This window comes from Gorilla gorilla, chromosome 1, assembly GCF_029281585.2.
Source record: "Gorilla gorilla gorilla isolate KB3781 chromosome 1, NHGRI_mGorGor1-v2.1_pri, whole genome shotgun sequence".
NCBI lineage: Eukaryota > Metazoa > Chordata > Mammalia > Primates > Hominidae > Gorilla > Gorilla gorilla.
In genome coordinates, this window is record NC_073224.2 from 24,650,971 (window position 1) to 24,885,537 (window position 234,567).

General features: G+C 45.3%; 1 protein-coding gene, 1 long non-coding RNA gene, 1 other non-coding gene and 1 pseudogene across 3 annotated transcripts; 2 read left to right on the plus strand and 2 right to left on the minus strand.

Moving 5' to 3' along the window:
• Positions 1-1,449: 1,449 nt before the first annotated feature.
• Positions 1,450-64,374, minus strand: LOC129529029 (uncharacterized). Its single transcript, XR_008674420.2, has 3 exons — positions 63,325-64,374; positions 49,448-49,570; positions 1,450-3,967 (listed from the first exon to the last, which is right to left on the minus strand). It is a non-coding gene; the product is annotated as an uncharacterized lncRNA (long non-coding RNA).
• On the plus strand, positions 6,898-7,004 carry LOC115932134 (U6 spliceosomal RNA). The gene has a single exon (XR_004068462.3). It is a non-coding gene; the product is annotated as a U6 spliceosomal RNA (small nuclear RNA).
• Positions 64,375-67,396: 3,022 nt separating the features above from the next.
• Positions 67,397-156,445, minus strand: NID1 (nidogen 1). Its single transcript, XM_019032021.4, has 20 exons — positions 155,913-156,445; positions 139,574-139,873; positions 136,357-136,583; positions 132,815-133,197; positions 129,146-129,295; positions 124,064-124,315; positions 121,265-121,465; positions 117,619-117,864; positions 115,787-115,930; positions 108,855-108,980; positions 105,114-105,263; positions 103,632-103,754; positions 85,205-85,432; positions 82,446-82,618; positions 76,948-77,074; positions 73,174-73,345; positions 72,061-72,218; positions 71,385-71,508; positions 70,558-70,670; positions 67,397-69,552 (listed from the first exon to the last, which is right to left on the minus strand). The coding sequence occupies exons 1-20, from the start codon at positions 156,135-156,137 to the stop codon at positions 69,431-69,433; spliced, it is 3,744 nt and encodes a 1,247-aa protein (XP_018887566.4). The 5' UTR covers positions 156,138-156,445; the 3' UTR covers positions 67,397-69,430.
• Positions 156,446-202,736: 46,291 nt separating this feature from the next.
• Positions 202,737-205,046, plus strand: LOC115935627 (aconitate hydratase, mitochondrial-like; annotated as a pseudogene).
• Positions 205,047-234,567: the final 29,521 nt, after the last annotated feature.

Below are 234,567 nucleotides of genomic sequence, written 5' to 3' on the forward strand. Positions count from 1 at the left end.
ATTTGAATAATTGATCTTTAGAACTTGAAAACTCTGCTAGCACATCAATACATTCCTCTTCTCTCCAAATAAGCAAAACCAAGCACCTCACACAATCCATCCAGTGATCTCTACTTCTGTTAGTGGTGTCACCTACCTTCCTGTTTTCTAGACCTAAGAGTTTGAAATCAACATTGAGCCTCTTTCTTTTGCCCCCACATGTAGTCAATTGCCAAGTCCTGCCTCTCAGTTCAAATCCGGTCCCTCCTCTCCATACTTTCCCCAGTAGCCTAATTTACATTGCTCACGGTCACAGTTCCCTAACCAGACTCCCTTCCTCTCGCAATCTATTCTGCACCTCACAGAAACATTCATATTGGCTGTAACTGCACACTCCCTGGTCCTAAACAAACTTCCACTGACTCACCCTTCTTGTTGAATAAAATCCAACCCCTCAATGTGGCATTCAAGTTCTAGCGCACTATGATGGAGGCTTGGCTCAGAGTGTGTGTTGAAGGGCTGGGCGGGTGAGGACTGCCCTCTGGATGGCATGAGTAGGCATCAGCTTGGAGTGGGAGAAACTATGAGTCACTTGGTTGTTTTCAGTAAGTGGCAGGGAGTTTAAAAAGAGAATGGATAGCTACATTCCAAATCGCAAAAAATGTAAAAAATCATATGGGCATGAATAACATTCAGCCACAAATATTTATGAAGCTTCTGCTGTGTGCCAGACAAAATGGCTGGGTATTAGGACTATGACAGTGAAGATAACACAGCCCTTGCTCTCAAGGATTTACAGTTGATGAGAAAGGCAGACAAATCCAGGGGCCATTGTAATCCGCCATGACAGCTGCTGAGCTCTTCTGTGGGAATTTGCAGGAGTTGCACCCACATATGTGGGCATTTGGAGAAAGTGGGGAAAGTTTCCAGGAGGAAATGATGTCTTAACTGGGACAGAAGCAAGAAGAGTCAGCCAGGTAAGGGTGGACAGGTCAGGGTCGGGAGGGGGTGTTTCAAGGCCAAGCAGATGGCCTGGGACCACCAAGAGACAGAGAGAGCTTGGTGGGATGGTGCCATTTGGCTGAGACTTACCTGGGGACAGAGGTGAGTGATGTTGAAAGATATATTTCAAAACATCATGCTGGCTTGTAATCCCAGCACTCTGGGAGGCTGAGGCGGGCAGATCACGAGGTCAGGAGATCGAGACCATCCTGGCTAACACGGTGAAACCCCGTCTCTACTAAAAATACAAAAAAATAGCGGGCATGGTGGCGGGCGCCTGTAGTCCCAGCTACTCGGGAGGCTGAGGCAGGAGAATGGCGTGAACCCGGGAGGCGGAGCTTGCAGTGAGCCGAGATCGCGCCACTGCACTCCAGCCTGGGCGACAGAGCGAGACTCTGTCTCAAAACAAACAAACAAACAAAAAAATCATGCTGTACATGATAAATACATCCAATATTATCTGTCAATTTAAAAAAATAATAAAAGGTAAGGTTAAAGAGGTAGGCAGGGAATGGATAATGAAGGACTGTTCCATGAGAAAAGGATTGGCTTTCACCCTGGAGATGAAGGGACTCACGGGTTTTAAGCAGGGGAGTGAATCAGATTTTCTTTATTCTCAGAAGCTGGGGAAAAGGTTGGCGTTTTAGTTGGGAAGAGGCTAAATACCCCAATAATTAGAACTCAAAAGAATTTAAGTTAATGACAAGATAATTGTTCTTGGCTCTGTATCTCTGACCTTTGTGAGGTATAAGTAACAAGAGAAGTCATCAACTAATTTATGTGTTGTTGTCTAAATAAACGTTTCTCAGGATCGTAATTATAGGATGTCAAAGTCAGAAACGGCCTCAGTTAGTGTCTGCTTTAAAATAAAAGCATTGGTATATTGAATGGTGGGTCCTTGCTTTTTTTTTTTTTCTGGTTTGCTGCGTTAATTTAGCACCATCCACCTTCTGTGGCCCCTGAGTAATTGTAAAACCCAGGGTGGAGGCTCTGCCTGGGAGGGCACTGAGAGGGCCCTGGCCCAGCCCAACACTCCCATGCTCAGGGCGATGAGGTCATGCTGGCTCCCACAATACAGGCACAGCAGGTTCAGTAAGAAAGAGACAGGAATGGGCCGGAGAGGTCAGGCATCCTAGGAGGAGGGAAACTAGAGCCTCGGTATATTAATAGATACCACCCCCTTTAGCCCAATTTTCAAAGACAGTGATACAATGACTCCTCCAGATCCAGACTCGAAAAGGCTGGCTTAATAGAATTTAGTCCTGTGCAGCAAATGTCATCAGGAAAAAATCCATCTTGATGGCTTAGTCATTACAGTGGCTTCTGCGGCAGAATGGAACAGCCCTGGCAATGGGTATTAGTCACACACAAGAGATGACTAAGATTTGATTATCTCCCACAATGGAGGTTGAAAAAATGGCTCCCCCAACTCCCAAGTGTGTTTTAAGGTCCCTGGAAATTTCAGCATCATCACCACTACCCTAAAACTGGTATCACCAATCTGGGGAACAACTCCAGACTTTGAGTTAACACTATAGAATGGGCTTGCTTTTCAGAAAATACCTGCCTTTTTATTTCATCTGCCTGTGAGAATTCATTGGCAAGCAATATTGTACACTGCAGTCTCTTGGGAGAGATCGTCCTGAATTTATACTCTGCAACCATTACTCAGCTATGTGTCTTTGAGCAAGTTACTTAACCTCTCTGTGCATCTGGGTCAGCATTTCTAAAATGGGAATAATAATATCTACCTTACAGATGAATATTAAAAGAGGTAATTAGTACGAGGTGCTTAACAGTAAATGCATTTCAGAAAACAATTTTTTTTTCATTTATGAATTTCTGTTGTTATAGCGGGATAAAGTCACACCAGGGGAAAGAGGTTGACAGGGACAGACAACACTATAAATGTTAGCTATTATTATAATTCCAACCACGATTTCAAATAATCTTGTTCACTTGTCACAAAACTGATGATGACAGTTACAACACTGTCTGGGTGATTGGCGTCAATCTAGCATTTTACAGCTTCTGGGGGAATTTGTCCCTCCTGTGATTTACCTGCTCTTATCATTTGTCCAATTTTCAATTAGGGGCAAGATACCTTTTCTAATCAATCTCAATTGAAACCTATCTTCACACATTCATAAGACAGCAACATCAAGGGTCTTAGACCTTGAGGTAGCCCTGGCTTGCAGATAGACACCATGTAGAATTTATAGCCCCTTTGCAGTTAGCTCATTAGGGTCCTGCAGACTTTCTCTCTACAGTGTCTGTGTTTTCATAAGAACATGTAACACTTCTTTATCTTTTTCTTAATGCTTTAGCCATTTCCTATTTTTCCTACTTAGGCTCCCCAACTAAGGAGACATTGACCTTGAGATTTTGTATATAAACCACCATGGATCCCAGAGAGAAAACGGATAATCCAAGAAAAAAAAAAAACTACACCCTGATTACTTCCACATCTTCCATTATATAGTTGTAAATTGCATTTGTTCAGTCAGCCATTTACTATCTATTCAGCACTTACAATGTGTCAGGAAAGGCACTGGCACTTGTCCAAAGATGGAAAGACGTGGCCCTAGGCTTGAGAAGTGCACAGCAATAGAGGATCTGAAGGAAGACAGACACTGCACTTGGCCAAGTGGCTGCAGGGACCAGGGGCACGCCAAGAAAAAGGAGCTGTGGGCGCTATATGCTGCATGCATTTTCTGTCTTAATGTTTGTTTGCCTTTTTTTTTCTATTAAACTTCTGGAAGCCAGAGCCATCCATGGTGCCTTCCTGGTTTCGCAGAGCTCCAGGGCCTTGTCCACCCTGTGGCCTGCAAGCAGTTCTTCCCTTGCATTCCGTATACCATGAGCTGTGTAGGGCCTGGGGAAATCAGGACACAGTTGTTTAGGCACAGCTCAAGTCTCTGTCGACTTCTTTTCCCTCGTGTGGTGAGTTCAAATTCAGACATCATCCTAATAGAGCAACAGAAACCTATAAATGAAAAAAAAGTTTTTCCAAAACACATTTTCAGAAAGGGTGCTAAGCACGTTATAAAAACTATCCCCCCCCCCTTTTTTTTTTCAAGACACCCAGGCTGGAGTGCAATGGTGTGATCTCCGCTCACTGCAACCTCCGCCTCCTGGGTTCAAGCGATTCTCCTGTCTCAGCCTCCCGAGTAGCTGAGATTACAGGTGTGTGCCACCATGCCCGGCTAATTTTTTGTATTTTTAGTAGAGACGGGGTTTCACCATGTTGGCCAGGCTAGTCTCAAACTCCTGAACTCAGGTGATCCACCCACCTTGGCCTCCCAAAGTGCTGGGATTACAGGCATGAGCCACTGGACCCCAGCCCAAGTTATCTCTTTTAATGATCATAACAAATCTCTGAGGTAGATATTATTATCCTTCTTCTAGAGATGAAAAACAGAGGCACAGAGAGGCTAAGTAACTTGCTCTAAGTCACACAGGTGATAAGTGAAGTTTCCAGATTATGAATCCAGGCAGGCCTCTTACCAGAGCCTGGCACTATACAATATTGTTTATCCATGAAATCTCACTGTTATATAGATGAAATGTTAAAAACAGAGATGGTGAATTCACTTATTAGATTGGCAAAGATTGGGGAGCCAAATTACGCGCAGGGTGACAAGGGCCTGGGGACGGTTTTCTCTGCCATCCGTGTAGATAAATAGATAAGGTGACGAACATCCATTCCTCCACTCCTAACAAAAGTCAGAATTTGTTCGGGTAGCCACCTATCTCCAGTTCCAGAGAGCAACTTGAGTATTTTAAAGCAGTATTTTTCAAATTGTAGGTCATGATCCCCTGGTGAATCATGAAGTCTGTTTAATGGGTTACAGCTAGTGCTTTTCTTAAAAAATGAAATTGAGGAGAAAATGGAGTTTATGGTAGCACCTTTCATTTGGAGTTCTGGCTTCTATGAGAAAACAAATGTCTTTATTACGGAAGCCAATCTGTGTTGAGATTGTTGTTCCTTTGCAGCTGAAAGCATCCTGACTGATTCACTGGAAGTGTGAACTGTGTGATATTTCTGGAGGGCAATCTGACTATATGTGTCAAAAATTTAACTGAGCATACTCAATAATACCATTTTTAGGGATATATTTCAAGGCAGGAAATGACTGGGTGGACAGTGTACAAGGATGTTCATAGAATCAATATTTTTAATGGCAAAAAATTAGAAAACATGTAAATAATCATCAACAGAGATTCAACTATATCGTATTCTACATTTTATACAACAGAATGCTATGCAGCCAGTAAAATAAATTGATAAGACTTAGAAAGTAGCAAATTGGGCCAGGTGTGGTGGCTCACGCCTGTAATCCCAACACTTTGGGAGGCGGAGGGAGGCAGATCACTTGAGGTCAGGAGTTCGAGAACAGCCTGGCCAACATGTTGAAACCCCGTTTCCACCAAAAATACAAAAATTAGCCAGGCGTGATGGCACGTGCCTGTAATCCCAGCTATTCGGGAGGCTGAGGCATGAGAATTGCTTGAACCCAGGAGGCGAGAAGCAGAGGTAGTGCCGCTACACTCCAGGCTGGATGACAGAGGGAAACTGTCTCCAAAAAACAAAAAAGCAGCAAATTGCTCATATCATGTATTAGCAAGAAAAACTAGAAATCAGTCAAGCCAATGAGTTAAAATGAAAAGTTAAGACACCTGTGATTTTTGCAATCACTAATGTATGATTGATACAGGCAACAAGCATCATTAGACACAGATGCTAAAACCACTGAGTAAGTAGGAGCAGGATGCTTATACGGTTTCAAAAGACCACCCCGATAGAGGGGAAAAAGAATCTTTACATGTGGCAGAGGCCACTTTGACCAAGTAGTAAAACTTTGCATTCCCAACAATGGGGCAAACTCACACAGTGAGCCCCTGATGCCAAGTCTCAACATCACTTTGATTATATCCTTGTCAGAAAGATTTAACCAGAATCTAGTCAAAAGGAAACAGACAAAGCCATATTGTAGAGCCTTCCACAGGATAATTGGCTTGGACTAAAAAAATGTCCATGTCACAAACAACAACAAAATGTGACAGGGAATATTCTGAGCAGTGATGTACAATAGAAATGTAATGCAGGCAAAAGTGGAATTTTAATATTTTTAAAGCCACAAGAAAAAGTGACAAGACAGGTGAAACTAATTTTTAATAATGTATTTTGACCCAACGTAATCAATGTATTCTCATTTCAACGTGCAATCAAACTAAAATTTGAGTATAGAATATATGAAATTGAATATTGAATTTAAAATTTGAATATTTAAAATTTGAATACTGAGTATAAAATTTGAATATCTGTGTATTAGATAATATTACTGTATCGATGTTAAAGTTGTTGGTAATTATTATGAACTGAATGTTTGCATTCTCCCACAACGCATATGTTGAAGTCCTAACACCCAGTGCAGTGGTATTTGGAGATGAGACCTTTGGGAGGGAAATATATTTAGATGAGGTCATAAGGGGCAGGACCCTTGTGATGGGATTAGTGTCCCCATAAACAGAGGAAGAGATGTCAGAGCTTTCTCTCTGTCTCCACCACGTGAAGACACAGTGAGAAGACAGCTGACTGGGTGTGGTGGCTCTTGCCTGTAATCCCAGCACTTTGGGAGGCTGAGGCAGGTGGATCACTTGAGGTCATGAGTTTGAGACCAGCCTAGCTAACATGGTGAAACCCCATCTGTACTAAATATACAAAAATTAGCCGGGTGTGGTGGCGCACATCTGTAATCCCAGCTACTCAGGAGGCTGAGGCAGGAGGATCGCTTGAACCCAGGAGGTGGAAGCTGCAGTGAGCCAAAATTGCGCCACGGCACTTGAGCCTGGGTTACGGAGCAAGACTCCATCTCAAAAACAAACAAACAAACAAACAAACAAACAAAAAATGTGCTTGCTTTGGCAGCACATATACTAAAATTGGAAGGATACAGAGAAGATTAGCACAGTCCTTGCGCAAGGATGACACGCAAATTCCTGAAGCGTTCCATATTTTTAAATTGTTCTACTATAAAGACACATGCACACATATGTTTATTGCAGCACTGTTCACAATAGCAAAGACTTGAAACCAACCCAAATGCCCATCAATGATAGACTAAATAAAGACAATGTGACACATATACACCATTGAATACTATGCAGCCATAAAAAAGAATGAGTTCATGGCCTTTGCAGGGACATGGATGAAGCTGGAAACCATCCATTCTCAGCAAACTAACACAAGAACAGAAAACCAAACACCACATGTTCTCACTCATAAGTGAGAGTTGAACAATGAGAACACATGGACATAGGGAGGGGAACATCACACACCGGGGCCTGTCGGGGGTGCTAGTGGAGGGATAGCATCAGGAGAAATACCTAATGTAGATCACAGGTTGATGGGTGCAGCAAACCACCATGGCATGTGTATACCTATGTAACAAACCCGCACATTCTGCACATGTACTCCAGAATTTAAAGTATAATAATAGAAGAAGAAGAGGAAGAAGAAGAAGAAGAAGAAGAAGAAGAAGAGGAAGAGGAAGAAGAAGAAGAGGAAGAAGAAGAAGAAGAAGAAGAAGAAGAAGAGGAATAAGAAGAAGAAGAAGAAGAAGAGGAAGAGGAAGAAGAAGAAGAAGAAGAAGAAGAAGAAGAGGAAGAAGAAGAAGAAGAAGAAGAGGAAGAAGAAGAAGAAGAAGAAGAAGAAGAAGAAGAAGAAGAAGAAGAAGAAGAAGAAGAAGACGACGACAACAGCCATTTGCAATCTGTAAGCCAGGAAGGGGGCCCTCACCAGGAACTGAATCAGCTGACACCTTGATCTTACACCTTCAACCTCTGGAATTTTGAGAAATAAGTGTGTGCTGTTGAGGTCACCCAGTCTATGGCATTTTGGTATAGCAGCCCAAGCCTACTAATATGGTAATAATAGTACTTTGTTCTATAGGAGAATGCTGTTATTCTCAAGAGACACATGCTGAAGTACTTAGGGTCGACTCATGATATCTGCAACTTACTTTCAAATGCTTAAACAAATTATACATAGATAATAGGTACTTAAATAGAGATAGAGATACAGCAAGCAAAGAAGCAACTATTAATAATTGGTGAATCTAGGAAAAGGATATTTGGGTGTTTACTAGTCCAACTTTTTTCAGCTATGAAATTTTTATTTTATGTTTTATTTATTTATTTTTTGAGACAGAGTCTCACTCTGTTGCCCAGGCTGGAGTGCATGATCTCGGCTCACTGCAACCTCCGCCTCCTGGGTTCAGGTGATTCTCCTGCCTCAGCCTCCCGAGTAGCTGGGACTACAGGCACATGCCACCACGCCCAGCTAATTTTTGTATTTTTATAGAGACGGGGTTTCACCATGTTGGCCAGGAAGGTCTCGATCTCTTGACCTCGTGATCTGCCTGCCACGGCCTCCCAAAATGGTGGGATTACAGGCATGAGCCACCACGCCTGGCCAAAATTTTCTAAATAAGAAGTTGGAGAGAGTAAATACAGTAAAATGATCTGAGAGAAAAAGAATCCAAATAATAACATTTATACTATTTTATAGTTTACAGTGTATTTTCATGTATATTAATGTGATCCTTTCAAATATCCACGGAGGTAGACATATCGTGTGTTTTATCCTTATTTTGTAGTCTTCAAAAACATTTCCTCAGTGCCTAACCATGTGCCAGGCATGGTACATACATCATCTCTTTTACTTTCTACAAGAACTCCAGAAGGCAGATATCGGCTCTCCCATCCACGGAGGCTCTGGTGGGATTCCGAAGCTAGCAATCTGCAGAGCTGGCATCTGAATGCAGCTTTGTCTGACTCTGAGGCCTGAGCTCATCCCTCTGTTGGCATCCTGTTTGTGATTCCTGTTTTACAGATGCAGGAATGGAAACTCAGAGAAGTTAATTAACCTGTGCAGTGTCACACAGCTACTCGGGGCAAAGCCAAAATTCAAGCCAGAACTTCAGTCTCCTATTCCAAAGCTCGGACCTCCTTCCAAAGCGCCTGTAATGAGCACTCTGGAAATAGGTTCAGGATCTAAGCTAGTGGCTCATGTGAGAAGAAGTCTCAGCGCACGAGGGCCCTCAGCACAGGAAATTACTCAAGTTATTGGAGTGGAGCCAGGGAAAGGCCCCGAAGCTCAGAGCAGGCCTCACTCGGCAGACAGTTTGTGAAAATAAAAGCAAGACCACATTGACTCATTCATTTGATGCTCTGATTAAGAAGCATGAATTGCCACACCATGTGATGGGGAGCTATAAACTCCAGCCCTGGAGACATAATCTGGCACAGATTCCCTTGGATGGGCAAACGGTATTCAGGCAGGACTACCATTTCTGGGAGGGGGAGACCGGGGGAAGCAGGTCAGGACTTGAGGCTCATAACCATGCTGCACTGATTTGTTTAAAAGTAAATATTATTCGGTTTTCATTTAATTTTAAACAAAATTTAAATTTTTAAATGAAAATTAAAATGTTCACTTAATTTGAGTTATTAGATTAAAAGATAGTCTGCTTTACTGAAAGTCTTAGGCTGGAAAACAACAAAGTCCTTTGTGAAAATATTTAAATAAGAAGAGAACAGCAATCATAACAGGAATCTAAGGGGACTGTGAGTCTTGCATTGGCACAGCTCAGTGCGGTGGAGACTTCTAAAAACGGCTCTATGGATAGAGTCCTTCAGGGACCACCACCTGCCCCCATGCCCAACATTGAGGAGGACACTCCAGCAGGGATCCACCAGGTGGCTGTAAAGCTAAGAAGGTGACCTCCTGGGTGTCCATCTTGAAACACAGAGCACAGTTCGAACTGCCAGAGCGAGCGGACCAGCTGGCGCACAGATCACAGAGCCCTGCAGTGATCAGCTGCCATCTGGATCTGCCCGGGTGCAAGCAAACCGTACAGCTCTGGAAGCTTCCTCAGGGCTCCAAGAGAGCATCTGCATGTCGGGAAGCCTCGGATGTGCTGCAAGACCTTTGTTCTGACCGTGGCAAAGCCTATGTATGCTAGGAGTCACATTGAACTCTTTTAATAATAACTTATCTGAGATTCTGCGCAACTGTCGCTCTAGAATCTGCATTTAGGAATGATCGGTATCAGTGCTGAGTGCCTCGGAGTGGGACACAGATTTAGGCAGAGATGTGGGAAGCAGCCATCAGTGAAGGATGATGCTGTGATTGGTGGCTGGAACCCACAAGTAGACACCAAACTGCTAACAGGGTGGTCCTGGAGGTAGATGTCTAGGCAAGCAGCCAAGATCAGTCATTTAGAGTCCATGCAGGTCTGACTTGAGACAGTGAATTTTGTAGAACTCCATACTCATTGTGAAGTGATTTTGTTATAGGCAGTCAGCTCTACCAGAGGCCTTTGTCCAGACTATCTTTGCACCCAGCGCAAGGGCTGCAAACCTCAACAGCAGAGGACTTGTGCTGAAACCCTTCCGAATGCATTCTCTAGACTGGCCAACTAATGTGTCTTCTTTGCTGTCCAGCTCCAATCTCCATCAGATTGTCTTTTTAAAAAAATCCAAGTCTTTGCCCTGCCAAGCACCAGGAAAAGCATGATTTGCACATTTGAGAGCTAACGAAAACAGTCCATCCAAGTGTCCTAGTGAATCTGCAGCCCAGATGGGCTCACGTTTCCCTGTGTACCCCACATGCCCACTGAGCCCCGAAGTGGTTGCCCAGACCCCTTACCCAGACCCCAGGCTGAAAGAACCTTGTGTGGTTTAATCTCAGAGCAGAGTCCTCTGAGCTGGAGATGTTTGACTGAGAGACTGCCGGAGGGGCCTCCCCGAGTCGACCCAAAGATATGATGCTGGTGTCACATCTTGTGACTTGCGGTATCGAAGACTGCTGCTGGCGAAAAGGAAGCCACAGAGCTTCCACCCCTCATAGGAGGTCAGTGGTCACTGTAATCAGAGGAGTGCTCTGTTCCATTTCAGTGACTCAATGGTCACATTATCCTTTAAAAATAAAAAAATTCACATGCCAGGCCTAATAATATTGCCTCTCTTCTCTTTCTCATTTTTCCTCTCTTCCCTCCACCAGACTCTCCCTTACCCTTTTTTCTCTCTCTTTTTATTGATGCGCAATTGACATAACATACCATGAACTATTATAAAGTGCACAATTCAGTGGTATTTAGTGCATTCGCAATGTCGTGCAATCACCACCTCTCTAGTTTCAAAACCTTTTCATCTCCCAGAATGACATCTGGTACCCATTAAGCAGTCACTCCCATTTCCCCCTCCCCCAGTCCCTGACAATCACAAATCTGCTTTCTACCTCTGTAGATTTGCCTATTCTGGATATTTCATATAAAAGGAATCACGGAACATGTGTTCTTTTTGCATCTGGCTTCTTTCACCTAGCACATTTTCCAGGTTCATCCAAGTCATCGCATGTATAATACTTCATCCCTTTTTGTGGCTACATGATATTCCATGGTGTGCGTAAACCACAACTTGCTTATCCATTCCTCTGTCAACGGTTGCTTCTTCCTTTTGGCCACTGTGAATAATGCTGCTATAAACATGAGTGCACAAGTTTCTGTGTAGATATGTGCTTTCATTTCTCTTGAGTAATAGAACTAGGAGTGGAAATGCTGGGCCACACCTCTGTATGTTTAACATTTTGAGGAATTGCCAGACTGTTTTCCCTATTAGCTGCACCACTTTACATTTCCACCAGCAATGTATTAGGGTCTCTCTCTCTGTCTCTTTATTTCTCTCTCTCCTTTCTCTAACAAAACTAAATCAACAAAACAATTTGTTCATCCTAGACTGCTGAGTGTGCCAAGGGCATTTAAATGACCAGTCATTGTTTCACAGCAGTGATTCACACAGTGGCCATGTTAAAAGGTAAGCCTAAGCCAAACAGGCCCCCAGCTGGTCTGCAGACTTACCCTGGAGGCCAGGAACAAGACCGTCCCTCCCTGCTGTAGACAGAAAAGACTGCACTGAGGGTGTTCTGCTCTGAGCTGGTTCCCCTGGTCTGCTGCTCTTCTCCACACATGCTGTCAACTGCAGTGGGCAGGTCAGCTTGGCTGGACACCCACTGAGTAAAGAGGCCCCCAACCCTCCAGACGATGGGAAAATATATGGCAAAAGATGTCAGAGGTAGTTCAAGGAGCTTATTATAATGCAGAGAATTCCAAATCCACAAGCAAAGAGGTGGCATTTTATGGCTCGAAAGGACCTGGAAAGCTCAAGACTCAAAATCAGGCACAGGGTTAAAGGTGAGGAAATGGAGGCTCCTCCCAGGTCCAGTGACTGGAACCGGCTGATGAGCAGCAGAGGAGGCGGGGTGAGAAATCCGGTCCTACTGTGGTCAGGGCAGCCCTGTTCCAGGCTTGTCCAATAAGACTCACGCCAGGAGCTTGCTCAAATGCAGATCCCTCGGGCCCTACCCAGACCAAAGGAGCCTGAATCCCTGGGGAGGGGGATCTGTGCTTTTCATGTGTCTGTGATAAGTTTAGGAAACAGGCTGAACTAAAGATAAGGCCTATTTAACAGCAACAACGGTGCCTAATTCTTGATTTGAGTGCTGATATACCCTTCATGTGAGTGAAAATTTGAGTCAGCATTTGGGAATAATCATGTCTGTTTGGTATGTGGTTTCTGTTAGAATCTGCCTGAGGCTCTGATGATCCGGACAATCACAGCGTATGGCACACACACACACACACACTCACGGGGCGGGAGTGGGTGTTAGTGGATGGAGAGTTGCCCCACCTCTTTTAACCTCGATTGTAGTAACTAACCTCACTGTTCTCTACCTTGCTTTAAAAAAATATTTTTGTGCCTTATCTAATCTTCTGAGAGTTATTAAGAAAGAAGCCTGCACAGTGGGTATTTTTAAATCCCTGTTTCACGGATGAATAAACCAATTCTATGAGGTTCAGTGACTTGCTCCAATTCATAAAACAAGATACTTGCTCTTATGAGTTTAAATGTATCCCCCAAAAGATATATTGAGGTCCCCCAGTACCTCAGAAAGTGTCCTTATTGAGAGACAGGGTCTTTACAGAGGCAATCAAGTTAAAACGTGGTCATTAGGGTGGCCCCTCTCCAATATGTTTGGTGTCCTTATAAAAAGAGGAAATTTGGATACAGACACGTACACAGGGAGAATTCCACATGAAGATGAAGGCAGAAATCAGAGTGATGCTCTCCAGGCCATCAAGGAATGCCAAGGATGACCAGCGAAACACCAGAGGCCAGGAGAGGGGCGTAGAACAAATCCCTCACTCCCTCAGAAGGAGCCCACCCTGCCCACATCTTGATCTCGTACTTCTGGCCTCCAGAACTGTGAGACATACGTTCTGTAATTTAAGCCACCCAGTTGGTGGTTCTCTGTTAAGGCAGCTCTAGCAAACTCATAGACTGGCCAAACTAAGAGTCACACCCAGATCTCTTCCACATCCATTGGAGACCAGTACACATTCCACAGCACCCCAACCATCTCAGGGAGCCCCAAGTGTAGCAGGTGATTCACACATGAACAAATGCCCACCCAGTAGTTCCATGACGGGTCTGTGCAGAATAAACAGAGTAGACAGGGTAAAGGGGCCGGGGGATTTTAGAGGCAGGTTCCAGCAGATGCTGTCTGGATGTGCCCTTGTGCCCAAGCCGCTTCCAGGGTTATGGTTTAGGATGTGGCACACAAGGAGGACCCTAGATCTGACTCCACACACTGCAGGAGCAGTCCCATGGACGGTGGGGAGAGTGGCCTCAGGGAGGCAAACTTGCAGAGTCCTGGCTGCGTTCTCTCTCGGACAGGTCGCGTGGTTTCCTGGGGCCTCGGTTATTTCAATTATGAAATTGAGATAATAATACTTACCTACCTAATGCAGGGTTATGCACCCGATGCCCATGTAAGGTGCATTTATTAGCTTTATGTCTGGGTGGAGGTGGCTTGCTCTTAGACTTTCCAAATTAGGTTCAGTCTGCAGAGCTTTGGAAATATGAGGATTTCAGGGCCCGTCTCACAGAGACTCAGATTCCGCAGGTCTGAGTTGCTACCATAGGAAATACATTGAAAAACACTCCCCACCTGAGTCTACTGGGCTGCTGGGTTTGGCAACCACTAGGTTAAGGCACACTGCTGTGGAAAACAAGAATGGCCAAAGGCTTGGGTTCAAATATGAGACAAGGCAGTTTGGAGATGCTGTCATTGAACTCATATAGTACTGGGCTGAAAGTGACATCAGAGCACAGATGTCAGGTATGTGTTGATGTACAAGGCTAGCTCCTATAATGAAATTAACACTCTCAGTAAGAGTGAAATGATCCTTGTTCACACACATGCATGTATCTGCGCACACACACAAATTCACATACACACATTCACCCATGCACATAAACACACATACATGAACACACATATACACGCGCATGCACACACACACACACACTCAAAGGTGTCCCTTTAAAGGGTTGTGCTACCAATGAGTCTAAGAATTGGTATGAGCAGGTCTAGGAAGATCACAGGAGATAACCCATGAAACAAGAGCGGTGCTGGAGGTGGCTGCAGTTCTGTCTCGGGGGACTGTAACTGAGATGGCCCAGGCACAGCAATAGTCAGAATAAACATCACTGTGCAGGAGCCCAGAAAAATTCAGAGCATGGGGCACAGGGGATGCTGATGGCGGGAGAGGCACGAAAGCAGAACCCCACAACAGAAGATGCTTAGGAAGACTTGTCACCATGAAATGACATGGCAGGCCTGGTGGCTATCTGGGAGGGGTCCTGGGGACAGAGAAGAGGATGGGATGAAGAGCCACGAGCAGACCTGTCTGAATGGAAGTCAGGGGTGGACTGAGAGTGGGTGGACAGGGCCCCTGGGTGTTGGGATATCTGATGGAGGTAGTTGATCTGGGAGTGTGAGGCTGAGCTAGTTGTGTAGAGATGTGTGAAGGATGACTGGAAGAATCATTTGGATATTTTAACTGGAGAGGGAGGTGGTTTAATATCTATAACAAACATGCTTAATTTCAGTATGTTTATTTTTTGCGTCTGTTTACTTGCTGACTCAGTAACTAGCACTCTACCACATTTACCAGGTAATGTGTAGGAACTATAGGGAAGCAGATGTTCGGCTCAGTGTACTTTTAACAAAAGCCCAAAATAACTCTCTGTATATAGAATCAGCTGACTAATCTCCTGGGGCTGAGGCCCGTCTCTGTTAAGAGTCTGGAGATCAGAGCTGAGTTGGGCTTTGAATTCATTCTAAGTGGTGACAAGTGGGAAAAACCAAGACTAGAGCCTGCAGCCACTGAGGTGTTTGACGTTTAAGGGTCAAATTAGAGAAGCCAGGTTCAGACTTCAAATCTCAAGGGTCAAGGCAGGTTAAGTCAAATGAGGCTGGAAGCAGGTGGAAAAGCCCAGGGTTGGAAGTCAGCACCTGGAGCAGAGCAGGAAGCGAGGGCAGGGTGGGGTCTGGAGGTAGGTAATGACTGAATGTTTGTACAAACATCCTGTGTGTGGTTGATGGGTAAAGGTAGCTTTAAATGTGCTGGCAGCAGCAGCTACATAATTTGTGGGGCGCAGTGCAAAATGAAAATGCAGGGCCCCTTTGCTCAAGAATTATTAATAATTTCAAGACAGCAACAGCGGACCATTAAACCAAGTGTGGGAGCCTTCTGGGTGCAAGTCCTGTGCACATGTACAGGTCGCTTGACCAGGAGGCCAGCCCTGTGCGCTGTCCAGTGGGGAAGAAAGGCAGTGAGCTCCTGCTGTATGTATTGAAGCAGAAGCTGCTGGCCACTGGGTAAAACAGCCCCGGGAATGCCCACTACGGACAGTCCAGTGCTAAAATTCTTTCATTTTACCAGCTAAAAACACCCTGGGATTTTGTAGATGGCATCACATGGTCCAGACCAAACCAACCGAAAAGACAGAGCAAAGGACCCTCCAGGCTCATGTCTAACAACCCAATTACAGAGACCACCCTGGACCCCCGCATCAAATTCTGCAGCCAGGCCTAGTCAAAGACTGTCGTTCTGCTGCAGTTTGAACAGGACAGCAAATACAGTAGCAACAAATGGCACAAACGGTCCAGGGCAGGTGGGGAACAGGAGTATGGCTCACCGCACTCATTACTTTTCTAAGGTTTCCAACACATTCTTGGCACCAAAGCTCACAGGCCACTTGTCTTTCTGGAAGGGTCTATTTCCCTTCTGTGACATACAACAATGTGGACAGGTGAAAACACGAAGAGTGACAACCCAGGAATTGGATTCAGGCTTTGATATTGCAACACTTCTGCCTGGGAACAGATGGAGGGGGAGATACATTATTCAATTACACTCAAGAATCTAAAGAAACAATTTGCTATCCCTTTTCCTTCTGGAGAGATAAAAAAAGACGATCCAAAATGTTGAGGTTAGCAGCCCACAGGTATAGCTTAGAGGTCATACATCAGTCTTTCAGCTACCTGCATATATATATATATATATATATATATATATATATATATACACATACACACACACACACACACACGTGTATGCCTCTGTATGTGTGTATCAATATGTACATATATACACATATATGTATGTGTATAAAACACTGGCGAGAGTTGCCATGGCTATGAAGACAACTTCAGTCAGTAAATATTTGTTTTGGAGAAATGTATTGTATTAAAGACATGCTGCAATGATTTCTGAGAAGAATATAACTTAAATGAGGAAATTGATCCCCACGTGTCTGCCCCATGACCAAGGGTCTAAGTCACCTAAATCAGCTCACTCCTCTCCCCCAGATTTGCCAAGTCACCAAATGCATAAAGCATATTTCTCCCTCATTCACACAGGGAGAGGGGTTGGGACGCTAGGTGGAAGACCACCAATCAAACATGCTAAGAGTGTGACCTTCTAGCACCTCCCTGACGAGTTTAAATTGGTAGTTGAAAGCCTCCATTAGTGAAAACTCACCTAAAAGGAGGTTTTTCCATCAAGCCGTCTTGAAGCCCTGCATTGACGGAGCTACAACCCACAATTTTATATACAATCTAGTGGGATTTTGACTTCAAAGTAAGGATCAGGGTGTCTTTAAAGTTTTCTGGGCTGGGCGAGGTAGCTCATGCCTGTAATCCCAGCAGCACTTTGGGAGGTTGAGGTTGGCGGATCACCTGAGGTCAAGAGTTTGAGACCAGCCTGGCCAACATGGCGAAACCCTGTCTCTACTAAAAATACAAAAAAAATTAGCCGGTCCTGGTGGCACACGCCTGTAATCCCAGCTACTCGAGAGGCTGAGGCACAAGAACCACTTGAACCTGGGAGGCAGAAGCTGCAGTGAGCCGAGATCATGCCACTGTACTCCAGCCAGGGCGACAGAGTGAGACCTTGTCTCCAAAAAAAAAAACACTCTGTTTTCTGCATGAGTCTGTCTGACAGTGCCCAGGTTAGATAAATCAGATATTGAGACAAGAGACAAACAACTGTAGAGTGTGAAAGGGCTTTGTCAGGTCCTTGCTTTGTATTAAGCAAATGGTTATTTTATATATTGAAATATTAATGATTTTTATAGATGCAGCATTAGTAATATTTCAGGACATTTAATATTTTATTTTTAAAAAATATTTTTATTTCAATAGTTTTGGGGTACAAGTTGTTTTGGATTACCTGGCTGAATTGTATAGTGGTGAAGTCTGAGATCTTAGTACACCTGTCTCCCGAGTAGTGTGCATTGTACCCAATATGCAGTTTTTAATCTTGCATTTCCCTCCCATCCTCCCCTTTCTGAGTCTCCAAAGTCCATTATACCGCTCTGTCTGCCTTTGCATACCCATAGCTTAGCTCTCACATATAAGTGAGAACATATGGTGTTTGGTTTTCTATTCCTGAGTTACTTCACTTAGAATAATGGCCTCCAGTTACATCCAAGTTCTTGAAAAAGACATTATTTTATTACTTTTTATGGCTGAGTAGTATTCCATGATGTATATATACCATATTTTCTTTATCCACACATTGGTCGATGGGCACTTAGGTTGGTTCCATATATTTGCAATTGTGAATTGTGCTGCAATAAACATATGTGTGCAGGTGTCTTTTTCATATAATGACTTATTTTCCTTTAGGTACATACCCAGTAGTGGGATTGCTGGATAGAATGGTAGGTCTACTTTTAGTTCCTTAAGAAATCTCAGGCTGGGCGTGGTGGCTCATGCCTTTAATCCCAGCACTTTGGGAGGCCAAGGTGGGAGGATCACCTCAGGTTGGGAGTTCGAGACCAGCCTGACCAACATGGAGAAACCCCGTGTCTACTAAAAATACAAAATCAGCTGAGTGTAGTGGTGGGCGCCTGTAATCCCAGCTACTCAGGAGGCTGAGGCAGGAGAATCGCTTGAGCCTGGGAGGCGGAGATTGTTGTGAGCCAAGATCATGCCATTGCACTCCAGCCTGGGCAACAAGAGCGAAACTCTGTCTCAAAAAAAAAAAAAAAAAAAAAAAAAAAAAAAAGAAAAAGAAAAAAGAAAAAAGGAAGAAAAAAAAAAGAAATCTCCATACTGCTTTCCATATAGGTAGTACTAATTTACATTCCTACCCACAGTGTATAAACGTTCCCTTTTCACCACACCCATGCCAACATCTATTGTTTTTTGACTTTTTAATAATAGCCATTCTTGCAGGAGTAAGGTGGTATGTCATTGTGGTTTCAATTTGCATTTCCCTGATGATTAGCAGAGTATTTTTTCATATGTTTGTCGTACATTTGCATATCTTCTTTTGAGAAATGTCTATTCATATAATTTGCCCACTTTTTGATGGGATTATTTGTTTTTTTCTTGCTGATTTGCTTGAGTTCCTTGTAGATTCTGGATATTAGTTTTTTGTTGGATGCATAGTTTGCAAATATTTTCTTCCGTTCTGTGGGCTGTCTGTTTACTCTGATGATTATTTATTTTGCTGTACAGAAGCTTTTTAGTTTAATTAGGTGCCATTTATTTATTTTTGTTTTTGTTGCATTTGCTTTTGGAGTCTTAGTCATAAATTCTTTGCCTAAGCCAATTCTCAGAAGAATTTTTCCTAGGTTATCTTCTAGAATTTTTATGGTTTCAGGTCTTAGAATTAAGTCTTTGATCCATCTTGAGTTGATTTTTATATAAGGTGAGAGGAATCCAGTTTCATTCTTCTATAGATGGCTATCCAGTTTTCCCAGCACCATTTATTAAATAGGATGTCCTTTCCCCAATTTGTGTTGTTTGCTTTGTCAAAGATCAGTTGGCTGTAAGTATTTGGCTTTATTTCTGGGTTCTCTATGCTCTGTGTGTTGACTTTTATACCAGTACTATGCTGTTTTTGTAACTATGGCCTTGTAGTGTAATTTAAAGTCCAGTAATCTTATGTCTCCAGACTTGTTCTTTTTGCTTAGGGTTGCTTTGGGTATTCAGGCTCTTTTTTGGTTCCATATGAATTTTAGGATTGTTTTTTCTAATTCTATGAGAAATAATGTTGGTATTTTGATAGGAATTACACCGAATCTATAGATTGCTTTGGGCAATATGGTCATTGTTATGACATTGATTCTTCTGATCCATGAGCATGGGATGTGTTTCCATTTGTTCATGTCATCTATGATTTCTTTCAGCAGTGTTGTGTAGTTCTCCTTGTAGAGATCTTTCACCTCCTTGATTAAGTATATTCCTAGGGTTTTTTTTTCTTTTTTACTGCTGTTGCAAACAGAATTAAGTTCTTGATTTGATTCTTAGCTTGGTGATTGTTGTGTATAGCAGTGCTACTGATTTGTGTACATTGATTTTTGTAACCTGAGACTTTACTGAATTGGTTTATCAAATCTAGGAGTCTTTTGGAGGAGTCTTTAAGGTTCTCTAGATATATGATCATATAATAAGTGAACAGTGATAGTTTGACTTCCTCTTTTCCAATTTGGATGTCCTTTATTTCCTTCTCTTGCCTGGTTGCTCTGGCTAAGGCTTCCAGTTCCACGTTGAATAGAAGTGGTGAAAGTGGGCATCCTTATCTTGTTCCAGTTCTCAAGGGAAATGCTTTTAACTTTTCCCCATTTAGTATGCTGTTGGCTGTGGGTTTGTCATATGTGGCTTTTATTATTTTGAGGTAAGTCCCTTCTGTGCCTAGTTTGATGAGGATTTTTATCATAAAGGGAAGCTTAATTTCATCAAATGCATCTATTGAGATAATCATATGGTTTTTGTTTTCAATTCTGTTTATGTGGTGTATCACGTTTTTTGACCTGCCTATGTTAAACCATCCCTGCATCCATGGGATGAAATCCACTAGATCACGGTGGATTATCTTTTTGATGTGCTGTTGGATTTGGTTAGCTAGTATACCATTGAAGATTTTTGCATCTATATTTATCAGTGATATTGGTCTGTAGTTTTCTTTTTTTTCTTATGTCCTTTCCTGGTTTTGGTATCAGGGTGATATTGGCTTCATAAAATGAGTTAGGAAGGATTCCTTAAAAAGAGAATAAAAAGCTCAAAGTTGCTAAAGTCCATTATCACATGAGTCAGTACCATAGTTCACAGACATACACATGTCACAGCCAAAATCGTGTCTACTCAAGGAGAAGTTGTCACTGGGAATGTAACATGATTAGCCTATACAACTAGTGTTACATTTGACATCGAATGAGAATGAAAAATAAACAATGAATGCATTTTTAAGAGAAATCCTCTACACTGAAAGAGAGGATCTGAAGGGGTTAGCAAACTGTGGCCCATTGGCCAAATTTAGTTCCACACCTGTTTTAGTGTGGCCTATAAGCTGAGAATGGTTTTTATGTTTTCAATTGTTTGAAAAAAATCAAGGGAAGCATACTATATCATGACACACAAAACTGAAATGAAATTGAAATTTCAGTGCCACTACATACACTTTTGCTGGAACACAGCCATGCCTGTTCATTTAGGGATCATCTACAGCTGCTTTAGAGCTACAATGCCAGAGATGAGTAATAGCGGCAGAGACCGTACGGCCTGCAAAGCCAAATATATTTAATATGTGGCCCTGTAAGGAGAATTTTGCTGACCTCTGCTCTGGAGGATGGATAGTACTTCCAGATGAAGCTGGACTATCCTAGGGACTCGGGGTCCAGGCTAGGACTTCTTGATAAAGCCACCCTACAGAGAGAGGTTCATCAAAGAGAGAATATAGTCCTGCACCCCAGATGAGCCTGCTCCACTGAACAGCAAGGCCAGGAGGCAAACTGCCAGGAGAAGCCAGAGAGAATGAGGGGCTGAGAGCACCTGGGACCATAGCTTCTATGAGTGACAACACCTTTCATTTGCTCTAACCCTCACCCACATTATCCACTTCTGTAGATACTCCTGATAAGTCAATGTTCCAGGTATATCCAAGTCACAAGAGTGGAAGGATGGAAGCATTACTGAGTTAGACCTAGTATGTGCTGGATGTTTAAATGTTAATCTTCGTCATGACTTTCCTATCAGGTAGGCATTATCATCTCCATCTTTCAAGTGATATTAGCTTGCTTTTTTTTTTTTTTTGAGACGGAGTCTTGCTCTGTCACCCAGGCTGGAGCACAATGGCGTAATCTCGGCTCACTGCAACCTCCACCTCCCAGGTTCAAGCCATTCTCCTGTCTCAGCCTCCCGAGTAGCTTGGACTACAGGAGCACGCACGCCACCATGCCCAGCTAATTTTTTTATTTTTATTAGAGATGGGATTTCACCATGTTGGCCAGGATGGTCTCGATCTCTTGACCTCGTGATCCGCTTGCCTTGGCCTCCCAAAGAGCTGGGATTACAGGCGTGAGCCACTATGCCCCACCAGCTTGCATTTTTTTTTTTCTGAGTGATTACCATAGTCCCTGGCATTATTCTGTGAGCTGTACATAAATGGAGTCATTTAATCCTCGCAACGATTCTACAGAGGTCATCAGGGCGACATGGGCTAAGTAATTTGCCCAAGGTTGCTAAAAAAAGAACATACAGACACACACACACACACACACACACACACACACACACACACACACACACATATATAGTTGTTGTTTTTTTGTTGTTTTGTTTTGTTTTGTTTTTTGTGGGGGTGTAAACCAATTTCCTTCAAGGCCTGCTATCTGTCATGTGATGTTATACCAGAGTGAGGTTGGAATTTGGTATCTTATTGTTACAAAGAGTCTGTTTTATCAGTCTTAAGAGCGTTAATGGCATGTTAATGCTGGTCAGCTGTGCTTAAACTCCAAAGGGAGGAGGGTAAATGGGGCACGTCCAACCCTCCCTTCCCACCATGGCCTGAGCTAGTTGTTCAGGTTTGCTTGGATCCCCTTGACCAAGAGGAGGGTCCATTCAGTCATTTGTTGGGGCGGGTGGGGAGGTGTTTGAATTTTTTTTTTTTTTTTTTTTAGTTTATAAGAGGAATAGTCACTCAGTTACTATTTTTTGCAAGACAATGACTAAAAAGACAAACTTCCTCTGATAAATGCAGTTTATCAAGACACAGAAATAAACACACACAGAGAATGAACTTCTTTGGCTCCAAACTGGATAAAACATTGGGAGGAATTTTTAAGATTAATATTCTATGTGTAAATACATGTTCATAACAATGTTTGATTCAGGTGGCAAACACAAGTGCTCATTCTAAAGAAAGGCGTCAATGTCAAACTCAGTTTGAAAAGTTTGCCAGGGACGCAAGACTCAGCACCTCGGGCTCATGCAACTTGTATCTGCCTAAAATGAATTGCAGCTTGTCAGGAGCTACTTGGAAGAACAAAATGATCTAGAAGACCAGATGCGAAAGAGAGCAGAAGAAATCACTCTTGTTTTGTTAAGCTTCAGGGAGTTTGACTTAGCGGGTGAAGAAAGACTGAACCCCAGGTGGCAAGAGAGAGATGGGTCCTTTCGCTCTTCTCCCTGGACAACTGAACTTTCTCACACTCTCTCTAACTCCCACCTGCAGCCTGCAGTGGAGACTAGAGATGCCCCAACGACCTTGCTTTGAAGACTGAGATGAAGAATGAATCGTTAGAGGCACTTTGCAGGTATGTGAGTGCTACACCGATGTGAACAGGAACACAGTACTAAGCTGGCAAAACGTGTGTGTAAATAGCATCTGGGAGGAAACTGCAGTTTACAATCCTAAAGGGAAGAAAAAAAAAAAAAGAAAGAGATCAGAAGCCAATAAGGGGCTGGTGCAGTGGCTCATGCCTGTAATCCCAGCACTTGATGGATCACCTGAGATTAGGAGTTCCAGACCAGCTTGGCCAACATGGTGAAACCCTGTCTCTACTAAAAATACAAAAATTAGCCGGGCATGGTGGCAGGTGCCTGTAGTCCCAGCTACTCAGGAGGCAGAGGCAGGAGAATGGCTTGAACCTGGGAGGTGGAGGTTGCAGTGAGCTGAGATCGCACCACTGCACTCCAGCCTGGGCGGCAGAGTGAGACTCTTGTCTAAACACACACACACACACACACACACACACACACACACACACACACACACACAAAACAAGAAACCAATAAGGTGGCATTTAAGAGTGCTTAAGATCTGGTGTTCATTTTAGCTGGCTGCATTGCAAAAAGATGTGAAAGCTTTTATTTTATGAATACTTATTGAACAGCTACTCTGGGCAGGCCCTACTACTAGTTTCTGGGAGAACAAGATGAATTAGGCATGGTCCCTAATTGCAAGGGGTTCACAATTTAGCACCCTATGCAGATCTCCGTGGGGACAGCCCCAGGGGTTACCCTTGTTTGCTTGTGCTTTTGAGGTGGACATTCGAGGGTAGACAGTTGCAGCTGTGCGCCCTGCTCTTCCTGGGGGCTCGTCCTCCCCTCGTTCCCCACCACACCGCGGGTGGGGCAGTTTTGGCTGCTCTGCAATCTCAACCGCAAAGAGTTGCTCCACGCTTTGTCTGGGCAAAACTCTGAATTGTCCTGTAATTATTGCCACACTGCAATCCGGTGCCATCTGATAAGTACAGGTTTCAAAACTGTGCTCAAAATTCCTGCCAAAGCCATCCTGCCAACATCAGGCACAGACATTGGCAAACCTACTCGGTGTGGGCTGAGTTGAGCTAAAGGTGCCATGAAAATCTGGAGATGGAAACGCAGCAGCCACCTAGAATAAGATCACCTGCAACACACACATGTACACACAATCACATACACACGAGTGAGCACACACCCTTTCTCCCTGGGGTTTTGACTCCGTTCCTTATGTGATTCTATGTCAAATGTGTAGAAAAAAGAAGCTGTCCTGAGCACAGCACATTGAAAAATAAACACCAGCATTTCAATAGCTTTGCAGAGAAGAGATCCACAGAATAGCGTTGGGTTTCCTCTTGTTCTTGCATGGAAACATGATCAGGTGAAGTTTGTACTAGAGCATTCTGTAACCCCTGATCCCGGGGGCTGATCAGGAAGAGTCAGGTGTGGTGTGTTTAAAAAGTGAAAGCCGGCCAGGCGCGGTGGCTCATGCCTGTAATCCCAGCACTTTGGGAGGCCAAGGCGGGCGGCTCACTTGAGGTCAGGAGTTCGAGACCAGCCTGGTCAACATGGTGAAACCCCATCTCTACTAAAAATTCAAAAATTAGCCAGTGTGATGGTGGCGGCCTGTAATCCCAGCTACTTGGGGGGCTGAGGGAGGAGAATCGCTTGAACTTGGGAGACGGAGGTTGCAGTGAGGTGAGATCGCACCACTGCATTCCAGCCTGGGTGACAGAGCCAGACTCCATCTCGAAAAAAGAAAAAAAAAAAAGTGAAAGCCACAGGTATCCTTTGGCAGAGATTGCCAGTAGCCTGCCCGTAGTTTGCTTAGGCATGTTCTGAACATGCAGAATGATGTGCTGGGACTAAGTTGAGTTTGGCAGTCATTTCAGGAAAGCAAAAAAGAGAAGAATCTTAATAACTAAGAATTTCCAAGAATGGGCTCTAGTTCCAGCCTTGCAATGGAGGCTTTACATGCGCTGGCCCACAGAATCCTTACAACCACTCTGCGAAGGGCTTACTGTTATGATATTATTAGTCGCATTTCACAGATAGGGAAACAGCTTCAGAGAATAAAGCAACTTGCCCAAAGGTCACATATACAGCAGATAATGGAGCTGAACTGGGAACCAGAGCTGTGTGATCCAGTGAAGGTGGCCACAGGCTGGTAGAGGCTGCCTCATGCCTGCCCACTGCCTCTTGCCGCCATGCTTGCCCCTGCTGCCCCCTGGCAGTGGCAGATTTGCAGGCTGTGCTGCCCTGAGACAGCCTCATGGGGCAGAGGGAGAAGCTTGGAGGCTCACTGGCAGACCTAGTCCCAAATGCAGGGGGGAAGGAAAAGTAGATTCATTTCCTCATTCTTGGCAGCAAAATCTCCTTCCTTCCCCATTGTTTCTTGGATCTTTCTTTTTACTTTCACTTAAATAATCCTACACTTCAATTCCTGGCCCCCTAACATCCATGCAGACAAAGCTCTTCTTTTGTTTTATTCATGATTTTTTCCCCTGTTCCCCTTTCAAACTTCCATTCTCACTTCCGTTAGGTTTACATGCTAACTTGTTTATATACATGTCCTTAGACATGTGTTTACCTGAACTATGTATAGCAGCATTTTGCATATGTGTTTTTAAGTTTCATAAGTAATATGATGCCATTAATTTTATTCTATGCCCTTCTTTCAATTGACTATGTATTTTTTTTGCCTTTGCCAAAATAAGACTTTATTTTGAAAGTCATTTGAAGGACACTGAGAAAGACAGGAGACCTTAGATTCAATGGATGTAGATTCCAACTTTGGATTCTTGCCTGCCTCACTAATGGTCTCTGTTAGGCTGGAAAGGTGCTTTCTTTGGTCATTCCAATTTTTAGCTTGCTGGAGAAAACATCTTTTCCCAGAAGCCATCTTCTTCTTTTGTGTGTGTGTGTGTGTAGTAGAGCTTTATTTTCAGGAAACAGGATGTTAGTTGGAAATGGGTATATATATATATATATATATATTTTTTTTTTTTTTAAATCAAGGTAGTTCTAATACATTCAACAAAGTGGGGTGGCTCAGCCAGAGGTGACGTGAAAAGGTCCTCTATTATTTGCTTAATATCCTGCTACAACCAGAAATCCCCACCCAGGAATATAGTTCTGTATAAAGTTGTTCTGTCTTTGCATCATAAATGCTAATCATTGGTCAATTGACTATGTTTTTAAAGTCTATTCATATACTGTTTGTAAATCTAGTTTATGACTTTTTTTTTTTTTTTTTTTTTTGAGACAGGGTTTCTGTCACCCAGGCTGGAGTGCAGTGGTGCCACCATGGCTCACTGCAGCCTAGACTTCCTGGGCTCAACAACCCTCCCTCATTAGCCTCCACCAAGTAGCTGGGACTGCAGGTGTGCACCACCATGCCCAGCTAGTTTTTTTATTTTTTGTAAAGATGGAGTCTCGATATGTTGCCCAGGGCTGGTCTTAAATTCCTGGCCTCAAGTAGTCCTCCCCTTCAGCCTCCCAAACTGCTGGGATTACAGGCATGAGCCACCGAACCCAGCCTAGTTTATTACGTCTGACTGTGCAAAGTATTCCCCGCCTGCTTGTCTTCTTATACCCCTTCACTTACTGCTCCCTGATGGGTGTCTGTCTGTGTGTGTGGGCGGGGGGGGTGTGGGGATGATATTTGTTCTTTGTCTGTTAGTACTCACTAAAATATATGTTCCATGTGAACAAGGAGTTTGTTTAATTCACCGAGATCACCACAGCTCTTAGAGTAGGAGCAGTACCAGCCCACGATAGGTTCTTGGTCAGTATAGAATAAGTGCCTGAGTATCTGTCCACCACATTCTACGTTATCGCTTTCTCTAACGAGCTGGTCTTTTACCGCCTGCTACATAGACACCATATGGAGGAGGGTGGCGGGCTTGTGAGGTATATGCATATTTAATTCTCTTTTCTCCCTCCCTCCTCCACACCATTTCAGGGTTTTTTTTTTTTTTTTTTCAGTCTGAATTGCCCTTAGGCAGATAGAAAGAATATTTATGTCCTTTGAGGCCCGAATCTTGTGAACTATAATCGAAATCCTTGTCCAAAAAACTTTTGCTGAAGCACTTACCCTTGAAAAGATATGCAGACCTTAGGTCACGCATTTTTTATTAATTTCAATCTGACATTCAAATGTCAACTTACGGAGTCCCTGTGATTGGTGGGGAAGGGGCACGAGAAGGAGGCCCCGTCCTGAAAGTCAGGGAAGAGTGCAGCAAAATGGGAGGAATCACAGGAAGGGCGGAAGGGCTCGGGGCTGAGGGCCCGGGCGGCCAAACTCCAGGTGCCCGGCACCGGTGCCATGGAGTGCACAGCTTACCGATCTGTCTAGAAGTTGCTGGGTGCAGGTGTGTGAGGTACAGGATGTTTATAGTGTCAAAGTATTTCTCCACAGATGAAAACGAACATCATGCGCCTCTCAGCAGGATGCGCTGAGGAAGACAGGACTTGTGTAGCCTTCTGTAGAAGTGCATGATCTGAACAGGATCACAAGGAGCAAAATCAGACATGCCCAGCTGAGGGGCATCTACACACTCTGCATTCTTCAAAAACAGCTCAGCGCGAAGGAGAAAGCAAGGCTGAGGAGCTATTCCAGATTAAAGGAGACTCATGTGACCTGGCAACTGCAAGCAACATGTGATTCTGGGTTGGATCCCAGAACAGGCAAGAACAATTCTTTAAAAGGCATTATAATGGAGTCAGTTGGGGAAATTTGAGTTGGATTGTGTATTTAATCATAGTATTGTATTAGTGGTACATTTCATGAATATGATCATTTTACTGTGGTTACATGAGTGAACCTCCTTGTTCTTAGAGGTAAAGGGTCAAAATACCCACAACTTAACCCTTAAATAGGTTAGCAAAAATAATAACTATAATGATGGTATATATAGAGTAAGAGAAAGAAAAAAGAGAGGGAGATAAAGCAAACGTGGCAAAATATTAACAATCCAAAGAGTATATGGAGTTCATTGTATTATTCTTGCAACTTTTCTGTAAGGTTAAAATTCTTTCAAAATAAGTTTTTAAAAAATGTTTGTGTTAAAGTCAGGGGTAAAACCATGGAGACAGGTGTAGCGTAATAAAAGCAATGGCTAACACACACAGTGCTTTGCAATGTGCCAGGCAGTTTATACGTATTACATTGTGTAATCATCAAAGCCACCCTATCGGGTAGGTATTATTATTGTCATCCCCATTTTACAGATGGGGAAACTTCAGCTCCAAGAAGCTGAATATCTTAAATCAGCAAGATCTTATAGCCAGTAAGTGGAAGAGCTGGGATTTTTTTTTTTTTTTTTTTTTTTTTTGAGAGAGGGTCTGGCTCTCTCACTTAGGCTGGAGTCCAGTGGTGCCATCTTGGATCACTGCAACCTCCACCTCCTGGGCTCAAGCTATCCTCCTGCCCCAGCTTCCCAAATAGCTGGGACTACAGGTGCATGCCACCACGCCTAATTTTTGTATTTTTTGTAGAGATGAGTTTTCACTATGTTGCTCAGGCTGGTCTTGAACTCCACAGTGGCACAGCCACCGTGCCTGTGCTGTGAGCCTGTAGTCCTAGCCAGTTGGGAGGCTGGGGTGGGAGGATTGCTTGAGCCCAGGAATTCGAGGCTACAGTAAGCTGTGATGGCACCACTGCACTCCAGCCTGGGTGACAGAGTGAGATTCCAACTCAAAATAACCCAAAATAGCCCATTCCTGGCTACCGTGACAAAAGTCTCTTGGCACTCTCTCTGTCTCATCTCCGTCTGTCTCTACACACACCCACACACCCACTCATGGTTCTTTCGTTGTGAATCCCCCAGAGGCATCACTATATACAACAGCATAGCCTCTGCCTGGCCCCGATAACCACCCACCACTCTGAGAAGTTGCTCTGTTGGGGAAGATCTGGTTGCCATGAGTTCCTGTGACAACCACCCCAGAGGAGAGAACAGGAACCCTACTGTTTAAGGCAGATAGGTCCAATGGGCTATCTTGGACCCCAGTTGTTCCTTTAGGAACAGCTGAAGTTGGAAATTGTAAATGCAGTGCTGACCAGCAAGCAGTGGATGGGAAATTTAGGTCAAGGTGTTTACAAAAAGGAGAGAGCAAGGTCTGGGAAATCTGAAAACAGTTCTTGCAGCCCATCTACCCCAAACCAGTGCAAACTTGACTTAGGAACAGGTCAGAGGAAAGTGACCCAGGAATGGGGGGCCTTTTTGGAGCAACTGGCTTAGTTAACTGGAAACGTTTCCAGTTTCTCTTCAGAGACTGGCTGGGATGAAGACACTGAGCTTCCTGCCCAGCCTGCTGGGCGCAGGCTGACGTTGGCTGGAGGAAGGAGAGGAGCCTAAGATATCAGTTACAGGAGACACAATTTTGAAAAGGAGGATTCAGGCAATGAAAGTCTTAGATCCCTTTAGTGTGATTTTAAATTATTTTTAGGTGGCTACCAGTGAAATGTGAAACAACCTCTCTCACTTGAGGTAATACTATTAATTTCTATTTTATTTTATTTTATTTTATTTTATTTTATTTTATTTTATTTTATTTTATTTTATTTTATTTTATTTTATTTTGAGACGGAGTCTCACTCTTTTGACCAGGGTAGAGTGCAGTGGCGCGATCTCGGCTCACTGCAAGCTCCGCCTCCCAGGTTCACGCCATTCTTCTGCCTCAGCCTCCCGAGTAGCTGGGCCTGCAGGCACCCGCCACCACGCCCAGCTAATTTTTTGTGTTTTTAGTAGAGACGGGGTTTCACTGTGTTAGCCAGGATGGTCTCAATCTCCTGACCTTGTGATCCACCCACCTCGGCCTCCCAAAGTGCTGGGATTACAGGCGTGATCCACCGCGCCCAGCCTTTATTTTTAATTTTTCTTAGAGACAGGGTCTCATTCTGTCACCCAGGCTGGAGTGCCGTGGCATAATCATAGTTCACTGCACCTTCAACCTCCTGGGCTCAAGCCATCCTCCCACCTCAGTTACTTGAGTAGCTGGGACTACAGAAGCACCCCAGTATGTCTGGCTAGTTTTTAAATATTTTTGGTAGAGACAAGATCTCCCTGTGTTGCCCAGGCTGCTCTCAAACTTGTGGCCTCAAGAAGTCCTCCCGCTTGGACTTCCCAAAGTGCTGGATTACAGGTGTGAGCCGCCTATTTACTTCAAATCTCACAGTATACGCTTAGCTGTCCCTTGCCACCATACTGGCCGTGAGTCGTGACCTCAACCTGTTCTAAATTTTTAAGATGATTAAAGTGGACAGTGCCTCACGTAAACACCACCACCAGAGTGAATAACCAGGGGCCCAGCTTCCTCCTGAAGGTGCATTTATATGTTTATGTCAAATGCACAATCACAACCCTTGTGTATTATTGGACTGCCTGTATTAAAAGAGAATGTTTTGCTGAGAAGGTCGAGTGCCCTGGAAGGAAGTTGCTCAATCTAAGTGGAAACCAAACCCTAGCTTTGGTTTCCTTGGGAAATTTTGCAGTAACTACTTCTCTATAATTAGTGAGCATGGGTTTGACCAAGCCCTTAGCCTAGATCCTGCCATAGTCCTATGTAGACATAGCAGTGCCCAGACCTAGAGCCATGAGACTGGTCATCTTTGCTATCCTGTAACCATGCAGGTGTTGAGTCTTAGAAGGAACCACCCAGTGTGGGAGTTTTCAGGTTTTTTTCTAAGTCTACAGTGGATTGAAGGAAAGGAGGAGGAGGAGGAGGAGGAGAAGGAGGGGGGAGGAGAAGGCTGGGTTCCTAGCAGCTTTATTGTCATGTACTGCACACAAGCAGGTCCACATTTGAAAGGAGGTCCTATGATCAAAAAAAAGTGAAAAGGAATTAACCACCATTGATTCCTCTAACTTTGCCGTCTTACTGATAAGGAAATGAAGATCCAGAGAGGTTAAGTGACTGGCCTGAGGTCATGAGTTTATGATAAATGGCAGAGGCTTCAGACCAGGGCCCGTTCTCAGTACTGCACACCAGTCACACTGAAGACAGCAGAGTGACAGGTACTGTTGATAAGCCTCTCGAAGGACAGATTGACAGTCAATCAATATCTACTGACTCCTACTATATAGGCAGCTTTATACTGGCTTCTGTGAGATACTCATGGCTTCTCTCCCACAAAGAGCTTACGTTATTCTGTGAGCCATGACACATGTTCAAAACATGTAAATAACAGTGCAAAACAAGTGTGGTAGAGTGTCAGGAAAAAATGCCATAGGAATCAGCAGAGGGAGAGCTTTCTATGAGGAACCCTGGTGGGGGAGGTTTCACAGGGGAGGTGAGCCTTGGAGGATGTATTTCATTCACACAGGTAGAGGAGGGCAGCCCTTGGAGACACTGTGAGGACAGAGTGTCAGCGCAGAAATGGCAGATTCTGTGAGGACATAACAGGGTGTCTTGGGTGGAGGTATTTCACACTAGGAAGTACTGAGTGTGAAGGCTGAATAGGGGACTTGGAATGTAGCCATTAAAAGAGGATTTTGGCCAGGTGTGGTTGCTCACCCCTGTAATCCCAGCATTTTGAGGGGCTGAGGCTGGAGGATCATGTGAGTCTGGGAGTTCGAGACCAACCTGGGCAACATAGCAAGACCCTATCTCTACAAAAAATTTAAAAAATTAGCCGGGCATGGTGGTGGACACCTGTGGTCCCAGCTATTTGGGAGGCTGAAGTGGAGGATCTCTTGAATCCAGGAGGTTGAGGCTGCAGTGAGCTGTGATCGTGCCACTGCTCTCAAGACTGGATGACAGGGTGAGCCTCTATCTCTAAAACAAAAGATAGCTTTAAAAATGTATACATAATTTAATTTTTTAAAAATGAAGGGGGAATTTAACCTTTATGCAATTATGCTCTACAAGGTGGTTGGGGAGAACAGGGATGAGATGACACTGCCTGGGGAAGGTTAGTGTGGCTGCAAGGTGCTGGGTATATTAGACAGCAAAGAGCTGTGGGTCAGGGAGTGGATGAGCACCCAGAACTTGGTGCCAGCAGAGGGAAGAGATCGACCTGTTGGCTTCCCCACCCTCATTCTCCTCCCAGCTGACCTGCAAGTCACGGCACTGCAGTATCATGTCGACACTCACTGCTGGGTACGTAGCTTAGGCTTTCACCACCCCACCACCCAACCTGGTTTCATCATCACTCTTCTGGACCTTGGTCCCACTTCCCTGCCCTATTTATGGCTACCAGAATTCTCTGGCTATAAAACCAATGGTACCATGTCTTCATGCTACTTTAATACTCAGGCAACCCAATGTCTGTAGGATAAGCCCACACACCTTTGTAGGGTAGACGAGGCCCTTCAAAGCCTGGCTATGCCTACTCATGTTCCCCTCTCATCTTGCACCCTTGGCTCCAGACTGATGACCTCACAGCTCCTCCTAAAAACAATGTGTATGACCCACTATGCATTTCTGGAGCTGTACCTTTGCAAACAGATTTCCTTCTTTGCAGAAAGTCTTTTCCTATTTGTGTTCCTACCTTTTCTTTGGGACTCACTTCAAACATATCATCTACCATCTATCATCAAACATATCAGCTACCTTCAGGAAGCCTCCCTTCCTTGATGCTCAGATTCCTGGCGCTGAGAACCTGTTGGCTCTTCCATTGTTCCTGTTCTGTCTTCACTTGTTTTTTTATTATTTATTTATTTTTGAGACGGAGTCTCACTCTGTTGCCAAGGCTGGAGTGCAGTGGCATGATCTCAGCTCACTGCACCCACCACCTCCTGGGTTCAAACAATTCTCCTGCCTCAGCCTCCTGAGTAGCTGGGATTATAGATGCCCGCCACCATACCCAGATCTTTTTTGTATTTTTAGTAGAGATGGGGGGTCTCACCATGTTGGCCAGGCTGGTCTTGAACTCCTGACCTCAGGTGATCCGCCCACCTCGGCCTCCCAACGTGCTGGGATTACAGGCATGAGCCACCGTGCCTGGCTCCATTTGTTTAAATATCTGCTTCCTCTGCAAGTGGTGAGCCCAGGACCTAATTCTCATTCTACGTATTCCCAGGGCTTGATGGGACTCATTGTTCATAGGAAGGAGCTTAACAGTTGTTTGATGAATGAATGAGCAAGGGAAAAATGATAAAGAGGAGCGAAAAAATGAAGCCAGGTTTTGGAGGTATTGGAGCAAATTAAGTGGGGGATACCATGTGGAGATGTGGCCCCATCAAGACCAACCCTGTCCCAAGAATGGCTCAGGTTTGCCTTGCTGGGGTCTTTGCCCCACTATTACCAAACCCCCATCCTCTGAATTGAGCTTTGGGTTCCAGGAAAGGCACCCCTGTCCTGAGTTGACTGCAGCGATCACAACTGCAGACAATCATGATTCTTTGAATCCCTATTTTGATGTTAAAGCCAAGAAAGAGCATTATAGAAACTCAGGAAGAGAAAATAAATTTAGCCATCATCCCACGACCCCAGTACAATTACTATTATTTTTCCATTTTTCTTCCAGTCTTTTTCCTTACGTCTATAGTTTTAATTATGTTTTTCTGTATGAAATATAAGCAGGAAATGGAAATTTTCTAAAGGACTTCTTTTATTTGCCTCCCACTGTTTTGCATACAATGGACACTTAACACATAATTTTAGGCAGACTGAGGCGTCTCCTGATGAAAAGATTTTCTCAAAAGCCATGTGGTTGCTGCAATGAGCCTTCTAGAGGAAGGTGGTTATAACCTCTCTCCATCACGTCCAGCCCTCTCTTTCCTGCCTGGCACACACACTTGCCTTCCTTTAAATAATATTTTTCATTCCTCCAATCAGTCATTTGATCAACAAACATTTAGTGGGCGGGAACTGTCCCTAGGCCCTGGGCTGGGCCCTGTATTTACCGCCCTGTGGTTCATCAGCCCTCAGCCTGGTGCATCCACGCTGGTATCAACCTGATGGCCCCAGAAGCTTCTGAAAACTCATGAGCTTTCCTGATGGTTTATCCCTCAGGCCTTCTCCAACTCGAACTAAGGTCTGCGTGTACCTTGGCCCCTTCTTTTGGGCTTGTTGTACCCAGAAGCAAAATAATTGTCTAGCTGTCCCAAGAACGGCCAACCGTTGAGATTGTGTCAGCGAGTCTTTGTTCAGTTCCTATAAAGGATGGCCTATTAGGTAATACATCCATTCCAGATGGAAAACAGGCCTTTCGAAAGCCCGAAATAACCTATTGCCACATCCCCCTTTGAGCCCACAAACAGTTCTTTCACTATGAAAGAACAAACTAACTAGAGCCTCAAAAATGTCTTTCCTAGCTTTAATAAATGGGGATTCTGGCCTCGGGGTCATACAAGGATGATCACACATGAGGAAAGCTCAAATGAACAGAGTTATGCTAGAGATGGCTGGCCTGGGCAAAGCTGGCATTGCTCTCGGAGGGAAGCCAAGTTTTTCCAATTGTTATTCTTGTGCCATAGGGCAGATCAGCTGGGGTGGGCCGGTGAACGCTGCACTGTCACATCACGATGCTTGGAGCAAGGGGTTGCTTGAATGGAGGCAAAATGCTGTGTTGACTTAGGAGGAAATCATCTTAAACCCTGAGATCTGAAGAGCTATGTTTAGCTGGGAAGTGATGGAGCTCTTCAGCTTCTTCATAAACTCACAAACCCAGGATGAGGCTAGAAGAAAGTCAGATTTCTTATCTGCCAGAACTCTTGCTGGGAAAGATGTCACCAAGGTATTCCCCAACATTACCAGGCCTTCTGTAAAGCACCTTCTTCATGCTCCCGGGCCCATCACACACATGCACATACACGTACACACGTACACACACATGCACATGTGCACATGTATAGATGTGCTGTTATGGGCTGAATCTCATCCCCTTCCCAAATTTATATGCTGAGTCCCTAATCCCTAGTCCTTCAGAATGCAACCTTATTTGGAAATAGATTCTTAAAGAGGTAATTATATCAAAATGAGATCTTGAGGGTGAGTCCTAATCCAGTCTAACTAGTGTCCTTACGCAAAGAGGAGATCAGGACATGAACACACACAAAGAGAAGGCCTTGTGAGGACACGGAAAAGACGGCCATCTGCAAGCCCAGGAGAGAGGCCTCAGGAAAAACCAACCCTGCCAACACCATGATCTTTTAAAAAAATTATTCGTCTTTTTAGTTGAGATAAAATATACATATATAACTTACCATCCTTACCATTTCAATACCATGATCTTGGCCTTCCAGCCTCCAGACTGTAAACTAATAAATTCCTGTTGTTTAAGCCACGCTGTGTGTGACACATCATGATGATACCCAAGCAGACTGACGTACACACTCACACAAGCTCACATATTCACACACGTACTAATACACACCCTCACCCAAAAACACTGACACACAGATGCACTCACACACACAGACGCACTTACACTCGGTTCTCACCCTCCCGTGTCACCCACACAATCCTTATCCCCCCACCCCTGACACACACATGCTCCCTGAGGCCAGACACGTGGACGGTTGTGGCTCAGGACCTCACTGAGGCCAGTTCTCTTCCTAAGCACAGCAGTGGTTTGCTGTCTGCTAAGCTCATTCCTCTCGCTGGAACCTTGGGTCCGTCCCCGGGGCTCATTGCCTGGAGTCTGGCTTTTTGCATCCTCACATTTCCTGAATGCTGTACTTTGTTTTCCTGTCTCCCAGCTTGGATCTCCTGACCTTGGCCTGGACCTGGATCTGGGAGGCTGACTCTATTGACCATGGAGAAGGAGCTAACAGGATTGAACCTCAGGACCGTCCTCTGCAAAATGAGGAATTTAGGCTAGCACAGTGGTTCTCAAAGTGTGGTCCCCAGACCAGCAACCTCAGCATCACCCTGGAACTAGTTAGAAATGCACATTCTCTGGTCCCAACCCAGACCTACTGAACCAGTGCCTCTGGGAGTGGATCCCAGAAATCTGTGTTTTAACACACGTGCTATCTAGGAGGTTCTGATGCAGGCCAAAGTTCGAAAACCGCTGAACTGGAAGATCTCTAAAATTCCTCCTAGGAGATAAACCATTAAGACTTGTTATAAGAATTAAGTGCCATGATTATGATGCATATTATTTATGAAACTTGTTCAATGTGCCCTGCCCTTCCTATTCATTATCTCTACAACCTCCTTCTAAAATAAGTATCAATTAAAAGTATTTTCCAAATGAGCAAAAGGAGGCCCGGAGAGGTTAAATAATTCATCAGGAGACATGCAGCTGGAGATGGACAGGAGGAGGATTTGAATGGGAAGCCATCTCAGTGTGCTCTCTCTACTACCTCCCATGAGCAAACACAGTGACAAGTGAACTCAATGAATATCATTTTCCGGTGGTTCTGTGACCTTTGAGTACCTGCTCCTCCTACCTTAACCAACTTTGCCAGCCTCCTTCACTGCCCTACCTGATCGACAGTAATTTCCAGCTCTCTTCCTTCCCCCATGCTCAGCCCGACACCCAGCCCTGGCTTTCTCACCTTCCTGGGACCCCCTGCGTTCCACGGTAGTGAACAGAGACACACGACAGCCATTCCGTGGATCTACAGTGACTGTTCTCCTGGACACAGAGCCAAAGTGGCTACTGAAGGAAAGAGGCCATTCCTAAGTTCAGGACCTGTGACAGCCTGGAAAACGTACTCTGTCCCCCCACAACCTCCCGCTACAACCTCCCCCTAAAAGAAAAACTTCCTACAGGTGATGTTGAGATTGCCACAGGCTTTGGTCCTCACAGGCTGCAAATACCTATGGGAGAAAGAATGCTTCCATAGAGGAGCGCGAAGGGGAAGGAGAGCACCTCACTGGGATAGGATGGGAGTGGGGCGACAGCACCGCCCAGAGGCATACATGCTGGCCTCTCTCTGGTTTTGTGGAGGCGGCCCTTGCTGGTATCCTAGAGTTGTCTCCCTGGCCGGCTTAGCAACGCACAGCTCCTAGGGGCCATCACCCACTAGGAGGGCAGGACCTTTTGTCTTTTTTTTTTTTTTTTTTTGAGACGGAGTCTCTGTCTGTCACCCCGGCTGGAGTGCAGTGGCATGATCTCGACTCACTGCAACCTCCGCCTCCTGGGTTCAAGCGATTCTCCTGCCTGCCTCAGCCTCCTGAGTAGCTGGGATTACAGGAGTACGCCACCAAACCCGGCTAATTTTTTATTTTTAGTAGAGATGGGGTTTCACCATGTTGGCCAGGCTGGTCTCAAACTCCTGACCTCATGATCCACCCACCTTGGCCTCCCAGAGTGCTGGGATTACAGGTGTGAGCCACTGCACCCGGCCAGATTTTTGTCTTTTTACTGTTGTATCTCCCCACATAGTAAGTGCCTAATCAATTGAGTTGAATAAATGAATTCTTGCCCCATCTACCAGATTCTACCTCAGGGGCAGCTTCACACACACATACGTACACACACACACACATACACACACACACACACATACATACACACACACACATGTGTGCATGTGCACTCAGGCACACATGCATGTGCTCACTCACACATGTACTCATGTTCTGGGGCCGGCACAGAGGCTGGGGGAGAGTAAGGAAGTGGGGAGGGGCATCTTTGGCAGGGGAAGGGTGCTGGTAGGACAAGAGCAAAGCGCAGAGGGACTGAGGGGTGGTGAGAACGGATCTTCTCACAGTTGAGGCCTGTAAAAAAAAAGAAACCACACGGAGGCTGAAGGAAAAGTGCCCTAAATTGGAAGTCTGGCCTAAGATCTGATGATAAATGGTTTTCAAACTTTGGAGGAGGTCTGCTTACAAAAACTCTTGTTTGCACTGAGTATACAGAAAGGGCACTGAGTATACAGAAAGGGCACTGAGGTGGGCAAAGACGGCCCCACATGCTTGAACTTGCCTGTGAGTCTGGACTCAGACCCAGTTGTAGGGTGGACCTGTGGGCGGGGCTAATTTTGTAGTGTCCAGAAGAGCACCAAGGGAGTTTTTGTGAATTGGACTCCCACCTTAAGCGATACTAGGTTTAGTTCCATTTTCTGTCTGGAGAGAAGTCCTTTGCAGCATTTCGTTTGGGGGAAGAGTTTTGCATAATATTTCACACAGTGTTCCTTGCACAAGCTTTCATTACCCCATGACCAGGCTAGGGACTCCCCGCCTTCTATGACCAGGTGAAGATTGAGTCTCCTACTCCAAGCTCCCCCTGTTCGCCTGGTTTTGATGCCCTGTTTCAGTGCATCATCTGGTAATTTCATGACCTGCAATCGACAGAGTGGGCTCGACTCATCTTCTATTTCTATGCTGCCCACTGTGCCCTTCTGAAAGGGCTGAGCCCTGGGTCTGGTAATTTTGGACTGTCTGCAATTTGGAATGGGTGTGTCAATACTGCCCTCTAGAACCAGGTCTTGGTTATTGATTGCAGCTCCCAGACAGGAACCCTGCAAACACAACCCTTGGTTAAGGCAGGCAGTCTGTCTTCTCCTTTTCAATAATAACTTCATGTTTGAGGTTAATAAGTGGAGGTTCTTTAAAGGGCACACAATTGAGGCCCCACACTCCGCTAGCTGCTTTCCCGTGAGAACTTCCAACAGGGCTGTGGTTTGCTGTTTATAGAGAAGGGGTGAAGAGCCAGGGCTGGAATGTGCATTATAAATGACAATGTAGGCCAAGCATGGTGGTTCACATCTGCAATCCCAGCACTTAGGGAGGCCGAGGTGGGAGGATTGCTTGAGCCCAGGAGTTTGAGACCAGCCTGGGCAACATGGTGAAACACTGTCTCTACTAAATATACAAAAAATTAGCTGGGGATGGTGATGCATGCCTGTAGTCCCAGCTACCTGGGAGGCTGAGGTGAGAGGGATCACCTGAGCCTGGGAGATTGAGAGCTGCAGTGAGCTATGATCGCACCACTGCACTCCAGCCTTGGTGACAGAGTGAGACTCTTTCTCAAACAAACAAACAAACAAACAAACAAAAGATGGCAATGTACAGTTGCTGGACAAACTGCCTCACTGGAATTCAACCTTGGAGAAGTGATGGATTTTTCTCAGTGTTGGCAGAGCCGTATGGTTAGCATGCTCCTCTGCCTCGTGTTTTTGTTTACGTCCTCGTGCTTTCCTCCTTGTCCTAAAGTAGACAGGGACCAAGTTGCACAGTCTCTGCATCCTCCATGATACCTGACACAGTGTCTGGAACAGAGAAGTTGCTCAATAGGGAATTTTCTTTCTTCTTTCTTTCTTTTCTTTTTTTTTTTTTTTTTTGAGACAGAGTCTCACTCTGTTGCCCAGGCTGGAGTGCAATGGCTCGACCTCAGCTCACTGCAACCTCTGCCTCCCAAGTTCAAGCGATTCTCCTGCCTCAGCCTCCCGAGTAGCTGGGATTACAGGCATGCGCCACCACGCCTGGCTAATTTTTGTATTTTTAGTAGAGACGGGATTTCACCATGTTGGTCAGGCTGGTCTCGAACTCCTGACCTCATGATCAGGCCCCTCCTCGGCCTCCCAAAGTGCTGGGATTACAGGCATGAGCCACTGTGCCCAGCCAAGAATTTTCTTTTTTTAGAGACAGTGTCTTGCTCTATTAACCAGGCTGGAGTGCAGTGGTGGACCCATAGCTCACTGCAGCCTCGAAGTCCTGGGCTCCAGTGATCCTCCTGCTTTAGCCTCCCAAGTAGCTGGGACTACAAGCTTGTGCCACCACACTTGGCTAATTAAAAAACAATTTTTTTTGATAGAGATGGGATCTATGTTGCCCAGGCTTGTCTCAATTCCTGGCCTTAAGCGATCCCCCCGCCTTGGTCTCCCAAAGTGCTGGGATTACAAGTGTGAGCCACCAGCGCCTGGTCCATAGAGAACTTTACAGCGAGAGATGATTGATCTTCCTCCCTGACCTTGTGAACCTTCCCACTGATGCTGTGTTTGCCAAGTAGGGAATGCGGCTCTCCACTAAGTGGCGCCTGTAAACCCTATGGAGTCAGATTCTGCTGGCTCTGCACAGCGAGGACATGCGGATGCATTCTTGTATTCTTGTAAAGTTAACAATACAACTTATGGGGAATTTCATAGCTGGAAAGTTGTATCAGTCCTCTATAAGCCCTGGGTGAATCTTTGAGTAGCAAATGAATAAAACAGTATGGCAAAGGGAGTCTAATCACTAGTTAAGCCCTTGCTAAAATTGCCAACTCACTAAGAAGGTAGTCTTTTTACATTTTTAAAGGACTTGTTAACAAGTGAGCTGATGATACATTGGCTCTGGGGGAGGACATCAGTTTCTTCTTTGCTTGTGTGAAAGAGTTCTATAAAAATGAAACGCATGACCGACAACTTCTTACTATTTCAAACAGAGGTATTATTCTGCAGTGGGATCACTGGGGCATAGCAATGGCAGGAAGAGCTTAGGACTCGGAGTCCTAAACCACTAAGCTCGTAGCTAGGATGATCACAAAAAACAGGTAAAAAACATTGTTAACAATGGTCTTCAACCTCGATGTCCAGCTTCTGGTCTGTACAGGGGGAGTTCCATGATCTAATCTTCCCCTGGAGTCACACAGTCCACTGGGGAGAGATGCCCAAGGCAGACCTTCCCTCCCCAACTCTTCAGGCTCTCCAAGTCCTCTCTCCAAGTTTGTTTTGCTTAAGCCTGTTTCCTTTCATTTACCGCTTTCCCTTTCAGGCCAGGGTCAAAGGAACCTAATGTGAAAATGTTTCAGTCTTTTGATGAAGTATTCCAGAACACAGAACTCCTTATCATACAGAACATCAAGTTCCTTTAAGATATGGGTTGCTATCTCCAATTCATTTTGGGAAGAGGTGAGGTATTAAATATTTATATTAATTAAATAGAATTATCCTAAAATAACATAAGTTGGCTTACCCCTGGGCAGGAAGTCTCATTTACAAGTGAGCCCACCCACCTGTTGATACCCAGGGCCATCATGTCTGCCAAGCAAAATAAACTCCTTCGTGAACAGACAGGAGCCACGCTGTTCCCTCTGTGCCCAGTCACCAGAACCAGGCTCTTAAATCCCAAAGATCGATCAGGCTTTTTTTTTTTTTTTGACAGTTTTGCTTTTGTCACCCAGGCTGGAATGCAAATGGTGCGATCACAGCTCACTGTAACCTCTGCCTCCTGGGTTCAATCGATTCTCCTGCCTCAGTCTCCCGAGTAGCAGATTACAAGTGCGTGCCACCACGCCCAGCTAATTTTTGTATTTTCAGTAGAGACAGGGTTTCTCCATGTTGTCCAGACTGGTTTCGAACTCCTGACCTCAGGTGATCCACCTGCCTCAGCCTCCCAAAGTGCTGGGATTACAGGCGTGAGCCACCGTGCCCGGCCTTGAGCCACCGTGCCCGGCCTTGAGCCACCATGCCTAGCCTTGAGCCACTGTGCCCGGCCTCAGCCAGGCTTTCTTTCAGGCCCTCGGTATCATTTCGTTTATTTAGCTCTGTTCAGTGATAATGTAGATGTGATTCAGGAACCTGCCAGCAGCGCTGTGGACTCCCACCCTGCTGGGTGGATACACCTAGACCTGTGGCCCATCTGCTTTCCCTTTTTTTATTTTGAGACAGTATCCCACTCTGTCACCCAGGCTGGAGTGCAGTGGCACAATCATAGCTCACTGCAGCCTTGACCTCCTGGGCTCAGGCAATCCTCCTGCCTCATCCCCCTGAATAGCTGGGACTACAGGTGTGCGCCACTACGCCTGGCTAATTTTTGTATTTTTTATTTTTTTGGTAGAGATGGGGTTTTGCCATGTTGCCCAGGCTAGTCTTAAACTCCTAGCCTCAAGCGATCTGCCTGCCTCAGCCTCCCAATGTGCTGAGATTACAAGTGTGTGTCACCACTCCCAGCCTGTTTTCCTTTTAAAGAAGCCCTGGAAACAGTGGCCAACACTGCCACCACCCCTGGGTCCCCAGACTGGCTCTTGGCAGGAGTGTGAAGGCCTGATGCAGGATGGGGTGTCTTCTCAGAGACCCACAGCCACACTTACAAGGAAAAGTGGCTGCTTCTAAGATGGCTTTTGCATGGCAGGTGTTAGCCAATTAAATCCACAATTCCCACTGATGTACAATGTAGTCAATCACTTCAAAGCAACTGATTTACAATAGCCATTACCAGCCTCCCCAGAGCTGCCCCTGCCGTCTGTCGGGGACGCTGGCCACACTGGCCGATTGTCCAGCTGCCGCGTGTTGCCTGCTGTGGCCCCTTGTCCGGAGCAGCCACGCTTTGTTCCGTAACTCTCCTCCTGCTTCCCTCCCAACCCCAGCCATTGTGCATCGGGCCAGGGGGAAGGATGGCTGATCCAAGGAGGTAAGACTTGGGGCAGAAACCAGTGGGGAGCCGGGCTGTGCAGAAGGAGAGGGAAGGAGAGCTGAGTGGCAGGAGGCAGAGTGAACCCTGCTCATTGCAGAAAGCCAGGAGCCTTCTGAGCCCGTGGCCCTGAGCTCTGCTATCCTAATTTTCCTGGAGCTCCCATAATCCTTTTCTTGGGGTAACCAGAGAGGCTCTGTGCTCTTTGCATCTCCCAGGACACTGGCGACTTGGCATTTCCTTCCCTGTAAGAGCTTCTCCCTGCAGTCGTTGGATGCTTGGGCGTTAGGGGTTGAATTATGTTGCTTCCCCACCCCAAATTCCCGTATTGAAGTCCCAACCCCCAGGACATCAGAATGTGACCTTCTTTGGAGATATGGTCTTTGTAGAGATAATCAAGTTGAAATGAGGTCTTAAGGGTGGAACTTAATCCAATATGGCTGGTACCCTATTTTAAAAGTGGGGGAAATTTGGAGGCAAACAGCATACAGGGAGAATACCATATGAAGATAAAGACAGTCAGCGACACGCCAAGGAGAGAGGCCTGGAACAGATTCCCCATCATACCCTCAGGAGGAGCCAACCCTGCAGACACCTTGATTTTAGACTTCCAGCCTCAGGGTTGTGGGAGAATACATTTCTGTTGTTTCAGCTGCCCAGTCGGTGGCACTTTGTTATGGCAGCCTGAGTGAACTAATATGGCTGGTGCAGTCCTCTGCATGGTCTGGGGACCCTGGGGACCAGCTCCATCCTGCATCTTCAATAATTCCAGCTCTTTTGTCTCCAGCCCCAAAACAAAACCTTTGATTTTGTGTTTCATTTCACTGTGTTTTAAACATCTAAGGACAGTTGGCCGAGTGCAGTGGCTCATGCCTATAATCCCAGCACTTTGGGAGGCCAAGACAGGTGGATTAGCTGAGGTCAGGAGTTCGAGACCAGCCTGACCAACACGGAGAAACCCCGTTTCTACTAAAAAATACAAACTTAGTCGGGCGTGGTGGCACAATCCCATAATCCCAGCTACTTGAGAGGCTGAGGCAGGAGAATCACTTGAACATGGGAGGTGGAGGTTACAGTGAGCTGAGATAGCGCCATTGCACTCCAGCCTGGGTGACAAGAGTGAAACTCCATCTCAAAAAAAAAAAAAGGACAGTTATAAGTTATATGTGCATAGTTTAAAAAGTCAATTCAAGGCCTCTGGGTGGAGCAGAGCATAGACTTGTTCTCTCTTCCCAGAGCTTCCTCACCAAGAGGAGGGCTGGAAAGCCCCAGAGAAGGTGAAGGAGACGTATTCAGGGGGAAGCAGGAGCTGCTGTAAACAGCCACCTGATTTGCTAAGAGATTCAAGTGCTTTAGAATGGGACTGGGAAGTCCATGGTGTTCCTATAGCCTCCTTGTCAGGGGCAACGACAGGGCCAGGAGCAGACCCTGAGCTGACCAGACTGAAGAGAGTGGGTTGGAAATGAAGGTCCCGCCAGACTGACCTGCTGCACCTCTCTGCTCTCGCCCCTGGGTGTCCCAGGGCACACAGAAGACCCTTGATGTGCAAATATTTGATGCTAATGATCACAGCAGCGTGTTATTGTGAATATCCTGATGTGTTTATAGGCCAAATAAGAAGTTGGCAGGAGCTGCCCACTCTCTCTCTGTAACAGACTTTATTTATGTATTTATGTATCTATGTATGTATGTATGTATGTATGTATGTATTTATTTATTGAGACAGAGTCTTGCTCTGTCACCCAGGCTGGAGTGCAGTGGTGCGATCTCGGCTCATTGCAAGCTCCGCCTCCTGGGTTCACGCCATTCTTCTGCCTCAGCCTCCCGAGTAGCTGGGACTACAGGTGCCCGCCACCAAGCCCGGGTAATTTTTTGTATGTTTAGTAGAGATGGGTTTTCACCGTGTTAGCCAGGATGGTCTGGATCTCCTGACCTCGTGATCTGCCCACCTCGGCCTCCCAAAGTGCTGGGATTACCGGCGTGAGCCACCGCACCCAACCTATTTATTTTGAGACGGAGTCTTGCTCAGCCGCCCAGACTGGAGTGCAGTGGCATGATCTCGGCGTACTGCAACCGCCGTCTCCTGGGTTCAAGTGATTCTCCTACCTCAGCCTTCCAAGTAGCTGGGATTACAGGCACCTGCCATCATGCCTGGCTAATTTTTGTATTTTAGTAGAGGTGGGGTTTCACCATGTTGGCCAGGCTGGTCTTGAACTCCTGACCTCAGGTGATCTGCCCGCCTTGGCCTCCCAAAGTGCTAGGATTACAGGCATGAGCCACTGCACCCAGCCTAGACTTTATTTTTTGAACTATTTTGTGCTGACAGAAAAAATCAAGCAGGAAGTACAGAGAGTTCTCCATACACTCCTTAGCCTCTATTATTATCTTGCATTTGTGTGGTATATATTTTCAAATCAATGAGCCCATATTGATACATTATTACTAACTAATGTCCAAAGTTTACATTAGGGCTCCCCCTTGGTGTTACACAGTCTATGGGTTTAGACAAATGTATCATGGCATGTAGCCATCATTGTAGTATCACACAGGGTAGTTTCACTGCCCGAGAAATCCCCTCTGCTCCACTAGTCATCCCTTCCCCACCCCATCTTACCCCAAAACCACAGATTTTTTTTTAACTGTCTCTATTGTTTTGCCTTTTCCAGTGTCATAGAGTGGAATTACATAATATGTAGCCTTTTCAGATTGGCTTCTTTCACTTAGTAATATGCATGTAAGTTTCTTCCATGTCTTCTCAGAGCTCAATAGCTCACTTCATCTTAGCCCTGAATAACATGCCGTTGTCTGGGTGTTCCATAGTTTGTTTATCCATTCTCCTGCTTAAAGACATCTTGATTGTCTCCAGGTTTTGGTAATTATGAATAAAGCTGCTATAAACATCTGTGTGCAGTTTTTTGTGTAGTTGTAAGTTTTTAACTCATTTGAGTAAATACCAAGGAGCATGATTGCTGGATCTTATGGCAAGACTGTATTTAGCTTTGCAAGAAATGATCACACTGTGCTCCGAAGTGGCTGCACCATGTTGCATTCCCATCAGCAATGAATGAGAGTTTCTGTGGCTCCCATCCTCACCAGCATGTTCTCAGGGTTCTTGGTTTCTCAGTATGTTTGACATTCTCAGTGTTTTGAATTTGAGCTGTTCTAATAAGTGTGCAGTTGTATCTCACTGTTGACTTAATTCATAATTTCTGAATGACATTTGATGTTAAGCCTCTTTACCTATGCTTATTTTCCATCTGTATATCTTTTTTGGTGAAGTATCTGTTCAGATCTTTTGCTCATTTTCTAATTAGGCCATCTCTTTTCTTATTGTTGAGTATAAGAGTTCTTTGCATATTTTGGACATCAGTCATCAGACATGTGTTTTGCAAATATTTTCTCCTGGCCTGTGGCTTGTCTTGTTCTCACAGGCTGCTATGCATTTGGATGTTTAGGAGGATCAGTGAGGACAACACCGGTGTCTCCCACGGTGTGCTTGTGTGTGTGCAGAGGAATATACTCACTGGAAAGCAGACTGAGATGTGAGGCCACATCTAGGCAATGGGAGAGAGTTTGGACTGGAGGAACATTTGTTTTGGGTGGAAATATGTCAGCCTTCATTGCTTTAGCTCCATCCTTCTATTCATCCAACCAATATTTACGAGGTGCCTGCTATGTCCCCAGTATGATTCTAGGTATCAGGAAAGCAAAGATCAGTGAGAAGAGTCCCTACCTCCAAAACACTCACAGGCCAGTTTGGGAGGTGGTCATTTCAATGCAGTGTGAAAATGCCCCAATCTCCAGTGTGGGCAACATAGGGAGACCCTGTCTCTACAAAAGTTAGAAAAAAAAAAAAAAAAACAGAGGCATAGTGGCCTGTGTCTGTAGTCCCAGTGACTCAAGGGAATGAGGTTGGAGGATTGTTTGAGCCCAGGAATTCAAGGCTGCAGTAAGCTATGATCATGCCACTGCACTCCAGCCTGGGTAACAGAGTGAGACTCCAACTCAAAAACAAGCACCCCAGTGGAGGGAAGGGTGGGGTGTGGAGGGGACGGGGAAGGTTGTTGGGTAAGGGGCAATAACAGGAGAAGGGAGAAGGAGAATCAGCATGAAGATCTCACCTACTCCATGGTCTCCACTAGGGAGCGTTCCGTCTCCTGCTGAGCCATTTGCACAGGTGCCCAGGAGAATCCCATTACTAGAGGGCAAAGGGCAGGGGGCCCCCCACACCATGCTCTCACTGTTGCAGCCACAGCTTCCTCTTTGTCACTTTCACAGGCTACCTTCATCCCCAAACAGGAACTGCTGCAAGGCCTGCAGCAGCCATGGGTGAGTGGCTCTGGAGATGGGGTAAGTGGCCTACGCACCCCAGAGGAACAGCTTGCAGCCTAGTCTTGGGGCAGCAGCTCCACTCAGCCCTAGGGAATGACAGATACAGGTGTGTTCCCTCAGGTGCATATGTGCGTGTGCTTGTGTGCAACTTCCCCCTCTGCTCTCATTCCTGCAAGTTGCGTTCTCAGAAGGATGTTACTCCACAGTCACTACGGTTGTGAAGCGGAACCAGACAACTTCCCATTTTCGAGGTTCTACAATTGGCAATATGGGAAAATCTTACCCCATTACCACCCAACTTGATTCTTTCAATGCAAGCTTGTCCAACCCACAGCCTGCAGGCCACACGTGACCCAGGATGACTTTGAATGTGGCCCAATGCAAATTCGTAAACTTTCTTAAAACATTATAAGATTGTTTTGCAATACATCCGTATCATTAGCGTTAGTGTATTTTATATGTGGCCCAAGACAATTCTTCTTCCGATGTGGCCCAGGGAAGCCAAAAGATTGGATACTCCTGCGTAAGGGGGAAATGCATGTTTATAGTCATATATATATATATATATATATTTTTTTTTTTTTTTTGCACCCAGTGCAGTGGCACAATCATAGCTTGCTGCAGACTCAAACTCTGGGCTCAAGTCATTCTCCCACCTCAGCCTCTGATTAAACCATCCTCTTACCTCAGCCTCCTTAGTAGCTAGGACTACAGGTGTAAGCCACCACGCCTTGCTAATTTTTAGATTTTTTACAGAGACAGGGTCTCACTATGTTGCCCAGGCTATTCTCAAATTCCTGGGCTCAAATGATCCTCCCACCTCAACCTCCCAAAGTGCTGGGATTACAGGCATGAGCCACCACGTCCAGCTGCTTATAGTAAAATATCCTAATGACCATAGACAATAATGTAAGATGAAAAGTCAAAGTCCTCATTAATCTGACCATGATCACTGTTATCCTCCCTGGAGAGAATCACTGTTAAGAATTTCTTGGATCGTCTTCCAGGCCTTCCTTAAGTGCAAATACACATATATCTTTGTTTGTATAAAAATAGGCCATAAAATATACACAGTTCTGTGACTTCCTTACTCACTTGCGTCTGTATCTTGAACATATTTCCAGGTCACTATAGAGAATCCAATCTCTCTTTTGTTTGCAATCAATCTCTCTTCTCTTTTTTAAGACAACCAGTTATGCCAGTGAAGCGCCCTAAACTAGAGATAGCTGGGGCGCTGTCAGCCACCTTAACAGTGAGAAGAAGCAACAGGATGAAGTAGAAACAGCGTCACACAGATGGAGCCTCGAATCCCAGCATGCTAGCCATGTGTCATCTTCATAGTTTTCCTAACGTCTGTGGCCTCAGATGCCACATCACTAAACGGCACACCACACGTGATTTAGGCTAAGGGCCTGAGTGTAATAGTTGCTTACGAATTATAGCCCTTCTTAAATAAATGGAGAAACAGTCCATGTTCACGGATTGGAAGCCTCAATGTTATTAAGATGGCAAATCTCCCCAGAGTGACCTGTAGATGCAACACAATCCCTATCGAAATCCCAGCAGGCTTTTCACTCCTTTTTAATAAGGACACCGGTCATATTGTATTAAGGTCCATCCTAATGACCTCATCTTAACTCAGCTACATCTGCAAACACCTTAATCCAAATATGACATTCTGAGGTACTGGGATTAGGGCTTCAAAATATCTTTTTGGGGGAACACAAGTCAACCCATAACAGATAATTAACACAAATACATGGAAAACTATCCCATATTCATGGATTGGAAGTACTAATAGTATTTAAATGTCCATATTACCCAGAGGTCTAGAGATTCAGTGCAATCCCTATCAAAATACCCATAATGTTCTTCACAGAAGTGGGAGTAAACAATCTTAAAATTCATGTGGAAATGCAAAAGACCCTGAATAGCCAAAGCAATCTTGAGCAAAAGGAACAAAGCTGGAGGTCTCACCACAACACATGATTAAGGAGTTAAAATGGGACATTTGAAACTTTATATTACTACAGAGTTTAATGCAAGATTCATGCAGATTTTTAAAATATAAACCATGACACGTCACAGGAATATCTAGCTTTCGATATGTCCCCATGCCTTCCACAGGTACCCTCCTACACCTCCCCTCCACTGTCCCCTCCCTAAGGGGGTGCAATTCAGCTCTTTTGCCCTAAAGAGCATTTGGATGGAAAGTTTGAGGTGTCCTAACAGTTGAGTGCTACTATGTTTATTTCATGGGGGATGAGGAGTGGGGGAAGGAGGGGTGGAAACAGGCTGGGAGGAGGGGCCAGAGGGTACCTACAAAAGCTATATATTATCCTTTATTTTGCTTGACCAAAGCAACCAACAAAATGTAACTCCAGGTTTCTAAGAGCTAATTTTAGAATCCTTATTAAGATTCCTCCCCATTCCCTCAGCACCCTATCAAATACTAAGACTGGCACTATATTAATACGGGTGACATCGAAGGACTATAATCCATCTATCTTTTTGACCCTTGGCCCATTTGCCTTATTCAGAATAGCAAAGTTGTGGTTATCAGATGCCACCAAGTGCATCTGATGCTATGTCCCCAAAAGCTCCTCTACAATTGTGTCCATTGGCACCACTGGTCTTGTTGGTAATCACAGTGGGAAAAGCCCCTGATGAGCTGGATGTCACTTTATTGCTAACAACCTCTTTCTCCCTCAAATTCTTGTTTACCCTCAAAAGTGACTCTCTACAGTGGCGTTGACTTTGGGAAAATGCCCTGAGCTGTAGGTACTCTTAAGAGTTGTGCACTTTTCAGAATGTACATTATCCTTCAAGAGATTGTTTATTTAAAAAATGTATTTATAAATGAGATAGACTGTAATGTCACTGACGACCAAACAGTGGTCATTATTTTAGAGTGTTGCAGTCAGCGCTAACCTTTTTTTTTTTTTGCATCGATTTTCCCAGTGTTCTGAGATCTTGTTACTGGTGGCGAATCCATACAGGTCTGCAGCAACCTCAATTCTTGCCTCTTCAGAACACAGAATTCTACCAAGCGACCTAAGGCAGAAGGAAAGACCAAGGCAAGTTTACAGCTGGAGTGAAAATTTCTTGAAAAGTTTTAGGATAAGAGTAAAAGGAAGTTAAGTACACTTGGGAGAGGGCCAAGAGGGTGGTGGCTTGAGAGACCAAGTGCATTGTTTGACCTTTGACTTGGGGTTTAATACTTTAGCATGCTTCCAGGGGCTTGCGGTCCTTCTCCTCTGACTCTTCCCTTGGGTGGGCTGTCCACATGCGCGGTGGCCTGCCAGCGCTTGGGAGGGGCCTCAAGTGCAGTGCGTTTACCAAAATTGTGCACAAGCTCACTTGAGGTGCTCTTTCCTTACCAGTCGAGTGTTTCTAGAGGACGGTTGTATACCAGTTAAACTCCACCAGTTTGCCTCTTAGTGTGCGTGCTTAGCCTACTCGCCCACCTCCTGAGATCTTATCGGGAAGCTGCTCATCACCAGTTTCAGGTATTTTCTGTCTATTGGGAGACAACATTTCCCAGGCACTTGCTACAACCAATTATTATTCTAGACAGTTAACAACTGCCTGACCATCACTAGATGGTCGCCTGACATTCCTGGTGTGTGCAGGGGGCCCTCTCCTGCCCTGCTTGTGTCTGACTAGCTACCTACTGTAACAATCTCATGAAATAACTTTTGTCAAACAACTGGAACAATTTATCATAGATGGAAATACCTATTACTGTCCACAGCTTGTCAGGGATGGGTGCATGTGTTTGAAACTCAGAGAGGATGTTTTACTTCAGGAGATTACCTAATGATGTATAAATGCTTTTACTCACATGGCCTAGTGATATGATTTCATAGTCTAAGATTTTCAATCAGTTAAAAAAGCTGATGCATTTTATTTTGTCTTCCATGAATCCTTGCTTCTCTAGCATACAGATTTTTTTTTTTTTAGCTCATGTAAGAACAGGGGTCGGGTGCAGTGGCTCACGCCTGTAATCCGAGCACTTTGGGAGGCCGAGATGGGCGGATCACCTGAGGTCAGGAGTTCGAAACCAGCCTGGCCAACATGGTGAAACCCCGTCTCTACTAAAAATATAAAAATTAGCCAGGCGTGGTGGTGCACGCCTGTAATCCCAGCTATTCGGGAGGCCGAGGCAGGAGAATTGCTTGAACTTGGGAGGCAGAGGTTGCAGTGAGCAGAGATCATGCCACTGCACTCTAGCCTATGCAAGAGAGTGAGGAAAAAAAAAAAAAAAGAATTGGGGCTGGACACAGTAGCTCTGTCTTGGAAAAAAGCTCTGTCTTGGGAAAAAAAAAAAGAATTGGGGCTGGACACAGTAGCTCATGCCTGTAATCCCTGTACTTTGGAAGGCCGAGGTGGGCAGATCACTTGAGCTCAGGAATTTGAGACTAGCCTGGGCAATATGGTGAAACCCCGTCTCTACTAAAAATACAAAAATTGGCCAGGTGCGGTGGCTCACGCATGTAATCCCAGCACTTTGGGAGGCCGAGGTGGGTGGATCACGAGGTCAGGAGTTCAAAACCAGCCTGGCCAAGATGATGAAACCCCATCTCTACTAAAAATAGAAAAATTAGCCGGGCGTGGTGGCAGGGGGCCTGTAATCCCAGCTACTCCGGAGGCTGAGGCAGAGAATTGCTTGAACCTAGGAGGCGGAGGTTGCAGTGAGCCGAGATCATGCCACTGCACTCCAGCCTGGGTGACAGAGCGAGACTTGGTCTCAAAAAAAAAAAAAAAAATTAGCTGGGCATGGTGCCATGTAGCTGTGGTCCCAGCTACTCGGGAGGCTGAGGTGGGAGGATTGCTTGAGCTAGGGAGGTGGGGGTTACAGTGAGTGGAGATCATGCCATAGCACTCCAGCCTGGGTGACAGAGTGAGACCCCATCTCCAAAAAAAAAAAAAAAAAAAAGAAAAGAAAAATAATTGGGGCTTAAAACTTTGGGTCTCTGTTTTCAGTGTTCAAAAAGTCTCTGGATTCATTGATGCTAATGAGGTTGATAAACATTTCAGAACCTGTCTGTTCCTTCTGTTTTATGATCGTGACTGTGTTTTCTGGAGCTGTCAGGTAGGAGCTAGGCCACACATCTGGGGCTGGGCACCAGAAAAGGTAGGCCGGAATTGCAGGAAGACAGGAGAAGCTACTGGCTCTTTGCTGAGAATGTTAGAGCCGTGTTCTCTCCAGGTTAGAGAGCACAGGATGAGCGCTGTGCCTGGGTACCAGTCATTCTGGGAGGAAATGATGGGACAGCCCTCTGCCTCTTCCCTTCCTGCAGCACAGGCAGGGATATAATCCATAATTAATGGTCATTCCTCAGGAATGGAGTTCAAGGAGCCTGTCTTTCCCGTCCCCATGTTCCCCCTTAAAGAGTGGCCCATTGTTGACAGCCATATCTGAGATTGTTTAGGCAGCATCTCCAGACCTTTGCACACACTATTTATTCATTTATCAGGAATGCCCACTCTTCTATCTGCTTGGCAAACTTCTCTTTCCCTTCAAGACCCAGCTCAGGCACAACATTCCCTATCCCCCGATTAACCTCTGCACCCTGCTTTAAGCCCAACATTTGGCACAAAGCAGGTGTCCAATGAATGCATGAGACATGCATGCACTTTCAGGAAAGAAGACATGGCATGCAGAAACAGAGTGGGCTTTGGCAACTGGAGAAAGCTCCGTTTGAATTCTAGACCTGAAATTTACCAACTGTGAGATCTTAAGTGGCTTAACCTCCCTGTGTCTCCATGTAATCATTCATGAAATGGTAACAGCAATATTTATCCCCATAGACTTAATAAAGGTAAGACCATTTTGTGAATGTTAAAGCACTATACAAAAGTAAGAAACAGCAAGCGCTTACTGTGTTCTTGCTATATGCAATGCACTTTCACTGATCTCATTTAGCTCCACAGTAAAAATGAGATGAATAGTAACATTCTAATTTTACAAAAAAGAAAAAGGAGAGTCAAAGAGGTAAAGGGACTGGCCCAGCAGATGGCAGGCCCAGACTCGCTCTCAGGTTCCTCCCACTCCAAGTCCTATGCTCCTTGTGCACGAGGGTGGAACACACTCTGTCTGGTGCGCTACAGGAAAGAGCACAATGATCTGAGATGATGAGCCCAGCAGCTCATCTACAGTTGGGTGTAGCTATAGGGCTGACAATGCAACTCTCGCTTATGAATTATTCAAGTCTTAACCCCGTCGGACCTCTAAACACACCAAGTATAACTGTTGATCTCAAATTTCACAAATAGTTCTTTTCCCTCTCCTAAAGGATTCCACATGTATCTCAATGCCACAAAGGTGTTTCCTGCTCAAATCAGGCTACTTCCCAATAGGACTGAGTTCACTTTTTTTTTTTTTTTTTTTTGAGATGGAGTCTCTCTCTGTCCCCGGGCTGGAGTGCAGTGGCGCGATCTCGGCTCACTGCAACCTCTGCCTGCCGGGTTCAAGCGATTCTCCTGCGTCAGCCTCCTGAGTAGCTGGGACTACAGGCATGCGCCACCATACCTGGCTAATTTTTGTATTTTTAGTAGAGGTGGGGTTTCACCATATTGACCAGGATAGTCTCCATCTCTTGACCTCGTGATCTGCCCCCCTCGGCCTCTCAAAGTGCTGGGATTAGAGGCCTGAGCCAGCACGCCCGGCCGAGTCTTGCTCTTGTCACTCAGGCTGGAGTGCAATGGCAAGATCTTGGCTCACTGCAACCTCTGCCTTTAGGGTTCAAGCAATTCTCCTGCCTCAGCCTCCCAAATAGCTGGGATTTCAGGCACCTGCCACCACACTGGCTAATTTTTGTATTTTTAGTAGAGATGGGGTTTCGCCTTGTTGGCCAGGCCGCTCTTGAACTCCAGACCTCAAGTGATACGCCCACCTCGGCCTCCCAAAATGCTGGGATTACAGGCACACGCCACTACGCCTGGCCAGAAGGCAGTTATGAATCTGATCAGTTGCTAAAATGTGTTCCATGGCTGAGTAGAGACTGAGCCACAGCTTGCGTCCTTCTTCTCGTTTTTCCTGTTGAGTGAATGGATGAAAGTTGTTTCTGAAGAGAGAAGAGGCCATATGTCGCTCACAGGTCATATGGAAGACCCACCCTGTGGAATCAAGAGTTGGAAGTGCTGAGGCTGTGACATTCTACCCAGAGGAAGGGATTTTTCTTGCATTTTCTATTCACATTTTCCAAATAAGAGAACAGAGTAGGGGCCAAGGAAGTGTTTGGTTTCTGGGCTTTTAATATCAGTTGTCCTGGCAAATGCCAGTTATCCATGGCTGTGTAATGAATCATCCCTAAACTTAGGACCAAAAATAAGAGCAATCACTTTTTTACAGGTTGAGTATCCCTTATCCAAAATGCTTGGGAACAGAGGACTAGATTGCAGCTCCGACTCGGATGGACAGAGCAGTGTGTGGAGGCTCACATCATGAATTTTAGCTCCAGAATGACTGCAAGAACAAACCAGGAATCCTGAGAGGATCCACAGACCCAATGAAGGAAGCGGACTGCTCCTGCAGGACCCGGGAGTCACCCCAAGTACTGTGCTGGTATCCATGGCTGAGAGACCCATAGATGGTTCACATCACAGGACTCTGTGTAGACAACCCCCCGTATCAGCCTGGAGCCAGGTAGACTCGCTGGGTGGCTAGACCCAAAAGAGAGGCAACAATCAGTGCAGTTCGGCTCACAGGAAGCCACATCCATAGGAAAAGGAGGAGCATACTACATCAAGGGAACACCCCGTGGGACAAAAGAATCTGAACAACAGTCTTCAGCCCTAGACCTTCCCTCTGACAGAGCCTACCCAAATGAGAAGGAACCAGAAAACCAACCCTGGTAATATGACAAAACAAGAGTCTTCAATACCCCCCCAAAATCACACTAGCTCATCAGCAATGGATCCAAATCCAGAAGAAATCTCTGATTGACCTGAAAAAGAATTCAGGTGTTTAGTTACTAAGCTAATTAGGGAGGTACCAGAGAAAGGCAAAGTCCAATGCAAGGAAATCCAAAAAAAAATGATACAAGAAATGAAGGGAGAAATATTCAAGGAAATAGATAGCAAAAAGAAAAAACAATCAAAACTTCAGGAAACATTGGACACACAGAACGCAAAATGCTCTGGAAAGTCTCAGCAGTAGAATTGGGCAAATAGAAGAAAGAAATTCAGAGCTCAAAGACAAGGTCTTTGAATTAACCCAATCCAACAAAGATAAAGAAAAAAAGAAAAAGAAAATATAAGCAAAGCCTCGAAGAAGTCGGGGATTATGTTAAATGACTAAACCTGAGAATAATCAGTGTTTTTGAGGAAGAAGAGAAATCTAAAATTTTGGAAAACATATTTCAGGGAATTATCAAGGAAAACTTCCCTGGCCTTGCTAGAGACGTAGACATCCAAATACAAGAAGCACAAAGAGCACCTAGGAAATTCATCTCAAAAAGATCTTCACCTAGGCACATTGTCATCAGGTTATCCAAAGTTAAGATGAAGGAAAGAATCTTAAGAGCTGTGAGAGAGAAGTACCAGGTAACCTATAAAAGAAAACCTATCAGATTAACAGCAGATTTCTCAGCAGAAACCCTACAAGCTAGAAGGGATTGGGGCCCTATCTTCAGCCTCCTCAAACAAAACAATTATCAGCCAAGAATTTCGTATCCAGCGACACAAAGCATCATATATGAAGGAAAGACACAGTCGTTTTTAGACAAACAATGCTGAGAGAATTCGCCATCACCAAGCCACCACTAGAAGAACTGCTGAAAGGAGCTCTAAATCTTGTAACAAATCCTGGAAACACATCAACCTCTTTAAAGCATAAATCACACAGGGCCTATAAAACAAGCATGCAAGTTAAAAAGCAAAAGCCAAAACCAAAAAAACCTAAGTACACAGGCAACAAAGAGCATGATGAATGCAATGGTACCTCACACCTCAATAGTTACATGGATGTAAATGGCCTAAGTGCTCCACCTAAAAGATACAGAACCACAGAATGGACAAGAACTCACCAACCGTCTGCCTGCCTTCAGGAGATTCACCTAATATGTAAGGACTCACATCTCACATAAACTTAAAGGGGTGGAAAAAGGCATTTCAGCCAGGCTTGGTGGCTCATGCCACCCAGCACTTTGGGAGGCCGAGGTGGGCGGATCATGAGGTCAGGAGTTCAAGACCAACCTGGCCAGCATGGTGAAACCCCGTCTCTACTAAAAATACAAAAAATTAGCTTGGCATGGTGGCACATGCCTATAGTCCCAGCTACTCAGGAGCCTGAGGCAGGAGAATTGCTTGAACCCGGCAGGCAGAGGTTGCAGTGAACCAAGATTGCACCACTGCACTCCACCTGGGCAACGGAGAGAGACTCTGTCTCAAAAAAAAAAAAAAAGCCAGTTCATGCAAATAAGACAGAAAAAAACGAGCAGAGGTAGCTATTCTTATATCAGACAAAACAAACTTTAAAGCAACAGCAGTTAAAAGAGACAAACAGGAACATTATATACTGATAAAAGGCCTTGTCCAATAGGAAAATATCACAATCCTAAACATATATGCACCTAACACTGGAGCTCCCAAATTTATAAAACAATTACTAATAGACCTAAGAAATGAGACAAACAGCAACACAATAATAGTGGGGGACTTCAATACTCCACTGACAGCACCAGACAGGTCAAGACAGAAAGTTAACAAAGAAACAATGGATTTAAACTATACCTTGGAACAAATGGACTCAACAGATATATATAGAACATTTCATACAACAACTGCAGAATACACATTCTATTAAAACACATGGAACTTTCTCCAAGATAGATCATATGATAGGCAGCAAAGAGCCTCAATAAATTTAAGAAAACTGAAATTATATCAAGCACTCTGTCAGACCACAGTGGAATAAAACTGGAAATCAACTCCAAAAGGAACCTTCAAAACCATGCAAATACATGGAAATTAAATAACCTGCTCCTGAATGATCATTGGGGCAAAAACAAAATCAAGATGAAAATTTAAAAATTCTTCGAACTGAACGACAATAATGACACAACCAATCAAAACCTCTGGGATACAGCAAAGGCGGTCTTAAGAGGAAAGTTCATAGCCCTAAATGCCTACATCAAAAAGACTGAAAGAGTACAAACTGACATTCTAAGGTCACACCTCAAGGAACTAGAGAAACAAGAACAAAGCAAACCCAAATCCAGCAGAAGAAAGGAAATAACCAAGATCAGAGCAGAACTAAATCAAATTGAAATTCAAAACAGTCAAAAGATACATGAAACAAAAAGCTGGTTCATTGAAAAGATAAATAAAATTGATAGACCATTAGCAAGATTAACCAAGAAAAGAAGAGAGAAAATCCAAATAACCTCATTAAGAAATGAAACGGGAGATACTACAACTGACACCACTGAAATACAAAAGATCATTCAAGGCTACTGTGAATACATTTACAGACATAAACTAGAAAGTCTAGAAGAGACAGATACATTCCTGGAAAAATACAACCCTCCTAGCTTAAATCAGGAAGAATTAGATACCCTGAATAGACCACTAACAAGCAGTGAGATTGAAATGGTAATTTAAAAATTACCAACAAAAAAAAAAAGTCCAGGGTCAGATGGATTCCCAGCAAAATTCTACCAGACATTCAAAGAAGAATTGGTACCAATCCTTTTGACACAATTCCACAAGATAGAGAAAGAGGGAACCCTCCCTAACTCATTATATGAAGCCAGCATCACCCTAATACCAAAACCAGGAAAGGACGTAACCAAAAAAGAAAACTACAGACCGATATCCTTGACGAACACAGAAGCTAAAATCCTTAACAAAATACTAGCTAACCAAATCCAACAACGTATCAAAAAGATAATCCACCATGATCAAGTGGGTTTCATACCAGGGATGCAGGGATGGTTTAACATATGTAAGCCAATAAATGTGATACACCACATAAAATAGGATTTAAAAAAATCACATGATCATCTCAATAGATGCAGAAAAAGCATTTAACAAAATCCAGCATCCTTTATGATTAAAATTCTCAGCAAAATTTGCATACAAGGGACATACCTTAATGTAATAAAAGCCGTCTATGACAAACCTACAGCCAACATAATACTGAATGGGGAAAAGTTGAAAGCATTCCCTCTGAGAATTAAAACAAGACAAGGATGCCCACTCTCACCACTCCCCTTCAACATAGTACTGGAAGTCCTAGCCAGAGCAATCAGACAAGAGGAAGAAATAAAGGGCATCCAAGTCAGTAAAGAGGAAGTCAAACTTTCACTGTTTGCTGCTGATATGATCGTTTACCTAGAAAACCCTAAAGACTCCTCCAGAAACCTCCTACAACTGATAAGAGAATTCAGCAAAGTTTCCGGATACAAGATTAATGTACAAAAATCAGTAGCTTTTCTAACACCAACAACAACCAACCGGAGAATCAAATTAAAAAAACCTAACCTCTTTTACAATAGCTGCAAAAAAATTACAATACTTAGGAATATACCTAACCAAGGAGGTGAAAGACCTCTACAAGGAAAACTACAAAACACTGCTGAAAGAAATCATAGATGGCACAAACAAATGGAAACACATCCCATGGTCCTAGATGGGTAGAATCAATATTGTGAAAATGACCACACTACCAAAAGCAATTTATAAATTCAATGCAATCCCCATCAAAATACCACCGTCATTCTTCACAGAATTAGAAAAAAAATCCTAAAATTCATATGGAACCAAAAAAGAGCCCACATAGCCAAAGCAAGACTAAGCAAAAAGAACAAATCTGGAGGCATCACACTACCCGATTTCAAATTACATGGCCGTAGTCACCAAAACAGCATGGTGCTGGTATGAAAATAGGCGCATAGACAAATGGAACAGAATAGAGAACCCAGAAATAAACCCAAATACTTACAGCCAACTGATCTTCGAAAAAGCAAACAAAATCATAAAGTGGGGAAAGGACACCCTTTTCAACAACTGGTGCTGGGATAATTGTGTAGCCACCTGTAGGCAAATGAAACTGGATCCTCATCTCTCACCTTACACAAAAATCTACTCAAGATGGACTAAGGACTTAAATCTAAGACCTGAAACCTTACAGATTCTAGAAGATAACATTGAAAAAACCCTTCTAGACTTGGCTTAGGCAACGATTTCATGACCAAGAACCCAAAAGCAAATGCAATAGAAACAAAGATAAATAGCTGGGACTTAATTAAACTAAAGAGTTTTGCACGGCAAAAGGAACAGTCAGCAGAGTAAACAGACAATCCACAGAGTGGGAGAAAATCTTCACAATCTAGACATCTGACAAAGGACCAATATCCAGAATCTGCAATGAACTCAAACAATATCAGCAAGAAATAAACAAACAATCCCATCAAAAAGTGGGCTAAGGACAATAGACAATTCTCAGAAGAAGATATACAAATAGCCAAAAAACTTATGAAAAAATGCTCAACATCATTAACGATCAGGGAAATGCAAATGAAAACCACAATGTGATACCACCTAACTCCTGCAAGAATGGCCATAATAAAAAAATCAAAAAACGGCCGGGCGCGGTGGCTCACGCCTGTAATCCCAGCACTTTGAGTGGCCGAGGTGGGTGGATCACGAGGTCAGGAGTTCAAGACCAGCCTGGCCCAGATGGCGAAATCCCGTCTCAACTAAAAATACAAAAAAAATTAGCCAGGCCTGGTGGCGGGTGCCTGTAATCCCAGCTACTTGGGAGGCTGAGGCAGAGAATTGCTTGAACCCAGGAGGCAGAGGTTGCAGTGAGCCAAGATCGCACCATTGCACTCCAGCCTGAGTGACAGAGCAAGACTTCATCTCAAAAAAAAAAAAAAAAAAAAAAAAAATTAAAAAACAGTAGATGTTGGTGTGGATGAGGTGAACAGGGAACACTTCTGCACTGCTGGTGGGAATGTAAACTAGTACAGCCTCTATGGAAAACCGTGTGGAGATTCCTTAAATAACTAAAAGTAGAACTACCATTGGATCCAGCAATCCTACTACTGGATATCTACCCCGAGGAAAAGTCATTATACAAAAAAGATACTTGCACATGCATGTTTATAGCAGCACAATTCACAATTGCAAAATTGTGGAACCAATCCAAATACCCACCAATCAACAAGTGGTAGAGATACTGTGAGATAGATAGATAGATAGATAGATAGATAGATAGATAGATAGATAGATAGATATCTAGTGGGCATCCTTGTCTAGATATCTATCTATCTATCTATCTATCTATCTATCTATCTATCTATCTATCTATCTATCTGATGGAATACTACTCAGCCAAAAAAAGGAATGAATTAATGGCATTCACAGTGATCTGGATGAGATTGGAGACTATTACTCTAAGTGAAGTAACACAGGAATGGAAAACCAAACATCGTATACTCTTACTGATATCTAGGAGCTAAGCTATGAGGATGCAAAGACATAATAATGATGCAATGGGTTTGGGGACTTGGGCGGAAGGGTGGGAGGGGGGTGAGGGATAAAAGACTACAAATATGGTGCAGTGTATACTGCTTGGGTGATGAGTGCACCAAAATCCCACAGATCACCACTAAGGAACTTACTCATGTAACCAAATACCACCTGTTCCCCAATTACCTATGAAAAAAATCACCCAAAATGCTTGGGAACAGAAATGTTTTGGATTTTGGATTTTTTTTAAATATTGGAATATTTGTGTTATATTCACCAGTTGAGCATCCCTGATCCAAAAATGAGAAATCCAAAATGTGCCAATATTCATTTCCTTTGAGCATGACCTTTGAGCATCATATCGGCACTCGAAGAGTTTTGAACTTTGGAGTATTTCAGATTTTATAAATTTTGGATTAGGGATGCTCAGCCTGTTTTATCTCTCATGGTCTGAAATTGACTGGGGTCTCCTGGACCATTCTTGTGAGACTGCTGTCAGACAGTGGCTTGGGCTGGAGTCACCAGGGAGGTCTCTTTGTTTGCATGTCTAGTGATTGATGTCTGCTGTAGGTTGAGACTACAGTTGGAGCTGCCACCCCAGGCACATGGCCTCTTCATGTGGCCTGAGCTTCCTCCTATCACAGAACTGGAGAGAGAGAATCCCAAGAAGACTGGACAGAAGCTGTTTCACCTTGTATGACCCAGCCTCAGAACCCACATGTCATCCCCTCTGCTATAGTCATAGGCCCATCCAGATTCAAGGAGAGGGACATAGGCCCTAGTTCTTGGTGACAGGAATGTCAATATCACATTGACACACCATTGTAAGAATATGTGGGGTGGGAGATTGTGTTGAGGCCATTTTGGAAAATACCATCTGCCACAGGGTGGAGCCTGGGCATTCTCGGCCTCGTGACTTCTTGGCTGGTACTTTTGTTCTAATTCATACTGAGCAGGAATTGACTACACATAGATTAAAACCTTCCGTATGTCCCCAAATCCCCCAGAACAAAAAATCAACAAAAAAGCCAGTCGCGGTGGCTCACACCTGTAACCAGCACTTTTTGAGAGGTCGAGGCTGGCAGATCATGAGGTCAGGAGTTCAAGACCAGCCTGGCCAACATGGTGAAACCCCATCTCTACTAAAAATACAAAACTTAGCCAGGTGTGGTGGCACATGCCTGTAATCCCAGCTGCTGGAGAGGCTGAGGCAGGAGAATAGCTTGAACCCAGAAGACAGAGGTTGCAGTGAGCCAAGATTGCAGTGAGCCAAGATCACGCCATTGCACTCCAGCCTGGGCAACAGAGCAAAACCCTGTCTCAAAAAACAAACAAACAAACAACAACAACAACAACAACAACAACAACAACAACAAACCCTTGGGGAATATTATTTGCAAAATAGACAACAAAAGGTTAATTAGCTTTAAAATGTAAAGGACCCTTATAAATCAGTGAGATTCTCCCAATTAGAAAAAAGAACTGAGGACTAGAAGGACAATTGACAAAAGAACTTTAAGTGGCTAGTGTGCATTTCAAAAGTTTACCACAACTTAAGAGTGTAATTTTTTTTTTCTTTTTAGAGACAGAGCCTCACTATGTTGCCCAGGCTGGGCCTCAAACTCCTAGCTTCAAGCAGTCCTCCCACGTTGGCCTCCCAAAGTGCTGGGATTACAGGCGTGAGTCACTGCAACCAGCCAATAATGTAAATTTTAATAAACAAACACCACCTATGTAATTGGCAAAAATGAAAAAATAAACTATGCAAAGGCAAAAATATAGGTAAACGGGATCTCTCCAACACTCCCGCTGGTGGAAGTATAAAGTGGTACAAACTTTCTGTAAGGCAGTTGGGGAGCATCTATTGAAAGTCTTAAATTTTTAAATAATCCTGAGTTGAAATTTATCCTAAAGATATCAATAAGGACACTGAGGGTCGGGCGCGGTTGCTCATGCCTGTAATCCCAGCACTTTGGGAGGCTGAGGCGGGTGAATCATGAGGTCAGGAGGTTGAGACCATCCTGGATAACATGGTGAAACCCCATCCCTACTACAAATATAAAAAATTAGCTGGGCATGGTGGCACATGCCTGTGGTCGCAGCTGCTCGGGAGGCTGAGGCAGGAGAATTGCTTGAACCCGGGAGGCGGAGGTTGCAGTGAGCTGAGATTGCACCACTGCACTCCAGCCTGGGCAACAGAGCGCGACTCTCAAAAAAAAAAAAAAAAAGGACACTGATATTAGTATGTGGGTGTTTATTGGTTTATTGTTATTTATCACATCAAAAAACACATAGAAACACCCTAAAAGTTCATCAATAGACAAATTGGTGAGAGTTTATTGTTCATATAATAGAGTATGATACTATTATGTAGTTGATCAAAGTAATGTTCATATGCACATTTATTTAAATGGAAAACAAAAATACGGAAAAGTATAACAGGATCACATTTTTTGTTATATATATATATCTTACAAAAATATATGTAACAGTATTGTGTGTGTGTGTGTGTGTGTTTACAACATTTCTGGACAAGATTGTAGTAATGAGGCCATTATTGAGTAATGAAATTACTGTTATTTGTTTTTCTTGTGCCTTTATTTTCCAACTTTCTAAATGAAAATGTGCTGAATACAAATAAATAATAATGTAAGATAAATTAAAAATAAATTTTTATTTAAGGTATTTCTTAAAAAGGGGGGTGAGGAAGGGTATTTAGAGTAAACCAAATCTGGAGCTGGACTCTGCTCTGACGGCGTGACCTTTGCCAAGTTACTTCACCTCCTTAACCCTCAGTTTCCTGACTTACTCAACGGGCACAATAAATTCTACTACATAAGGTTATCCTGAGTTAGTTTTCCCATTTCCATCCAGCTAATAAAAGCTTCTTGCTGCACTCTCTCCTGAGCCTTCTCCCTTCTGTGATCCCCTTAACAAAGTGGTTTGAAGCAATCATTTAGCACCACCTGTTATTACTACCTGCTTAGTGACTAGACGCCCACTTATTTGCAAAAGCCCTGCATTTTCTGGAATTAGCCTGCTATTCCGTGTTTTCCACTTAGATTCACTCAGAACCTGGTCCATGAAGAGACGTATGCACTTTTGCATAGACAGAATACACTCAGGAATACTTCTGTGTATTCGTACCTCGGTGTACGATGCTGAGCCCACGGCTGGGGATCTCGTGTGATGAATGTCTGTAAATGTTTGAATAAGGAGATGACTTGGGGAGGAAAAGGGCTGGGCTATTTGGTGGAAATCTGAATTTAGATGAAGAGGCTTGACCATAATTGGGAAGTTCTTTTGGTAGCAGTTGGGCAACTCACCAATATGAAGAAAGCTCTTGAGTGGGACGATGGGAAGGCCCGAGCATAGCTTCTTCTGGGGAAGTTATCCGGGTAGCCAGGCCTGGGACACTCCCCGCGCTCCGCCCTCACTTCTCTCTTCCCCCAAAAACAGGCATTGAGAGGCTCTTACTGCCCTCACGTGGCCCCTTCTGGAACTGTCTTTGAGGAGACCCGCCCAGATTTAAACTGAATCACGGGGACTGGAGAGCACACACGCAGGCTTGCCAGTTAAGCTCATCTGTCCCCACTTAAGCTTCTAGCTACCAGGAAGCCGCTCTTCGAGACTGTTTTCAAGCCTTTTTGGCTCTTCCATCTCTTAAGTCCATGTTGTCTGAGCAAAGACCCTTTCTCCGTTGTAAGGAATTCTAAATCCTTTCGGCTGCAGCTTTCAGCAGCGCCTGGCATCCTGGCGGAAGAGAAAAAAAGGAAAAACAGCAGCCCAACTGGAGAACCAGAGCTGGGCCGTGACGCTGCTGCGGGGGACTCTGGGTCCCGTCTTCCCCGCTTTCCAGGCCTGTGGTCTTCAAATGTGCTCGATAGTACACTCCCTAAAAGAATTTTTGCAAAGTCCTGTTTTTCCCTGTTAAATCAAGCTTAGCCTAAAGCTACTCACATATTTTAAGTTCAGCTTAAAGGTTTCTCTGTGCCTATAACCTAAAGGGAAGTGTAAATAGTCCCTCTCCCCCTTCACCCTCACCTCTCCTGCTTTCTGTTTCTGCCTTATCTCTCTGACTCTTCTGCCTCCCTCCTCTGTTTTTAAGGGCCTGCCTGGATAACCCAGGCTAATTTCCCTGTTTTAACGTCAGCTACTTAGTCATCTAAATTCCATCTGCAAAGTCCCTTCAGAGCAGTACAAAATTACAATCTTGAAATCTTTAGAATTCAGCCAGCCACAACAACGATCAGCATTTTGCCAACCTTAGGTATCCAGGAGTTTTTGTTTTTAATTACAGTGATTTTTAAAAGACAGCTTATTTATTTATTTGACAGGGTCTTGCTCTGTGGCCCAGGCTGGAGTGCAGCGGCATGATCATAGCTCACTGTAACCTCAAACTCCCGGGCTCAAGCAATCTTCCTGCCTCAGCCTCCTGAGTAGCTAGGACTACAGGCACTTGACACCACACCCGGCTAATTTTTAAAAGATTTTGTAGAGATGGGGGTCTCACTATGTTGCCCAGGCTGGTCTCAAATTACTGGCCTCAAGTTGTCCTCCTGCCTCAGCCTCCTAAAGTGCTGAGATTACGGATGTGAGCCACTGTGCCCACCCAAAACAGCTTTATTGAGATATAATTCACATGCTATGTAATTCACCCACAGTGTACCTGCAATGGTTTTGGGTATATTACATTATTAATTTTAAAAATTGTAAAATATGTATATATCATGAAATTTGCCATGTTAATAATTTTTTTTTTTGAGACAGAATCTTGCTCTGTTGCCAGGCTGGAGTGCAATGGCACGATCTCAGCTCACTGCAACCTCCGCCTCCCGGGTTCAAGCGATTCCTCTACCTCAGCCTCCTGAGTAGCTGGGACTACAGGTGCGCGCCACCGCACCTGGCTAATTTTTTACATTTTAGTAGAGACGGGGTTTCACCATGTTGGCGAGGATGGTCTTGATCTCCTGACCTTGTGATCCGCCCGTCTTGGCCTCCCAAAGTGCTGGGATCACAGGTGTGAGCCACCGTGCCCAGCCATTAATAATTTTTAAGTGTACAAGTCACTGACATTTATTACATTCACAATATTGTGCAACCATCACCACTGTCTATTTCCAGTACGTTTCATTTTCCCAGGTAAGAATTCTGTAGCCATTGAGCAATAATTCTCCATTCCACCTCCCCACAGCCCCCGGTAACCTTTGATCTACTTTCAGTCTCCATGAATCGGTCCATTCTAGATACCTCATATAAATGGAAGCGTATATATTGCTTGATAGTTTGTGTCTGGCTTATTTCCCACAGCATAATGTCCTGACGGTTCATCTGTGTTGTAGCATGCATCAGGATTTCATTTGTTAGGCTCAGTGATATTCCATTTTATGTACATAACGTATTTTGTTTATCCATTCATCTGTTGACGGACACATGGGTTGTTTCCATGTTTTGGCTACAGTGAATGATATTGCAATGGACAGTAACACAGAAGCATCTGTTCCAGCCCTTGTTTTCTATTATTTTGGGTATAGTCCTAGGAGTGGAACTGCTGGATCATATAGTAATTCTATATTCAACTTTTTGAGGAACCACCAAGCTGTCTGTTTTCATTCCCATCAGCAACGGACGTTTCCAGATGCTCTCCAGTACTTGTTTGGTTTTGTTTTGTTTTGTTTTGATAAAAGCCATCTTAATACTGTAAACTGGTGTCAAATTGTGGTTTTTATTTGCATTTACCTAATGGCTAATGATATTGAGCATCTTTTCATATGCTTATTGGCCATTTGTATATCTTCTTCATATAAATGTTTATTCAAATCCTTTACTCATTTTTAAATTGTTTGCTTTTGTTGTTGAAATGTAGTTATATTCTGAATATTAATTCCTTATCACATATAGAGTTTGCAAATATTTTCTCCCATTCCGTGGGTTGTCTTTTTACTCTCTTGATAGTATCATTTGATGCAAAAATGTTAATTTTGACGAAGTCCAGCTTACCTGTTTTTTTGTTTTGTTGCTGGTGGTTTGATATGTCCAAGAAGTGTTTGACAAACCCAGTATCATGAAAATTTTTCCCTATATGCTAGCCCCTCAAGGATCAAAAGCAGCAATCAGTAATCAGAACCCACAACCTTGGTTTTTGGAAAACTGGGTCTTTATTGTCCAGCCTGGCTCCAGCAAGCCACACTAAATACCTGAGCTGCTGTCCCCACAACTGACTGCCCTGGGGCTGATCAAGGTGGGTGGTAGTCACCACTAAGTAAAGAGCTGAAATTGACCAAAACTTGCCAGCCTCCTCATCAAGCTTTCTCCTGGGTGTTGCAAGTGTTCCCTAAGATCCCGAATTCCAAAATAGTTGCATCAGACAGCTCTTACCAGTTCAATTGTTTTAATGGAGGGATAGATTCCAGGAGCTTCTTATCTCCACCATGGAGCTTGATATCGTCTTTGAGTAACCAGATTTTATGGCCAGCATAAAACACTGGAAGTTTTAGCCCTAACATATGTAAGTTGTCTCTTTCAAGAAATTCACACTGGCAGGCTGTATACTGGCTCCACTGATGGTGCCAATTCCCTTCTCTGCAACAGCTGAGCTCTGGACACCTCATTCCTGCAACTTCTGAGCCCCCTTCACTCTGTTCAACTCAGAGGCCATTCTTATCCCACCCAGGGGCCAGCATGGGTGGCATTGCCTGTTGGTGGCAGCTTAGAACAGACCAGGGGTCTCACTCCATAGCCAGGGCCAGGAAAGCATCTTTCTTCCTTCTGGAGGTAAAAAGAGAATTAAAACATAGCTTATCTCCAGAGCTGAATCAGAAAACTTCTTCTATTGCCTGCTTGTAGAATATATTTTCTCAATGAAAACAATATCCAAAAGAGTGGCTTGAAATCTATAATTTATTTTTTATTTTTTTTTTAAGTTTTTGAGATAGGGTCTCACTCTGTTGCCCAGGTTGGAGTGCAGTGGCACGATCATAGCTCACTGCAGCCTTGGCCTCCTGGATTCAAACAATCCTCCCACCTCAGCCTCCTGAGTAGTTGGGACTACAGGTGTGTGCCACCATGCCCAGCTAATTTTTTTTTTTTTTGATGTTTTGCAGAGATGGAGTCTCCCTGTATTGCCCAAACTGGTCTCAAACTCCTGGCCTCAAGTGATCCACCCACCTTGGCCTCCTAAAGTGTTGGGATTACAGGTATGAGACACTGCACTCATTTTTAGGTAAATTACAACCCCTAAGTTTTTTTGTGGTTGAGAAACATACTAGCTCTCATAATACTGGGATAAGAGTTTCTGGGCTCCACAGGTTTTGCAGATTATTAAGTGGCTGTCTGTCTGTCTATCATGAATCAGCCTCCCAACATTAAATCTCTTCATTCAGAAAAGATAGAGGAAGATTTTCTTTTTAACAAAAAAGTTTATTTTCCACACTATTTGTACAGCTGTAAACTCAAGGAATCATCCTATACTTGTACAAATCTGGGAGAACAGTTAATAAGCACCTTCAGTGGTTTCCACAGTTTAAGAATTTACCATTAAAAAATTTTAGAATAAATCTAATAAAATGAATAAAATAGTTATAAAAATCATACAAAATCATGATGAACATTTGATATAGAGGGTTTAATATGAAATGATAAATACAAAAAGTGAGACTAATTTATGGATTTGGGCTATGTAAAAGACCTACATGGTCCTCGAATCTTGTGATTCTTGGGGCTATATTTGCCTCTCAAGACAAACTCCAATTATTCAAGGAAGACTTTCTTTCAATTCAGGTTCCAATGTACTGCAGAAGCAAGTGAGGACAAAGTCAGGAGAAGGTGGGGCGGAGAGGCTGAGTGTACTGGGGTTTGAGGAAAAGAGAAGAGACTCTTTTCCCCAAAGAGAGTATCAGGCAAATTCTTCCATGTTCTCAAGTATAAGTGGTCTTTGGCAAAATATACCATTTTCTTTTTGGAGTTACTTAAGAGTTTTACTTATTGCTGTTCTTAAATTCCTTCCCCTACCACTTCCTCTTGGGCTTTTTTATTTCTCTTGTTGATCAATCTCTTTTTTGTGATACTTTTCATTGAATCGTCTCGACTCTTTTATCCCATCCTTTACTGACTCAAACTCCTTATGCTGAACTTTTCAATCCAAAATTTCTATTGTTTTAGGACTCTGGGAAGCAGTTGATAAAAAGATAACACGAGCTACTGATATGGTCAGGAGATGTTTTCTAAACAAATTGTAGAAATATAAACATGAAATGTGGCAATGATCCCTTTAATTAGATCATTGAGCAATAAAGGATATGAACCATTAGTATAAATATTCAATTCAGTCTTTCCGGATTGTGTTGTTAGATAAGAATACATCCAAAAAGGGCCACAGATTGAGGGAGAAACCAAGGAGGGGTGAGGTCATGGTTGAGTGTAAATTGGTTCTGTCATGTGGAGGCCAGAGGTGAGGGACTGTGGTGGGACATCATCTGGTGCCAGCCCCATCCTGTACCTCAGATAGGTCTCCGTGAAAAGGAGGGACATCAGTGCCAGTGGGGCTAAAGACCAGCACAGCAACAGAGACTAGAACCTTGGATGCAAGTATTTTGGGCAAAGAGGAATAATTAGTCATCTTTGGTATAATTTAAGGCACATCAAAACAATCCCCTATTCTCAAATATCTGACCTACACCTTGAAATTCCTACCATTGGACATTCTTTTGATTTAAGCCTTTAACTAACAAATGCCAATATCCTACTGCTCAAATATTGACATTCTATCTGGGAGGGGCTGCTCATTATCATCCACCAAATGCCCATAGATCTCTAGGACAGGGTAGGTGTTGATGAAAAAGGAGAGCATGAACATTATAATGGGGGTCTTAGACAAGATGATGATGGTGAGGAACTGAGGAGTAAAACTATAGGACTATAATAAAGAAGAAATTCAGAGCACCAAAACAAAACATTAAGGAATGCTAATTTCCTCCTTAACTCCCAACTTTTCCTAGTCAGGCCCCGGCTCATAGGTCAAGGAGCTGACAGGATGGTGGGTACCTCAAAGCGAGGCTGAGCTCATAAGGCCACAGGGAAGGGTGCAACTCAAATTTGGGAGATTCTGTTCACCACTGGGGGGCTAGTATTGGGAAAAGGTCCTAGGACACTGGGATGGGCATGTAATCCTCACTCATGGGTGTATAAGTCTGTCTGAGGGTTGGGGTAGGGGTGGAGGGTTCTGTCCTTGTGTAGGGTTGGAGACTTTTCTATTAGAGAAGTCCAGGGTGCACGTTTTGGGGAACAGTGAGGGAAAAGTTGTTGGGGCTCAGGCTGGGTTGGGTCTGGGCCTAGTGGCCACTCAGCCAGAGGACACTTTTCAATCTGGACCAAGTTGCTTCAAGTAGAGTGTTGCTGTGAAATACTTGGAAAGGAAATAAGGCACTCTTGTCTTCATTTCCGTTCGATACAGTCAACTCCCAAGGTGTTGTCAGGGCAACGGCAGGTCCTGCTCCCTGGGGTGGCCAAGCAGAGGTGGGTGCAGCCGCCATTGTTCACTGAGCAGTAGTTATGGCCTGGAAAAGGCAGAAATCAGTTCAATAGCCCTCTCTCTGATCTGACTCCATAGCCATTTAAGATAGTGGGCTCCTTCTTGTGTGTGATCCCCCTTTTAGTTTCCTTGAAGCCATGCTAGGAAGGCTTCAGGAGAATGGGGACACTGTGCTAGGCAGTCAGCTGAGCTGATCCATTGTTTGTTTTATCAGCATTAAACCAGACACAAACACTGATTCCCAACTTGGGGGTTATGCAGATTTTCTACTAAGGCTATTAAACAGATCTCAGGGGAAGTTCTCCAGCTCTGATTATAACATAGAATTGGAATTTTAAAGTGCAAAGTTCTTTTTATGTAGCTTGCACTCCTAGCTTCACACTGACAGGAGAAGATGAGGGAAGCTGAGAAGGAAAGTGGGTGAGGGGAGAGGCCTTCAAGAGGCAGCATAGCACAGACTCCAGGGCCAGGCTGCCTGGACTTGCCCCTATGAGCTGTGTGACTTGGAGCAAGTTGCTTCAGTTTGCTTATTTATGAAATGAACATAATAATAGTACCTACCTCATAGGGTTGCTATGAGGATTACATGAACTAACAAATACAAAGTATTTAGAACTCTAAGTGAGTTGATATACGTAAAGTTCGTAGCTCACAGTAAGTGCCACACATATGTTTTCAATTCTTATTATTAATTATTGTTATTGCTGTTAGGCCAAATGGATGGACTTTTAAAGAAGCAGAGATCCTAACATTGTAATATCCTAACCTGACTATTTGGAACCTGAAGACCCTATACTTTTATATCCAGCCCAAAACCCAATGCTTTTCCTCATCCTGACAACTTCATGACCTAATATTTTCTGTTTATTTAACTGGTTCACCTGCTAATGAAGACCCTGGATGCAAAGGACTGGATCTCTCTTACGGCATAATCAAGGCTACTAGTGGCCATACGGGTAGCAGCCAGAGTGTGGGCTCTGAGCCTCCAGGTGCCCCCAGTACGCCAACAGTAACAGCACAGGAGAGTTACCTTGCGGACACTGAGACAGGGCCGTGGTGATGCCATACAGCCGGGTCTGCTTGTGGGGTTGGAAAGCATCCGTCTCCTTGGAAATTGCAAGATCGAGAGCAACCACGGAATTCCTACAAAGCACCAAAGGGCAGAAGGTGAAAACACATCTGATGGCTTGAACTTGTATCTAAACAAGGCAGCCTCTTTGTCATTTTGAGGATAAACTGGAGGCCATAAACAGACATGATGGCCTTCTTCCTAGACATCCCTTCCTTCCCCTGGGGTGGGCCAAGCCTGCATTTCTCTGGCTTTTTACAAAAGGGTAAACACCAGCTAGCTCTCCCCTCCCACTCTAAATCCCAGGCAGGAAATGAGCTTTCTAGACAGACGCCCCTGGCCAGTTGTCTTCTTAGTTTAATCCCTCCTTTTGCAGGAAGGGGTAGTCAGGAAGAGGCCGTGGGAATATTGCAGTTTAACAACTATAATGAAGCAGGGACATGAAGTGGACATGGAGCCCACCGGCCACGTGATCCTGGGCCAACTCCTGGGGAAAGAACAGACGTGCTGAGGAAGTCCAGGTTTAAAGACTTGAAACCACACAGTCAGGAGCATCTGGATGATAAATGGCACCTCCTGTCCCCTAGGGCCTTGTCCTCCCTCCTTCTTCATGCTCCTCTCTTGGCTCCTGACAACCAGAAGGATGAGGGAGAGGGGACATCTCTAGAGGGGACATTTCTGGAGGCTCAAAAGTCAAGCCAAGAGGCCAGATGGGAAGGGCCTGGCCTCCCAGAGATAGTGGGTGGAGGGGCAGGCCCACGCAGCCCCCATGGCTACAGCTGACGTACATCTTCCAGTCTGTGAAGTACAGATTCTTCCCGTAGCTCGTCACAGCAAAAGGATACTGGAGGCCTTCGAGAACCTTGCGTCTGGGGGGCTGACTGGGGTTCAGGCATTCCGCCCGATTGGTGCCTGTGTGGAGTGGAAACAAGTCATTCATTGTTCACACAAGAAATGGCCCCTTTGTGCAAAAAAAAAACAAGAGTAATGAGGGCAAGAGTGGGAGAAATTAAGCATTACAATGACAAATCCCAGAGAACACATGGGGCTTGCTCTTAAAAACTGGCAAGTTGTCTCTTCCTCCTGTGTTGCTTCTGCTGGGGAGGCACGAGCCGGGGCAGAGTAAGGTAAGTTGTGAATTGCTTATCGGTATCAGGGTGACTCCAGGCTGTGTGCAGTGCCACTTACAACACGAGGGTGGCCAACTTTTTCTTAAAGCACCAGATAGTAAATTATTTCAGGTTTTGCAGGCCAACAGGCAAAACCAAGGACAGTATGCAGGTATCTATACAATTTTGTACCAGTATATATTTAATGTACCAGTTAAAAATGTAAAAACCATTCATAGCTTCTGGGTTATATAAAAACAGTTAGCTGGTTAGATTTGACCCCAGGGCCCTAGTTTGCCCACCCCTGACTTAGGAGATTGAGACCCGCCCTGGACAGTGTCCAGCTTTCCATCACCTGCATCCACCCAGCAGAGCTGAGATGAGAACGCATCGAAGGTCAGTCCATTGGGCAAGCCCAGGTCATCCTGCACAAGGATCCTCCGGTTCGTGCCGTCCATGTAGGAAGTTTCAATCTTGGGGTTATCTCTGTTCCAGTCTGTCCAGTAAAGGTTCCTGGAGGAGGAAAAAGGGGGGAAAGAGGAAAAGAAATAATAAGGATGCATGAGAAAAAGTTTATGAAAAACACTTGAAAAGAATTACAATGAAGTGATTGGCAGACATGAAAACAGAATGACTGAAAGGATCGAGAGGTGATAAAACACATTTTCTTTTGCAAAGATACTTGAATTTGGTTCCTCATTTGAGTTTGGTGATTCTGTTACTAACAAATTTGGTTCCCTTTAACATAACTGACATATAATATCTCAATGAAGCTGTTAGCAAAAGAAAACAAAGTAAAGGGCTATAACTGGCATAAATACATGGAATTCCCTGCATGAGGCCCACATGGAGGAGAGCACAGCAGACCCAGGGGACCAGACTAGGACAAGAAGCAGATGTTGGCAGGGGCTGTGGTCAAAGTACCTGCCTTCAAGGAGGTGGCTGAGTGGCCACAGAATAAGAGATGTGGTCTCAAAGGGAAGGAATCAGTGTCGAGGAACTAAGAGCCTGTTGTGTAAGAGGTAGAGCTTGCAGTAAGAAGGAAGAGAAAGCATGGATGTGCCGAAGAAACACACAGGAAGGGATCTCCAGGGTGTTCAGGCTGGGTCTGCCCCAGAAAGCAGCCTCAGCAGTCCATTTATGCCGCCCTGCTACTCTTCTGGAGTTGATATAACCTGAGTGTTGATCCACATTGAAGCCATATGGAAAATATCCAATTTCTGAGCACGCCAACTTGTAAAGTCTCCTGGCAAAAGATTTGAAAGTGGGACATGGTATCAAGTCCACACTGTAATACATGTTCTGGCATTGTACTGTGGATATCTACAAGTCACCAACTGTAGACTCTTTCGTCCCGTACTCATTAATTTCAGGAGAGCAATGCTGGAGTTAAAGCCTCACATCTGAGAATCTCTAAAAGGGCAGATGCAAATCAAAGAGATGCACACACATATTTACACAAAGATACCCTGTCACGGAATCCGTTACAATGCCTCTGGGATTCACCAGGTCAGTCTCAAAGAGCACCCGGCGCTGCGTGCCATCCAGCTTCGCCACTTCTATTCGATCCAGGTTAGAGTCTGTCCAGAAGATGTTGCGGCCAAGGTGATCAACAGCAATACCTTCTGGACTTCCAAGATCTAGAAGTAAACACAGAGCTCCTCTAATTTTTTTTGTTTTCTAAGCAGGTGAGATGAGGTTTTTCTGAATACTCAATGTTATTTCACATGGTGTCCAATCCCTGCACTTTAAGAAACCAAATGGGAATGTGAAATGCTTGTTGTTTATAAGATAAACAACACTCAAAGTGACAAATTCAAAAATGCCACTTACTCACTCTGTGGGTAACCATCATGCTGCACGTTGGGAACCAGGATAGTAACAATGACTAAGCCGAGGCCCAGTTTTCCATGAGCCCACAGCCAACCACAGTTGAGACTGAGTTCCAGGTCCTATGGGAGCCTGGAGGAGGAACCCCAGCCTGGGGAGAACAGGGAGGGGTTCCTGGGGGAGGTGATGTTGCTTGAAGCTGGCACCTGAAGGACCAATAGCAGTTTGTCAAACAAGGATCCTGGATGAGGGCTTTTTAGGTAGCGGGACTGGCACATAGGTATAAAGGAAGGCTGGATGGTGGCTTCAAGTGAACAGGATGTCATTGTATGTGGCTGGAGACTATGAGGGTGGGGGAGTGGTCAGAGATGAAGGTAGGAGGCCACGTTAATGAACTTAGAACTTAGGCAGAGGGGAGGCAGTGGAAGATCTTAAGATGGGGAATGGAAAAATAGTTCTATCTTGTTCATTAGTTATCGGGGATAAAGGTCATTGAAATAATACTTTCAAGAAACCATAGCTGTTGTTACTTTCATACAAGTATAAGGGGTACAAAGAAGGGGTGTCAGTGATTACAAATAACACCCCAGTCTTTACTGGGTTATAGCAACTGATTTTCAAGCCAGGAGTTGCCACTGGGTAACATGAACCTTCACTGCAAACCCTTAGCACCCATCTAACTTTACTGGAAGCTGAAGATTGCATTGGTGTTTTATTATATAGTTTTTAAAAATTAATAATAACAATTTGTGTTTTATTGATATCACTTAGGACTCTTTCCCTTCTACTGATTAAAGGAATGAAGGTCATTTAGTATGACTGGAGTATAAGCAGGAAGGAGAAGAGGCTACCCTACCTGAGGGATCTGGGGTATGAGGCAACCATTCCAATACTGTGGTTTTTTTGTTTGTTTGTTTGTTTTTTGACAGGGTCTCATTCTGTTGCTCAGGCTGGAGTGTAGTGCTGCCATCTCGGCTCACTGCAAACCTCCACCTCCTGAGTTCAAATGATTCTTCTGCCTCAGCCTCCCGAGTAGCTGGGATTACAGGTGTGTACTACCATGCCCGGCTAATTTTTGTATTTTAGTAGAGACAGGGTTTCACCATGTTGGCCAGGCTGGTCTCAAACTCCTGACCTCAAGTGATCCCCCGCCTTGGCCTCCCAAAGTGTTGGGATTACAGGCATGAGCCACCACACCTGGCTCCAATACTGTGTTCTTTTGTCAATATACAAGCAATGCAGACCCTCAGCCCCCTTTGCATTAGCCTTCGCCAGAGCCCTAATATGATGGTGACCTTGGATGCTGGACACATCAGAGCCCCCAGAAAGAAAGCCCACCAGAGGAAGTTTATTGAGAATGAGAAACCCCACTTGAACAAGGTCTTTATTATCTAAACCCAAAGTAGAGATTTATAAAATATTAAAATATTTCCCATGTCCCTAGATAAACAGGGACAGTGAGACTGACCTCCAAAGGTCCCTTCTGGCTTTCAGATAGAACCAGAATAAGTCATTCTGGAGTATATTTGGAATGAGCACATCCTGTGTGAGAGACAAGAGCCACTCAGATATATGCAAATAAAACAGAGAATACAGGCTGCTCTGTGAGAGTATCTTTGCGAGGCACCTGGAGGAAGCTCCACGAGCTCCATGCATATCGTCTCCTTAGAACCAGCCTTGGTCCCGATCTCAAACCCAAGAGCAACCAACTCCCCTCTCCCTCAACTCAAAATACTTCTTTATGAGCTACTCTTCCAAGGGAAAGTTCTGGAAAATCTTATCCTTCAATATGCAGTCCGAGGAAGAAGTATTCCTTACTGCTTACCTCAAAGATACGATACTTTTTAGAGATACTTGGTTGGGACTGTAACTCCAGGAAAGAAAGAAAAGCCTGGGATCCAGGCTGTTATGAAATAAGGAAGAAAAGAAAATGATACCTAACTGTCACTCTCACTCACTAGGGAAGCACCAACCTGTACCACGCTAAGGAGATAACTGGAAGCTTCTTTCTCTCTTAAAAAAAAAAAAAAAGAAAATTATTCCCAGTGATCTTTCTTCTACAAAGATCACATTTTGGTTTAATTCTGTGTTTTCACAGTAACTAGGCTTTTGCTTGGAATGCTTCTTACTGTGCTTACAGCATTCTTGGATGGTTATGAGCTCCAAAAGCAACAGGAAATAGCAAACAATGACCTATTCCCCTCTTCCACTGGGTTTTAAAATGAAATCATAGATAATAACAATAACATTTTTAACACACGGAGATAGGCATTTTCAAACTGTTTTTCACTAAACCAAAGCATGAAAACTGGAAGACATGATTTAAATAGCCTGTTGGCTTCCAGAAAAGGGTTCAGGGTCGATGTCCAAAGCCAGACATAGTTAATTCAACCTCAGCTTCATTCCTGCTGCATCATCTTTACTGAAGGCAACAAAGAAGGGAAAAAATGCTTCGGGAGTTGTTCCACAGGCACAGGAAATCTTCTAGAATATCAATTGTGAGGGAAACATTCCATTGAAAATAGAAAAAACTACATTCAGTGCCAAGTAAAAAGAAATACAAAATGAGGCTGCTTTGTTTTAAAGATGTATCTTTGATGTGAATATTTTGCAGAGAACGCAAGGTGACTCCACAGAACAAATATCATCAGCATGACAATGCCATAGGAGCAAAAATACTCCCAAGTCAGTTGATGAGTCACTGAATTAAGCAACATGTAATACTTGACCATTTCAGCACAGTGGAATTTTTAGAGGCCTTTGGATTTTTGTTGTAATGGTCTTTGAACTAGATAAATCATACCCATGTAAAATAGTCTTGATTTGTTGAAGGTAGGCATGAAAAACAATGCACAGAGTCGTTGGTTGAAATTGGCATCCTTAATGAGGAATTTCCTCAATTGAGGAATTGAGGTTGAACACTGAAAAGTAGATTGTGCCTGCCGGGCGCCGTGGCTCACACCTGTAATCCCAGCACTTTGGGAGGCCGAGGCGGGTGGATCATGAGGTCAGGATATAGAGACCATTCTGGCTAACACGGTGAAACCCCGTCTCTACTGAAAAAAAAATACAGAAAATTAGCCAGGCATGGTGGCGGGCGCCTTTAGTCCCAGCTACTCGGGAGGCTGAGGCAGGAGAATGGCGTGAACCCGGGAGGCAGAGCTTGCAGTGCGCCAAGATCGCGCCACTGCACTCCAGCCTGGGTGACAGAGTGAGACTCTGTCTCAAAGAAAAAAGAAAAAAAAAAAGTAGAACGTGCCTAAACTTCACAAACTTTATCGTAGTAATGCAACAAAAGACTGAGAAATGTTTGTGAAAGTTTGGCTTCATTTGCTGTTCTTCTCTGGCATACATGGCCACTTTGGCTGCTAGAAGCAAAACCAAAAAGGAAAAATGATATTTGCTTACTTACCTTGTCTAATGATGGTGGTTGGCTCTCCACCATGTAGACTAGCTCTCCCAATGGAAGGCTCAGTGATGTCCGTCCAGTAAACCATCTTGTCCACGCAGTCAAAGGCCAGTCCAATGATGACTTTAGCCTGGATGTGAAGACCAGTGGTTAGAATGGTCCGTCTACAAGCATCTGATAGTGAGGATCTTTTTGCGTGCCTACAGGCATTTGGATATCTTTTGTAATGAAGTGTCAAGTGTTTTGTTCATTTAAAAATTTTTATTATTGAGTTGTAGGAGTTGTTCGTATATTTCAGAAAAAACTCCTGTCATATACATATATATGCACATCTATATGTGTAGGAATTTGTGTGTGTGTGTGTGTGTATATATATATATATATATCTGCATAAATATGTATTTTTTGAGACACGGTCTCTGTTGCCCAGGCTGGAGTGTAGTGGCGTGATTACTGCTCACTGCAGCCTCAACCTCCTGAACTCAAGTGATCCTCGCCCTCAGACTCTCAAGTAGCTGGGACTACAGGCATGTGCCACCATGCCTAGCTCATTTCTTAAAATTTTTTGTGGCAACAGGGTCTCATTGTCTTGCCCACTCTGGTCTTAAACTCCTGGCTCAAGCAAGCCATCTGACTCAGCCTCCCAAAGTGCTGGGACTACCAGCACCAGCCACTGCACCCACCCATTACCTCTTCTCAGTATGTAGTTTGCTCTTTCATTTTCTTAATAGTGTTTGGAAGAGCAAAAGTTTTTGATGTTTAGTAAGTCTAATTTATTATTTTTTCCCTTTATGGCTAATGCTTTTTGAATACTAAGAAATCTTTGCCTACTTGAAGGTGATAAAGAAAAAAATAAAAGGCATACATATTGAAGAAGTAAAATTACTCTATTCTAAGATAATATGGTTATTTATGTAGAAAGTCATGGGGAGTCTATAAAACTGCTATAATCAAAAGTGAATCTAGCAAGGGTGCAAGATACAAAGTCAACATAAAATTATTTTTCTATATACTAGCAAAATATAGAAAATAAACCTTAATAATTGTGACAGCATCAAAAAAAACCAGAAAATATATAAGGATAAACATTTTTAAATATGCAGGATTCCACAATGAATACTATAAAACATTGCAGCATGAAACTCTAAAAGACCCAAATAAATGAAGGGATAAATAAAGTTAAATGTAAACAATTTACATTTAAATTGTAGCTGGGACTACAGACATGTGCCAGCACACCTAGTTAATTTTTCTATTTTTTGTAGAGACAGGGTCTCACTATGTTGCCCAGGCTGGTCTCGAACTCCTGAGCTCAACTGATCCAGCCGCCTGGGCCTCCCAAAGTCCTGAGATTACAGACGTAAGCCAGTGCGCCCAGACAACGCTGTGCACTTTTAAGATATTCACTCTCTTAAACCATCACAACCAAATGCTCAGGCCTCAACTGTGGGTACCTCCTTCACAGCATCCCATGCCTATCAACTTCTCTGGCCTTCCGTGGTATTAAGGAAAGAGAACATTTCCTTCAGCAAACATGCTCATCAACTTCTCTGGCCCTCCATGGCTTTAAGGAAAGAAAACATTTCCTTCAGCAAACACGCCCAGAGTCCTTTTCCACACATTAGTTCTTACAAAAGTGAGACAGAAAAGGACCAGAGGAAGCAAAGTTGAGTAATGTTTTACATGTGATTTGAGTTTCATGAAAATCTACTGGGCTATTGTTCGGTTTGAAAAGCCACTGAGAGTTAGCTCTGAGTAAGCCAGCCTCTCCTCAGAAGAGGCAAATCAATTACCTGCCAGTAACTCATTAATGAGTATTTATTAGGTGCTCATTATGTATGACGAACTGTGGTGATATTTAGACAAAACTCCAACCTAGAAAGAACACTGAGTTACTTAACTTATCTAAAGCAACTACCTCAAAACAAGCCATATGCCCATAGGTTGATTTGGCAAAGCCTTGTCGAGATCTTTTGCAAATTAAAATATTTTAAAACTATAGGAATTCATACTTATGTAAAATTTAGCCATTGGGAGAAACCAGGTGAAAGGTACACAGGACTTCTCTGTATACCTTTCCAACTTCCTGTGGCTCTGATTACTTCAAAATAAAAACTTAAAAACAAAACAGAAGCACAAACTTTTCCCTTGATCAGACAGTGAGGAGTTCCTTTCTTTAGATGCTGCCCATGAGAGGCTCAGGAAGAAGCTGCCGGGCTGTATGATCTCAGCATGTGGTGAGGTTAGATTCTGCCAATAGCCTGGAAACTATTGAAACACTGAATTGTTCAGTTACAAGAAACCCTGGGAGTGGGTGCTTGGTCGTGGACACAGTACTAGGCATTACGAAGCCAGGGAAGGTCTCAGGAGGGAGGGTCTCAGGACCAAGGAAGTGGTGGACCAGGATGATCTTTTACTGGGAAAGTCAGGAGGATGAGCACATACTTCCTCCTCAAGGGGTCAAGTCAAAAAGGACAGTGACCCTTACCTCATGCCACATACAAAAATTAACTCAAATGAATCAAAGACCTAAATGTAAGAGCAAACTTATCAAACTCTTAGAAGAAAACCAGGGAGAAAGCCTCATGACTTTGGATTTGGCGACAATTTCTTGGATATGATACCAAAAGCACAGGCAACAAAAGAAAAAAAAGGTAAATTGGACTACATCAAAATTAAAAATTTCTGTGCATCATAGGACACAATCAAGAGAGTGAAAAGACAACCCATGGAATGGGAGAAAATATTGCGAATTATGTATCTTTTAAAGAGTTAATATCCAGAATATATAAAGAATTACCACAACTCAACAACAACAAAAGAACCGATCAAAAAATAGGCAAAAGGATTTAAGTAGACATTTCTCCAAAGAAGATATACAAGCGGCCAATAAGTACGTGAAAAGATGTTCAATGTTATAAATCATTTGGAAAATGCAAATCAAAACCACTACACACCCGTTACAATGGCTATCATTAAAAAACAAAAACAGCCAACAAGTTTTGGTAAGGATATGGAGGAGTTTAAACCCCTGTGCTCTGCTGGTGAGTAGGTAAAATGGTACAACCACTATGGAAAACAGTATGGTTGTTCCTCAAAAAATTAAATATAGAATTACTGTATGATCCAGCAATTCCACTTTGGTATATGTATCGAAAAGAAGTTAAAGCAGGGACTCGAACAGATATTTGTACACCCATGTTCATAGCAGCATTATTTGCAAAAGCCAGAAGGTGGAAGCAACTGCTGATAGATGAATAAATAAACAAAATATGGCAGATCCATACAATGGGATTTCAGCCTTAAGAAAGAAGGAAATTATGACACATGCTACAATGTGGATGAACCTGAGGACATTATGCTAAGTGAAATATGCCAGACACGAATGACAAATACTGTATGATTCTGCTTCTAGGAGGTACCTAGAAAAGTCAAAAGTATAAGGGCAGTAAGTAGAATGGTGGCTGCCAGGGGCTAGGACATGGGTGGAGGGAGAATGGGGAGGTATTGTTTAATAGCTTCAGTTTGGGATGATGAAAAAGTTCTGGAGATGAATGGAGGTGATAGTTGCATAACATTGTTTATATACTTAATACCACTTTCAACAGGTTTTTAAAAGATGGTGAATGTTTATCCCATTGTTTCAGCATTCCCCCTTCCACCACCCAGCCCACTTAAATTATCTGCTTTTTTTTTTTTTTTTTTTTTGAGACAAGAGTCTCGTTCTGTCGCCCAGGATCTCAGCTCACTGCAACCTCTGCCTCCCAGGTTCAAGCAATTCTTGTGCCTCAGCCTCCCAAGTAGCTGGGATTACAGGCATGCACCACCATGCACAGATAATTTTTGTATTTTTAGTAGAGATGGGGTTTCTCCATGTTGCCCAGGCTGTAAATTATCTGCTTTTTATTGCCTCACATGACATTTAGCCTCTCCCCTTGGTCTTGGGAAAGAATGTCTTTCACAGGGAATTTAACCCATTCCTATTACCTGAGAGCATGTGCTGGAGATGGAAATGACACAGATGATCTTCAAGGTTTACATTTTCAGCAAGGCAATAGATGAATACAATGATCATGCATGCATTTGTTCAGCAACTTTTTTTTGAGTGCTTCCTATATGCCAAGCAGTTTTGGGTCTAGAAATACCACATGAAACCAATACCTCCATGAAACAAATGAACAGTTCCTGTCTTGTGGTGCTGATATTTTAATAGGAAGATACATGTCAGACACACAACACAAATATGGGTATTTAATGCATCACATAGTGCCAAGAGTGCTGATGAAATACAAAGCAGCATAAAGAGCTAGAGAGCAGTGGTGGCTGCTGTCTGGACAGGGGGATCAGGACAGGCCTCTCTGAGAGATGATGTTTTGGCAGAAATTTGCATGAAGTGAGGCAGTGAACTGTGCAATTGTCAGGCAGGGGGAACTGCAAGTGCAAAGGCCCTGAGACAGAAATGTGCCTGGTGTGTTCAAGGACCAGCCAGAGGGCCAGAGGGTTGAAGTTGGTAAGTGAGGTGAGAGTGGTAGGGAACAGGGTGGGAGAGGGAGCAAGAGGCCAGATCCTATAGGGCTTTGAGGGCCATGCAAAGGACTGGATTTTATTCTGAGTGAAGAGGGAACCCATTTGAGGGCTTTGTGCAGGAAAAGGACATGAATCTCATAAAGACTTCTTTGCAAGAGGCTTTTGAAAAGTATTTTTATTTTGGATACTTTTTTGCTGATGTTTCCTCCCTGGTCCCAAAGAAGGGATGTGGCTGTGTGTGGCATCTATGAAGTGGAGATCAATTCAGGAAGAGTAAATAGAAAAAGAAGAAAACACAATGGGTAGAGAAAGGAGGAAGAGAAGAAAAGCTGGAGGCTGGGCCTGTGGCAGGCAAGATGGCCCAAGTAGCATCTTTACCAAGAATCTTCAAGTAGACTTTGTGCCTCCAGTGAGGAATGATAGGGCTTTCTGCCAGACTTTCTTTTACAAGAGCCAATGATCTCAGACCCTCCCCTCTCCTTCACTCCTCATGGGACACTTACAGCCCCTCCCACTGCTCCAGCAATTCTGACTCAGCCTTGTAGTGGAAGCCTGCAGGTCTCAGGTTTGGTTTCTTGGCAGGGGTCAGGATCAGATAAAACCAAATGGCTTTTCTGAATTGCCCAACCTCTATCTAATGGGAAAAGAAGTCCCTAAATCACAAAATGCATCTCTGAAGCTTTGAAAGCCTCTAAAAACTCCAATGCTTGTTGCTACATCAGAGCAGATATGAGGCTCTTAAATTGAGCAGCTGCTGAAAGATGAATCACTATGAATTTGGCAGGGGAATGGAAAGATCACGAGCAGCTCAGCAATAGAGTGGCCCCATCTAGAGATGGTCACCCAGGGCTACATGGAATGAGCACCCATGGTTCCAGGGGTTGAGCCTGGGGTTCTGGTCTGATCTCGTCCTGCTTGTTTCTCCAGGTCACTGAAGCAGGAGCTGTCACCAGGTATAATCAGCCAGCACTCACCGGGACATGAAGGAATGCCTTTGCTTCTGTCTTCCTCATGGTATTTCCCTCCAGGGGCAGGCGCTCAATCTTCCCAGTCTGGGCAAAGAGTAAATGGGTCCCGGGAGGCAAGGGGATCACGGCGGTAGGCACCGCGGGTCCTTGGTGAATCGGGGGAGCCACTGTACTCAGACCTGCATGGCAGAAGGGGTCAGTGAGGGAGGCTCGTGTGCACCAGGAACACACAGATGCACACACACACACACACATACACACACCCACACATCAGGTCACATCACCTTCATGGCACCACAAACTGCCACAGCCACACAATGCCCATTTTATAGCTGAAAGCACCAGAATTAGAAAGCCCTCAGTCAATCAAAGGGCACTGATGAAGAAGGTAATACACAGCATTAAAAGTCACGTGAAAAAAAATGGCTTGGCCTCCCTCTTTTTTTTGAGATGGAGTCTTGCTCTGTCACCCAGGCCAGAGTGCAATGGTGTGATCTTGGCTCACTGCAACCTCTGCCTGCCTGGTTCAAGCGATTCTTGTGCCTCAGCCTCCTGAGTAGCTGGGATTACAGGCATGCACCACCATACCCAGTTAATTTTTGTATTTTTAGCAGAGATGGGGTTTCACCATGTTGGCCAGGCTGGTCTCGAACTCCTGACCTCAAGTGGTCTGCCCACCTAGGTCTCCCAAAGTGCTGGGATTACAGGTGTGAGCCACTGTGCCCGGCCGGCCTCCCTCTTAATAGAAAAGCTTTGGCTACCCATGCTCTGCTTTAGGCACTGGTGCCAGAGGAAGGAACCAAATAAGAGCAGCACCAGCAGCACCAGCGGTAGCACAACAGCGAAAACAGCATCCCTGAACTCCCTGCCCACAGGGAGCCAGGTTCTAGTGCAAACTATTGAGCTTTTCCATGCTGGAGGAGCCTATCAGAATGAGTTGCCCCATACAGTGCACTCTGTCCCAGTGCCACAGGGATGGGAGAGCCTGGGGCCTGACAAGCAAGAACATGACGTTTATGGGCTTCCAAGAACAAAATCATGGCCAGGGGCTCCTTTTCCCTCAGAATCAGGCTTGCCTTCCTATCTCCTGACCTCAACCCCTCGCCCGGCTCCTTGATTCACTTGATAAGACAATGTCCCAGGAGGGACACACAACTGTGCTGCAAAGCAAGGAGGGCTAAGAGGGCTGATCGGGTGTCTGGAGACCTGAGCCCTGTCCTGGCCCCACCACTCACTCGCTGTGTGCACAGGGCATGCATCTTCCAGGGCCTGGTCTCCTGTTCTCTACAGTGAGAGCTGGACAAGGTTGTCCCCAAGGTCACTTTCTCTTGTCTATCTTGCCTATTACACCCAATCGGTGACACAAACCAATCTGGTCAACCTCTTTCATATCTCTGAAATCCATCCGTTTCTCACCTGGATTCATCATAAGTAGTGCAACAGCCTTCACCTACCCCCGCCAGGGACTGTCAAGCCTGCTTCTCAGCTTCTACCCCACCAGGCCAGTGATATTCTAAAACTAAACCCTGCTTCACATGGGCGCCTGCTCCAAACCCATCCCAGGCTCCTCGTTGCCCTCATGACCAATACACAGGCTTAGAAACGTGGCTCACATGGTGTTGCTTCTGGAAAGCCTCACCCATGAGCCCACCGCCCCACGCAAGCCAGGATTCCGCCTCGGCTCCCTGGTCGCTGTCTGCTTCTCCTAAAGCTCATCTCCCTACACTGTTCCTGTCTATTCGCCGTCCTTTCCACTTCTTGGGGGCCCAGCACCGTGACTTTCCTCTGGGTATCCTAGCACCCACCACAGCACTGGCCCCTCAGTGAATGTTGGCTGTGTGAACGAGTGAAGTTTCTGAGTAATTGTTTTACTGTTTCTTAGCAGCTTTGGGGAAATATTTGATAGGATATCAATCAATGATTATTAGCTAAATTGTGAGTGGAGATTCAAAGATTCATTATATTTGCTTTTGGTAATTTGTGACAACAACCAATTTCTACATTTGCAACAGAAGCAGAATTTTAGAGCTGGGAATCACTCTCGGGGTTATTTTGCCTCATGTTTAGGTTGAGACTGGGGACACTGAGGCTGGGGAAGGTGTCTGTCCAGAGTCACACAGCCACCAGGGTGGGCCTCACACAGGGCCCCTGGCCCCCAGGACAGCAGCTTTCCACTGCCTCCGGTGATGGTCTTAGAGCCAGCTCATGCAGAAAGCTTTGTGGCTGTTTGCTCCTTGGATTGGAAAATCAACCCAAGTAACTAAAGGCCCTAGGGCACGACTGAAGGAGGCAAGGGTTGCAAGGGTCTGAACAGGTCCTACTGCCTAGGACACAGAGCCCTGGGGAAGGGTTCAGGTTGGTCCCCACCATCCCTGCCATGTCCCAGTGCAGGAACATTCCACCTCCACGCCTCCCTTGGCAGAGAGTTCTTCTGGGAGGCCTGGAGCACACACAGCCGCTCTGCTACCATTACGGGTACTGCTGTGGCAGGCCCCACTGGGTATTTACACCCTACACGTGTGTGTGTTGGGTGGGGAAAGAGAAAGAAGAGGGTAAGAGAACAGAGAGGGTGAGGAGGAGAGGAAGCATGGGGAGGAGCGGGGTAAGTGAGAGGGAAGAGGGGTGCAGCAGGAGCGGGTGGGGCTGGAGCCAGTGGAACAGTTCAAGCTTTAGGGCCAGCAGGAGAGCAAAGAGCGTGTTCAGCAATTCCGGTCCCCCGAGGTCCTTCTCAGGCACACGCCCAAGCACGGCCTGCACCCACTTACACGGGGGCGTCATCCCGGGCCTGGTCCTGGTGCCCTCCACCTCGCGGCCGTCGCGATCCACGCACCAGCAGTAGCCGGTGCTGCCGTGGCACTGGGTGGGCGCGTAGTGCCCGTGCGCATCGCACTCAGGAACGAACAGCCCCGGAGGAATGGGTCGCTGTGGGTCTGCCGCCCCCGCTGCCCCGAGAATGTGTTCTCGCTCGTGCTGGCACCGGGTTTTCTCCACCTCTATCAGAGAAACAGGCAACAAGAAAGCTGTCAGGTGCGTCATCCGTCAGTGCTCCCTGGCGGGGCTGCAGGAGTCCCCGCAGCTCGCTCAGAACCACGAGGGCTGCCTGTGTGTCACTGGGTTTTGTTTCATCAGTTATTCAAAATGCAGAAACATCATTATTATTGAATAGGTTTAACTGTCAAGAAAATGATATTTACATCTCCTTTTTACTCCTAGGTAGTTCCTTTTAAAACACTTTTAAAAAATTGAGGCAAAAAGAATTGAAGCAAATTGATAGAACATAAAGTGAACCTTTTTTTGCTTTTTTGCGATGGCGTTTCGCTCCTGTTGCCCAGGCTGGAGTGCAATAATGGCATGATCTCGGCTCACTGCAACCTCTGCCTCTCGGGTTCAAGTGATTCTCCTGCCTCAGCCTCCTGAGTAGCTGGGATTACAGGCACCCGCCACCAAGCCCAGGTAATTTTGTATTTTTAGTAGAGACAGGGTTTCACCATGTTGGCCAGGCTGGTCTCGAATTCCTGGCCTTAGGTGATCCGCCTGCCTCAGCCTCCCAAAGTGCTGGCATTACAGGCATGAGCCACTGCGCCCTGCCGAGTGAACCATTTTTAAGTAAACAATTCAATGGTATTTAGTGTATTCACCATGCTAAGTAACCACCAAACTCTACCTATTTCTGAAACATTTTCATCACCCCAAAAGAAAGCCCATATGCATTAAGCAGTTGATCCCCATTTCGCCCTTCTTCCCAGCCCCTGGCAACCATCAATCTGCAGTCTGTCTCTGCAGACTTACCTATCCTGGATATTTCGTATACACAGAATCATACAACATGTGACATTTGTGTCTGGCATCTTTCACTTAGCAGAATGTTCTCAAGCTTTATCCAAGTTGTAGCATGTATTAGAACCTGCTTCATATTCATGGCTGAATAATATTGCATTGTAGGGACAGATCATATTTTGCTTATCCATTGATGAACATCACTGGGTTTTATTTTAAGAAAATTTGTTTTTTCTAAATGTGTCATTTTTATCATCTCAAGCTTCTTTTTTTTTTTTTTTTTTTTTTTTTTTTTTTTTGCGACAGAGTCTCGCTCTGTTGCCCAGGCTGGAGTGCAGTGGCATGATCTCGACTCACTGCAACCTATGCCTCCCAGGTTCAAGCGATTCTCCTGCCCTAGGCTCCCGCATAGCTGGGATTACAGGCAAGCGCCTCCACATCTGGCTGATTTTTATATTTTTAGTAGAGATGGGGTTTCACCAATGTTGGCCATGCTAGCATCTCAAGCTTCTTGATAACCGACAAGTCAAGGCCAAAGATTTCAGGCACCAGATACCACCAAGTGCGTTTACCAACATTTGTGTGTTTTCCTTTATTTATGTCCTGCTTTTTGGCATGGAAATTGACCTCTAAACTGTACAACTCAGATCTTAAGACAGGGAAATACAGTGAACACTCCATATCCACGGGTTCCACATTTGTGGATTCAACCAACTACAGATTGAAAATATTTGGAAAAATAAAAAGGATAGTTGTGTTTGTACTGAACATGAACAGATTTCTTTTTTGTCATCATTTCCTAAACAATACAACAACTTCTTACATGGCATTCACATTGTACTAGGTATTATAAGTGATCTAGAGATGATTTAAAGTACATGGGAGGGTGTGCATAGGTTATATGCAAATACTACACCATTTTATATCAGGGACTTGAGTACCTGTGGATTGGTATCTTCAGGAACCAATGCCCCGTGGATACTGAGGGACAGCTGTACTTCTAAAGCTGTGGAATTGCTAATAAACAACTTCCAAGCCGTAGTGGATTCCACACTGGTTAGAGTTCAGTCACCAGTCCAGAGTTGTAGCCTCTGCAGCATCGACCACACAAAGCAATGTCCAGACACTGGCAGGAGGTACCCATTCTCCATGTCACTGTCTGCTAAGAGCTATACTTCATCCATGTCTTGTTGCCTCTCCCTCCCAGGCCTTTCCACGTGCTATTCTTTTTGTGACTCTCCTTCTCCCTGTCTGGTTAATCCTTCAGAAATCAGCTTAGGCACTTAACTCCCTTCAGGAAGTCTGTTCAGCTCCCCAGGGCTGAGTCCAATCCCCTCTGTGAGCTCTCAGGGTGATCTGGGCTTGCCCACACCATACCTGTATCTCACTGACTCTAAGGAGCTATTCCTTGTTTATCTCTCTGGAAAAAATCTCCTTAACATTTAGTCAAGAAGCATCTACTCGGCCAGGCACAGTGGCTCACACCTGTAATTCCAGCACTTTGGGAGGCCAAGGAGGGAGGATCACTTGAGTCCAGGAGTTCAAGAACTGGGCAACACAGCAAGACCTATATCTACAAAAAATAAAAAACTTAGCTGGGTGTGGTGGCATGCACCTGTGGTCCCAGCTACCTGGGAGGGTGGGGCAGGAGGATCTCTAGAGCCCAGGAGTTTGAGGCTGCAGTGAGCCATGTTCAGGCCACTACACTCCAGCCTGGGTGACAGAGCAAGACCCTGTCCCCCAAAAAACAAAACGAAAACCCAAAAAACCAAGAAGTACCTACTTGACTGTGCTGGGGGATGCACACAGGAATAACCCATAGCGCCTGCCGTCAGGGAGCTCACAGTCTGGAGGGAAGCCAACAGCTGAACACACATTTGCAATTCAGTGAGTGGCTGCCTTGACAGAGGAGTCCAGGAGACAGCAGCTACACAGAAGAGATCGTCCACAAGGCATGGAGAGCCAAGGAATGCCCAGGTGCTTTTTAAAAAAATATATAATTTGTATTTCTCTTTTTAATTCTGTCCATTTTCACTCCGTGTATTTTTTTTTTTTAAGACAGGATTTCACTCTGTCACCCAGGCTGGAGTGCAGTGGTGCAATCTCAGTTCACTGCAACCTTAACCTCCCAGCTCAAGCAACCCTCCCACCTAAGCCTCATGAGTAGGTGGAACTACAGGCATGTGTCACCACACTTGGCTAATTTTTTGTATTTTTAGTAGAGATGGTGTCTCACTAGGTTGCCCAGACTGGTCTCGAACTACTGAGCTCAAGTGTTCCATCCATCTTGACCTCCCAAAGTGCTGGGATTACAGGTGTGAGCCACCAAGCCTGGCCACTTCATGTATTTTTTTAAGTGGCAGGGTCTTGCTACGTTGCCCAGGCTGGCCTCCAACTCCTGGACTCAAGTCATCTTCCTGTCTCAGACTTCTGTGCTTTTTTTTTGAGATAGAATTTTGCTCTTGCTGCCTGGGCTGGAATGCAGTGGCGCGATCTCGGCTCACTGCAAACTCTGCCTCCCGGGTTCAAGCGATTCTCCTACCTCAGCCTCCCGAGTAGCTGGGATTACAGATGCTTGCCACCATGCCTGGCTAATTTTGTATTTTTAGTAGAAATGGGGTTTCACCATGTTGGTCAGGCTGGTCTTGAACTCCTGACTTCAGGTGATCCGCCCGCCTCAGCCTCCCAAAGTGCTGGGACTATAGGCATGAGCCACCATGCCTGGCCTCCTCTGTGCTTTTTTTTTGATGAGTAGAAGATTGTGGTTGAATAGGTCTAGGGTAGGGCTCAACTGACTTCTCCTATTAAGAGGAAGAATAAATATTTTCGGCTTTGTGGGCCATGAGGTCTCTGTTAGACTACGCAACTCTGTGGTTGTAGCATGAAAGGAATCATGTTTCATACCTCAATGAATGAGTGTGGCTTTCCCAATAAAACTTCATTTACAAAAACAAACAGTGGGCCAGATTTGGCCTATGGGGACTGTAGTTGCCAACCCCTGCTCTAGGCACTACCAGTTATGTTAAGGGGAAATATGTACTTATTTGTATATATGTTTACATATGTGTACATTAATTAATATATACTAAAATGTTAATTAATAATAAAAAATATACTGTAATCACATAGACTAGAATATTATATATTTCTCAGAATTTTGCACCTGGGAATGTTTTTGACTCTCAGTTCCATTACTTTTGTTTTGTTTTGTTTTTAAATTAGAGTCTCACTCTGTCTTGCACAGGCTGGAGTGAAGTGGCCTGATCTCAGCTCACTGCAACCTCTGCCTCCTGGGTTCAAGCAATTCTCCTGTCTCAGCCTCCTGAGTAGCTGAGACTACAGGTGCCCACCACCATGTCTGGCTAATTTTGAATTTTTTTGGTAGAGACAGGGTTTCACTATGTTGGCCAGGCTGGTCTCGAACTCCTGACCTCAGGTGATCCACCCACCTCGGCCTCCCAAAGTGCTGGGATTACAGGTATGAGCCACCACGCCTGGCCTCAGTTCCATTACTTCCGGTGTCACCTTGCACATGTCAATGATACAGATTAAGCTGTGCCTCCTGCAGCAGTGGAACAGGGATGGCAGTAATAACAGATCTCATAGGACTGTTTGAGGAGTCAGTGGGAGGTGACGAGACAAGGCACACAGAGACATTTCGAGCTCTGTACCCAGATGTTCATTTGCAACTGGATCCTCGCAAAGCAGACACAGTGACATTCCACAAGTGTGTTGCCAGTGAATATTTGAAGTACCTTTGTCTGTGTTGCCAGTTCTCATGTTGGCTTGCTTAACGTGGTTGCTCCCTTGGTGAGAAGCAGTTAGCATGCCAGAAAAGTATTTGTTGAACCCAGCAAAAGAAAACCATGCATGCTTTTCTTTTGTCCCAGAGGCTAATTAATATAAAAAACAAAACAAAACATTTGAAGTAGGAAGCACCAAACAAAGATACAAGCAAGCCATCTGGTTAGAATTAAAATGTCTGGCTGGGCACGTTGGTTCACGCCTGTAATCCCAGCACTTTGGGAGGCTGAGGTGGGTGGATCACCTGAGGTCAGGAGTTTGAGACCAGCCTGGCCAACATGGAGAAACCCCGTCTGTACTAAAAGTACAAAAATTAGCTGGGTGTGGTGGTGGGTGCCTGTAATCCCAGCTACTCAGGAGGCTGAGGCTGGAGAATCATTTGAACCCAGGAGGCAGAGGTTGCAGTGAGCCGAGATTGTGCCATTGCACTCCAGCCTGGGCGACAAGAGCAAAACTCCGTCTCAAAAAAAAAAAAACATCTGGTTTTGTTCACTCTTGAATGTAAAATGTGTTTACTTCCACAAAATTTTACGTTGGCATAGGGTTTTAGAGTTTTCATATAAGCTGTTTCCATTCACATATATATTTCATTTGATTCTCATTGCAATCCTATGTGATAAGCAACTGCAGTTTTTACACCAAATGAGAAAACTGAAACTTAGAGAAGTTGAGACTCCTTCAGGCCACAGCACTGGTTGGTGGCTCAGAGACTCCTTCAGGCCACAGCACTGGTTGGTGGCTCAGAGACTCCTGCAGGCCACAGCACTGGTTGGTGGCTCAGTTCTAACGAGAACCTAGGTCTCTGGGTTTCTGGTCTAGCCCCGCCCTTCTGGTCTGGCATCTGGCGTCCACATTGCCAGTGCTTAGACGGCTCCCTCACATTGAACCTGTTACGATAACAACGATGTACACACATTACCTTAGCACATTCACCAAAATTACCTGTGCATCCACAGACCCATTTTCCTACCAATCACATCTGCATGTGGTGGTGCTTTTCCAGTTAGAAAACAAGACTGGTATCCTGTGTGCTGTCAACCAAACAAAACTTTTCAGGCAGTAAGGGTTGTTCCACTTTACGTGGCCGACAGAGTTGTGTTAACAAAGTATTTGGTCAGCATACAAAATCTCAAGGGATCTAGAATTTACAGTGGAACTTTGAAGTACTGTATCTTGAACTTGTAAAAAGGAGGGGGAACCTCAACTGTACTCAGGAAATAGAATCTCAAGTGTGTTTATAAAAAGCTGTGATCTCAGTGGACTTTCTGGGCCAGCAGACAGTGGGAGCAGCCCAGGGGCTCTAGGGAGAGCCCCCTGCTGAGTGTCCCAGGCCCCCATGGGAAACTTGGGGTGGGGGTAGTGGGGATGCTAAAGACGCATTTCCTGAGCTTGTTTCTGGTTGATACATTGATGACTCAGACAAGCGTCTTCTTACTCATCTAGTTCGAGCTGCTAGGGAAGAAAGCATTCAAGACCTGATACTTATCTGAGGAATGGCAGGAAATCTGGGGTGACTTTTCTCAAGGTGGGGGGACAAAGAGAATGAGAGGAAAATGAAACAGAGTGTAAACCAAAAATAAAATTCCAAGTCCCCCTACCATCGGAATGGACCCCTCCTCTCAGCCAAGGGCATTCCAAAGTCAACCTATGAAACTACTTCAGGCCATGAGAGGAAGGGGAGGGTTGGCCGTGTCTCATTACTATTAACATCAACATGGACCTTAAGACTGAAAGAACAGGCCGGGCGCTGTGGCTGTTGCCTGTAATCCCAGCACTTTGGGAGGCTGAGGCGGGTGGATCACTTGAGGTCAGGAGCTCGAGACCAGCCTGGCCAACATGGTGAGAACCTGTCTCTACTAAAAATACAGAAATTAGCTGGGCGTGGTGACGGGCATCTGTAATCCCAGCTACTCGGGAGGCTGAGGCATGAGAATTGCTTGAACCCGGGGGCGGAGTTTGCAGTGAGCCGAGATTGCGCCACTGCACTCCAGCCTGGGCGACAGAGCAAGACTAGCTCAATTAAAACAACAACAACAACAACAAAACCTGGCAGAACAGACTCTTTAAGTCTGATAAGAAACATCTACAATCTGTTCTTTCTGAAGCCGGCTACCTGGAGGCTTCATTTGCATGATTAAACCTTGGTCTCCACAAGCCCTTATCATAACCCAGACATTCCTTTCTATTGGTTCCAGGTTTTTAGATAATAACTCAACCAATTGACAATCAGAAAATCTTTGAATCTGCCTATGACCTGGAAGCTCTCCCTCCTACACTCGGCTCCCAGTTGTCCCACCTTTCTGGACCAAACCAACATATATCTTACCTGTATTGATTGATGTCTTATGTCTCCCTAAGATCTATAAAACCAAGCTGTAGCCTGACCACCTTGGGCATATGACATCAGGACCTCCTGAGGCTGTGTCACAGGGCTGTCCTTAACTTGGGCAAAATAAATTGTTAAATTGATTGAGACCTGTCTCAGATACTTTTTGGTTTACAAGAAGGAGAACTAAGAAGAAAGTACATTCTTGACCTTGGATTTGCATTCCATTCCCTTGCTTGATTAAATTGGTTTCTCTGTGTTCATTCAAATAAATGACCATTGTAGCCTCTCATATATTCAATAGAGTGGAGAGAGGGGAGGTGCTCATAGATGTCAAGACTCTCTGGGAAGAGATGACATGCAACCGCGGGAGAACCCATGGGCTACTCAGAATGGAACTTGTTTGGGAAGGTGCTGTTTATTCAGCATCTTCCTGCACAGAGTCCATGCCCCACTACAGGGGCAGCTACTCCCAGGGCCTACACGGGTTCTGAGCATGCACGTCCGGGACACACATCTCTGGACAAGGTCACTCGGGTGCAGTGAACAGTCCCTGGTCTCTGCTGGCTTTGAGATTTTTTTTTTTTTTTTTTTTTTTTTTGAGACAGAATATCACTGTCACCCAGCCTGGAGTGAAGTGGTGCAATCTCAGCTCACTGCAACCTCTGCCTCCTGGGTTCAAGTGATTCTCCTGCCTCAGCCTCCCAAGTAGCTGGGATTACAGGCGCCTGCCACTGCGCCCAGCTAATTTTCTGTATTTTTAGTAGATGGGGTTTCACCATGTTGGCCAGGCTGGTCTCGAACTCCTGACCTCGTGATTCACCTGCCTCGGCCTCCCAAAGTGCTGGGATTACAGGCTTGAGCCACCACACCCAGCCTGGCTTTGAGATTTTGCTGGCTTATAGCCCCATCTCATCCACTGCCAAATAGACACTTGTTAGTCCAAGCAAGACTGCCAAATTTCTAAGAAGGGGAATTTACAAGTCAAGGGGGCAATGTCCATCTGACATTGTCTTCATCCTCATGTTCCTAGGGGCTACTAAGAACAACACTACTAATGATAGTGATAGCAACAGCAATAATGGTGATGACAGCTTTCTTTACTTATGAACTCTCTTCATGTCCCTTCCCAACATTTACCCCCATTCTCACAGGGCTAGAGAGGAAGACGAATGGCCAGGGAGGGGCACTGAACTCGCAGTTAGGAAAAGGCAAACAAAGAAGGGAAAACAGAGAGGTCGTAAACCAGCATGGACGAGAGCTCGCACTCCTTCTCTGTGTGCAGTCTCTTCTGTCACAGTGTGAAACTGCATTGTTGAGTTTCATCACACCTGTTTCCTGGAGCAGCTCTTGGCTCCCAGCTGCCTTCCTCTCCCAAAATTCTAGCACTGCAGGGCTTTTAAAATCACTGTAGTCATCATACTCTTCAGGTCAAGAGCCCCATGGACACGTGAAGCACTTACTCACTAGTGTTATAAGCATTTAGTGAAAGCTGTCATCAGCCAGGCGCCCTGCAAGGGCTAAATAGGAGAGTCCTTGATTGTACAGGCTGGTGCAAAAGATGAGGGCCCTGGTCAGTGGCACAGTGGGAGAAGCGGCTGGCTGTGGTCTGGACAGGCTGCTATGGGACAGAGAGGAAGAGCACCACACCTGCCTTGGTCAAGGGCTTGGCTGACATTAAAGACAATAAATCAGGCTGGGCGCGGTGGCTCACACCTGAAATCCCAGCACTCTGGGAAGCTGAGGCAGGCAGATCACCTGAGGCAAGGAGTTTGAGACCAGCCTGGCTAACATGGTGAAACCCCGTATCTACTAAAAACACAAAAATTAGCCGGGCGCAGTGGCACATGCCTGTAATCCCAGCTACTTGGGAGATTGAGGCAGGAGAATCGCTTGAACCCGGGAGGTGGAGGTTGCAGTGAGCCGAGATGGCACCACTGCACTCCAGTCTGAGCAACAGAGTGAGACTTTGTCTAAAAACAAACAAACAAACAAACAAACAAACAAAAAATGACGATAAATCTGCAGTGTCTTCAATACACCCAGCCACAGCAGCCTAGGTGCAGTGGCTGAACTGACTTAAGACAAGAGCTTTGCAGGCTGAGATTGCAGACGGATAGGAAGTCAAGAAATTCCAAGTATTGGTGAGGACGGTTGACTTTGTGCTTCCTGGGGTTAGGTTAGAGAGGACTTCAAGAAAAAGAAGGGATGGAGGAACCACAGGTTCAGCGATGACTCCGCGGATTTGGAAACGAGGCCATGTGAGAGTCACAAAGGAAGGAGGTGGCGGTCAGACGTGGCCACAGACATCAAGACCGGGAGCTTGTCAAGCCTTTGGGTGGCCTGGTTTGGACCCTCCTCAACCTCAACTCCCCCATTTGCCTGACTGCCCCTCCCCCTCATTATTCCTCCCTGCCTCCTATTCAAATCTCACCTGTCCTTCAAGGCTGAGTGCAAATCCTCCCTCTCTCACTCTCCCCAGCTTTTTTTAGCCCACCTGCATCTCTGCTTCCTGCTGCTAGTTATCACTAGTTATCACTCCTAGTGAATAAGTAGTAGTTGTCACTCCTAGTGACTGAGTAGTAGTTGTCACTCCTAGTGACTGAGTAGTAGTTGTCACTCCTAGTGACTGAGTAGTAGTTGTCACTCCTGGTGAATGACTAGTAGTTGTCACTCCTGGTGAATGACTAGTAGTTATTCACTACTAATTTCAAGTATTCCCTTTTCCTGCCCAGTTACAGTGCAGACTCCTCCAGGGTGGAGACATTTTACTGTTCATGTGTCAAACACAGTGACAGGCACACAAGAGATGCTTAAGAAATATTTAACTATTGGTCCTGGCTATGCTACTAGTTAGTTGGATGTCTTGGACAAATTATCTAGTCTCTCTAACCCCCATATCTTCATGCATTCAATGGGGCTAATCATACCAGCAGTGACGTGCACCAGCCAGAAATGCAGAAAACCTCAAGGTGTGTTGTCCTGGATACCAAATGAAGAAAGTGTTTCAGGAAGGAGGGTGAGACCAACTGTGCCAAGTGCTATCAAGAAATGAGGCCTCAGGCCAGGCACGATGGCTCACGCCTGTAATCCCAGAACTTTGGGAGGCAGAGGTGGGCAGATCACATGAGGCCAGAATTTCGAGACAAGCCTGGCAAATATGGTGAAACCCCGTCTCTACTAAAAATACAAAAATTAGCCTGGCGTGGTGGCAAGCACCTGTAATCCCAGCCACTCAGGAGGCTGAGGTGGGAGGATTGCTTGAACCCGGGAGGTGGAGGCTGCAGTGAGCTGAGATGGAGCCACTGCACTCCAGCCTGGGCAACAGAGTGAGATCCTGTCCCAAACAACAACAATAGCCAAGCGTGGTGGCACACACCTGTAATCCCAGCTACTCAGGAGACCCAGGCACAAGAATCGCTTGAACCCTGGAGGTTCAAGTGTTGCAGTGAGCAGAGATCGCGCCACCTCACTCCAGCCTGAATGACAGAGTGAGACTCTGTCTCAAAAACAAACAAACAAACAAAAAAAAACAAGGAAAAAAGAAAAAGAAATGAGGCCTCAGATCTAACAAAGGGAAGGTTGTTGCTGACTTTTACAAGAGCAGTTTGGGTGTTGTGGTGGGGAAAGAAGCTGACTGCAGTGGTTAGAGAGAGAATGAGAGACTCTGGAAGAATGCAGGAGCTTACTTTTTAGAGTCCAGTTCCAGATGGATTAACTAGATAACAAAATCCATAGCCCATGGGTAGCATTTACAAAGCAACAGGGTGATAAGGAAAGGTGAAGGGACACACCACCAACTTGTCATCTTTGTGTGGCAGACAGCAGAGGAAAGGGGCAGAGCATCTCACAGTGTGGGAACAGGCAAGCCCCAGCGCTAACAGGTGCTCTAGAAGGCACTGCAGGCCAATGTAAAAACAGCAGCAAAACTGGGAGGGTTTTTCTTACTTTAAGTTAAAGACTAAGCTGGGCGTGGTGGCTCACGCCTATAATCCCAGCACTTTGGGAGGCCAAGGCGAGTGGATCACGAGGTCAGGAGATCGAGACCATCCTGGCTAACATGGTGAAACCCCGTCTCTACTAAAATACAAAAAATTAGCCGGGTGTGGTGGTGGGCGCCTGTAGTCCCAGCTACTCGGGAGGCTGAGGCAGGAGAATGGCGTGAACCCGGGAGGCGGAGCTTGCAGTGAGCGGAGATCACGCCACTGCACTCCAGCCTGGGCGACAGAGTGAGACTCTGTCTCCAAAAAAAAAAAAAAAAAGTTAAAGACTAAAGGGGCTGGAAGAGCTAGACACTAGGAAATTGACCGGGCTGTCAGGGCATCACACTGGGAAGACAGTGCTGACAGTGGGATCAAACTTAAGCAGGATGGAGCCCGGCACGGTGGCTCACGCCTGTAATCCCAGCACTTTGGGAGGCTGAGGTGGGCAAATCAGTGAGGTTGGGAGTTCGAGACCAGCCTGGCCAACTTGGTGAAACCCCATCTCTACTAAAAATACAAAATTAGCTGGGAATGGTGGCGTGTGCCTGAGTCACAGCTACTCGGGAGGCTGAGGCAGGAGAATTGTTTGAACCTGGGTGGTGGAGGTTGCAGTGAGCTGAGATCGTACCACTGCACTCCAGCCTGGGTAACACCGTCTCAAGAAAACAAAAGCAAACAAACAAAAAAATGTAAGCAGAGACCAGGTAAGAGAAGGCCCAGATATAGGCGGGGGATGGGGAGAGAGCCAGGAAATCTCAAAAGCAAATTGTAATGCTTTTTTTTTTTTTTTTGAAGATGCAAGAGTGTTTTATTCTGCTGAAAGCATATTTACTGGCAGTCTAAACACAAGAACCTAAACAACTGCTTTTGGAAAGCATAAATAGCACACAATCATAATTTTGTAAGATACTACTCTCAAGATATTTGAACCAACTGTTTTTTCTGATTGCAAAATGATTCATATGCCATACACTTTGACAGAAAATTTCATTTACTCAAAAGATTTCTTCTAATCTACCTTACATTTTGCTATTTTTAAAACAATACTGGGCAAAAATTATGTGCTATATAAGTGTTAGCTATTATTACTTTAGTATTACCCCTTCCACTAGATAAAAATTTCACTTTTTTAAACTACTGTTTGATGTAGTAGATATCTATTCATATTATTTTAGGGAGGCATTCTTTAGTGAAGACACATCAGAAAGGAAAAGTGGTCAAAAACATAGCTTATCTGAATTTTAAAATGAACAAAAATCCATAAACATCAACTAACTTCTGTACAGAGCATAGTAGCTAATTATCCAACCTGCACTTTCTAATAGTAATAATATCATCATAAAAGTGCACAGTGCCCTCACTGTCAAAGTCTTTAACTAAAGTAACAGGAACCACTCTGACTTAACCTAAACCCAAAGGAAGAATTTATTATGAAAATATAGTTATGTCATGTGAATCAAAAAAGGGACTGGAACCAGAAATAGACAACTGTCAGGAACTAAGAGCTCCTGTCTCCTTGTCACTCACTTGCTTTATTTTTCTCTTGGGAGACTGACTGTCCTCTGCTTTCCACCCATATATCGAATAAAGCTACCTCTCTACTTCCAAATTACAAATACAGTTTTAGCTGTTATTTCATTGCAGTGAATAGAATTAGACTATCACCATTTTGCTCCCCCCATTAGAAATGAGTGGACCCAGGTAATAATGAGCATGAATTCCAATGAATAAATGAGAAAGTAATGATGAAATTAGAATATCACCAGTTGACCCTCCCTAGAAATTAATGGGTCTAGGCAGTAATCATCAATAGCTCCTAACATCACAAAAAGTGACATACATCACAAGCAGACATACACTCCCGATGAAAGATCACACCACCACCTATTGTCTTGCCAAAAGGATTGAACCTAAGTCTGATCAAGCATCTGACAATCTGCAGACAATTTAGAGGACAAAGGAGTGTGTAGTGCTGTACAATGAGTGTGCAATCAGCAAGATCCAGACTGTGGGAAACTACAGATCTAAAGGCATGGGCTCTTCAACAGACCAAATGCAAGGAAAGGAAAGGGATGGAGAAGAAAACTATAGATAGAAAAATGAGCAGCACCAAACCTACAATGACTAGGAATGCACTCAAGTGTGATAAAGCTATTAGAAATGCAAGGAAGAGACAACTACAGATGCCAGGTTAGTGGTTGCTTTTGAGGAGAGAGAGGAGGCTATGATTGGGGCAGGTGGGGCTCCTGGGGCTGCTGGTAAAGCTCTACTTCAAGATCTGAGTGGTAGTGACAACCAGGCTCACCTTAGAGTAACTCCTTGAAGTACATATTGCTTGCATCTGTTTTATTTTTACAATATAAAGATAGGAAAAAAAATGGAAGATGAGAGAGGAGGAAGTGGAGGCAGCAGTTCCAGACAACCTTGATGAAGAGTTAAACTATAAAGGGAAGGAGGGGGAAGGGATGGCAGTGAGAGAGGGATGCAGGGTTGAGGGAAAGCTTCACTTTGTTTATTATTTTTAAATTTTTTTGGAGAAAGAGTCTAGCTCTGTCACCCCAGGCTGGAGTGCAGGGGCACGATCATAGCTCACTGCAGCCTTGAACTCCCAGGCTCAAGTGATGCTCTTGCCTCGGCCTTGTGAATAGCTGGAACTACAGGTGTGTGCTAATTTTTAAATGCCATGCCTAGAAGTTTTAAATTTTTTGATAGAGATGGGGTCTTGCTATGTTGTCCAGGGTGTTCTTAAACTCCTGGACCAGGTTTTACATTTCTAGCCCAAGACATTTAATGCCTCTCTTTGATCCTCTAATAAACTCCCCTATGTTACAAAAACCTAGCCAGTTACATTCCCTCAGATGTTGTCCAGGCAAGGTCAGGGTCAGTGGCTACGGTGGCCGACCTCCAAGATGGCCCTCATTCTCCCCACCGCCTGGTCTTCCATACTTGGGCAGACCCCTGTCACACTGCAAGAGGGATGGCCCGAGACTGATGGTATCAACAGAAGCGATACTTGTCACTTCCAAGATTTGTTTATAAAAGACTGTGGCTTCCATCTTGGTCAGTCTCTCTTTCTCTCTCTCTCTCTCTCTCTCTCTCTCCTTTGACTTGCTGTGGAGGGGGCCAGCTGCTAGGTCTTGAAGAAACTTAGCCATCCCTGTAGAGAGACCCACGTTGCGAGGAACTGAGGCCTGCCGACAACCACGCGGGTCCTTCAGCAGGGATCCTTCTTTGCCATCACAGAAGACCACAGCCCCGACTAATGTCTCAGCAACAACCTCATGAGAGTCCCTGGGTCCAGGGACCACCCAGGAAAGCTGCTCCTGAACTCCTGATGCACAGAAACTGTGAGAAAATAAATGTTTATTGTTTTAAGTGGCTAACTTTGGGGATGATTTGTTATGCAACAATAGAGAACTAATATGGTGGCTTTCTAACTTTCTAACCATGACCCACAGAAAGAAATAGATTTTACTCAGCATCCCAGTACACCAGCCCATGCACACTTAGACACGCATACACATGTGCACACACACACGCACACATGCTGGCATGCACTTACCCATGCACATACACAAACATACATACAAGTATTGCTTCATGAAACAATACTTACTCCTACTACATATATTCTCCTCACTCTGATATTTTCTAGATTATTGTTTGCTATTTCAACATGCCACTTAAAAGAAAGTGAGAACAGCAAGCCACTAAACTAACTTTACAATCCATACACAGGGTGTGGAGCAGCATGCAGAAGACAGAGAGGAACAAATCGCAATTTCTTGTAGTTTGTCTGTCATCAGTTGACATTTCAGTAGCCATGATCCTCAATGGCTCACCTTCAAAGCCAGTTTAGTTTTCTTTTGGAAACTAGCCCCTTCTGTATACAGTAAGTACCAAATAGGTGCTGTATGATCCCTGTCCTTTACTATGATAGGCACCAGGAGACCAGATGACACTATGCATTATTTTTCTCCGTGTAATGTTTCATAAAGTATTTATTTATTTATTTATTATTTAGAGATGGAGTCTTTCTCTGTCACCTAGGCTGGAGTGCAATGGTGCAGTCTTGGCTTACTGTGACCTCCGCCTCCTGGGCTCAAGCTATTCTCCTGCCTCAACCTCCTGAGTAACTGGGATTACAGGCATGCACCACCATGCCCAGCTAATTTTTTTTTTTTTTTTTTTTGAGATGGGGTTTTGCTCTTGTTGCCCAGGCTGGAATGCAATGGCGTGATCTCGGATGACCGCAACCTCTGCCCCCCAGGTTCAAGTGATCCTCCTGCTTCAGGCTCCCAAGTAGCTGGGATTACATTCATGTACCACCACACCTGGCTAATTTTGTATTTTTAGTAGAGACGGGGTTTCTCCGTGTTGGTCAGGCTGGTCTTGAACTCCCCACCTCAGGTGATCCACCCACCTTGGCCTCCCAAAATGCTGGGATTACAGGCATGAGGCACTGCGTCCAGTCTTCATAAAGTATTTTAGTCATACACAATTTAGAATAATATGATGAAAATATGTGTATTCATATTCCGACTGAGAAATAAAATATTAGCAACACAGATGCAGCTGTTGTGCTGCAGTGTGAATGTTTATGTCCCTCCCAAATCCACGTACTGAAATCCTAACTCCCAAGGTGATGGCATTGGGGGTGAGGCCACCAGCAGGTGACTAGGTCATGAAAGGGGGGCCCTAATGAATGGCCTTAGTGGTGCCCTTATAATAGCATCCCCAAAGAGACCTCTTGCCCTTTCTACCATATAAGGACTTTGCAGAAAGATGTCTGGCCGTCTGTGAACTAGGAAGTGAGCCTTCGCCAGACACTCAACTTCTCAGCACGTCAATCGCAGACTTTCCAGCCTTCAGAACTATGAGAAACAAGTTTCTGTTGTTTATAAACTCCCAGTCTATGGTATTTTGCCAGAGCAGCCCCACACAGACTAAGACACACCATGTATCCCTCCCCAGTCCCAATTCCCTCTCTCCCATTATAGAGTAACCTCTGCCCTGAACTTTTCGTTTGTCATTCACTATGCATGTTGTAGCTTTCTTATGTATGTACATAACATAACACATGTAGGTATATTTTCACATAGGCTTATGTTTTATACACATGGGGCCATGCTATACATATCCTTTTATAATTTCTTTTGCTCAACATTACGCTTTTGAGACTTACCCCTGAACTCTAGTTCATTCATTTTAACCGTTTTATGTCATTTCATTGTATGGATTATACCAACAGTCATCTGTTTGTTCCTCTTGTTTGCAGTCATTTATATTTTTTTCTATTACAAACAAAACTCAATGAACATTGTTACACGTTTCTAGTGAACACTCTCTCCAGTATATAACCAAATGTTAAACTTCTTAAGGGAACAAGATCCAATATCTAAACAATCCTGGCAAGCAGCCCTTATTGGCTTTAACTTTGTCCCATCTTTAGATTCCAGCCTACGCGCCTGGATCTGTTTCTGTTTAGTTAACAGAGTTTTCAAGAGGGGACAAAAAGTCAGGTTAAAAAAACAAAAAAACAAAATTGGAAACATCTGCTTCTCTTTAAACTGGAGATGTGAAGCAAGCCTGAGGAAATAATGAATATTAGTCATTGTTAATAGTAGCTGGAATGTGTTGACTCAAATGATCATAAACTCTTCTCTATGTAACCTGCCCATTAAAATCTATGAGTAGTGGTATTTGTTCCCATAATTTCAGGAACAAAAGGTTCCCTTGCCTGGGTTTATCGAAGCCAGGAGTCAGCAACTTTTTCTGTCAAGAGCCCACGTAGTAGGCTATTTATACTTTTTTTTTTTTTGAGACAGAATCTCACTCTGTCACCCAGGCTGGGGTGTAGTGTGATCTTGGCTCACTGCAGCCTTGATTTCCCTGGCTCAATCTTCCCACCTCAGCCCCGCGAGGAGCTAGGACTACAGGTGTGCCACACCACACCCAGCTAATTTTTGCATTTTTTGTAGAAACACGGTCTCGCTATGTTGCCCAGGCTGGTCTCTCAAACTCCTGGACTCAAGTAATCTGTCCACCTCGATCTCCCAAAATGCTAGGATTATAGGCGAGAGCCATGGCACCCAGCCTATTTATGCTTTTTAGGCTTTGCAGAGCTTACAGTCTCTGTCACAACTACTGAACTCGGCCTTTGTAACATGAAAGCAGCCATAGACTATACATAAGCATGGCTGTGTTCCAATAAAACTTTATTTACAAAAACAGACAGCCAGATTTGGCCCATGGGCCATAGTTTGCTAAGCCCCATTTTAAGCAGAAGAAAATAATTTAGACTAACAATATATGCTACTATACATCAAAATTTAAATCTTAATCTGATATTTTCTCTTTTTTGATAGACAACTACTCTAAAAACTAGTCTTAGTGAGAGTGAAGATAAACAAATATTTTCAAAAGCTGTTGTAGGAATGGAGCTGATGCATTCATTTATTTCTTCAACAGCTATAAATAGCTGTGAGCCCCACCATATACAAACACTCCACTGGGTGCCGGAAACATACAAAAAAAAAAAGTGTACCTGCACCACCCTCAATGAGCTCACAGGTCCTCAATGAGCTCACAGGTCCTCAATGAGCTCACAGGTCCTCAATGCACTCACAGGCTAGTGAAGGGGATGGTTATTTAAAGTTTTTAACTGCTTAAAAAGCGATGAGATGAAAATGTTTACTTATCTCTAATTGAAAACATTGGTAGTGGCATGAATATATCTGACCAACAACAGCAGCAGTAATTAAAAATAAATAACACAACTGGTTAACTCCAGTCTAAGGTGTCAAATATATTCTTTTTTTTTTCTTTTTTTCTTTTTTTTTTTGAGGCAGTCCAACTCTGTCACCCAGGATGGACTACGGTGGCTCAATTGCAGCTCACTGCAACCTCTACCTCCCAGGTTCAAGCGATTCTCATACCTCAGCCTCCGTAGTAGCTGGGATTACAGGCACAAGCCACTACGCCTGACTAATTTTTGTATTTTTAGTAGAGAGGGGGTTTTGCCATGTTGGCCAGGCTGATCTCGAACTCCTGACCTCAAGTGATCCGCCCACCTCGGCCTCCTAAAGTATTGGGATTATAGGCAATGTTCCCACCTGATGTTCTACCATTTCAAAGAATGCTCTACGTTGCAGTCCATGCTCTGATCTCCCACCTCAACAACCCTTAGAACTCTCCATGGAGCCTCCTACTTTTCCACCTCACCTTCTCTCCCAGGGCCATGTGCTCTGGATTCATGGACAGGGCAATGGGCTACCGACTCCAGATGTCCCACCACCTTACCTCCGGGCACGCAACGGAAGCCGTCTCCCTGATAACCAGGTTTGCACTGGCACGTGAAAGAGCCTGGAGTGTTGTAGCAGAAGGCGTCAGGGTGACATCGGCTTGGCTGGCATTCATCCACATCTGTAAAACAGCCACCAGGCCCAGGGACAATGAGATTTCTTCTGGAATTCATAGTTTACCCAATAATTTAAGCCACTTACTCAAATCTATGGGAACCTGCTTCTGATCTGGGAACAGTAATTCAAAACTCACTAAACATTAACTATCAAGTCACTAACTCCCCAATTTCTATCTGTCGTACTTGCAAATGTGTTTCACTTTGGCAGCAATGTTTTCATGAAAAATGTTTTTGGCCAGGCACCGTGGCTCACGCCTGTAATCCTAGCACCTTGGGAGGCCGAGGCAGGCAGATCACCTGAGGTCAGGAGTTCGAGACCAGCCTGGCCAACACGGTGAAACCCTGTTTCTACTAAAATTACAAAAAATTAGCTGGGCATGGTGACGCGTGACTGTAATCCCAGCTATTCTGGAGGCTGAGGCAGGAGAATTGCTTGAACCCGGGAGGTGGAGGTTGCAGTGAGCCGAGATTGCGCCACTGCACTCCAGCTTGGGCAACAAGAGCAAAATGCCATCTCAAAAAAAAAAAAAAGAAAGAAAGAAAGAAGAGAATGTTTTCGTCAACCTTACAAGAGGGGAAAAGAAAGGATCTATTTGTATTATAAAATTCTCCCTCCTGTCATAAATGAGAGCTTCAAAACTGAGTGTTTACTGACAGATTACTAACTGCTTGGCAGAAAACCCTCAGTGAAAAGAAAACATTCACATGTTCAGTAATAAAGAGAAAGTATCTCAGAAATTCTATCTTAGTTGGGACTTTTTAGAAATACTCTATGGTATAATATTAAGTAATTGTGCAAACCAAGAGACTCAGGGTACTCTATTGATGGCCTATCTCACCTAAAATTACCTGTAAGAGAACAATGGCAGCCAAGAAGCTCAAGTCTGAAGGATTCTATTGAGTCATTTATACTTTGACTCCGCAGTCATTTATTCAATCAGAGAACTTTGCTTTTTTGAAGGAGGTTAGAACAAGCCAGTTGAATGGCTATATATTAATACATCTTATTAAATAAAAGGATAGACTTTAAGCTCCATGCATGTCCTCCATGTAAAAGGACAGTTTGTCTCTTCGTGAAAGACAGAAAATATCCCCGGTTCCTAGCAGAGAGCAGGTGTCTAATTGTCACCTGAATGAACTAGTCACCTAGAACAAAACAGTCACCAATGAGAACAGCCCCCAAAAGAAAATGCATAGTTCAAACTACTAGAGAGATATAAAAAGCAACGCATTTACTCAGTGGAGATGACAGAAGAATTCTTTCTTCTATTTGGGAGTGAGTTGGTGATTGGCACATGACAGGTACCACCTAGGAAACTTTCTCAGGTTACACACAGGGGAAGATTAGAGCAACCACACACCTTGGCAGGCTTGGCCATCCCCAGAAAAGCCTGGCAAACAGGAACAGGTGTAGGAGGAGCCTCCTGTGTAGATACACCGGGCCCGCTGGGGTATGTCGCAGTTATGAAGGCCAGTTTCACAGTAGTTGATGGGGCGTTGGTCCACGACAGCTTCAGAACAAAAGGTTGATGCACAGTCTTAGGAAGAAAGTCCCCTGAGCAGGCCACATGCCCCTCCCAGCTCTATAAAGAGGGACCATGCCTGGACCCTAGACCTCTAGGCATGTCTACAGCTTCACCCGCACCCCACTCCTCACTGGGCTGGTACCATTGCCTTCACTGTTTCCTCTCACCTGGGTTCTGCCTCTGATGGGTCTTGGCTGACTGACACTGTGGTTTGTCATTCCACCTGGCTTGACCTCAGTTTCACTCTGGGGGTCTGTCTCAGGCCACTCTCCAAACTAGATCCCCATCACAGGTCCCCAGGACCCAACTTTCCCTTCATCTAGATATGGGGGAGGGACATCTGCAGATGCCACACTTCTGATGGCAACTCTGTCAAGACTGCTTGGAGGAAAGGAGCTGAGACTTCCACGTGGTGTCTTCAGCCTTGGCCCACTCTGTACAGGTGGAACATTCACTACAAATGCCCAAGTCAGTCACCCACTTGCCACCAAGGAAGGACAAATAAATGTTTCTAAGGCAGGGAGATAGCTATGGTTGGAAGACTGTGAGCCTTTGGAGTAGGCAGCCTTGGTATATACCAGGTACCATGGGTCAACCACATGGCCTTAGATAAATTGCCTTATGTTCTTCCCCCAACCACCCCCAACTCTCTCTCTCTCTTTCTCTGTCTGTCTGCACTTAAGGTAGGACAAACTGAAATCAATCTTAGGAAGACTCATGGAGGAAAAACATGAGTCCTCCTTCATCTGGGATAATCCAACTACCCAAAGCCTGCTGGGAGGGAATGATTTGTGTTCTGACATTGTGAGGATGGGACTCTGTCCTGGCTCTGAGTTCTTTTAGAAAATCAGAAGCAAAATGCAATGGTGCCTTAGGAACCCCAGAGTAACTGAACCAGCTGAAAATCACCTTGTAGACCTCAACCTTTGCCTTCCATCTTGAGGCAACAGCACAAGATGGGGCATTATCAGCTAGCCTCTGTGACACTCACCTACTCCTCAGCCCTCCTTCCATGAGTTCTATCATCAGGACCCTTAAGAGAATCACAGTCCCATCTATGGGCCTCTCTGTGCTTGGCATACTGGAAGTTAACTGCTACAGCTTTTTGCCTAAGCCTGGGCCCTGTTCTTGCCTCGAGAGAAGAGCTGATGCATGCCATCATGCCCTGCACCAAGATGCCCAGGGGAGGTGAAGTAGGACCTCAAGTTCACCACACTCCATATGCCAGCCCAGTGTCACAGGGCTATGTCCATTCAGAGGGGTATCTACATCTTCACATCAAGCTGACTTATGGGCAAGCTGAGGCCCACCTTTCCTTCACAAAAACATGTTTTGCACATCTCAATTATCTGCAAAAGTTGGTTCCCAGTGGAAAAGAGAGTTATGAGTTTACAGAAAATCCCAAAGATGGAAGTCCACAAACATCCCTTCCCCGATAATGGATACCAATCCTCATGAAAAGAGAATTCCTCCTGGCCAGCCCACATGCCCTGCCTGAGCCCCCAGCCCCTCACAGTTGGCAGAGCACACCTTGCCCCATTTATTTCTTCACCTTGCCCCGTTCTGACCTGCAGGGTAACCTTCCCAGTGCAGGCTTCCGACCTAGAACACTGTTTCAACAAGGAATTCCAAGAGAGATGGAATGACCACTCAATTACTCAGTGACAAGCCAGAGTTATTTCTTCGAATGCATGTAGGCAGACTTGGTTCTACAGTGAGCCTTCTCTCTGCACAGTGAATCTCAAAGGAGCCAATCAAAAGGGCTGAAGATGTTCTCCCTCAAATACGTAGGCCGGGCGTGGTGGCTCACACCTGTAATCCCAGCATTTTGGGAGGCCAAGGCAGGCAAATCACCTGAGGCCAGGAGTTCAAGACCAGCCTGGCCAACATGGCGAAACCCCGTCTCTACTAAAAATACAAAACTTAGCTGGGAGTGGTGGTGCATGCCTGTAATTCCAGCTACTCGGGAGACTGAGGCAGGAGAATCGCTTGAACCCAGGAGGCAGAGGTTGCAGTGAGCCAAGATCGCGCCATTGCACTCCAGCCTGGGTGACAATAGCAAAACCCTGTCTCAAAAAGAAAAAAAAAAAAAAAGGGAGGCTAGAGGTCAGGGGAGAGGACAAGAGCCTGCCCGCAGCTGGCCTGTGTCCTCCTTGACAGCTCCTGAGGCACCTCCAAGAGCTCCATGGTTCACAGGAAACCAATGATCCGGTCTAATCACCTCATTTTACAGACGAGGAACTGAGCCCCAGAGAGGTTGCCTTCCTCAAAAGTAAATGTCTGAAGCAGACATTTACCCAGCACCTGTCTTGCACCCCACCCTGCCCCTTCAGTGAGTGTGGACATCAGGAATGACTGGATCCAGAAACCCAGGTCACCATGCTCCACACAGGTGTCCCAGGATGGATCTCAGTTACTGTGCACATCAGCACCCAAGGGATAAACTATCCACTGCCCAAGCTTGAGCCGAAGTGTAACGTAAATGGTATGGCCATTAAAATTAAACGTTTGAATCTGCTTAGCCTCAAAAAGCAGAGAAAGAAATCAGGTCAAATACACAGAAACTGATGTTCTCTACCGAGGAAAAAAAAAAAAAGAAGTAACTTTAGCAGAGTGAAAATCTCAACTGTGCAGAGGGGACTGGCCTCCCTGAGCTCACAGATGTTTGGGTCACACTCAAAATATGAGAACTGCCTGTTCCCTCCCACCCTCAAGACACCACCTCACCCCAGGACCTTGGCAGCCTTACCCAAGCTTTGAGACAGAGCAAAAAGAAAACATTCTAGGGTTTAGTGAACAGTGAGGAAGAGGCAAGAAGATGGTTTGCTGACATGGTACAAGAGGAATCTGTTTTAAATTGGGAAGACATGTTGAGTTCAGATGCGCATTTGACATGGCACCCTCCAGACCTGGGAACAAGAATCTTGAACGACCAGGTCAAAGTGCAGCAGGAGGAAAAAGAGGAAGAATTTAAACAATCTGGCTGTTTGTGGCTGGCCCATCTTCATCATCACCTAAATCATCATTCAGCAAGAGCATAATTAACCTAATTAATAGCCGCAACTTACTTCAATAAGGCTAAGAGATTATGCTGCTGCTCGTGGTTGGTAAAATTAAAATCCATAAATAGAATGACCCCAGTCGGAATTTTAGGTGTAACTAAAGTAGAATTCAATCTAAGATAGGTAATGATCCAAAAGTACCTATAAGGTGCTCCCTTAATGTGAACCCCAAGGCTACTAATTACTGGAAGAAACATGTCTAATAGCTTTATAGTTATTAAAAGCATAATGAAAATGATTAAAAGAAGTTTATAAGAGGCAAATGTAATGCAAAAGCTGGCAACAGGTGAGGCGATGGTATTACTAGTGTAGGCAATAATGTTGCTTACTCATTATACTTGTGACTCTCCAGATAGTTGGAGGGCAGAGGCTAAGTCTGATTCATCTTTATAAATTGCTCTTCCCAGCACCTTCCAACTTGACCAGACTCATTTTACCTGGGACCAGACCTTTTGCATAAGAGCTCATGCACACCATGTGAATACTGTTTTGAAAAGTTACCTGGAGAACTTACCCACACACGTTCCCTCATCTGAAAACTGGTAGCCCTCCACACACTCGCAGCGGAAGGTTCCTGGGTGATTATTGCAGATTGTGTGGCTCCCACACACTGAGGGTTGTTCTGAACATTCATCAATATCTGCAGCAAAATTTTTTTTTAATGCAGGCTTTTTTTTAAAGCTCTTCAAACATTACTGACTATAATAAAATAGCATTTTCACCTAAGAATAGATCAATTTTAAAACAAACTTTTCTTTATATTTTTCCGAGATGGAGTCTTGCTCTGTTGCCCAGAGCTGGAGTGCAATGGCGCAATCTTGGTTCACTGCAACCTGTGCCTCCAGGGTTCAAGTGATTCTCCTGCCTCAGCCTCCCCAGTAGCTGGGATTACAGGTGTGTGCCACCACGCCTGGCTAATTTTTGTATTTTTAGTAGAGACGAGGTTTCAGCATGTTGGCCAGGCTGGTTTCAAACTCCTGATCTCGTGATCCACAAGCCTTGGCCTCCCAAAGTGCTGGGATTACAGGCGTGAGCCACTGCCCCTAGCCTAAAATAAATTTTCTATGTATCAAAAGTAGTGTTAAATACAATTTTTGTCTGTGCATAACTGGAGAGAGTGATCCCCATGCCTTTCTCCTAAGGAAACGTGTGCTTCCCCCACCTCTCCTGGAGTTAATTTCTGAGCCTGGGGCCCCTGAACACGAGTCTTTCCCATTAGATTGCCAAATACATGTTACAAGGACACAGAGACACATCTCTGGACTCTGAATACTGAGAGTCTCTGAATATTAAATATACTTTCAAATCCTAAACTTGAGAGTATATTTAAATATGCTATTATTCGAAAATATTACTTTCTCTGTTACTGTTACAAAGGAAAATTGAACAATTTGCAGCTTAATTGTGAATTTTTGAATATTATCTAGGGCTTAATGGACTAAAAGGGAAGTCATTCACTCATGAGATTGTAAATGAACAAAGAGAGTGATGTCCTTTTATATGACAATACTACAGCCACCATCATGGGGTAACGTGGAGCAAACAAACATAGGCTTTGGAGTTGGACATAGCTAGGTTCAAATCCTGCTTCCTTTAGCTACTAACTTGTGTGGTCTTGGGCAAGTTATCCAACTACTCAGCCTCAGTTCTCCCTTTGGTAAATAAGTATACTACTACTCATCTTGAGGGTTCTTCTGCAGATTACGGAAAATGGATGGAGGCCAGAGAAGCACCCAACAATGTTCCAGATACCCAGCTATGATTATACTAACTAGAGATTCATCCAACACCCCAGCCATGGTGATGAATTCGGCTAACTCTGGGAACACGCCCCTCAGATGGCCGCCAGGCTTTGGGGGCCAGGCTGTGGCTACCACTTGTGTAAGGCTGGTGGGCCCAGGCAAGAAACTGAGCTAACCTCTCATTCCCCCTGGTTATGTGGCCACTGATGGGTTGAAATGAACAGTTACACAAGGTCCTTCCCACGTCAACCTCATACTCAGAGTGTAGACAGCTACTTCTGGCATTTCTAAAACCCTGAGATGTGCATGAGGAGGGCTCCCAAAGTGCTGGGATTACAGGCGTGAGCCACAGCCCCTAGCCTAAAACAAATTTAGACATGTTTTAGACCTAAAACAAATAAGACATGTTTCTCATAATGGCTGAGACCACACAGCTCTTCTCCCCCTCATAAATCTCTTCCCCAATTCTTTCATATGAATCTTTGACATGTGGGAGTCAAAGCCTCCTATGTCCACCTTCAATGTCCAGTCTAGCCAGGCCTTTGTTGGTGAGACAAATGTCCTACTGGCCTATTGGTCAACATTGTACAAGACAAGCATTCTTGATCACATCAGCCTCATAGTTTGTCCTGTACCCAGGCAAATACCCAAACCAAATGCTATTCAACTTTTAGAGATTATACTGATATGTGTGTGTTCTGTGACGTGATTAAGACACAAGGTCTCAGGACTGAACCAGGCACAGCCAGAAGGTTCTGGAACAAAGCCCCTCCCAAAGCAGGCTGTTATGCAAGCTGGAGCTGGGGAGGCTGTGGGGGAGGAGTGCACCCAGCACGTTTGGACTTCACAGCTCCATCCATCAGCTGCCGCTGCAACATGGGAGAAAAAAGGGGCTTCCTGTGTCCACGGCCTCTGTGCTGCAACTCTCAGAGGACACTCCCAGCACAGATGTCTGGAAACATTGTACATATTGCAGGGCTCAGTGACTTAGACTGCATTGCCAAAGCACGAGAGCACAGAGCAGCAGTTTTCAATCAAGAAGACAGAGCAAAATCACAGGGGATCTTCTTCAAGCTCTGTTCCTCCCTGGGAACATTTACGCAAGGGGAAGCTGTGTTTTGGAAAAGCTTCTATGTGACCAGGCTCTTCTCTCTCGCCCTACCTGAAAAGCTATTGACAAATAGGACCTCAGGGCTGCTGGGATGATGGAGGGAATGGTTCCCTAGCACAACCTCCACCTCCATGCCGGCTTACACATACACGCCAGACTAGACAACACCCTTTCTTAAGGGACAAGACCCTAGCAATTTCTGAGCTAATAGTCCACGGTCTTTGCAGTTTGGAAATTCTTCCTAATGTATAATTTAAATCTTCTCTTCTAGGACCAGGCACGGTGGCTCAGGCCTGTAACCCCAGCACTCTGGGAGGCTGAGGCAGGCAGATCACCTGAGGTTAGGAGTTCGAGACCAGCCTGACCAACATGGTGAAACCGCATCTCTACTAAAAATACAAAAATTAGCCAGGCAGCATGTGCCTGTAATCCCGGCAATCCGGGAGGCTGAGGCAGGAGAATTGCTTGAACCCAGGGGGTGGAGGTTGCAGTGAGCCGAAATTGTGCCATTGTACTCCTGCCTGGGCGACAGAGCAAGACTCTGTCTTAAAAAAAAAAACAAAAAACAAAAAAAAACCAAAACCAACTTCTTTTCTATAAATTGAAGCCAGGTCCTTAACCCTTTCTTCAGTGGTATTGAAAAATGGCAATAACTGTCTCTCATAACATACCACAGTATCTGCTAGAAAATGATTATTCTTATTATTTAACATCTGGTCAACCTCTTCTCTGGAAAGAGATTTCCTTTCACAGGATCACTTTCTAACTCAATAGGACAATCCTGGATCATTCTCGTCATTGCTGCCTCCTTTTTGACTTTTTTCAGAGTGGCTACTTTTCACATACTTTCAACAACTCTAAGTTTCGCCAATTTTTCCCTTTTATAAAGGCCAGACTCTTAGAGGAGGAGAGTCTCATTACCAATTTGCTAAATGCCTTCTACATACTCAACGATTACTCAATGAGAGATGAGCCAAAACTATCTCTACGGGCTCTAAATTGAGACACAGCGGGAGCCATCCTGCCATGGACCAGAGGGTATCACAGAGCTCTGTGAAATCCTCTCCAAATTACTGTGGAGAGTCACTGTGCGACGTCTCACCAAAACCACCCTTGTTTGGGGTGTCATATGCCATCATATCAGTGCTGCGCACACTGAATCACAAAGGCTCATCCTCATTCTCCTCCAACGCACTTCCCAAGTCAAAATAACACATGAAGTGATCTGCTTAATGCAATTTCCTATTTTAAGCCTCATGTCTCGATGCATTAACACTTCAAGGCATGTTCTAGTGACCCAGAACAATAAGTGTCCTGACTGGGAATACACTCACATTCCACGGAGGTAATAAGTCAGAACAACCACTCACCACAGGACAAAAGCAAGTCTACATGCGATCACCTGTCTTTCTGGACAAGGATATCGGAGGATTTTCTAGGATGGTGCAGATTACATAAAGGATGGCTGGTTGTGCCTTCTGAAGTGAAGCACTCCCACTGTGGCAAGCTCAGGCACCAAGGGCAGAATTAGCCACGAGGTCACAGTTCAACAGCAGCAGACTGGGTTACTTCCACACCTTATTACTATCCAGGAGGCTTACGAAGTTGAAGCAGGGCTGTGTAATGAGGAGGCGTGGATCGGTGAAGGAGCCCCATCCCTGCACGCCAGCCGTCTCACAGCATGGGAGGGCTCCCGTTCACACACACACACACACAGCATCATGCTGCTTTGAACTGGCCAGAGCCAATTCAGCCATTCAAGGCTGTCAGGCTCTTTGCAGGAAATACTGGGAAACTGACGATTGCAGGTGAGTAGGCACTATGTCCCCTCCCTAGCGATACGTTACCAGGAAGGTGAGTCTCAGACTGAATTCTACCACATATACAAAGCTATCAGCAAGCTGGCCAAACATACAGCCTGCACTATGTGCACAAGTTCCTGCCCTCCAGTATTTCAGACACCCTGACAGGCACCTTGCATGAAAGGCTCACTATGAAGCCAACACCGCGAGGCCCTGACAGCAGGATCTTCTAACCTTCATGTTACATCAGCACACCAAATCTGCCATTAGCTGTGGCTGCTGGATTCCAGACCTCAGGCATGATTCCCGAATTCTGAGACTGCTGGTCTTGCCAGATACTTGTATCTCCGTCAAGCAGGGGTAGAGGGAGCTGTTCATTTTCCTGGCCAACCATATGTGAACACACTATTCATCCCACCAGGGAAGCTTACTTCTAGCATTCCTTATGCTCATTAGTGAGCCCTCTCACTAATTGCAGACTTAAATAGCACTGCTCGAAGCACTTGGCATTCTTGCCCTTAGTAGTGGACTGACTTCCCCTTGGCAGTAGATTACAATTTAGTAACAAACAAATATCAAGCTGCCTACATGAAAGTATTTGAACTTAAGTTATAAATAATAAAATAACTGCAACTAGAAGATGGAGTAATACGATGCTTGAGTCAGAGACTTATGTTCAAATACTATATTTGTCATGGCTCACTTTAATGAGCCTCAGTTTTCTCGTCTACAAGAAAAGAGCGTTGTGAGGCCAAGGCAAGTGGATTGCTTGAGCCCAGGAGTTTGAGACCAGCCTGGGCAACATGGAAAAATCCCATCTCTACAAAAAATACAAAATTAGCCAGGCATGGTGGCACACCTGTAGTCCCAGCTATTCAGGAGGCTGAGGTGGGAGGATCACCTGAGCCCAGGAGGTTGAGGCTGGAGTGAGCCAAGATTGTGCCACTGCACTTCAGCCTGGGCAACAGAGTGAGACCCTGTCTCAAAAACAATAAAAATAAAATAAAATAAATAAATAAATAGGAGAATGAAACTCACACCCATTAGGATGGCCCCTATTTTTTTTTTTTTTTTGGGAGATGGAGTCTCACTCTGTCACCCAGGCTGGAGTGGAGTGGTGCGATCTCAGCTCACTGAAATCTCTACCTCCCAGGCTCAAGCAATTCTCCTGCCTCTCCTACTCCCAAGTAGCTGGGACTACAGACACCTGCCACCACGCTTGGCTAATTTTTGCATTTTAGTAGAGACGGGGCTTCACCATGTTGGCCAGGCTGGTCTCAAACTCCTGACCTCATGATCCATCCACCTCGGCCTCCCAAAGTGCTGGGATTACAGGTGTGAGCCACCGCGCCTGGCCTCCTATTTTAAAAAACACAGAAAACAAGTGTTTTCAAGGAGATGGAGAAATCGAAATGCTTGTGCACTGTAGGTGGGAACATAAAATGTTGCAGCCCCTGTGGAAAACATTGTGGTGGTTCCTCAAAAAATTAAAGATGGAAAGGCCAGGCGTGGCAGCTCATGCCTGTACTCCCAGCACTTTGGGAGGCCGAGGCAGGTGGATCACTTGAGGTCAGGAGTTCCAGACCAGCCTGGCCAACATGGTGAAAGCCCTCTTTACTAAAAATACAAAAATTAGCCTGGCATGATGGCAAGCACCTGTAGTCCCAGCTACTAGGAGACAAGTAGGTGAATCACTTGAGCCCAGGAGGCAGAGGCTGCAGTGAGCCAAGATCACGCCACTGCACTCCAGCCTGAGCGACACAGCAAGACGCCATCTCAAAAAAAAAAAAAAAAAATTAAAGATAGAATTACCATATGATTCAGCAATCCCACTTTTGAATATATACCCAAAAGAATGGAAAGCAGGAACTTCAACAGATATTTGCACACCCACGTTCATAACAGCATTATTTGCAATAGCCGGAAGGTGGAAGCAACCCATGCGTCCACTGATGGATGGATAAACAAAATGTGATATGCACATGCAATGGAATATTATCTAACCTTAAAAAGGAAAAAAAATTCTGACACGTGACAACATAGGTGACGCTTGAGGACACTGTGCTATGTGAAATAAGCCAATCACAGAAGAACAAATACGATTCCACATATGCAATCGTTAGAATAATCAAATGCATAGAGACAGAAAGTGGAATGGTGATTGCCAAAGACTGAAGGAAGGGGGAAATGTGAGTTGTTGTTTAATGGGTACAGAGTTCGTTTTGCAAGGTGGAGAGTTCTGGAGATGAACAGTGGTGATGGTTACACAATAAAATGAATGCATGCAATGCCACTGAACTGTACACTGAAAAAGTGTTAAAATGGTGTATTTTATATTATGTATATTTTACCGCAAACAATTTTTTTTTTTAAAAAAGGAACAAAAAATCCATCTCGTTAGAGTTGTTGGAGAATTAAATGAGATGATGTTGTGAAGCACTTAGTTCAAACAGTGCCTGGGTAAATTATAGCTATCGTTATATTACTGGTGTTATCATTAACAGCTCTGATTTACAACTCCTTTTAAACCTGTGCTTTCTTAAGATGGAGTGGAGTGTGGCCTTAGGAATTCTACTCTGCTGCTTAATCAGACAAAAGAATGGGCCAGTACTCCGGAGTCTACCCACGGGAACAGTGAATGTGAAGCATAAATAATTCAGGCCTGGCATGTCCACCAGTATTTATCTCATCCGTGCTTCCTTGCTGCACCCAGTTCTCTGGTTTACAGAATGTGGATGCCTCCTCCTCGCCTGATTTCCCAGCCCCAACAAGTCAGAATCAAAGGCTGTACCATAGCAGGTTCGCCCGTCTCCTCGGAAGCCGATGGAGCACTCGCAGGTGAACTGTGTCCTGGGACCAGGGCGACAGGCCGCGTTGGTGTCACACCCATGAGTGCCGATGTAGCAGGGATTCTGAAGAGCATCAGGGGAGCCTTCTGTGAAGACAGAGACATTGGAACCAAGTGAGTCTTCAGGAGCTCTTGCAGGTTTCCTCCTTCCACAGAAAGTCAACCACAACTGGTGAGCAAGAAGGTGATCACAGAAGAGCAGAGTGGAATGGGACACCAGCCAATTCCTGTGTTGCCCTGGGGCAGGACCAGCATGGCGCCCTCCCTGTTTTTGTAAATAAAATTTTATTAGCAACCAGCAACGTCCATTTGTTTATGTATGGTCTATGGCTGCATTTGTGCTACTACGGCAGAGCTGACATGTTGTGATAGAGACTGTATAGCCAGCAAAACCTAAAATACCTACTATCTGGTCCTTCACCAAAAATGCACTGACTCCTGATGCCTGGAGCCACAGTTGCTATAGGAGGGAGAACGCCTGCCTTCTTTCTGCTTCATAAAGTTAAAGTGAGGACAAATTAATTAGCTGGAGAAATGATTTGGATATGGAGGAAGAATCAAAGACAACTGAAAAAAGGGAAAGATTTTAAGGCTCAGACCAGACTCCAATTACACAGGACCCCTGAGGCTTAAAGGTATGGACAAATGTGAAGTCTGACACTGGTATGTCACAAAAGCTCCCTAAACCTCAGCTCCTTCCCGACAGCCGGGAACGCCCACAGACCAGACCGCAGCGTCAGTGATGCGCAGTCACAGGGCAAGCGTTTCTTTTAGGCTCCCTCCCTAATTTTATTTAATTTCCTCAGGCACTAACCACACAATTTCTTTTTCTTTTTTTTTTTTTGAGACAGCCCCTCTCTGCTGCCCAGGCTGGAGTGCAGTGATGTGATCTTGGCTCACTGCAACCTCCGCCTCCCAGGTTCAAGCGATTTTCCTGCCTCAGCCGCCCCGAGTAGCTGGGATTACAGCCACACACCACCACGCCCGCCTAAGTTTTGTGTTTTTAGTAGAGACAGGGTTTCTCCATGTTGGCCAGGCTGGTCTCAGAGTCCTGGCCTCAGGTGATCCGCCCTCCTTGGCCTCCCAAAGTACTGGGATTACAGGCATGAGCCACCACGCTCGGCCCTACAATTTCTTTCTTTCTTTTTTTTTTTTTTTTGAGACAGAGTCTCACTCTGTCGCCCAGGCTGGAGTGCAGTGGTGCGATCTCGGCTGACTACAACCTCTGCCTCCTGGGTTCAAGCGATTCTCCTGCCTCAGCCTCCCAAGTAGCTGGGATTGCAGGCACGTGCCATCATGCCTGGCTAATTTTTGTATTCTTAGTAGATACAGGGTTTCACCATGTTGGCCAGGCTGGTCTCAAACTCCTGACCTCAAGTGATCCACCCGCCTCAGCCTCCCAAAGTGCTGGGATTACAGGCGTGAGCCACTGGATCTGGCCTACAATTTCTTTCAAGGTTGAATATTAAAGGGTTTTAAAAGCCCTGCCAATGCCAGCAGTAGTCTTAAGAGGGTCCACTCTGTAAGGCACCTCAACAGGTTAGCATTCTGCACTTTATTCTAAATAGAATCACGAATAGGCCTTTGGTTAGAAGAACAGACAGGCAGCTTTTCCAAGAATCAAAAATAACAAGACCTTCTTTTTTTCCTGCCAGAAGTTACTTTAGCATAATTTTCTTCTACAGACTGAGAGTAAGAGACCAAAAACAATGTCAAAGAGTGGGGTTTTAAAAATGCATGAGCACCTGTGCCCAGCATGAGCTGTATCCCCTTACCCCTCACAGGCCCGATGGAGTTGCTGAGAGCATAGCGCAAGATCCTCTCCTCCTGGTTGTACAGGACGAACACGCTGTCCACCGAGAGCTGCTGGGTGCTGGGCAGGGCTGGCCGGGAGTCATCGTGGATGCATTCCTGGAAGGTGATGGTCTGGCGCCACTGGTAAGTGTAGATGCGTGAAGGAGATGCCCCATCTCGCTCGGGCTCAGTCACCGTGTACTCCCGGGTGGAGGAGGAAGTGATCACTGCAGAGTGGGAAGGATGGAGGGGACAAGGCAGGGAGACAGAGGGAAGATGGTTAAGGATGCAAGAAGCTGAATCAACGGCTTTCAAGGCACCAGTGGCATTCCCTGCCCATAAGGCTACCAGATGACAGACCAGACAGAACAGCTTAAATAAGACCATTTGTTTGTATTGAGACTCATTCTGTGAAATACCTGGATTTCCCATATGATCATTGGTATTATTCGTATTATGTGTATTTGTTGCTTTTCTCATCAAGTGGTTCTCTGTAAGTTTCGAAGACTCCCAGAACTAGAGATGAAGGTCAGGTGGAGAGGACACACACTTGGAAAGAGACGCCCCTGAATTCACACTCAGTACCACTCACAAGCTGTGTGGCCACTGGCTGGTGACTCAACATCTTTGGTCTCAGTTTCTCACACAAAATAGGTCAAGGTGGGATCAGACCAGGTAATGTATGTGCAATTTCTGGAATCAAGCAGACTAATACTATTAGTAAGATAAACTACCATTTACTGAGCATTTACTCTGTCACAACGTGCTAACTGCTTTATATAGGTTATCTCAATTATGATTCAATAAATGGTGATTTCTTTTTCATTTTTTTTTTTTTTTTGACACAGAGTCTCGCCTTGTCACCCAGGCTGGAGAGCAGTGGCACGATCATGGCTCACTGCAACCTCTGCCCCCTGGGTTCAAGCTATTCTCCCACCTCAGCCTCCCGAGTAGCTGGGACTACAGGCATGTGCTATCACGCTCAGCTCAATTTTTTGTATTTTTAGTAGAGATGGGGTTTCACCATGTTGGCCAGGCTGGTCCTGAACTCCTGACCTCAAGTGATCTGCCTGCCTCGGCCTCCCAAAGTGCTGGGATTACAGGTGTGAGGCGCTACGTCTGGCCAATAAATGGTGATTTCTACATACCGGTCTAGACCAAGCCATTCTGCAATACCAAAAAAATGAGATATTAAATGAGTTTCAGTAGCCAGGTTTTGAAAAATTACTAAAGCACCGTGAGCAAGCCTGAACAGAGGAGAGGAGAGACAGTCCTCCCCACTCAGAAGAGGGCCTGCTATGGCCCATATGACAAAACCCTCAACTTCCTGTTTTTTTTTAAAAAAAGCATAAAAGACTGTTTATATCTTTGTGCTCTGCTGCAGTTTGCTCCATAATAGAAGCATAAAAGCCAGAGGATAAATAAAAGATCAGTGTAAGCTGCCTCCTGTCCAGCTCCCACACGCCAGAAAGGCCATTCAGCTACAAGCCGGCCGCAACTGTGGTCCTGTTGCTCGTTCCTCCTCTTCTTCACTGTCTCCCAGCTCCCCAGGAGAATTCAGCCAAGCCACAAAACTCCAGTAATTGCTTCAACCTTTCCGAACAGCAATTTAATAAGAGCCTTTAAAAAGGTGGCCAGGCACGATGGCTCATGCCTGTAATCACAGCACTTTGGGAGGCTGAGGCAGGAGGATCACTGGAGGTCAGGAGTTCAAGACCAGCCTGGGCAACATGGAGAAACCCTGTCTCTACTAAAAATACAAAAGTTAGCCATGCCTGGTGGTGGGCACCTATAATCCCAGCTATTTCGGAGGTGGAGGCAGGAGAATCACTTGAACCTGGGAAGCAGAGGTTGCAGTGAGCTGAGATCACACCACTGCACCACAGCCTTGGTGACAGAGCAAGACCGTCTCAAAACAACAACAACCAGAAAAAAAAAAAAAAAAAAAAAAACGAAGGGATTCTTAACCTGGGGTTTAATGACCCACATATGAGTTCATGTTCATGAATATTATTCAGTGGGTCTCTACATGAGCAAGACACCGTCTCAAAAATAAAATAAAATTAAATTAAAAAAATAAAAAATTCCTATTGTTTGACTCAGCACTTCTATTTCTAGGAATTGAGTCTTAGAAAAGAATCAGAAATTTGGCCAAGATTTATGATTAAGACAATCATTTCAACTCATAATAAGAGGAGAAAATGGAAGCAACCCAAGCTTTAGAAAGTAGAAGAATGGTTTGAATCAATAGCCATCCAGTAGAATCATACAGATTCCTTAAAAAGTGTTTTCAAAGACTGCTTAATGAGACTACTAAACATTCACGATTTGACATTAACTGAAAAGGTGAAGATATAACAATGTGGTATGATTGCAATTTTATTTAAATAAAAACTATAAGCATGGGTAACATGGCAAAACCCCATCTGTACAAAAATTTAAAAATTAGCCAGGCATGGTAGTGTGCCTGTAGTCCCAGGTACTCAGGAGGCTGAGGTGGGAGGCTCACTTGAGCCCAGGAGGTTGAGGCTGCAGTGAGCCGAGACTGCGCCACTGCACTCCAGCTTGGGCGACAGAGTGAGGGCTTGTCTCAAAACAAACAACAACCAAAAAACTATACATATCACTGTGTATCCATGTTAAATTTCTCAATTTTGATAACTGTACTGTGGCCTTGTAAAAGAATGTCCTTGTTCTTAGGAAAAACAAATGAAGTGTTTAAAGAATGAGCTATCATGATATATACAACTTATTCTCAAATGGTCAGTGTACATATATATATATGGAGAGACAGAGAGACAGAGAGAGAATGGTAAAGTAAACGTGGCAGAATGTTAACAATTGGTGAAGCTAGATAAATAGTATGTGAACATTTTTTGGGCTTTTTTCAGTTTTCACGTAAGTTTGATATTATTTAAAACCAGGCACCAAATGGAGAATAAAAGTAGTTTTTAATAGTACATACAGATGTGGCCTGGCGCAGTTGCTCACACCTGTAATCCCAGCACTTAGGGAGGCTGAGCCAGGCAGATCACTTGAGGTCAGGAGTTCCAGATCACCCTGGCCTACATAATGAAAGCCCATCTCTACTAAAAATACAAAAATTAGCCAGGTGTGGTGGCATGTGCCTGTAGGCCCAGCTACTTGGGAAGCTGAGGCAGGAGGATTGCTCAAGCCCAGGAGGCGGAGGTTGTAGTGAGCTGAGATCGCACCACTGCACTCCAGCCTGGGCAACAGGAGTGAAACCCTGTCTCAAAAAAAAAAAAAAAGTACAAATAGATGTATAATAAAATTAGTTTATCAAGAAATTATATGTTGGGATATTTCATATACATGTAAATAGATAGATGCTGGAGAAAAAGCTGAAAGGAAATACACTTAAATGTCATAATAATTATGTCCAGGTTTTACAACTCTAACTCATGCGTATTGTCTTTTTTGCACAAAATTCTCTACAAGGAGTAGTGCGTCCTATGTCTATAATTGAGGGGAAGGTGACTGTAAGGCCTGGTGTATTTCCCTCTCCAGATCCCAGAGACAGCCCCAGTTCACGGCTGCCATGGTGGGTCAAGAGCACGAGGCTAGTGGCCGGTCTGGGGCTGGCCCTGGGACACGGCTGGGGCTCACCTGAGGTGGAGTAGTGGTACAGCTCCGTGTAGGGCTCAATGTGCACGGAAGAGCCGAACGGAATCTGCGGCACGCGGCCCTCCAGCTCCGTGTCGATGGTCAGGTGCCCATGCTCATCGATGCCGCTGAACCGCTGCTTAATGACCAGATTGCCCGGGTGCCCCACGAAGGTCACCTCAGCCTGGCGAGTGAACTCACCCCCTGAAAAACAAGATGAGACTGTCACTTTGCTGACTGGGGAGCGCGCCCTTCTGCCCGCCCCAGGCTCACAGTGTGCAGTGGGGTTGGTGCGAACCCTTCTGCAGGTGCTTTGGTTTGGCTGGTAGAACATAGAGCTGGTGACACTGAAGACAGAGCTCAGACATCCCTGTGGCCCAACTGAGTCACACGCAGAGGAGAGAAGAGGCTTCCTAGCCAAAGCCCAGCATCTGTTGGGTTGGCTCAAGGGTTGTGCTGGAAATAGCGGAGGACGGGGTTTGACTCCCAGCTGTGGTAGGCTCTGTCTGGGTGAACTTGAGTAAGCTACTTAACTCCCGTGAGCCTCCATTTCCTGATGATTAAAAAAAGGATACAATCTATGTTCTGCAAATTGTCAAGTGCTCCATAATGCCAGTTACGGTGATGAATATTGAAATAGCTACGTCCTGGTTGGATGGGTGAGTTGCTCGTGGCAAACCATTCCCAGTACCAGAAACCATCCTAGGATCACCTGCTACCATGATGGCTTAGGAACTCCTCTTGGTCTGTGCAAGGCGGCAGGCCCAGACAGGCAGGAAAAGTACTTCTCCCTTTTCCACAATGACCTGCCCCGTGACAGCAGGGGTTGACAAACTATGGCCTCAGGGCTAAATCTTGCCAGCTGCCTATTTTTCTACAACCCTTGAGCTCAGAAAGGTCTTTACATTTTTTAATGGTTAAAAAAAAATCAAAAGAACAGTATTTCATGGTATGTGAAAATTATATACAATTTAAATTTCAGTGCCCAGTCAAAAAGTTGTATTGGAACACAGCCATGCTCATTCATTTATATATTGTCTGCGGTTGCTTTCCACTCTGCAATGACAGAGTTGAGCCGTCGCAACAGAGAGCATATGGCCTAAAATAATTAGGCATAGCTTTAAATATTTACTATCTGGCCCTTTGCTGAAAAAGTTTGACAACCTCAGCTTTATAGTTAAACAAGTCCCAGGCAAGTATCTGACTGATAACAGAGGACCAGGAGAAATTCAGAAGGATCATTGGAGTAAACAGATTTGCTGCTGTCAGGAATTTGCAAAGACTTCCTCTCCCTCAGCCCAGCTGAAGTCCATGTATATTACAAAATAGCACCAATATACATTAACTCATATTAAAAAAAACCAACAGTGTGAAAAGCTGTGCAGGGAAGGAGTGGGGTCTGTGAGTTTGACTGCAGCTCAATGATATTTGCAAAGAAAAGGGCATCTGGTTTGCATGACCACATCAATATGGTTATAACACTCAGAGTATATATGCCTGTGGACTAGGGAGAAAAAACATTAGACCAAAAAGTAGCAAATCTTTTGAGCAGTTCAATCTTTTTTTTTTTTTTTTTTTTGAGACGGAGTCTCACTCTGTCACCCAGGCTGGAGGGCAGTGGCGCGATGTCGGCTCACTGCAACCTCCACCTCCTGGGTTCACGCCATTCTCTTGCCTCAGCCTCCTGAGTAGCTGGGACTGCAGGTGCCCACCACCACGCCTGGCTAATTTTTTGTATTTTTCATAGAGACAGGGTTTCACTGTGTTAGCCAGGATGATCTCAATCTCCTGACCCTGTGATCCGCGTGCCTCGGCCTCCCAAAGTGCTGGGATTACAGGCGTGAGCCACCGCTCCTGGCCTCGTTCCTTTTCTAATACATAGCCTCTCCTTTCTTAAGACGGCCACACTTTATGTATTTATATGCCATAACTTTTGGAGGGGTTACCAGCGTGCAGCCTGGATGGAGACCCTGCTTCCAGCAGTGTTTCCTCTAATAAAGCCTTGGCTAAGGCTCCAGGTTGGCTCAGGTAGTGGGGGAGAAGGCAGGTCTAGGTCGTCAGAGGCAGTGGCTAGGTACCTGTGCCCCAGCACAACAAGCTCCAGGTCCTGGAAGTGACCAGCGATGAAGGACACAGACTCCTCCAACCCAGCTGTTCTCGGGAATGGGTCTCCAGCATGCAAAGGTTGGGCTGGTCTTGGCAGAGCAAGGGGAAGGCCACCACAACACCAAGGAAACATCCCTCAAGCCATCTGCCCACACGTCCAGTAAAGACTGAACCTTCCTCAATAGGGCACAGTCTCTAAAAAACTCCAAGGATATCTGGGCTTCCTAAGACTTCTGAGGATTTTGTTTATGCAGCTTAATTAACTAGCTAGAAATGGCAGGTTCCTTCTCTCTGAGCAAATCCTGAGGAAATATCAAAGATCAGTTTCAGGTTGGTTTGGAATTCAGAGGCAGGCTTGATAGAATGAGGCAAACTGTGAAGTTGTGAGGTTCTACGAGCTGATATCACTTGTTCTGCCAGAAACGCCTAAATCTCCACCACAAAATTGCTCCTCAATCGAAACCCAATTCTAGGCAGTCTCAGTTGCTATATATTAATGATAATATTACATGTTCATTTTACCTCATCATCTTATTTCCAAGACAGAACTACAGGATGCCCTGTCTACAGACAAAAAGGAGCAACAACATGCTTCTAAGTTGTCTGCAGACTCAGAGTTCTCCTTCCATCCATCCCCAGGCCTCCCCCTAGGCACTACTGTGTGACACACTAATTTTAATGTCGGATATAAATTACCGGTGATGCTGAACCCATTCTTGAATCCGTCCTGCTCCACTGCAAACATCCATCCAATGATGCCTCCAACTGGGGCCAGTGGAAGCAGAGAATATCCAACGGTCTCGGGAATGGTGCTGATGGCTGTGTAGGAGCGCCCGTGGTTCATTACTACGTAAGAGTGGAGGTCAGTGTTCTCAAAGACAATGGGGATCTGGCTGCTCCCCACAAAGATCCTTCCTTTCACCTTGCCATTGACTCGCTGGGGGGAACCTGAGCAAGAAAACAAAGAAAGAATATAGAGATCACTTCCAAGCCAGCCTTTCAAACATGAGTAATATGTAGGACCTGTACCTATTGGTGAAGAAAGCAAAGAAACAAAACAGCACTGGGGTCAATGGCTTTGGGTAAGCAAAAGCAGTTGTTCTTCCTGAGACTAGCCACAACTGTATGCTGCGGGCCTTCAAAATTCCAATGCCCCTGCCTCTCTTCCTGTGACTGAAAATGGATAGCATGAAAGCTGTCTCCACGGACAGCCATTGAGGAACTGCAGGAGTTAAAAATAGAATTTCAGAAGAAGAAGAATATCAGGGGTGACCTAGAACTAAGGGGACCATAGAATTTATCACATTTGAGAGTAAAAGGAGGATGGGCATGGTGGCTCATGCCTGTAATCCCAGCACTTTGGGAGGCCGAGGCAGGCGGATCACCTGATGTCAGGAGTTCAAGACCAGCCTGGCCAATATGGTGAAACCCTGTCTCTACTAAAAATAAAAAAATTAGCTGGGCATGATGGCGGGTGCCTGTAGTCCCAGCTACTCAGGAGGCTGAGGTGGGATAATCGCTTGAACCCGGGAGGCTAAGGTTGCAGTGAGCCGAGATCGTGCCACCGCACTCCAGCCTGGGTGACAGAGTGAGACTCTGTCTCAAAAAAAGACAGAGAGAGAGTACAAGGAGCACGGAATTGCTCATTTCATTGGGACAGCAAGGCTAACCTGAATGGCCCTGGGAGTATAGACATTTGCCTGCCTGATCTATAACACACTTTAATAAACACTGTGAGCTCATATACAGTCCCACCACCCAGCGTTAGCACTGCCAGTCTGAATCTTGGAGCCTCAGCCAGCACAAGCCACACAGACAAGTACAGAGTCACCGCCCAGGCTACACAGGCATGCCCTCTGAACCAGAACCAGCTTGGCGTGTCTGGTGCTGCTTGTTCCATTTAGACAATTGGGAACAATGGAATTGAGACCTACTATGACAAATTTAAAAGCCTCCTTAATACCTTGACAATAAATTGATCTGGGATACCATTTTTGCTTAAAAAATTACATTCATAATAAATGTTGGCATATACCTGGGGGAAAACTGCTAACAATGGTTAACTCAAGGCAAACGTGGTGAATTCATTTCCTATACTATAAATTTTTATAATTTTTGAGTATTTTTAACTTGCATATATTTATTATTGTTTAAACAGGAAAAAAATAACTAAAGAAATTAAATTGCTCTTTGTTGTATTCAAATAAGAACATTGAAGGTTACTGTATGGCCCAGCAATTCTAATTCCTAGGTATACCCAGCCAAGAGAAAGGAGCACATATATCCGCACAAAAATGTGAACACAAATGTTCTTAGCAGCATTACTCACCAGAGCCGAAAGGGAAACAACCCAAATGTCCATTAACTGATGAATGGATAAACAAAATACGGTACCTCCATTCATTAAGGTATTATTTGACTAGAAAAAGGCATGAGGCTGGGCCCAGTGGCTCATGCCTGTAATCCCAGCACTTTGGGAGGCCAAGGCAGGTGGATCATCTGAGGTCAGGAGTTCAAGACCAGCCTTGCCAGCATGGTGAAATCCCGTCTCTACTAAAAATATAAAAAATTAGCTGGGCATGATGGCGGTCACCTATAATCCTAGCTACTCAGGAGGCTGAAGCAGGAGAATCGCTTGAACACAGGAGGCAGAGGTTGCAGTGAACTCAGATTGCACCATTGCACTCCAGCCTGGGCAATAAGAGCGAAACTCCATCTCAAAAAAAAAAAAAAAAGAAAGAAAGAAAGAAAGAAAGAAAGAAAGAAAGAAAGAAAGAAAGAAAAAGAAAAAGGAAAAGGCATGAAATACTGATATGGGCTAAAACAGACATGAACCTTGAAATCGTCATGCTAAGCGAAAGAAGTCAGACACAAAAGGTCATGTATTGTACGATTCTATGTGTATGAAACGTCTGGAATAGGAACACCTATAAAGACAGAAAGTAGGTGAGGGCTTGACAGGGGCTGGGGGCATTTTGAGAAATCAAGAGTGACTACTAATGGACACGGTGTTTCTTTTGGGGGTGATGAAAATGTTCTAGAATTAGATAGAGGTAATAGTTGGACAACTTTGTGAATATATTAAAACCCACCAAATTGTATACTTTAAAAAGGTATGTGAATTATATCTCAGGAAAACAAAAACTGAAGGAAGAGGGAAAACAAAGGTTACGTTGCATTGTTTATATTTGATGTGGTATTACTTTCAGTTATTGATTGTACATATCTTATTTCTGTTCCTAGATTATGATCATCACAGGGTCAGGACTTTCACACCCAGCCCCTCCCAGGTTCTCGGCAGAGTTTTCTTTATGTAGTAAGTGCTCAGTGAATGTTGTTGAATAGCCCTAGGCAGGGGCTGGCACCCGGGGATCAGCTGCGTTCTGATGACCTTTTCGTTGGGTTCCATACGCCCAAACGGCTCAACAGGTTCTCTGATCAGCCAGGACATATCCAACAGAATCATTCTGCACGCATGTTGTGTCATTACTCCGGGGAACACTGTGAAATTAGCTGGCCAACAGCGCAAAAAGGTATCCCAAGAACAATCAGGAAAACAAGCAAGAAGGCCAAGTTAAGAAACCAACAAAAAATTTTCCACCAAACTTTGAGCTAGAAACATTTTTTTTTAAGTAGCAAGAATCCAACAAATATTTAAACCACAAATCTATTCCAGGGTGTGTATATAATGTCAAAATATGTGGCTGAACAGTTTGTCATATCTGAGCTGGCTGCCAAACACAAACTGTTTAGCATTTCAAGCTCTGATATTTGGGGTAGAAAAGGCTAAGAGGTTGCTCTTTAAGAATAAGCTTTTATTGTGGATTTTGGAAGCTTCTCCTGGGGTGGAGAAGATACAAAAGCCAAGCCTGAAACAAAGAAGCAAAGGCACACCACCCCTGGGGTGATGGGATTTAAAAGAAAATCAAAAACAGTTTAGAAGTTAATAACATCCCCTAAAATTAATAAGTAAAGCATACTCAATTGTCTTCCATTGCTGAAGGTAGTATTTTTTAAAACCTCACTTTATCTAACGGGGACACAGAAGGAAATGATTTTTTGTTTTTAGCAACTTGAAATGATAACGAATTTAATTGTAACTATGGCAGGTAGGGGGTCTGAAAAGCAGAAACCATTCCTCCAGTTGACTTTTATTTAGTCAAATTTTGCAAAGCAATTGAAGTTCCACATCAAACACACAAGGAAAATGACCCATGACAAGTGAGACAATTTGTTGGCATCTGCTATGGCTTGAATGTCCCCTCCAAAACTCATACTGAAACTTAATCCCCAATGTGATAGCATTTAGAAATGGGGCCTTTCTGAGCTGATTGGGTCATGAGGGCTCTGCCCTGAAGAATGAATTAATGCAGTCATGGATTAATGGATGAATGTGTTATCACAGGAATGGGACTGACGGCTTTACAGGAAGAGGAAGAGAGACCCGACCCAGGATGCTCAGCCTCCTGTACCACCTCTGCAGAGAGCCCCCACCAGAAACAAGGCCATCACCAAATGCGGCTCCCTGATCTTGGACTTCTCAGCCTCCATCACTGTAAGAAATAAATTTTTTTCTTTATAAATTACTCAGTTTCAGGTATTCTGCTAGAAGCATCAGAAAAGTGACTAAGACCGCATCTGAAGGGAGGAACGTTTAACATGGTGGGGTTTTGCCATTTTTGTGTTAATTCTGGAATTAAGACAAATTCCAGCCTCCCAGATGGTGCACTGAGTGAACGTTACCAGGACCCCCAGATTTGCACAGAAAGGATTCTCCTGACCATCTGCAAGCATCCAAACCAGTTGATCCTTTTGAGGGCAGAGTTTAGAATGGACATTGGCCCATAGCTGAATCCATTTGGAATTGGCACCCCAGCATTAACCATGGTGCATCTCTGATGCTCAATTGTAACCACGCTATGACTTCAGGAGCACCAGGAAAGAGAGACAGGAGGGAGAGGATGATGGGATACACTTTACTTGCCACAGACTTTGGTCTAAGCCAGCCTTCTGTGGCCCTGCTGGGGCTTAGCAACCATTAAGATAGGCCTGGCCGGGCGCGCTGGCTCACACCTGTAATCCCAACATTTCGGGAGGCCGAGGCAGGCAGATTATTTGAGGTCAGGAGTTTGAGACCAGTCTGGCCAACATGGAGAAACCCCATCTCTATGAAAAATACAAAAATTAGCTGGGTGTGGTGGTGCACATCTGTAATTCCAGCTACTCAGAAGGCTGAGGCAGGAGAATCACTTGAACCTGGGAGATGAAGGCTGCAGTGAGCCAAGGTCACACCACTGCACTCTAGCTTGGGTGACAGAGTAAGACTCTGTCTCAAGAAAAAAAAAAGATAGGTCTGTGAGCAACACAACATAAAATTAGAGAGACTCTAAGAAAAAAATACATGAAAGAGATTTCAAAGAAGTGAAGGAAAGTGAGGGACATAAACAATTCTTTGTCCAGGCTGCATAATTTTAACACTACGGCCTTTGTGGCCACACACCACGCAGTTGTGAAGATGGGCTCCCAGTGACTGTCCCCTGAGATGGAGAAATAGCACAAGAAAGAAAGACTTTGCCGTATTTGAAAAATGGGCCTTCCTGGGGGATGCCTGTAGAGAATACGAGAAAAAATGAGGAAAGAGAGACCATGTATGGCTGCCATAAGAAAAACTCTACACACCTACGGAGATGTGGGTAAAGCAACATGGAAAACAAGCACCAAAACAAAAACTCCGCTCCTCCTTCTTCCACATGAAATGAACATAGAAAAGCAAATTACCTTCTGCAACACATTGCCTGCCATTGCCCGTATAGCCAGCGACACAGCTGCAGCAGAAGCCCGTGGCGTAGTCCCTGCACTCTGCGTGCACCGAGCACTGGTGTCTGTTGTTGGCACACGTCTGGCGGGAATCCGTGTTATAGCTGAAAACTGGTCCAAGAAAACAATTGCACACCTGTAAGCATTTCATGCAGCTCTAGCCCGGTGGGCTCTCTCATCTAGGCACCCTCAAGCACTGCAGGGACTCACACCTGCATGGGCAATTCAAGGGACCAGGCTCACTACAGAAGATTACAATCCCCTACAGGTAGCCACTTAAATAGTTACGTGAGCCTGGCCAACATGGTGAAACTCACATCACTGAGGCAAACAGGTCTAAAAGGAGTTGATAAATCACAAGGTGATTATTAATTATTGAAAACTGCTAGAATCTAGTGTACTTGGCATCAATATTAGATTAGTGCTATCCAATAGCAATCTCAGGTTGGTGTCCATCCAAACTAGTGAGAATAATGAGCTTCATGTTTGGGGGGACTCTTAAAATATATATTAAAACATATATAATATATATTACCTATGTTATATAGGTCATATATAATATATATTACCTATGTTATATAGGTCATATATAACATAAATATATTACATATATGTAATATATTAAATATAAATATATAACATATGTGTAAATATATATGTAAATATGTACATATACATATATGTAAATATATAATATATATTTATGTTATATGACATTATATAAAATATATATTTACATTATATATTTATATATACATTATACATATTTATATTATAAATTTATATATAATATATATTTAAATTATATTACATTATATAAAATACAATATATTACATTATAACAGATAAAATATATTTATATGTTATATAATAATACATATAATACAATATATACTACATATAATTATATGATATAATTTTTTAAATTTTTTATTGTGGTAAAATATATATAACATAAAATTTGCCATTTTAACAACCTTAAAATATGTACATATATTTTATCCTCCTTCCTCTGCCTCCCAAGTAGCTGGGACTGTAGGCGGGTGCCATTGTGCCTGGCTTATATTCTTCTTAATTTTAAATCACCCCCCACCCCACCCCAACATACACTTTTCCCTGAGGAATAATTTGGAAGCACTTACACTCAAAAGCTGAACAAAAATAACGCCCTAGTCACACCTGGGCTAAAAAGCCTTTGACCCAAGAAAGAAAAAGAATGTCTCCCTATTTTAAATTTCCACATTCCAACTTCGTTTTATTAGAATCATGAACTAGCTCATTATATTTAATAATCCAGAGCAAATTAATTTGGAATGAAATTCAAAAGCACAAGAGGGGTAAACTTTCAGAGAAGATAATGATCCCATTCATAATTGACTGTTACGAGTGAAGAGAAAAGCAAAGTTTAAACCCAGGTAGACTCTATGAGTCCTACATACTCGGAAGGGAATTTCTGGCTTTATAAAGACAGTGTTTGGAGCCGAGCACACTTGAGCCCTGAACTGAACACGTGATGCTGCTGATTACTTAAACTCCAGCTATGGGCAGAGCTCTCAGGGGTCATTATGGCCTGTGTACATGTGAACTATTCAAATAACACCAGGAATGCACTACTGGCCACAGAAGACTGACCTTTCTCTTAAACATAGGGAAATAACTGGGGTAGAGGGACAGGAAAACATCTGTTTTAGACACAATCTGCGTTCAAATCTAGGCTTTTTTCAGTCTTAAGTAATACACTGCCCCAAGTTGTTGGGCTGGATATGGTCTCATTCAAATGTGATGGCTTCACAAATGAGAATTTCAGAGATACCTAGAAAGGGTGGAGACAGGATGGAACTCAAAACCCAACATATGCAAGGAAACACACCCAACACATCTGGGGGAGATGACTCCAAAACCCACGGCAGAGTGGCATGTGCTGAGCAATGTAAGCATCACCCCAGGAACCCAGGGTGCAGTAGGAGAACCCTAAGACATGAGCCCCTGTCCTTGTCCTGCCACCAAATGGCAGCTTCTCCATTTCCGTGCCTCAGAAGTAAGTGAGCACGCCAGCCACTAAGCACCCCATCTCGTCCACAGTTTGGGATACTCGTGAGAACAAGTGTGTATGGCTACTGCTGTGAGATAAATCAGAACAAGTAAGGGCAAATAAAAATGAGTGAACAGTGTGGAATGGGCCAGACTTTTCTAAGAGTTTTATGATCATTCCTTAGTAGAAAAGCAGCAGACAGCTGCAATAAGCTTATCTAAAGGCTTGGACTATCCCATTTATATGAGTCTTAGTGGATTCCGTATCAAACTAATGTGAAAAAAAAATAATGAGGACAGTTTAGTTGGAACATCTTTTTTTTTTTTTTTTTTTCTTGAGACAGAGTCTTGCTCTTGCCAACCAGGCTGGAGGGCAATGGAGCGATCTCGGCTCACTGCAACCTCCACCTCTCAGGTTCGAGCGATTCTCTGGCCTCAGCCTCCAGATTGGCTGGGATTATAGACGCCCGCCACCACGCCCGGCTAATGTTTTGCATTTTTAGTAGAGGCAGGATTTCACCATGTTGTCCAGGCTGGTCTCCAACTCCTGACCTCAGGTGATGCACCTGCCTTGGCCTCCCAAAGTGCTGGGATAACAGGCATGAGCCACTGTGCCCGGCCAGAACATCTTTTATAAGACAAATGAAAGCATCCAGGAGTTCTATTTTCCCTCAAAATGTAGCAAAAATCTGATATAACATAGTTGACCAGAAAATGTACTGTAAAACTTTTTTTTTTTTTTTTCGAGGCAGAGACTCACTCTGTTGCCAGGCTGGAGTGCAGTGGCATGATCTCGGCTCACTGCATCCTCTGCCTCCCAGGTTCAAGCAATTCTCCTCCCTCAGCCTCCCAAGTAGCTAGGACTACAGGCGTGTGTCACCACGCCCAGTTAATTTTTGTATTTTTAGTAGAGATGGGGTTTCACCATGTTGGCCAGGATGGTCTCAATCTCTTGAGCTTGTGATCCGCCTGCCTCGGCCTCCCAAAGTGCTGGGATTACAGGTGTGAGCCACCACCCCCGACCCTATTTTTTTTTTTAAAGAGTATCTACATATATATATATATATATATATATATATATATATATATATATATATTTTTAATCTTCACAAACCAACTCTGAAACTGACGGGACCTGGGAAGAAAAATAATCAACAATTCTAATTCCAAAACCAAGAGGAAATAAATGTCAAAGATAAGCTTCATAGACAGCCAAAAGAACTTCTAAAATGTTTTTTCAGGTGGATGAATACATTTCTGATCTGAGAAATCACAAGAAAATCTGACTTTCAGAACAATTCTAACGGACGTTTTCTCTTTAAAACAGACAGAATGGAATACAAGGAAACTTGAAAGAAGACACACTCAACAGTCTCCAAAACCATGGTCCTAATCCCAAAAGATCACTGAGCATCTCTGAAGCCACTGGGCATATAACACCAAGGCTCCACAGCTGTGAGAGTTCAGCCTCTACTTTCCCAAGCTCTTATCTTTACAAACCATCATGTAACGCTCACAACTGACATCTCCCCAGCAGTACGCCTGTCTGGAAGCCCACACATCCAAGATCGTTACCAACTGCAACTTAAATGGTCTTACCAACTCCTGTTTCCTCAACTTCATCCACATCTATGACCTGAGGGTGCTGCTGGTGAAAAGTCTCCACTGCCAACTGGAAAGACCTGGTTCTCTCTGTGGGAGGTCCAAGGGGCCTTTCGGTAGCTGCCCGGCGCGGGGAGAGGACGCTGGGCACACTGTATGTGTCAGCACCTCCCCTTCTCAGAGCCTTGTAGGAGAAGGGCGTGGTGCCCACATCCTCCAGGCCCAGACGAGTCGTCTCCAGGTCATAATCTTCATCCTCATCATCATACTCTGCCCCATCTTCAGTTCCGAGGATCACGTCCGCAGGCACCACGCCATTGGTGGTGGCTGGACTCCCAATCTCAAACACCCAGACACCCTGCTGCCCAGAGTTACTACTCCTAGGAGGAAGGACAGGCTTCTTAGAAACAGGCCAGCAACCCACCAACAGCAACCACTACCCAAGCAGAGGGAGCCCTGAGGATCTGTGTTGGTCTGCAAGCCATCACCTGCAGCTAGGACTGGAGAGTGGAAGGGCACTGGCCATCATGTCTGGGCGTCATGTGGCTGAGACAGTCTAGGGCTGTCTGGTGAGACTGTGTCCAAATGGGCACAATACTAGCACAAGCTCAGTCCCAGCCATTCCAGAGGTGTGCTCCAGGGACACTATCAGGACTTAAAATTCAACTTGCTCATCCTAATTGCTGGTTACATGCTCTACCTTATGAGCTAAGGTGGCTCATAGGACTGACAGTGGCTTTAGGACTGAAGTCATTCATGCTCTCCACTATCTCCATGACATGGTATGATACAATTGAAAATACATGTTTGGTCTCTGTCCTCACATTCTGAAACAAGAGCTCCTACAGCCTTTGGAATTTCTGGAGTGATAAGAGTGTCTTTTGTAGGCTAATGAGTTGACTGATGGCTGGGAGCTCCTAGACAGTTTCAGGATGGGGGCTGGTGGCCAGAAAGACCAAGGCATGATTAGAGGGTTGGAATGTCCAGCTTTCCCCACTGCCTCCAGGGAGGGGAGATGGGCTGGAGACTGAGTCAATCACCAAGGATCAGTGATTTAATCAACCGTGCCTATGAAATAACACCACCATAAAAACCCTAAAATGATGGGGTTCAGAGAGCTTCTGGGTTGAACACATCAAGGTGCGGGAAGGCTGGTGTACTCAGAGACGGCATAGAAACCCTGCCCCCTTCCCCATACCTTGTCCTATGCCTCTCTTCCATTTGGTCATTCCAGAGTTGTATCCTTTAGAATGAACTGGTAATAGTGAAGCATTTTTCTGTGCTATGTGAGCCATTCTAGCAAATTATCAAATCTGAGGAGCATGCCATGGAAACCCTCCATTTATAGCTGGTTGGTCAGAAGTACAGGTGGAAACACAGGACTTGGGACTGGCATCTGAAGTGGGGGCAGTCCTGTGGGACTGAGCCCTTAACCTGTGGGGTCTGCACTAATGCCAGTGCTAGAATTGAACTGAAGTGTAGGACACCCGGCTGGTGTGCAGAGAATTGGTTGGTGTGGGAAAAAAAACCCCACCCATTTGGTGTCAGAAGTGTGAGTGAAAACATTGCAGACGTGGTTTTTTAGAAATCCCAACTCCAGGGCCGGGCGCGGTGGCTCACACCTGTAATCCCAGCACTTTGGGGGGCCGAGGCGGGCAGATCATGAGGTCAGGAGATCGAGACCATCCTGGCTAACATGATGAAACCCCATCTCTACTAAAAATACAAAAAATTAGCTGGGCGTGGTGGTGGGCGCCTGTAGTCCCAGCTGCTCGGGACGCTGAAGCAGGAGAATGGCGTGAACCCAGGAGGCAGAGCTTGCAGTGAGCCAAGATCGTGCCACTGCACTCCAGCCTGGGCGACAGAGCAAGACTCCATCTCAAAACAACAACAAAAACAACAAAAAAAGAAATCCCAACTCCATTGGCTGTGAGATCTTGGACTAGTCTCAGTTTACCTTTGGTGCTTAAAGGATATGGTAAAAAGCAAATGAGATACAAAATCCAAAAGCATTTTATAACTATAAAATATAGTAGAATATCCCTAATCTCTACTTCTTCCTCCACCATTTTTACCATTCTTCTGTGTCTGTGATTGGAAGTGCTCCTATCAGAAATTACATGAAATAATTATATTATACGATGGACAGAGGGGACATACATTACTCAGTGGAAAATACTGAGCAAAACAATGGGGTGGGGTGGGGATGATAAATCACAAAAGTCCTGCATAAATAGGATGTCTAATCAATTTGTCTGCCTGGGATTCAAGTAAAGACAGTGGTGTGTGGGAGCTTATATGTAATAGCTTTTGAGAGCTGGCTGTTAAAATTTTAGGAATTTTGCAAGCCAGTTATTAAACACAGCCATTCTAAACAATTAAATTACACGAACTTCCAATTAAACAAGTTATATTTTTTAAAAGGAAAAAATATTCAAAACTCATCATATTCTAATTCTTTTACTACTGTCCATGCTCTTGAAATCATATATATTAAACCTATTTTATCTTTATGGTGAGAATATATATAATGGTGCATGTTTTCTGAACTCTTCATTGAGTGACATGATGTTAATGACTTGAAATTGGCCATCGTAGGAGTATTTACATCACAGAAATAGGCAAATGCTATAAATCAGGTTCCTCTGCCCTCATAAAACCAGTTGTTAAGCATTTACCAGCACACCACTAAGTGAAGGGCAGAGGAATTCAAGCTAGATTTGATGATATAAAATTAAAAGGTGGTTTTAGGGGATTCACTCTTGGTTTTTAAAGAATAATGGGAGAGGAAAGGTTTTAATTTTCAAAATCCAATTTGGGCTTTTCCCTCTTTTGTCAAATTCTACAACATAACCTGAGAGCACTATTTCTGTTGTAAGAATATTCCCCCTAGTCAATGTGAAGGAAAAGGTTTTCTCAGCCTTGAGATCAAAGAAGGAGATAGGTTTGAATAACCCTTATTTCTAACAGTGTTTATAGACAAAATGGTAAAAACTGTCTTAAGGCCGGGCGCGGCACTTCACGCCTGTAATCCCAGCACTTTGGGAGGCTGAGGTGGGCAGATCACCCGAGGGCAGGAGTTCAAGACCAGCCTGGCCAACATGGTGAAACCCCGTCTCTACTAAAAATACAAAAATTAGCTGGGCATGGTGGCACACACCTGTAATCTCAGCTACTTGGGAAGCTGAGGCGAGAGAATCACTTGAACCTGGGAGGCAGAGGTTGCAGTGAGTCGAGATTGTGCCATTGCACTCCAGCCTTCCAGCCTGGGCAACAGAGTAAGGCTCTGTCTCAAAAAAAAAAAAAAAAAAAAAAGAACTATTTTAAATGAGGATGATATCTAAAAAATAGGATATCTGTTCATTCTAAAAATACATTTCCTTAAGTTCATCAGAAAAAGAGTATCTCATAATATAAAAACTATATGCAAAACTGAAATCCATATGAACATTTTTAGGTAATGATCTATAATACACATTACATTATCCACATTAAAAAATATTAAGAGGAGAATCTACTGAAGAACAAAGAAAGCATACTTGGCCAAATTTTCAATTGATTCCCTGTCATTAGCAAATATGTTATAAGCTCCGTTGCTCTTCCATAAGAATCCCACTGAACCTTGACTGAACGCAACCACGGCAGGAACTTGGTTTTTTTCCTTCTTTGAGAATGTCGTATGGAACTGCAGACCATCCTCAGGATAAAGGAAAATGGCATAGGAGCTGGAATCAGAGGAGGCTAGAACAGCCTGGAACGTGTTTCTCTGTGAAGATGAGTTAAAATTCAGTTACTCGGAAAAATATCTATAGATCTTAAAATGTGTTATTCGCCAGACTATCTATAAAGCGTACAGTGCTGTAAAGCGATGGCAATACTCTCACCTTATTCTAAAAGAAGGACTTTTGTAGCAAGAACCTAGGATTCTGGGATAGTTCCACTGAAATATCCCTAAGGCTACGTCAACATGACATTTTCTGATTAATTCATAAATATCTTCTGCATAACTGTGGCCCTAAGGTTAACCAAAAATTATACAGATGGTACCTCCAGATGGTGGCCTAAAATCTCTTGCAATTTAGGAAATTCTAACCCAAAGAATTTGTTTCCATGGCTGTTAACATATTCAACCACATTCTTCATTTAACAAACATTTATTGAACCCAAGCACCATACAGTAGAAAAAACAAAACAAAACATGAGATTTGGGAGAAAACAGACCTGGATCCAAATCTTTGCTCTACTCATTATTATGTGACTTGGGCGTCATACTTGAGTTCCCTAAGCCTCGATGTCTGCATCTGTAAAATGGAGATAAAACCACCTCCTTCACAGAAATGAGGAAGACTACATGAGGTCACGTATGAAAGAGCAGGCACATGCCGGGCGCGGTGGCTCATGCCTGTAATCCCAGCACTTTGGGAAGGCTGACATGTGAAGAAAACATTGCAAAACCTGAGGTTGGATTCTGTAATCGAAACATTTGCAAAGCGCTGCAGGAGCCGTAAGAGGAAGCGTCCCATGCCAGGAGCGGTGGGAATGCATCCCATGCCAGGAGGCTGTGGTTGGTTAAGGCCTCACGGGAGGGCCCAGTCTGAATGAACAAGCAGGAGGAAGCTGCCACCTGTAGGGGGGTCAGGGAGAGGACGTCCCAAACAGAGAGGACAGCCTGTGCAAGATACTGCGGATTAAAAAAAGAGCAAGGGCAAGGTCAGGGAATTACATGTAATTTGGTATAGCGGCTGCAAAGGGTATGCGGAGGTGGAACAGATTAGGCCCAAGAGGCAAGCAAGGGCTCCATACCAATGGGTTAGGCATTTATCACCCAAGTGAAAGGGAGGCAGCTGAGACATTTAACATTTAAGCTGTTTTCAAGTTTGGCACTCAGACAGATAACAGTTGGCAAGCAAAATGTGTCATGCAGGCCCCTAACAGACTTTCCCAAAGTGTGCTCTGTGGGATGTAATGCATCGTTTTTGGAGCGGGGGAAGGGAAGAGGTATGGTCACAGGTTTGGTGACTGCTCAGTTAAACAATATTCGGCAAGGCTGGAATGGTGGCTCACGCCCTTAGTCCCAGCTACCTGGGAGGCTGAGGCAGGAGAATCACTTGAACCCAGGAGGTGGAGATTGCAGTGAGCCAAGATGGCACCACTGCACTCCAGCCTGGGTGACAGAGCAAGACTCTGTCTCAAAAAAACACAAAAACAAAAACAAAAAAAAATAGTATTAGGCAAGTTGCAAGTTTCCTGACTGCAGGACTTTTCAGAGTGAACAGGGTGAATCACCAAGAGGGAGATACAGTTTTAGCATTTCCCAAACTAGAAGGCCTTCTCCTCAAGGACTATCTTGTAGGGCTGCTGTTTTGTGGTACATACTTTAGGAACCACCAGCCTGAAATGCCTCCCATTTATATGAAGTGCTTTGGGACCCTTCAAGTTTCTCTCTTCCTCATTTTCCTATAAAGGTGAAGTTATGGTAGAGAGAAATTATTTTTCCAAGGGAAAATCGAGGCCTGTCCTAAAAAGTCACTTCAGGTCTAGCAACGAGTTCCTGACCTACTCAAAGACCCTGCTTCCTTCAAGGGCAAGTCCGTGCTCTACAGCCTGGTCCTTCCAGCCGTCCCTGATGACTGCGCCCACGGAGAGGCCAACCCTGGGTTATGACAATACTTGGGTTTTGAACCACTCACATGGTCCAAATGATTCTCGTCTCCCCAACTAGAGTCTGGGCTTTACCTTTCTATCTTTGCATCCCTCAGGAGTACTTTGTTATTTTAACCTATTGTTTCATATTAATAATTTCTCTAATCAGAAACTATCCTTCCAGCCGGGCTCGGTGGCACACACCTGTAATCCCAGCACTTTGGGAGGCTGAGGCGGGTGGATCATTTGAGGTCAGCAGTTGGAGACCAGCCTGGCCAATGTGGTGAAACCCCATCTCTACTAAAATTACAAAAATTAGCCAGTGTGGTGGCCCATGCCTGTAATCCCAGCTACTCAGGAGGCTGAGGCACAATAATTGCTTGAACCTGGGAGGTGGAGGCTGCAGAGAGCTGAGATTGTGCCACAGTACTCCAGCCTGGGCAGCAGAGCAAGACTCCATCTCAAAAAAAAAAAAAAAGGCCGGGCATGGTGGCTCACGCCTGTAATCCCAGCACTTTGGGAGGCTGAGAAGGGTGGATCACGAGGTCAGGAGATAGAGACCATCCTGGCTAACATGGTGAAACTCTGTCTCTACTAAAAATACAAAAAAAACTAGCTGGGCGTGGTGGTGGGCGCCTGTAGTCCCAGCTACTAGGGAGGCTGAGACAGGAGAATGGTGTGAACCCGGGAGGCGAAGCTTGCAGTGAGCCAAGATCGTGCCACTGCACTCCAGCCTGGGCGACAGAGCGAGACTCCATCTCAAAAAAAAAGAAAAAATAAATAAATAAATAAATTATCCTTCCACTATCTGCCACCTGAGGTAAGAGCAGCCAGGGGATGCCATTTATCAACCCTATTTTTGCCACGTAGCAGTCTTACCAGGAATTGGTTTGCTTTATGTCTGCTTGTCATTAAAACGTAGAGTTATACAACCTTGCAGATAAGCTTTTGGAGGTTTGGGACCTGCAATAACCAGCCTACTAGATTTTGCTTTGGATTTCCTGTCTTTATCAATGGTGTATAACTTATGTCAAAGCAGCACAAGGCATGAGACCAAAGTGTATGAAGCCAATGTGTCTGATTACCTGCACTTGGACCTGGAGGGGAGCTTACCTTGCCTTTCTGGTCTGGGTCCCTGCTGGGCCCTTGGTAGGGGGCCACGGATTCCCAAGTGACAACCACCGCGCTACTAGGCTGGAAAGAGATCTCCGGGAACCCTCTGTGGACACACTCTGCTGCTCGCTGAGTGATGGAGGGGGATAAGTCTTCTCGATAATAAACCTTCCCCAGGCCATCGGTCGTGTCCAAGTCCGCCAGGAAAGGGGCGACTGCACCGAATGTTGGTGGGAAGAGCCCGGGATGGGATTCTTTGGCCGGGGGTTCACTCGTAGCAATGATGCCATTTGTGGTGACCTGTACAAAACCAAGTGTGGTTAAAAGGAATGCAGAAACGGGTCCTTTCTCAGTAAGACTGAGCACCCACTCCTAGAATACTGTCAGCTGTACCCATGCTATGTAGAATACAACAGAATCTGAGAAAGATATGAGCCTGAACTGCAGACCCCAGCATTCATTTCTAGGCATAATGGGCTGTGTGGAAAGAGAACAGGAGTCATTATTCAAATCCTAGTGAATTTACTCGAAAAAGGGAGTAATCACTCCCTACCAGGACTGCTAATTGGTGTGCGTACAAAAATGGTTAGGAGCCTGGCATCAAAGTGAGATCCCATCTCTACACAGAAATACCAAAAATTAGCCAGGCTTGGTAGCTCGGGCCTGTAGTCCCAGCTACTTGGGAGGCTGAGCTGGGAGGATGGCTTAAGCCCCGGGAGGTCAAAGCTGCAGTGAGCCATGATCAGGCCAGTGCACTCCAGCCTGGGTGACAGAGTGAACCCTTGTCTCAAAAAAGAAAAAGAAAGAAAAGAAAAATGGTTAAGGTCCAGCCCCCGCCTTTTAAGAAACCCACAATCCAGAAGGATAAGGGAAAGGACTGACAAAGAGACGATGACACAATATAGTGTCAAGAAGCAAATCTGTGTGGGGCATTATGGTATCACTAATTATTTTGAAGTTTAATGTGTCAGGATAATAGCTAATATTTACTGAATACTCACCATGTTCCAGGCATTTTTACTAATGTCTAATTCTCAGAAGAACCTCTTAAGACTAGGTACTACTGGCCGGGCGTGGTGGCTCACACCTGTAATCCCAGCACTCTGGGAGGCCGAGGCGGGCAGATCACGAGGTCAGGAGTTTAAGACCAGCCTGGCCAACATGGTGAAACACCATCTCTACTAAAAATTCAAAAATTAGCCGGGCGTGATGGCGGGCACCAAATCCCAGCTACTCGGGCGGCTGAGGCAGGAGAATCACTTGAACCCAGGAAGCGGAGGTTGCAATGAGCCAAGACTGCACCACTGCATTCCAGCCTGGGCAACAGAGCAAGACTCCATCTCAGGAAAAAAAAAAAAAAAAGACTAAGTACTACTAATATCCATATTTTTCTGACGGGGAAAATTAGGCAAATTCATCAATGTGTCCAAAGTTACCAAGTAATAAGTGGCAACGCTGGGATTTGAACCCACGGAGTCCGACTCCAAAATTGGTCCTTTTCCAAAATCAGTCCTTTTAATTACTTCATGAATTGCCTTCTTGAAATCAGTTATAACTGCTTATTAAAAGATATCACTGGCCAGGTGTGGTGGCTCACGCCTGTAATCCCAGCACTTTGGGAGGCTGAGGCGGGTGGATCACCTGAGGTCAGGAGTTCGAGACCAGCCTGACCAACATGGTGAAACCCCGTCTCTAATAAAAATACAAAATTAGCCAGACATGGTGGTGCATGCCTATAATCCCAGCTACTTAGGAGGCTGAGGCAGGAGAATTGCTTGAGCCTGGGAGGCGGGGATTGCAGTGAGCCAAGATTGGGCATTGCACTCCAGCCTGGTCAACAAGAGAGAAATTCCATTTCAAAAAAAAAAAAAAGATATCACTGTTCTTACTCAGCTAAAACCCATGCTCCTTGGGAAAATGGGAAGAGGGCCCCTGAGATACTGTGGCAAACAGCCCCTTGGAGTGGGGGCACCCAGGCTCACCAATGAGGTCTAACACCCCCTCACTTTCTTGTTAGTGCACAATCCACTGATGACATGGAAGACCAAGCCAGTGATAGTTTTCCTTAGATAATCTGTGAATTGAAAGAAAAAATCCCCTAGCTGGGTGTGGAGGCTCACGCCTGTAATCCCAACACTTTGGGAAGCGGAGGTGGGTGGATCATTTGAGGCCAGGAGTTCGAGACCAGCCTGGCCCATATGGCAAAACCCCGTCTCTACTAAAAATACAAAAAAAAATTAGCTGGGCATGGTGGCAAGTGCCTGCAGTCCCAGCTACTTGGGAGACTGAGGCAGGAGAATCGCTTGAGTCCAAGAGGCAGAGGCTGCAGTGAGCCGAGATTGCACTGATGATGCATTCCAGCCTGGGCAACAGAGCAAGAGTGTCTCAAAAAAAAAAAAAAAAAAAAGAGAGAAAGAAGAAGATTCCCTAATCAAAAGGGAGAGATTTTGCAAATGGCACTTTATTTTGCTCTTTAAGGGCTGCAGATTGGAAAAACATGAATCCAGAATAGCAACCCTCAGTTGTTAGAAGGCCAGTGGATTTTCCAGGCCACTTATTTCCCTCCCCCTCCCCCTGCCCCTCCCCCCTCCCCTCCCTCCTCCTCCTCCCAGAGTCTTATCCCTCAGTCACTTCACACCTCATTACTAGAGGAGAGTGCAGGGGCAGAAAAAAACAGAGGAACTAAAGACCAAACTCTAAACATGCCAAAAACTTGCTATTAATAAAAAGGTTCAATGTGCAGAACCAATTGGTGCCCAGGTGAGGATTGGAACCAGAGCTCTGGGAGTGAAATGCAGACTTAACAAAACCTTCTCTTTTAACCACATGTTATGGGCTATTAACTCTTTGGGTGACATATTTTCCATCATCACCCGGCACCAGCAAGGCTTTTCTAGAAGATACTGGCAGGCTGTGGAGAAGGGAATCATACACGGGGCTTCTTCCAGCCGGTCCCTCTGTCTCCCTTCCAGGGACCCAAACATCTCCCAGCACAAGCATCCCAGGGAGCTGCTGTGTGGGAGCGTGGGAAACGGCTCACTCTCTCGAGCCGCCAGAAGTTGGCAGTAAGCAGTTGGAAGTGATCACAGGGAGGCCACATCCAGACAATTTGGTTTTAAAAAGCTGCTTTCCAGTGAAATTTAAATCAGTCCATTAATTTTGAAAACACTCTCAGTGTCTTTTATTATTTGGAATCTAGGCATGGGAATATTTCTATTTTCACAAGGAATGTTTTAAGAGTCAGGTTTTAGGACAAATGTCATGCAGCACTGCAAATGCTTTGGACAACGGTCATATAACCCTCATTAGTATTTGCATTGGAAAATTATTTTTCAGCTAATTTTACTGAACATTCAGCTCGATCGTCTGTGATAATGAAGAAAGATGACTTCAAAGATAAATGTAATGTGCAGAACAGCCAGAAGTTTCACTGGATTCTTAGATTTAAACTTCTCCCTTGTAAACTTCATTTTCCTGGAAGTAACAGTTAATAGCAAAGTTGATGAAAAATATTCCCGTCCACTTGGGTGCAAGTCTCATTTTGCAAAGTCTGTCAAATGCACGATGCTCCTATCAGCCTTGTTCCTTTTCTCCATCTTTTGAAAGTACCATTGGACAATTCAACAGCAGAAGGGCAGGGAGCAAAAAGGGAAAGGACAGAGGCACTCAGGCAGGAGGAGGCACAGACTCAGGCACAATCCCCAAGGGCACTGGGCTGGGGAGTCCTCAGGCCCATGTGACCACTGATGCCCAGGCCATCACCAATATTCGCTCAGTTGGTGAAGCCAGGAAACCTGGAAGTGGGTCCTGGTTCCTTCCTCTTTCTCACCACCCACGCTGCATGTCCTGTCTCCAACTACAGCAGGTCCTCAAATAACTTCATTGCATTCAACGTTGTTTTGTTATAACGTTGATGAGAAAAAAAAAATCTATTCCCTGCTGGAGCCACCGTCTGTGTGGGGTGTCCGTGTTCTCCCCATGTCTGCATGGCTTTTCTCTGAGTACTCTGGTTTCCTTCCACATCCCAAAGCTATGCCAAAGTCGGGTGAACTGGCATGTCTAAACTGTCCGACTGTGAGTGAGTGTGGGTGTGTGGGAGCCCCCTTGTGATAGGACAGCACCCTGTCCAGGGTGGCTCCTGCTTGGCACACTGAGCTGCTGGGATGGGCTCTGGCCACCCTCCTCTCTGAACTGGACTAAGCAACTGGAAAATGAATGAATGAATGAATGAATACAAATTATCACAGAATGAAAATGTATCAAGTACGAGTAATCACACCAATAAATTATGCACCAATGAATTATACACCAACAAAAGTACTCAGCAAGCTGCCGGATTTGTGATTGTTTGTTTTTGAACTTCGTGGGTCAGAAGTGTTGACAATGTTGCTTTGCAAACATTTCTTCCTTGATTGAACCCACTACCATCATGACCTCCATTATTCACTGATTCATCAAAAATTGGGTAAATAATATCTTGGTTGTTTTTATTCATCTTAAATGTATGTATAGCTCACATTTATTTATTTCAATGTTTAATACTAGAAGTGTTTTGGGCTTCATGGGAAGTTTGGTGATGTGTTTCTGACCAGAAATAAGCCATAGGAACTTAAATGTTGTTTCTGTCAATTACCCGACAGTCAAATCGGTTTAGTTATGCATTTTTAGCTTCAAGCCACAGTATCCAAGAACCTATCCACAATGTTAAGTGAGAAGCTACTGTATATGGCACTTTCTCCATCTCAGCTACCACCAGCACGCCCCCGCCCAACCCCACCACCTCGTTAGTCACATGACTGGCCCTTCTTATCCTTATTCCTCAGCTGAAACAGTGCCTTCTCAGAGAGCTTCCTGGCATCCCCTCCAGTGGAAGGTCCTTCCACTCACTCCTTTCTCCCTTCCCTCACACCCCCAGCCCCTGATATGTCTTCTTCCTGCCTATTTGTAGGTTCTGGCTTCTCTCCCCACTATGTGGTCATTTCTTCACCGTCAGGGACTCCATTTGTCTTGGTCACCACGGTAGTTCCAGAGCTTACACATGGTCTGATACATACGAGTCTCCTCACTTCTTGACTTCCTCCAATATAGGGGACAGGCAGGTTCAAAGCAGGATAAGACCTGTGCGCCCAGGTCTTATCCTGGGCGCATTTTAGAAATAAGGCCTGAGGGTGAGCTCAGTTGTAAGTGATATGAAGGGTCAGAGAACTGTGCATTACTGCCGTTCTTGCCACTGGAGTAAAATGCCAATTACTAAAATAAAATAAATAAAAAGTGCATAACTTGAATTCAGTCATGTCTCCAGATCTAACTGCCAGTTTACAGGAAATACAGGAGACAGAAGAACATGCTAATGGACACAATGGGATGCAATCAGCAAAATCCAGAATATAAAGCACTAAAATGGAGAAATACCTAGTTTCTTGAACAGATAAATTTTAAAGAAAAAAAAAGAGCTGGGGTTGGGGGAGGACCCATAGATTTTAAAAATTCTAAGAGATGGCTAGGTGAGGTGGCTTGCTCCTATAATCCCAGTATTTTCGGAGGCGAAGGCTGGCAGATCACCTGTGGTCAGGAGTTCGAGAGCAGCCTGGCCAACATGGTGAAACCCCGTGTCTACTAAAAATACAAAAATTAGCTGGGTATGGTAGCAGGTGCCTGTAATCCCAGCTATTTGGGAGGCTGAGGCAGGAGAATTGCTTGAACCTGGGAGGCGGAGGTTACAGTGAGCCGAGACTGCATCATTGCACTCCATACTGGGCTACAAGAGCAAAACTCCATCTCAAAACAAAAGTCCTAAGAGACACATCTACCAAATGTAATGTGTGGGCTTTGTCTGGGCCCTGATTTAAACCAATCAACTGAAAAGCAAAATAAAACATTTCATGAAACCACTTGCATATTGGACAATATTAAGGAATTATTATCATTTCTTAAAGTATGATCATGATTTTACTATTTTTTTTTAAAGAATTTTTTTTTTTTGAGACAGAGTCTCACTCTGTCACCCAGGCTGGAGTGCAGTGGTGCAGTCTCGTCTCACTGCAACCTCTATCTCCTGGATTCAAGCAATTCTCCTGCCTCAGCCTCCCGAGTAGCTGGGACTACAGGTGTGTGCCACCACGTCTGGCTAATTTGTGTATTTTTAGTGGAGACAGGGTTTCACCATGTTGGACAGGCTAGTCTGGAACTCCTGAGCTCAAGCTATCCACCCGCCTCGGCCTCCCAAAGTGCTGGGATTACAGGTATGAGCCACTGTGCTCGGCCTAAAGAGTCTTTTCTTCTGAGGCACATCTGAAACATTTACAAAACGATAAAATATTTGGGATTTGCTTAAAAATAATTCAGGGCTGGGTGCGGTGGCTCACGCCTGTAATCCCAGCACTTTGGGAGGCCGAGGTGGGTGGATCACGAGGTCAGGAGATCGAGACCATCCTGGCTAACACGGTGAAACCCCATCTCTACTAAAAATACAATAAATTAGCCGGGTGTGGTGGCAGGTGTCTGTAGTCCCAGCTACTCGGGAGGCTGAGGCAGGAGAATGGCGGGAACCCGGGAGGTGGAGCTTGCAGTAAGCCAAGACCACACCACTGCACTCCAGCCTGGGCGACAGAGCAAGACTCCATCTCAAAAATAATAATAATAATAATAATAATAATAATGATAATAATTCAGTTTGGGGATGGGGAGGGAACATTAGGAATAAGTGAGGACATCAGTGAAAGAAGATTAGTCTCAAATTGGTACTTGTTGGAGCTGGTAATGGATACATGGGAGTTCATTATATTTTTGAGTATATTTGAAATTTTTCATAATAAAAGTTTATTTTTTAAAAGCATATAACAGGTCTGGTGCGGTGGCTAATCACACCTGTAATTCTAGCCACTGGGGAGGCTGAGGCATGAGAATCACTTGAATCCGGCGGGTGGAGGTTGCAGTGAGTCAAGATCACGCCACTGCACTCCAGCCTGGGTAACAGAGTGAGACTCCATCTCAGAAAATAAAAATAGAAAAAAAAAAAACATACAACAAACCTGATTGATCTGAAGTTCAGCAAAGAAAGGCAAATGGCTCTAATAGATAAGCCAAGACTAACGTTCTCTGTCAGTAGGGCCTGTGGCTCATTGTCCTTGTTTTTATTTGGTTTTGTTTTTCCAGGTTTATTGAGGTATAACTGGCAAACAAAAGTGTATAAGTTTAGGGTGTACAACGCGATTTGATACAGGTATATGTTGTGAAATGAATAGCACAATCAAGTTGGTTAGCAAAGCTATCACAGATAGCCGTGATAGATCAACGGGACAGAACTGAGAGCCTAGAGGTGAACCCACACATTTACGGTCAACTAGTGTTTGACAGGGCCACCAAGAACACACAATGAGACAAGGTAGTCTCTCCAATAAACAGTGCTGGGAAAATTGGATATCCTCCTGCAAAAGAATGCAAATGGACCCCTATTTTATAGCACTCATAGAAATTAACTCGCAATGGATTGAAGAATTAAATGTAAAACCTGAAACTGTAAAACTCCTAGAAGAAAACAATAAGGAAAAACTCCTTGATATTGATCTTGACAATTACATTTTGGACATGACACCAAAAGTACAAGCAACAAAAGCAAAAATTAAGAAGAGGGACTCCTTCACTGTCCTTTTTGTGTTGGTGAAGATCCACTTTATTATTTTATTTGTATTGATGCATCATATTTGTACATATTTATGGGGTACATGTGGAGTATATATTTTGATACATGCATACATACAATGTGTAATGATCAAATCAGGATAATTAGGAAATTCACCAGCTCAAACATTTATCATTTCTTTGCATTGGGAACATTTCAAATCTTCCTTTCTAACTATTTTGAAATATACAGTATTGGTTAACTATAGTCACTCTACTCTGCTACCAAACACTAGAACTTATTCCTTCTATCGAACTGTATGTTTGTACCCATTAACCAACCTCTTTTCATCCCATACCCTACCCTTCCCAGCCTCTGGTAACCACCATTCCACTCTCCACGTCCACCCTTCATGGTCTTTGAACTTCTTCCCTCCTCAGACTTTCCTACCACTGCCACTCCCCTCCCAGGGACACAGGAGTGTTAGTTGCACTGGGCACATTAGACCACATTAATGAGCAGAAGGTGGTGCTGGTAAAAGCAGATTTTGTAATTAAAACTAATCAAAAGTTACAGAGCCTGAGGCACCCCATACAGTGCCCTGAGTCCAGGAAAAAAAAAAAAACATGAAGCGTAAGTATTGCACAGCAGTTACCAGTATCACTTTCTGTTCACTACATTTGTACTAGTTTAAAAAGTACATGGGGCCAGGCACAGTGGCTCATGCCTATAATCCCAGCACTTTGGGGGGCCAAGGCAGGTGGATCACCTGAGGTCAGGAGTTTGAGGCCAGCCTGACCAATATGGTGAAATCCCGTCTCTACTAAAAATACAAAAATTAGCCAGGCGTGGTGGTGGGTGCCTGTAATCCCAGCTACTCAGGAGGCTGAGGCAGGAGAATCACTTGAACCCTGGAGGTGGAGGTTGCAGTGAGCCGAGATTGTGCCACTGCACTCCAGCCTGGGCGACAGAGAGAGAATCCATCTAAAAAAAGTACATGGATTATGGGATCGCACTTTAGTTTTTATGAATGTTGATGAGTAAAAGGCTAAAGGAGAAATGTGCCAGAAAAAAATTTTAGATTGCTTTTAATTCTCCAAACTCTCCATGGTGTCTCTCCTAGTTAACACTACATGCTTTTGGATCTATGATTCCCTCCTTCTTGAAAACCTCCTCAGCTGGGCGTGGTGGCTCACGCCTGTAATCCCAGCACTTTGGGAGGCTGAGGTGGGTGGATCACCTGAGGTCGGGAGTTTGAGCCCAGCCTGGCCAACATGCTGAAACTCTGTCTCTACTAAAATTACAAAAATTAGCCAGGCGTGGTCATGCACACCTGTAATCCCAGCTACTCAGGAGGCTGAGGTGGGCGGATCACCTGAGGTCGGCAGATCACCTGAGGTCAGGAGTTTGAGCCCAGCCTGGCCAATATGCTGAAACTCTGTCTCTACTAAAATTACAAAAATTAGCCGGGCATGGTCATGCACACCTGTAATCCCAGCTACTCAGGAGGCTGAGGGTGCAGTGAGCCGAAATCTCGCCACTGCACTCCAGCCTGGGCAACAGTGTAAGACTGAAAGAAAGAAGGAAAGAAAGAAAGAAAAAGAGAGAGAGAGAGAAAGGAAAGGAAAAAAAAAGAAAAGAAAAGAAAAAAAGAAAAAGAAAACCTCCTTGAAAAACCTTCTTGATAATTCTCAGCTCATGTGCTTGGCAAAGTCTTATTTTCCCTTGTGAAGGCTTTCTGACCTCCCAACCAGGGTTTATCACATGTTTCTTTCTGTCTGCCCCTCTCTCTAAGTTTGCAGTTGGCATCTTGACCCCTCACTTAGGGATCCTGACTCCCAATGGCAGCAGCACGTTCCTTGCTGTATTGATCATATCGCAAAACCCTCATGGGGGGGATGCATTTCTGAGAAAGCCCTTCTGAATCACTGAGAGCACTGCTGATGATAATAATGTAATATTATCATCTTAAGGTAACTTAAGGTAACCAAATATTGCCTAAGTGAGGTTCTTTGTGAACTTGCATTAAGGAGTAAAAACTTGTTTACTGAAAAACAGCTATTTCCAGCATGTTGAGCAATGTAAATATTTCCCTGAAATACTGCTTACAACATCAGTTCACACTGAGAAAAAGTTCCTTTAGCAAAGTTAAACTTCAGCTCACTATGTGGCTAGTAAAACTAAATGCCCCTTTACAGAACCATGTCTTCCCACTCACCCCAAGAAACACAACAAACAATACGGCTTTTCATCCAGCTGCCCTAGGGCAGAGCATGTCAATTAGATCACAAAAAAACCCAGGGTGAAAATGCCAAGCACCACAAGGGTAACAGCTGGAACCACTTATGTACAATTGTTTCAACCCAACTGACAAGAAGGGGATGGATAGAGCACCTAACTTATAATGGGAGGGTGTTTCCCATCTTAGAAAGCACTTCCTGTCTCATTTCATCTTTAACGTGAACTTTCAGATAGCATGAATCACCGGAGAAAGTCTATATGCAGATGCTCAATAAATTTAAAATTTATGTTAGATTTCTTATGTCCAAATACTTCCTGAAAAAGTGAAACAACAGCCACTTGGCGGGGGGCTTAGATGAGCCTAGTAACAGTCCCCAGGGCAGAAAGCAGCCTGCAATAGTCTAGGGGGAGCCTTCTCCAAAACATGTGTGTTTAGAGAATACTTGAGGTAGAAACAAATAAGAAACAAACAGGGTCCTTTTACAAATACAAATCGCTGTACTGAGAAGACAGTGAAACTTGCAAAAGCAAACTCCATGGGTGAGAGGCAGCAGGAACTTAAAATAATTTAACATAAAGAGTGGAAATGCAGCAAACATGGGCTGTCACCTAATGTTGAGGTCCTTTACTAAGGCTCTTTTTATCTTTTAAAATTTCATGTGACAGGCATTTAGTACAACCATCCCTCTTTTCGCATACTTGAAACAGATAAGGAGATGATGAGAGATTTTAATTTAGCTTTAATGTCACACAGCCAGTAAGTGATAGAACCAAGATCGGAACACACATCTGCTGGAGTCCGTAACCCGTGCTCTTTCTGTTACACTTGGCTGCCTAGTTTAGAGACACTGGGGACAAAAGTCATGCAAGTTGCAATGTTTTTTGGGATGGCTTCAAAGTTAGTGACTGGATAGCTACAAAAAGCTAGAAAACAAAATGAGTCCAGAGAAAAGTAAAACACAAAAAGGAAGTCCAGAAAATAGGCAAGTCCGGGACACAATCAAGGTGGAGACTGATTAATTTCAGCCTAGAGCCCACAAGTGGACCTGGAGCCTAATCCGTTTGCAAGGTGCTTTACAGTTTACAAACCATTTTTACTTTAGTTATCTCATTAAACCTAGTAAAGATTAATATCACTTTCATTCTTCATTTGAGAAAAAATGAGTTTTAGTTTATATAACTTGCCTAAGATCAAACACTAGAAGTGCCAGAACAGAACTCCAAGTCCAAACTGCAAGTGATCCCCATTAACCCCACAGAAGAAATGACTCTGGCATGAAATAGAAATAGAAACAAAAGGATTAGTAAATAAAACTTAGGGACAATCTAAGGATTACTGGAAAGGGGTCCCGATCCAGACCCTCAGAAAGGGTTCTTGGATCTTGCACAAGAAAGAATTCAGGGCAAGTCCATAAAGTGAAAGCAAGTTTATTAAGAAAGTAAAGGAATAAAGAACAGTGGCCTGGCGCGGTGGCTCACGCCTGTAATCCCAGCACTTTGGGAGGCTGAGATGGGTGGATCACGAGGTCAAGAGATCGAGACCATCCTGGCCAACATGGTGAAACCCCGTCTCTACTAAAAATACAAAAATTAGCTGGGCGTGTTGGCATGCACCTGTAGTCCCAGCTACTTGGGAGGCTGAGGTAGGAGAATCGCTTGAACCCAGGAGGTGGAGGTTGCACTGAGCCGACATCGTGCCACTGCACTCCAGCCTGGTGACAGAGTGAGACTCAGTCTCAAAAAAAAAAAAAAAAAAAAAAAAAAAATTGTTACTCCATAGACAGAGCAGCCCCAAGGGCTGCTAGTAGCCCATTTTCATGGCTATTTCTTGATGATATGCTAAACAAGGGGTGGATTATTCATGCCTCCCCTTTTCAGACCATATAGGGTAACTTTCTGACATTTCCATGGCATTTGTAAAGTGTCATGGCGCTGGTGGGAGTGTAGTAGTAAGGATGACCAGAGGTCACTCTCATCGCCGTCTTGGTTTTGATAGGTTTTGGCGGGCTTCTTTACTGCCACCTGTTTTATCGGGAAGGTCTTCATGACCTGTATCTTGTGCTGACCTCCTATCTCATCCTTTGACTTAGAATGCCTTAACCATCAGGGAATGCAGTCCAGTAGGTCTCAGCCTCATTTTACCCAGCGCCTGTTCAAGATGGAATTGCTCAGTTCACATGCCTCTGACATAAGGGTAATAGAGATGAGTCAACATTGTCAACTTAATCCAGTTAATGTCCAGGTGACTTTGGATCAGTTACCCCTCTCTTCTGCAGAAAATTTCTACCTGAGATTACTTTCCAACATTTAAAAATGATTGGGGCTTTTCTGATGGTAGTGGGTTATCTGAACTTATTAGCATTAGTATCACTAAAGTTGATATACAACCCCCCAGGCTAAATTAGACTGGCAAAAAAAAAAAATTGTTGGGTTCTTTAAATTTTAACTATGGGTGTGTCTATCAAAGAAGTAGCCCTTGAGGATGCAATACCAAGGGCCTTGGGGTGTGAGACCCCCAGTCTCTGGGGAGACACATGTTTCTCCTTAACAACCTGAATATAGATATCAGAAGTTTACCTGTGGCAATTGGAGCCTAGTACTGTATTACACAAATTCCTTAACTTAAACATAAAATATTACAGGAAAAGAGTTCAGCATTTATCTGCCTTTCCAGAATGAACAGTATATCAGTGTTACCCAAAAGTCATGGTTGATGAGGAAAACCTCTTTACAGAATATGCCAGCTAATAAATGCAGAAAGAATGACAGAAACAAGCAACCAGCAAAACAAAATAAAACATCATCCTGCAAACTTTAATTTAATTACTGTTTCAGGCAAAGATCATCAATAGATGCTAAAACCATTAGGTGAAAGATTAGTGGGCAGGAAATAGATGATAAGGCCAAAGTGAGTGTCACCCCGCAGCTCAGTTGCTGCTCACCTGGGGAAAAATATAACTTCACAGGCATGATCTGGCTGTAATCTCCTTAACACCAGGTATTAATCTTAGCATGGCAAGCCAAGCAATAACCAGACATCACTTGCCTGCTAATGTTATCCACTGTGAAAAATACAGCTTCGTTTATGAAGGATTCTTCTCTTTTTTTTTTTTTTTTTGAGACAAAGTCTCAGTCTCACTCTGTTTCCCAGGCTGAGTGCAATGGCTTGATCTTGGCTTACTGCAACCTCCACCTCCCAGGCTCAAGAGATTCTCCTGCCTCAGCCTCCTGAGTAGCTGAGATTACAGGTGCACGCCACCACACCTGGCTGGTTTTCGTATTTTTAGTAGAGATGAGGTTCCACCATGTTGGCCAGGCTGGTCTCATTTATGAAGTATTCTTGTTGAAAGATGAGGCCCTTCTCAACAATTAAAAAAAAAAAACCGGTTTTTTTTTAATGACCAAAGGATTTGAACAGGCATTTCTCCAAAGAAGAAACACAAATGGCCAATGAGCACATGAAAAGATTCTCAACATCATTAGCCATCAGAGAGATGCAAATCAGATTCACAACACAGCACTTCACACCCACTGGGATGGCCATAAATCAAAAAGTCAGAAATAAGAAATGTTGGTGAGGACGTCGAGAAATCGGAACCCTCATATATTGTTGGTGGGAATGTCAGATGGTGCTGTCACTTTGGAAAACACTTTGACAGTTCCTCAAAATATTAAACATAGAGTTACCATATGACCCAGGAATTCCAGTCCTAGGTATATACCCAAGAGAAATGAAACTTATATCTACACATTTGCATGTATACCTCTTCTCGAAATGCAGTTTGTCTCAAAGACACCTTTTTATGGCCGATATTTCTTAATCAGGCTGAAACAAAGTCCTCACTTGCATTTGGTCAGCAAGCCTCTGAAGTCTCTTTTGATCCACACCAGGTCTCCCTCCTTCTTTTTCCCCACCATGCCATTTATTTGTTGAAGAGAATGATAATCTTTTAAAGTTAAATCGTGTCAGCCATCTACTTAGAAATCTCTAATGGCCGGGCATGGTGGCTCATGCCTGTAATCCCAACACTTTGGGAGGCCAAGGCGGGCGGATCACCTGAGGTCAGGAGTTAGAGACCAGCCTGACCAACATGGAGAAACCCCACCTCTACTAAAAATACAAAATTAGCCAGGCATGGTGGTGCGTGCCTGTAATCCCAGCTACTCGGGAGGCTGAGGCAGGAGAATCTCTTGAACCTGGGAGGCAGAGGTTGTGGTGAGCTAAGATTGATCCACTGTACTCTAGCCTGGGCAACAGAGCAAGACTCTGTCTCAAAAAAAAAAAAAAAGAATAACCAAAAACTGATATTTAGCATTGCCTTTAATTATGAATGCAGGCAACAAAGCAGTCACTAATAGAAGTCACAGATATTTTCATATCATATCATAGTTGCTGCATGTGTCTCAGAATATTGCTCATGATCTTCAAAGTTCAATCGTTACCTGAACTGCCCTTGGATCCACTGCTACACCTTGTTATTTAATGTTGTTAAAAGTGAGCATATAGACCAGGCGTGGTGGCCCACACCTGTAATCCCAGCACTTTGGGAGGCGGAGGTGGGTGAATCACGAGGTCAGGAGTTCAAGACCAGCCTGGTCAACATGGTGAAATCCCGTCTATACTAAAAATGCAAAAATTAGCCAGGCATGGTGGTGCATGCCTATAGTCCCACCTACTCAGGAGGCTGAGGCAGGAGAATCGCTTGAACCTGGGAGGTGGAGGTTACAGTGAGCCAAGATCTCGCCACTGCACTCCAGCTTGTGCAACAGAGTGAGACTTCATCTCAAAAAAAAAAAAAAAAAAAAAAGTAAGCATATATTGGGCCAGGCATGGTGGCTCATGCCTGTAATCCCAGCACTTTGGGAAGCTGAGGCGGGCAGATCATCTGAGGTCAGGAGTTCAAGACTAGCCTGGCCAACATGGTGAAATCATGTCTCTACTTAAAATACAAAAATTAGCCAAGTGTGGTGGCAGTCATCTGTAATCCCAGCTACTCAGGAGGCTGAGGCAGGAGAATCACTTGAACCCAGGAGGTGGAGGTTGCAGTGAGCTGAGATTGTGCCACTAAACTCCAGGCTGGGGGATAGAGAGAGACTCTGTCTCAAAAAAAAAAAAAAAAAAAAAAAAAGTAAGCATATAAGCATATATAGTACATAAGAGCATAAGATGTGTGTTTTTTTAATATTTTGATCTGTATTTCAACATAATTGCCTTCCTTGGTCATCTTGTGGATTTTATTTTATGCATTTAAAACTTTATACTGCCCAGCATGGTGACACTCGCCTGTGGTCCCAGCTACTCAGGAGGCTGAGGCCAGAGGACAGCTTGAGCCAAGGAGTTGGAGGCTGCAGTGACCCAAGATCGCGCCGCTGCACCCAGCCTGGGCAACAGAGCAAGACCTCGTCTCTCTAAAAACTAAAATAAAAGCATTATACTGAAAAGGGATCCACAGGCTTCACCAGTGTCCAAAGGGGCCAGGGCAGTCAACCAACATGGGGGAGGGCTCTTTGTGGATCCAGACTTGAAGGGCTCATTCGTTTTAGGCAAAGCCTACAAGTTCCACGTGAGTGTTGTCTAAGGCGCAGTGTTCCCAGGCCAGACCGGGAGCACAGCCATTTCACGGGCAGGACAGGCTGCAGCCGCTGCGTTTGCAGTTCCAACCCCCTTCCCCCGGCCAATCCCCCACACTTCTGGAATGCACACAAGCCTTATATGAAATCCACATGGTGCGCGGCCGAGGAAGGCAGCGGCACGAAAGGACTTCAACAAGTTGACAGCGCCCCCAGGCCCGGCCAGTCACGGGGAGGATCCAGGGAGCTGTAGGTCATCTGGTCCCGCTCCTCGTTTGGGGCCTCCGTGGTGACAATGCCTGGCCACAGGAAATGGGATCACTGGGAGCCCTGTGTTTCCCGCTCTGGACTCTGGACTCTGAAACGAGCCCAACTGGAAAGCAGCATCACTGCCAAGACACATCCGGAGTCCACACACAAATACAGGAGGCTGCCGGCGAAACTCTCCCGCAGCCACAAGAGTCCCGGGGCCCGCGCGCAGGCTGCGATCCAGCTCCGGCTCTTGCCCTGCGGAGGCTCCGCGCGAGAACCTGGCTCCACCCGGGACCGGCCAGGTCCTAGCCCCGAAGGGACTGGACAGCCGAGGGACGCGGACTGACCTCCCTGCGGCGATGCAGCCCACAGCCGCCGGGGAGGAAGCTCCGCGGGGTCCATGGGTGCCGGGGTCACGGCCCGGGGCGCGCGGAGCCACCCAGACCCCGCGACCCGCTCTTCAGATAGCAGGGACCGGGTCGGCAAGACCTTGGCGGACCCTGCAGAGGCGGGAGACCCTGCGCCGTGCCCGGTGCCCCGGCGGCCAGCGGGTCCCGGTCCCCGCCTGCGACGCCCAAGTCCGTCCGGCTCCACGGGCGCCCCCGGCCCGCCGCGCCCTGCAGCCCCTCGCCCGCCCTCCCGGGGCTCACTCACGTAGACTGAGTCGATGTCGGATCTGTCGTAGAAGCGGAGCGCCCCACTCAGCTCCAGGGCAGGAGAGACGAGGTCATCCCCGTCCTCCAGCTCCAGGTCCCCCTGTCCGGGGCCGAAGGGAAAGAGCTCCTGGCGGCTCAGGCAGCCCACAGGCCCCGCCAGCAGCAGCGGCAGCAGCAGCGCCCGCGTCCACGCAGCCCGGATCCGGCTGCTCGAGGCCAACATGTTCCCGAACTGCGGTCCCGCAAACCCGGTCCCGTGGCCAGGACAGAGGAAGGCGGGGATGTAACCGGACGCCCCTGGCAGCCCCCTCGCCTCCCGCCTCCCGGCGTTCCCACCCCGGGAAATAGGGGAGGGGAGCGGAGGGGAGAGGGGAGGGCCCCGCCCCGTCCAGCGGGCGCGCCGCGGGGCAGCCCAATGGCCGCGAGGGGGAGGGCGAGGGGCGAAGCCGAACCTCCCGCCTTGGGCGCCGGTGCCTGCGATTCTCGAAACCAGCCCGACTCCCAGCGAACGGCGCCTCCGGGAGGGGGAGCAGAGCGCTGGACCCGCACCGTGGTCCTCTGATTAGGGTTGGGTCGTGGAGAGCCGGCGACGTGGAAACGCTCCGGATTCAGGAACGGCGCCCACCCCATTGCCGCTCGGCCGCGTCCGGGGTCCAATTCGCTTGACCCTGGTAGGAAGACGGGGTGGGAGCTGGGAATCAGCCAAGGGACCGAGCCACCAACACGTTCATGGGCTCATCCGCCCATTCATTGCGCGTTTTTTGAGTGCCTGATCCTGTGCTCCCTACTGTGGAGGTTCGCCAGGAAACGGGGTCTCACCCTCCGAGGCAAAGTCACCAGTGTACAACACAAGCCAGTGTCAGATGGCGGCCCCAAGTCATCAAAGACATTAGGGCTGGAAAAACTGGCGGGGAAAGCTGCAGGTGGGACGGCGGGAATCAACCCGGGTCCTCTGGAAGGAATGGGATGTCATCAGGCGGCAGAGAAGGGAGGTGGAGGGACCGAGCTGGGTTTATTCAGGGCACCATCCCCCAGCAGAGGATGTGGGGAGGGACCGGTTGAAGTACAGCCTTGAATCACAAATTTAGGAATTTGAATTCGCTCTATCACTCGGAGAAGAAACTATTGAAAGTTCTTGACAAAGGGAGATAAGCGATTTAAGTGGTATCCTGAATAATCGGTTGATCGTTAATTTGGCACTAGGGTGAAAGTAGAGACACGTAAGTTATTAGAGGACCAAGTCTAAAACACTGAAATGAAAGAAGGAGCAAAACCTGATTATAAGATTGGCATTGAAGAGGAGAAGAAAGGAAGTTAAAATTGAGTTCAAGAGTTTGCACTTGGAGGACTGGAAAACCAGTACTGCCTTTTGACGTCAGGGAAGAGGATCTGGGACAGCTGGAGTTGGATATGTTTGATGTCAGACCTATTAACTTGCAGGGGTCAACAGGACGTCCCCGTTTCCTGTCAGTAGCTAAAAGTAACGACCTTGAACCTAATTTATAATAATTTTTCAGAAAACAGCAAATTCTGTATAAAATTTAGGGGGCATGAGTTCTGAACCAGCAAAGACAGGAAGAAAAAGCAAAGGAAACATGCCTTCTAAGCAAAATGCTTTTGATCTACACATGAGACCTTGTCTTTTTCTTTTGAATTCATTCGCCATCAGAAATAACATTTATTACCCATCAGAGACAACATGTGTTCTACAAGTATTCATTCATTTTGCACTCACAGTAACCCTAGGAAACAGACCTTCCCTGTTTTACAGAGAAGGGGCATAGAGGCCCAGAGAGGTTAAGTCATGTTGCTAAGGTCATGCAGCTGGGAGCCGGTAAGTGACCCTAGGTGTTCCAGCTGCAAGGACCCCACTTATAACCACTGCATTAAGTGCCCTCTGTTTACTACCTTTTACTGCAGCCTGCAGTCTGTTGTCAAATATGGTGCTTTTCCTTCAGTTCCCTCCCAACAATACAGCACTGTGAGCCCCCAGCCTGCTCCCCAGAAGCACTTCTGACTCTACTCTATGCCATTTGTGGTTCTGACTATTTCTGGGCTTCTGGGCCCCAGCACTGTCTGTTTCAGCTGCTACAGGATCTCTGTATGGAGATTCTTCTCTATGTTCACCCGCACGTGACACGGGCCCCACGACTTCCCCATGCCCTGTGGTTGAGGGAAACCCCAAGCTCAGTAGGCCTTTTTTGGCCTGTGCCTTCAACACTCCTCCTTCAAAAACACCCACCCCAGCCTCTGTCACACATCAGAGCTGTCTCTGAAGCTGTAGTCTGTGCCTGGAATGCTCTTACCCTTCTCACGAATTCTCTCCCTTTTTGGTACTCAGGCAGCTTCTGAAACTCCTATTGGTCCATCCATGGGACTTTCCTCAGCAACTACAGGAGAGCAGTTCTCTACTTTGCTGGTTCAGCACAGCCTGAATCCAACCTGGCTGAGGTCAAGGCTCTCCATTTACTGGCTGTATAAGCATGGGCAGGTTTCTAAGCTTCAATATCCTTGTCACTTGTATGGGATGTTCATAGTTAAAATCAAACGATTGTCGTGAGGATTAGATAAGGTGATTCATTAAATGCTCCTAGCTGGGCACAAAGTAAGTATTCCGTTAATATCAAACCATCGTTGTTACCTAAATGTACAGTTTTTGTGATTCTTATTATGTCAACATTTACTGAGAATCTACCATGAGCCAGATTCTATACTAGAAATTCAAAATGCCAAGACCGTTAAGGCACAATCCTTTCTTTGAGAAGCTCACAATCTGTCAGGGAGACAAACACAACAATAACAGTGCGATGCTTTAAGAAATACACAAACCAACAAGAGATATCGCTTGTTGAATGCTGCTTCTGCTAGATGCTTAATGTAGCATTCAATTTAATACTAATAACTGCACAAGCTAGTAGCCCTATGTAGTGAAAACAAGGTTTGCAATGATTAGATAACTTGCCCAGTTTTACACAGGTAATGAAAGAGCTAGGATTTGAATCCCAGTTTGTCCGACACCAAAGCTATTATTCTTTCTGCCGCGCCATCCTGCCCATCTATGGAGGGAAAGGTTTCTCCCTTTATTTCCACCCACAAGATCTATTTGCTCCATTGTTTATACATAATGCTCACGATCTATCTGTGCATGCTTGTGCTCCTTTATTTCATCAGTATCTCTTGGCCTGAGTAAGTCCAGTATATACGGTAAATTCTCTGTCATTTACTATTTATAGCCCTGCACTCGCCTCACATTGCCCAGTCCTTGTAGGATGTAATATTGATGCTGTGTCTCCTACTAGGACAGTGTGTCCCTGTCACTCCTTTAGAATTAGTAGTTCCAAACACATTCATCATCAAATACTTACTTTTATATTGGGCTCTGGACATTTTCTAAGTGTATATAATAATTCGGTCTTTTTCTCTAGTCATTTCGTATGTTTTTCGGGGATAAGAGCTCTTTGGGCGCAAGGCCCATGTGCTTTATTTGTTTTCCTGACTTCGCAGAGCCTAGCCCAATGCTGCATACGCATTAATAAAATGTGCACGGTTCTTAACCATTTAAGAACTCAGTGATATGTTTAAGAATCATCTGATATCTGCAGTACCAATGGTACCCATAATTCTGTAATATACCAGCTTTAAAAAAAAATGAAACCTTGCTCTTTTGAGACTTATATTCTTTTCTTGATGGCTGTCATCCTGATGAGGCAGAAACACAAAATTTAAGAAGCAGGTCTCAGGCTGTGTGTCTATAAGAAGCCACGGTAACTTTTCTTTTCTTGTTTGTTTGATTTTTGAGATAGAGTCTCCCTCAGTCACCCAGGCTGGAGTGCAGTGGCGTGATCTCGGCTCACTGCCAGCTCTACCTCCACCTCCCAGTTTCAGGTGATTCTCCTGCCTCAGTCTCCTGAGTAGCTGGGATTACAGGCATGCCACCACCCTCGACTAATTTTTGTATTTTTAGTAGAGATGGGATTTCATCATGCTGGCCAGGCTGGTCTCGAAGTCCTGACCTCAGGTGATCCTCCTGCCTCAGCCTCCCAAAGTGCTAGGATTACAGTTGTGAGCCACCACACCTGGCCCCAAGGTAACTCTTCTCTCTGACGATTCAGACAAAAGTCCACGCAGCTGAGTGGGAAAATAGCTCAATTGGCTATTGCTCTGAAGGAGGCATTTGTTCTAATCTCACTCTCCTGTGAGGATTGGAAACTGACCATGTATGGCCATGGAGCTTTCTTTTATTTTCCAGATGTCATATAGATGTGAATGTATTAATGTTCCAATTCCAGGGAATTCACCTAATTCATGAATTTTTTTTTTTTTTAATTTTATTTGAGACGGAGTCTCGCTCTGCCGCCCAGCGTGGAGTGCACTGGCGCGATCTCGGCGCACTGCAAACTCCGCCTCCTGGGTTCACGCCATTCTCCTGCCTCAGCCTACCGAGTAGCTGGGACTTCAGGCGCCAGCCACCACGCCCGGCCAATTTTTTTTTTTTTTTTTTTTTGTATTTTTAGTAGAGACGGGGTTTCACCATGTTAGCCAGGACGGTCTTGATATCCTGACCTCGTGATCCGCCCACCTCGGCCTCCCAAAGTGCTGCAATTACAGGCGTGAGCCACCGAGCCCGGCCAATTCATGAATATTTTAAACAACCCACACCCAATTGTGATCTCAGATAAAAATGACACCCTTGGCCGGGGGCGGTGGCTCAAGCCTGTAATCCCAGCACTTTGGGAGGCCGAGGCGGGCGGATCACGAGGTCATGTGATCGAGATCATCCTGGCTAACACGGTGAAACCCCGCCTCTACTAAAAAAATACAAAAAATTAGCCGGGCGTGTTGGCGGGCGCCTGTAATCCCAGCTACTCGGGAGGCTGAGGCAGGAAAATGGCACGAACCCGGGAGGCGGAGCTTGCAGTGAGCCTAGATCGCGCCACTGAACTCCAACCTGGGCAACAGAGCGAGACTCTGTCTCAAAAAACAAAACAAAACAAAACAAAAATACACCCTGACAAAGGATGAGAGTGAAGCAGGATTTGGTGTTCACTTTATTCTGTTTTCAAAGGCGATTAGGATAAAAAGTACCTTGGGAAAACACAATTATGTCCACCTATGTTTGGGAAGATGTCAAGCTTTTCAGGGTAAAGTTTAATTCCTATAGTTGTACATCCTGTTTTCCCATGAACGTTTTCCTGGTTCATTATCATCAGACCTCCAGCATTCACTGCTGGGGTTCCACTTGCCTTTTGTTGTTATTTTAATTTTTAATCTTGATTTATGTAATTTTCAACCTTACATAAAAATTGCAAAAATAATACAAAACGGTTCCATATACCCTTATATTCCCATATCCCATATACTCAGATTTTCCTTAATATTAACATTTTGCCATGTTTGCTTTCTCTCTGTCTCTCTCTCTCTCTGTCTCTCTCTCTCTCTCCACACACTCACACATGCATGCACACACACACAGACACATCGATACATATATATACATAAATTTTTATCTGGACCATTGAGGGTGAGTTGCAAACATGATACCTCTTTACCTCTGAATGCTTAAGTATATGCTTCTTTAAAACTAGAACTTTCTCTCACCTAGCCATAACACAATTGCCAAAATAAGGAAATTAACATTGATATCATACTATAATCTAATTCACAGCTCTTATTCAGAGTTCACCAGATGTCAAAATAATGTCTTTTAATAGCAAAAGAAAATACCAGATTACAAACTGCATTCAGTTGTCATGCACTTTCAGTCTTCTTCAACTTGAAAGAGTTCCTCAGTCATTCCTGATCTTTCATGACCTTAGCTTTTTTTTTAGAGATGAGATCTAGCTACGCCCAGGCTGGAGTGCAGTGGCTAGTGGCTATTCACAGGTGTGATCACAGCATGCTATAGCCTCAAACTCCTGGACTCAAATGATCCTCTCACCATAGCCTCTCTAGTAGCTGGGACTACAGGGACAAGTCACTGAGCCTGGCCCTTGACATTTTTTAAAAGGACAGGCCAGTTATTTTGTAGGCTGTCCCTCAGTTTGGGTTTGTCTGGTGTTTCCTTCATAATTAGATCAGATTTTGCATAAATTTTGGCAGCAGTAACAGAGAAGTGATATTGTGTCCTTCCTAGTGCAACATATCAGGAGGAACATGTCCATTTGTCCTAATGCTGATAGTGTTTACTTTGATCACCTGGTACATTTATACCTCCTAATTTCTCCACTATAAAATTACTAGGTTTTCTTTTCTAATTAATAAATATATTGGAAACAGATAATTTGAAACTACATAAATATTCTCTTTCATTAAACTTTTACCCTCTAATTTTAACCCCATTAATGACTCTTACTAGAATCAATTGTTATTGTAATGGTTGCAAATATTTTTCTCTCTTCAGTTACTGAAAAAGAATTTTATTTGGTAAACTACACATACATAATATCTCCCATCTTAACCATTTTTAAGTGTAGAGTTCAATAGTATGACATTCAATGTATCAAATGGTAGTACATTCATACTGTTTTGCAACCATCACCATCATCCATCTCTAGAACTCTTTTCATCTCACAAAACTGAAACTCTGTACCCATTAAACAATACTTCCCATCCCTCCCTCCCTCAGCCTCTGGCGACCACCATTCCACTTTCCATCTCTAAGAATTTAACTACTCTAGATGTTATATTAATGGAATAAGACACTATTTGTCTTTTTGTGACTGGCTTATTTCACTTTGCATAATGTCCTCAAGGTTCATCCATATCGTAGCATGTATCAGAATTTCCTCCCTTTTTTAGGTTGAATAATATTTCATTGCATAGGCTGGGTGTTGTGGCTCACATCTGTAATCTCAGCATTTTGGCAGACCAAGGCAGGTGGAGCCTAGGAGTTTGAGACCAGCCTGGGCAACATGGTGAAACCCCATCTCTACAAAAAAATACAAAAATACAAAATTTACAAAATACAAAAATTAGCCAGGCATGGTGGTGTGCACCTGTAGTCTCAGCTACTGGGGAGGATGAGGTGGGAGGATCGCTTGAGCCTGGAAGGTCAAGGCTGCAGTGAGCTGTGATCATGCCACTGCACTCCAGCCTGGGTAACAGAGCGAGATCCTGTCTCAAAAAATAAACAAATAAATAATTGTATGTATGTAGTGCCTCATTTTGCTTATCCATTAATCTGTGTGTGGACATATGTGTTGCTTTCATGTTTGGCTATTGTGAATAATGCTGCTTTAAACATGTATGGACAAATATTTCTTCAAGACCCTGTTCACAATTCTTTTGGGTGTATACCCAGAAGGGAAATTGCTAGATCATGCGGTAATTCTATTTTTAATTTTTTGAGGAACTGCCATACTGTTTTCCGTGGCAGCTGTACCATTTCACATTCCCACCACCAGTGTACAAGCATTCTAGTTTCTCTATGTACTTTGACAACACTTACTATTTTATATTTTTTAATAGTAGCCATCTAATGGGTATGAGGTGATATCTTATTGTGGTTTTGATTTGCCTCTCTCTATTGATTGGGGATATTGAGCATCTTTTCAAGGGCTTATTGGCCATTCATACATCTTGTTTGGAGATATGTCTATTCATGTCTTTGTTCATTTTGAATCAGGTTGTTTGGTGTTTTTGGCAGTGGTGGTCATTTTTAAAGTTTTTAATTTGAAAAATTTCAGGCTGGCATGGTGGCTGATGCCTGTAATCCCAGCACTTTGGGAAGCCAAGGAGGACGGATCACCTGAGGTCAGGAGTTCGAGACCAGGCTGGCCAACATGGCAAAACCCCGTCTTTACTTAAATATGAACATTAGTCAGGCATGGTGGCATGCATCTGTAATCCCAGCTACTTGGGAGACTGAGGCGGGAGGATCACTTGAACCCAGGAGGCGGAGGTTGCAGTGAGCCGAGATCGTGCCACTGCACCACAGCCTGGGCAACAGAGTAAGACTCCATCTCAAAAAAAAAAGAAGGTCGGGCGTGGTGCGCGGTGGCTCACACCTGTAATCCCTGCATTTTGGGAGGCCGAGGTGGGCGGATCACAAGGTCAGGAGTTCAAGACCAGCCTGGCCAATGTAGTGAAATCCCGCCCCTACAAAAAATACAAAAAAAAATTAGCCAGGCATGTTGGCAGGCACCTGTAGTCCCAGCTATTTGGGAGGCTGAGGCAGGAGAATCGCTTGAACCCGGGAGGCGGAGGTTGCAGTGAGCCAAGATTGCGCCACTGCACTCCAGCCTGGGTGACACAGCAAGACTCTGTCAAAAAAAAAAAAAGAAATAAATAAATAAAGAAAAAGAAAGAAAGGAAAGAAAAAGAAAGAAAGAAGGAAAGAAAGAAAAAAAGAAAAAGAAAGAGAAAGAAAGAAAGAAAGAATTGATTTCAAACCCTCAGAAAATTTGGTGAAAAAAAAAAATACATCCAAATTCACCAATTACTGGACATAGAGGTTCAGGCCTATACTCCCAGCATTTTGGGAGGCAGAGACAGGAGGATCACTTGAGGTCAGGAGTTCAAGGCCAGCTTGAATAACATAGTGGTACCCGTCTCTACAAAAAAAACAAAAAAATTTGCTTTAATTAGCCACGGGTGGTGGCATGTGCCTTGAATCCCAGCTACTTGGGAGGCTGAGGCAGGAGATCACTTGGGCTCAGGAGTTTGAGGCTGCAGTGAGCTCTGACTGTGCTACTGCACTTTAGCCTGGGCATGAGAGTGAGACTCTGTCTCAAAAATCAAATGAAAACCAAATGCACCAATTGTTAACATTTTGCCATATTTGCTTTACCTCTTTGAACCTCTCTGTATGTTCTTATCGTTATTTGCATAATCATTTGAGTCAGTTGCAGATATCATGACCCTTCATGCCTAAATACTTGTACATAGGCCTCCTAAGAACAAAGACTCTCTTTATAACCACAGTGTACTAATCGTACGTAGGAAACACAATTCTATTGTCTAAATATACAATCTGTATTCAAATTTTACCAGTTGTCCCAATAATCTTTTTAGTTATATTTTTAAAAAATGATCCTCTAACCCAAGATCATGCATTGCATTTTGTGATTTTCTTTCTTTCTTTCTTTTTCCTTCCTTCCTTTCTTTTTTCCTTTTTTGAGACGGAATCTCGCTCTGTCTCCCAGGCTGGAGTGCAATGGTGTGATCTTAGCTCACTGCCATGTCCACCTCCCAGGTTCAAGTGATTCTCCTGCCTCAGCCTCCCAAGTAGCTGGGATTACAGGTGTGCACCACCATACCTGGCTAATTTTTGTATTTTTAGTAGGAATGGGGTTTCGCCATGTTGGCCAGGATGGTCTCGAACTCCTGACCATGTGATCTGCCCGCCTCAGCCTCCCAAAGTGCTGGGATTACAGGCTTGAGCCACTGCACCTGGCCTGTCCTGTCTCTTTATTCTTTGTTAAATTGGAATAGTTTCTTGGCCTTTCTTTCTTGTTCATGTTATTGACATTTGTTAAAAGAACAGGCCAGTTGTTTTGTGGATTTCTCAATTCAGGTGTGTCTAATTGTTCTCTTATAATTAGACCAGGGTTATGCAATCTGGCAGGAATGCTACAAAACTCACGGGGTGTCCTTCTCAGCGCATCTCATCAGGAGATCCATGATGCCACTGTGTCCCGTTACTGCTGCAGTTAATGTTGATTGATTGATTCAAGTGATATCTGCCAGGTTTCTTTACGTGACTCTTTTAAAAAGTAAATTTACTTAGTAATATTTCCTTAAATTCCAAAATTATTACTATTATTACCAACAAAGGCATTATCTTTCATATTCTTAGAGTTTTAAAGCATCTACATATTATTTAATTCCATTTTGGAATAATGGAATTTTTAATTCTGTTGATATCAAATTTTAAGTTGATATCCATTTTCTCCTAAATATTTTCTCTCCAAAATCATTTTTGAAACAGCATTTTTATAACTATGCTATATCTCAGGACAATATTACAAGAAGGTATTAGGAGGTTAATCTTTTTGTTTGTTTGTTTTGAGATGGAATTTCGCTCTTGCTGCCAGGCTGAAGTGCAATGGCGCAATCTCAGCTCACCACAACCTCCACGGTTCAAGTTCCGCCGTTGAACTCCCAGGTTCAAGCGATTCTCCTGCCTCAGCCTCCCAAATAGCGGGGATTACAGACATGCGCCACCACCCTCAGCTAATTTTGTATTTTTAGTAGAGACAGGTTTCTCCATATTGGTCAGGCTGGTCTTGAACTCCTCACCTCAGGGTGATCCTCCCACCGCGGCCTCCCAAAGTGCTGGGGTTACAGGTGTGAGCCACCTCGCCCAGCCAGGAGGTTAATCTTAAAAGCGTATATTTATGGCTTCTCAGTACCTGTTGTTAATTGCCTTATTCTAACAATGCACTCCCATATGTTAATTGGATCAGTCTTAATAACCCATACTGATCATTTATTCATCAATTAATATTTATTGAGACCTCGCTATGTACCTGGCACAGTGCTAGACATTAAAGGCACACCTAAGAACAAAATATGGTCACTGTTCTCTTGAAGATTACATTCTTATGGGGGAAAGACAGACAATAAAGGAATGAATAAGCAATTATATAATGTGTCAGATGGAGATAAAGAAAAGTGCCAAGAAAAAAATGAATTCACATAAGAACTTACAGAGTGGAGGCTGGGCACGGTGGCTCGCGCCTGTAATCCCAGCACTTTGGGAGGCCAAGGCGGGCAGATCACCTGAGGTCAGGAGTTCGAGACCAGCCTGGCCAACATGACCAAACCCAGTCTCTACTAAAAATGCAAAAATTAGCCAGGCGTGGTGGTGGGCACCTGTAATCCCAGCTACTTGAAGGCTGAGACAGGAGAATCGCTTGAACCCGGGAGGCGGAGGTTGCAGTGAGCCGAGATCGCACTATCGCACTCCAGCCTGGCTGACATAGTAAGACTCTATCTCAAAAAAAAAAAAAAAAAAAAAAAAAGCTTATATTATAGAGTGATGTGGTTGGGTGTGAGAGGTGCAATTTTATTTTGGTATATCAGGATAGTTCTCCATAATCTCTTCAATACCTTTGGGGCAGAGTCCTAAGAAGTGAGGGAGTGAACCGACTGGGTAGGTTAAGGGAACAGCTGAGGCCGCATTTGGTCCTGGGGACCACAGGTGCAAAGTTCTTGAGCACGAGTGAGCTGCCAAAGGTTGGCAAGAGAGCCAGGTGGGTGGAGCAGGGTAAGTGAGAGATAGACCCCTTGGCCCCACAGGCCATAGTAAGGACTTTGGACAGCATCTGAAAATAGTTCAATGGGCAATAGCAAAAGCAGAAAGAATCAGCCAAATTTACAGAATACGTATTTTCATGAGTTAGTTAAATTGCTGCCTTTGGTTATGGAAAACATTGAAGATAGTACAAACTTAGCAAAAGACAGCCAAGAAAGAATTCCAGTGCAAGACTAAATGAGATATTATCATTGGAAAGGTAGAAAGAAAAATCACAAAATGCTGTTGTCTTCTCATTGAACTTAAGTACAGTAACCTATAATCTACTGCTTGTTCTAAAAATGCAGATTTGTTCCACCTGGATGACATACGGGCATACCTCAGAGATATTGCAGACTCAGTTCCAGACCAGTACAATAAAGCAAATATAGCAATCAAGTGAAATTACACAAATGTTTTGGTTTCCCAGTGCATATCAAAGTTATGTTTAGCTGTAAAATCTCTGGAAGAAAACCTAAGTAATACCATCCTGGACATAGGAGCAAGCAAAGATTTAATGACAAAGATAACAAAAGCAATCACAACAAAAGCAAAAATTGACAAATGGGATCTAATTAAACTTAAGAGCTTCTGCACAGCAAAAGAAACTATCAACAGACTAAACAGACAACCTACAGAATGGGAGAAAATATTGGCAAACTACACATCTGACAAAAGTCTAATATCCAGCATCTATAAGGAACTTAAACAAATTTACAAAACAGGCTGGGCACGGTGGCTCATGCCTGTAATTTCAGCACTTTGGGAAGCTGAGGTGGGCAGATCACCTGAGGTCAGGAGTTCAAGACCAGCCTGGGTAATATGGAGAAACCCCACCTCTAATAAAAATACGAAAATTAGCCAGGTGCAATGGCATGCACCTGTAATCCCAGCTACTCAGGAGGCTGAGGCAAGAGAATCGCTTGAACCTGGGAGGCAGAGGTTGCAGTGAGCCGTGATTGTGCCACTGCATTCAAGCCTGGGGGACAGAGTGAGACCCCATTTCAAAACACACACACACACACACACACACACACACACACACACATTTATAAGACAAAAACAAACTACCCCATTAAAAAGTGGGCAAAGAACATGAAAAGACACTTTTCAAAAGAAGACATATGGGCCGGGCGCGGTGGCTCATGCCTGTAATCCCAGCACTTTGAGAGGCCAAGGTGGGTGGATCACCTGAGGTCGGGAGTTCAAGACCAGCCTGACCAACATGGAGAAACCCGTCTCTATTAAAAATACAAAAATTAGCCAGGCATGGTGGTGCATGCCTGTAATCCCAGCTATTTGGGAGGCTGAGGCAGGAGAATTGCCTGAACCCAGAAGGCGGAGATTGCAGTGAACCGAGATCGTGTCATTGCTCTCCAGTCTGGGCAACAAGTGTGAAACTCTGTCTCAAAAAAAAAAAAAAAAAAAAAAGAAGGCCAGGCGCGGTGGCTCATGCCTGTAATCCCAGCACTTTGGGAGGCCAAGGCGGGTGGATCACGAGGTCAGGAGATCGAGACTATCCTGGCTAACACAGTGAAACCCCGTCTCTACTAAAAATACAAAAAAATTAGCCAGGCGTGGCGGCGGGTGCCTGTAGTCCCAGCTACTCTGGAGGCTGAAGCAGGAGAATGGCATGAACCCGGGAGGCGGAGCTTGCAGTGAGCCGAGATCCCACCACTGCACTCTAGCCTGGGTGACAAAGCGAGACTCCATCTCAAAAAAAAAAAAAAAAAAAAAAAAAAAGACATACATGTGGCCAACAATCATAAAGAAAAAATCTCAACATCACTGATCATTACAGAAATGGAAATCAAAGCCACAATGAGATACCATCTCACACCAGTCAGAATGGCCATTATTAAAGTCAAAAAATAACAGATGCTGGCAAGGTTGAAGAGAAAAGGGAACATTTATACTCCGTTGGTGGGAATCTAAATTAGTTCAACCATTGTGGAAAGCAGTATGGCGATTCCTCAAAGAGCTAAAAGCAGAACTACCGTTCAACCCAGCAATCCCATTACTGGGTATATACCCAGGGGAATATAAACCATCCTACCATAAAGACACATGCACGTGAACATTCATAGCAGCATGATTCGCAATAGCAAAGTCATGGAATCAACCTAAATGCCCATCAATGACAGATAGGATAAAGAAAATATGGTACATATACACCAAGGAATACTATACAGCCATAAAAAAGAACAAGATCATGTCTTTTGCAGGAACATAGATGGAGCTGGAGACTATTATCCTTAGCAAACTAACACAGGAACAGAAAAACAAATACTGCATGTTCTCATTTATAAGTAGGAGCTAAATGATGAGAACTCATGGACACAAAGAGGGGAACAACAGACACAGGGGCCTACTTGAGGGTGGAGGGTGGGAGGAGGGATAGGAGCAGAAAAAATAACTATTGGATACTGGGCTAAGTACATAAGTGATGAAATAATCTGTACAACAACCCCCCATGACACGAGTTTACCTATATAACAAACCTGCACATGTACTCCTGAACCTAAAATAAACATTTTTTTTTTTAAGTTATGTTTAGGCTGGGCGTGGTGGCTCAAGCTTGTAATCCCAACACTTTGGGAGGCCAAGGCAGGTGGATCACCTGAGGTCAGAAGTTCAAAACCAGCCTGGCCAACAGGCCAAACCTGGTCTCTACTAAAAATACAGAAATTAGCCTGGTGTGATGGCACACGCCTGTAGTCCCAGCTACTTGGGAAGCTGAGGCAGGAGAATCACTTGAACCTGAGAGGAGGAGGTTGCAGTGAGATTGAGCCACTGCACTCCAGCCTGGGTGACAGAGCAAGACCCTGTCTCAAAAAAAAAAAAAAAAAAGAAAAAAAAAGTTATATTTAGCTGGGCCTGGTGGGTCACACCTGTAATCCCAGCACTTTGTGGGGATCAAGGTGAGAGGCTAGCTTGAGGCCAGGAGTTTGAGACCAGCCTGGGCAACAAAGTAGGACCCTATCTTTACAAAAGAAAAAAAGAGTCATGTTTATACTATACTGTAGTCTATTAAGTGCAATAGCATTATGTCTGAAATAACTATGTACATACAAAAAATACTTCATTGTCAAAAAATGCTGACACAGAAACATGAAGTGTGCGCACACTGTTAGAAAAATGGCAACAATAGACTTGCTCAATGCAGGGACATCATAAGCCTTCAATTTGTAAAATACACTGTATCTGTGCAGTGCTATAAAGTGAATATTAAAAAAACAAGATGTGCCTTTATCAGGGAATAAATTGCATAATGTGAATGTCGCACTTTCTCATGTGATATTTTGTCTTTGAAAAACACTGGATGAACAAACACAGAATACTGCACCCGGGTGAACTGAGCTGCATTGGGGTGCACAAAGCAACACATGGGCCACCCTGGCCAGGACAATGAGCCACCCCCACCCCCACCTGGGGTCCCAACCTTCCACACTGAATTTCAGATGCTGCTCCTTCCACCCCTTCACAGTAACTCACAAGCAGCCACCTTTCCAAAGGCCGCTGGGCTGTGTGGTCCTAAACTCGCCTTCTCTTTAATTTTCCCTTCTTCCTTCTCAGCCTACTTTACATATTTCCCCTTTTTTCTCTCTATCTTTTGCTCTCTTCCTCTTTTACATAGGTGGTGGGCCTGGGAGCCAGCCGGTGAGTGGGCAAGAGTGTAGGTGAACACCCTGCATGGGAACTTCAGGTCTTTTGCGAGCTGATGTGCTGTCATTGTTGTATTTTATATGCATTTCTTAACCATGGAACATGTATGAAACTGTGCTGCCATTTTTATTAGATTCCAAGGTTGTTAACGTCACTAATGAAGTTTTCGAGTATTCTACTCCTAACCTGGTTTTCCTGGTAAGCCCTGTGGTTTTACTGCTGCGGTGATTTTTAGGAACACCTGTTGCAATCCCCAGACCCTATCACATTTCAGTAATAGATATCAGCACGGCCACAGTAATCATCAGTTTTCATCAGGCCCACCTGTTTCTCCCTGGCATCATTTAAGTTAGGAAGAAAGTGATCTGCCAGTACTGGCCAGGTGTGGTTGCTCACGCCTGTAATCCCAGCACTTTGGTGAGGCTGAAGCAGGCAGATCGCTTGAGCTCAGGAGTTCGAGACCAGCCTGGGCAATATAGCGAAACTCTGTCTCTACCAAAAATACAAAAATTAGCTGGGCATGGTGGCACACTCCTGTGGTCCCAGCTACTCAGGAGGCTGAAGTGAGAGGATCGATTGTGACCGGGAAGTTGAGGCTGCGAGCCGACATCATGCCACTGCACTCCAGCCTGGGTGACAGAGTGAGACCCTGTCTCAAAAATAAATAAATAAGAAAGAAAGAGGTCTTCCAGTGCCATCCTTGAGAAGACTGGCATCTAGGCCACAGGGACTGAGGGCTGCTGGCCACTTCATGGTGGGACTAGCTTTGCCTCCCTGCAGAAAGCCAGGGATGCCCCCGCCAGGCCCTTCTCAAAGCATCGCTTGCTGCACATCTCCTGAGCCGCCACTTGCTCTCAGGAGCCCTTGGCTTCTTGCACACTAAAAACCACACACCGTCATCCATTTAGGCGGCAAAAGTTACCTTCTGACAGCAAATGCTGAGCCAGGGGATGCCCTAGAAAGCAGGGTGACTGGAAGGCCACACACGGAAATGAGGAAGTCAGGTTGTGCGGTTCATTTGGGGCAGATTCAACAGAGCACTGAACATCCAGAGGAATTTAAGGTGGGGATGGAGTCTTGCTACATTGCCCAGGCTGGTCTCAAACTCCTGGCCTCAAGCCATCCCCCTGCCTCAGCCTCCCAAAGTGCTGGGATTACAGATGTGAGTCACTGTGCCCAATATGAGGGTTTTGACATAGAAATCATATACAAGTTAGAGGTTACCAAAATAAGCACAAAAGAGACCTTTCTAGAAGCAGCTGGTTGAGGAATATTCTGTGGGCCTGACTTTCCAAATCTCCCATGTGCCTTGTGGGAAGACAGTTGGTGTTCTGCCTGTGCAGGGAAGTGTGTGGGTCTCAGAAAATCTGGAGTGGGGTCTTAGCAAGCTGCTTCTACCCTAATCTCATTTTCTGAAACTCCTATGGGTAGCAAAAGCCATCCATGTCCCCTGGACACAAAATTCAGGTCCTGAGTGTAATTTCTCACCACACAACTAGAAGCAGCTTCCTGTGTTTTTCACGATTAAATAAATAATTACATGAGCAGCCCCAATGTACGATGTAGGTCCGCAGACAGGGACAACTGGGCTAAGACATAGAGGAGGCTGGAAGAGCAGGCCTGGCTCCAGTCTGTCACACTAGCTTGGAGAGACAGGCTGGATTCTTAGGCAATGAGAAGCCAATGAGTGTTTGGTGGCATAAGGAGAGTTGTACTCTGCGACGAATACTCTGTCAGCACGATTTGGGAGAAATTAGAGAAGAAATGACATGAAAAATGGAAGCATGCAGGAGAAAGTTGAAGACTCCAATACATGACAGGGGCAGACTCAGAAAGGTTGGGGAACTGAGGAGGTGACGTGTAAGGAAGAGGAGAACATGGTGGCCCTAAGTGTACTCCATTCAGCTCTAAGGCACAAAGCATGCCTGACAAACAGCCCCAGCTGCTGGCCTCTGGGGCCACCGCTGCATCACACTGAGGTCCCACGTCCCTGAGCCCGGTGAGGGTGCTGGGGCAAGCCCATTCCTGTAGGATGCCTGCTCCTCTCTTGGGTGATCTGCTAAGCAGGCCTCAACGGCCCAGCCCAATCTTTCCTAGATCCACATTGCAGGCTGTGGGTCCTCCCACCAATCTTCCTGCCCTTTTCTCCTTCCCCAAGGCTGAAGGATCTCCCTGCCTCCTGGCCTGCTCCTTCCCCTTTATCCTTCATAGGTCTGAGAACAGGGAAGAGGTTTTGGGACTGGCAGACTCACTACCCTGCAGGCGAGGGGCACCGTTACATCTATGCCATTTACAGTGTGTGATGCATAGACTATCTCATCTAATCACTACAGTGGCCCTGTGGGCTACCTACCACAGACTCCACTATACCAGTAAGGAAACCGAGGCTGGGGGTATTTAAATAGTCTCCCAAGGTCTCACAGCCAATACATGGCATAGCTAAGACTAGTATGCAATCTTCTTTTTTTCTTTTTTCCTGAGACAGAGTCTGGCTCTGTCACCGAGGCTTGAGGGCAGTGGCACAATCTCGGCTCACTGCAATCTCCGCCTCCTGGGTTCAAACGATTCTCCTGCCTCAGTCTCCCAAGTAGCTGAGATTACAGGTGCCTGCCACCACACCCAGCTAATTTTTGTATTTTTAGTAGAGACGGGGTTTTACCATGTTGGCCAGGCTGGTCTCAAACTCCCGACCTCAGATGATCTGCCTGCCTCGGCCTCCCAAAGTGCTGGGATTACAGGAATGAATCACCGCACTGGCCCCTCTTTGGAAATTTTTAAACCAACATAAGACTATTTTACCCCAATACCGCTTTTTTTCTTTTTAATATTCTAATCAATTATAATATGCAAATATTCTAGGCAGGGTTGCTATTACAATATGTAGACATCACTTTGTCTTCACTTGTTCTTCCATTAGCCTGGTACTGTAATAACCTTCAAACTATGTTGCAACATAATTTCATACTTAATATTTTGTTTACATTCCATTTATTGGAGCACACGTAATCTAACCATTTCTCTACTGCTAACATTTAGGTTGTTTCCAGTTTTTTTGGCTATTTTTATTTATTTATTCTATTTATTTTACATTTTATTGTTATTATTTTTTGAGACAGAGTTTCACTCTTGTTGCCCAGGCTGGTGTGCAGTGGTGCCATCTTGGCTCACTGCAACCTCCACCTGCCGGGTTCAAGCGATTCTCCTGCCTCAGCCTCCTGAGTAGCTGTGATTACAGGCACCCACCACCATGCCCAACTAATTTTTTTGTATTTTTAGTAAAGACAAGGTTTCACCATGTTGGCCAGGCTGGTCTCGAACTCCTGACCTCAGGTGATCCACCCGCCGTGGCCTCCCAAAGTGCTGGGATTATAGGTGTGAGCCACCACACCCAAACATTTTTTGGCTATTTTTAAAAAGCATCAGCAGTGAGTATTGCTCTTTCTCTGTAGGACTTCTTTCCTCAAATCCTCTTTCCCAAAGTGGGATTGCTGGGTGAAAGGCTGTGAACATTTTGATGGCCTTTGATTGTATTGCTATTGTTGGGAATGTGGGCAAGGGGAGTCCCGAGAGGTAGGACATGAGCAAATCACCACCAACACCAGAGATATAATAGGCATGCCTTTCCACCTTCCTACCGGTCCAGCTCCAAACCCCCTCCTGCAAAAATCTTTCCCCAACCTGCACCGCCCCCACCCCGTACAATTAATCCCTCCTTTGCCTTCACCCTATTATACCAATGGTTGTAACAATGCCTCATCTAGTCTGCAAACTCTTTATTGTACAACATATCTCTACAATCTCATGTAATCTGCAGGAGTATCTTTATCTCTCATTTTACAAATGAGGACACTGAGAATCGGAGTAATTGCCTTGTTCAAGGACACTCAGTCAGCAAGAGGCAATGCCAGCTCTTCAAATACAGAGTTCTTTCCATTGCAGAGCTGTAAAACAGTGACTCAAATCCACAGTGAACTTTCTGTCTTTGTCTGAAGAGGTTCCTGCACCCAGAGTTGGAGATACTTACATTTGAGATAATGCTGACGTCTCCTCCTGGCCAGGCAGCCTCTTCAGCTTTCAGAAAACTCTATCAGGGCAAGGGATGTGCTTTCTTCCAGAGCAGTCATTCTCAGCAGAGTAGACTGAACTGTGAGGAGACAGGGAGGAGGAGGGAGGGGAGAATGGTGAATCAGAATTACTTTTTGCAAATTCTGATAAGCCTGGGCATGTGTCAGGGTCTAAGGAGGGGTGAGGAGGGAAAGGCAGGTTGAAACTTGAAAGAAAATCTGATAAGCACCCTAGATAGAGAATCTTTGATCGAAGCTGAAGATCCGCTGGAGGTCAGCATCGGGCTTTCTGTCCTGGTTCCTGGGAGGACAATTCCCGTCACAATGCGATTTCCTGGATATAGCCCATTTAATTCTGATTACAAACTAGCCATTCCTTATGCAGGAACAAAGGTATGAGGATAAACAAAATGTAAACCCAGACAATGCAAACAGATAAAGGAAGGACCTTTCCACCCACTCTTTGTTCTAATGCTGGGAAGAAACTTGTACAGCACCTTGTCACATGTCCTACTAATAATGGCTGAATGGCCAAGTGGGAAAAGATCTGGTGTAGAAACCATGCCAACAAATTTGAAAACCATCAGATGCTGTGACATGAACAGTTTGTTAAAAGATGCACCTGGAGTATCCTCTGTATTTACCTAGTGAGGGACTTCTGGGAAATCCCCCTTCTTTTCGTCATCTGCTGCCTGGGATGCAGATGTGGTCACTGGAACTCCAGCAGCCAACTTGAACCACGAGGCACACTTGGGGAGGGTGCTGCAGTGATCTGCAGGGATCCTCAAGGACAGCACGGAGCTGTCCTCACCGCCTGAGCTACTGACTTCTAGACTCTTATTCCCTGAGACAAGGATCATAGTAAAGGACCAAGTTTAACACCTTCACAGGACAAATCACCGAAAGGGAGTCCCTTCTACAAGCATAGGGAACAATGTGGCCAGGTGCCATGGCTCACGCTTGTAATCCCAGCACTTTGGGAAGCTGAGGTGGGAGGATCATTTGAAGCCAGGAGTTCAAGACCAGCCTGGGCAACAAAGCGAGACTCTATCTCTACAAAAAAATAGAAATAAAAGAAATCAGCAAGGCAGGCATGGTGGCATGGGCCTGTAACCCCAGTGACTCAGGAGGCTGAGGTGGGAGGATGCTCGAGCCCAGGCATCCGAGGCTGCAGTGAGCCATGATCATGCACTGCACTCCAGCCTGGGCAACAAGTCAGACTCTGCTCTACAAAAAAAATAAAACAATTATTTATCAGGGACAGTGGCATGTGCCTGTAGTCCCAGTGACTTAGGAGGCTGAGGCAGGAGGATACTCAAGCCCACGAGTTTGAGGCTGCAGTGAGCTGTGATCACACCACTGCACTCTATCCTGGGCAACAGAGCAAGACCCCATCTCTAATAATAATAATAATAAAACAAAACCAAAAACAATCAACCTCTCATAGTTGATGGCACAAGCCTCCCTTGCAGGGCACATGCTGATTCTCCACCTTTCCAATGCTTGAGCGTTAACAGAAAATAAATATAGTAAGTAAATTTTATGATCTATAAGAAAAGCTGAGTGCTCTGGGGAAAATAGAGAGTTGTAGGGGGTTGGGAATGTGGGGAGAGGCAGGAAATGTGAAATTTTAAATAAAGAGATCAGAGAAAACCTCACTGAGAAGGTGGCAACTAAGCAAAGTCTAAAAGGAAGTTAAGGAATGAGCCATGAAGTTACACAGGGGAAGAGTGTTCCAGGCAGAGGGAAGTCAGTGCAAAGGCCCTGGGGCAGGAGCAAAGCTGGTATGTTGGGGGCAGGGTGGCTAGAGCCAGAGTCAGAGGGGAGTAGTAGGCGAGGTCAGTGTGTGTGTGTATGTATGTGGTGTGTGTATGTGACATGTGTGTGCATGTGAGCATAAGTGTGTGTGTGTGGTGCATATGTGTACACATGTCTGGTGTGTGCATATGTGTGCTGTATGTACATGTGGAGGGTGCATGTGTGTGGTGTATGTGTGTGCTGCATGAATGTGTATACAGTGTGTCTATATGTGTGGTGTGTATGTGCATGTGTGAGGTGTCTGGGTGTGTGGTGTATGTGTGTGTAGGGCGTATGTATGTGAATGTGTATGTGAGTGTAAGTGGTACATGTACATGTATATGTGTATATGTATGTGAATGATGTGCACATGTGTGGTATAGATAGGTAAATATGTATATGTACATATGAATGGTGTATGTATGTGTGTTGTGCCTGTGTGCATGAGTGGTGTGTGCTTGCGGTGTGCATGATTTGTGTGCGTGTGTGTGTTTACTTGGTGTTTGGGGAGTGGGGAGGGGGTGGCTATTGGAAGGGCATATTCCTGGCATCATGGTTTGTGTGTGTGTGTGTTTACTTGGTGTTTGGGGAGTGGGGAGGGGAATGACTATTGGAAGGGCATATTCCTGGCATCACCTGGTCTCTGAACTCTCCCATTTCCAAGCCTGATTCCATCTTGCTCCTCCCTCTTAAGAAAGAATCTGATATCAGCTGCTGTTAAGATCATTCTATCTGATTCTCTCAGGTCTGTACCATGACTTAACCTAGACCTATCAGTGCTCCTGGCCCATGCAGAAAAGCCAGAGGTGGGAATACAAACCAAGCAGTGGGGTCTCAGTTTTCAGGAAGAGTTTAAAGCTCCATTGGATCATTCAGGCAACCTCTCTGATTTGAAGTAAGAGCGGGGGAAATGAAGGTTTTCTAATTCAAAATTAAAGGTTCTGGCTTTAAAAGAACCAAGTGGGAGAGGGTTGGGTGCTTTAGGTGGTTGTTTTTCAGGACCGGAAGTACTGGAGGAAGGAAAATTAACAATTTCTTGAAAAAGGAAAGACATCATCATCCCCTGCCAATCAACATGGATCAACAGGAAGAGGACATGGGGGGCTCCTCTCTGTTTGCGAGCATCCCAGGTGCCATTTCCAGGCTGGCTGTGACTCAGCTTGCCTGAATTCAGGCATAAGAGGATGATTTCTATGCTGAAATACAAACAGAAAGGGACATAGGAAGCTGGGCCCATATTCATTCGTGTCATGGTCCTCAGCTGTCTCCAGTCTGCCCATCCCCGCCCGACCTCCATACCACCATTAAGGGAGTTTCTGGAAATGAAATCTGATCAGTTATCCTATTTCAGTGAATCCCAGAATTTTGGACTCCCTGGGCCTGTGAAAGTTTAAATGGAAACTGAAGGCACTGACAGAATGCCCAGCTTTTTATTGCCACCATCATTTGATTAATGACCAGATGTTTAAACATCAAAATACAGGAATAGCACAGTGTCAGAATCAAAGACAGTCCTTTGAATTGAATATGGTTCATTCTATGAAAAATTTGCTTTAGATAAATTACATATATCTATATAATTATAGATGTAATGTATGATTATATGTATATGTAATTATGTTATATAATAATATGTAATTATAATATATGTAATCTTTAACAATTTTACCACAGACTCATGAAAACTTTGTCATAGACAACAGCTGTTCTAGGCAGAGGGAAGTCATAGACAACAGCTGGCCCCAGGGCTGTGCTTACAAGGGGCCCCTGGCCCATGGAGCAATCCTGGGCTCCCAACGGGGTGAGAGGGACACTTGCCAGCCCCTCACCCCCCACCTCACACTCCTGCCCCACTCACAGGTTCCTGAGCCTTGTGTTGTCTTGTGCCTCCTTGTCCCAGTCAGTCCCTTCTGCCTGGATGCCCTTCTCCTCCTCTTAGCCTTTATGTAATCTCCTACTCAACTCTTAAAACTCTGCTTAGTTATTACCTTCTCTGTCGAGTTTCATTTTTCTTCTGCACCTAAGAAGACAGAATTGCTCACTCATGCCTTAGAATGGTGTCTTAGTCTGTTTTGTGTTGCTACAACAGAATACCTGAGACTGGGTAATGTATAAACAACTGAAATGTATTTTTCACCATTCTGGAGGCTGGGAAGTCCAAGGTCAAGGCATTAGCATCTGGTGTGGGGCTTCTTGCTGTGTCCTCACATGGCAGAAGGTGGAAGGGCAAGAGAGGATGAACGCTTTGTCCTCACATGGTGGAAAAGCAGAAGAGAGAAAGCCCACTCCCACAAACACCCCCTCCTTTTTTTTTTTTTTTTTAGCAGAGTCTCACTGTATTGCCCAGGCTAGAGTCCAGTGGCATGATCTCAGGTCACTGCCATCTCTGCCTCTCGGTGCAAGTGATTCTCCTGCCTCAGCCTCCAGATTAGCTGGGATTACAGGTGCCCACCACCATGCCTGGCTAATTTTTGTACTTTTAGTAGAGACAGGGTTTGGCCATGTTGGCCAAGCGTGTCTCAAACTCCTGGCCTCAAGTGATCCACCTGCCTCAGCCTCCCAGAGTACTAGGATTACAGGCATGAGCCACCACACCTGGCCACAAGCCCTTTTTATGGTGGCATTAATCCATTCAGGAGGGCAGAGCCCTCATGGCTTAAACACCCCAGCTAGGAACCACCTCCCCACATTATTGCATTGGGGATTACATTTTCATCATGTGGATTTGGGGGGACACATTCAGACCATAGACATGGTATCACTTTCCGTTCCCCCCATCCCTTGCAATTTTAATCATTTTGATGAACTGTTCTCTGTTTTCCCCCTCTGGTTTCAGGCATCTTTGCAACCTAGACCCTCGTGCACAGCCCAGAATCCCAGTGCTCCTGGTGCGCCATTGCCAATAGTAACCACAGAGGCTAGGGTGTGGAATGCAGTGAGTCTAGAGTCCTGGCATCCAGAGCCTGGGTGGGAACTCAGGGTTGGCTGGGAACAGGCAAACGAACATCTCTCCTGGCTGCTCGGGCCGTGGCTGGAGGGGAGTGGGCTTCCATCATGGAGTCCTGAAGCCCTGCTTCTGCCCTGAGCTTTGTGCACCATGCCACTGCCCCTCAGAAAACCCGGGGGATGCAAATGGTATGGCTTTTTTTTTTTTTTTTTTTGAGACGGAGTTTCGCTCTGTCGCCCAGGATGGAATGCAGTGGCACAATCTCCACTCACTGCAAGCTCCGCCTCCCGGGTTCACGCCATTCTCCTGCCTCAGCCTCCCAAGTAGCTGGGACTACAGGCGTCTGCCACCACGCCCGGCTAATTTTGTTTTTGCATTTTTAGTAGAGACGGGGTTTCACCGTGTTAGCCAGGATGGTCTCCATCTCCTGACCTCGTGATCTGCCCACCTCGGCCTCCCAAAGTGCTGGGGGTATCACTTTTCTATCTTTGTCATTGTGTTGATTTTAAAATATCTGATTCTTTCTCCACTAGACTCTGAGTTCCTTGTTTACTGTAGGTCCCCCCACAAAAGTAAGCACATAGTAGATGCTCATTAAATGCTTACCAGGCCAGGCATGGTGGCTCATGCCTGTAACCCCAGCACTTTGTGAGGCTGAGGCAGGTGGATCTCCTAAGGTCAGGAGTTCGAGACCAGTCTGGCTAACATGATGAAACCCCATCTCTACTAAAAATACAAAAACATTAGCCAGGCGTGGTGGCGGGCGCCTGTAATCCCAGCTACTCAGGAGGCTGAGGCAGGAGAATCTCTTGAATCCAGGAGGCAGAGGTTGCAGTGAGCCGAGATCGCATCACTGGCACTCCAGCCTGGGCGACAAGAGTGAAACTCCAACTCAAAAAAAAAGAAAAAAAAGAAATGCTTACCAAACTGAACTGACGTTGAGCAGAAACCACCCTGTTCAAAGCAAAGTTTACTTCTTGAAAATGACTCATACATGAGCCGAGTAGATAACAAAACAATTTCCCCGTGCAGTTCACATCAAGTACTTCAGGGGGGACCAAGTCATTCATCTCAGTGTTCAGACAGGTCCTGAAAGATAAATTCTGTAGAGATGTGTTTAATACAAACATCATTTCAGGAGGCTGAGATGGGAGGATCTCCTAAGCCTGGGAATTCGAGGCTGCAGTGAGTCTTGGTCGCACCACTGCACTCCAGCCTGGGTGACACAGTGTGACCATATCTTAAAAAAAAAAAATGAGTAAAACAATGATTATAACACTTGTACTAACATATCTTTTAAAAAAAAAGGGGAATAATTGTATTGTGGGTGGGCTTTTCTTTTAATTTGTTTAACTTAAAACTTGTTCAGATCAGATGTTATTTATTATTATTAGTAGTAGTAGTAGTAGTAGTAGTATTTTCTGAGACAGAGTCTTGCTCAGTCGCCCAGGCTGGAGTGCAGTGCAGTGACACAATCTTGGCTCACTGCAACCTCCGCCTCCCAGGTTCAAGCAATTCTTGTGCCTCAGCCTCCTCAGTAGCTGGGATTACAGGCACCTGCCACCATGTCCGGCTAATTTTTGTATTTTTAGTAGAGACGAGGTTTCACCATGTTGGCCAGGCTGGCCTAGAACTCCTGACCTCGGGTGATCCACCTGCCTCAGCCTCCCAAAGTGCTGGGATTACAGGCGTGAGCCACTGCACCTGGCTCAGATCTTATTTTCTTGAAGTAGTCTAGCTGAAGTGCAAAGGACCCTTTGCCCCTTTACACTTAAAACATGCCAGCTCACAATTAGCCAGGCATGGTAGCAGGCACCTGTAATCCCAGCTACTCAGGAGGCTGAGGCAGGAGAATTGCTTGAACCTGGGAGGCAGAGGTTGCAGGGAACTGAGATTGCACCATTGAACTCCAGCCTGGTCGACAGAGTGAGACTCCGTCTCAAAAAACAAAACAAAACAAAAACACCAAAACCAAAAAAAAACCACGCGGGCTCAGGGCTTGAATACAGTCCCGTGTCAAGCACATGTCTTCCTTCTCAACCATGAAGCTTTGCAGGTTCAGAAGTGGGCAGAAACCCCTGAGTCCCTGTATTCTTGTGGATGTTAACTGTATGGACCAAATGTCCTTCATTCCAGTTAAAAGATCTGAAACTAAAACAATCGGCAATCCACTCATTTCGGACCAAATATGGTATGTTTTGGCTCAGAACACATACTCCATGGAGCTGTCATCCACAGGAAGGTTTAGGAGAGACAAGTACTTATCTTCTTCCAGGAACTAGAGTGCTAAATATTTACAAATTTAAGAGAGGCTGTGTGCCTGAGACCCTCTCAAGAGAGGAGTGGTTGGCTGAGGTTTTTTTTTCCCTCTTTCTGGGTTTACACTGAAGATATATTATTACAAAACAAATGATGAAAAATGAGATGTGTTCAACTGGTTGTTTTGGGCAACATGACATCCACTGGCTAGTGTGGCCCATCTGCGAAGCATTTTTTGTTTTTGTTTTTGTTTTTGAGACGGAGCCTCACTCTGTCGCCCAGGCTGGAGTGCAGTGGCGTGATCTTAGCTCACTGCAACCTCCGCCTCCCAGGTTCAAGCAATTCTCCTGCCTCAGCCTCCAGAGTAGCTGGGATTACAGGTGCCCGCCACCACGCCCAGCTAATTTTTGTATTTTTAGTACAGATGGGGTTTCACCATGTTGGTCAGGCTGGTCCCGAAATCCTGACCTCATGATCTGCCCACCCTGGACTCCCAAAGTGCTGGGATTATATGCATAAGCCACCGCGCCCAGCCCGGCAAAGCATTTTTAGTTCTGTTCTGCTCTGCTCCACCCTTCACACTGTCTTGGTAGAGAATCAGGCTCACTATGGAACAGCTCTCCTCTCTGAGAGGACAGGTGAACTAGGCCTTAGAAGGAGACTTTTTTAAAGTTATACATGTATATTTAGACAGAGTTTTGCTCTTGTCCCCCAGGCTGGAGTGCAATGGCTTGATCTCGGTTCACTGCAACCTCCACCTCCTGGGTTCAAGCGATTCTCCTGCCTCAGCCTCCCGAGTAGCTGGGATTACAGGTGTGCACCACCACACCCCGTTAATTTTTGTATTTTTAGTAGAGACAGGGTTTCACCACGTTGGCCAGGCTGGTCTCGAACTCCTGACCTCAGGTAATCCACCCACCTCGGCCTCCCAAAGTGCTGGGATTACAGGCGTGAGCCACCACACCCAGTCTCAGTTATATTTTAAACTAATGTTACCACTCCCTATAACATTTATTTTCCAGTAAAATAGCTTGACTTTTATAATTTTTCCCTTTTTAAAACTATAGAAGTAATGCATTACTTTTATAGAAAGTTCAAACATTCAGAGAAGTATAATGTAGAAAAGAAAATTTCTTCTCTCCCTTCCCTACATCGCATACTCCAGATGTAATTTTGGATCTGTACCTCCAGAATGGTTTTCTATGCATGCAATGGTTAGGAACACAGACCTAACCCAGTCAGACTGCCTGGGTGCATGCCCCAGCTCTGCCGCTCTTCCTAGCAGTATGACCTTTCATGATACTTGACCTCCTTGTGTCTCAGTTTTCTCATCTGTAAAATGGGCACAATTATGGTACTCACCTCCCAGGGTTGTTGTGAGGTTTAAAGAAGTTATTTATGTAAAGTGCCTAGAACAGTGCTTGGCACATGATAAACACTAGATGTCGGTAAACTATCTTTTTTTTTTTTTTTTGAGACGGAGTCTCACTCTATCACCCAGGCTGGAGTACAGTGGCGCGATCTCGGCTCACTGCAAGCTCCTTCCGGGTTCACGCCATTCTCCTGCCTCAGCCCCCTGAGTAGCTGGGACTACAGGTGCCCGCCACCATGCCCGACTAATATTTTTGTGTCTTTAGTAGAGACGGGGTTTCACGATGTTAGCCAGGATGGTCTCAATCTCCTGACCTTGTGATCCACCCGCCTCAGCCTCCCAAAGTGCTGGGATTACAGGCGTGAGCCACCGCACCTGGCTAAACAAGTTATTTATGTAAAGTGCCTAGAACAGTGCTTGGCACATAATGAGCACTAGATGTCGGTAAACTATCATTATTAGCAAAGGTAATACTATAAAGGTACATTGTATTACTTACTATACGGGATTTGCAGCTGTTAACAGTCCCCAGACTACAGTAACTCAAACAAGATAAAAGTTAATTTCTCTTTCTAGAAGCCGTTAGAGGAGTGGGACAAGGCAGGCAGTTGCTCTGTTGCATGAAGATTCGTCCTGTAGCACGGGGCCCTTGTCTACATCAAAGCATTATCTCCAGGGTGTCACTGCAGAAAGGGGAGAGAAGACGTGAACAACAACTAGCTTCCTTTTGAAGGATATGACCCCTTCATTGCATATGTCACTTCCGCTCACATCTTGTGGCCAGAATTTAGACCTTTTGCCAAAGCTGGCTAAAAGGGAGGTGACGACTGCTCGCTTACATGTAGGATTCAGCCACACTGCCCTAGAGCCTTGACACCCACCCAAGCCAACCACTTAAAACGGGGCTGGAGGAGCCGGATTTCTTCTACTAAATGAAAGAAAGGATACTGGGGAACAACTGGCGGTCTCTGTCACACACTCTTTTTCTTTAGTGGGATTATTTTGTATGTGCTGCTGTACATATGGGTTTCTCATCGAGCAGTGTATTGGGTGCTGTTCCCTAAGTTCCTGTACACAGATCTGGTTTATGTCATCCATCAGCTCTCTTGTATTCCAGGAAATGGAAATCTCTTTTTTTTTTTTTTTTTTTTTTTTGAGATGGAGTCTAACTCTGTCACCCAGGCTGGAGTGCAGTGGCACAATCTTGGCTCACTCAACATCCGCCTATGGGGTGCAAGCGATTCTCCAGCCTCAGCCTCTCTAGTAGCTGGGATTACAGGCATGTGCCACCACGCCCGGCCAATTTTCGTATTTTTAATAGAGACAGGGTGTTGCCATGTTGGCCAGGCTGGTCTCGAACTCCTGACCTCAGATGATCCACCCGCCTTAGCCTCCCAAAGTGTTGGGATTACAGGCGTGAGCCACTGTGCCTGGCCAGGAAATGGAAATCTCTTAATTCACTTAGCCAAGTCTTACTGATGGATGGACACTGAGGTTGTCTCCACGTTTTGCTATTACAAACAAAGCAGCAATGTACATCTTTTTTTTTTTTTTTTTTTTTTTAATCAGAGTCTCATTCTGTTGCCCAGGCTGGAGCACAGTGGCATGATCTCGGCTCACTGCAACCTCCATCTCCTGGGTTCAAGTGATTCTCCTGCCTCAGCCTCCTGAGTAGCTGGGACTACAGGTGCACACCACCACACCTGGCTAATTTTTGCATTTTTGGTAGAGACAGGGTTTTACCATATTGGCTAGGCTGGTCTTGAACTCCTGACCTCAGGTGATCTGCCCACCTCGGCCTCCCAAAGTGCTGGGATTACAAGCATGAGCCACCGCGCCCAGCCAAAGCAGCAATGTACATCCTTCTACATATTTTTTGCACATTTTTTTTTTGCCAGCCTTTCTATCACATAGGCTTACAGAAGCAGAAAGGGTTTGCACATTTAACATTTTGACACATATGTGAGTCTTCACATCTAGAGATCGCCCCTTTAGAGAGACATGATTCCCATCTGAAGACCTCGGGGAAGAGGTCACCAATCCCCACCCATCAATGACAGTCTTGATTTATAGCTGACTCAGACTAACATTCTGGAAAAAAAAAGGAAAGGTGACAGAAACTTGACACTTGTTGAGAGCTAGGTATTATTATCCTTATAAGTGTGGAAATACAGACATGGAACAGTTACATGATCTGTCCAGTTCACAGAGCTGATAAGGCTTTCCTTTTCGTTCTTTTTTTTTTTTTTTTGAGATGAAGTCTTGTTCTGTTGCCCATGCTGGAGTGCAATGGTGCAAACTCGGGTCATTGCAACCTCCGCCTCCTGGATTCAAGCGATTCTCCTGCCTCAGCCTCCCGAGTAGCTGGGACTACAGGCTGAGCTGCCATGCCCAGCTAATTTTTTGTATTTTTAGCAGAGACAGGGTTTCACTATATTGACCAGGCTGGTCTCAAACTCTTGACCTCAGATGATCCACCCGCCTTGGCCTCCCAAAGTGCTGGGATTACAGGCATGAGCCACCATGCCCAGCCTTCATTCTTTTCTTAAATCAGCTTTATGGAGGTACAATTTACATACAATAAAATTTGCCAAACTTTAGTATGTAATTTGCTACATTTTAGCAAATGTGGACAGCTTTGTAGCCAGCGCTAGAATCATGATATGAAACATTTTCATCACCCCTAAAAGATCCCTCATTTACAGTCAATCCCTTTTTTCCATCCCAGCCCTGCCAGCCGCGGATCCACTTTCTGTGGCTATCATTTTGTTTCTAGAATTTCATATGAATGGAATCTTACAGTATGTGATCTTCTGTGTCTGACAGATTCACCCATGTTGTTACGTATATCTGTACTTCACTCTTGTTTTTAATTGCTGATGAGCATTTTATGACTTGTTTCATTCACAAGTTGATGGACATTTGGGTTATTTCCAGTTTTTACCTATCACAAATGAAGCTGCTATGAATGTTCCTGTACAAGTTTATGTGAATACATGTTTTCATTTCTCTTGGGTAAACATTTAGGTGTAGGATGGCTGGGCTATATAGGTGGTGTATATTGAAATATATGAGAAGTTGCCAAACTGTATTCCAAAGTGAGTATATCATTGTGCATTCCCAACAGCTATCTATGGGAGTTCCAGTGGCTCCACATCCTTGCCAACACGATCAGTCTTTTTCATTTTAGCCATTTTAGTGGATATGTAGACATATTTCATTGTGATTTCAAATTGCATTTTCTTTTTCTTTTTTCTTTCTTTTTTTTTTTTGAGACAGGGTCTTTCTCTATCTCCCAGTCTGGAGTGCAGTGGTGTGATCACAGCTCACTGATGCCTAAACCTCCTGGGCTCAAGCTATCCTCCCACCTCAGCCTACCATGAAGTTGGGACTACAGATGTGTGCACACCACCATGCCCGGCTAATTTCTTTGATTTTTGTTTGTTTGTTTGTTTTAGTAGAGACAAGGTCTCATTATGTTGCCCAGGCTAGTCTTGAACTCCTGGACTCAAGCAATCCTCCCACCTTGGTCTCTCAAAGTGCTAGGATTACAGGCATGAGCCACTGCATGCAACCTGATTTTCTTTTTCCTTTCTTTCTTTTTTTTTTTTTTTTTTTTGAGACAAAGTCTCGCTGTGTCACCCAGGCTGGAGTGCAGTGGCAGTATCTCAGCTCACTGCAACCTCCGCCTCCCGGGTTCAAACAGTTCTCTTGTCTCATCCTGCCAAGTAGCTGGGATTACAGGTGCGTACCACCATGCCCAGCTAATTTTTGGCAGAGACGGAGTTTCTCCATTTTGGCCAGGCTGATCTCGAACTCCTGACCTCAGGTGATCTGCCTGCCTCAGCTTCCCAAAGTGCTGGGATTATAGGTGTGAGCCGCCATGCCCGGCCATGATTTATATTTTCTTAATGATGAATGATGTTGGTTTCCTTAGCCATTTGTATATTTTCTTTGGTGAAATGTCTATTCAAATATTTCACCTCCTCCCCAACACTTAAAAGTGTTTTAAATTTTTTAAAATTAGTTTGTTTGGCTTCTTATTACCGAGTTGTAATAGTTCTTTATATATTCAGAATACAACTCCTTTAACAGATACATATTTTGCAAATATTTTCTCCCATTCTATGGCTTTCTTTTTTCTTTTCTTAACAGTGTACTTTTATTTTGAAACAAGGTCTCACCCTGTTGCCCAGGCAGGCTGGAGTGCAGTGGCATGATCATAGCTCACAGCAGCCTCAAATTCCTGGGCTCAAGCCATCCTCCCACCTCAGCCTCCCAAGTAGCTAGAACTACAGGCACATGCTATCTTGCCCAGCTATTTTTTTTCTGTAGAGATTGGGGTCTTGCTATACTGCCCAGGCTGGCTCGAACTCCTGGGCTCAAATGATCCTCCTGCCTCAGCCTCCCAAAGTGCTGGAATTACAGGCATGAGCCACTGTGTCCAGCCAACAGTGTACTTTGAAGAGCAAAAGTTTTAGATTTTGATGATGACCCATTTATTGATTGCTTTTTATGAATTGTGCTTTTAGAGTCATTTGTATTAACGACATTTTCTTATTTTTGATATTGTTGATGCTCTGACATCTGAGACCTTGCTGAGCCAAGAGGGGCTGCCCCTCCCAGGCAGGGTAAGCTAATTCCCAGAGATAGCAAAGGACATGCCTGCAAGCATGCCTTCCATATGCAAACCAATCAATCCAGAGCTCACACCCCCAGCCACTTCCCTTAGTGGGTTCCCACACTCTGGGCCACTATCTACCTGCCCTAGTCACCCCAGAACCTGGTACCAGACAACTAGGGACAGTCCCTGTGAACCAGAGCCACCAAATTGTTCAAACTGCCCAATACTAAACCTGACTAGCCTGCTTATATTGCATCATCTATTTCTTCCCATGAAAACCATGATAAAGTCTTCTGCCCCCAGTTCCCATCACCCCAGCCTGCTGTCTTACCTGAGTACTTCTCCTTGTGGCCCTGCATGGAGTGCCATGCCTCCTGTCTCTAGGGACTGAGTATAACAAAAACCTTTTCCTTTATAACAATTATTTTCATATCTGCATGTCTTACCATACCCAATTAAAACAAATCTCAAATACAATTAAAACTCACTTCTGAGAAATCTTTGCCTAACCCAACCTCACAAAGATTTTCTACGTGTTTTCTTCTAGAACAGAGGTCACCAAGCTATGGCCTGTGGGCCAGTGGCTTGTTTTTCTAAATAAGGTTTTACTGGAATATGGCCATACCCTTCATTTTTGTAATGTTTATGGCTGCTTTTGTGCTATGACAGAGTTAAGTAGTCATGACAGAGACCACATGGCCCATAAGCCTAAACATCTGCTACCTCGCCCTTTAAGAAAAAGTAAGATGACCTCTGTTTTAAAAATATTATAATTTTAGTTCTTACATTTAGGTCTGAGACCCTTTCTGAGTTAAATATTTTTATGATGTGAAGTAAAAGTTAAGGATATTTTTGTGTATGAACATCCACTTCATCCACAAACCAGCAATGTTTCTTTTTCAAAAAAGACCATCTTTCCATGTTGAATTATGTTGGTCGTCATCAAAAATTAATTGACCATGTAGCTGTTTCTCAACTTTTTATTCTGTTCCATTGATCTTCGTGTCTATTCTTCTACCAATACCACCCTGTCACATCTATTGTATCTTTCTACTAAATCTTAAAATTGGGTAACATAAGCTCTCCATTTCCAGTTTCTGGAAAAATTTGTGTAGAATTTGTTGTACATAAATTTTTGGTGCTGCAAAAGAAATAGCACTCAAACATAAATTTAATTTTCTCAGCAAGGCAATTTTACTTCTATAGAAGGGTGCGACTTGCAGATGGAGCAATGGCCAGAGCACACCTGAACAAGGGAGGGGAATGGGTTCTTATTCCTGACGCAGGTAGCCCCTACGGACGCGTTGTTCCCGTATTGGCTAGGGTTGGACTGCACAGCCTAGGCTAATTCCGATTGGCTACTTTAAAGAGAGCAGGGGTATGAACCAGAGTGGTGGGGTGAGTAGTTTGGTGGGAAGGGTGGTTACAGAACAGGTGACTCAGGATGATTCAGGTCAGAGCAGGTGACCAGGGGTGTCTCAGAATGGAGCAGGTGACCAGGGGAATAGATGTTAACTACTGATTAGAACTGTTGGAAAAGGTTGTTTAGTGAAACTAGGGCTGAGGAGAACGAGGAAGTTCAACTTTAAAATGGAGAACAAAGAACTGAACATACTGACATACTGATTCTTTGAAGAGAAATTTAGAACTCACTGTATTCAACAAATTATTATTTTTGCTTTTAAGTGTCTGTAGAATTCACTGGTGATCCACCTGCCTCAGCCTCCCAAAGTGCTGGGATTACAGGCGTGAGCCATTGTGCCCGGCCAAGAACAGCCTTCCATTTCTACCTTGCCTGTAGCCTCCCAAACCAAAATACGGGTCTCAACACCTGGTCCTTGATCTCCTTGACTCCCGTTGGACCCAAGAAGTATGGCTTCTCTCCCCTTTCCTCTGGTGGATGGCCCTGGACACAACCCACCTCACACTAACAGAGACAGAGGGGTGGTCCAAGGGAAGTGAGTGAGAAGTTACCTGCAGAAGAGGGAAATTTTGAGAGAAGGAACCAGGTAGCTGTGAGGCCCTTGAAAACAGAAGGCTGTCAAGGCAGATTTGAAGGGAGAATATATGTGAATTAGCAAGTGCAGGAGATAGAGAGAGCACTAACTATTATAAAGAAATGAAAATAGGGCCAGGCGCGGTGGCTCACACTTGTAATCCCAGCACTTTGGGAGGCTGAGGCAAGTGTATCACTTGAGGTCAGGAGTTCGAGTCCAGCCTGGCCAACATGGCGAAAACTCCCCACCATCTCTACTAAAAATACAAAAATTAGCTGGGTGTGATGGTGTGCACATGTAATCCCAACTACTTGGGAGGCTGAGGCAGGAGAATCTCTTGAACCCGGGAGGCAGAGGCTGCAGTGAGTCAAGATTGTGCCACTGCACTCCAGCCTGGGCGAAAGAATGAGACTCCATCAGAAAGGAAGAAAGGAAGGGAAGGGAAGGGAAAAGAAGGGAAGGGAAGGGAAGGAAGGAAGGAAGGAAAGGAACGGAAGAAAGGAAGGGAAGGGAAGGGAAAGAAGGAAAGGAAGGGAAGGAAGGAAGGGAAGGAAGGGAAGGAAGGGAAGGGAAGGAAAGGAAGGGAAGGGAAGGAAAGGAAGGAAGGAAAGGAAGGGAAGAAAGGAAGGGAAGGGAATGAAGGAAAGGAAGGGAAGGAGGGAAAGGAAGGGAATGAAGGAAAGGAAGGGAAGGAGGGAAGGGAAGGAAGGAAGGAAGAAAGGAAGGGAAGGGAAAAGAAGGGAAGGGAAGGGAAGGAAGGAAAGGAAGGGAAGGAAGGAAGGGAAGGAAGGGAAGGAAGGGAAGGGAAGGAAGGGAAGGAAGGAAGGGAAGGAGGGTAAGGAAGGGAATAAAGGAAGGGAAGGGAAGGAAGGGAAGGGAAGGAAGGAAAGGAAGGGAAGGAAGGAAGGGAAGGAAGGGAAGGAAGGGAAGGGAAGGAAGGGAAGGAAGGGAAGGGAAGGAAGGGAAGGAAGGAAGGGAAGGAGGGTAAGGAAGGGAATAAAGGAAGGGAAGGGAAGGAAGGAAAGGAAGGGAAGGAAGGAAGGGAAGGAAGGGAAGGAAGGGAAGGGAAGGAAGGGAAGGAAGGAAGGGAAGGAGGGTAAGGAAGGGAATAAAGGAAGGGAAGGGAAGGAAGGAAGGAAGGAAAGGAAGGGAAGGAAGGAAAGGAAGGGAAGGAAGGAAAGGAAGGGAAGGAGGGAAGGGAAGGGAAGGAAGGAAGGAGAAACTAGGAATAGGGAGAGGATAAAGAAATTTTAATTTTTGAAAAAGCTGTGTTAAGCTAATCAAGTCACATGAGATCATGCAGAGATGTGGCTACCATAGTATCTAAAGAAAAGGACTCTGAGGCAGGCAGCCTGCCTGGGTTCAAATCCTGCCTCCCCCACTTATTCACTGTGCAATCTTGGGCAAGTTACCTAACCTTTGCCTCAGTTTCCTCATTTGTGATGGTTGTTGTAAGGATCAAGTTATTGCACGTAAAGTACTTAAAACAACTCCTGGCCCATTAAGCACAAGAGACCTGTGTTTTGTTCTTGTACCATCTTCCTCCTCATCATTTTGTACCTATACATTAACTAACCTGGATTTTACTGGCATTTCAAGATTTCCTTGCACAGTGCTAAAAGTCACTGTTCAAATTGTGCTCACAATCTGTGCACTCTTATCAGAATATGGGCAAGAAGTTGGACAGAGTTGCCCTACTAGAGAAAGTGGGTATATAGGGAGCATCTTTTACATATTTGCATTGGGGCTGTCTTTCATCACAATGGGAGCAGAATCTGACAGGCAGTAGGGTGGATGAGGCGCAGCTCCACACTAACCAGCTGAGCCATGTGAGCAAATATTGAGCACATCAACCCCATTCATCATCAGGCTCTTTCTTTTTTTTTTTTTGAGACGGAGTCTCACTCTATTGTCCAGGCTGGAGTGCAGTGGCACTATCTCAGCTCCCTGCAGCTTCTGCTTCCTGCTTTCAAGTGATTCTCGTGCCTCAGCCTCTCAAGTAGCTGGGACTACAGGTGCACACCACCATGCCCGGCTAATGTTTTTGTATTTTCAGTAGAGACAGGGTTTCATCATGTTGGACAGGCTGGTCTTGAACTCCTGACCTCTGGTGATCCACCCGCCTTGGCCTCCTAAAGTGCTGGGATTACAGGCGTGAGCCACCGAGCCCAGCCATCAGGCTCCCTCTAACACGTGTTTACATTTAATCATTCGATTTGCATAAATCTAGCTTCTTGCCTGCCCTAGACATGTGCGGCTTTGTTGCAAAGCTAGATATGCTTTAAAATTAATTTGAAATGCATGTAACTTTTGCTATCCCAAAGATGGTAATATAGCTGCACAGCATTCCTAGAGACCTCCAACACTTCCTTCCTTCCCGAACAGAGCATTTAACTCTCTTCTCAAACTACCGACTGTCTGGGGCGGTGTGCCATGATGCCCCGGGGAAAGCTCCGTGGATCTGGAAGGCAACTCGGGACATCTGGTCTGGCCAGCCCACCCACGTAATGCATTCAGCAGACCTGCCCCCTACACAGAGGGCTAAGCCTCTGAGCTCCCACAGGCTCTACCTTATAAGCAAAGACTGAAGAGTCTTTGTTCATAAGGAAGAGAGAAGAAAGAAAAGAAGCAATTAAACAGAATTGCAGGAGCTCCTAGAGTCTGTCAGTTTCTTGAGAGCCACGCCAGGGTCTCACCTATCTTTGCAGACTGCTCAGTAGAAGTGAGGCACCCAGTGGGTGCTGGCTGAGGTCTCCTCTCCCTCGGCAGGGTCCCTTCTGATGGCCTCCCTCCTCCATCTGCAACAATCCCCCGCACCCCTGTGGGCTTCCTTCTTCCTGCCACCTCTACATGCTGGGCCCTCTGGGTTCTGTCTTCTTCCTGTTGGAAGCTCCCTTTCCAAATGACCTCCTGTCCTCTGCTGGCCTAGACCTCCCCTTATGTGCTGTGAATCCCCCATCTCCAACTCCAGCCCAGTCTCTCTTCTCAACACGCAGTGGCCACTTCCATCCATGTCCCCCAGGCATCCTAAATTCAGCACTTCCAAAACTGGAATTCACAGGTTTCCCAAATGCACTTGCACGCCTGGGTTCCTCATCCAGCCCAGGACACCACCTTTCCCCGACTCGCTCTGTCTAAAACCCGAGTCTTCTTCGACTTCTCCCTTCCCTCTTTCCCTCGTGCCTAACGACAGTAATAGTATTGCTCATATGCATTGAGTACATCCAGTGTGCTAGACAGCATACGAATCCCCAGCAGTTTCCTTTGATACACCTACTGCATGAGGCAGGTACTATTATCAACAGCATTTTATGGATGAGGAAGTGGGGTGCAGAGAGCTGGCTCGAGGGGGCAGAGCTGATGGAGAGCTGGACTGAGACTGGGATCTGTTTGATTCCAGAGCTTGAGCCTTTTGCACCACTCTGCCCCATCCTTGACCGCCACACACCCTAAAAACAAAACAAAACCCAAAACACTCCACCACTGAACAATTTTGGTGACCACTGTCCCATCTCTGGGAGGGCTGGGAGTCCCCAGAAAACACAGAAGTAGCTCCCAGGCCCGTAATTCACCCCAACATTTTTGGTTCTAGAAACCTGGCAAAGCAGCCACATTGGCCCAAGCCAGCGACACCGCGCGGCCTGGCGTTTCCCACAGCCCTGGGCCCGGCAATGCTGAAAGCAAGTCTAGAAGATGGCAAGGTGGGAAGGAACGCTCCTCTTTCATCTTGCTTCAGAGAAAACCTTCGCCAGTCTCAGCATCATCAGTACACATGTGGCCTGCTCTTCAGCGGATCTCACCAGTAACACCTTCTGGCATTTGGGCTAGAGACCGGGTCCCTGAGGCCGCCCTGGGAAGCCTGAGATGTGGAGGGGGATTCAGGATGTGCCTCTGTTCGTGTGTGTGCAAGTGTGAGTATGAGTGTGTGTGTGAATGTGGAGGTGGGTGAGTGCATGAATGTGTGTGTGTGAATTTGAGTGTCATGTGGGTGTCTCTGTATGCATGTGTGTGTGTACATGGTGTCTTTGTATGCATGTGTGTGTGTGGGTGTTGTGTGTGTGTGTACGTGTGTGCATGTATATGTAAATGTAATTCTGTGGATGTGTGTGTGTGAGTATATGTGTCAGAGTGTCATGTGGGTACGTGTGTGAGTGTTGTGTGGGTGTGAGTGTGCATGAGTGTGTGAGTGCTATGTGAGTGAGTGTGTGGTGTGTGTTTGTGTGTTATGTAGGTGTGTTTGTGGGTGTTGTATGTGTGAATGTGGCCGTGTATGTGGGTGAGTGTTATGTGGGGGTATGTGTACGCGTGGGTGAGTGTGGGTGAGTGTTGTGTTATGTGGGTGTGAGTGTGCATGAGTGTGTGAGTGCTATGTGTGTGGTGTGTGTGAGTTTGTGTGAGAGTGTTATGTGGGTGTTGCGTGTGTGAATGTGGATGTGCATATGGGTGTTATGTGGGTGTGAGTGTGTGAGTTTGTGGTGTGAGTGTGAGTTTGTGTGAGAGTGTTTTGTGGGTGTTTGCGGGTGTTGTGTGTGTGAATGTGGATGTGCATGTGGGTGAGTGAGTGTTACGTGGGTGTGAGTGTGTGGTGTGAGTGTATGTGTGTTATGTGGGTGTGGGTGTCGTGTGTGTGAATGTGGATGTACATGTGGGTGAGTGTTATGTGGGTGTGAGTATGTGTATGCATGGGTGAGTGAGGTGAGTGTTGTGTCAGTGTGAGTGTCCATGAGTGTGTGGTGTGAGTGTGTGAGTGCTATGTGAGTGTGTGTGTGGGGTCTGAGTGTGTGTGTGAGTGTTATGTGGGTGTTGTGTGTGTGAGTGTGGCTGTGCATGTGAGTGTTACATGGGCGTGAGTATGTGTATGCGTGGGTGAGTGTGGTGAGTGTGAGTGTGCATGAGTGTGTGGTGTGAGTGTGTGGGCACAGAATTTATCTGATCCCAAACCATTTTCACACCTACTCTCCCATTCGGAGGCCCATTAAAGGCCCCCCAAGCACTCCCCTGTCCCTCCCGCCTGTGGAAGGGCTGCTCCTGCTCTGAGGTCTCCTAGCACAGCCCATCTTACACAGTGGCCATTTCCTGCTTGCATGGTAGTTATTTGTACCATTGTCTCTGCTCCTGCTAACTGGACGTCTCCTGAGGACAACACAGCGTCCGGTCTGTCATTGTCTTCCCGAAGCCACCAGCACACAGTAGGTGCTCAACAAATAGCTGGTGAAGGCCGGGCACGGTGGCTCACACCTGTAATCCCAGCACTTTGGGAGGCCCAGATACGAGGATTCCTTAAGCCCAGGAGTTCGAGACCAGCCTGGTCAACATAGCGAAGCCTCGTCTCTATTTAAAATGTATGTAACTGGTGAACTCGTATCAACCCACCCCCCAGCTCAGTGTTCTCCACAGAGTCCTTGGGGGTGTTTTCTCTCCCCTACATTTCTGCTTTCAGCCCCAGGAACACCTGCCCCGGCAGCCTGGGGTGGGTGGGTGGGACAGCAGCTCCCTGCAGGCTTTGGTGAGGGTGGCCCCACTCGGAACTCCACATGAGGTCAACCTCCCTGGTCTGCAAGTCATCACAGAGAGGCTGAGAACCTGGCTGAGGCACTGGAGGGGCCGTGCGCGGTGACGGGACGCGCTCAGCCTTCTAGGGGCCTCAGTTTCCCCTCTTGGCACTAGGAGCAGCACCTTCCCACCCACTTCACAGGCCGTTGCAAGATGATAGCGGCGGCAGCTTTTGAAAAGCTCTGAATGATATCAGACAACAAATCACAGCACTGAAAAAACAGGTCTAGTGCTTTCGGTGTGAGAAAAGGTTATTTTTCAGTGTGCTGAAATACTGTACAGCAATTAAGCTGCTGAAGATGGATTTGAATGAACTAAAACTTAAACGTGGCAGAGAGAAAGCAGCCTGAGGCATGGCTGACTCTGCTCCTTGGTGTGGAAATGAAGCCCAGCGGCCTGGGGCTTGGCCTTTGTAGATCAGCCTCCGAAGGTGAAGCTGGAATGAGGGAAGGCATCTGCCCCCAACACCAGGTGTCTGAGGCTCTGGCCCCACCCCACAAAAGGGAGACACTCTCCAGCAAAGCTGCCGCTAAGCAGGGGCTCGGCGGTGACTGCAGCTGGTGCATCTTTTCTTGTTTCTGTTTTGCTGTGGTCACTTGATTTTAGAAGTTGCTGGAGGTACCTGTCCACCCCCTCCTCAGACAAGCGGCTGGGTTGGTTTGCAGGTAGAATCACTTTCCCTTTTCTCTGGACTTGATTTTCAGGCCAGTGGACTTGCGCAGCCTTTGTTTTGCCTGTTGTCCCTTCTCTAGTCCTTGGCTATGTTGCTGAATATTAGCACAGTATTTGTAAGGGAGGGTGGGTTGGAGTAGAATGAAAATTCAACCATTTTTGCCTGACAGCAGATTTGATAGAAGTTTTAGTAGAGGAGAAGTTAGAATTTAACTAATGATTCATTAAATATATGTTTTCCATATTTCTTCTTATAAGAGATTTTCAACATCATGTATCAAAGAACCGAATATACATACAATTTCCATTTTGTCAGTTTTATCCAATTCATCCACATCATGCAGAAACAGAAGTTTCCAGTAGATGGCGCCAAAGTCTGTCTTTTCTCCGCCTCCCTGCGCGCTCTTCCTTGTTTCAAGATCAGCACATCAACCCTCAAGAAAATGACATTTCTTTATCAGCGCAGACCAGCACGAGGTGCTCTCCACAGCAGAAAATCCCAGTAAGATGTCTGGCAAGAAAAATAGCCCCAAGAGTTGTAGCCCTGGGCAGTAAAACCAGAAGCCAGGAATCCTGGTTTCCAAACAGTTGATGGGTTTTGTGCCAGTTCAGTTTTGAAGAAACGGCCCTGCAGTACTGAGGGTCAGAGCCGTCTCCCATCTGCTCCCTCTGTTCCTCCCACTGGCCCCCATGGAAGCAGCTGCCCAAGCTTCTTGAGAAGGTGAGTGCCGGAACTCCAGGACAGGAAGAAGACTCTAAGCTTGGTCTTAAAAGACCACAAAGCGGCCGGGCACGGTGGCTCACGCCTGTAATTCCAACACTTTGGGAGGCCGAGGCGGGCTGATCACGAGGTCAGGAGATCGAGATCGTCCTGGCTAACACGGTGAAACCTCGTCTCTACTAAAAATACAAAAAATTAGCCGGGCGTGGTTGCAGGCGCCTGTAGTCCCAGCTACTCGGGAGGCTGAGGCAGGAGAATGGCCTGAACCCAGGAGGCGGAGCTTGCAGTGAGCTTGCTGGATCGCTCCACTGCACTCCAGCCTGGGCGACAGAGCGAGCCTCCATCTCAAAAACAAACAAAAAACACCACAAAGCATGAGATCCAACAGCCTGGGCAACATGGCGAGACCTTGTCTCTAAAACAAAATTTTAAATTAAAAAAATTAGCCAGACATAGTGGTGTGCTTGAGCCGTAGAGGTCAAAGCTGCAGTGAGCTGTGATTATGCCACTGCATTCCAGCCTGGGCAATAGAGTAAGACCCTGTCTCAACAAACAAACAAACAAAAAGCCAAACAAACAAACAAAACCCCACGAGATCCTAAGGTTCCCACGGCCTCTCTTCTTGCACTGGGCCCATGACTCTGCCTCTGGCTGTGACCGGGACATGAACGGAGAGGAAGGAAAGGGAAATGGTAAAGGGGGCAAGATTGTCTCCAAGTACTTCCCCACGTCCAGGGGAAGAGGGCTGGCAGGTGAGGAAACCAGAGAATGGGAAACCCAGGCTGAACCCTGATGTTGAGCCCGAACGCTGATGCATTGCCGTCTGTGTGCACAGCACAGTGAAAACTGCAAAGAGATGTGGTTCCTGGCCTCCAGGAATTAACGATCAGGTGGAAAGAAAGTTCATTCCACCCAGGGATGCGTTGGAGCCAGCTGGCACCTTTGAGCTGATTGTGCACGTCTCTACGCAATGACACCATTACGTTGTGTCAGTAGTTTCAAATCCGCCATGTGGGAGTATTCACACCAGAGAAATCAGCAAACTCCACAAATCAGGGCTCCCTCCACTCCCCCAGAGCTGAACGTTAAACATTTACCTGCATGCTGGTGACTCTGCCTCACTATAGCACAAACTGCTTAAATAAAGGTGGGGTGGGACATTTGGTCACAGTCGGGAAGCAGTTGAAGGTGTCATGGGTTTGAGTCTAAGGTCAAGCTCTTCCGCTGATTGACTATCTGACCCTGATTATCTCCACCTCAGCCTCTGCCTCTCTTTAATGAGACTGATGCTATCTACCCTAGTTAGTTACAGAGTGGCTGGGAGGCTTAAATGAGATCGGTCTGTGTGGATACTATGTAAATTATAATGGATTTTATCAAGGTAATAGAGGCAGCCTTAAAAAATTCATAAAATTATGAGAATGAGGCCTACCAAATCCCAGTTTCATAAGGATACATATGATAATGCGCATTTGTTTGATTTCCCATTTATTTAATAACACTTATTGACACTTCCCATATGTTAGACACTGCTAGTTGGGCAGTCTTAAGAGAAGATGTAAAAACACTTTGTAGATTACAAAGCTTTTTTTTTTTTTTTTTTTTGAGATGGAGTCTCACTCTGTCGCCCAGGCTGGAATGCAGAGGCGTGATCTTGGCTCACTGCAACCTCTGTCTCCAGGGTTCAAGTGATTCTCCTGCCTCAGCCTCCCAAGTAGCTGGGACTACAGGCATGCATCACCACACCCAGCTAATTTTTGTATTTTTAGTAGAGATAGGGTTTCGCCATGTTGGCCAGGCTAGTCTCCGACTCCTGACCTCAAATGATCCGCCCGCCTCGGCCTCGCAAAGTGCTGGGATTACAGGTGTGAGCCACTACACCTGGCTGATTACAAAGTTGTTTTTTTGTTTGTTTGTTTGTTTTTTGTTTTTTTTTTTTTTGAGATGGAGTCTTGCTCTGTCACCCAGGCTGGGTGGAGTGCACTGGCGCAATCTCGGCTCACTGCAAGCTCCGCCTCCTGGGTTCATGCCATTCTCCTGCGTCAGCCTCCCGAGTAGCTAGCTGGGACTACAGGCGCCCACCACTGCGTCCGGCTAATTTTTTTTGTATTTTTAGTAGAGACGGGGTTTCACCGTGGTCTCCATCTCCTGACCTCATGACCCGCCCTCCTCGGCCTCCCATACAAAGCTTTTATACAAGTCTTTTGTAAAGTAGAAGGCATCGTGCAAGGAAAAATGTTTTTTTTTCTCAGCTTTCTTCATCTTTTCCAATCTGGACACACTTACATTTTCACTGCAACTAATATTATACCCTGATACTTTCATTAGACTAAAATACCTGGCAGCGGTCACAAACAATGGTGTGGAAAGGAAACCAAGACAAGAAAACATCCTTGCAATATTTGGCTGAGGCAGGAGAATGGCGTCAACTCGGGGGGCGGAGCCTGCAGTGAGCCGAGATCGCGCTACTGCACTCCAGCCTGGGCGACAGAGCGAGGCTCCGTCTCAAAAAAAAAAAAAAAAAAAAAAAAAAAAAAGGCCATAATAAAATTTATACAATATTATTTCTATGTATGTCTATATGAATAAGGAAGAATATACGTTAAGATATTCACAGTGGCTATCTCTAGGTGGTAAGATTATTTTAATTAGCCTTTCTTGCTCATACGTAATTTTTATTTTCTCTACAAAAATTGGCTACAAAATTTTGGAGATAAAAACTGAGAAGTAAAAGATCTTCATGCAGCTATTTATTTTGTAGAATTACAAATATGGATTTGAAAGGAGCCTTACAGGTCATCTGGTTTCATAAGATGGGGAAACTGAGGCTGAGGGAGATGGGAAGGAAATAACTGAGGACTTTGAGTTTTCTCTGAATTTGCATTCTCTTTTTTCTCTCCAAATGTGTGTGTGGAGCTTTTGATAATTAATCTAAACCTGTATACTCTACAATGAGATTCTCATCTTTCATTATCTTTCTGACTTTTTGATGTATCTGCTTCCTCTGGTATGGTCATTTGTCTTTGCCTTGTTTCTAATTTTTTTTTCTTTTTAATGTTCAACTGACTGCTTGGTTTCTCTTTTCTTTGAAAGACTCTTGATGTAAATAAGCCCTTTATCCCTATCTGGCCTCTTTAATTATATCTTCTCACATTTGCTTTCTGCTCTCTACCGACTAATTTCTCAGAAATTTGCAAGGGTGAATCACAATGCCTCCAAGCCATGATTCCCAGAATCAGAAAATTGCTTTTTAAATTTGAGGTAGACTGAAACGTTTTTCATCCACGTATAGTATATGATCTAATACACCAGCCTTTGCTTTCTGGACCTCAGCATTTACATCTGCCAGGTGGATGTTTTCCCAACTTGCGTGATGACTGCTTCTTGTTGAAAGCATCTTGGAAAATCTGAAGCCCTTTCCACCTCAACAGCACAGGCTGGGCTGGTGTGCTGGGCTCATCCCTGTAATTCCAGCTGTTTTGGGGACAAAGGCAGGAGGATTACTTGAGTCCAGGAGTTCAAGACCAGACTGGGCAACACAGTGAGACCCTATCTGTATTAAAAATAAATTAGTCAGGCATGGTGGTACATGGCTGTAATTTCAGCTACTTATGAGGCGGGAAGATTGCTTGAGCCCAGAAGTTCGAAGCTGCAGTGAGCTATGATCATGGCACTGCACTCCAGCCTGGGCAACAGAGTGAGATCCTGTCTCAAAGTAAACAAAAACAGCATGAGGCTGGGTACAGTGGCTCATGCCTGTAATCCCAGCACTTTGGGAAGCCGAGGGGGGGCAGATCACTTGAGGCCAGGAGTTCGAGACCAACCTGGCCAACATGGTAAAACCCTATTTCTACTAAAAAATACAAAAATTAGCCAGGTGTGGTGGCACATGCCTATAATCCCAGCTACTCGGGAGGCTGAGGCACGAGAATCACTTGAGCCTGGGAGGCAGAAGTTGCAGTGAGCCGAGATCATGCCACTGCACTTCAGCCTGGGCAACAGAGTGAGACTCTGTCTCAAAAACAAAAAACAAAACAAAACCAAAACAGCACCAGGTACTTGACTGCTAGATTGCACATGAGCAAATGGATTTGGGTCTAGAGGTTGCAAAAGAAGCCTAAGCCACCTTCCAAGATGTGAAGTGTTGGGCTGCACACAGGGAAAGTCCAGAGAGGCAGGGTGAAACATCAGAACAAGTGACTTTGACTCCTGTTTTTGTTGAAGCCTCTCTGTGACACACAGTTATCCAGCTTGGAACATCTCTGGGTATAGTTTGGCTCCTTATCTGTGGCCTCTTCAAAAAGTGTCAATCATGAGGGTTGAAACACCCGCCTACATACACACACACTTAGTGAATGAATTGACACAAGCCTCCAGATTATTTTTTGAGAGTAGAATAGCACTCACTGTCCAATAGAAATATGATGCAGGCCCCAAAGCTGAGCCATATATGCAATTTAAAGTTTTTAGCAGCTTCTTTTTTTTTTTTTTTGTGACGGAGTTTTGCTCTGTCGCCCAAGCTGGAGTGCAGCAGCATGATCTCAGCCGATCTCAGCTCACTGCAATCTCCGCCTCTTGCACCCAAGCGATTCTCCTGCCTGAGCCTCCCAAGTAGCTGGAATGACAAGTGTGCACCACCATGCCCTGCTAATTTTTGTATTTTTAGTAGAGACAGAGTGTTGCCATGTTGGCCAGGCAGGTCTCGAACTCCTGACCTCAGGTAATCACCCCGCCTCGGCTCCCAAAGTGCTGAGATTACAGGCATGAGCCACTGCATCTGGCCATTAGCAGCCTCATTTAAAAAGGTAAAAAGAAATATGACAATAATTATAATAACATAATCAATATTTTAAATGATTGTTGAGGGCTGGGCGCGGTGGCTCACGCCTGTAATCCCAACACTTTGGGAGGCCGAGGTGGGTGGATCACCTGAGGTCGGGAGTTCGAGACCAGCCCGACCAACATGGAGAAACCCCATCTCCCCTAAAAATGCAAAATTAGCTGGGCGTGGTGGTGCATGCCTGTAATCCCAGCTGCTCAGGAGGCTGAGGCAGGAGAATCGCTTGAACCTGGGAGACAGAGGTTGTGGTGAGCCGGGATTGCGCCATTGCACTCCAGCCTGGGCAACAAGAGTGAAAGTCCATTTCAGAAAAAAAAAAAATTGTTGGAGTATTTTACATTCTTTTGCGCCTACTAAGCCTTCAAAACCCAGTGTGCCTTTTACACTGAGGGCGCGTCTCCATTCCAACTAGCCACAGCTGAAGTGGTCAGCAGCCACATGGGGCTGGCGGCCTGCAGGCCGGACAGCACCAGTCCAGGTGTATCCAGCGAGTTGCTGAGGATGGCAGGATGGAAAGGAGGAGTGTGAAATCGTGCCTGGAATGTCCAAGCGGATTTAATCTTATTGGTTAAAGATGTCCACTAGGTGGCGATATATGCAAGGAATGAAAATTTACTATGTGGCTGACATTGTTAATATATGCAATTATTTGTAGATATAATTCAGTATTTCCATCATCCCTGCAAGATGAGTAACAGTATGTTCACTTTGCGGATGAGGAAAATGAACCTTAAGCAACCTAGGCGTCTGGTGAAAGGGTTTCCAGCCAGCAACCGGAGGAGGCAGGAATCATGCCAGGTGTGTCTGGTGCCGGAGCCCAGAGGCTTCCCAGATCCGCACACTTCATGCTCACTCATCTGCCAGCCACACGGAGGTCCTGGATGTCTGGTGGGCGATAAGCAAGCGACAGAGTCTGTGCGATGAGGTTGCTCAGGCTGATGTGACAACAGTAAGAAGAGGCGTCTCATCTCATCCCTAACCAGACGGGGTTAGGGATGGCGTCTTGGAGCAGCCAACCGGAGAGATTGACATCGCTGATAAAGAGGCAGATTCACACGACCTCATCTTTGTCAGTGCACAAAATGGCTCCCTACAGCCCACTGGTGACCCGGCTGCAGAAAGCTCTGGGTGTGCGGCAATACCATGTGGCCTCAGTCCTGTGCCAACGGGCCAAGATGGCGATGAGCCACTTTGAGCCCAGTGAGTACATCCACTATGACCTGCTAGAGAAGAACATTAACATTGTTTGCAAACGACTGAACTGGCCTCTGACCCTCTTGGAGAAGATCGTGTATGGACACCTGGATGACCCGGCCAGCCAGGAAATCGAGCAGGGCAAGACACCTGTGGCTGTGGCCGGACCGCATGGCCATGCTGCAGTTCATCAGCAGTGGGCTGCCCAAGGTGGCCATGCCATCCACCATCCACTGTGACCATCTGAAAGTGGCCCAGCTCGGGGGCAAGAAAGACCTGCGCCAGGCCAAGGACATCAACCAGGAAGTTTATAATTTCCTGGCAACTGCAGGTGCCAAATATGGCGTGGACTTCTGGAGGCTTGGATCTGGAATCATTCATTAGATTATTCTGGAAAACTATGCATACCTTAGGGTTCTTCTGATTGGCACTGACTCCCACACCCCCAGTGGTGGCGGCCTGGGGGGCATCTGCATTGGAGTTGGGGGTGCCGATGCTGTGGAGATCATGGCTGGGATCCCCTAGGAGATGAAGTGCCCCAAGGTGATTGGCATGAAGCTAACAGGCTCCCTCTCCGATTGGACCTCACCCTAAGACGTGATCCTGAAGGTGGCAGGCATCCTCAAAGTGAAAGGTGGCACAGTTGCAATTGTGGAATACCACAGGCCTGGCGTAGACTCCATCTCCTGTGCTGGCATGGCGACAATCTGCAACATGGGCGCAGAAATTGGGGCCACCACTTCCGTGTTCCCTTACAACCACAGGATGAGGAAATACCTAAGCAAGACCGGCCGGACAGACATTGCCAATCTAGCTGATGAATTCCAGGATCACTTAGTGCCTGACCCTGGCTGCCATTATGACCAACTAATTGAAATTAACCTCAGTGAGCTGAAGCTGCACATCAATGGGCCCTTCACCCCCGACCAGGCTCGCCCCGTGGCAGAAGTGGGCAAGGTGGCAGAGAAGGAAGGATGGCCTCTGGACATCCGAGTAGGTCTGATTGGTACCTGCAACAGTTAAAGCTATGAAGATCCCGGGCGCTCAGCAGCTGTGGCCAAGCAGGCACTGGCCCATGACCTCAAGTGCAAGTCCCACTTCACCATTACTCCAGGCTCCAAGCAGATCCGCGCCACCATTGAGCGGGACAGCTACGCACAGATTTTGAGGAATGTGGGTGGCATCGTCCTGGCCAATGCTTGTGGCCCCTGCATTGGCCGCTGGGACACGAAGGACATCAAGAAGGGGAAGAAGTACACAATCGTCACCTTCTACAACAGGAACTTCATGGGCTGCAATGACGTGAACCCTGAGACCCATGTCTTCGTCACGTCCCCAGAGATTGTCACAGCCCTGGCCATTGTGGGAATCCTCAAGTTCAACCCAGAGACCAACTACCTGATGGGCAAAGATGGGAAGAAGTTCAAGCTAGAGGCTCCGGATGCAGATGACCTTCCCCAAGCGGAGTTTGACCCAGGGCAGGACACCTACCAGCACCCCCCACAGGACAGCAGTGGCCAGCACGTGGATGTGAGCCCCACTAGCCAGTGCCTGCAGCTCCTGGAGGCTTTTGACAAGCAGGATAGCAAGGACCTGGAGGACCTGCAGATACTCATCAAGGTCAAAGGGAAGTGTACTACTGACCACATCTTGGCTGCTGGCCCCTGGCTCAAGTTTTGTGGGCACTTGGACAACATCTCCAACAACCTGCTCACTGGTGCCATCAACACTGAAAACAGCCAGGCCAACTCCGTGTACAGTGCCGTCACCCAGGAGTTTGGCCCCGTCCCTGACACTGCCCGCTACTACAAGAAACATGGCATCAGGTGGGTGGTGATCGGGGACGAGAACTCGAGCCGGGAGCACGCAGTGCTGGAGCCTTACCGCCTCTGGGGCCGGGCCATCATCACCAAGAGCTTTGCCAGGATCCACAAGACCAACCCGAAGAAGCAGGGCCTGCTGCCCCTGACTTTTGCTGACCCAGGCGACTACAACAAGGTTCACCCTGTGGACAAGCTGACTATTCAGGGCCTGAAGGACTTCGCCCCTGACAAGCCCCTGAAGTGCATCATCAAGCACCCCAATGGGACCAAGGAGACCATCCTCCTGAACCACACCTTCAACGAGATGCGGATCAAGCGGTTCTGTGCCGGCAGTGCCCTCGACAGAATGAAGGAGCTGCAGCAGTGAGGGCAGTGCCTCCCAACACACCCCCAACCTCGCCCCCCAGGGCTGGCGTCATGTTCAAGTTCAGCTCCACGTGCGCCATCAGCAGATCCGATCCATCCAGCCATGGGTTCTGATTCCAAGATGGTGTGGCCAGACATGCTTCCTGCTCCCCGCTCAGCCCACAGAGTGACTGTGGTTGGGGAAGGTTCTTAAAATAACTTTTTAGCCCCTGCCTTCCTATTGTTAGTGTTTGCTTCCAATCTTAAGCAGCTCCATGCAACTGTATTTATTTTTATTGACAAGACTCCCATCTAAAGTTTTTCCCCTGCCTGACCATTTTATTGGTGGCTGAAGGATTCTAGAGAACCTGTTGTTCTTGTAAGGAAAACAAGAAGCCAAAAAAAAAAAAAAAAAATTTAAAAAGGCAGATTCAGCAAGCTGCTGTGGGGAGGTGTTAACGGCAGCTGTTTGGGGGATCGCACATAACACCACATGGCTAGAATAGGGTCCAGGGTCCAGGGTATGCTATGGGGTGAACATGTGGGGTGAGAGCAGTAGACATGTCTGCAGTGGGCACAGCACCGAGGGTATTCTACCTCCAGAGCAGCGGGATTTAAGCAGGTGATTGATATGAAGAGTTTTACTACTTAGAGGGCTCCAGACCCCAGATGTAGAGCGTTGAGCAAATGAGGCACCCGGTCCAGGGATGATCCCTGGACTGCCTTTGCAAATTTGAATGACAAGTTTAACCACACACAGTTACCCTGCAGCGTAGGACCTGTCCTAGCCAACAGAACAGAGCAAGAGTTCTGGAAGGTGTTTGATGTTTGCACCATATGCTGTGGAGTCCCACAAATCTAAACTCAAGCTCTGGCTTTGCCATTCACTAGTACGATAACTTCCGGCAACGCTTAATTTCTGTATCATAAAGTAGGAATAATGCTGGGATCAGTGGGTTGAGCTGCTGTGAGGATTAAATGAAGCATTGCTTGCAAGGTCATGTTACCAAAGCAGTCCCACAGTGGAGTGTTCAGGACCACGAGTGGATGGTGGCACCGGACTCTGAAATTCTCCAGTCCCCTCCTGTGTCGCACGTACGTCAGCACGTGGCCGGGCGTGGATACCTGCCCCATGAGCCATGTGTTCATTCGGGAACTATTCCGACCTTACACACCAGGCCCTGGGCAGGGAAAGATGCTGCCTTCATGGAGCTGATAGCCTGGTTGGGGAGATAAATGGTAGTTAAATGACACAATGAATATATAAATAGAACCATGACAAGTGTTTCAGAGGGGAACCCCGTGTTCTAATTGGGGAGATAGAGAATGCTTGCTTGGTGTGTTAGTTTCCCAGCACTGTCATGACAAAGTACCACAAACTGAGGGGCTTGAAACAACAGGATTTTATTCTCACAGTTCTGGAGGCTGGAAGATCGAGATTGAGGTTGGCAGGGCCGTGCATCCTCTAGAGGCCCTGGGGGAGGCTCCTTCCCGGCCCTTTCGCAGCATCTGGCATTGCTGGCAGCCCTTGGGATTCCTTGGCTTGTAGATGTATCACTCCAGTCTCTGCCTTTGGTGTCACATGAACTTCTCCCCTCTATCTCTGTCTGTGTCCAAACATCTCTTTCCTTTATACAAACACCAGTCATTGGATGTAGGGTTCCTACTCCAGCATGACCTCATCTTAACTTGATTATATCTGCAAAGACCCCATTTCCAAATAAGGTCACTTTCACAGCTACAGCGGGGGGCAGGTTTGGGACTTCAAAATATCTTTTGGGGGAACACAAAAGATACATTGATATATATATTTCCCCTACATCATTTGGGGAAGTGATATTTGAGCCAAGATCTGCAGCTTGAGAAAGTCTTATCCAGTCAAAGAGATCAGGAAGCAGGTTCTGGGCAGGATGTGGCCTGTGCAAAGGCCCTGGGACAGGAGGGAGCACAGCACCTACAAGGGACTGAGCAAGGGCAGAGGAAGGGATGGGCTTTGGGCACTGATTATCTTTAGGAGTGAAACAGTTGCTAGGTATTATTATTGTTGTTTCTATATAAAGGATCACACAGGACAGGTCTCAGTGCCCCGTCCTGATGTGCCGTCCAAGCTGCTCAATCTGTTTTCCTGCTGTATGCCTCACACCCAGTTCTTTTCCCATCACGTATCATTCAGAGCAATGTGCAACCGCAAATATTTCTAAATGGGGAGAACTCAGGCAGATGGCGCAGCATGCCTTCAGCTCAGTGCACAGACTCTGCCCCAGACAACCCACCTGTGTGTCCACATTCCCCACTGACTGAGCACCTCCTGAGGGGGGTGGGCCTATCATGTTAATATTTGTACATCCAACATTTCATGAAATGTTATGAACATCAGAGGAGTTTTATAAGTGTTTGCTAAATGTTACTGACTTAGATAATTTCAGGGTGTGGCCAATTCCATCCGAAGGGCGTTATTTATCTTGTCACTAACCGTATCCTAGAGAAGTTATTAAGCATCCGTCTAATTCAAAGGAAAATGGGTAGATGGTGGGAGGATTAGAGAGTGGATGCCATGTTGGAATGCAGGGGTAGGGGAAAGCCAGCTTGCTAATCAGAATGTCAGTGAAGGCTGGGAGCTGGGGCTCACGCCTGTCATCCCAGCACTTTGGGAGGCTGAGGCGGGAGGATCACTTGAAGCCAGGACTAGCCTGGGGGAACACAATGAGACTGTGTCTCTAAAAAAACAAAAAAACAAAACAAAACAAAAAATTAAATACATTAACCAGGTGTGGTGGCACATGCCTGTAATCCCAGCACTTTGGGAAGCTAAGGTAGGCAGATTGCTTGAGCCTAGGAGTTCAAGACCAACCTGAGCAATATGGCAAAACCCCATCTCTACAAAAAATACAAAAATTAGCCAGGTATGATGGTGCACACCTGCAGCCGAAGTTACTCAGGAAGGTAAGGTGGGAAGATCACCTGAGCCCAGGGAGGTCGAGGCTACAGTAAGCCGTGATGCTGCCACTGCACTCCATTCTGGGTGTCAAAGTGAGATCATGTCTCTAAATAAATAAATAATTGTTCTATAGAATTTTATTGATTTAAGAAAATGTTCAGAATAGATTTATAAGTAAAAAATTTAAAAGGTATATATACATAGGCTGGGTGTGGTGGCTCACTTTGGGAGGCCTTTGGGAGGCCAAGGTACGTGGATCACCTGAGATCGGGAGTTTGAGACCAGTCTAACTAACATGGAGAAACCCCGTCTCTACTAAAAATACAAAAATTAGCCAGGTGTGGTGGTGGGTGCCTGTAATCCCAGCTACTCGGGAGGCTGAGGCAGGAGAATCACTTGAACCTGGGAGATGGAGGTTGCAGTGAGCCAAGATTATGCCATTGCATTCCAGCCTGGGCAACAAGAGCTGAACTCCGTCTCAGAAAAGAAAAAAAAAAAAAAAGGCATATATACGTGTGTGTTGATTTGTGTATAGAATAAGACATACATTTAAAAAAAAAAGGTAGGATTGCAAGTGGGGTTTTTTCTTTTTCTTTTTCTTTTTCTTTTTTTTTTCTGGAGACGGAGTTTCGCTCTTGTTGCCCCGGCTGGAGTGCAAGGGCGTGATCTTGGCTCAGCACAACCACCGCCTCTTGGGTTCAAGCGATTCTCCTGCCTCGGCCTCCCAAGTAGCTGGGATTACAGGCATGTGCCACCACGTCTGGTTAATTTTTGCATTTTTAGTAGAGACGGGGTTTCTCCATGTTGGTCAGGCTGGTCTTGAACTCCCAACCTCAGGTGATCTGCCCACCTTGGCCTCCCACAGTGCTGGGATTACAGGTGTGAGCAACCGCACCCAGCTCCGGTTTTTTTCTGTTTCTGAATTTTCCTATGTGTGCTGCATGGAACCATTATAATTAATTTTAAAAAGCAAATATATTTCTTTTGTCTCTTGAAAACTTAAAACAACTATAAGAATTACATGTGCAAGATGGTATACTATATAGTCATTTACAATAATCTTTTAAAAGAATATTCCATAATATGAGAAAATATTCATGCTATATTTAGTGGAAGGAATAGGTTATGTAAAATATACTGTTTTTGTTTGTTTGTTTGTTTGTGATGGAGTTTCGCTCTTGTTGCCCAGGCTGGAGTGCAATGGTGTGATCTCGGCTCTCTGCAACCTCTGCTTCCCAGGTTCAAGCGATTCTCCTGCCTCAGCCTCCCGAGTAGCTGGGATTACAGGCATGCACTACCACACCTGGCTAATGTTTTGTATTTAGTAGAGATGGGGTTTCACCATATGGGTCAGGCTGGTCTCAAAATCCTGACCTCAGGTGACCCATCCACCTCAGCCTCCCTAAGTGATGGGATTGCAGGCATAATCCACCACACTCGGCCAATATACCATAATTTTTAAAAGGGCATTTACAGAAAGACTATCAGTAAGTCTAGTATAATACATATAAACTGTGGGGTTACCAGGAATTCATATCTGCTTCTTTATACTTTTCTGTATTTTCCAGATTTTTAATTATGAATATGAATATGAGTATGAAGCTATAATAAGAAAAGTTATTTAAAAGTCACATTATAAAATTGTTCAGGTTATCATGGCCAGGCAGGGTGGCTCATGCCTGTAATCCCAACACTTTTCGAGGCCGAGGTGGGCAAATCGCTTGAGCCCAGGGGCTCGATACCAGCCTGAGCAACATGGCAAAACCTTGTCTCTACAAAAACTATAAAAGTTAGCCAGATATGATGGTGCACACCTGTGATTCCAGCTACTAGGGAGGCTGCAGTGGGAGGATTGCTTGAGCCCAGGAGGCAGAGTTTGCAGTGAGTCATGATTTCACCACTGCACTCCAGCCTGGGCAAAAGAGCAGGACCCTGTCTCAAAAAAGAAAAAAAAAAAGTGTCAAGTTGAGAGACAATGGTTATTTTTTATTTTTTATTTTTGAGATGGAGTCTCGCTCTGTCACCCAGGCTGGAGTGCAGTGGCACCATCTCGGCTCACTGCAACCTCCACCTCCCGGGTTCAAGTGATTCTTCTGCTTCAGCCTCCCGAGTAGCTGGGATTTCAGGCACGAGCCACCTTGCCCGGGTAATTTTTGTATTTTTAGTAGAGATGGGGTTTCACCATATTGGCCAGGCTGATCTCAAACTCCTAGACCTCATGATCTACCCACCTTGGCCTCCCAAAGTGCTGGGATTACAGGTGTGAGCCATTGCGCCTGGCCAACAATGATTATTTTAAATTTTATTCCATGGTTTTCTATATTTTCCAAATTCTTCTCAATAACATAAAAATGATTTCATATTGTATTAATTACTACAATGCAACATTGTAAGGTCGGGGGACGCTGATGGTGGTCTACCTCCTGATCCTCTAGTATGCAGTATTTCACCCAGGGTTTTCACAAGCAGTTTCTCATTTGGTCCTCAGAGGACCCTATACCTAGGTGAGGATGGCGGTGCTGCTTCTGAGAAGTCGCTGCCTCCCCTTCTCCCTTTAGCCTCCCTGGCAAAATAAGACACTTCGATTGCGGGGCCACAGTCAGTTCTGACTCCGATATCTTACAACACCTATCAGGGATCAGCCTGGACCTGTTACCTGAGGGGGTGTGGCCTCCTTTCCTCTGAGCTTTCCCGACACCTGAAACTCCTGATCATTCAGCCCCTTACCTCTCCAAGCTTTCAGCACAAGCTCTCCTCCTTAGCCTTCTAAATAAATAAACAACACCTGCACAGAACACTGCCATTTTCTGTAAGCTTTTCTTCCCCTTTAAAAATTGCAGTAAAATATACATAAGACAAAGTGTATCATTTAAATCATTTTAAGTGTACAATTCAGTGGGGTGATATACATAAGACAAAATGTATCATTTAAATCATTTTAAGTGTAAAATCCAGTGCCTTTAAGTCCATTCACGATGTCGTTGCAACTGTCACCACCATCCAGCTCCAGAACTTCTTAATCATCCATGGGTAAGCTTTTGAATCCATAGTCTCATAACATTTTATTGCCGTCCTCATCGTCAGGTGAGGAAACTGAGGCTTTCTTCCTTACCTTGCTTTTGTGTTTTCTCTTTAACACTTGCAGTCTGGCTTTTGCCCGTGGCTGTCCTGGAACTGACCCCCTTCAGGCTGTCAAAGGCCTCCTGGGGGCTGAATTTCATGGGCTGCTTCCTGGTCTTGTCTTGTTTCTGGTCTGCAGCATTTGACAATCTTGTTTTCCAATCTCTCTTAGAAATTATCTCCTCCCCAGGTTTCCATAATACTCTCTGTCTTGAGTTTCCTACTACTAATTCTTGGGTGTTTTCTTGTTCTTTTCTTTTCATATTTTTCTGTTTGTTTGATTGTTTTGTTTCTTTTTGTTGTTTCGAGACGGAGTCTCGCTCTGTTTCCTAGGCTGGAGAGCAGTTGCTTTATCCTAGAACTTATGATGTAGTTGCCCGTGTGCCCATCTGTCTCCACAACAGAGCAAGGTCCTGGAAGCAGGGATCGGGGGCGTGGGGGAGGTCTTGCTTGTCCTTTTTATGTCTCAGTGCTTAGTGTACCTTATATTTGGACAATGAATAAATAAATGTGCGCTGCCCTAGAAAAGAGATCATTGTCTCGATGGAGTGAAAATCAGTAAGGGGTAGGTCTTGGCTCACTGCAACCTCCACCTCCCTGGTTCAAGTGATTCTCCTGCCTCAGTCTCCAGAGTAGCTGGGATTACAAGCGCCCACCAACCCGCCAGGCTACATTTTTGTATTTTTAGTAAGAGATGGGGTTTCACCACGTTGGCCAGGCTGGCCTCGAACTCCTGACCTCAGTTGATCTGCGGGCCTCGGCCTCCCAAAGTGCTGGGATTACAGGCGTAAGCCACTGTGCCTGGCCTCTTTTCATGTTTTTATGTTTTGAGACGGAGTCTCGCTCTGTCACCCGGGCTGGAGTGCAATGGCGTGATCTCGGCTCACTGCAACCTCCACCTCCCTGGCTCAAGCGATTCTCCTGCCTCAGCCTCTCAAGTAGCTGGGATTATAGGCGTGAGCTACTACCCGGCCTCTTTTCATGTTTTTAAATTAGTCTCCCCTTTTTATTTTATTTTATTTTTTAGATAGAGACAGGGTCTCGCTATGTTGCCCAGGCTGGTCTCGAACTCCTGGACTCAAGCAGGGTCTTTTCTTCAGGCTTCTCCTTCTCCTGCCTCAGGAACTCATCCTCACTCCCTGCAATGTTTCAATAACCACTTGCCTGGTTTCCCTGCTTCTGGCCTTGCTGATTAGACAACTACGATCTTTCTACCAGGGAAGTGTGATCCTGCCCTCAAGTCTACAAGGGCGGCCTGAGCTGACATGATAACATCTCACCTCCTTAGTTAGATATAGGATGTCCCTTGTCATCTGGCCCCTGGTGACCTCTAACAATATCCCCATCCCACTCCACGCCTTTACAGTCTGCGGTAGAACCGTCTGCAGTCCCAGTGCTGGAAGCCCAGGCTGCCTCATGCCTCCCTGTCTCTGCATACATGGTCGCTTTATCCTAGAACTTATGATGTAGTTGCCCGTGTGCCCATCTGTCTCCACAACAGGGCAAGGTCCTGGAAGCAGGGGTCGGGGCGTGGAGGAGGTCTTGCTTGTCCTCTTTATGTCTCAGTGCTTAGTGTACCTTATATTTGGACAATGAATAAATAAATGTGCGCTGCTCTAGAAAAGAGATCATTGTCTCGATGGAGTGAAAATCAGTAAGGGGCAGAGCAAGGACTGGACATCAGGTCTTGGAAAGTTCTGACCCTTCCCACTATGTAAACATCCTTTCTACTGAGGGACCTCCTGGGGTGACAAAGCCTTAGAGGAAATGTACGCAGTCTCTGCATGGTCCTAAGAAAATAAAGGAAATAAAGTAAGTGTTGTAATCCTAGACTGGAGTAGAAAGACTTCTTACGGGGAGGCATTTTAAGGAGGGTGGAGAGGGGGATGCTTCCCGCCTCCAGATCACAGTCTACGAGAGCTTGCTGCTTTAGATGAGCTCACACCAGACCGAGACACAGGCAGAGTGGTGCGGCTGAAAGACATCTCTGCATCAGAAAACTTGAGTCCTGGTTTTTTCTAGATCTGCCACTGACTAGCAGATCTCAGAAGGCCCAGCAGCCTTCAGGTGTAAAACAAAGGAGTATTTTCCATCTCTTTCAACCCGAAAATCCAGAAAGTGGGGACATCTGTGTTTAAAGATTGTTCAACATTTTTCAGATTAAACTGATCCACATTTTCCAAGGTATCAAAGTGGTGGCTGCATCCTCTCATGCTGCTGGGAATCACAGACTTCTCCCCTCACCCTTGACTGTGACCTGATTCTAGAAGATGGTTGCTGATAGAAATGTCCAAGTTATTCAAGGGGCTTCTCTAGAGGAAACAACTTCTGTTTCACTCTTGATTCTCTAGAGGAAATATAACTTTCGTTTCACTCTTGATTCTCTAGAGGAAACAACTTCTGTTTCACTCTTGATTTTCACTATTTTCACGTTACGGGTTGAGATAAATGGCCTTAGAGTTGACTCATCGAGGAGAGAGCGATTCTGCCTAGAGTTCTTTGAAAGCCGGCTGTTCTGAGTGAGATCCTAGGTCACTGCAGAGAAGGAAAGGGAAGAGAAGTGGGGAGGGAGAGGGGAACGGAGAGGGGCACGGAGAGGGACAGGGAGATTGGTTTCCTTTTACAAACCCAGCTGGTTTCCTCGGTAGTTGTGTGTGGTTTCCACCAAACCCACCTATCACTTAGTTAGGACTGCTAATTAGGGGGCAGAGATGAGGACTGCTGTCTGTAGTCGTAAAGATGGTTACTAAGCAGGAGGCTGAGCTGCTGGTTGCAGCTGACACTGGAAATTCACCCAGCTTCGCCCCCCGGGAGATGTGCCACCCCTACATCGTAGGCAGCTGTGGGCCACAGGCATTTCGTTCTCCAAAATCCTACATTCATCTTACTTCATTTAATGTTTGCAGCCACATAAGAAGTAGAAAACATAACTTAATTTCCAGATTAGAAGACTGAAGTTTGGACAGAAAAAATAACTTGCCCAGTGTCACCCAGCGGGCACACGGAGGAGCTGGGATTCAACATCAATGACTCCAGGACCATGGTCTGTCTCCACAAGACTAGTCTAACCACCTCGATTCTCTGCCTGTCAGGCCTTCTCCATTTTTCCACCTGCTAAATAAATCACACCTGGTTCCATCTCTCCTTCTTTCCTCCCCTAACCCAAGACTCTTTTTTGTTGTTGTTGTTTTGGAGATGGAGTTTGCTGTTGTTGCCCAGGCTGGAGTGCAGCGGCACAATCTCGGCTCACCACAACCTCTGCCTCCCGGGTTCAAGCAATTCTCCTGCCTCAGCCTCCCGAGTAGCTGGGATTACAGGCACGTGCCACCATGCCCAGCTAATTTTTGTATTATTAGCAGAGATGGGGTTTCACCATGTTGCCAAGGGTGGTCTTGAACTCCTGACCTCAGGTGATCCACCCGCCTCAGCCTCCCAAAGTGCTGGGATTACAGGCGTGAGCCACCATGCCCGGCCATATCCCATGACTCTCTAAAGCACTCTGTGGTTGTTTCTGGGTTATTTTCACTTCTCCAACTAGGAGGTAAGTTTTTTGGGGTCAAAGAGCATGTTTTCGACTTTGTTTTCATCCTATCCCAAATTGCCTGGTACCAAGCTTGGTAGTTGATGAGCCAACAGGGAACCCACGAATTGTATCAGAAGACCACAGGCTTTGGGCTCAAGGAATGACCCTTCTCTTGTACAGTCCTGTCCACAGCTCAACAGCCCTCTCATAGCTCGGTGGATCTCAGCTGAATGTCGACGAGCCAGAGCTTCCCCTGACCACCCAACCCCAAGTGTTGTCCCTGGCTATTCCTCCTCGTAGCATCTCTTTTTCCTCTTCATCGGACTTACTACAACGTGTACTCATAGGCTCATTTGAGTATCTACCTTATTTTCTCCACTAAAATGTGAACCTCGAGAGGCCAGGGACCATGGGCATTTTGACTCAAAACATATTCTTTGAATGACTTTAACAGAAACTTCCATCAACTTCTCAAAGGGCCAACCACATACGCAGTGAAGAGGGTTTCAAATGATGAATCAGGAACTTTTCCCTGTGTTCAGGCGTGAACCCCGGCTCACCATGGGGTCGTATCCACATGCTCTCTCTTGACCTCAGTTCTTTACTTGCAAAGTAAGGGTCATGGTTCTAGTCCCATTTACTCTCATAGGCTCTTGCCTGGAGAAAGTGAAATCATTTTAGCCTTGCTGTGTTGTTAAAGCCAAGGCCTAATGCCAACGTGACTAGTTATAAGCCCCTTGAGGAGGGGCTCATGTCTGACAAACATTCTGTCTCTCTGTCCCTCTCAACATAATTTTTGTGAACAGGCCAAGTAGATAAACAACTCAAAAAAATAAAAATATACAAAATGCATACAGTGACAACGTTCCCTTGCTCCTCTGTCCCCACCTCCCCAGGTCCCACCCTTAACCATTACTATTGGTTTTATTCATAGCATTCCAGAGTTTATTTTTATTTTTTTATTTTATTTTACTTTATTTTCTGAGATGGAGTCTTGCTCTGTTGCCCAGGCTGGAGTGCAGTGGCCCTATCTCGGCTCACTGCAACCTCTGCCTCCCGGATTCCAGCAATTCTCCTGCCTAAGCCTCTCGAGTAGCTGGGACTACAGGCGCCCGCCACTACGCCTGGCTAATTTTTGTATTTTTAGTACAGACGGGGTTTTGCCATGTTAGCCAGACTGGTCTCGAACTACTGACCTTGGGTGATCCACCCGCCTCGGCCTCCCAAACTGCTGGGATTACAGACGTGAGCCACTGCGCCTGGCTGCCATTTTAAAATATACAATTAAACCATTATGGACCACAGTCCTCAGTGTGTGATCAAATACTCAGTATTATTCACTCTTTCTATTTTCCAGAGTTTCTATATCTGCCTACAAGTAACCATGAAAGCACTTCCCCCACAGGATCATGTCTTACCCTTGCAAGCTTTCCAACTGTCTTGCTCCATGCTCAACACCAGGTAAATCTTCAGTAAATTCAGTACATTTAGTAAATCTGTTGATGGATTTGATTAACTAATGATCTTGAAACCAACACATTGGACAAGCAACAAGGTGAGTTTGCAATGTGTGTTACAGACGGATGAAAGCACACGCTGAACAGGGCCTGCTCCAGTGAACCATCATCTGCCTGCATCTTTCCTGTTCCAGTCCAAGACCAATCCGGATACTTGGGCCTTGTTTTGTTTTGCTCTTCCTGGGAAGTGTCAGTTCATTGGTCGTTACAAGGATAATAGGGGTTACTTCCCGACTGCATGAAAAGTACATAGAACAGAGCCTGGCACAGAGAGAGAAGCCAATGAGCAGCAGGAATGATGATCACAGGCAGTCTTCCCTTCCGCCACCACTCACCTCAGATGACCTGGTGAGCCTTGTGTCACAGGCTGGGTACTTCCCCCGGAATTCACATGTTGAAGCTCTAACCCGCAGTACCCAGAATGTGACTGTATTTGGAGAGAGGGCCTTCTCTCCAAATAGAAGGAGGTAATTAAGGTAAAATGAGGCCATTAGTATGGGTCCTAATCTGATATGACCGGTCCTGATGAGAAGTGGAGATTAGGATACTGACACACACAGGGAAGCCCGTGTGAGGACCCAGGGGAGGGAGGCTGTCTGTGGCCAAGGAGAGTGGCATCAGGAGAAACCAGACCTGCCAACACCTTGGCCTCCAACTTTCAGCTTCCAGAACTGGAGATTTGTGTCATTCAAGCCTCCCAGTCTGTGGCACTTTGTCATGGCAGCTCAAGCCGACTAGCACACCTTGCCTAGCCCTGCATTTCTCAAATATATTCAACTAGAGAAGTTGTCTTGATTGTTTAGAGCCAAGCCTTGTGCTGCTACAAGGGCATAGGCTGAACCAACCACCTGTCAAGGAGTTTCCATGCAGAATGGGGTGAAGGAGGCTTCACCCTAAGGTGAGCCCCTTGACCCTCTCCCCAGGAATTTTCCAGCTATGCCTGGGGATGGAAGCTGCCTTCCTGACTACTCTTTTGTTTTTGTTAAGCGCTGGGGTCTCATCCTGTCACCCAGGTTGGAGTGCAATGGTACCATTACAGCTCACTGCAGCCTCGAATTCCTGAGCTCAAGTGATCCTCCTGCCTAAGCCTCCTGATTAACTGGGACTGGAGGTGCACACTACCATGCTAGCTAATTTTTTTGATCTTTTGCAGAGATGAAGGTCTTGCTATGTTGCCCAGGCTGGTATCAGATTCCCGACCTCAAGCAATCCTCCCACCTCAGCCTCACAAAGTGCTGGGATTACAGGTATGAGCCACAGACCTGTTCCCCTGACAGGTCTTTGAAAATGCATGCAGGGCTGCAGCAGCCACAGCCCTGCCAGAGAGAGAAGCCCCCATTTGGGGGTTGTGGGGAAGCAGGCATCTGCCAGAGATTCCACCTGGTTCTGGCACATCTCAGGCCAGCCTGGGCTTTAATTCCTTGGCTAACCCTGCTTCCTTTCTTGCTGAAGTAAACGAGATATGGTTTATGACGTTTGCAGCTCAGGGGGTCTTGACTAATATAGTCTCTATGGAGTCAGATCCTGATGTTCAGCTACTCTTGGTCAATGGTTCCTGCCGGGGCTCTGGCCTCTCACTCCTGTAGTAGTGCAGGGCACTGCAGGGCCACTCATGTCCTCTCTCACCTCTGGGCCTCTGGGACAAGCCTCTAAGCAGAGTGGATGTCTATGCTGAGCAGCATCTGCTGACATCAACCAGACCACTTCTGATGATGATGGTGACAGTTGCTCAGGTTCTCACCAAGAGCCTGGGGCTCCCTCCCGTGGGCTTCCCTGGCACTGTTTGCCGATAGTTATTTAAGCACATATCACAAGGGTGGGTGTGTGTCTGTCTTAGGTTATGATCTGAGAGACCAAAATAGACAACCCTGGCCAGGTGTGATGGCTCATGCCTGTAATCCCAGCACTTCGGGAAGCTGAGGTGAGAGGATCCCTTGAGCCTAGGAATTAAAGACCAGCCTGGGCAACATAGGGAGACCACACACACACACACACACACGCACACACACAAGCCAAATGTGATGGTGCACACCTGTAGTCCCAGCTACTTGGGAGGCTGATGTAGGAGGATCACTTGAATCCAGGAGGTCAAAGCTGCAGTGAGCCATGATTGTGCCACTGCAGTCCAGCATGGGTGACAGGGCAAGACCCTGTCTCAAAAGCAAAACAACACAAAACAAAACAAAACACCAAAATAGACACTCCTTTATCAACTAAGACAGACCCTAAAGTTAAGGAGCCAAAAGTTACTAACAGGTCGAGGGTTCAAAGTTTGGCTGGCATGGCAACTTCTTAAATTCCTACAGGACAAACCACGCTCTTGCTAAACTCCCTAACAATAGGAGCTAGCAAGCAAATTATCCTAACTCTGATTTACAACCCAGACCACTAAAACTTTCATTGGACAGAGGACCATCTTACAAACGCTCTTTCCTGATAAGCAACTGCACATCTCCAGCCAGTTCCAATGAGATTTAGAGACTGCACACAAACTGTCTGTGTCCTCCAGGTTACCTTCGACATAAAGAGCCAAATTCCACCTCATTTTAATCTAGGCCCCCCACAAAGTGAACATGGTAAACATATGTCTTTACCTATTGCACACTGACTGCCCCTCATAAATATGTATTGATTTTGCCCTAAACTTGCTGAATATGCGGACTCTACTGTGTAATGCAGACTCTACTTTGTAACACAGACCCTGTGAATCGTAACACCCATCCTGCCCTTTCCCTCTTTGAAGAGAGAGCACTTTCAGTCCGAGCTGGAGACCATCTCTTCCTGGTTTGCAAACTAATATCAACCAACAAAGCTCTCCTTTCTTTCTTTTTCTTTTTTTTTTTGGATGGAGTCTTTCTCTTGTCGCCCAGGCTGGAGTGCAGTGGCTCAATCTTGGCTCACTGCAACCTCCACCTCCTAGGTTCGAGCAATTCTCCTGCCTCAGCCTCCCAAGTAGCTGGGACTACAGGCGCCTGCCACCACGCCTGGCTAATTTTTGTATTTTTAGGAGAGACGGGGTTTCGTCACGTTGGCCAGGCTGGTCTCGAATTCCTGACCTCAGGTGGTCTGCGGGCCTTAGCCTCCCAAAGTGCTGGGATTGCAGGCGTGAGCCACCGCGCCCAGCCCAAAGCTCTCCTTTCTACCACTGAGCCATCCTGGTAGTCTTTTGGATGACAGACTTTTTGAGACCCAGGCCTGTGTCATAATCATCTCCATAGTCTCAGCACTTGCCACAGTGCCCAGCACGTGTGCTGCTTTCAACCAACTGGCGAGGTCTATGTGCTCCCAGCCCATGGTGGCTCGTCAGTCCCTCAGCTCCCAGGAGTCCTGTGGGTGCTCACAGAAATGCCAACCACTGTCCAACATCAATTTTTTTTTTTTTGAGGTGGAGTCTCGCTCTGTCGCCCAGGCTGGAGTGCAGTGGCATGATCTCAGCTCACTGCAACCTCAGCCTCCTGGGTTCAGCCTCCTGAGTAGCTGGGATTACAGGCATGCACCACCACACTCGGCCAATTTTTTGTATTTTCAGTAGAGACAGGGTTTTGCCAGTTGGCCAAGCTGGTCTCGAATCCTGACCTCAAGTAATCCGCCGGCCTCGGCCTCCCAAAATGCTGGGATTACAGGTGTGAGCCACCACGCTTGGCCAGCATTGACTCTTTTACAGCTTGCTGTTGTGGAGTCAAGAAGGATCCAGACCAAGATCCAACCTCCACAGCAGGTCAGAGTTAAAATGCTATTACTCGAGCAGCACTTACTGGAGCAGAACAGAACTGGCTGCTCACTGGCCCTTGGCCTTGCTGCCCGTGCTGAGGGGGGACCAGAGTCCAGAGCCTGGCTGCATATTGAAGGACACCAGCCAGAAAGGGCAGCAGGGGGAACGGCAGTTCATAAGGTCGTCAGCTCCAGGGGCCACTACTATGGCCGTGGAATTGGCTGTTGTCATCCCAGGTTGGCGGAAGTGGTGGGTCCTCACTGGGCTTTTTGGGCCACGTTGCCCTGTGGCTCAGAGCTAGACATGAGGCTTTCTGGGCCAGCTCTGACCTCAGTTAGCTGTGTGGCTTTAGGGAAGTTCCCTAACCCTGAGCTTCCTTTAATCGTCTGTTAGACAGAGAGAACAACAATTATACATTAATAAAGACATGTTTACGGATGAACAAAATACTGTGTTAAAGTGGTCAATTCTAACACCTTAAAAATCGTTGTTTTTGGTTCGTTTGCTTGTTTGGTTGGCTTAACTCCAATCTGTGGTCCTCCTCCCCCTCTGCCTCTTATGGTCTGACCTTCTTAGGGTTCTCCAAAACCTGCTTGCTCTCAATCCTCGCAGCTCACACAGGCTATGCTATCTGACCCCCTACTTTTCTGTGTACCAAATCTTTTTACATTCCTAGTTCCTACTTGTCATTTGAGCCCTCCCTAATTGTATACTTCCTTCTTTCCATCTTAATCCTGTGATTCTCAGTCCCGGAGCTGGGAAATGTTGCACCTAGTAAGTGACTGCTCATTTCAGGGCCACGCGTGGCTGAGTCACTTGTTTTTTTTTTTTGAGACGGAGTCTCGCTCCGTTGCCCAGGCTGCAGTGCAGTGGCGGGATCTCGTCTCACTGCAACCTCTGCCTCCCAGGTTCAAGTGATTCTCCTGCCTTAGCCTCCTAAGTAGCTGGGATTACCGGCACACACCACCATGCCTGGCTAATTTTTGTATTTTTAGTAGAGACGGGGTTCCACCATGTTGGCCAGGATGGTCTCCAACTACTGACCTCAAGTGATCTAACCACTTCGGCCTCCCAAAGTGCTGGGATTACAGATGTAAGCCACTATGCCCGGCCTAATTTTTGTATTTTTAGTAGAGATAGGGTTCGCTATGTTGGCCAGGCTGGTCTCCAACTTCTGACCTCAGGTGATCCGCCCACCTTGGCCTCCCAAAGTGCTGGCATTACAGGCCTGAGCCACTGTGCCCAGCCCCAAGTCAGTTGTTATAAGGGGCAGAGAGATAAAGAGTGAGACAGACCAGCATCTATCTGTCACCAATAATGTAAGAACAGCCCAAGGTCTTCTGTCACCACCGTTAAACTGTCAGGATCAGCACCATTCGTGGCTCCCAATTGGTGGGCTCTCATGTTCTAGATGTAGGGCTAGGCACTTACACGCATTATTTTATTTCATTTTCCCAGTAGCTCTGTGAGGTTGATGGCCTAGTCTGGACAGGAAGAGCGGTGGGTATTGACAAGGCTGTGCTTACAGTACATCAGTGAAGCACAGCACTTGCGCATCCCAGCAAAGCTCAGAGCGACCCATTTCTCACCTCAGTAGCTGGCAACCGACTGCCAGTGGCCTGCCTCCTTCTCTGGGGCCCCAGCCCGCTCCAGAAACTCACCCAGCTCGCTGACAGGGGACTGTGCAGGCTGCTGCTGTAACCTGGTGGTGGGCTGTCATCAGACTGCCATAGAGGATCGCCCTGAGGCTTGGTTGTGGAGGTTGTCAAAGCAGAAGGCTGGCAATATTCCCACGGCCCAGAACGTGCTGAGGCAGCATATGTGAGTCAGGCCATGGCTGCTGCAGCCACAGTGGGGCTTTGTGCTGTGATCGTGTGCAGAGCAGAGCAGCCACTCACCCATCCACTGACTCTCCAAATTGCTTCCGAGCACCTATAATTCCAGTTCTCCTGGGAAAAGCCCTGCAAGACCCAGGCTTTCCCCTACCCTGTTCTGCTGATTCCTTTTGGTTGATTTCCCAGTATGAGATCCAGCATTATTCCTTTTGAAATTGCAATCCCTGCTGTTTTCCCACATTGAGAGCACAACTAAGAAGCACTTTCTTAAGAATCTGCTTCTAGGTGCTCTTGGACCAAGTTTAAGTTCTCTGTCTACTCTAGCAGGGTCCGTCTATTCCCAGGGCATCTGTCTGAAGCGGGGCCTCTGCTGGCCAAATCCTCCCAGCCAAGACCTGGATCTCCCAGAGCTCAGAAAGCTCCCACTAGCAGGGCCCCTTGGCTTGCCTTCCTGCCTCCTTTCTCTCCCTTTGTCCCCTAGTGTCCAGATGAGAAGACACAGGATGGCTCTTGTCCCAAGAAGGCCTTCGCTTGTGCTGTGGGCACAGAGGTCTTTCTTCCCTCTCTAAACACAAAGCAATCACTGTGCTCTGCCAAGCAGAGGAAAAATGCAAATGGTGCTCTGGGTGTGGCCAAGTTCCTTGGGCCCCAAGTGCTGGCCTGCATTCTTTATGGGGTAGCCTTTGTTTTCCCTTTCTGCAGGCTGTGCCTGAAATATGAAGATTACTTAAAACTCATACTATGCCAGGACACGGACACCACAATAAACTGGGTAATGAGTGTCAACTCAAAGACTATTTAAGATTAGTTGCTGCACAAGAAAACTTGAAATGTTCTGAAAGCTTATGAACCATAAATGAAAGAAAAGTTCATTCATCACAATGTCCTCAAGCTTGAAAACAACCGTAAGAATCTACAAGGCTAACAACGAGTTGCAAAGCTGAAACAAACTCTCCTGAACTTTAATAACAAAAACAAGGTGTGATCAATTGTGCAAGAGGAAAGAATTATCTTCCTATTCCCTCTACGGAAAGATATTATTACAGAATTATTCTTTTTGTTGTCATTTGTTTTATTTTTTATTTTTATTTTTATTTTTAGAGACAGGGTCTCATTTGTTTGCCCAGGCTGGAGTGCCGTGGCATGATTATAGCTCACTATGGCCTCGAACTCATGGGCTGGAGTGATCCTCCAACCTCAGCCTCCCAAGTAGCTAGGACTACAGGTGTGCAGAATCATTCTTATATTAAGAGGGGTATACAGCCAAAAAAAATGCAGAGGAACCTCGGGCAATTACTAAGCAAAAACATTGCATTATTCTTCTGAGTTTTGTGATATGTGTAGTATTGGTCAGAGTCTGAAACTTCGTAATTTGTTCCAAATAAATTTCTTGTTCTAAATAAATATTTACTTTAGTATTAAATTTTGCATATGTAAGTTTATTTTTTCTTTCCTTAAAGAGGATCTCTAGTATTGAAGAAGGTTGCAGGCCCCACAAAAACTGGATCTGGCCTGGCCTCTGGAACTGCGTTCTCAGCACTGCTTTCAACGTGTCCCTCACCTTCATTCCTTTTGCCCTGCCCTGGGGCCATAGGTAAAGCCTTTCTTGCATAGTTCACCGAAGCCTGGAGATTTCAATTCTATCAATAGCTATACATGTTGTGTGCCCAGGGACACCCATAATAGCTAATTTTCCCTGCAGTGCGTGAATGTTATACTCCTGAAAGCAAGATCTGGTCAGTTCTCAGTCCCTTTGATGTAATGAAGTTCTGTGGGTACAACCAGCCACCTCTTTCTGCATGACCTCCTTGAAACACTGCCTTTTCTGGAGATGAAAATGGGAACCAATTAGGAAGAACACTGAACGTTATCAGGCAGCTTAAATGCCTTTGCAAGAACTCCTGGTAAGCACTGGATCTAATTTTCCCCTCTGAAACTTGAGCAAACCACTCACTGTGACTTTCCTGGAGCAGGGAATGATGTTTTTTTTTTTTTTTTTTGGGTGGGGGGAACAGAGTCTTGCTATGTCACCCAGGCTGGAGTGCAATGGCTTGATCTCAGCTCACTGCAACATCCGCCTCCCGAGTTCAAACGATTCTCCTGCCTCAGCCTCCTGAATAGCTGGGATTACAGGTGCACACCACCACGCCTGGCTAATTTTTGTATTTTTAGTAGAGAGGGAGTTTCACCATTTTGGCCAGGCTGTTCTCAAACTAATGACCTCATGATCCACCCACTTCGGCCTCCCAAAGTGCTGGGATTACAGGTGTGAGCCACAACGCCCGGCTGAGGGTGTGATGTTAACATGCTTCTAAGGATTCATTTATAGTAACAATTTCATTCTGTTTCCAGGTGAATAGGAAATAGTCTATGTTCTTGACCTTTTAGACTAAGTTTCCTTTTTTGTCACAGATCCACTTAATACCAAAGTTTTAATGAAATTATTGAATCATTAAGAGGGCATTTCTGAGCAACTCTAGAAGGGCTACACCATCTGCCTGTTTGCTTAGGTACTAGTTAAGGATTGTCCTAGATTTGGAGTTTATTATAAAGAATCCCACTGGAACTACCTGCTTGAATTAAAATCTGATTTTTATCTTTTGACCGGAGGGATGAAAACAGTCTAAGACAGATTTATGGCGATAGTTGCACAACTTGGTGAAGTTACCGAAAATCACTGACTTATACACTTTGAAATGAGTGAACTTTGATTTGATAATGTTTTTAAAAAATCTGATATGCTTAATGGTCTTTCAGTTTAGGAATTACAAACGTGAGAGCAAAAAATAGGCATAAAATTCACGTATATCTTACAAAAAGTACAATTTGTTAGTTAAAATAGGAACTTTCACAACACTCCTGGCTTTTACACAAGAATAATCTTAGCTTGTAAAACCCTACTTATCACTTATGCTATCTTACCTACTCCTTGAATCTCAGCATTCCTAAAACCTTTGAAACTCTTAGCATTCAAATTTTAAGATCGTGACTTAAACCAAAAAACTCACAAAAAAATGTAGACTCTGTCCTGAGTGGCTAAGAACAAAAACTCCAACCAGTGAATCAGTTGTTCATTCAGTTATGGATCCAACACCTAATATGTGCTGATCTTGGAAGTGAAGAGATAACTGTGTGTTTCTATCACTTTAGGTTTGGCGAAGCAGTACTTGTCATTGCCTAGAGCAAACAAAAAGTCTTTTATGGGCAGAATTCAGAGACTAAGAGCCACATGACACTAAGTTTTCAAAGCTTGAATTTTTAGAATTCTACTGTAACTGCTGAGGTAGTTTCCTCTAACAATGTACAACTATGAATATAAATAAGTCCAGCCTGATGATGGGATTCTCTGCTATTAGGTCAAGGTTTCCATTTTTTAAGGGGCCTGCACTCCTTAGTTGACTGACATTCCTTCTGGCTAGTGTTGTTTTTTCTGGGGGCCTCTATTAATATTCTAGATTGAGCAGGCTGTGACTGGTTATATGGTTCCTAATGACAATTTATTTCTATAGCTGGAATCAGCAGAACCAAATGGTACAAAGTGTTCCTTCCCAGGGAAATACTAGCACAGATTTGGTTGTCGAAACAAGCTACTCTCCACCTTGGAAATTCTAGTCCTCTGAAGCAGAACACAGACAGATATGTTTTATTGGGCAGGAAGTATGGGAGGGGTCTGTTCGCTCATTTCAAGTACACAAGTCATCGATTTTTAGTAAATTCACCAAGCCTTGCAACTATCACCATAAATCTGTGTTAGACTGTTTTCATCCCTCCAGTCATAAAATACAAATCAGATCTTAATTCAAGCAGCTAGCCCCAGTGGGATTCTCTATAATAAACTGTGGGAGGGGTATCCTGCATGCTGCTGTCAGCAGACTTGGAGGAGCTTCACACTGGGGGTTCCTGGATTCCTGAGCAGTATAGAGGCAGGGTAGGAGGTTTGGAGCTGCAAGAGATGCCTGTTGGTAGCCTGATCTCAGAGACCAGCCAAGTTGCAGAACAGGAATTCTGTCTTTAGCTTGCCTTCTTTTCACTCCCTAAATATTTCAAAGGAAATAGAAAAGAATTCCTGAGGACAGATAATAAAAAAGATAATCTCATGCAAATGTGATGTACATTTTCCAAAACGTGAATTTTCAACTTTTTTTTTTTTTTTTTGAGATGGAGTCTCTCTCAGTCACCCAGGCTGAAGTGTGATAGTGCGATCTCGCCTCACTGCCACCTCCACCTCCAGGGTTCAAACGATTCTCCTGCCTCAGCCTCCCGAGTAGCTAGGATTGCAGGCACCCGCCATCATGCCCAGGTGATTTTTGTATTTTTGTAAAGACAGGGTTTCACCATGTTGGCCAGACTGGTCTTGAACTCTGGACCTCTGGTGATTCACCCGCCTTGGCCTCCAAAGTGCTGGGATTACAGGCATGAGCCACCACGTCCGACCAATTTTCAACTTTTAACAACATGCATAAAATAATCTGGGAAGATCTGTAACAGTATGGAAAAGTATTTGTCCCCATCTGGACTTCCAGCATGGGCACTCCCTTTCTCCACCTGGGAAATTCCCTACTTTAAGAGAATGAAATGGAAGCTTCCACCATAGAAGCGGCAGATGCCAGGGAGTCATGCTCCCAGCCACCCTTGATAAGATGAGAGCACATGGTCTAGACTCTGTTAATCAAACGCCCCTGCTCCAGACTTTGAATTGGAAGCGTGTGACTTAAGGAAGCATGGACTGCATAATCTACTCTAGAGATGGATTCATTTATCCAAAACCCTTTGTAACCTCTTCCCTTTGCCTGTCCCTACTATAGAGGCTGGATGTGCCAAATGAGTGCTTCCCTTATAGCTCTAGATGGCTTATGGCACACTTCTGGCCCGAAAGATGTAGGTGGAGGCCTGACTTGGGATTTTTTGGTAAAACCTTGTCCTCCTGACATAGGAGACACTCTTTCTGTCTTCTTCCAATTTCTGCCTTGAATGCAAATGTGATGGCTGGAGCTAGAGCAGCCATCTTGTAACCACAAGACGACAACTCTGAAGATTAAAGCCAATATGCTAAGGATGATAGAGAAGAAAGATAGATAGAGCCAGGATCCCTGACAGATTTTTTAAATGGTTGAATCAATGCTTGCAACAACTGACATCCAGATATGTAAGAAAGACAAACATTTACTATTAATCTATTATTAGACAGATTTTCTGTTACTTGCAACTTTCTTCTTGCCTAACTGATACAGGCAATTTCCAGTGTCCAGCATTAGTATTTTCTGTGGGGCAAACTACTAGTATCAGAGCCAGTGGCAGGGGCAGTGATATTATTCTAGAACCAGTCCTGCAGCATCACTTTGGGTATCATTCCTTCTTCTTAATCTCCAAGCTCCTCCAGCACTCTTGGAGATTTTGTGAACTACATAATGTGACTTTTAATGAATTCTTTTTCTGCTTAAATTAACCAAATCTTACTTCTGTTGCTTGCAACCAAGAACTCTGGGAAATATAGAAATAGACACCAGGAGTATTGGTAGCCACATACTCTCAGAGAATGGTGAGAATTTGAGCTTGGTTATCTGGTTATCTGGTCTGGTTGAGCTGGAGGAAAATGAAAATTCAGATAGTGTTAAGACGGTTCATGGCATAAATTGTCATTTGTGGTCACTTGCGGTGAAGGTAACCCAGTACAATGAAGATTCCATTGACATTAAAGTTTTCAGAAACAGAGTGATGCTGCTAGACAACAGTATGAGGGACACAAAGAATTTAAGAGCTGTGGGGAAAAGTGGTTGATTCTAATGGCTGGATAGCTTGAGAAGCGAATAGCAAGGGCTGAAATTCTAGTTCAAGGCACACAGTCTGAAAACCTAGGACTTTTGATGACTTTCAGTGACGATGCTAAAATAATATTTTATCTTTTGCAACCATGGCCAAAAGGGAGAGCCTGTGCATTTCTGGTTGGTTTTCTTTATTTCTTTCTCTTTCTTTTCTTTTCTTTTCTTTTGTTTTTTTTTTTTTTTTTTTGACAGAGTCTCACTCTGTTGCCCAGGCTGGAGTGCAGTGGCGCGATCTCGGCTCACTGCAGACTTCGCCTCCCGGGCTCAAGTGATTCTCCCGCCTCAGCCTCCCAAGTAGTGGGGATTACAGGCACACACAGCCACACCCAGGTAATTTTTGTGTTTTCAGTAGGGACGGGGTTTCACCGTGTTGGCCAGGCTGTCTCGAACTCCTGACCTCAGGTGATCTTCCCGCCTCAGCCTCCCAAAATGCTGGAATTACAGACGTGAGCCACCGCGCTGAGCCAGGTTTCTGATTTTCAACATCTGTTGAATGCACAGCCTTCTCTGGTCTCTTACGTGATAGTTCGGGGACTGATTGGAAAGGGCTGGAATCAGGGGATGGAGAATGGGGACAGACGGGACTAAGGACTCAGTGCACAAAGCTCCCTTATCACAGAAAGCAGCCCCTTCTCTCTGTGTGAGGAGGCTGTTCCTGCCTTGCTGGAAGAACTATGGTTCTTGCCTGACGAAGTCAAGTTGCCTTGTGTCTCCCACTTCTCATTTCCTTCAAAGACAGAACTAGATACCAACATATCCCTCATTTTATAAAGCCAACCCTGGATGGAGAATTACACACCAAAGTAACTACAAGACTTTGCTCTTTATTCTGGAAAAAAGTCTTCAGAATACATGTGGGAATGGATTTTGAGGGTGCTAAACCAGAGTAGGAGGCAAAGAACATTTGTTTACCAAGAGATTCTATTCAATATGCTTCCTGGAACAGAGGGAGGGGTCTGTTTGTCTGGTTCATTGGTTGAATGAAACCTGGAATTAATGGCAGCCCACAACATTCAAGAGAAGCTGAGAGATCTGAAATTATCAAGCATAATGTAGAAGCAGGAATCCCAGGAAATAGGAATGTTGCTGTGGATTTATTGTGCAAATCCCACTCACCAATCCCCTAACTGGTCCTGGAGAGGGACCAGAAGACACTCCCTTTGTCAAGGCACTGAGAGAGACACTGGTGAGAGAAGTATATCTCAAAAGTACTGTCGTAGCTATACTCTGTATATCAGGGATGCTATTGAGAGCGGCTGGAGATGAGTGGACTCCCTCATGTTTGCCAGGATCCTGGGTGCCAGAGTTCAATGGCAGCACAACCACCAGTAAGGGAGAGGTTATCCCAATAGAAGGCAAGATGATCATGACCAGTCTGAGAATGGCCAGTCTGACAATCAGAATTGCCTGCACATCAAAGATCTTTGGCAGAAACTAATTGAATATGAGCTCTTAGGACAAATGAGATGGGCGGTCCTCTGTGGACCTGCTTAATATAGTTGACAAAAGCAAAATAAAAACTCCCTAGATCTGAATTAAACCATCCCAACAGAGAGTGTTGTACCCACATCCAACTCTCAGACCTGAAATTGGATGCCAAAGAAGTGGTAAATTCCTAATCCCAGCTACTCGGGAAGCTGAGGCAGAAGAATCGCTTGAACCCAGGAGGCGGAAGTTGCAGTGAGCCAAGATTATGCCACTGCACTCCAGCCTGGGCAACAGAGCAAGACTCCATCTAAAAAAAAAAAAAAAAAAAAGGCTGGGCACAGTGGCTCACGCCTGTAATCCCAGCACTTTGGGAGGCCAAGGCGGGCAGATCACGAAGTCAGGAGATTGAGACCATCCTGGCTAACACCATGAAACCCCGTCTCTACTAAAAAAAAAAAAATACAAAAAAATTAGCTCAGCATGGTGGCAGGCGCCTGTAGTTCCAGCTACTCAGGAAGCTGAGGCAGGAGAATGGCATGAACCCAGAAGGCGGAGCTTGCAGTGAGCCGAGATCACGCCACTGCACTCCAGCCTGGGCAACAGAGCAAGACTCTGTCTCAAAAAAAAAAAAAAAAAAAAAGGCCGGACGGAGGGGCTCACGCCTGTAATCCCAGCACTTTGGGAGGCCGAGGCAGGCAGACCAGCTGAGGTCAGGAGTTCAAGACCAGCCTGGCCAACATGGTGAAACCCCGTCTCTACTAAAAATACAAAAAAATTAGCCAGCCGTGGTGGTGGGCGCCTGTAATCCCAGCTACTCGGGAGGCTGAGGTAGGAGAATTGCTTGAACCCGGGAGGCAGAAGTTGCAGTGAGCCGAGATCGCGCCATTGCATGCCAGCCTGGGCAACAGAGCGAGACTCCATCTCAAAAAAAAAAAAAAGAAGTGGTAAATTCCCATCACTTTTTCATCTAACTGTTCAGTTGGTACACAGATGGAGGGGTCTTGGAAAATAAAACAGGTAATCATAAGCTTCATATGGTGGTGACTTCAATACAGCAAGCCCACACAGCCTCTGGAGGAAAATGGTTTTTTTCTCATTTCCAATAAGTGAAGAACTCCAAAAGCCACTTTGTCTCATCTAGTAAGGATACTTTCCCATCTCCTTCAGGGTTAGGTCAACTCTGCTCCATGCCACAATTTGGTCTTCAGAAATCTTCATCATTTTAACGTTCTTTGGACATCACAGTGATACTATATTAATGACATCATGCTATGAGGACCCACAAGGCAGGGATGGCAGTTATTCTAGGCATGTAAGAAACATGTAAATCTCATGAGTCTACAGGGGCCTGTGACCTCATGGAAGCATTTCAGGGAGTCTAGGTTGAGATAGCTCCTCCAAAATGAAGGATGAGATATTACAGCTTACACCGCCTCCTACAGGAAGCAGAAGCGTAATGCTTTGAGGTCCTATTTATGGAAGCAACATTTGTCACATTAGTGGGCTTCTCTGGGGTGTCTCAAAAGGGAGCTAATTTTGAGAAGGGGCTCAAGGCAGAGGAGATGCTCCATTTGGTTCAGGCTGCAATGCCATCTGTTTTGTCATCCGTGACTCCGTGGACCTAACGGTGCTCAAAGTGTCAATGGCAGATTGGAGAGGTGTACGTTACCTGTGACAAGCCCTGTTAGGAGAATCACAGTGTCAGTTATAAGGGTTTGGGGACACATACATGGCTTATTTGTCAAATAGCTATTTTTCTTTTGAGAAAAAGAGATGGCTTGCTCCTGGGCTGTGGAAGAGACTGAATGTCTCATCAAGAAGGCAGATTACCATGGAGTCTAAGCTGCCCGTCTTGAGCTGCATGTTATTTTGATCCATCAAGCCACCAAGTCAGGTTCCCCAAAACACCCAGCTCTACTGGAGGCTCTCAGCATTCAGGTGGACTTGTTGACCTGCCCTGGGTATGGAAGACATCTTCTGTCCCCAGTTAGCCCACTGCTTATTCAATGGGCTCATGGACACAGTGACCATGCAGGCAGGGACTGACTGATCCATTTTGTAACAATCTGGACTTCCCCACCAAGGCTGACCTGGCTTTTCATGAGTATCGCCAGCCAACTCTGAGCCTTTCAAGAGGTTTCAAACTCAGGAGAAGTCCTAGACAGCCACCTGAAAGCAGATTATATAGACCTCTTTAATCACGTAGGATATCAGCAATTTGTCCTTGCTGTAATAGACAATGCTTCTGAACTTGGACTGACTTTCTTTGCCCCCTGTGCCTGCGTTATTGTCCCGGGACTTTCTGAATGCATTGCTTATCATCATGGTATCCTATACAATATTGCTCTGGCCAAGGACCTCACTTTATACTAAAAGAAGAAACGTGGTGGGCTAATTTCTGTCCCTCAAGTAGCAGCTGGCCTTATCCAGTGGTGGAATGACCAATTGTAGGCTTAGTTATTGTGCCTGCAGGACAACAATGCACAGAAATGTAGCATTGGTGTCCTATAATATATAGAATTTCTTCTGAACCCAAAGCTGACATATAGTGCTATTTGTCCTGCAGTCAGGATACATGGCTACAGGAACCAAGAGATTGGCACCTTTCACTAACACTCAATGACTTACTTGCAAATTTTTTTGTTTCCCGTTCCTTTGCCTCTAGGCTTGGCTAGTTTGAAGGTCTTAGTAACCAAGGAGGAACTCTTCTACCCCAGGAGATTCAAGTGTGGTTTAATTGAAATAAAAGTTGAGACCCTGGCTATTTCAGACTCCTCATGCCAGTGGGTGAATTGTAAAAAATAGTATGATAGTGTTGGCTGTGATGACAGTAACTATTAAGAGGAAGTACAGTTGCTGTTATATGATGAGCAATAAAAGGTGAATAGACAGAATTCAATCATGGTAGTGCCTCTTGCTGCTGGCATGTCCAGTGGCAAACATTAACAAGCTTAGATTCCTCAGAAATCAGGGCTACCCCTGACTAGCTGAGATCCCTGATGAAGGGAAAGGGAAATTTTGTAACGTCCATTAAGGAGAGCAATTACAGCTTTATGACCAGTCAGAAAAACAACAACTCTAACTTATATTTTTTTCTTGCTGTGTCATATGTATGTATTTTATAAATTGATGCAAAAGTAATTGTGGTTTTTGTCATTACTTTTCATTGCAAAAAGCCACAATTACTTTGGCGCCAACCTAATAATGAATTCTCCTTTCCTTTACATTTTTTTCTTCTACTATTTTATATAGGACAAACTAGTGATGGATAACTTAATAATTTAGTCCGTAAGATACAGAATGTTGAGATGAGATGGTGACAGAATTGGAGGAATGGCTATCACCCAGAGCTCCTGGGCTTGGAGCTGGACACAGAAAATGATGATCCTTTTGGGGGAAAGAGGGAATGTGTTTTTCTTTTTTCTCCTTCCTTCCTTCCTTTCTCCTTCCTTCCTTACTTTTTTCCCCTCCCTCCCTCCTTCCTTCCCTCCTTCCCTTCCTTCCCTTTCTTCCCTTCCTTCCTTCCTGATGGAGTCTCACTCTGTGGCCCAGGCTGGAGCTCAGTGGCGTAATCTCAGCTCACTGCAACCTCCGCCTCCTGGGTTCCAGCGATTCTTGTGCCTTAGCCTCCCTAGTAGCTGGGATTACAGGCATGTGCCACCACACCCGGCTAATTTTTGTATTTTTAGTAGAAACAGGGTTTCACCTGGTTGGCCAGGCTGGTCTCGAACTCCTGACTTCAGGTGATCCACCTGCCTTGGCCTCCCAAAGTGCTGGGATTACAGGCGTGAGCACCTGGCTTGGAATGTTTTTCAATTGTACAAGGGATATTAAGTGGGAGCATCTTTATTGTATTTTCAGAATTGTAAAGATGATAAGAAACATTTGACACTAGGTAGTTAAAGAGGTGAACTGTTGTAGCCATCTGGCATTCTTTTTGTCTGCTTTGAAGGCATGATAAAGATGCTAGTTTTTCCTAAATCCATTCGCCCCTTTATCCGTAATTACAGAACCATGGCTTTCAGCTGTGTACAATGCCACGTGGACTAAAACTACATTTCCCAATCTCTTGTAGCCAGCTTACTAGGGTAATTAAGTCCTACCAATGAGCTAAAAGTGGATGCATTATGTGGTCTTTCTGGGAAGGCTCCAGAAACAGGAGAAAACAAGTGCTCTTTAGTCTTCCCCTGTTCCTCCTAACGCTGGCCTGGGATGTGGACTCAATGTCTGGAGAGCCAGTAGCCCTCCTGGATCATGAGGTAGAATCCATGCACACTGGAGGGAGAAATATCAGAGTCTGGACCTTTGTTGACAAACAATATTCCTTCAGTGTAATAAAATGTATACGGATGCTTTTCCAATGTGCCAGGGGAGAGACTGGTAAACAAGGCTAGTTTCTATCATAAGGATACATAAATAAGTGTGTTGCGGGGGAAACTAACAATCAGGCAAGGATATTAGGGAAGTACACAGGTGAAACACCTAGCCTAATCCTGAGAGTATGGTGGGTGGAGAGTTCTGGAGAGGCTCTCTGCAGGAAGTTACACCCTCATGGATAGCTAGGAAGGACCAGCTGTTGGAGGAAAGGGCAGAATTTTCTTAGTCTAGGGGAGTCAGGAGGTGTTAACACTGCTTAACACCTTGGAAGAGATAAGGCAGGGAGGTAAGCTAGGGTAGGAGTTTAGACTCTATCCCCAGAACTATGAGGAGCAAGGGAAGGGCATTTAAGCACGGGAGTAAAGTGGCCAGGTGTTCTTTAGAGCGATCATTCCATCATTCCACTTGCGCTGTTCAGAACGGGGATTGAGGGGGACGAGATCAGAGGCGTGGAGACCAATTCCGTATTTCCTCTTGAAATAGCGATAGGGAGAGAGGGAAAGGATAGAAAAACTGGAAAAGGAGCTCCACGCCAAAGGCACACTTGGCCCCAGTGAACCACCTGGAATACGCTGGGAGCGCTGTAACCACTAAGTAATTCTGAGCAAAAGCCAGGGTGGATTCTGGATATGCCAGGCCGTCTTTTGGAAAAAGAACACACAATTAGGCACGAAGTGGAGTAAGAAAAGAAATCACAATTACTGGAGCCTCGGAAATCCGAGTTTCTTTCTTCTGTTTACCAGAACCGCTTGCCCAGCAATGTTTCCAGAGGGCGCCCGGCTTTCCCTCTTTTCCGAGAGCACTCCCCAGCTCTCCCAAGACAAGGGTGGCGTGGTGCCCCGGGGCAAAGACTAGGTCGCTGTACAGCCTCGAGGAGCGAGCTACTCAGCAAAAGCAAAAGAGAAGGGCTCTCGGGTGGCGGGGACAGACCCTCCTTCGGCATGGGTTGGATCGGACAAGGGGGGCCGTGTGCCGTCAGCTGCCCCACTTCTCTCTGAAGCCCAGTAGGCTCCATCCACTGCCCCGAGGCCCGCGCGCCTCCCGGCACCACTGCGTCGCTGGGAGGTGAGGCGCTGGGAGCGCGTGAGGCTCTCCGGGAGAAAACAGCCCAGCTTGCATCCGAGAGGAGGCAGCAGCCGCAGGCACCGTCTATTTCCTCACTGAGTATACAAATTTGACCTCAAAAATACAAACCCTGTCTTTGGCATGTCTGCATTTAGAAATAAACATCATTCCAGACGCCGGCCAGTTCATAGCCACAGAGTCGTAAA

Excerpts from the sequence above, each read along its gene's own strand:
- NID1 (XM_019032021.4), bottom strand. The coding sequence starts at position 156,137 with ATGTTGGCCTCGAGCAGCCGGATCCGGGCTGCGTGGACGCGGGCGCTG. Across the intron at positions 139,874-155,912 it reads CCGACATCGACTCAGTCTAC|GTCACCACAAATGGCATCAT; the intron begins GTGAGTGAGCCC and ends GGTTTTGTACAG. Across the intron at positions 129,296-132,814 it reads AGTTGAGGAAACAGGAGTTG|TTTTCAGCTATAACACGGAT; the intron begins GTAAGACCATTT and ends TTCTTGGACCAG.